Below are 255,430 nucleotides of genomic sequence, written 5' to 3'. Positions count from 1 at the left end.
ATGATCCCAGTGGAAGTGCGGGGAGCTGACCAACAGTGCTGTCACTGTTTGGCAGGAAGAGCTGGGAGCATTGAGCCTTGATGCCATAGCAAGGAGCTGGGCTTGGAAAGCAGTTCTGTTAGACCCCAGAGCCCATGTGCTTTCCACTCTCTGCTGGGCTCGCTGTGCTGGTGTGGTGGGGCACACCCTGGCCCGGGGACCCTGGGCCTTAGACAAGTGGCAGGAGGGCCAGGCAGTGACGTGCAAGGCCAGCAAGAGAATGCAGAGACCCAGGAGCACAAGAAGCAGCCGCGCCAGGCTGGCCCCTCCTGGCCTTGGAGCACAGCTGCCCCTGATGTGGGGCAGACAGACTGAGGCTGATGGCAAAGGGATGAGGGGAGTAGGCCCTAGGCTTTTCTCTGTTTTCCTCTTCGGAAAGAGAGCGAATGGCAATGGCCTAGGGCAGTGTTTTTCAACCTTTTTTTATCTCACCATGCAGCTTAAACCTATGGTTAAGTTCCCCTTGCACCCACCCACCTCCCCCACACATAAATTATGTTGATCAAGGAAAAAAAGAATATACTTCCTGTGCTTTGAACTTCTTTCAAAAATAATTTAATTGATGATCTGTAAAAAATTTCAAGGCATACCTCGGCTTCCTCTCAAGACACAGTTGACAATCACTGGCCTCGGGCATTGCCATCTCCTCCCCTGGGTGGTGCACCCAACCCATCCCACTGCTCTAGTCTGTACTTCCTCCAGCAAGCTGGGTTTTTTTTTTTTTTTCCAAGTGCAAATATGCGTCGCTCCCCTGTGCTCCTGACTGTAGCAGATGACATCAGGCTCCCTAGTGTGGTGCATGGGCCTTGGTGGGCCCTGTAAGCATCTTTAGCTGTGTCTCCTCACCCCACGCTTCTCAAAGGAACCGTGCACTGAGACCTTTCGCTCCCGTGGATTGCACTCCCTGTACCCCTTCCTTCCTTTTTCTTTCTTTCGCTTTTTTTTTCTTTTTTCTTAGCTCTCTACTCTCTTTTCATCCCAAGGCCTCAGCTCAAATGTAAGGTCTTCGTGGGGAGCAGGGGGGCTTCCCTGAACCCAGGCTGTGTCGGGGTCTGTCCGTGGCTCTAACCGGGTGCTGCTTTTGGCTGTCATTGGCCTCCCTCTAGATTCATGGGCTCCTGGAGGGCCGGGCAGGATCTGGCTCATCTTCTTGCTCCTAGTACAGGGCCTGTCCCATAGGAGGTCGTCCCTGAGTGCTGAAAAGTGGTAGGGGCACCCCTGCTCCCTGGGAGGGAGCCCTAGGCTATGCAAGCCATTGCACATCCTGGTGGGTTCCCCTGGGTGGAGCCAGGATGCCTTTGTTTGCCCACGCACCTCAAGCTCCTTGCTGAGGAGCCCCATCCTGCTTCTGTGCAGTGAGTGTCATGGACGAGAGGCAGTATCATGAGGGAAGGGTACAAGACCAACAGCAACTGTTCACCAGACCCTAATCTGGACCTTTGGGCGGGGTGTGGGCAAGGTATCCAACTGCTTTTCCGTATCCTTGGTAGCCATTCTTCACCAGCGGAGTCACCCCTCCCTTCCGTGGGGCACATCAAGTTGGTGTTCACATGACAGAAGCCCCACCAGCCCTCACACTGTCATCTCCCTCTCCCAGGGTGGGGAACAACCTGATCCCCACAAAGAGTTTTTCCCTTGTCCTAGTTTGCCAAGGCCAATGACTAGTACAGATGTGCAAATGTCAGCCTGACAAATGCAGTGGTTTATTCAAGGGGCAGTGGTTCACTAACCTTGGCCAAAGCCCAGGATCTGTTACTGCCTGTACCTGCTCTCCTACAGTCAGCGTTCTGCCCCATGCGTAGATTGCACACCTGGGAAGTCTGAGCTGCTGGCCAGAGGGGTTTAATGAGCCTCCTAGGGAGGCAGCCACACAGGCTGCTGCTATTGCTGGTGGATGCTCTGGCAGCGACTTTCCTAACTTCAGTTCAGCAACTCCCGCCTCCCAGCCAGCCAGTAGCCTCCATGGCTCACAATGACGCAGGTCTTAGCAGCGAGGGTGGACACTTCCCTGACATATGTGTAGCAGGGCCAGCAGCATGAGCCACAGACATGCTCTCCTGTTCAACTGCCCATTCCCCCCATCCCCAGCCTCAGTACCATTCCAGCCTTCCTGCCCACTCCCTTCCCTCTCTATCTAAGAGGCCGAGGAGGTGGCCCCAGCCTGCCATTGCAGTGCCTTCAGCTGCTCCTTCTCTAGTATCCAGGAGTGCCAACCTCTTTGCTGTTGCATTTTTGGAAAGACCTGGGCTCTCTAGTATTCTCTTCCCTGAGAATGGAGAGCCCTTCCTGTGGACTCCGGGACCGAGCAAGTGGGAGCTGACAAGATAGGACAGCAGCTTGTCTATTTTGTTGCCTATGAATCACTCCGGGAGCTTTAAAAAATCTCAGTGCCCAGGCCTCACCCAAGCTCATAATTCAAAGCAAACTTTTTTGCTTTTAAGTTTCCAGGCAGGTTGAGTCATCTTTTTGACCTGGCCACCTACACCAGTGCTTTTTTAAAAAATCAAGTATTAAAGACGTACCAAAAGAATGATGTCTAAATCCAGCTTACGAAAAAGAACATTGCCAATGCAATTGAAAGCCCTTTACTCTAGAGGTTTAGAAACTGGTCCTCAGGGGTTCTGAGGAGGTACCTTAGAGGCCACCTTGGGGGTGAGAGACAGGTGGGAGCAGAGCAGGTGAGTGTCTGGCCTTTCCCCTTCATCCAGACACTCCAATTTTATTCTTTTTTATACATTGAAGTTTTGCAAATAAACACATTAGGAAAAGAGGTTAAAAGCCACCTATAAACACCCTCCCATGTTCGTCTCTACCTCTCTTTTAAGCAGTGGCTGTCCTGTCGGTGTCAAACAGCATTGAAGGAGGCCACAGTAGATAGGGGCCTGCTGTCCCACTTCTCCCCTCTTAGGTTCTGGGTGCCCTTGGAAAAGCCACACGTCCTCTGAACTCCATTTGTAAAATAAATACCCTTGTCCTGCCTGCCCTGTAAGGGCAGGTGTGAGGAGTCCAGGGAGATCAGTGGGTGTGAGAGGGTTTGTATACTGTGGTGTTCTGTCCAGTGGCAGAGGTTCCTATTTCCAGACCACGTGGTTACTGTGCTTGTTCACAGAGCTGAATTGGGGTTTGCACTGACTGCACTTACCCCCGTGCCTTAACATGCCCTATGTGCTTGGGATCTGTGGGGGTGTGCATGTGCACTAGAGAGGCAACACCTCACTTTTGAGGAATTTTTCTCGATTTCACTGACTGTAAGACATACATACAGTTCATGTTTTAACATCTCTAAAATTGGAATGCATCTTACAATCAGTGTCATGACACAATTGAATCAGCAACTTTTTTTCTTTTCCAGTGGTATGCAAAATAGTGGCTGTCTTACCATCTAAGGTGTCTTAGGGTCAATGAAATACTGTAACTGTTAACTTGGATTCTTCTTCCTCTTCCCCCATGAAAGTGACTTTCCTGTCCATGAAAAATGCTTTGGAAAAATTTCTAAACAAACTTGTAGCATATAGCTTCATTGTAACACTCTTCTTTTTCTTCCCTGCTGTCATCTGCCCAGGCCAGGCAAGCTTTCTGCTTCCTGACCAGAGGGGGGCCCACTTTCTTGAGCTGTCTCTTGGGACAGATGGTTTGTGGGACATGAGAGGGAGGAGGCAGCCTGCACCTGCACAAGGAAGCCCACTGTGCCAAATGACGGGGAGGGAGCCAGACATGCCAGGCCAGCCAGCCCCAGCAGCTCTGGTTTCTTTATTTCCCAACCACAGCCTAACCAGACAGCTCAGCCGGCTCCCCTGGGGGAATTCCACCTGGTAGTCATTGCCAGAGATGAAGTGAGTTGGTTGGAGTGGGGGTGGGCAGCCCAGCCTGTCCTTACCCTCCTAGGTTGACGTGAGTGGCTGTCTTGCCCACACAGAGGAAAACAATGATTTTCCCGCCTCGTCCTACAAATGAGCCTTCCCTTGTCAAAACCCAAGGAGAAGCACCACTTTGTCCTAGGCAGCCTGAGCCATGGGCATTTCAACACAGTTAGAAATTGCCACCAACCTTCCCTCAATCCTGGCAGCCATTCAAATGTAGCTCTGTCCTTATAAGCTTTAGGCTGCACTCTTCCAGAAGGGGAGAGGAATCTCTGCAGTGAGATTTAGGGATACTTGGGTATAGGAAGCAGCTTTTGGACATATCCCCCCCAGAGAGCTTAGCAAGACATGATCAGCCTGGATTACAGCTGCCCTCACGTAACTGGGTTAAAGTGTTGGCCTATTTAGGCCCCTCCTGCAGTGGCCTCCTTCAAAGCTGATGAGGCCGATTAGGGGGCTATTTCTGAGCCCTAGTCGTGTACCCAGAAGCCTGGGGCGGGCCTCCCCTGACTACAAAGACAATAACTAAGGCTGGACAGCCAAGGGCAGAGCCTGCCTTGCCCATGGGAGAGCATTGCCATCAGACATCATGTGTCCTTACAAAAGAAAGAACTAAATCATGTCAGGGCTAAGTCTCTAGATTTTGAACTTTAAAAATGAAACTGACGAATTAGTTTTTAGGAATAGACCTAGTTCTACACCTTTGCCACCTCTAGCCCTAGAAAGAGATGGAAGACAGACAAAATGGCATCTTCAGTGATGACCAGTGATACTAGCCTCCACTCAGCAGGTTCTGTGCATTTGAGAGATTTTATCTAGCCTCTCTCGAGCCTTGGTTTGTTCATACATAAAATGACAACAATGATAGTACCTACTTTATGACGGACGCTGTTGTGAGGGCTGACTATAAGGCACTTGGCACAGTTGCCGGCAGCACATTTGTTAGACCCCACCATCACCACTGCCATTACCATGACCACCTCCATTGTCCCCATCATCATCATCATCAAGACAACAGAGTGAATGGCAAAAAGCTCAGTCTCTGGGGCCTGACAAACTTGGTTTAAATCCCAGCTTTGCCACTTTGTAGCTAGGTGGCCTTGGATAAATGACGACTTCTTTGAACTTGATTCCTAATCTATAAAATGAGAAATTCATGAGGCTATTGAAAAGGTGGATCTTAGCTTACAGTAAGTACTCAGTAAATGTTCACTATTTATCATTATTAAGAACGGTGATTAAAGTTGCTACTTTCCAGGTGTTGGGGGGAGGCAGAGATGAATAGGCTAAGGCGAGCACAGAGGAATTTTAGGACAGTGAAATGACTATTCTGTATGATACCATAAGGTGGATACATTTTGTTATAGACTTGTCAAAACCCACAGGATGTGCAATGCCAATAGTGAACCCTAATGTAAACTATGGACTTGGGGTGATAATGATGTGTCACTGTAGGTTCATCAGTTGTAACATTTGTGGGGTGTTGAAAGTCGGGGAGGCTGGAAGAACATAGGGAGACTCTCTGCCTTCTGCTTCATTTTGCTGTGAACCCCAAACTGCTCTGAAATATAAAGCCCTTTTAAAAGGAAAAGGAAAAAAACTGGGGTGATCAAGCTAAATTGATATAAATTTAGGATGTTAACTATAATCCCCATGGTAACCACTAAGGAAATAGCAAATAATAATAATAATAATAAAGAGAAGAGGAAATGAAGAGGGAATGGAAATGGTGTACTACAAAAAATAAAATAGATCAAACACAAAAGAAGGTGGTATGGGAGGAACTGAAGAACAAAAGACATAGAGAAAAAAGCAGCAGAATGGCAGAGGTCCTTTGTTATCAGTAATCACTTTAAATGTAAATGGATTAAGCTTAGCAATTAAAAAAACAGATATTGGCAGAATGGATTATTAAAGACAACATGTTCCTGGCCAGGTGCAGTGGTTCATGCCTGTAATCCAAGCACTTTAAGAGGGTAAGGTGGGAGGATGACTTGAGGACAGGAGTTCAAGACCATCTTGGGCAACATGGTGACTACAAAAAATAAACAAACTAGCTGAGTGTGGTGGCAAGTGCCTATCATCTCAGCTACTCTGGAGGTAAAGTTGCAGTGAGCTATGATGACATCACTGCACTTTAGCCTAGGTGACAAAGCGAAACCCTGTCTCGGAAAACAAGAGATCCAGCTAAATGCTGTTTATAAGAGGCTCACTCTAAGCCCAAAGACACAAATAGGTTGAACGTGAAAGGATGAAAAAATATATTCCATCTAAATCGTGACCAAAAGAGAGCTGAGGTATCTACACTGCTATCAGACAAACTGGATTTTAAGTAAAAAATTATTACAAGAGATAAGGACATTTTTATTGATGAAAAGGTTAGTTCATAAGGAAGATATAACAATTATAAACAAGTACACACCAAAACATCAGAGTCCCAAAATATATGAAGCAAACAGGGATGGAATTGAAGGGAGAAATTGACAGTTCTGCAATAATAGTTGAAGACCTCTGTACTCCACGTGAAATAACAGAACATGTAGATAGAAGATCATTAAGGAAACAAGACAAAACTATAAACCAACTAGACCCAAAAAACATACAAAAAAAACTACACCTAACCACAAAATACACATTCTTCTCAGATGTACATGGAACATTATCCAGAATAGAGCATATGTTAGGCTGTGAAATCAAGTCTCAATAAATTTTAAAAGATTGAAATCATACAAAATCTCTGCTCCAACCAAAAAGAATGTAGCTAGAAAACAATAACAGAAAAAAACCTGAGATTTTGCAAATATGTGGAAATTAAAGAACACACTCCTAACCAATGGGTCACAGAAGAAATCACCAGGAGAATTAGAAAATGCTTTAAGATGAATGAGAATGAAAATACTACATACAAAAAATTATGGGATACAATGAAATTAGTACTCAGAGGGAAAATTATAGCTGTAGACATGTACATTTGAAAAGAAAAAACGGTCTGAAATCAGCATTCTATCTTTACACTATAAGAGACTAGAAAACAAAAAGCAAATTAAACCCAAAGCCGGCAGAGAGAAGGAAATAATAAAGATTAGAGTAGAGATAAAGAGACAGTAGAAAAGTCAAAATCAATGAAAACAATAGTTAGTTCTTTGAAAAGACAACAAAATTGACAAATCTTTAGCTAGATTGATTAAGACAAAAAAGAGACACAAATAACTAAAATCTGAAATGAAACCAGAGACATTGCCACCAACTTTGCAAAAATTAAAAGGAGTATAAGAGAATACTATAAATTACAGGCCAACAAAATAGGTAATCTTGATGAAATAGACAAGTTCCAAGAAACACACGATTACCAAAACTGACTCAAGAATAAATAGAAAATCTAAACAAACCTATAACAAATACATACATCAAATCAGTAATCCACAAGCTCCCAACTAAGAAAAGCCCAGGACCAGAGGCCTTCACCTGTGAATTCTACTAAACATTTTCCAAGAAATAGAAGAGGGGGAAACTCTTCCTAACACATTCTATTAGGCCAGCATTACCCTGATACCAAAGCCACACGAAAAGAAAACCAGACAGTATCTCTTATGAATATAGGCACAAAAATCTTCAATAAAATACTAGCAAATCAAATTCAATAGCACATGAAAAGGATTATATGCCATGACAAGTGGGATTTATCTCAGGAATGCAAGGGTAGTTTGACACAGGAAAAACAACCCATGCAGTACACCACATTAACAGAACAAAGGGGGAGGGAACATGATCAGCTCAATAGATGTAGAAAGAACATTTGACAAAAGTCACTACGTTTTCATAATAAACAAAACACTCAGCATACTGGATACAGAAGGTAGAGTCCTTAGCATGATAAAGAGCATTTATGAAAAAACCCACAAATAACATCATACCCAATAAAGAAAGACTGAAAGGTTTTCTCCTTAAATCAGGAACAAGAGCAGGAAGTTCATGTTCACCTCTGCTATTTGACATTGTACTGAAAGTCCTAGCCAGAGCAGTTAAGCAAGAGAAAGCAATAAAAGGCATCCAAATTGGAAAGGAAGAAGTAAAAGTATTTCTATTTGCAGACAATATGATTTTATGCTTCTAAAATCATATATATATACACATACATGTATTATCCCATAGAGTTTGCACACACACACAACTACTATAGCCAGTAAATGAATTCGACAAAGTCCCAAGGTGTTATGATCAAAACACAAAAATCAGTTGTGTTTCTGTATGCCAATAATGAACAATCTGAAAATGATGCTAAGAAAACAATTCCATTTACAATAGCATCTAAAAGAATAAAATACCTAGGAGTAAACTTAACCAAGGAAGTTTATGGGGCAGCACCTGTGACTCAAAGGAGTAGAGCACTGGCCCCATATACCGGAGATGGTGGGTTCAAACCCAGCCCCAGTCAAAAAAAAAAAAAAATGACTTGTATACTGAAAACTACAAAATATTGCTGAAAGAAATTAAAGAGTATCTAAATAAATAGAAAGGCATCCTATGTTCACAAATCAGAAAATATGTATTTTTTTTGATGGGGGGACAGAGTCTCACTATGTCGCCCTCAGTAGACTGCCATGGTGTCACAGCTCACAGCAACTTCAAACTCTTGGGCTTAAGTGCTTCTCTTGCCTCAGCCTTCCACTAGCTGGGACTACAGGTGTTTTTTGTTGTTGTTGTTGTTGTTGTTGTTGTTGCAGTTGTTATTGTTTTTATATCTGCCTATTTTTTGTTGCAGTTGTCATTGTTGTTTAGCAGGCCTGGGCTGGGTTCGAACCTGCCATCCCTGGTGTATGTGGCTGGCACCCTAACCGCTGAGCCACGGGCGCTGAGCCATCAGAAAATATATGAAGATAACAATAGTCTCCAAAGCTATCAACAGATTTGATGCAATCCCTATCAAAATTCCAATGACCTTTTTTTTGCCACAATGGAATAGCCAATCCTCACAATTAATAAGGAATCTCAAGGAGTCTTAAATAGCAAAAATAATACTGAAAGTGAAAAACAAGGGAGACTCACACTACCTGATCTCACAACTCACTACAATGCTACAATGAAGTTGGACTCTTACCACAACACATCCAAAAATTAACTCAAAATAAGTCAAGGACCTAAATATAGGGGTCAAAACTATAGAACGATTAGAAGGAAATATAGGTGTAAATCTTCATGATCTTAGATTTGGCAATGGATTTGTAGATTTGAAACCAAAAGCATGAGCAATGATGGAAAAAAATATAAATTAGAATCCATAAAGATGAAAAACTTTTGTCCATCATAAGATATTCTTTCTGGAACAAGTAGCTGATGGGGATAATAATAAAAATGAGGAAAAATATATTATCAAGAATGTGAAAAAGAAAAACTACGTAATTGGAAAAATATCTGCAATTCATATATCTGATAATGGTTTAATATCTTAAATATATGAAGAACTCTTAGAACTCAACAAAGACAATCTGATTAAAAGACAAAGGACTCAAATAGACATTTCTGCAAAGAAGATTTACGAATGGCCTACAAGCACATGAAAAGATGTTCCTTAGTCATCAGGAAACTGCAAATCAGAACCACCCTGACATGCCACTTCACATCCACTAAGATGGCTTTAATAAAAACAAAAACAATGATGGTGAGGATGAGAAATAGGAACCCACATACGTTGTTGGTGGGAATGTAAAATGGTGCAGCCACTTTGGAAAACAGTTTGGCGGTTCTTCAGAAAGTTAAAGATAGAAAAACCATATGACTCAGTAATTCCATTCCTAAGTATATACCCAAGAGAAATGAAAACATATGTCCGCACAGAGACTTGTACCCGAATGTTTACAGTAGCATTGTTCCTAAGAGCCAAAAGGTGGAAACAACCCAAATGTCCATTATGATGGATAAACAAATTGCGTCGTATGATACAATAAAATATTATTCCACATTTACTAAGATTCACATATCCCTTGTAAGATACACTTAGCAAAATAACTAAGAAAATGCCAGGAAAGCTATGTTAACTAGTGTGATGAAAATGTGTCAAACGGTCTATGAACCAAGTGTATGGTGCCCCACGATCATACTAATGTACACAGCTATGATTTAATAAAATAAAAACAATAAAATATTATTCAGCCATTTAAAAAGGAACCAAGTGCTAAATCACTAAAACTTGGATGAATCTTGAAAATATTATACTGAGTGAAAGAAGCCAGATATAAAAGATCACATATTATATGAGTCCATTAATAGGACATATCCAGAGTAGGCAAATTTAGAGACAGAAAGATTGGAGGTTAGTTACTTAGGGTTGAGGGGTGGGGGTTGAGAAGTGACATTTCTTCATGGGTATGAGGTGTTGTTATGGGGTGATGAAAAAGTTTTGGAACTAGAGACCTGGAGGTTGTACAACATTGTAAGTGCACTGAATAGTACTGATTTGCACACTATAAAGTGTTTAATTGTGTGTTGCATGAATTTCACCTCATTTAAAGAAAATATCCAGCAGTGCAGAAGTGTTCCCTTTTCTCCGCATCCACGCCAACATCTCTGGTCTTGAGATTTTGTGATATAGGCTAGTCTTATTGGAGTTAGATGGTATCTCAAAGTAGTTTTGATTTGCATTTCTCTGATGATTAAAGATGATGAGCATTTTTTCATATGTCTGAAGACCGTGCGCCTGTCTTCTTCAGAGAAGTTTCTCTTCAAATCCCTTGCCCAGCCTGCGATGGGATCCCTTGTTTTTTTCTTGCTGATGCGTTTGAGTTCTCTGTGGATTCTGGTTATTAAACCTTTGTCAGAGATATACCCTGCAAATATCTTCTCCCATTCTGAGGGCTGTCTGCTTGCTTTGCTTACTGTGTTCTTAGCTGTGCAGAAGCTTTTTAGTTTGATCAAGTCCCAGTAGTGTATTTTTGAAGCTGCTTCAATTGCCCAGGGGGTTCTCCTCATGAAATACTCACCCAGACCAATTTCTTCAAGGGTTTTCCCTGCATTCTCCTCTAGTATTTTTATAGTTTCATGTTTTAAGTTTAAATCTTTAATCCAATGAGAGTCTATCTTAGTTAATGGTGAAAGGTGTGGGTCCAATTTCAGTCTTCTGCAGGTTGCCAGCCAGTTCACCCAGCACCATTTGTTAAATAGGGAATCTTTTCCAAAAAGGGGGGAGGGTTGCAAATAAAGGATTTTCTTTTTCTTTTTTTTTTTTTGCAGTTTTTGGCCGGGGCTGGGTTTGAACCCACCACCTCCAACATATGGGGCCAGCGCCCTACTCCTTTGAGCCACAGGCGCCGCCCATAAAGGATTTTCTTATTCAAGTACTCTATACACCCTGCTCACAGGGCCCATGGTGTAACCTGCCCTAGAGCAGAGGATGTCACCTGCACATTTTCAGCGTAGGGCTGACAATTAGCAATGTCTCTTTGACCTTCTTCAAGGCTGCAGATTCTTTTTTTTTTTTTTGTAGAGACAGAGTCTCACTTTATGGCCCTCGGTAGAGTGCCGTGGCCTCACACAGCTCACAGCAACCTCCAACTCCTGGGCTTAAGCGATTCTCTTGCCTCAGCCTCCCGAGCAGCCGGGACTACAGGCGCCCGCCACAACGCCCGGCTATTTTTTGGTTGCAGTTCGGCCGGGGCCGGGTTTGAACCCACCACCCTCGGTATATGGGGCCGGCGCCTAACCGACTGAGCCACAGGAGCCGCCCAAGGCTGCAGATTCTTCTGGAGTGGTACAAACCCAAATGGGGAATAAATAGATCAAATCCACCTACCCCACAGGAACAATCCCATCCTATTTGAACAACTGGACCAACCCCATGTTTCCCTTTTTTTTTTTTTTTTGTAGAGACAGAGTCTCACTGTACCGCCCTCGGGTAGAGTGCCGTGGCGTCACACGGCTCACAGCAACCTCTAACTCTTGGGCTTACGCGATTCTCTTGCCTCAGCCTCCCGAGCAGCTGGGACTACAGGCGCCCGCCACAACGCCCGGCTATTTTTTTGTTGCAGTTTGGCCGGGGCTGGGTTTGAACCCGCCACCCTCGGCATATGGGGCTGGCACCCTACTCACTGAGCCACAGGCACCGCCCCCATGTTTCCCTTTTAAACCCCATCATTCATGACTACCACTAACCACAAGGTATGCCAGGCAAGATAAACAAGAACCAAGTCATTGAAGGGTGTGGCGTCACGTACACAGGTCACTGTGGCCACCCACCTTTGCCTCTGACCACAATTCTGGGAAAGGGGCCATTACTGAGGCCTATGCCAGCGGGGTGGCAATGTCTCCATGCAGAGTTCCTGGAATTCATTTGGGTGTTTGAAGTAGAGAAAGTTTAGAGAAATGTTTGCATTACTCACACCATCACTGTCCTTTAAAAAAAGGGGGGTTTCCCACTCTCCCCAGGCCAAGACATTCCTTTTATTCTGCTAGGATATGTGGGCGTGGGGAATAGGATTGCGCCATCCCACTGCCCTGCCAGCCCCTGCCTTCCGCACTGATACACACAAACCCACTCAAACACTTCGACACACACAGGAACTTGGGTCTTTCCACAATACTATAATATTTAGATGGAAATGCTAGTTTCAAGGAAAGTAACCATAGCAATTCCTGGTTGCAAATCTGCCTGATGTTCAGAAACTCTCAGCAGCTTCCTGTAGTTAAAATGTGATTTAAGCATTCTATTGTGTACCACTTGTGCTTCCTGTTTTACAGTGTCCCAAACTGAATACTGCTTCCCTGCCCTTTCTACATAGCAGGTGATTTAGAAGGTTGCTCTGATTTTCCTTCCCCTGTCCTTTACTCTTGCTATCCTTTCTCTCCTGCCCCACGAATGGATTTTTTTTCCCCTTAAGGGACAATTTTCAACCCGCAAGCAGATGCAAACTTTCTGCCTCAGGCCTCAAGGCCACCTCTTAGAGGCCTAACCTCTGCCTCTTCTGACCTCTCTCCTGGTCATGGGAAGGGCCTGATATTTCTGAGAGGGCAGCTTCATGGTAAGCAGCATGACATTCAGCCACCCAGTGCCTTCCTGCGTGTCCACAAACCTATTGCCATCCAGTCACATAACTTCCCTTTCAGCCACCACACACATAGGGCTGTGAGGGAGCAGAACTGCCACATTGTGGGAACATTAACTATCTCCTCCACCACTCAACGCATTATGATGATGACCAGCATGGGGTGGTTTCTGGCACTGACATATGGGAGGGAGGGCCAAAGAAATGTCATTTCCCAACAGGGACAGCTATAACTGGGTTCTACTGCCACTCTGAGGTGGAAGCCATTTTGTGAAACCCTATAAATCCAGTCCAAGGTTGCCTGGGCCCCGGTCTGCAGGACTTTTCCCAACGAGTTGTGTGCCCCTCACAACTCTTAGCCCAGAGTGGCTTGCTAATTTGTCTTACAAAATGATACTGTATTCATTCTGAAACCAAGCACAGTGCTGTGCCTCTGGGAGGACAGCACTCAATAAATATTGATAGATCACATCGAGCCTGACATTTGGGAGGAAAAGGCCAAAAAAAAAAAGCTGTCATTTAACCAAATGACAGCTTCCCAAAGGTGCTCAAAATAACTGGGCATGGTGGGGCGCCAGTAGTGGTTTTCAGATTGTCCTGTGAGATCCTGGGGTTCTGTTGGAACTGCTTCAAGTTTACATAAACATTTAATTCAAAAAGCACATGTATGTAATATGTCATATTTTAAAACTAACCCCCCCCAAATGAAAAGAGACGCTTCTCTTGCCTGAACTTCTTAGAAGCCTTGGTTCGCTGATTCAGAAGGTTGTGACAACACTGGGTCTTTCCAATTTAGACCTGTATGTATCCACTTTCAGAAGATTATCCAAGCAAGGCACCCCTTCCTTCTCTGTGCAAATCGAGGCCTTTTTTTTTTTTTTTTTTTTTTGTAGAGACAGAGTCTCACTTTATGGCCCTCGGTAGAGTGGCTCACAGCAACCTCCAACTCCTGGGCTTAAGCGATTCTCTTGCCTCAGCCTCCCGAGTGGCTGGGACTACAGGCACCCGCCACAACGCCCGGCTATTTTTTGGTTGCAGTTTGGCCGGGGCCGGGTTTGAACCCGCCACCCTCAGTATATGGGGCCGGCGCCTTACCGACTGAGCCACAGGCGCCGCCCCAAATCGAGGCCTTCTTGCCATTGCACAGCCAAAACAAAACATACAAATGAGTGCTGAGGCTGTAACTACAACTTTTATTCCTCATCCCCATTACAAAGTATCAGTCAACAAAACAGCCTTGTTCTCCTTAACATTATAAGTAACTGGTACCATTTTCACTTGATAGCAATGAAATACTGCCTTTAATGTCAATTTTCAACATAATGAAGTAGCAGCTAAGATTTTGATTAAAAAACAAGAGCTTCACACCAGCGGTGCATCTTACAAGGGTACATGTGAAACTTAGTAAATGTAGAATGTAAATGTCTTAACACAAAAACTAAGAAAATGCCAGGAAGGCTATGTTAACCAGTGTGATGAAAATATGTCAAACGGTCTATAAAACCAGTGTATGGTGCCCCATGATCACATTAATGTACACAGCTATGATTTAGTATTAATAAAAAAAAAAAAAGCTTCTTCTCCAAACAGGGAGGGAGACTAATGGGTGAACAGATTACATATCCCTTATAACTTGGACACCTCCTTTAAGAAAGGGAGCATGAGTTCAAGGACGCCATGGCAGTTGGTGAGTACAGAGCCATCACCCAGGTGCATGCTCCAGACTTAGCGCACTCAACACCTCACCTCTGTTCAACTAAGAATTCATCTTTTGTGATGGAAACCTGCATGTTGGCTTATATAAAGCACACACCCTCCACCGGCTTGCTGGGTGCTTCCATTTAAAACAATTTGAGATACATACTCAATATCCTCAAGACATAATACATGAAGAGGCCATTTTAAAACATTTTATTTTTTGACACATAATAATTGTACATACTTGTGGGGAACATAGTGATGTTTTCGTACATACAATGTGTAGTAGTCAAATCCCTTTATCATTTGTGGAGGGAATGTTCAAAATCATCTCCTAGCTTTTTGGAAATATACAATAAATTATTGTTAACTATGGCTGTAATTTTGCATTCTTTAACCTCATTCTATCTCCCCCCACCCCATGCCCATCCCAGCCTCTAGTATCCATTTTCTACTCTCTACTTTTATGAGATCCACTTTTACCTCCCACATATAAATGAAAACATGTGGTATTTCCCCTTCTGTATTTGGCTTATTTCACGTAACATAATATCCTCAAAGCTCATCCATGTTGCAGTGAGTGACAGGGCATGATTCTTTTTTTTTTTTTTTTCTGAGACAGAGCCTCAAGCTGTCGCCCTGGGTAGAGTGCTGTAGCATCACAGCTCACAGCAACCTCCAACTCCTGGGCTCAAGCAATTCTCCTGCCTCCGCCTCCCAAGTAGCGGGACTACAGGCACCCGCCACAGCGCCCGGCTATTTTTTGGTTGCAGCCGTCATTGTTGTTTGGCAGGCCCGGGCTGGATTCGAACCTGCCAGCTCAGGTGTATGTGGCTGGTGCCTTAGCTGCTTGAGTCACAGGCGCCGAGCCAGGACGTCATTCTTTTTTATGCCTAAATAGTATTCCACTGTGCATATATACCACATTTTCTTTATTAAGGGGTCATTTTTAAACAAGGTCTTAACTAAGTGCATAGGATGAGTAGGTAGGCTGACTTCAGAACAGTGCTTGGAAACTGTTGCAATTTCTTCTGATTCTTGAAGGATTTTTTCCAACAGGTTTGGGGTTTGGAAAGCAAGACTGTCCCGTAGGGCTACATGTGTCAAGGAAGGCCTTTTATCGTAGTAGCCAAAAGCAGCATACCCCAGGGCTCGGCCCAGTTGCATCCTGCCATTCAGTTCTTTCTCCTGAAGGTAAAAAGCCTGGGCAAACAGATGGGAAGCTATCAGAGATTAATCAACCCAAACCCACACTTGTCTCGGCTCCCGGGGTCAGAGCTGCAGAGAGTGTGAGGAGCCATTCTCTGAGTGAGCATTCCTGGACAGCGTGGCTGGCAGCTCTGAATCCAGGTGTGATTTTCCCACAGCAGACTTCCCCCCAGTTACACGAATAGGCTGCCTTGGATATGACAGCATTTCCCATCAAAGAGAGGAACTGCCTCATCCCACACATGTGTGCTTGCCCTCAGAAGCAGTAAAGCTACTTACACAGTGGCTAGTGGGGCATGAAATGTAAAGAGGAAGTGTTGCAACTTTGGGAAAAATTTAGGTAGGTGGAGAGTGATTGCTGAAGTTGAAATCTGTCCAGACCATTGAGTTCACCACTAATGCTATTAAAAAGAATGCTATGGGCTCATTAAATTACTTCATTCCACCTGAACCTATTAATATTGTCTACATCATTAAAAAATCTTATGTCCCATTAAACACAAATGATAAAAATGGGTAAACCCTGAGCAGATGGCTTCCTTTATGGAGCACTATTCAAAACCACAGTAGCCCTCTAGGATCTGGGATGGCTGCTTTTAGCAGCTGTGATTGACATAAGCACATGTCATAAAATTCACATGGTACCAAGGCTAACAGAAAATTTTCTTGGATATATTCAACTAGCAATGAATCCTGAAATGTGCGTTATTAAAGTGAGACAGCAAATGATTACGAAAGAGCCAGAGGTATTTCAACAATGTCCTTGGTAGCTTTTCCATGAGAAAGAGAGAAGGCAACAGCTTAGCACCCCAAGAAATTGTTTTTTTTTTTGTTTGTTTGTTTGAGACAGGGTCTTGCTCTGTTGCACAGGCTGGAGTGCAGTGGTATCATCATAGCTTACAGCAACGTCACACTCCTGGGCTCAAGTGATCTTCCTGCCTTACCCTCCCAGAATGCTAGGATTACCAGCATGAAGCATCACACCTGGCCTAAGAGATGCCTCTCTTGACGTAGGCTCTTACCTGACCCTTGAAAGTCAATATCACCACTTGTCCTTTACATTCAAGTGGATTCCCTAAGCTCAAGTTGGGGGACCAATCTGGAACTAAAAAATAACTGGTAATAAGTTTAAGTGTGTTATGCCTAGTGTGTGCATGAGTGTGTACAAGCTCTGAGTAGCCGCATCTTGGGCATTTTCTGTCCTATACTCAGAAAACAGCCCAGCCTTGATGGCAGAAGAAAGGGTTCCCACCTCATAAGATTGATTCATTGGATAGCATTCCTACAGCCGCCCACCAGCTCACAAAAGGGAAATGCCTGATAACCACTGACTGGTTGGAAGATATCTGGAGTGGGCTTAAACGCAGCAAGGCTCCCCCTGGAATTCGAGTCCTGATGCTTGCCTCAGATCTGTGGCCAGGTTAGAGTGTCCAAATAAAGGCTAATCTATATCACCAAGCCAGCATTCAGAGCTAGACAAAAGGATGACATCGTCAAATCATATGGCAGGGAGCGGCTGCAGACAGGTGAGGTTTCCCCAAGTGCTAGTTTGGAAATAAGTCAGTATCTGTTCCTAACGATATTATTTCAGAGTCGTCAAGTATTTAACCTTTTAGTAAAATGTACTTATGATCCCAAGATCCTATGAGGAGGCAGGTTAAATTTAAAAGAGAAACGACAAATGATAACTTGGTTTTAACGTTTTATTGGGTAAATGATTTGAAAGGTAATAACAATAGTGTCAAAACTACTACAACATCTTTCCACAGCCATACCTTACAGACCCACATAAACCTTCTCATGTTTTTTTTCTCTTTACTCATTTTTAATATTTTAAAGCCATACATGTCATATAAAATGCCCATTTCCAATAGTTTCTTCAAACTATTAAGCAATTAAACCTGGAAGGAAGGAGGGCCTACTTATACTGGAAGGGGTTTCAGGTAATCTGTGATGTCTCACTGTGATCAAAAATGGGTTACTAAGAAAGGAGGGAAAAAAAGAGCTACTCCAGGTAGCTTTTTGCTCATTACAAGTCTCACCATTGTATCACCAAAACCTCATTATGCTGGTGACCGATTCAAAGTAATTTCAGGGAACATATAAAACACTAAAATAACTTAGAAACTAGATCCAAATATTTCAAAAGTAATCAACTTTGATATACAAAAGCAGTCAGAGGTGGTTACAAAAGTTTGTTTTCTCAGTGCGTCTATGTACCAGCGTACTTACTGGGTCCAGAGCAAAATAAAAGGTTCATCTTCTTCTGAAATAGTAATAAAAAACAAGGAAAACATATCTTTGTATATAAAGGATCAATGCTGGTCTTAAGAATAATGTAATCAGAAACCCTTAAATCGAGAGGCACACAGTGGGTTTCCACTTTTAAAAAATAAAAGGAAAGTCACCAGTTTATTTAAATGGAGGAGGTGCTCACACTCCTCAAATAAACTTAATTCAATTTAACATCACTAGCAAAAATCACTTAGAAACTGTACAAAAATAAAAAAGTTAACACATTTAATCCTGCAAGGTTTTTGTAAGGACTGGAAGGCAGGCTTTTGGAGCAGCATTTGGGCATGGCTGGGGGCATCTTTGGTTTGATCTAACACACATAGGAGATGGAACCTATTCCAGATGACAGTTTCAAATTTCCTGCACATTTGAAGACAAGAGGCCAGTATACAAACTTCTGGTGTGCTGGGCATTGGTACTGTTATGTGCTGGACTGAAAATCTTATAACTACTTTAAATGGGGCAGGGGTGCGGGGAAAGAGCAAGCCTTGCACTTCCTCCATCAATTTCACGAACCTCACATGGGAGGGGAGACTACAGAGGGGGTAGCACATTCTCGTGCAGTCAGAAGGCCACTTGAAGGGTGGGGAGACAATTGATCTCTTAGAATTTTGTACCTGGCTGACCTTGTTTAAGAACAAGAAAACCCTTCCAGAATTGGAAGCCTTTTGCTACATACCAAAGTAAAATGCGTACTATTTTCCAAGAGGAAAAATACACAGTTGTGTTTGAAAACGGAAAAACTTAAATGGAACTAATTAACATTTAAAAGGGGCTATGTAAACTTTTATGCTACTCAAATGAAGTTCAAGTATTTCTTTTGAGCTGTTTAAAGATCACTGACTTATACAATATTCTGGTGATAAGAGTGCAATTCACATTTGTGTTTCTGAACAAATAAACCACAACTGGCTAGAACACAACCCGTGCAATTAGAATCTTCATCCGAGTTAAAGACACATGCTACATATTTCAACATGTTCAAACTTAAACATACCACGTATTTAACAGCTTTGTAATATACGACAAAGGTGAAAGGGTCTAGCATTTCTTTGTTTGAAGCACACCATTACAGTTTGTATAACACCCTTTACACTACAAAGTCTTTTAGTCAACAACTACTTAGAGACAATAATGCACTGTTCTTTGAACTTGAATACAAAAGGAGACAAAACTATCCTTTTCCCCCAAGCCACGGTGGGAAATATTGCTGACCTCGTCCTTTGAAGCCTGCAGGATGGTTATTTCTTCAGTATAACATTATTACACTGGTAAGAAAATCTATAACATCTGCATATATCAAGGATTTTAAAAAATCTGATATGATTTTAGAGTCCGCATGACCAGTCACATGACCTGCTCAAGATTGATTAGCACCGTTAAATACATAAACACACACATATGTGTGTATGTATGTGTAAATATATGTATACATACACACATATATGTATGTAATAGATCTTTGCTTTAAAAAAAACTTCTAACCATAAGCTCATCCAGGATGAGGAGCCTGTTGAACTGATGAGATGATGGATAACATGGATTTCACAACAATAATGGTCTATTTTGTCTCTCTTCAGTTTGCTTGTTTTACTTTTTTTTTTTTTTTTTTTTTTGCAGCAGACAATATCATTCAACTTGTGCTCAGCTTCCCTATAAGGGCAAGAAAAAGTTTCCATCAGGTAGCCACTTGCTTTTATACTGAAAGTCTAATCGGCTCCAAAATGCTCCCAAGTATAAAGGACAGGACTCAAAATCCCTTTCTAAAGCTCAACAGTTAACTTTTTCCTGACTAATCTCTAGATTCAGTGGAACTGGCTACCAAGATTGCATTTCAGGCTAACAATTGGCTTCTTAGTTAAGGCATCACAACTGAAAATGGTTATTTCAACAATGGATGCTGTGGATGAAGGAACACCAACAAACTTCTCTAAGAACTCTCATCAAAAACTAAAGCAGTTTGCTCTGCTCCAGTGGCAAGAAGGAATTCAGCCGATTATCTTAGAAACTAGAAAAGGATTTTTACGAGCAGTCTGTCACTTGTCACAGCAACTATCTGTGTAAACTATTTAATTTTTCTATTCAGTGACATTTCTTATAGTTTTAGAATATATATTCTGCAGCATACTTTTATTCACCACATGATCTCTTGGCTTCTTATTTGAAAAAATTATATACACACAGAGTCGTGTGTATGTGTGTAGTATATATACGTGTGTGTGTATATATATATATAGTATAGTTTTTTACTACCATAACATGAAAGTCCTCTAGAATCAATCATCTGTCATTTTTCCAGGGGATCAGTACGTTCTCTTTGTATGCATCATGGGAAAACTCGCCCTACAAATGAGCTGTGCTCTAACGATAGCATATTTGAATACCAACTCCATTTTTACAGTTGTAACATAACATCTTATCAACATAGTAAATGTGTTTCTATCAAAAGTCTGTAGTGCAGAAAGAGATTTGAGCTATTTTATAGTATCTCTAAATCTCTAGTATCATCCCATGACAGACAAACATATCTGAAATCATGGCATATATGAACTTTTGTTTCACTAGATTATCTTTATCATATCTTTAGATGGTAGCTAAAATTTTCTCTGGCCAATCAGGACTTATTGAAACCTAAAGCTAACAAATTTAAATTAATATAAAATAGACAAATGTCTCTTTTTGGTTATTTGCTCAAAATAAACTTTTCAGCTTAAAAAAATACTTACAAGTAAGCAATTTGTCTAATCTGTTGTTTCACAAATAGAAATGATAAAATTTTACAAGAATATTTCTCTAAATTGCCTTTTTCAACCCCTCTTAATTCCACTTAATTATATTCTTCTCAAAGGCACTAAATTCTGTATCTGCTCTCACGCTAATATTTGCTGTTCTTCAAAATGACTTCTGTAGCCTAATGAAAGGTACTTTGTACTTTCTTAAAACAGTGTTTTAGTTTGTGAATTGGTTGTAAAAGGTAAGAGGCAATCTCTTCCATCTATGATAAACCAGTACAGTAGGCATAAATGATCTTACTCTCTGTGACAAGCCCTATCATGGACCTTCGAATGTTTGCTACTAGAACTAAAGTTCATATATTTTAACCATGGGAGAAACAAAAAGTTAAGGAGTAAAGACCCAAACAATAAGCTCTCATAGCAAAGTGAATTTCAGACAAATTCAAGAGTAATAATCAAATACCTGAATTTGACATGAATTACTCTCAAACTCAGCTGTTAAAAAGTAATTATCTTACTGAGAAAAATTAAAGACAAAACTAAATAAAATCCTTATAAACTCCACATTTTCTTCCATCCACAGTCAAAAGAAGGAAGCCAGGAAGGAAGGAAGGTAGGAAGGAAGAGAAAAAGGGAGACAGGAAGGAAAGCAAGAATAAAAAGACAGATACCTGTTGAGACAGCAAAGCAAATTTCTAAATAATATTGTAAGGGAAAAAAACCCAAAAATTATATATGCTGCAAAAAAATCAATTATCTAAAATAATAAAACAGGATCTTCTTAACAAATGCCATTTTCCTACCCGTTACCATGATGATCTTAATTGACGATGTCGAAGCTTCACCATGGCAACGGAAACTATCATCATAAAATGGTACAATAAAAGAGATAGCTAGACCATGAAGGTGAAGGGTCTCCTGGGAAGAGGTCTGCAGAGAGGCCCAGTGACTGGTTGTGCGGCTCAGTGTCAGGAATAATGGTTGTATGGTGGAAGGGGATGCCCAATGCCATTTTGGAAATGATGATGCTGGCGATGAGCAAGGTATTCAGCATAGCTCAGGGTCATCTTTTCACTACGGTACCTGAAAGAAAGTCAAGAAAAAGTTAACAATGAGAAATAGTGACATGCTATTGTTAGACCTGGGAGGGACCATAGAGATAATTTTATAGATCAAGAAACAGAAGCCCAGAGAGAAGCAGTGTCTTGCCCAAGGTCACAGAACTCATCAGGAGCAAAGCTGAGATCACAGCCTAGGAATCCAAACTCTGAGCCCAGTGCTCCTTCCACTCTACTACTCCTTGTTTAAATTGTTTGAGAAATGTTATTGCCCCCTCAGCCTCAGTTTGCAAACAGGAAGGCAGAGCAGAAACCCAGCCTTACATTATTATGTACACATCTCATCCGCTTGACTATTTTTCTGCTGAGATCTTTCATCTCACTCTTTTATGGTCTTGGTTTCCCGAACTTTCTCTTTTCCCCAGCTCTAGCTTTCCTTCATTGCTACAATGCTCAGAGTAAAAAATGGCAAAACAAACACTACATATAGCTAATATAAAATTGGAACTAGTTGATCAGCACCTGTGTGCACATATGAAAGTAAAAACTCACTGGAAATTAAGCAGGCGGGAGGAGGGAAGAAGGGATGGATAAATTCACACCTAACAGGTACAACACATACTTTCTGGGTGAAGGGGACACCTATGACTTTGACTTAAAATGTGCAAAAGCAAATGATGTAACCAAAATGTGTGCACTTCAATAATATTCTTAAATAAAATGAAAAAAGAGGAAAAAAATGAAAAAAAAGAGTAAAATATATTTTCTGCTCCTTGGTTTCTGCTGCCACTCTTGTCTCTGCCACTCAGAAACAGCGCATCAGAAGCCCGCCCTGACTCAGCTGGACTTGTCCATCGTGATCCTAGTCACCACTCCCTTTCTGAAGTTCTCTGGTCCCATGGGTTGTAAACCTACACGCCCCGTCCTCCGCCTGTCAGACTGCTCCTCCTATTCCTGCCTTGCAGCATTTCCCTACATTTCTATCACCAGTTCGTCTGACTCCATACTGTCCCCCTCAGTGAATCCTATCTTTACAGCTTCAACTATGACCTTTCTACAGTTACCCTATCAGATCCTTTGTGGAAAGGACTTGTTCTATAAAATTTGAATTCAGTCAAAAGGCCACACTCCAGGATCCAGAAGGCCACATGTGGCCCCAAGGCTGCAGGTTCTCCTCCCCAACTAGACATTTCTATAGAGATACCTTAGGTAACATTTCAAATCCAGCATCAGTGCATAAACCTAACACTCTCTTCCTGTGTTCCCTACCTTGATTAAAGGGATGACCTGGGTCCCTTTTATCTTGATTACAGTTTTGGCTTCCTTACTTCTTTTAAATGATGACTAAGTCCTTTCATTTCTTCCACAATATTTTCTTATCTGTCCCCACCTTTCTTCTCATCCCATTATCACAGATCTAGTTAAGGCCTCCATTGCACTTCTTTGGATTGTTGCCATTGATTCTTAGATAATACCAATGTTTCCTAGCTCATTTTCCATTTTTCTAATTCCATTCTTATACCTCCCCAAGTTTATCTGTTTAAGATCTTTCAATGGTTGCCAATTGCCTACAGAACCAGGTCCAAAAGTCTTAGCCTAGAACTTAAGATCTTCAATGGTATGACCCCAACCTACCTTTTGGGCCATTATTTTCCTTTCCTGACCACCTGAGCTATGAACACTGAAAGACCACCCAAATCGGACTATTTCACATTCCTTAGAATTTGCCCTGCCTTGATTCATAAAGTCTTCTGTGAGGGAATCTCTTTCCTCCCTGACTCTCCACCTGTCACATACTCTATCCATTCTTCAAGCTAGGCTCCAAATTGACCTCCTCTTTGAAACTTTCTGTTATCTCCCTCCCGCTCCTGTAACTCCTCTTTCCTTACTTTATGATCTTACATTATCTACCATATTCTGCCTTAGATTAATAATTATTTTTGCACATGCCCTTTTATTCTTCTCAACTGTGAATTCACGGAGAGCAGAGATGGAAGCATTTTCAAATTGTAACTCCTCAGAGCTGCGAATAGTCCATTATTACACTATAGGTGTTCAATGTGGTTTTGTGCAATTGAAATAAATGGGAACAGCAACCCATTTTCCTAAAATGTTTGATATTTTCCTTCTTAAATAAGTACCTGTTTTTCCATGCTGAAATTTATTTAGCATTCGAGTTTAGCTCAGTTGTGTTTTTCAGTAAGCTTTCATGATAGACTTCTACTATGCCAAAATTCTAAGGTTAAATTCAAATTTGAGGGCTGCTTATCAGAATCCTGGGGATCTGCTAAGCAGGATCAAAAGCTAGCCAATAGCTAATTCAGGTCCTTTCTCCAGTAACATAGTCTAAAGTCTCTGAGGGCTTGCTCGTTCAAAGCCGGAGTAATCACACAAAGCTAAAGATGTGAAGGGTGGGCTCATACATCATGTATTGCCGAGCAGAGTTTCATTGTATCTACCCTCAGTACAACCCTGCCATTCATTTCCACTCTGTTTCAGAAAAGAAAAGCAACTGTAGTTATATAGATCAAAGAAATCCTAGGGTTATAGGTGTACACACAGAAATGTACTTGGTTAGTCTTGCACTAGAAAACACCTTCTGTACCTGGTCAGTTTTATGGTTTTCCTGAATTCATTAGTAATTGGAGCTTTGTATCCTCCTTTCCTCAATAAGGAGTCTATGGTCTGAATATGGTCCCATCCTGTGGAGAGTAGACCAGATAAAATGTCAGTCAAGCACACCTAACAAACACCTTTGGTAAAATACAAAATGACTTTGTAGTGGTCAGCTATCACTCTCACCAAATGCCATCAACTCTTTTGGTCCTAAAAACAATCACACAGAAGAGCTGAGATTTCACCCCATACAAAAGCAGGTTCATCACCACACACCTTAAATTCTAGTTATCCAGAGCCTCTAACGACATTGGCTTATTTATCTCAATCACATTCAAAGGCAAAGAATCTAAGAGGCTGGCAGAAAGTGCTAAGTTATGACTCTGTAACAAAACACAACCATGATACTCTCCTCTAACAGTAACATCTTTAAAAAGGAGGGAAAATCCTAAATGTCATTTCGCAATTCAAAACTATTTAGGACTCCCACACTACTCTGTGGTAATTGCTGTTCCTAGTGGTATCTTCTGTAATCAATCAAGTATATTTGTGTGTGATATATTCATTCTGACATGGATGTTATACTAATATCTGAAGCCCTCTACCTTTTGTGTGTGCTTTACAAAGTCAGTGACACTGTACGATTAAGACATTTCTAAAGCAACCCAAATAAATCTTTAGATAACTGCCTTAAAGACTTTGTTTGGGGGTTTAGTAACATTAAATTTTGCTGCTATGGATCTCACATTTATATGAACAAACATAGGAAAATCAAGTTACAAAAGCTTTCTGATAAGAAGAAAAGGTTCATAAGATAGCCTGGTGAGGTGGCTCACACCTGTAATCCTTCCACTCTGGGAGGCCAAGGCAGGAGGATCCCTTGAGCTCAGGAGTTTGAGACCAGCCTGAGCAAAAGCAAGACCCTATGTCTACTAAAATTAGAAAAACTAGCTGGGCATTGTGGTGTGCGCCTGTAGTCCCACCTACTTGGGAGGCTGGGGCAGGAGGATCACTTGAGCCCAGGAGTTTGATGTTGCTGTAAGGTAGTCTAATGCCACGGTACTCTAGCCTGGGCAATAGAGTTAAGACTTTGTCTCAAAAAAGAAAAGAAAAGATAGAAGATATATTCATTTTAACTAACATGAAACTAAAATTTAGTAGTGGCTAGAAAAGAACAACTGAGTAAAAAATTATTTTGTGGTATAGGATTGGTTCATAAAAGTCTGTGTTGTATCTGTAAACAGGAAAGTATTTGTTGATTAGGAAGTATAGACCAAGCATATAAAACACGAATGTTTCATGAATCCTCAGTGCTCCCAATCTTAATGGGAAACCTACAATCCGAATATTAGCAGAATGAGTAATGGCAACCACCGAAGAATGAAATAAACATTTGATGCTGACAATGACAATGAACTACGTGGCTGTCACAAAAGGCTTGTTCATGTCACAATCTGCAGCACAACTGAATATTGTAAAATGGCATTTCAAATTCGTAGCAAATTGTTGCCTAAAATAAAACCCAACAAATCTTTGCTTTTTAAGAAGTATACATTTATGTGTTTATGCTGTCCAACTTCAGGGCAGGGATTCAACTTCTGTGTGAGTAATTTACCAATTTGATACAGACATTGCAGTGACAGTAACAGAAGAGTCATTTCTTATAATTTGACATTGATCAATTATCAGACATAACTGCAAGGTCAGATATTGCATTTCAATTTGTATATTTGTCTAAATTCTTCACCAGATCGTACGAAATATAAAGTACAACAATGACCTTGCTCCTTTGCAACCTCCGGTAGGTAGGTGGCGGTGCGTTTTGATCCTTTTTCATTGATGAATTCTATTCTAATGCCATGTACACCCACCTGAAAGAAATCGGCAGTTTAATTAGTATAGTCTTCTTTATAGAATCAGAAAGAAAAGGTTATATTTTAACTTTCAAGAGAATGCAGTTCTTCCTTTCCCCTTGTTTTCAGAAGGGCGTATCAGTTTTTTCTTTCCAAAGCTTTGATTTTAGATTTGAGGCCATTATCATGGCCACAGAGATTGAAAATATTGATTTTCATGTGCCCAGCATGTGCTGGGCTATGCTATTCTGTTTGGAAACCAGGAACAATCATTCTGGGGCCATGTGTAGAATAAGACAGTTGATGACAAGAATCTTGCCCCCACTCCCAAACCGTGGCTCATGACAACAAGGAATGCCACAAATGGGAACTGACTTCAAAGATACAGCAAATAAACATCCTGTTTTGCAGGTACACTCACCACTTCGGATTAAGTTCCAAAACTTCCAGGACTGACTCCCTCCCAAACTGTCTAGTCCGTTTAAAGCCTTGAAATATATGTAGGCAAGCAAACACAGTCAGATAAGAAAGACTTAAGCCAAAAATAATGAAGAACAGTCAGATCCTACATCATCATCCAGCACAGACAGTAAAAAATATGACTTAGCGTGGGCCAGTTACAACTACTCACTGTCCATATACTCCATTGCTCTCATGCAATACTGTCCAATTTAAGGCAATAAAGATTTCAAATCACCTCAGGGCCGGGCATTTTCACACAGTTTCTCTATATAGTAGCCAAGAAACCACTGCAACTTTTTAAAAATATGGTGATGCTCTTAAAAGGATAGTCTTCTAAGTAAGTGTAGGCAATGTTTTGCTACCTTTAAAAAAAAAAAAGTGTGCCTCCTTTGATTAGCTTACGATCAATAGGAATCTCTTTCCCTCTCATCTCTCACATAGAATAGGGTATAATGCAAAAGATGTTGAAAGTTCTTAACTTCTTTATCAACATTGATAAAAATAAAATTTCAAAAGTGTAACAACCTCATTCTGTTCTCGTAAATCTGTGCTTGCCTCAGATCAGTGGTTCCCAAATGGAGGATCAGGTTGTCCAAGGTACTGGAGGGAAGATTTAAGACCAGGTAAACATTATTACCCAGGACAGAGGCTTCTTTTCAGAGCAAGTGAGTGAAGTCACAGACCTTTTTTCTTTCCATTTGCATAGATGGCAAGGTCTAGAAGAGGAAATGGGGGTCAATGAAAATCTCTTTCGCTTCTTCTACCCTTAGTCTGAAATTTTCCAGTTGTTCAGGGAACAAGAGTCCTCTGAGAAATTCATTTTATTCTTTCCCCAGGTCTTCACACATCCATCCATTAGAGCCTGTCAGGTCTTCTGAGCAGTTTATGTGTTTTATTAAAACATATCTCTGTGGCTATTTCATCTATCTATTTAATATCTGTATTCTTATGAATCTCCTTCTGCTAAAAATGCAACCAGGACAGCGGTTTAAAAACTAACACAATAAGGCTTCACATACTGTGTGGGAAAAGACTGTGGATGGCTGAGAAGAAATATGAGTTCGTAGCTATCAGGCATTTCCAGGATAAAGGACATCTACTAATCTCCCCAGTGCCTGACATAGTGCTGTAACATTTGCAACATTTTCTGTATACTGACTTCCTAATCAGTGACTCTGACATTTTTTTTCCTTTGACAATATCAGACTTTTCATAATTTGTTTTTAAAAGTATACAGCTTAAGTAATTCATGCTCCATCATTTCACTGAAGTGAATTTTAAATCTTCAAGTCTATTTATCAAAAATCTGTCATGTTAAAATGGAAAAGAATTTTGATGTTTATTAAGGTGTCTACTCAAAATTGCAACAGGAAAAATGTCTTCCTATCTGTGAGATGAGAGTGTGAGATGGAATCAGTGATATTTAAATGGTATAGGGTGGGGGATCGGGGGCTGCAAAATTATCAGAATTTGGGGAGGTTTCATGCTTCAGCAAGTATAGTTTTAAAAAAGTATACTTTGCCCATGATCGCATTGATGTACACAGCTATGATTTAATAAAAAAAAAAGTATACTTTGAAAACAATCAACCCCCCAGTTGATTTTTATTATGGTTTAAGTAGAAAACCTCTTATAACCATTCTAGCCTCTGACAAACTATAGCTATATATTGAGAAAGAAAAGTGATTTAGGTAAATGAGGAGGTAATCTACACATGTAAGTCCTTTCTTCATGGGGGTACATTCTGTGTTCTTCAATAAAAATGTCAAAAATTTTTAAAGCTAGTAATTTAACAGGTGAAAAAAAGTCATGGCATATGAGTGATACTGCAATAAAGTAGTGTGTGTACACAAAGAATATACTGACCAAAATAAAAATTGCTCACAAGATTACTTTATTTAGTTTTGCCTTTTGAGAAGGACCTAACATTGAATTTGATAAGAAAAGAAATAAAAATTCTCCCATTTTGATTTAGTACCACATTTACAACTTTTAATTGTTTTCCGGGTTCCTGTGATTCTGGACAATTGAAAGCCCCTGGAAATGGAACTGCACGTATGGCGGTTATAAAGTGAATCCTTTGTGAGAAATAACTTTTTCCATAGGTCCAAAATATGCTTCACAAAGCTGAAGACCCAAAACTAGAGTGACTCATTTTTCAACTAGGAGAATCAGGAGAACGGTAATAATGTTTTTAACAGAATCAAAGCATAATAGCTTTTTGTCACCTGTTGAGCAATAACATTTTCTGTACTCCTAGAACCGCAGATGCCACCAAATAATCATACTGAGCAATCAAAACAGGAGAGTGGAAAATGGCCTGCTGTGGAGAATGGCCGATCGTGGCCAACCTGTGGAAATCATTGGCTTTGCAAATTAAGTCATCTCCAATGAAATGAGCACCCAAACTAAGTCCATATTGTTTGAGGGAGGCATCTGTCACAGCTGCAACTCCAAAATGTAACCCTCATGCATAATAACTGAATCCTCCCTACACAGACAGGAGAATCCTTCAGCCCAGCAGCATCCCAAGAGATGAAGGCTGTAGTTGCAGTTAGTTATAAGCTGGATGAGAGATCAGCTAGCCACAGAACTGGGATTCCCTGAAGCAGATCTGTTCTAATACTCTATCGCAGTAAATTTCTTTAAGAATGGATAAAGAGGCAGCATGGGGAGCGCTATGGCACCAAACATACCCCTAACGAATCCCATCACTATCCAACGTACAGCCAGGTGGGCAAAAACTGAAGACTTGCAAATCTAGCCTTATGAGAGTCTGCAGGTCATTTTCAAAATTAGAAGGTCTAAGAAAAAAATTGCTTTCAAGGCCCATCAGCTGTGATAATATTCTTTTAATCAAGATTGTATTTTTGCTAAGCAAGGCTATAAATCAACTTGAATGGTAGTAAATTAAATGTAGGACTTATAGATAAGAGGATATGGAATTAAACAGAGCTGTATCTGTGTGTGCTGAGAGAACATTAAGACCAGTCTGACAAATTCCTATTTCATGCTAAAAAGAAAGCCATATTTATTGTCAGTCACTCCATAGCGAATGATTTTTATTAATGCTATTATAAAATCTTTTGTTTTTAACATTGTTCAGAATGATTAAATATCAAGATTAGTATTAGGACCCTAAAATATATCTTGATTATTCTGGGGTTGATTATGCAGTTTGGGGATTATGTATCCCCAACTCCGCCTGGCCTCAGCCCCATCCTCTTTTCTCTCTTGTCCATTTCTCTATTTTTTCACTCCTCTATCAGACAGCATGTGGACTAAGAGAGGAGATACACATAAATTAATCAATTTTGCAACATAGTAAAAGGTTTGGTAGGAGAAGAGATTATAAATAATGGCTAAAATGAAGCTTCAAGACTGTCTGCAGATTTCATTTATCCTCGTTATCTGGTCCCTTGTTAGAAATGTGGCTTCATTTAAAACTATTATCCTCTAATGCAGTGACCCTAAACACAAGAGCATTTTTAAAAAGTATCTTCTCCCTCCCCATTATAATACATGCCTCAGATCGTGTTCCTTACAATTCATAGTCAAAGCTTAATATGCCCTAGTCTGTCTGTAAGGCAAGTGTTAGTCCTGTAAGCTACTAGTAGCACTACAAAAGGGTCTCGCTTTTACTGATGAGCCTAATCAGCAAGCCAGCAGCCTGAAAACATTGAAACATCTGACTAAAAGCATAAATGAGTGTAAAATGAATGTGCTTTGGCTAAGTAGATTGAGTAGGTTCTGCGTAAATTTGAATATTTGTGTTCACAATTACCTCCACAGTCCTGACCTTCAAAGCCACCTCTTCCTCCTGATCACATCCTGACCAACAGAACCAATTCACTTCTTCAGGTGACAACCTCTCTTAGCAAATACCATGGTCAGTCCCACTCTTTCCCCATTTTCAGAATCAAATGCTGGGTTGCCTTCTAATAATGTGGCTCACTCACACATTTTCAGTGACTTTATCTGAATAACATAAACAGTATCAGGAGGTCAAAAAATCAAAAAGTTATTTGACATGTCTTTCTGGATGAAATCATTTGGCAAAGTATGCTTTGCAATTAACAAAGCAGCCAGTTACTAGCCATTCACATAAGATTAACCTGCCAGGCTCACTATGCCAATCCCATTGCACTGAATGAAAGGACTCTGTTCCTAATGAGAGGAGTTCAGGATATTTGGCACACCCCTAAACTTCAGAGGATGGTACCACAGAAGAAACACATATTCTGTCACAAAACAACCCTGGGTACCACTGACAGAAACAAACATTGCATTGGACAGGACAGTCCATGGGTCTGACCCAGAGTTTGTTGTTTCTAAGGAGGAGAAAACCATTATGTTCTACTTCTCCCATAGGCACAAAACTCACAGCATGGCCCATTCCACTCTTGCCCTTACCCCACACTACCTTCTGCCCTACACCAGCGCTACCTTCTGAGAACAGTAACTCTTCCTTTTCACAGTGAAAACAAATTCAACATAAAAAAGAAAAATACTTCGAACCTGAACCTACGCTAAGTTTGTCTTGAATAATTTTTCTTTGGGCAAGAAAAATTAAGATTTTAATCATAGAGATTGATAATGACTTGCATAGCTCCTAATGAACCATTTTCCCCAAATCTGATAGTGCCACCCCAAGAATTACACTATAGATTATCTAGTGCAATTCAAATCCTGACACTGCCCATCAAATCCTTACACTGATGACACTGTATCACTTCAACCCACCCACCAATTTGAGGAACAATTCTGAAGTTCTGAAGGTGCCCATCTAATTAACAAGATTCCTTCAAAATCTGGCCAATTGAAAATCCTAAAAAGAGTGTTGCTGCAATTCAGCTTTTTTTGTGTGCTCAGTAATATTTACTTTTGTAAACATTAGAAACTGCACACATAAATTATTCTATTTATAAAAACAGTACATATGCATTACTAAAAAAAAAAAAATCCCTCTAGAAAAGTACAAAGGAGAAAATACAGAAGACCTGTAATCCTAGTACCACTTAGACCAGTGGTTCTCAACCCTCCTAATGCCTCCTAATGCCACGACCCTTAACGCAGCTCCTCATGTTGTGGGGACCCCCAACCATAAAATTATTTTTGTTCCTACTTCATAACTGTAAGTTTGCTACTGTTATGAATCATAATGTAAATATCTGATATGCAGGATGCATTTTCATTGTTACAAGGGGGTTGTGACCCACAGGTTGAGAACCACTGACTTAGAAATTAACTCTTACCTTAATGACTTAAAAAATATTTTTCTTCTGAATCAACTGAGACACCACCAAGGACAATATTTTAGGCTGTTTTTTATCCATTATCTGACTAGTTCCTATACTTATCTTTGCTTCCAAATATCCTTTAAGCTTTTAGAAGTGGAATTAATACTTAAAACATAAATCAAAAAGGATAATTGATCACAAAGCTATCTCTTGGACATGAGTAACCTTTTAACATTCTACTATAAAAACTCTGCTTCATCATCTACCTCAGCTGCAATTTTTGTTGTTGTTGTTTTGTGAAATCAACTGCAAAGGTCTCCTTGACCAAAATGCATATGCGTTGCTCTTCCCTAAAATCTCTGCAAATTAGTCACCTTTAGCTTAGAAATTAGTTCAGTCTCCATGAACCAATTCTTGGCTTTTGCAGAGCTTACCAAAGGACCAATTAGTGCCAATTTTGATTCATGTAGGAGACTTAGACATCTTGTCTATCAGGAACACAAGCCTGCCAATTTATTTCACAAAGGCCACTGAACAACACTCTGGTAACATTTATCTTAACTAATAGCTGACACACAGCTCTAAAATACCTGAACTCTCCAATAATCACCCCCATGAACTTTTAGTAAGATTTTAAATAAAGCATGGCTAATGAAGAGGTGCTTTGAAAAGCTATGAAACCAAACATGTTTATATATCATTTGCAATGAAAGAAACTGTTCCTACTCTAAGATTTTGCAGGAAACAAGTGACAGCTCAGAGTGCAATTACAGGGAAAAAAAAACCCAATTCTCTGTAATGATTAATTATAATGAGCATTCCATAAAAACTGAACATCCTAAAGCTTCCCAAAGAAAGTTCACACAACACAGGTGACCTTTAAATAAAAAGCCTGCTTTTCATCAAAAGTTAGAAAAGTTTTTAAAAAATGGGCAGAATGCGTTTTTCTAAAAAGGGGATAAGGAAGGGAGTAAATTTACAGATATGAAATCTAAAGTTATAAAATGTTCTCAAAATCTAGACATGTGACTTAGTTTACTTCCAAAGTCTGGGGGAGGCAAAGCACCTCTTGCAAACATACCTAATATGAAATAATGTTGTTTGCGTGACAAGAAATTAAGAATACTCTTATTCAAGTTAGAGCTATACATTGAGTATCTGACTAAATACAGTTTAACTCAATCTAAAAAAGAGACTTGTTCCTAAAAAGTTAAAGTGGGTTGAATTTTTATAAATGAGCTAAAGTTATGAGGAAAACAATAACAAAACCCCATAATGAGTCATTCTGCAAAGCTAAATATCTATTTGTAAAGTGAATAATCACTTCCCAATGTATTTGCTTAATTTAGATCTAAATATATAACATTAGCTTAAAATAGAGGATGACACAGTAATAAAATAGAAGCATTAATGGCTTGAAATATTTTTCTTCCTACAGTGAATTATTTTTATGAAAAAAAAATCTAGAATGTATAATTTTTTAATTTATTTCAACAAGTATTTATTGAGTACTTATAAATATTATGCCCAAGCTGTTTTTGATGCTGGGGATACAGCAGTTAACAAAACACCAAAAAATCCCTGCTGTCATGAAGCCTTATACTCTAGTTTAGTTGCCTAGTGATCACTCCCTCCTGTGAATTCCTAAATGATCTCTACTTCTCATCTTTCCTTCAGTCTGCTAATTATTTACCTAACATAGGCATGGGTCCTGCCATTCCAATTAGACTGTAAGTCCTTTAGGGCAAGGCCCTAGTTTCATACTTAAAATGTAGAATATACATTTTTTTAATTGGGCTGTTTTTAATTTTTGTTGCCTCCGTTTAAGCTGGTAATAGCCATTTTAAAAGTTAAGGACCTCTTCTTAGGACCTCTAAGAAGGTCCTAAGTGGTGATTCATTCTCTGAGAGTAAAATGAAACGAGCCTTTTAAGAAAGGGAAGGGGGAGGCCAGTTGAAGAACCACATTCTATCAGAGTCCACAGAGATCTTAGGTATTGCCTACTCCAGGTTTTTCAGATTCCTGGTTGAAGAAATTGAGGTCCAACAAAGTAATAGAGCTTGGCAGTAGCAGTTAGGAACAGAACCCGAGTCTCCTTACTATCGATCAAAATCCAGTACTCTTTTTTTTTTTTTTTTTTTGTAGAGACAGAGTCTCACTTTATGGCCCTCGGGTAGAGTGCCGTGGCCTCACACAGCTCACAGCAACCTCCAACTCCTGGGCTTAAGCGATTCTCTTGCCTCAGCCTCCCGAGAAAATCCAGTACACACACACACAGGCAAACCATACATGAAAGAATAGACTGCAACAGAACTGCTAGTGAAAGGGTAAGAGGAGTCTGTGTACTGTGGGGGGAAGAAGCAGAATAGCTGCCCCCTTCCCTGACCAAACAACACACTGGGAAAAAAGCAGGAACAACATGAGAAGGCCTGAGAAAAGAGGAATAAGCAACTCATTTCACCAGGGGTACCAACAGGTATTGGGAATCTTTATGCATTAAATCCCCTTCTGAGAAGTCACTATACATTGTAGGGCTTGCTTCCCCACTAGGCTTCTTATACATTGACTTGTGGTGCACAGCAAACTCTTTCTACATGGCCAGGAAGCCTAATGAAGTTTTCCTTTCTCAATACTCCATAGCACTTAAAAAAACATTTAAAGTAGAGCATCAAGACAAAGGCTAAATTATCATAATGATCGTGACATCTGCAAAGATCTCAAGGCCCCTGGAAAAATACATACAGTAAAAAACATTTTTAGATGTAGAAAGTCCATTTTTGGTAATGCAAGAAACTTAAGTTAGAAGAGAGGGAAAATATGGTATATATCATAGTTGGGAACAACTAACCAAGGGGGGAAACAGAACATATACACTAGAAGTCATTTCTCTTGGTGACTTTGTGAGTCATGCTAACCATCTGTGTATGAATGGGAACTCTGTTTGCAGTGGTACATTAAGAGGAGCTTAAAAAATGTAAACCTTGAGGGAGCACTAAGGGTAAATGGATAACATTAACTTCTAAAATACATGGGAGATAACGATGGTAGTCAATTTATTCCTACGTTTACTTTCGTGAAGGTTGCTACAAAAGCACTCTTTTATTAACTGAAACCAAACACATCAGAAATGGAGCTGTGATCACTCAAGGGGTGTGCTTTGGAGGCTGCTCTAAAGTGAAGAGCAGCTTTCTGAGTACCAGGAGTCCAACAAGGCTCACAAACAATGGCAGATGCTTTGGGACTTTAGAGAGTAAAACTAGTGCTTGGGGTCCCACCTTTATAGTCCAGGGACAGATTTTTGGCATCACAAAAGAATCACGCTGGCCAGCCCCACCCAGCCAGCATGGGTTGATTCCAGGTAAGTGTGTGCTAAAAAGGCACAGTAAGACCACAATGTGTTGCCCAAGTGGCAGCAGTATAGACAAGTGAGATATCAGTGACCCAGACAGCTAGATTTAGGGGAAAGTGACTTAGGGTTTGTGAAAATGTCATTAATGTATTGAAATATGATCTGAGGATCTACTTTAGAATACAGAAAACATTTCTTCCTCATACCTTCAAATGAGCTTGTCTCAGAAACACAGAAGTAAAAGATGCTTGACTACAATTTAGAAAATATTTTGACTTCTGTAAGCAAATTACTATGTTAGCTCTCACAAAATCACTGGTAACGTACTTCCTATACAAGTTCTTCTGCAAACAAATGCTTATTCATTTGTATCACCCAGAAAATGAGCACCTATGAGGTGACACACCTAGAATCACCCCCCCCAAGTCAAACTTGGTCATTGTAATGTCACTGGTTCTATATCCTTCCAGATTTTTTTAAAGTAAACGTGGCTTTCAAACAGTTGAACTCTGCAATTTCTAGGTTATAGTCATATATCATTTTGGAGGGCTCCAACATGTGAGCTTTTCTTTCTCTCTAAAGCATTCTCTCTGTCAATCACCCTGTCGTTCGGAATTAAGATAATGCTGCCAACTGAAGAGCATAGAACAATGGTGTTAAGTTATTGTGTTCAAACACAAAGCCTATCAGGTGGGATTTCTCCCTAGGGGAGCAATTTTCCTCACTTAACAACCATTTTAGCTTTGCAGGTAGATATTCCAGTTTATCAGTTAATGAGTATTTTCCCCAAATTATTCACTCTTCATCTTTCTCATAACTTGCAGGGCAGTAAGTAGATCATTATGTGGCCAATAACCAACAATTCTCAGGAGGGTGGGAGTCACTGCTCCAACTTTTCTTTACAGTTCTTTGTGGATGTTTTTTTTTTTTTTTTTTAATGACTACCCAGATTCCTTGGGAAATTACCTATAGACACTCACTTTAAATGTTATAATTACTATTTTGAAGAAAAATGTATAAAATTTGGAGTCATTATTGGTCATTCTGTCAATTCAACATTGACTTACAATTAATTATATCCACATGTGAAACCATTTATCCTACTCTTCAAACATTCCTCACATTATCACACACAAGCACTCTAGCCCCCCAAAGTCTGAAGTCCTACCTTCCATTGTATTTTTTTTTTTTTATTTTGGCCAGGGCTAGGTTTGAACCCGCCACCTCTGGCATATGGGACCTGCACCCTACTCCTTGAGCCACAGGCGCTGCCCCCTACCTTCCATTGTAAAATGAGAGACATTACCAAAAGAGAGTTCCCAAATGGACTGAGTTTCATAAACAAAGGGTGAAAAAGACAGTAAGATGGTAGCCAGCCCTTGTGGCAGTTCATTTGTTTCCTGATCTTCTGAAAATTAGGTGTCTATTATCACTGGTTACCTTCCTCATCTTCATGATCACAGGGATGTCTCTCTTGTTAGCAAAGTGACCTACCTCGATGCTTTGGGACTTCTAGACTTTGCCGTCTTCCTTCTTGCTTTGATCTGGGCATTTTTTGTCCCTTTAGTAAGAAAGTCTACTGCAGTAACACACTTCACCACTGGGATTCAGTTCTCAAACTGTACTTCCACCAGAAAAGCCCTATGTTAGAGGCTTCTGCTTATATAAAACATACTCATCATCTATCTTTGACTTTAAAATTCTCTATTAAAATTCTGTGATAATCTCCTTGTTTTCCCCTGTGGTATAAACACACATAGAACTTTGCATTTCAGGTTAAAATTAGATACTTATAGGGAATAGGATATTTCATTCTTGGAAGAAAAGTTGTACCTATTTGACAGTGTGAAATCTCTCAAAGTGATGCATATATTTTCATAATAGACTGACTTTTCAAAAAGGAAATTTGCAATATAAATAATTTACTTACAAAAAGACTTCCCCATAATCTTTTAAATAGTGATTGTATATTCAATATGATCCCAGTTACATAACCCAATATACAGATTTATGGATACAAAAACACAGATAGAGAATAGAAAGAAATATTCCAAAATGTTAACAGTAGTCATCTCAGGATGGTGTAATTATAAATTACTTGCATTTTTTTAATTTCTAAAAATTTCTTCAATAAATTAAAATTACTATTATGGACAGTCAGTGTGTATATAAAGTTTATTTCCTGTTTTGATTGTAGCAAAATACACATAACAGTTGTCATTTTAACAATTTTGAAGTGTACAATTCAGGGGCGTTAGATACATTCACAACATTGTGTAACCACCACCACTATCTTGTTCCAGAAATTTTTCATCACTCCACGTGGAAACCCTGTACCCATTAAGCAGTCACTTCTCAGTCACCCCTCGCCTCAGTACACAGGTTTACCCATTCTGGATGTTTCAGATAAATGGAATCATATAATATGTGGCCTTTTGTGTTTGGCTTCTTTCACTTAGCATAGTGTGAAGGTTCATTGACGTTATAGTATGTATCATTTCTTTTTGTGGCTGAAAAATCCTCAGTTGTATGAACATACCATATTACATTTACCCATTCATCTGCTGATAAACATTTGGGTTGTTTCTACCTTTTTGCTATTGTGAATAGTGCTGCAGCAAACATCCATGTACAAGTTTTTGTTTTAACACTTGTTTTCAATTCTTTGGGGATATACCCAGGAGTGGAATTTTATCAATATGTAATTTTTAAAAATGCCTTTAACTCTATTTTGGCATTCTGTGTATAAAATAACAATGCTTTTTCAGAATTATTAATGACAACCCTTAGAAAATCATTCCCACGATAATAACATTATATTTTCAATCGCTGACTATGGTGCATATTTTTTAGGACCAAATCACTCTCTTGTACTTAAAAATGTCATTTTCACCCTTACGCTTTGAGAACTAATTTCCCTTGTACTAAATACTTAAAACAATGAACTTACTGAAAAGAACGGCCTTTTCTTTTTAGCCATTCTAATTCACTTTCAAATTCTTGTTTTAAATTTCAAATTTTGAATTAAAATACAAAAAAAATACAGACTTTTTCCTCTCAAAACTTGGCTAGTGAGAATGAAATATATGTATTTTTTGTTTCAACAGGAAAGCATCACTTAATAGACACCAACATTTAAACCCTAAGGAATATATTAAATTTACAATACCAAGTAGAATGTAGAATCTTCTAGAAATTCAAGCTGGCAGATGGTGCCCAAAGAAGATAAATACAACCTGAATGAGAATACAGTACTAATTCTTAAGGGCTTTACTTCCTACCCTCCTAACAGAAAGCTGATACATCTCAGGAACATAAGCGCCCAATAATATCGAGGTTAATTTTAGCTGTAGTGTAGACAGTGTTTGAAGTGGGTAAAGGAGATGATGGTATGTATACTTTGTGCTTACCCATAGCTCTATAACAGCTGTTGGATTCTCCCATTTTTCTATCCCCCGCAAACATATGCACACACACATTTATATATTCATATATGTGACATACACACAGACACGCACACACCAGAACTGTATTTCCAACTCAGTGGCTGAAAGTAAGAATGGAAGTGTTCTTATAGTTCAGTCAGCCCCTATCAGATCCCAGGTTCTTCTTCTGTACTCACTCTCATACCCACCCCCCCACACATACAGCATCCTGCAATATAGAAAGAAGAAATAAAATTCTGGATAAAGAAGAGGAAGCACCAACCTTAAAACAATAGAAGGACCATCCAAACTGTAATACATGTTAATAAATAGGGAACATAATTTGGGACCATTTAAAAACAAAGTACTGGGGAATATTTCTGTAATATTGGTAGACTTCTCTTTAAGAAAAATTAATAGGACTAAACTTATAGAAACAAAGAAATTTCAATTGGACAGAAAAAGGTTATATACATTCCAACTTTGCAAGGATCAGTGCTATCAATTTATATATGCCGTGTAAATGACTGAATTCTCATTGTTTCATTCTCATAGCATTTGTTTCTTCATACTTTATATATACATTTTCCCTCTGCTACTAGACTATAAGGTGCTTTATGTTGGGGACCAAATCTTACCCTTTTGTACATGTAGCACAGTGCATGGAATACAGTAGACATTCAGTAATATGGGCACTTTTGTGTGTAAAATTTCAAAGACCCATAGACCTACACTCAACTGTCTCCTCCAAACCATCAAAGCAAATCACAGTGAGAACCGCTGAACTTCATTAACAAACCAGCCCCCCAAACTAAAGAAGAATAAAAGTCTGATGGATATAATTGGCTCTGATAATGGCAATGCATGCAGCTACCCTAAATAAAACCTTAATATTATTTGTTAGTGTGTTTAAGTGTGTGCATTAAGGATGCCAAGAATGAATTAGCATTATTCAACTCTAGATAACCAACACCCTGTTATTATCATCAGCTGATTCCTCCCAAATGGTATATTATCCTAATTCACTCTTGCCTCTTTTTCTGAGCTTTATCCTTTGACCACCTAATCACTTGGTGGCAGTTATATTAGAACATACTGGAATGGAAATAAGAAGAGTAATAAATTCCAGTCAGTCCTTCCTACTACTTATTATTATAATAACAGCTTTTATGAGGTTCTCTTGTATGGTAGTAGGATAAAAAATGAAAACCAAATTCAGTTTTGGGATCAAAATAGCACATGGCATATTGTCCTTTAAAAAACTCCTTCATTCATATCCATTGTTCAACTGTGAGGTTTATTTATCTGTGTTACTCTTGACCTCCACTGAAATAGAGAATTGGTTGAAAAAGTTATTTATGGACCTAATCTTTAACATCTACTCAGGAGTTACCTTTATTTTTCTTTAAAAATTTTCTGTAGTCTTACCTCCCAGTCCAAATAATCACAGACATCTTCAAAGTTAGTGAGCAGAGACACTGAGCAGAAAAGTCGTGGCAGCTCATCCCTTGTCATTGGGGGGAAACGGCTATCTTTAAGGGCACTGTTGAAAACAAAGCAAATATTAAAGCAATCACAGGATATGAAAGTTCCTAATTTCAAATGCAGACCATCATTTGAAAAAGGTAAGAGGTTCAAAAAGAGTCAGTAAGATGTCAGAGGTGCCAATAATCTTCAAATGTATTCAAAGCCCCAAAGATTTTAGAAGTCACCATTTCCATTTAATAGATTGTGTTTGCTAACCAATCTTGTGAGCAGTTCAATTGTAGAGAGTGAATGATCAATTATATTTCCTTCCTATACAGCCATTCCTCAGGGTCTTTCCCTGTAAACTTATAAAATCAGAGAGTATTTGATTTTGCTTTTGAGGAGAATAAAAACCAGATTAGTGGAAACTAGGGGGAAGATTGTGGATCTAGTGGTAGTGGCAGTAAAAATAAATAAATTATGTATGTGTATTATCATATTTTGTGTATGGGGGGAAACTTATACTAAGTTGGCCAGTCATCATAGAACAGTGCTCAAAGAGTTCAGAGAAAATCAAAATTTCTTTTGTTCAAGCAAAAAAAAAAGAAAATGAAAATAATCATGCAAATTATAGACTAAAAATATAAGGATTTCAGGCCCCCTATAAAGGATACTTCAAGATATGACTCAAAGATTGCAAAACTACAGGAAATAGGCTAATCTAGGGGACCATTAATCACATCAACGGATTTCTGAGTACATCAACTCTGTTTGGATCCTGTAATCAAGTGTAGTATATCACAGTGCCTAACTCTAGAAAAACCCCACTGTAAAATGTTGGAAGACCATATTTCTTCCTGCAACAGGACAGAACACACTCTCTCTCTCTCTTTCAGACCATATTTCTTCCTGCAACAGGACAGAACACACACACACACTCTCTCCTCTCTCTCTCTCTCACACTCACACACACACACACACTGTATGTTCCTTATACTTAAAAAAACCACTTCCTATTCAAGTCCCTTGCCCACACCGACATGGGATTACTTGTTCTTTTCTTGCTAATACGTTTGAGTTCTCTGTGGATTCTGGTTATTAAACCTTTGTCAGAGATATAACCTGCAAATATCTTCTCCCATTCTGAGGGCTGCCTGCTTGCTTTACATACTGTGTTCTTGGCTGTACAGAAGCTTTTTAGTTTGATCAGAGCCCAGTAATGTATTTTTGGTGTTGCTTCATATTGAAAGCTATAACCCAACTATAGCCCAAGATGAAGGGGAGGAGGAAGGATTGGTGGATGGAGGGTAATTGGTGGGAACACATCTATGGTGCATTTTACAAGGATACATGTTAAATCTACTAAGTGCAGAGTATAAATGTCTTAACACAATAACTAAAAAAATGAGGTAAAGGCTATGTTAACCAGCTTGACGAAAGTATTTTGAATTATGTATAAAACCAGCACATTGTACCCATAATTGCATTAATGTATACAGTTATGATTTAATAAAAAAAAAAAAAAACACCACTTCCTGAGCAAGAAAAACAAACACTTCTGACTGCCCACCATATTAACAGTAGTACTACTGGCCCGGCGCCTGTGGCTCAAGCGGCTAAGGCACCAGCTACATACACCTGAGCTGGCGGGTTCGAATCCAGCTCGGGGCCCACTAAACAACAATGACAGCTGCAACCAAAAAATAGCCGGGTGTTGCGGCAGGTGCCTGTAGTCCCAGCTACTTGGGAGGCAGAGGCAGGAGAATCGCTTGAGCCCAGGAGTTGGAGGTTGCTGTGAGCTGTGATGCCACGGCACTCTACCCAGGGTGACAGCTTGAGGCTCTGTCTCAAAAAAAAACAAAAAGAAAAATAGTACTACTGGCATTCACACCATCCATCTTCAAATGTCCTAGATAGCAAGCAGGGTTAGAAAATGTTTTCAGAGATCAATCGTTAGAGGTTACAAACTCAGACCCTACAAACTGCTTCAGTTATAGCAAAGTTCTGTGGTCTTTGGAAAGAATTTATTTCCTTTTTCAGTGACTTTCTCACTGCTGAATTTTCTTTTTTTCATTTTCCCATCAATTCATTTGCATTCTAAAACTCATCTGCTATATTTGTGAGTATCTGCAATGCATTTTGGTGTTCATTCTATCTTGCTATACAATGGAAAATGCTTATAGGAAGATATAGAAATATTATGTAATTATAAAGTATGACTTTTTCCCATTAAAGAAGCCGGAATTAACTAAGAAAATCAGGAAATCTGTGATAACTCATACTCTGAGAGCAGCATTTCATTATTTTATAATTTAACAGCATACATTTCCTATGGTTTGGCTTCTTTTATTTTCCTACCGGAAATAAAGTTTTAAAAAATACTTTTGAGTTCTAATTCAAAGCCAAGATAAAGACACATGTGTTTATACAACTCCCCCAAACACACACACACAACACAAGTTCTAAAACATAGACCAAACGAATGCCATGCATAAAAAGCAAAAGGCCAATCACACTCTTGGTTTTCCCATTAAAAAGAAGAAAAAGAGGGGGAAAGGTCTTATTTGTTAGAATAATATAAAATGTAATGTTTTATTTTAGGTTATGAAGTTGTTAATTGTTTAATATACAAAACATGAAATTCACTATTTTAACTATTCTAAAGTATATAGTCTTTTTTTTTGCAGTTTTTGGCCAGGGCCGGGTTTGAACCCGCCACCTCTGGTATATGGGGCTGGCGCCCTACTCCTTGAGCCACAGGCACCACCTAAAGCATATAGTCTCATAGGATTAAGTATACCTGTATTTACATTATAGTGCATCCATCACCACCATCCATCTCCAGAACTTTCTCATCTTCCCAAATTAAAACTCATTAAATGCTAACTCTTCATTCTCACTTTTCTCAGCCCCTGGCATAATAGTTATAATAATATAGTTGCTAATGTTTTTTATCTATAACAGTTTAACTGAGATATAATTCACATAACACAAAATTCACTCTTTTAAAGTATACAATTCAGTGGGTTTTTAGTATATTCACAAAGTTGTGCAACTGTTATTCAATATTAGAACATTTTCTTCATCCCAAGGGGAAAACCCATATCCATTAGCATTCATTGTAAAATCCCCCCACCTCCCAGCTCCTGGCAAATAATGATCTACTTTTTGTTTCTACGATTTTGCCTATTCTGGACATTTCATTTAAGAGAAATCATATATTTCATGTCTGTTTTTTTTTTCACTTATCATAATGTTTTTGAGGTTTCATCCATGTTATAGAATGGATCAGTACTTCATCCTTTTTATTGCCTAATAATATTTCATTGTATAGATACATTACTTTTTTTTAACTTTTTTTTAACCTATTCATGGATGTATTTGGACTGTTTCTATTTTTTGGCTATTACAAATAACACTGCTATGAACATTCACACATAAATTTTAATGTGGACATATGTTTTCATTTCTGTTGTGTAGATACCCAGAAGTAGAACTGGTAGGTCTTAAAGGTAATTCTGTCCTTAAGGTTTTATTGTTTTGTTTTGTTTTTGAGACAGAGTCTTACTCTGTTGCCCTGAGTAGAGTGCCATGGTATCATAGGTCACAGCAACCTCAAACTCCTGGGCTCAAGCAATCCTCTTGCCTCAGCCTCCAGAGTAGCTGGGACTATAGGTGCCCACCACAATGCCCAGCTAGTTTTTCTATTTTTAGTAAAGATGGGGTCTCACTCTTGCTCAGGCCAACCTCGAACTCCTGAGCTCAAGCAAATCCACCCGCCTCAGCCTCCCAGAGTCCTCTAATTACAGGTGTAGACTACTACACCCATCCTATCTTTAAGTTTTTGAGGAATCAACAAACTGCTTCTTAGAATGGCTGCACATTTCTACATTCCCACCAGCAATATAAGAGGGTTCTAATTTCTCACATCCTTACCAGTGTTTCTTAATGTCTGCCCTTTTGATGATAGTGGTAGGCCTCCTTTAATTAAGTACTTTTTGAATCTAGCTCTAGATTTTTTTGTTAAAAAAATTACACATGCTGAAATCATGCATTATACGTTAGTTTTTCTTTACACTGAGGCAAGTATTTTGTTTACTTAATTTCCTAGCAGACTGAAATAAAGGTAAATTTTAGCTTAGTACAATTCAAACTATTTGAAATCAATGAAATTTTCAAATACCTAAAATGTAACTGAGGATCTGGCTAGCAATTTTTTCTTGTGATATGGAGCCTTGTTGTTCAATCATTCTAGGCTTTAAAAAAAAAAAAAAAAAAAGATCATTTAGAACAAGGAGTACATGGGGAAATGTTAGCACAGTTAATAGGAGAAAATGACATCGGTGCCTCACCATGCTAAGATTTAAACGTATTGACTTCAAAGCTTTGAAATAGCAAAGGTATGTGAGTCAAGATGGAAATAGTCTGATATTGCAGAACACTCAAACAAGTCTTTTGATTATTGCATTTTTCATCCAACTCTAGGTAACACAGGAAACTCATAAGCATAGAAAAATTCCTAAGGTAGGAAGTCCTCAATGTCTCTAAATGCAAATTCCTAGGGAAACAAACTAGCAATGAAAGCCTAGCCAGGATTTAAGGGATTATAAAATGATGAAAATGCAGCTGGAGACTGACCTCAGAGCAGCCAGGCTGGTATGGATAGCTGATAAATAAGCGGATTCCACTTTTCCCAACCAAGTTCTCTATAGTATATAGAATCTGCAATGGTGAAGCTGTGCCTTTAGAGAAAATACTGAAGACCAGAGTCAGGAAGTGACTTGCTCAAAGCGGCCCAGTTAAGTTAGTGACAGATGTGGGGATATAACCCAGATTTTCTGACTCAAGTCCAAAATTCTTTCTAATATCCACACTTCAGTTGTCACATACGGATGGATTATTTTTTAATTTTAAAATTAAATGTCTGCCTTATTTGGCTATTCTGATTTCATATGTGCACTGCCTCTGCCTCCAGATGATAAACAATAATTCAATAGTATTCGTTAGTAGCCAAAGGGTAGAGCTAGATTTCCTGTCTATTGGAAATCTGCAGGAGTAAAAAGGATTTTAAAATATTAAATGCCATGAAGGCTGTTCACACGTTGAACAGTTTGACGAGAATATTTCAGATTGTATATGAAACCAGCACATTGTACTCCTTGATTGCACTAATGTACTCAGCTATGATTTAACAATAAAAAATAAATAAATAAAATAAAATATTAATATTGTCCATGGAAAGCATTTTATACCAAAGGTGTGTCTGACAATTTAAATTCTAGGCAGTCTAAGGGACTGACAAGAGATCTTATAGTAAATTCACATGAATTTCTCTTTGCTAGCATAGCCATTTTCTAATCTTCAAATGTTGCTAGGAGGGAAAAAAAAAAAAGCACTTATGTATAAAACTAGTCAGTTGCAACATCACCCATATGATGGATGGGCAAAGTTTAAACCATACTTTAGTTCACATACCAAATTCAAATATGTTCGATCCAAATCAGCACTGTCCCAAGAAAAGACTTTACCTAATTGAGAAGCAGCATTAACATCTGTCAAAGTGAATGTCTAATGTTAAATAGTACTTTAATGAAAATGAAACATTTTAAGTAAAGAAATTAAGAGTTTAGCTATCAAGGAATCAAACGGTTTGTGACAGCACCAGGCAACTATGACAAAAAGAAAAAAGATACATCTGAAAAAGAGGCAAAACCTTAGATAGATTACAAGGCTCATGATAAACAATATAGCATGCAACAGGAATGACTGAAGTGAATCTGTTTAGCCATTCACCTTTCTAAAATATTGATCACCTTTATTGGTTAACCAGTGGAAAGTTACCAAACTGAGAGGGGGCTTCATATTGCATGCCATCATTTTTTCAGGACAAGGAAGTAATTAAAACCAAAATTAAAAATCCTTATTTGGATAAGCAAAGAGAAGCAAATCAAGCATTTATTAATCTAAAATGAAAATCAGTTTCTTCATAAGAGAGTTCAACCATCAGGAAATTCCTTATCCTGTCATTCCCTGTTAGAGCTTCTGGAACAGAACGTACATGTGCCATATTTGAACCCTGGAAACTCAGCATATTAGAATCCTAAACCCACATATGAAAAATTAGCCATAGCCCCTTGTTCTCATTAAGTAGAAATTTTAAAGTACCCCAAATTCAAGAAATAATGGACAAAAGAACAAAATATAAAAAATGTGACTATTTATCAAACCCTCGGCAGAGAGGAATGATAGAAGACATAATTATGGCTAAGGAAGAGGGAAGGGAACTTTATTTTCATGAGAGCTGTGACTCAAAAGAAAATTTTAAATTGTAAATTATATGTACAGGGTTACTTAACTGGGATTAAACTTAATGTTTTTCCCTTTAAAGTAATAAATGCAACCTACTTGCTGCTCAGTTAACATTACTCTTCATTGATTTTAATATATATTTAGCATGACATGATGGTTTAACCATGGGGAGTAGAGGAAAGAAAGGGATGGACTTCAAGGAAGAGGGATAGAAAGGTGGAAACGAGAATGAAAATAGGAATATATACAAAGAAATAAAAATGGAGAGGAAGAGAGGGAAAAAAGAAGTGGGAGGCAAAAATGGTATAAAACAGGGGGATACCTTAAAAGAGTTCAAATAGACACATACAAAGAAACAGAGAAAGCAAAGAAGGGAGAATGGAAGGGTAAGAGGGAGAAGGAGATAAAGGGTGTCAGGCTGAGTAGGTTTTGCTATATGTTATTTGGCTACTATCCTATGAGAATCTCTTAGGTTTTAGAGTGTTTTCGCCTACTGCCTCTGATGAAGTTTCCAAAATGCTCTCATTGTGAATTCTTAAAAGCTTCTACTCTCTATGAGATCGTCCTAACTGCCCACCTGGAGGGAAAAATACCCTTTGGGTTGCAATCTGTGAGGACCAGCAGTATTATCAAAATCAACCTCCTGGGCCACAAATTCCTCCCCTCTAAATTAAGAGAATTAGTTCTGAATTTGATTTAGTGGAACAGAACTAAAACTGGAAAAGAAAAGATACATAAAGAAACAGATGGCTAAATGTTTGTGTATACAGCAAGTATTTCCCATTTCCTTCCACGAAATGTCCACATAATGCTTTCTGTGCAGAGTTTCTGAATTTATTCTATCCTGATTTTAGAAATGAACTACTAGAAACCACTTTCTGCTTGTTTTTTTTCTGAACAAAATGAACATAATTTAATTTTCTTTTTATAGCTCTGGTTCATCTCTAAGACTCAATATGACTTTGGGTCATTCATTGCGATACACTATAAGAACAGTAGTCTCAGGGTCTTGGCAAGAAAAAACGTGTAGGTTTGGTAAACAGATTATGATGTGACCACAAAAATATATAATCTTGGGAAATTTGAAAATGTGAGATTGTTTCTACCTTCAAAAGACTGACACATAGGATCTCAATTTCTAGGGATCACATCCTTGCGTTCTCTGAGTTAGGACATAATGTAAAACTGAATGAGCTACCTTTTAGACTGAATGGGAATTTAGAAACCTGGTCTACAACCCTGAATATTATTTCCCCAGGGCCACTAAAAGCATGCCTCCAAGGTATAACAACAATTCCTTGTGACGTACTGCCAATAAATACAGCTCCTAAAAAATACAAAATTGAAGTCATCATTAATACATGAGCACTCCTTCACAGTTCTATAAAACACGGAAAATAGAATGGCCAGATGTTTGGGTTCTGGAGTCAGACATACTTGCATTTGGATCCTGTATCCACTGCTTTCTAACTGTATGAGATTTGGACATTTCTTCATCTTAAGATGAAGATAATAGTAGTACCTACTTCATAGAGCTACTATAACAATTACATACAATAATAATAACTGCATTAAGTGCCTTGCATACACTAGATGCTCAATAAGTAGTAGCTATCACAGAACTTTTATTGATCATCAGAATATCTGATAAGTTTATGCCCACAGGGCTGCCCCCGCATCATGGCTCTGGTGAAAAGAAGGAGCCACAGAACTAAGCTATGCTATGGGAAGATCTACACCAGTGGTTCTCAACCTTCCTAATGCTACGACCCTTTAATACAGTTCCTCATGTTGTGGTGACCCCCAACCATAAAATTATCTCTACCCAGAGTGATAGAGTGAAACTCTGTCTCAAAAAAAAAAAGAAAAAGAAAATGAAGTTCCCTGTATCATGTTCAATTTGTCTTCAATGGATTTAGATATATCATTCTCTATCCTACTAGTTAAGTGACAGCAAAATCATTAGAGAAAAAAAATAACCAAGAAAAAAAATTCTCTAAGAAGCAAACACAGAATGAGAGATGAGAGACTCCATAGGAAGCAATGCTTTCCTCTTCAAAACCAGAGAGTGGACTCCAACATATTTTGATTGAACATTCTTATCAGTAGAAGGCTAGGCACACATCCCCAATGTATAAAGTATATACATGTACTATTATTACTAGAAAATATATCAAAGCATAATATGCACTTAGAGTAATCTTTGCTATTAAAAACAGTGGGTATAAATCAAATAACATTCTTGATCATTTCTTTCTTGTTCTGTGGCTGACATCTTGCCAGGTCTAATTACATTATCTTCATTTTCACTTTATTACTTGGGCAGCTAAGTTATGAGGTAACTTGTAGTTTTGTCTTTGCCTTGTGTCTGCATTATTACTATTATTATCAACCCATTTTTCTTTTGCAGAAATCTTAAGCCATTCTTTGTAGGTTAGTTTATCTAACTATAGCTAACCTACACACAATTGTCAAACACCTTAAGAAGATTCCTACAAAGAAAGCACAGGTTAAAGATAATATAGACTGAATAGCCTTTATCCAAAATGCTTGGGACCAGAGCATTTTGAATTTTGGATTTTGGAATGTTAGCATTATATTAGTTGAGTATCCCAAACCCCCAAATCCAAAATCTGAAATGTTCAATGACCATTTCCCTTGAGTGTCATGTTGGTACTCAAAATGTTCCAGATTTTGGAGCATTTCAGATTTCAAATTTTCAGATTTGCGATCCTCCACCTGTAACTAAGACCAGGAATCTACTTTACCAGGCATATGTAAAGTGAAATATGCCATGCAACATGCAGAAAGGAAACAAAAGAAGATATGTGCCACTATCCACTCCCACCAAATCATGGATTTCATGCTTCCCTCGGGACCCCTCATTTACAGTGTGTGACAAGAGACCCTCCAATATGGACCAAACAAGAGCATCAGGGTCAATCCATATGTTAACTATTAGTGGAGTTTAAATACTGTCTTATATTTTAGATAAAACGTTCATAAATAGGATTTCTAATATTTTCTTCTTACCCCCCAAATGAGAAGAAATTCCAGGTGCATTTCTCTTTGGAGACGCTAATCTAAAGCTCCTAATAAAGCTCTAGTCTATAAGCTTGGTCCTACGATACTTGGACATGACACTATGAACAAAAGCAGCTTTAAATGCCAAAGAGCCAATATCTGTTGAGCACCTTCTGTGAGCCAGGTGCCATACATGCATTATATTGTTTGGTCCTCAAAACAATCCCATTTTGTAGCAGAGGACACCAAAGCTCAGTGATGTTCAGTGAGATTAAGCGATTTGCCAAAGGTCATAAAGACAGGTCAAAGAGCTGACATTTGAAGCTAGGACCTCTTGCCTCCAAAGCCCATTCTCTTTTCTTGGTACCACTTCCAGAATGTTAGCAAATCAACATAAAGGAGTACATATTTAATTAAGGAATTCCCCCCCAATTAATGTGTTCTTTCACAGAGTTTAACTGAAAGCTTTAGGTATAAGTATGAGCAGGTTCTGAAACTAAGAAAAATGGTACCTTTCCAGATAACATATTAGCTTGTTTTTGTTCTCTTCTATCTCCATTTTGATCTTGGTGATTCAGAACTGCTGCCACTGAAAAACATCTGTTTTATCTAAATTTAATAAGCCTTATTAGTGGGATACCAAGCCTTCCCTTATTCTGAAGCCTTTCCACAATTCGAAATTTAATCTTCTGGAAGTCATAATGGCGTTACCAAAGTACTAGTTTTGGACATAGCTAGGCTGGTGGGCCTGTTTCTGATTTTTAACTTTGCTTTTCCAATCTGAATGAATAAGCTCTCTCATACTCACTACAAGTCATGCAATTTTTTCCTTCCTTCGTTCCATGGTAATCAAATCTATAAACTGAACTCCATAAACTGCAAAACATATGCTGTCACTGTAACTTATGTGCCATGTTAGGCTGGTTTGGTCTTACCTACTGGTTTACTGTCCTTTCTAAAAGTATTGCTAGTACCAGTCTGCTGAGAGGTAGCATGTTGGTTATTATTATGTAGCCTGCCTATAATTTTCTCAAATGGCACTTAATGGGGGCTAAAGATAAATAAGGAAAGAGTGAGGTCAAACTTAAAGATGAAGTACAAAGTACACTTATCAACTCTGCCATACGAAGGAAGAGACAGAGAGGAGCCCGTCTCCCCACTACCTCACTGCAATGTTTTCCATCTTTATTTTCCTTTCTCTTCTTCCCCTCCCTCACCTTCTGGATGTTTTCCTCTTTCTACTTTAGTAAGGTAAGGAAGAAAGGACAGTAAAATGTCACAAGAAGGACATGAATGGAGAAGAGAGGCAACTACAAAGACATACAGCAACTATGCCCACTGCTACTCGTGCTGCACAAGGCCAAGTCTGACAAGCCAGTGTGCAATGCAGCCTCGTGTTCTGACACTCTGCCATTCGGTCAGGATGACCCATTCCCTTCTGTACAGGTTTTAATGTTCTATTTCAGCCTTCGGGAGTAGATGGGTGATGATGGCAGGGGAAAGAACATGATCCACTGGCTGTTTCTTTATAGGGTTTTTAGATAACCTTGATAAGCACAGGGGGGATCGAGAAGAAAAGCAGAGTGACTCACCCCACAACCTAGCTACTTAGCAAAAGAATATCAAGCAATGTTTATTAAATCAATTCCTTGATCCGTGTACTGTTAAATGGCATTATTTCTCCAGAGTAAGTATAACTACATATCTTTTTTTAAAGACTCTATAGTTGGCCTCACATTCATTTAAATGGAACTATTTTAATTTTTATAACTATATATTTGGGGGAAAGTCTCCATCAAACCATTCAAATCATCTTAGCTTTATATGATTCTTCGTAGTTTCCAAAGTGTCTTCACATCTTTTATCTTAGCTGAACCTCTTAACAGCTGCATGAAATAGACAAGGCTTATACCACATATAAGCTATAATCGATATTCCAAGAACAGGGTTCCCTATAGTCATAGGGTCAACCAAAAGTCAGAGCTCAAAGTGCTTAGAGATCATCTAGTTCACACCAGTCTCATAGTCGACTTGGGACTATATGCTACATCTCCTGACTCCCCTTGGCCCCCTGTTCATTAATTCTTGAATTATTCTCTTATGTATTTGTTGACTGTTTCTGTCCTAATGGACGGAGTGGATGTTTAAGAAGCAAAGAGAATAACGATGCCTAGGGCATCAAGGAATAGCTAGGACAATAAAACAGTGAGTTGCCCAGCATAACTCAACATTGTCAGGCAGCTGGCACTTGTCAGCATGCTGAAGCCAAGCAGAACCTAGAAACTGAGCAGGTAAGGGTGGGGGAGTAGTGAAGCACCAACCTGTGTGTGCAGAGAATGCGGTCTTAACTCTTGCCTTCCTTTGCACTTGCCTCCTTCATTGCACACTCCTCGTAGGGCCTCTCCCCACCTTTTACACACTCCTAGTACGGGTGCTTCTGTCTCTCTCTTCTCATTTTGTTTTTCCCTTGCTCTTTTTACCTTGCAGTCCATCTATTCTGTCCCATCATTTTTTCTTAGCTGCTGAGGTACAAAAAGAATCGTTTGTGAGAAAAAGTTATGCATTTTTAAAACAGGGTATTTAATTCCCTTTTATCAAACTCTACCAGCTAGAGAATCTGTCCCTATTGTAAAAGCCACTGTATGTTCTGGTGATATGTGTATAAATATGTCAACTATAAGCTGGTCAGGGCAAGATAATCTCAACATTCATTTTCAAGTAAGTAGCACAATGTAGATTCTGTACAGGAGAAATATGTGGTTCTTGATGTTCTACTAACGTTCCTGTCCTTCAATCTACTCTGCAACCTTTTAACCTGGAACAGATTTGACTGTACTCCTTTAGAAAAATATGTTTAAAATTAGCCCGATAAAACAGAAAAGGGCATTTTAACTCTTCATCTCTCGTTTGATCGTATGTTAGGAAACCTAATTTTTAAAGTAAAATTTTAAGTATGTACTTTTCTGTCCTATTGTCATTAAAAATGACTTAATTCTCCCATTGAAGAGGCCCTATGTTGATTTTGTTTCCATGAGACAAGCACGTAGAATGATAAAATATGTTGGAAAAGCTTCACAATGTGCTTCTGAAATAATGGCGATTGCTGATTCTGTACTATAGTATGTATTAGGAAAACCACAATAGATACTGAAAGGAAAAAGCATCACTTGAGGATGGAAAAAATGCAATGGATAAAAGCCACGCAATTTAAATTACAGTCATATGACAATAGCTCTGTCTCCCATAGCAGCAAATCTTGCCATTGATAAGTGATAGTCCTAATGATTACTGATGTAAGGGATTATCTATGAACATGAATTGTTTCAGCAAGTATGTATTGAGTGCTTACAATGTGCCACGCAGACATATACATCCAAGGGCATACTATGCTCAATGTCAGTTTTGTAGAACACTTTGCTTCCTGAAAGTTTTACTATACTGCAGTAACATGACTAGCATTTATACGAGCTACTTAAAGCACCTACTGGTAAGTATAAATCTCATAAATTAAGTCACATTTTGGAAATAAAAAAGAGAGAGAGAGAGAACAGCATCTAAACCCACTTCTTAACTTTTATGGATAGCCTATCTGTAGAAAATCTATCAGGCTAAGCAAAATCCTACAGAAAGAAACCCAAATTTAAAACTAACTTTTTGACTATGTATACCCATGTGTGCAACTCATATGTTATAAACTTTATTAGATTATAAGCTCAATAAGGATGGTAACTGTGCTCATTTTTGCTCACCACTATATACCCAGTGTGTAGCATACTGTAGCTGGTCAGTAAATATTTTATGAATGAATGAAAGAATATATAGGAAGGTAGACTTATATTTAATAAACATTTATTGGCAGTATAATGAACATTAAATGGCCCTGCCAGTTAAACTTTCTGGTGGACATTTACCTTCTAAATGTCCTTTCATTCCTCATCTTAAAAACTGTTCCATTAAAGTGTGTCTTCCCCTGTTTATACTTATTAAGTGTTGTTCATGTAAAGGCAGCAATTGATCCGTTTGGCCTTTAGTTAGATTAATGTGCAGTCACAGTACAGTTTGGAAACTTTTCTTTCTAAAACTCACAGACTGCTACAAAGAGATAAAAATCTACTTCCATGATAGTGTTAAGAGTTGCTTTGATCTCACCGGCCTCTCCCTACCTCAACTCCCCACCCTCAAATGAAACACAGATGCTTTGCATCCTGAAGGAGCTCAATGGCTTCTTATGTCTGTGGGGCAATTATTAATCATGTTTTGTTGTAGTATGAAACACATAGGAACCCATATTATTAGTCTATTTTTATGCTTTTCATACCTTCTTATAAAGTAATGTCTTATGAGCGAGATGAATCATAAGACATCAAGGGCAGGCATAGAAAAAAGAAGGATAACAGTCTCTTTAAATGAACATGGGCCTAGAGGAAATCAGACATTAGTTCGCAAATTAAAAACCCTTTAAAATAACCCTGTGCCCACTCTTCCTGTTCTCTGTGGAATTTCAGTTTAGTAAACATTCAATGGGGAAAAGGGGACTTACTGGAAATGAACCCTCTGGAGCAATGAGAAGCGGGGAAAGGGCTGACACCAGGGAAGATGGGTGGGAATGGTGCACGTTTGGTGGGGCTGCTGGGATATTTGTCAATTAAGAGGTTCTTACAACTTACCAGGCTGATAGGGTTAAAGTATTAATATGCAGCAGCACACATTCTCTCAATCACATTAGACTTTAAAATTCCCAGGTCTGGTTTGCCTTTTACAAGGAATAATATTGGTTTAGAATGCTGCTCAGAGCCTGCTCCACAAATCTGAGGGACCAGGTTATAGCACCTCATTTTCCTTTGCCACTGCCATCTCCCCCGCCCCATGTAACTAAAAGCCACTTTCTTAGACTTTGGTAAACAACATTAAGGAATCTGAGAGGATATTTTCTGTAGACTTAACTTTCCTGGAAATAATTATCAATGACGGAAAACAAACTCTTCATAACAGAATAAAAACTCATTAATTTGAGTTCTACTATTTCAAAATTTGTGCTAATTCAAACAGACCTAAGCTGAAGGTTTCCCTCAGCAAGTCTGGAAAAGAAATGTCTGCTAAACAAATCAATGTTGTAATTACGGTTGTAAGGGAAGTACAGGACTTGCTTAAAAAGAACAAATTATTGGGCGGCGCCTGTGGCTCAGTGAGTAGGGCGCCGGCCCCATATGCCGAGGGTGGCGGGTTCAAACCCAGCCCCGGCCAAATTGCAACAAAAAAAAAATAGCCGGGCCTTGTGGCGGGCGCCTGTAGTCCCAGCTGCTCGGGAGGCTGAGGCAAGAGAATCGCGTAAGCCCAGGAGTTAGAGGTTGCTGTGAGCCGTGTGACGCCACGGCACTCTACCGAGGGCGGTACAGTGAGACTCTGTCTCTACAAAAAAAAAGAACAAATTATTGTCAGGACTTTAGACCTAACCATCTATAGGTACTGTAACACTGTAATTACAATTTTTTGTGTAGTATGTTAAAAAGCAGGTCATCGGAGGATTTCTTGGTAACACTCTGTTAGCCTATTTTGAGTTATCAGTGTCACCAAAACAAGCAAAACTATTTTAAAACTAAACATTTCATTCTTTATTGATTGCACTGGACTTCCTGCAATTATTGTAAATTTGAGAGCTTTTACTCCCACTTCGGTGTTGCTAGGTGCTCGCCTACGGGCTTCGTCACACTCAAAGACCTCTAAGTATAAGTCTTAGAGTAGGACACTAATAACTGAATCAGAAATACAGCTCAAGTCTTTTGACTGAGTTTGATTACTTGCTTACTGTCCCACCTAAGAAAGTTACAAACACCCTGGGGGTACATCTAGCTATAAATTAAGGGAAAGGGGGGGAAATGGCTTATGTCCCTGAGGTTATAGACCTACATACAAAAACAAATGTAATACAAAGCCAAAGCAACAAATAAAATCCTTTGGAAACTTATAAGTGAAGCACTAAATAGAAGGCATTGTGAAATAAATATCAAATGCAAACCCAACAAAGTAGCATCACTGTCCAAAGGAAGCATTCCTCGAGGTTGTTACTCCTCACACATCCATACTGGATCTCACTTCACTAGCGCAGGGCAGTTTTCCAACTCTCCACAACCACTCCCTCCGCAAGCATGGCTGGCTCACTGCCCTGGAGTCTTAGTTACCTTGTCACAAAGAGAGTCTGACCATTCTAATTAAATTGTAAGCTTCTGTACAGGTTTCCTTTATGCAAAGGACATACAGAACTAACACACTATGGGTACTCTACTAATTTTGCTTGTTTGAGGTGATAAGACCCTTCCCTTTCGTATACAGAATTGTAAATCAGAGTAATACGATCAAAACTGGCTCCAAGATTTCTGGTTTCTATAGAAACCTTGAAAATACCAGAACCACCAAATGTGTTTGCTTAAGAAAATTTGGGACACTAAAGGCCTATGCAAGAATACTGCATAAAATAATCATAGGTCAATGTTCCAACAAAAGTGAAACACTTACCAGTAAATTTTATAGGAAAAAAAAATCTCCAAAATAGTTTTGGGCAAGAGAGTCGCAAAAAAAATTCTCCCCTTTTTAAAACGTAAGTCTCCTTAATGTACTGGGTTGTCAATGTCTTCTCTGTATCATCAGAATTAATCCACAGAAACAAGAAGGGCCACAGTCAAAAAAAAACATCTACAACTAGACACCATAAGCTTGTGACTCTTTAAATGAGAATTCTGCTTTTTAAATTATGCTTGGCTTGGGCAAATATTTAAGATAGCAAACACAGGGCACAAACCAACTGCTGAGGCATAAGGAGGCAGCTCAGAGTTGTTCCAGTTTGGAAATGTTTTTCTATGGAGAATTATAAAAGTCATAATCCATACCTGGATAAAATTAAGCAGTGGCTAACTAATTTTCTAAATAAATATTAAGAAATGAATGTAGTCATAAAATAATTTGGATGCTTGTCTAGAGTTGTTCCAGTACTCAATACTAAACTAGTACAATATGTCAGCATTAAAATAAATGTTTACAACCTGCTATTAGAAGAATTTTTTGACAATGGATACTTTGTCAAACCTGTCATTTGCACTGAATTTCAGGGATGCAATGTTTGTATCTAAGGAACATTCAAAATCATTCTGTGATACTAGCTATTCATTTTCACTGTACCATATGAATGTTGCTCAAAATTTAATGATGCCAGCAGATAGCTGGAAATGTTATTTTCTTTGTTAATGCAAATTACTGCAAAGAAGGCTTTACTCTTTGCCTCCAGGACTCCCTCCCCCTTCTCCACGGCAGCTGAGAGAGTCTAAGCAAGTCAAGCCAAGGTGTCACAGGGTGCTCCTACACATATTGCAGAGAACCCCTTGGATAGAATTACACCAGTCTAAGTGTTTCATAGTTAGAACATCACTCAGCTACAATATAAAAACAACTCTTGTAAATTGGAATCATATTCACAAAACATCTGGAAAGTTCCTCAAAGGAGAAAAGATTACCCAAAAGTATTGCTAAATACATGGCAGGGAAGATGCTGACTTTTATCATAATTAAAATTCAGTCAGTTTCCATTGCATGAGACAAATCAACAGATGTGCTGTTTACCTTTAAGGAAGCGTGGATATATTTTAATTCAGCCTTTAAACCCAGACATTCTTAGGTAATAAGTACAGATATTTAAATTCCATAACAACCGTCCAATGTTTACAAACATTATTTCTTTATAGAGTTCTCATACACAAAACGTATTTTTGGTTAGAAAGAAAAACGTTGAGGGTTCAGCTGTACTTTAACAAATGTAGAACATCAATGTTGCTTTAAGCAAGTGGTGGTAGTCTATAAAAATGATCTTTTATTTTCTAAGCTTCGCTTTGTGGCATGGGCTAAGAGAAAATAATGTTATCAAGGGTCTTTCCCTTCTATTTACTTTAGCATGCTTTAAAATAATATATTAAGTAATAAGATATAATATATAACAATATATTAAAGAATATATTCTACTCTCACTACTATATCCTGAAAGAAAAGAATTTTGAATGAATTCTTTTTCTTTTCTTTTTTTTTTTGAGACAGAGTCTCACTATGTCACCTTGGGTTGAGTACCTTGGTGTCCTAGCTCACAGCAACCTCACACTCTTGGGCTTGAGCAATTCTCTTGCCTCAGCCTCCTGAATAGCTGGGACTATAGGTACCCACCAACTACACCCAGCTAGTTTTTTTTTTCTTTTTAGTAGAGACATGGTCTGGCTCTTGCTCAGGCTGGTCTCGAACTCCCGAACTCAATCAGTCTTCCCACCTCGGCGCCAGAGTGTTAGGATTACAGGCCTAAGCCACCATGCCTGGCCAATAAATTCTTAATTTAAAAAATCATCAATGCTTAGCCGGGCATTGTGGTGGGCGCCTGTAGTCCCAGCTACTCAGGAGGCTGAGGCAAGAGAATGCCTAAGCCCAAGAGCTGGAAGTTGCTGTGAGCTATGATGCCACAGCACTCTACCGAGGGCAATAAAGTAAGACTCTGTCTCTAAAAAAAAATAAAAAATCAATGCTCAAATTTGAAAAAATGATAATCAAATATTATAATAAAAGTTATTTTACATTAAACAACTCTTAGAAACAATACATCAACTATGCTCCTCGTCCTCTGTTGCCTATTACTTTTAAGGGTATCATCCTCCTCCCTATAATCTAAGAAGGAAACTTTGGACCCATCTTCAACTCTTTACCTTACTGCCCACATATATTTTCATCTTGTTTGATTACTCCCTTGACTCTGTTGTAAGACTCTTGACATCTCTCCAGCTACTAACCTAGTTCAGGCCTGTAGCTTCTTTCATTTGCTAATTTTTAAAATTAGCCTCCTAACTTCTCTGTCTCTAATCTCTATCCTTTCCCTGAGTCTTCCCTGTTGATCTTATTCCTCTGCTGAAAATCTTTCAATGGCAATTCAATGCCTTTAGAAAACAAATTTAGCCTCAATCTATAAATCATTTTATCTCCCACTATCTCCACTAGAGCTCAAGCCATGAAGGATTACTTACAATTCTCCCAAACAACATACACTTCTCTATCTCATTATATTTAGCTCAGGAAGGTTTTGGGATCCACAATGCATACTTTCTCCATATCCCCACTTTTGAATATTGGAATTGAGTTGTATATTGCCACAGAGGTTCAGCTTAAATGTCAGTTCTTCTACAAAACATTCCCCAATCTATCCAACCAGTGCTACTTTCTTCTACTTCCAGTAGAATTGTTTCTACATCTAAGGCATCACTTACTATATTCTTCTTTATAGTTCTTTTTTTATACATGCACATCTCCCTTATAAGACCACAAGCTTCTTGAGGTTACTTATCATGTATTGCTTATCTTTGTAGCTTCACAGTGCCTACTACAGTACTATGATCCGAGTTAAGTACTCAATAAATGTGAAATTGAACTGAATAAATCTTATTTCAGCCTGATATAATTGAGAAGCAAGACTGTCAGGATTTATAATAAATTCTATCTTTAACTACAGCTGTGTTGTTATAATTGCTACATATTTAGAGAAAATACTGAATGCATCTTTCAATCAAGCTTTGAAACTATAGTAACTATTCCAAGTTTGAATTACCTTATTAAGAAAATAAGCAGAACAGCAAGAATACTGAAATCTGTAGTAACATAATGCCAATGAAAAAAGACCTTTTACGGGAGATTCAGCTGTATAGATTCAACCAATAAACCACAAAAACCATCTTTTCTTTTTAAACCCAGAATATAAAGAGGGCAATATTAAGCATATTAATGAAAACTAGCTAGGAGACACTTGCCAGAGCTCATTAGTTCTGAATCAGTCACTGCTCCTTGCTGCAGCTGGATTTAGATTTTTCTCCCACTGAAGGGCTAAGTAGATCTGATAGCACTTAAATTTCCAAGTCTGAAAAAAATCACATCTTGGAAGTGGCCTGACTATCCCCTCAAATGTCCTGCAGTCACAACTTTTTGGTCCCAGATGTTCAGTTGAAATTCACACATTCCTATCAAATGCATATCAAAAGCCCCCTTCACTTTAACCAAGCTTTATTATATTGAGCATTCCATTTAACCTCCAAACTGTTTACTTGTTACACACTCATTGTGTAGTATTTATTATAGGGGAAATGACAAGGAAAGTTAAGGCTCAGAATTAGGTAGGATCCATTTGGGAGTATTGCACAGTTAATGATTGCCCTTAGAGGCTACATCTCAAAAGGACTTCAAAACTTACTAAATATTGTCATCAAAATATCCAAACCCCTAACCCAAATCTTCTTGCTTGGTGAAGTACTATTGTGTTTACTGAATTCAAGTTTCATTTCTGCGTCAACACAGCCTAAGTGGTTTCTTCAATTGAAAGAATCAAATGTAATTGACTAGATAGCAATAAATGGCACAATAAGAAGCTAGACTTGGAATTGTTCACCTGAAACGTTGGTCCTCCCACAGTATTCAGCCATTACAGAAAGATCATTTCTAAAAAGCCATCATCCACTTGCCCCACAGTATTCAGCCATCACAGAAAGATCATTTCTAAAAAGCCATCATCCTTTGTAGGACCAGGAACTACAAACGAAACTTCACAGAAAAGACCATCTCTCTCTTATTGGAGACTTGGGTAAATGTATGGGCAGTAATGCTGCTATGAATAAAATGTCTCATGAAACAATTCTAATAAGCAGTCTCATGGCACCTTCTCTGATAAATGCTTTTAAGTTGCAATTTTGTGCTACAAGTAATAATATAGGACATTAAATAGCATCTTCATTTCTTTTCTTCAGGTTATTTTTATTTCTTATTCATCTCATTTGTAGAATTAGTATATATAGGTTTTGCCATGGGAGCACATTTTATTTTTTTTATTTTGGGGGGGCACTTTTAAACTTTCATGTCAATTGTTTCATTTTTATAATAGTAATACTTAACAGCTACAACTAGAATATCTAACCTAAGTATTTTGTCTACCAAAATCCTCCTATAAGAGTTGAGTGCTAACATCCTTTATTAAATAACAACTGACACAGTTATAAAGCAAGTAATGAGTAAAAATTTCCTTAATTTAAAACTATTAATAGACAACAAAATACAAATGCTTCTCACTTTAGGTTATACTGAAGTTCCTAAAAATGGAAGAAAATCACTTTTGCAAATTAACTTTATTTTCCTATGACTTACACTTTCAGAGCTACTTTGATCTTCATTTCTTACTTCCTTTGCATAGGCTGTGGCTCCTAACACTTTCTTTAATTACCTTACCCACCTAGAAAACAAATACTTCGGTGTACTAAGGGAAATGACTCTCTTATTCAAATATTTATTTTGATCTATGCCTAATCCCCCATAGCTACTTAGGGAATGCAAGATGTGAAAAATTTAGCCCAAGTCCTTAAGGGACTACCAATCTAAATAGGGAAAACAATCATGCAAGAAACTAACTATACTGCAAGGCAAGCAAGTGCTGTAACAGAGGTACCAGCTCTGTGTTATGAACCTATGAAGGAAGCGTCAGTAACCCTGGGGAGTCTGGGGAAATTCCTGGTAAGTTCTAGGGAAAACAGAAGAAATCAGCGATGTGAAAGTATAGAGCCATGAGCATTTACTAGTTTATTTTGAAAATTTTTAATTTTCTTTTTGGAAAGTTTTCTTAGACTAAACTTAAAATGGGATAAACCTTAGACAAGAAACAGGATAGCAGCAATCAATTCTGACATTCAACTGTTGGGCAGAATTTCTGCTCTACCATGCCCCATTACCCTTTCCTCCTACCTCTACAGCCTATGACTTCAGCCTACAAATGACACTTAAGTGCATTGTGCAGTTTCACTGACATCCCAAAGACTAAAAGGTTACTATTTTCTGGGTTAACATTTACAGCCATTTGCTGGTTTCTCTTCCACTGCATCATTAATTTGTCACATTGCCATGATCAGGTATGGGGGACTTGAATATGTGAAATGACAACCTCTTATGCTGGAAAAATTCTTTGAAATCCTTCACATGAGAGAAAAACACAATGAAATTCAAGCAGGGGAGAGGAGAAATAGGGGGAAGGGGTAGGGGAAATTCCCACCCAGCAGGTACATTGCATGAGTATATGGCACACTACCTGGGTGTGGGACACACCTACAAATTGGACTTTAACCTTACAAATGCAAACTATGGAATTTGTTTGTATCCCCAAATTAATCTGAAATAAAAAACAAAAGAAAACATGCGGCATGGACAATGTCCCAACCAATGCCGCTATTAATTTTATTATAATTAACAGGATACATATGAGTAAACACTTTTAAAGAGATTTTCACTGTCAAATTTAAAAATACCTGTCCTGATAAAAGGCTTCCAAAAATATATTGCTTGTTTATGACAAAGAAAAGTTTTTAAAAATGCATCAGGAAAAAAAACAGAAGATAGTCAACAATGCCTGTGATTCTAAAGTTTTCCTTACTGTTTACCACAAAATTCAAAAAGACAATGAATCCATAAAATATTTGTATACAATAAAAAGTACACTTAAAATTTTTTCCTTGCCTTTCAAATACTCAGTTCCTGGATCCCAATCCAGATAACTATTGTTTTTTAGACTCTGCTATTGTAAGAAATCTAAGTATGGTAAGGTGGACATCGTCCATAACCGCATACATGTAATTCCTTCCTGATGTCAACCAGATAGATATTAGTCTTCCATTTATATTCCTGTTTTATGATAACTGGTTTTTTTTTATAAATTGTCCCAAGGAACTTTAAACTATATAAATGAAAATTAAGGCAATGTATTTGATCTAAATTACACAGAAATTTGCAATTTGTTTCCTTAATTATAATTTCTAAGGAACAGACACACTTTTTTTTTTTTTTTTGCAGTTTTTGGCCAGGGCTGGATTTGAACCCGCCACCTCTGGCATATGGGGCCGGACTCTACTCCTTTGAGCCACAGGCGCCACCCTGAACAGACTCACTTCTTATTTTTTTTTATTTTATTTTATTTTTTTTTTTTTTGTAGAGACAGAGTCTCACTGTACCGCCCTCGGGTAGAGTCCCGTGGCGTCACACAGCTCACAGCAACCTCTAACGCTTGGGCTTACGCGATTCTCCTGCCTCAGCCTCCCGAGCAGCTGGGACTACAGGCGCCCGCCACAATGCCCGGCTATTTTTTGGTTGCAGTTTGGCCGGGGCTGGGTTTGAACCCGCCACCCTCGGCATATGGGGCCAGCGCCCTACTCACTGAGCCACAGGCGCCGCCCCAGACTCACTTCTTATCTACAAAATGCTGTCTTCCTTTTGACCAGTTGTAGAAAAAAGCAGATTTGGGACTTTTATCCAAAGTCCCTTCCCCAAGCCCTCCAATAGTCACAGTGGATTTCAGACAGTTGTGCCTCACTAGAACCTCAGGGCTAAACTAGCATGCCATATAAATTTACTGATGTTAAATGCAAATGTTTTATAAAACTTTGGAGTGTGTGTCCCGGGTAAATTCTGATGGGACTGTGACGTTCAGAACACCAAGGAAGCAGTACCTTGGAATACTAAAAAGAAAGGGAACCAATGGCTCGGCACCTGTAGCTTAGTGGTTAGGGCACCGTCCACATACACTGAAGCAGGCGGGTTTGAACCCGGCCCGGGCCTGCTAAAACAACAATGACAACTGCAACAAGGTGTTGCGGCGGGTGCCTGTAGTCTCAGCTGCTTGGGAGGCTGAGGAAAGAAAATCACTTAAGCCCAAGAGTTTGAAGTTACTGTGAGCTGTGACAGCATAGCACTCTACCGAGGGTGACATAGACTTTGTCTCAAAAAATGAAAGAGAAGAGAAAGAGAAAGGAAGGAAGGGAAGAGTAGGGGAGGGGAGGGGAGGGAGGTAGAGGGAGGGGAAGGGAAGGAAAAGAAAAAAGTAAAGAAAAGAAAAAGAAGGAAGGAAGGAAGGGAACCCAGGAGAAGTTCAGTTGAGACTAGAATTAATGGACTGGAGGAGTAAGGGAGATTTTGGAAAAATGAGTTAAGAAATTGAGTCCTGAAATGAAGAGATAAAGAGAAAATTACACAGTGATTTTTTTTTTTTCTATGAGCTGAGACCAGGGAATACCAGGTGAGTAAGTGAAACAAATGTTCAGAAGAAGCTTTCTCGGGGGAAAGAGGGACGTTACTGCAGGGAAACAGTATAGTATAGAGCAGGCGTCCTCAAACTTTTTAAACAGGGGGCCAGTTCACTGTCCCTCAGACCATTGGAGGGCCAGACTATAGTTTAAAAAAAAAAAAAACTATGAACAAATTCCTATGCACACTGCACATATCTTATTTTGAAGTAAAAAAACAAAATGGGAACAAATACAATCACACCGCCTCATGTGGCCCGCAGGCCGCAGTTTGAGGACCCCGGTATAGAGGCTAGAATTAGAAAGAATCAGGTTCAGTTACTGAATTTACTGAATAACAGGTAATGCTGTCATATATTACCTGTTATTCAGTAAATTACTTAACCTCCCAAGCCCTGGTTTTCCCTAAGAGTAATATAAGTGAAACAGCTTCAACCTCACATGGTTGATAGAAAGATCAAATGAAGTAACTTTATGTAAAATAACTTAGGATGGGTCCAGCACACACACAAAAATAAAAATTATTAGGAAATGTAACTAGTGAGGGTCACAACTAAACAGGAATCTTACCTAGCAAATATAAACATTGTAACCTAATCGTTTGTACCCTCATATTAATCTGAAAATAAAGCCTAAGATAAAAGGAAATATAACTAGCAGAGAAGCATGTTTGAAGAAAATAAGAATAAACTGAAGGTTTTACTTTGAGTTTAATAATATCCCGTTACTTCTGAAGTTTGGTTGAACAGTTCTAAGGGCCCTCTTTATTTTACGATAATACGCCAAAAGCTTGACATAAGGCAGATAACTTGAAAGCAAGTCTTTCCATTACAAAATGATTGTTACAGGGTTCCTTGAAATTGTGTGTTTAACACAAAACTAAAACAAATAAATTCACATACTTTCATGGATATTTTCTATTATGGAAACTGCAGTAATAGTCCAAGGCAATGTCAGTAGTCCTGTGTTCTAACTCTAGTTCCAAATCTTTGTCATAAATGTTAGACTGACTAAAAGATCAGGAGCCAGCTCTGTCTTGGAATCTCGGGATGCTATGGCTCACCCAACTCCAAAAATATAATGTAGGCTGTGAGAGAAGTTGTGGTGGCAGTACCTTCAAAGAATTCAATAATAAGGGGCCATTTAAAATTGTTACAGGTAGGTGGATGAGAGTCAATTATAAAGCTGTATTATTTTGCCATTCCTAAAGTCCTAAAGACTCAGACATTACTCAGAGAGTAATGGCTTTCTATAAAGAATAAAGTGCTAAATACAGGCAATCTTTGACTTCTTGCTAAAGCTGTATGGTAACTGGAGTTGTGGTAGTATTGGTCAGAGGTGTTTGAAAATGAAATGAGCTACTTAGCTGGTAGTGAGTTCCAGTTCAATGGATATATTCAGATAGAAGCTAGATGCCCATTTCTTGGGAGATTTTAAGAGATTAAAGTATCTGATAGGAGTGGGACTAGCTGACTTCTAAGGATCTCTTCTAGCTCTATGGTTCCGTAATGAGCATTAATTCATATTTTGCTTCTTCAATCACTTATAGCCCTTATAACAAGAGATCAACATCATCTTAATCTGCTTTCTTAATAAGGATACCTGTCCCCTGGCTCAGTCTAACTCCAATTGGCCTTAAACTACCCGTTGTACTATCAATCAGCACTGGCAACTCTTATCATCAGCTCAAATACTCTAGCAGCAAGGAAAGGTGACAAGAGTAAGCTAACAGAAGCAGATGGAAAGAAAAAAAAGCTATCAGGATCAAGTAAAGTTGCTACAAAGCAGTGAGACTGGTTTTTGTTAGTTTGCTTTGATGTGGCTCGGTAAACTGTGGAGGGTAATTTCAAAAGGGAGACAAACATATAAAGTTAGTAATTATAATCCAGTGTGCTAAGTGTTATAACAGAGGCCTGAACAAAGTTCTGTGGGAACACAGAGACTGATCAGTTTTGCTAGGGAACGTCAGGTGAATTTCATAGAGGAAGCAATGAACAAGCTGAGTCTTGAAGGATGAGTAGGAGTTGAGTGGGTGGAAATGTGGAGAGGCATGGTTGGGAGAGAAAAAAAAATTTCAAAGCCAGAGAGACATGAAAGAATATATTTGGGAAGTGGTGAATAATTGTGCATGGCTGGAGTATTAGGTTAGGGCCTCATATGCCATGCTTCTGAGGAAGGATGGGCTTCCACTATGGAAAACAGTATGCAGGTTCCCCAAAAAACTAAAAATGCAACTACCATATGATCCAGCAATCACACTGCTAAGCATATATCCCAAAGAAAGGAAATCAGTACATTGCAGAGACATCTGTGGTCCCATGTTTACTGTAGGACTATTTACAAGAGCCAAGATATGGAATCAACCTTAATATGTCCATCAACCAATGAATGGATAAAGAAAATGCAGTATATGTACACAATGGAATCAGCCATAAAGAAGAATAAAATCCTGTCATTGGCTACAATACAGATGGAACTGGAGGACATTATGTTAGGGAAATAAGTCCGGCACATAATGACAAATATTGCATGTTGTGACTCATATGTGAGAGCTAAACAAATTGATATCATGGAGGTAGAGAGTAGAATGATACATACCAGAGGCTTGGAAAGGAAACTGGGGTAAGGTTAAAGAGTACAAAGATGGGCACGAAGAATATACTTATAGAGTAGAAATAATATCTAGTGTTTTTGTAGCAAAATAGTGTGACTATAGTTAACAATAATTTATTGTATATTTCAAAATAACTAGAGGTGTGGATTCAGAGTATTCCTAACACAAAGAAATGATAAATGCTTGAAATGACCCTGATTTGATCTTTACACATGGTATGTTTATATCAAATTATCATATATACTCCATAAATATAAATACTATGTGCCCATAAAATTTAAAAATCAAAGATAAATCTTTAAAAAATGGAAGGGCTTTCCTCTGCAGCAATGAGAAGTAATAAGCACCCTTTTAAGCAGGAGAGTGACCTATATTTGTGTCAACAAAGATAACTCTGGTGACTAGTGTAGAATCTCTTCGAGGAGGAATAGGGAAAACAATGAGGCCGAATGAGAATCCAGACTCACACAGTGCCAGTGAGGCTAAAGTGGATGGGATAAATTCAAGAGGTATTTGTGGGGTAAACCAGCAGGAAATACTGACTGATAGCATTATGTTCAATGCTCAGTTTTATGTATGTGTGTATTTCTAAAAGGATTACAGAAACAGAAAGGATATGGTGACTGTAGGGTCACTGATTTATTTTCTGATGATGCATGTTTCTTTTTCATATTATGAAAATCTCTACTAACTTGAGTCCAAGAGAAAAAGAATAACTGCTATAAATACATTTTAAAGTTCATTTACCTGTTCTCACAAGGAATTTTTCTTTCTGTAGTATAAATATAAATATTTATGTAGTATACTTCATATACATACGTACCTCTAAATTGTCGTAACAAACCTACCAGGTTGGTATCATATCCATTTTACAGATGAGAAAACCAAAACTTGGCAAAAATCCAGTAGCTTCCCTCAGGTCACCAAGCTAAGAATTTGGGGATCCAGGACTAGAATCCAGATATGGCTAACTCTAAAGCTTATGCTCTTTCTATAACCTCACACCGCCTCTGTACTAAGATGCAATATAAAAAATAAAAAAAAATTAAAGAGCAAATATCGCTATTATAGAAATGACTGCATCATTATAACATTCTGTTTTTGTGACTGTTTGAAGGGCTTCATGATAAAATGAACTTTAAAAGGAAGTGTAATATCAGTTAAAACATTCAAAAAGTACATTCAACCTGAACTCAATGAAAACTATCACAGGAAATCATCCAAAAAAGATCATATAATTTCAAATTTAGGTAAAGTACTAAGACAAAGATTTATACATTATAAATCACTATTTGTAAATATTGACTAAAATTAAGACTTTTATTTATTCAGCTTGTATTTCCTGAGTGCCTACTATGTACCAGGCATGGTTCTAGGCCTTGGGGAATATTATAGCAGCCCCTGCCCTTATGAACTTGCATTCTCAGTAGGAGAAACTCACAAATATACAAGTCAATTGGCAATATGCCAGTGGTGATAAGCACTATGGAGAAAAATGAAGGCGGGTAAGGGGTGAGTGCAGGAAGACCAGACATCAGACATCAAATGTGGGCTTTGCTATTTACACAGGGTAATACTAACAAGGCACCATTTAAATAGAAACCTGAAGAGAGTGAGGCAGCCAAGCTACATGGGTTATCTGGGAGAAGATTGTTCCAGGGAAAGAAAATGGCAATGCAAAGGCCCTGGGGAGAGACCCAGGTGTCTTCAAAGACTTGGTGTATTCAAAGCAAAACAAGCCAGCTTAGCTGAGACCAAGTGAGCGAAGGGAAGTGGGAAGATGGGAAGTAGGAGATGAGGAAAGAAGCTGGGCAAACAGGATGGTGGGCATCGTAGAACATTAACTTTACTCTGAGTAAGGGATAGGTTTTGTGATGTGTTTGGCTTTTACTTTAGACAAGAAAAACAGACATAGGAGGACTTAGATATAAGGATTACACTGCCTGAGGAGAGTTTAGTCATGCCTAATGGGTGTGTTTGCACCTATTTGGGCTAATACAGTAAGCGTGCTACTCTGACCACTAATAAAACTTAAGAAGATGCAATAGAAAGGGAGGGTATGTATTTTTAGACAACAGATACACACCTTAGTGAGCTGACACGTGAGGCACAGGAAGATCTCGATACATAATAGATGGCAACTTTCTTTTTTTTTTTTTTTTTTTTCGTGGGTTTTGGCCAGGGCTGGGTTTGAACCCGCCACCTCCGGCATATGGGACCAGCGCCCTACTCCTTGAGCCACAGGCGCCGCCCTAGATGGCAACTTTCAAATGTAGCCTTTAAAAAATTGTACTTTAAAAAAGCAATTACGTTTTATAACATGTACTTACAAACCGGTGAATTTAACAGTCATCCTTTTACCACTGAAATACTTTTAAGAGTTACTTCAACTGAAAGCCAGTATTATCTGAGATGACTCCTAACCATGACGCTTTACCGGAGGTGGAAAGAAATCTCTTTTATCCATAGTATTTTTAGGCCCGCTGAAGTCCACCCTATCTTCTCTCTTCTACAGCCACTCCAGAGTGATTTATTTCCAATGCCACAATGACTCTTTTCGGAGGGCTTTTGAAAAGAAATTAACATTTTAAAATATTCTCTTTTTTCCCTTCAGATGCAAAGCAATTATTATTATAATTATTATCAACTATCATCAGGTAGCTTAAGTTCTGGGTACTCAAAATATGGCGTGTTTTATATGCGGAGATGATGCTAAAGTGTGGGTTTGGTAGACAATCATCCACATGCTCTGTCGGAGCCCCACTGTAATCAACTGCCTGGGGTCTACAGTGCAGTCTGTGCTGTAGAGAAAAACAAAGCAACTGGTCCGAGTGGGGATTGAACCTATGACCCCATTAGCAGTGTAAGTCTGACCAGCAGTGTACAGTAGTTGACTGCTCTTCCTATGTAGCACAGTTCCACTCCTTTTAAAGACTTAGGACACTTCTCCAGACCTAGCTAGGGGGCAACAGAAGGTCATCTTAGAAGAACAGCTTTAAGGTTAAAAGAAGCCTGCAAAACTTAAAAGCGATTCTCTTCCCTGCCATCTTCAGTGACATGGCTACAGCTGGAACATTTTAAATCAGCTTCATAGAAAATATGAAGCAGTCCTGAAGGTAGCAACAGGAAGTTGAGTTCTGGGTAATAATCCCTTTAATTAAGCTTCTGAAGAATTTATTTTATGGCCTTTTCTAACTTTTTCTTTCACCGCTAGAAATGATACAAAAATTGGCATTTCAATGTAGGAACAGAACACATGAGGGTTAAAAATGGGGACAATGATATGCTAATCTAATTTGAATGATGAGCCTATCATAACGTAGAAAAGGTCTGGGTGCATGAAAGATAGAATATCTCACTATGGGTAATTTTGTGAGTTGAAGTAAAAGAGCAAAATTAATGAAAATTAATTTTGTGAACTTGAGAACAATTGTTAATCAGTACTTTATGAATCTAAATGGATTTTCTTCACTTTTAGATTTTAAACTGAAAAGTATACTGCACATTTAATATTAATAATTAGAGCTTCTCTCTCAATAAAATGCTTTAATACAGTCATGCATTGCTTATCAATGGAGCTACATTGTGACAAATGCATTATTAGGTGATTTGTCATTATGCGAACATCATAGGTGTACACACACAAACCTAGATGGTATAGCTTGCTACACATTTAGGCTATGTAGTATGGCCAGTTGCTCTTAGGCTTTTAAAACCTCTGCAGCAGGGCGGCGCCTGTGGCTCAGTGAGTAGGGCGCCGGCCCCATATGCCAAGGGTGGCAGGTTCAAACCCAGCCCTGGCCAAACTGCAACAAAAAAATAGCCGGGCATTGTGGCAGGCGCCTGTAATCCCAGCTGCTCGGGAGGCTGAGGCAAGAGAATCGGGTAAGCCCAAGAGTTAGAGGTTGCTGTGAGCCATGTGACGCCATGGCAGTCTACCCGAGGGCAGTACAGGGAGACTCTGTCTCTACAAAAAAAAAACAAAAAACCTCTGCAGCATGTTACTTTACTGAATAACTATAGGCAACTATAACATAATAGGTAAATATTTGTGACTCGGCGTCTGTGGCTCAAGCGGCTAAGGCGCCAGCCACATACACCTGAGCTGGCGGGTTCGAATCCAGCCTGGGCCCACCAAACAATGATGGCTGCAACCAAAAAATAGCCGGGAGTTGTGGCAAGTGCCTATAGTCCCAGCTACTTGGGAGGCGGAGGCAGGAGACTCTCTTGAGCCCAGGAGTTGGAGGTTGCTGTGAGCTGTGATGCCACAGCTCTCTACCCAGGGCAACAGCTTGAGGCTCTGTCTCAAAAAAAAAAAAAAATAGTTAAGTATTTGTGTATGTAAACAGAAATGGTGCACCAAAAATACCATATTATAATCTTACAGGACCACCTTTGTATATGTGGCCCCATCATTGACCAAAATATCATTAGGCAGTACATGACTATACTGTTTTCCATCTTTTAAAATTCCTAGCACTTATGAAATTCTTATTCTAGGCCAGGTGTGGTAAGTCATGTCTATAATCCTAGCACTCTGGGAGGCTGGGGTCAGTGGATTGCTTGAGCTCAGGAGCTTGAGACCAGCCTGAGCAAGAGTGAGACCCTGTCTCTACTAAAAAAAGTAGAAAAACTAGCCAGATGTGGTGGCGCACTCCTGTCTTATCAGCTATTTGGGAGGCTGAGGCAAAATGATGAATCTCTTAAGCCCAAGAGTTTGAGGTTGCTGTGAGCTATGATGACACCACGATACTCTACCCCCAAGGTGATAGAGTGAGATTCATCTCCAAAAAATAAAAATAAAATAAAGAAATACAAATGAAATTCTTATTATAATACAAATATTAGAAAAGCATAATTTTTCTTCATCTATTTTGTTATAAAGATAGAGATGTATTTTATTTCTTTTGTCAATAAGAAGCAGATCAGATAATGTAGCTCTTTATTGAACATTTGCTCTTTAAAAAATGAGAGAGAAATTTAAAAACCTAGAATTTGTTTCTAAGAAAAATATATTTGTAATACAAGATAAAGGGCTAATACTGTGTTTACCCTTTAAAAATCACCAATTGTTGGGCGGCGCCTGTGGCTCAAGGAGTAGGGCGCCGGTCCCATATGCCAGAGGTGGCGGGTTCAAACCTAGCCCTGGCCAAAAACCAAAAAAAAAAAAAAAAAAAAATCACCAATTGTTACCAATTATGAAAAGGGACTTTTTCCCAAGGACTACTACTTTAGATATCCACATCTCAGGCAGTTTAAGTTTTGAGGGAAAGGCAAAGATCAAAGAAAAGGGCTTTGTTTCTTTTGCCTTTTAAGGAAATCTTAAAAAGTATTTTCATTCCGGGCATAGTAGTTCACGCCTATAATCCCAGCACTCTCAGAGGCCAAGGCAGGAAGATCACTTGAGCCCAGGAGTTTGAGACCAGCCTGAGCAACACAGTCAGATTCTATCTCTTAAAAAAAAAAAATTAAAAATTAGCCAGGTGTGGTGGAGCACTCCTTGGAAGGCTGAGATGAGAGGATCATTGAGCCCAGGAGTTCAAGGTTGCAGTGAGCTATGATTATTACATTATCACTGTACTCCAGCCTCGGTGAAGAGTGAGACTCTGTCTCGGAGAAAAAAAAAAAAGTATTTTCTAATGGTCATAAAATCATAATTAAAATGTAACATTTGATTGTTGCACCCAGACCTCAACATTCAATTACTTTAAAGTACTCAAATTCTTAGCAACACTGTCCCCTGAAAAGTGGCAAAAACACATTAGTGCACAATCACTTATAGAAAAATAATCACACACAAAAAGAAAAACAATCACATTGAGCTTTTATCTGTATAACAATCTTATTCTTCCAGAACACTAAGATAACAAATCTGTCCTCTTGTTCATTCAACTGCTAATGAGTCAAATACTTTAGACACTTATAAGTTGACTTAAATATTTATTATGTAAATATTCAGACAAAAGAAATGTATTCTCAATGCCTATATTATAATTTTAGGCCACATCTAATACAGGAATTTCATACATTTGTGTTCTAACTTAGCTTTACCATTTCAGTCTTTTCATCTGAAAAAACGAAGACTATCTCAGGCAATAATTCTCAAGAAAGGAGGTAAATATCACTTTACTGAACTAAAACAAAATATGAATTCACTTTGACAGGATAAGAGGAAAGCAGAATCTAAGCTATCACTTTTAATTTTCTGCATTTGCCAAGTATCAGGGCTACAACCCAACTTAGTTCTACTGGTCTTTGTGTATGTGTGCTGTTGTGCGTGCACACACTTTTAAAAGTACTCTTTCATAGAGTCTTTTTTTTTCCATAACAAGTTCATTTTCCCTTTTAAAACATGTGTTACAAACTTCTTAAAATATCTAGCACATTGTATGTGGTTCTTCTGACATTAACGATGTATACACGTCTCTGTGATTTTGACTTTTGCCCATGTAAGATAAAAACTGACCCAAAAGTGGTATAGTGTTTTGCTTTTTCACAAAGTGAACTACAGATGAACCAATAAATTGCTTTAAATACATTTCAGCTTTTAGTACAGATATAAAATATCTGTCCCTGCAGTATCATCTCTTCTGCCTCTTAGGGAAAAGTCACTTTCTACTTAGGACTATAAATATTTATACAATGTCTTATCTCTCTTAATATAAATGCCTAAGGCAAAAATTAGACCAGCTATGGAGAATGAACTGATTTAAAGGGGGAAACCTGATTAAAAGGGGGAAATAGCAGCCTTGTACAAGCAAAGAGGTAAAGCAAAGATGTAGGAATAGGGCAAATTTCTTGTGGTTCACCTTTTCTATATCTAACTTAAGAACCAAGAACCCTGATAAGTAGAAAAGCTGGTTTTCAGCTTCTCTCACACCTCTATTACAGATGGCCTTTTCTGCTTTTTTGCCCAAAGGCATTGTGCCTGTGGCTCTTAATCAAAGCAGCAGGGGGATTCCAACAGGAAACTCGGAAGATCTGAAAGATGTGATAAGTAATTAGAATTTGATAGACTCACTACCCATAATTTCTATGATAGTAGGTTTTATATGAATTCAGACAACTCACTATAATTCAGGAGCTGTAATTACCCATACTGGAAATGGTTCTTGCTGTTTAGTTTCCCTTTCCACATGCTGCTGGGCATATTTTGGCCACATCTTTGCCTGTTAGCAAAACCAAGGGGTGCATTAACCTAGCAGCTAAAATGAAGATTCCAGAGCCCTGCAGATAGTTTGCCATACTTTTCTATGGTTAGTTTTGAGTAAAGAGCACGGGACAATCTAGGTTCCACAGTCTACCTTAAATTAAATGCTTATAAAATGTTACAAATATTTAATTTCTCATGTGGCAATTAATACACTGAAACTATCAAATTAGGTATAAGTTTTAGAACCCAGGTCATTCTTCCCTTTTGGAAAAAGGCAACAAAATGCAGGCTGTAAATTAAACTAATTGGTTTTGCATTGTGTTTTTGATACAGCTAATGTATTTCTCCAAAAAGCACACTTTAGCCAGGAGTCTTGCCACAAACACTTGCCAAAAATAGCCTGGCCTTATCATCTCCAGAATGAGCTCCCACGACAGTAATGTACAGTCAGAAGTGACACAGGTACAGCTTTTCTTTTCATAAGAAAAATCAATCTGGATGGTGCTACCATAAGGACTAACATCAAATGAGAGAGCGAGAGAGAGAGAGAGAGAGAGAGAGAGAACTTGTTTAATCTAATTATTTACAATAAGCCCAATAGAGTTACCTAAAATAATCAATAATAAGAATTATCACACATGAATTACCACAATGGGGGGAATTATAATCATGCTGCTTACAATGCTTCAAACTCATACTGCTTTAGTGTGCCAGATTACACCACCCAAACATAAAATAAAATTCAGTTTACAGTGAATCTAGCCACCTAGACATAACCAATCTAGTTGAAAGTAATACAGTAGGGTTGTTAGCTGTTTTCAGTATCTCAAAACCTCTAATGGAAAGAGAACATTTGTAACATGAAAAAAATAAAACTCTCCCCCCCACATGCAGATATAACCCTATTCATTGACACAGAACAACACAAAACAACACACATCACCTTTTATGTGGTCACCCTGTTCCCTAGAAAGAACTAACCCCCTGCTGTCAACTTCTCAGAATTAAGCAATGCAACCAAAGTAACATAGTGCAGAATCAAGCTCCAGAGACTGCCAGCACCTGCATAATTACTTCAGTGCCAAGAGGTCTAAGTACAATAAAATAAACCAGAAAAAAAGAAAGACAGTCTTTTAGATAGGGGGATGGACCAGATTCCTGTTTTACTAAATAATAGCACATTTATTAATCACTTATATATTCTAGAAACAAATACTGCCAAGTTGAATTTAAAGAAACAGATCTATACTTTGCTGGACAATTTGAGCTAAAATTTTAAGAAATCTTTTTCAACTGAGATGTTTATATTCATCCATATTAGTTATAATTCTCTTCTCTAGAAAAGTATGTCTTAGAAAACATACTTTTCGGCTGGGCGCAGTGGCTCATGCCTGTAATCCTAGCACTCTGGGAGGCCGAGGCGGGTGGATAGCTTGAGCCCACGGGTTCGAGACCAGCCTGAGCAAAAAGCGAGACCCTATCTCTACTAAAAATAGAAAAACTGAAGCAAGAGGATCACTTGAGCCCAAGATTTAGAGGTTGTTGTGAGCTATGATGCCACAGCACTCTACCCGGGGCAACAGATTGAGACTCTGTCTTAAAAAAAAAAAAAGATAGAAGCCACCCACCCAAGTATCCACTGATGGACGAATGGATAAACAAAATGTGGCATGTGTTTACGTACACACACACATGCATGCACCCACACAACGGAATGTTACTTAGACTTTTTAAAAATGACGTTTTGATACATGCTACAGCATAGATGAACCTTGAAAACATGCTAAACGAAATAAGCTAGTCATATAGTGATGAATAGTACATGATTCCACTGATATGATGTACCTAGATTAGTCAAATTCATAAAGACAGAAAGTAGAATTTATTGCCAGGGGTTAAGGGAGAAGGAATGGGGAGTTACTGTTTAATGGGTACAGACTTTCAGTTGAGGAAGTTAAAAAAAAGTTTTGGAGATGGATAGTGGTAATGGTTGTAAAGCAACGCGAATGTGCTTAAGGCCACAGAACTGTACACTTAAAAATGGTTAAAATGGTAAGTTTTGTTTTATGTATTTTTTACCACAATAAAGAAAAGGTATAGCTGAGTAACATCCTAAAAATTGAACAGTCCATCTAATCACAGATGAAGACAGTGAATAATCAGATATTTTAATTTTTTGAAAAAGACACCTATACTTAGAAAGTCTTTAATTTCAATGCTTATTTTTTGTTTTGCTTTCTCCCTCCTTTATACCTCAACTTCCTAAGTTCATTTGATTCCATTGATTTATTTTGTGAGTTATATAGGTTTTAAGATTGGAAAACCAGACTCTAAGAACCACCGATTGTTATGTTCACAAAAACTGCACTCTTCTTGAAGTCTAGTCCGTGCAGCCAAGAACACAATTTCATATCATCAGTAGTATATTTTTATAATAAGAATTATCCTTTTATACAATATTAATCCAAGTTTATTTTCTTCTGACTAGTCTATACACTCCTGAGTCATACACTTTCTTTAATACCATCTACCATGGGTTTTCTGAGATGTTAAATAATGTTCCAAAATTCTAGTATTAACTCCTAACTAGAATTTTTGAAGAATTACTGATCCGTCATTTGTAATATTTATAGTAACTTGTATCTAGGGTCATTATTTTCATGACAGAGCTGCAAAACAAATTATCAGAAAATTTTATTTTATCTTATCTCAAATGTAGCAGTTAAGAGCATGGACAGTCATGTGGTCTGGGTTTGAATTCTGGTTCTACCACTCACTAGATGTGCAAGTGAGTAAATTATTTAAATGCTCTAAATCTCAGTTTCCTCATTTTTAAAATGTGGATATTAATACCTAAAAGTAGTTGTGAGGACTATGGATACAGAGTTCCTCAGCAATATCAGACAGGCAGTAAATTCTTAATAAATGGTAGCTATTAATAATAATAATCACAAAAACCTAACATGTAGAAATGATAAGCATTCTACTGACCTGAAAAACGTTATATTGCAACTTTTAAAAATGACTTCTTACAGCTTTTTTTTTTGTTTGTTTTGTTTTTTTTGAGACAGTGTCTCAAGCTGTCGCCCTGGGTAGAGTGATGTGGTGACATCCTAGCTCACAGCAACCTCCAACTCTTGGGCTGAAGCGATCCTGTTGCCTCAGTCCCCTTACGAAGGGTTTTGATGCTAAAATAAATCTAGGAAAAAATATTAACTGTATTCTGTAAGGCTTGGGTTTTCTTTTTTTTATTTGTTTCCTCCAAATAACTTGATTCTTGATAGCATGTTAAACAAAAGAAACTAAGCCAAACAAAAATGAGAAGCAAAACCAGGTATATACATGCATGTATACACACACAAACATGTGTACACACACTCTCACACACCCCTCTCCTTAATGTGCTATATACAATCTGAGGAAGTTGTATAGAAACATGAGAGATGTTGAAAAGTAAACAGGAAGAGCCACAAACTACGATGAGGGTAACGTGGTATATAAATGTAGGCAAATTTCCAAGTTCAACTATTCGAACAATTTATTCAGAATCACATTATTGTCAGGAAAATATACTGTAATTCTTCTGGTCATTACCCTAAGGACGAGCCCAGAAAAGTTGGATATTTTCTTTCCTTCTCAATGAAGGCAAAGGAATTTCTGTTTTTCTTAAAAAAAAAAAGTTGCTACCATAGTTGTTACTACTTAAGATTTCTAAAGCATATGATCCTTAATAATGGGATTTCTGTTACAGTTTCATTAAAAAGCACAAAGGGTTTCTATATTACTAACTCTTACTCCCCAAATATAAAATAAAATTCCGTTTTGTAAAGAGACCTTGGTTTTTGAAAATGTCTTTCTTAGAACACTAATGACACAAGACATGATGCTGGGCAGGGAGGATATAAGGGTTCTTCTGTAGTCAAATATGTGGAAGTCTGGAAAATGCTGCATCCTTCTTCTCTCCTAGAGATTCATTAACTATTAACAAGAAAAGTTCTGAGAAGTCCTATGGTGAGCAGAGCCGTTTACTTTAAACAGTATTTCCCAAATTTATTTGGCCACAAAATTCTTTCTTTCGGGTAATGCCAAGGAACCAGCATGCCTCATAACAACTTATTTTGGAAAACGTACAATAAATTGCCATTGACTATTTATTAAGCATGTAATTTCTTTATTAATACTATTGTACATTTAAGGGGTACAAGTGCAGTTTTGTTACATGGATATATTATGTATTGGTACAGTCTGGGCTTTTTTGTGTAACCGTCACCCTATTAGTATACATAGTACCTATTATATCATTTCTCATCCCCACCCCCCTGCCACCTTCCTGCCCTTTCGAATCTCCAATGTCTATTATTCCACTCACTATATCCATGTGTACACATTATTTAGCTCCCACTTACAAGTGAGAACATGCGGTATTTGACTTTCTTAAACATGTAACTTCAAATGCATCTGTCTCAAACAGGTAGTCACTGGTAGAATTTGCTGAAGTCAAAAAATGCACCCATTGTAATTCCTGTCAGGAAAAAAAATCTAACATGCCTAGGCTAGCATTTATACTATGTTTAACACATTGCAGTTATTTCCAAAATATGTGTTTTGACCCCTTTACAGCCTGTATGTTATTTAATCAAGTCCAAACACCTAGTTTCTACTACCTGTGAAAAGCTAAAAATAAATGTGATCCTCTGAGCCATTGCTTTTCTTTCTGGCCTTCACTGTAAGCTGAGAAAACCCTGCAGCTGTGAGCTAGTACACACCTTCAAATATTAGGATACTAAATTCAGTTACTGTATTTTATGAACTGGTGCTATGAGCCTGCATTTATGCAATTCTGCAGTAAAATAATGAATGTTCTACAACATTAATCCTGAAGCAAAGTAGTGATTGATTATTACTTCATTCCCTTAACATCCTCTAACAAACACCTCTATTAAATGCATATAAGGAAATACTGTGATTACTACTTTACCTATGGAAATTTAGCAACTTGCCAGAATACCAAAAGTCAGCAGGGACCAATTTTTTGTTGGACAGACACTGAATATTACAACTATAGAAACTGTATCAGATAATCACCCTAAAATATGAACAAAAACAGGAAATTCCTTTACTAATAGCTTATTATTTAAGGAATTTTCTTCTTTTGAAATAATTTTGAAACACAATTTGCTAGAAATCTAAACTTCAACCAAAAAAATCAGATGGCATGCAAGATAGCTTTTTGTGAATTCAGAAATTAAAAACAAAGTATTAACAACTGTAATGAGGCATTCATTGCTTTATCCTGGTGTTAGATGAAACAAAATAAGCAAGTTACACAATTAATTCTGGATGAAGTGTGAATATGAACGATTATGCTGCTAGGCTATTGCATCACTTTCTTCCTAGGTTTTCCCTTCAATTTCAAAAGTACATAAGAGTGTAACAAAATGTGTAGGATGACAGATATCGACTAATTTTTAAAAGCTTAATAGGGAGGAAACAATGACTATTACTATAGAAATAATCTATTTTGGTAACCCATGGACTTTTGGTCACTGATTTTCAAGTTATACAAAATACGCTGGCCATTGGGAAAAAAAAAAACGACTTCAAAACATCTATGGCAGAATACATGTAATCACAGTATTTTGTATTATGATAATATATATCAATAACATGGTAGCAGAGATAAAGTAAATGGTTAAAGAGAAGGAAAAACCTGACATGAAAGGAATTAAGAATGTCGACAATTCAATGAAAGAAAAGGAGTTAAAGTATTAGGTTCAAGTTCCGTAAGTTTTTTGTTTTGTTTTGTTTTTTAATGTAAAAGCAGAGGTAACAAAAATTGGTCTTCACCTGGTAAGTGTGTACTCCCTGAGTCCTGAATGCAAATTCATGGCAGAAAAAGTACCTATGCATCCACGCAATCTTTTGTCTCGACCAATCTTCCATGTTACAAACAGTGGGCTGTAATGGAAGATAAAAATAGCATAAATCAATCAATTCAATTCAAGCAAGTATTTACTGAGTACTGACTATATTCTAGGTTAGGTGCCTGAAGTATAAAGACCAAAAGACAGGCCCTCAAGAGTCTCCAAGGTTAGCCCAATAGGACTGCACTTAGCAAAAACTATTACATTGTGTTAATGTGTCCTGTATGCTAGGCACCACATAAATGTTTTATAAATAGTTTATAAACAAACTATTTAAATTAATCCTTATCAACAACTCTAGAGGCTGATCCTAACATTCCTATTTACAAGATGAGGTAGTCCCACAGTCAATACATAATGAAGTAGGTACTTGAACCTAGGCAATCTTGACTACAGAGTTTTAACCTTCATGGCTGACTGCCTGAATACTCGTTTAAACCTCAAGTTACTAATTTGTAAACCTAATTTAGAAAATTAGGGGAAAATCAACAATGTCAATAAATACTTCCTGAAAATATAGGGGATATGTACTGTGAAAGGCGCTACAAGAAACAGAAGGATGCCTAAAAACACAGTCATTGTTCTCTAGAAGCCAGTACAAAGAGGCAGGCATGTTCACAGCTAACTGATAAAAGGCAAAAGGAAATAAGTACTATAGACCATGTCCACAATGCCATTAATTGAGCTACTGTGATAGAAGAAAATTTCATCAAGCTTGATAATCTTTAGCTTGGCCTAGAAAAACAAGTAGGGTTCAGAGAGGTGAAGGGCAACAGCAAATACTAACAAAATAATATTCTGAAACCAGAAAATTATTTTAATTTTTATATAAAAGAATTACCTATAAATACATCTCTCAAGCATCAATGAGCAAAGTATCAATTATAATTAAGTGTAATAGTTTGTGGTTTTAAATGATGTTTAATACAGTAGAAATTTGGGTTCTGCAACAAACCACTGACAGCCTCAATTAATGGTTAAGTCTTAAAAATAATCATGTTCTAATTAGAAGCAACCTTGTATGTCAGATTTGTGAAATAAAATAATTTACTAATTTTAGGACATTTTATAAAAAGATAAATACCCTACCATCAGGAATGGTCTGTGTTAATTTGAACATTCACAGTAACACTGAGGTATTCCTGCTTTCTGAAAATTTAAATTACAGGGGGACATACCATATGCCACTCTTCTTCTAATACTCAGATGAGTTGAAGTACAGTCTTTCTTTAAAATACTTTCTTGTGAGTCATCAGCAGATGGATGAAAAGATATCCCATTCAAGCACTTTAATCACCCACCTCAAACGTTTAAATTATGCCAAGTTCTGACAGCCACAACAGCACATAGGTTCCCAAATAAATAATGTATACAAGTCAGGGGGCAAAACTATACCTTCTTCTAAGAGCCAAATGCCCGGTGACATTCAAAAAGATGATTAAAGTATGAGGTTTGGTTACTGTCAACGTTAGCATTCAAGTAAGGGATGACCTACACTAAAGGTACTAAAATAAAAAGAAAATGGTAAAGGCCGGGTTTACTGTTTGCTATATCCTATGTACTAAACATAACTTGAGACAAGATTCTAATGCTCCATTTGGAAATTTTCCTCTAATTCAGTGGTTCTCAACCTTCCTAATGCTGCGGCCCTTTAATACAGTTCCTCACATGGTGGTGACCCCCAGACATAAAATTATTTTCGTTGCTACTTCATAACTGTAATTTTGCTACTGTTATGAATCGTAATGTTAATATGTGATATGCAGGATGTATTTTCATTGTTACAAAGGGGTCACGACCCACAGGTTGCGGACTTCTGCTCTAATTGCTCTTGAGTAATAGTTGATCAGGAAGACAAGAATTAGTTGGAATTACTTTCTCATAATCCTTCCCTTACTCATACAAATACTAGTATCTTAAAATTTACACCCTATCTTTAAAGATAAATTTCACCTCCTCAATTTTCACTTTGTAACTTGAAAGAGTCAATGTTAGCAATCATTGTTATAGACAGTAAGATATCAATTCTCTCCCATAACAATAGTGATACAAAGTATCTCTAAGTAAGATAGGTCCTTTGGCAGCTGTAGAATGAAGTGAATCACACTATAATACATGTAATAACATATCTTTAAAATACCATGATGGCTTCTCAATAACACCGAACTGTGTTGTATGTTCTCGTCCTCGTTTTGTACCACTATGTTCTGACTTGAGTGAGAAACCTAATAGTGTGAAGGAATTTATTCCCCATCAAAACACTAGAAAGTCACTTACAAGTACTTTACTTTCAATTCTCTTATTGATCCCACTAAAATATATACATACATCATCCTCATACAATATAACCTTGTATGCTCAAGTAAACATTCAAAATTTAAAAGATATACAGCAAAAGAACAAAAACTTAATACTGTACTATGAAATATGTTGGGAGGCATTCACACCCATGGTGGGAGAAATTATATAGTTTCTTATAATGCTGTGCTATCACAGATGAGGGAATGATTGAGAGCTTAGGGTGCTAGAAAACAAGCTGCATTTTGCAAGGTAGCCTGGGGAGCAAAGGTGCTCTACAATAAGCAAGAGGATGAGACGTAAAAGCACACAGTACCTTCAGGGAACAGGAAGCAGGCTAACAGTCTTGATAACTTGCTATGGTCTCTGCCAGATTTAACATTCTTTGAATTTTAGGCACTATTGAATATGTATTCTTAAGGGTCCTCATAGGAGGTAGAACAGATCTAAGAATCATCTATACTCTCCCTGTTCCTTACCTGCCCCAGGCAACATCCACTTTGGGGGTTGGGATTGCGGGGAAGTATCTGTCTGTGTCAAGGATGGGAGGGAGTGCTATTCGACAAGCCCATTGTGTTTAGGACAGATGCCTAAAGATGGAAGAAATCAGACTTTTAGTAGACAGAATAAAACTATTCCTTAAAATCTGGGTGTCTAATTTCTCATATGCAAATGCTCACCCAATATCTTTTATAAAGAACACGTATATGGAATTAAAAACAACCAAAACACCTAAAGCAACATTTAATGGAGAAAAGACTCTTCTTTGGAAGTTAAGCATTTTAAGTAGAGTGAAACATAATAAACATTACTGAGCACAAGAGATTGCATCTTGTGTGTGAAAACCACTTTGTACAGGGAAATGACTACAGGAACATTCAATATATATTATCTAAAAATAGCAACAATTTTTTTTCTTCATCCAACACACAGAGAGAAGAAATAGGCAATTTCACTCTTAAATGTGCTATTAAAACATGTATGGGCTCCCAAAAGGAAGTAAGACATCAGCATAATCAGAGACAGATCAAAGTCAAAAAAGAGTTTTGAGCCTGTTGAAAGGAGTTGCTTAATGACAAAGAAATACGGAAAAGAGTTCATAGCAAGACAAAGATTTAATGTTTTGGGGAAATGCTTTTGCCATATGGTTTGAGGCCACCTACATACATTGAAAAAATACTACAAACTAGACACAGGCTCAAAATGAGATGAAATATTAATAGAAATGTTTATCTGAGGGTAACCAGACATAGATTTTTGAGGAATTTTCCTACTTCTGAACATTTTGTACCACTATGTTCTGAGAAACCTTTAGAGAAAAATAAACTCTCCATTTTTCCAAGTCTGTGGACAGGAACAGGAAGTAACCACCTAATCTAGGTGAATCCTCCCTGCCAACTGGCAGCCAATACTGTCAGGTCAATAGCAGCTCCCAGGGAAATGCAATTGCATGGCAGCAGCAAAAGCACGAAAAGCAATGTAACTATGAGCAGGACACTCCCCATCTACTGATGTGAGTCAGAACAGATTACAAATATGTTTGTGAGAGTCAGTACAATTAGATGATACAATGAAAATGGTATATCTATTTAACAATAGTTTACCTTAAATCTTATCTCTCCTGTCATACCAAGGCAAAAATAAAGGTTAAAAAAATAACCTTACACCTCTGCAACCCTCCACTCTGGCATTTTGCTCTTCTTTATGATGAGATTTATATGTGGCAGCATTAACAAAAGAATATGGACAGCTACCAACATAATAATAATTTACTATAACAGGGATACTCAAGGTTATTTATATTGGAGGGAGATAGAAGAAAAGAGAGAAGCCTTGTAGGTTGCTTCTTTTCTTCCATCATCAAACAAGGATTGCTTCTCAACTATATTCAGGTTTCTCAGCAATTTAACTCAAAAATCCAGCTGCATGACTCATAACATCCAACTAAACTCAGTAGCATAAATTCCCCAGGATCTAGAAGCTTAGAGAAAAACAGAAATGGTAGTACCTTCTTTCCACCACCAGGTTATAAAGCTTTCACTTCCTATTTCAACAGAAAGAAGCTACATATTTCATATCCAAATCATATGAACTGCAGATTCAATTCACAAAAACATACCTAATAAGGTTAAATCTTATAATAGCTTGGGCTGCTATTACAGGATTTAACCATAATACTACGGTTGGGGTGGCTTGACAACAGAAATTTATTTTTTCATAGCTATGGAGGCTAGAAAGTCCAAGATTAAGGTGCTGGTAGGGTTCAGTTCCTGGTAAAGAATCTCTTCCTGGTTAGTATAATATGGACACTTTGTCCTCACATAACTAACTCTCCTCTGAGCATGTGCAGGGAAACAGAGGGAGAGAGAGAGAGAGAACACGTGCCAAACTCCCCAGTGTCTCTTATAAAAACACTATACCTATTGGATTAGGGCCCCATCTTTATGACTTTGTTTAACCTTAATTGCTTCCTTATAGGCCCTATCTCCAAATACATTCACATTGGGGAATAGGATTTGAACTTATGACTTGGTCTATTACAAATCCCTAATTAGTTTGATTTAAGCATTCCATACTGTATATCAAATCATCACATTGTATCTCATAAATGTATATAGTTATGATTTAATAAAAATTAAGTGAATAAAATCCAGAAAAAAATAAATAATAAATTAAAAAGGTTTTTTTTAGATCAAATATATGAAATGAGATTCAACAAAAGAGAAAACTTTAAGAATGCTTTGGAAACACTCTTAGCTTCTTAATAGTAACCTCTTAGCTTAGCTCTTAGCTTCTTAATAGTAACCTAATCAATGTCTGGAGGTGATTTTTGTCATTTTGTGGAAATATTTTCCCCAAATATTCTCAGTTCTGAATGTTGTATTATCGTGTGAAACTCTTTGTTAATATATATCTCCTGGAATTTATTGTCACATTTAGCAGAATGAGGTAGTCATCTTATACCAAGATGATGTGTATTTTGAGTGTAAGTTCAATCATTTCAAGAGCTTCCATATTTTATATGCTCCTGCAATAAAGCTTGTTTATTTATTTATAACCTAAAAGAAATCCCTAACAAAAACTTAAGTACACAGTTCAAAGTTTATATAACAATATATCTAAGGCCATTAGCTGAAAGAGCCTTTAAGAGATGATGCATTTCCTTTTATATGTGAAAAACAAAAAGAGATCCAGGGAGACTAAGTATAGAGTCATCAAGCTGTTTAGTGCTAGAACCTGGCAAGTCCTCCAAATTTTCTTACTATCAATTTAATATGGTTCTTTTTTTTCCCACCACAGGAAAAAACTGTAAGTAGAAAATCTAAATGTCTTCTAAAAGACAAATGAATAGGAAAATCCTATGAATATTATACAGCACTACAGGAAAGAGCATAAGCACAAATCTCCTCCTCCCCCTCCTCCTCCTCCTTTCAGGAGGAAAAGGGAGATAGATTTGAGGGGGGTGAGGAACCTGTGGCCTCAAGGCCAAGCGCGGATCTCCAAGTGCAGCCACTCGACCAAATCTAAACTTCCCAGAACAAATCCCTTTCTTAAAAGGATTTGTTCTGTAAAATTTGGATTCAGTCAGAAGGCTGCACTCAAGGATCCAGAAGGCCACATGTGGCCCCAACACTGCAGGTTCCCTGCCTAGAAGCCAGGACAAATTTGAAATGCTGGAACAGCCTGGAAACACTAGTCCTAATTTACAAGCTTCTACACTACTCCCATTAGAAGCCCACAGCAAAACCTATCATTTTATCTTTGATAGCTTCCCAACACCTTTTCTGACCCCTCTCAGCTTTCTTGCTTCATTTTTTTCCTGTTGTCTAGCCAGCCTTCATCAAATCAAAATTTCCATTTACTACTACTGGTTAACAACTATTCAGCTAGGTATTAATCCTGCTATTTAAGTATTTCATACTATGGAATGAATAAGGCTTAACTCTTCCAGATAATTTAAAATTCAAATTGATAGGAAAGAAGAGAAATGAGAACAGGATAATCTTAGGGCAGGGTGGAGAAGGTAAGGTTCAGATGCATTTTAAACTTTCTTATCTTTTCCTGCAGATAAAGAATTACACTAAATTACCACTGTAGCCTTAGAACACTCTCTTCTCTACAACTTTTGTAAATACCCTGTATCCCATGAGGCTCAGGAAAAAAAGGAGATGCTGCCTAGACAGCTTGGATAATTACAGGAGACCACAAAAATCTGAAAATGGGAATCAGGAATTACCAATCTTTCAATACTTTTCTTTGCCTGGTGTTCCCAGAAATTCTATCATAGCAGTATTATATTCTCTTTTTTCTCATTTCTATATTTCTAACTTAACTGGCAAATGCCAGAGGAAGGGAGGCAGACTAAAGCCTAAGAGGTGATTGGTAAGGTCAACTTAAGGGGGATAAATCAAGGTTAATCACCACTGACATACAACCAGCCAAATCACAAGCATAGGGATTAATTTGTGTCTACCAATTTTTGAACCAAAAGAACCATTTCTTCCCTTACGAAGACCAAATCAACAAATTTCAGTAACTTACAATAAATCAGACTCAGACTTATACTCTGAGATAGTCTTATCGATATTTTAGAGCCCTAAATTAAATGAGAAAGACTGCCTTGATTGGCAAAAAAACAAACAAAAAAAACCCCACAAAACTATTTTTGAACATAGCTTCTTCTTTTTATTTTTGTACATAGTTTCAATGTAGGGGTGCATGGAATAATACATATAAGTAATATTTTTCATGATGAAATAGCTGTGTCTTTTTTTTTTTTCTGGCAATAGGAACACACCACATATCTTTATTACCTGAAAATCTAATTTATAATTTTTAAATAACACTTTGCTATGGATTTCAAAAATAAAATAATTTCTCTTTGGAATTATGAAGCCATTTGTTCAACGAGCTTTAAGGTTTGAGACTCAGCCTTTACTATGAAAAAAATAATTATTTTAATATAAAACAGGTTGGGCAAAGTAAGACCTTGTATTGAAGTCTTAAGATTCCTAAATTCAATGTAAACAAAAACAAGAGAACTACGTCCAGAAATTTTAGAGTGAATATTTATTGACACAGTCAACTCTTATTTTTATTCCATTAAAAAGCTGTATGGAACTTTGTTTTGGTACTTCCATTTCACTGTGTATGCCAGATGGTCAGGGAATTCATAACACTTTAAAGAAAACAACTAAGGGTATTTGTTATTGGCTTTTTGTGCCCATATATTATGATTTCCACCTAATGATCTATCTTCTACCATCTTGTCTTCTCCACAGAGCCCACTCAATTAGTAGAAATAGAGAAAACATAAAATAAACATGCTGATTGATTCAAACACTTATGTAAAAGGAGCTGGAAAATTATCCAGCTTCTTCATTCTAGGTTTTTATCTTGTTTCCCACTCCAAACAGATTTGATGCCAGCTTAATAAGACCTGCAATAAAACTGTGATATATTTGTTTTTCACGTTTTCTCAGTTTAGGAAGATAATTGTTTTGAGTTTAAGGTCCTTGTGATGGATTACTTGCTCCCATAGGAAAAAGGAGTTGGAAAGCCAGCTTTATCGAAAACTCTTCTCATTTTACAGGAAAGAAGTTAAGGCAAGATCTAGGGACAAAGTAGTCAACAACTGAGACGACATTTTATATCAGTGCCGCAAATATTGCCTTTGCTTTTTGTCTCCTCTTCTTTCACCTTTCAGAAAAGAGTTGAACCACTCAAGAACCTCTGCTATGAGATAATCAAAAGGTTGAGGGTTTTTAGATGGAAGTGACACCCTCACCTCCAGAATGCTTCCTTTTAAAAACCAACTTCACTAAAATATAATTTATATACAATAAAAGCACCTATTTTAAGGGTAAAATGTAATGAATTCTGAAAAATGTATATATACATGTAACCTAAACCAAAATCAAGGTACAAAATCTTTCCATCACCCCAAAGATTTCCCTTGTACCACTTTGCAATCAATCCCCTTCCCATAGTCCTGGACTCTGGCAAAAACTAATCTGCTGTCACTAGAGTTTTGCCTTTTCTAGAATTCCATATAAATGGAATCATCCAATACACAGTCTTGTGTGTCAATCTTCTTTCACTTAGCATAATTCTTTTGATATTCATTCATGTTGATCTTTTTACTGCCAAGTAATACTCCGTTGAATAGATACATCACAATTTTTATCCACTCTACTGTTGATGGCTGTTAGGGTTGCTTCCAGTTTGGGGCTATTATAAATAAAGCCACTATGATAACATTTGTGTTCAAAGTTTTTGTAATAGCTTTATTGAAGTAGAATTGATAGGCACAGAACCAGTACACACAATTTGATGAGTTTAGATATATGCAAACGACAAGGATACCATCACCCAATCAAGGTAACAGACATATTCAACACCTCCCAAAAGATGTACCTCTCCTTGTGTTTTTGTTTATATGTTCTGTGGCAAGAACACTTAACATAAGATCTACACTCTTAACAAATTTGAAAGTGTACGACACCATACTAAAGTATGGGCACTCTGTTGTATAACAGCTCTTTAAACCTTTTTCATCTAGCATAACTGAAACTCTATATCCACTGAACACCTCCCGGTTCTCCCTTGCCCAATCCCCTGGTAATCACTATTATATTCTCTGCTTCTATTAGTCTGACCATCATAGATATAACATATAAGTGGAAGCATGCAGTATTTGTCCTTCTGTGACTGGCTTATTTCACTTTACGTAATGTCTTTTTACTTCTTTTTGAGGCTAAAATTTTTTCATTGTATGTAAATACCACATTTTCTTTATCCATTCACATATGGATGGACACTTGGGTTGTTTCTGTATCTTAACTATTGTGAATAATACTGCAGTGAACATGGGGTTGGAGATATCTCTTCTCAAGATCCTAATTTCAATTCTTTTGGATATATACCTAAAAGTGGCATTGCTAAACCATATGGTAGTTTTATTTTTAATTTTTTGAGGAATCTCCATACTGTTTTCCGTAGCTGCTACACCATTTTATATTCCTACCAAGAGCGTACAGGGTTCTAATTTCTCTAGTCTTACAGATTAAGTTGGGAAGAAGTCTATCCTCCTCAATTATTTATGAATTTGGTTTTTTGTTCCTTAAATATTTAATAGAATTTACCATTGAATTCATTAGAGGCTAGAGTTTTAATTGTGGCATGGTTTTTAATTATGAATTTAATTTCTTTAATAGATATGAGGCTATTCAGATTTTGTAATTCTATTTGAGGCAATTTTGGTAAATTGTTTCTTTCAAGGAATATTTTCACTTCATCCAAGTTGCAGAATTAATTGGCATAAAGTCATTCAGTATATTCTATTATCCTTTTAATGTCTGTAGGATCTGTATGTCTAGTCTTTCATTCCAGCATTGATAATTTGTTAATTGTACCTTTACTCTCTTTTTTAGCTTTATCAGTCTAGCTATTGGTTTATCAATTTTATTGATCATTTCAAAGATCTGGCTTTTGTTTTTATTGATTTTCTCTATTTTTTGATTATTTTCCTGATTCTCCTCTATTATTCCCAGGGGTTTAATTAAACTTCTTAAGGTAGAGGTTTATGGACCTTAGATCTTCTTTCTTTTAAAGCTATAAATATCCCTTGAAGTACTCTGCTATTTGCATCTCACAAATTTTAATATGGTTTACTTTCATTATTATTCAGTTTGAAATATTTTCTAATTTCCCTTATGATTTTTTGACCTAGGATTTATTTAGAAGTATACTGCACATAGGCCAGGAGTGGTGGCTCATGCTTGTAATCCTAGCACCTTGGAAGGCCACAGCTTAAAGTCAGGAGTTTAGGACCAGCTTGAGCAAGAGTACGACTCCTGTCTCTAGAAAAATAAGAAAAAAATTAGCTGGGCATGGTGGTACACACCTGTAATCCCACTTATTCCAGAGTATGAGGCAGGAGGATCACTTGAGCCCAGAGTATGTGGCTACAGTTAGCTATGTTGATGTCAATACACTCTAGCTGGAGTGACAGAATGAAACTCTATTTAAAAAAACAAAAAGACATTATATAATTTCCTAATATTTGGGAACTTTCCAGGTATTTTTTTGCTATTGACTTCTAATTTAATTCTACTTCGGTCAGAGAACATACTTCTTATGACTTCAATTCTTCTAAATGTATTAAAATTTTGTTTTATGGCCCAGAATATAGTCCATCTTGGTAAATACACCAGGTACATTGAAAAGAAAATATGTCTGGTAATGCTGCATCCAGTGTTTTATAAGTGTCAATTAGGTCCAGTTGATTGATAGTGTTGATCAGGTTTTCTATCTCCTCACTGTTGTTTATCTACTTGTTCTATCAGTTACTGAGTTAGGAATGTTGAAATATCCACTTCTAATTGTGGTTTTGTCTACTTATCCTTTCAGATGTATCTGGGTTTTTTCTTTTACATACTTTGAGGGTCTGTTAGGTGACTACACATTTAGGATTGTTGGTTTCTTCTTGATAAACTGACCACTTCATCATTATGAAAAGGCCCTCCTTATGCCTAGCAGTAATGCTTGCCCTGAAATCCAAGTCATTAACATAGTCACTCCAAGTTTCTTACGATTAGTGTTTGCATGATGTATCTTTTTTCACCTTTTTAATTTTAGCCTATCTGTGTCTTTATCCTTAAAGTGGGTTTCTTATATACAGTATATAGTTGGGTTTTGCTCTTTTTTTACTGAGATGGGGTCTCATTATGTTGCCTAGGATGGTCTTAAATTTCTGTGCTCAAGCAATCCTTCTGCCTCAGCCTTTTAGTTGGAGTGGTTACACTACTTATATTTAATGTAACTATTGACATGGCTGAGGTTAAGTCCACCATTTTGTATTTGATATCTGTTTTCTCTATTTCCCATTTGTTCTCCACTTCTCCTTTTCTGTCTTTCAGATTAAATGAGTATATTTTATTATTTCATTTTCGTCACCACTATTAATTGTTATGCCTTTTTTATGATCGCTATAGGTTGTATAAGACGCATCTTTAACTTACCGCAATCTACTTTCAAGTAATACTATTTCACTAACATATGATGTAAGGAAACAGTTTACTTTCTTTTCACTTCTCCCATCCCTTCAGGCTTTTGTCAATTTTTTTATTTCTTTTTTATTTTGCCTTTCTCTACACAGTCAAAGATGCCTTTACTTCTATATACCTTAGAAATCTCCTGATAGATTATTAATTTTTCTTTAAACAATCACTTAACTTTTAAAGAAATTTTAAAATGAGGGGGAAACTCTTTTATATTTTACACTACACCTGCCACACCTGTCTGCCACACTTCACTATTTTGCAGAGATCTAAGTTTCCATCCAGCATCATTTTCCTTCAGCCTGAACAGCTTCCTTTAATTTCTTGCAGTTCAGGTCTGCTGGTGACAATTCTTTCCATTTTTGCCTGAAAACAATATATACTTCATGTCATTTCTTTTTGCTTCATTTTTTTAAAGGTATTTTCATTAGGTATATAATTTGAGATGGCAGTTTTTTTGTTTTTTTTTCTTTCAGCACTTAATGTCATACCATTGTCTTCTGGCTTTCATTGTTTCTGATAAGAAGTATTTAGCTCTTATCTTTGTTCCTCTGCATGTACCGTGTCCTTTTCTTTTTTTTCTAGCAGCTTTAAAAATGTTCTATCTCTGCTTTTCAACAATTTGATTATAATTGTCTTTAGTGTGATTTTCATTGTGGTTTTCCTGTTTATAGACCATTGAGACTCTTGGATCAATGGGTTTATAGTTTGTATCCTATTTGGAAAAGTTCCAGCCATTATTTTTTCAACTAGTTTTTCTGCATATTCCTTTCTCCTTTCTTTCCTTTTTCTTTTTTTCATTAAGTCATAAACACATAGATCATGTATACATTAATGCAACCTTTCTCCTTTCTTTTTGTGACTCCAGTCACATGTATGTTAGTCTATTTGGTATTATCTCATAGTTCACTGAGGCATTTTTTCCTTAAGTTTTTCCTATCCTGTTTTGGCTGGATAATTTCTATTATGTATTCAATCTTTTCTTCTGCAGTGTCTAATTTGTTATTTATCTTATCCAATGAATTTTTTCATTTTGCATATTTTTCAGCTCCAGGAGATCTACTTTGTTTTTTGTTTTTGTTTTTTTGAGACAGAATCTCACTATGTCTCCCTTGGTAGAGTGCCGTGACATCACAGCTCACAGCAACCTCAAATTCTTGGGCTTAAGTGATTCTCTTGCCTCAGCCTCCCAAGTAGCTGGGACTACAGGCACCTGCCACAACACCTGGCTATTTTTTTGTTGCAGTTGTTTAGCTGGCCTGGGCCAGGTTCAAACCCACCACCTTAGGTGTATGTGGTTGGCGCCATAACCATTGTGTCACGGGCACCGAGCCCACTTGGTTCTTTTTATATCTTCAATTTCTTTAGTTACTATATTTGAGTTTTTCTTTCAATCCTTCAACATTACTTTCATAACTGCTTTAAAGTCCTTGACTGCTAATTCTATGGCCATCAGTTCTGGTTCTGTTTCTATTGACTGACTTCCTCCTGGTTATGGGTTACATTTTAGTACTTCTTAGACTGTCTGATAATTTTCTGAATGCCAGCTAGGCTAGTTATTATATTGCTGAGCACCTGAATTTGACTTTGCTGTCCTCCTTCAAATGTGTTGAAGTTTTTTTGTCATGTGGTTAAATTATCTGTAGATAATTCTTTTTCAAGGCATGGCCTTAAGTTCTGTTAGTTTGGGTTTGAAGTAGCCTGTACTACTACTAAGGTATGAACCTTGCTGGATCTCTACGAATGTCCTAGGTGTTCAACAAAGTGCTCACAACTCATTGTATGAACACAAATGTCTTTGAGCCCTGTGGTTAAGTTTTCTGCTTATAGCTCTCAAGAAGTCATTTTTTGCCCAGCCTCATGTTGACACATGCACAGACTCATAGCCAAAGATAAAGGGAGCGTCTATGCAGATTTCTGCACATATTTCTCTGAATAGCTCCTCCTCTCCAGTGCTCTGCTCCACAAATTCCTGCCACCCAGGCCTCCCAGAGTTCCTGTCATTGTCACATCAATTCAGCAAGACTGAAGGCTGTGCTTTGGTGTCCTTTCACAATGCTGTGGTCTAGAAACTGCCTGCAGGGAAAAAGTCAGGGCCACGGTAAAGCTCACTTTGTTCCCTTTCCCTCAAAGATCATAGTCCTGCACTGCCTGTTGCCCAATGTCTGAAAACAGTTGTTTTGGGTATTTTGTCCATTTCTAATTGTTTGGGGGTGACGTGAGGTAGAAAGGAGCAAGCCTTGTACCAGTTACACCTTCATGGACAGAAGTGGAAATCTGAAAGGCTTTTAACCCTAAATCACTCACTGCAAGGCGCAAACTTTGTGGTAGGTTTTACATATTAAATGTGGAAAAACCTACCACAAATAACAGAAGACTATTGCCAACAGAAAAATGGTTCTGGGAGCAGAAGGCAAAAGGGATAGATCACCTCAGCTTTGACAGGTGGTGAACTCTTAGAATAATATGAAGTGACTCAACCAATTTCAGGGGCAATGCACTACTCAGAACCCAAAGGGTAGAGATGTCACTCTCTAAAAATTTCATACCAAGAACTCTAACGTCCAAAGTAATGAAATAAAAAAAAAAAAATCAAAGCAGTCAGGTAGAAACTGAACTTGACAAACATGTCAGTTACCAGTCATACTGATATTTCCTTCTTTAAATCCATGCCAAAAATAGCTTACTCCTTCTATTCTCCCTCCATGAGTTAAAAAAGTAAATGCAATCTCAACAATCTCATTTACAACGCTTAAAAAATCTTGAGGAAGTTATTAATAATCATGAATTATGTCTGATGTATGTGTTTTGCTATTGCTATTTTTAAAGGACTATTTTTTCAGCTATGATGATCTAAACAACCTTACAAGCACAGCTATTTACCTCACTAGTGTCCTAGAAAATACTGAATTTATCACAGTCTTACTAGTACAAATATTGTAATAACAATGCTATATGTATAGAAGGACAGTCACCTAAGGACAAGAACCATATATTAAGGAAACCAGATATGAAAAGTTCTTTCATGATGGAACAAATAGAAAAAAATAATATGATGCATACCATTAAATTAACATAGCAAAATTATTTTTTAAAAAAAGTCCCCATTAACACATCAGGAAACACTATGATATTCAATGTTTAGAAAACAAATTGAGGATGGGCACGGTGGTTCATGCCTATAATCGTAGCACTCTGGGAGGCTGAGGCGGGTAGATCTCCTGAGCTCAGGAGTTCGAGACCACCCTGAGCAAGAGTGAGACCCCGTCTCTACTAAAAATAGAGCCAAGTGTTGTGGTGGGTATCTGTAGTCCCAGCTACTTGATGGCTGAGGCAAGAGGATCACTTGAGCTCAAGAGTTTGAGGTTGCTGTGAACTATAACACCATGGCATTCTACTCAGGGCGACTGAGACTCTGTCTCAAATAAGAATAAAAATGAACAGTGTAACCTGGCTTATTGTACCCTCAATGAATCCCCAACAATAAAAAAAAAAAAGAATAAAAATGAAAATAAAGTAAGCATAGAACTAGAGACACAGTTTAAAAAAAAAGAAAGCACATTGAGCTAGCTTCTAATCTGGGAGACATAGAATAAAGTAAGTTTCCACAAAAAAAAAAAAAAAAAAAGTTGGGATAGCAGTAAGTCAATGTGGGCCCTATGTGAGCAAAGCCAAATTCACTAGCTGAGAAACTAAGGTAATAAGGTAGTGAAATGATTGCTTAACTATAAAGCAGCCTTCCAGCTCTACCCTTCTCTCTATGCAGTCTTATATAAGTGTCTACTTCAAAGCCTGTAACTTTGTAAACAAGTGAAACAGAAGCTAAACAAAGGACCAAACTCCCTGGGAAGATAAGAAAGAACACAGCAGTCACCAATAAGCAGCAGTACAACAACTTCCTATGTATATTTAAATACCTTAGTTTAAAAAGCCTCCAGCTAAACTGCTAGGTACATGGCAAAATAGAAATTAGCCAAAAGTGGTGGTGTATATGGCCTGGAAATGACAGTGGCCAACTTAGCTTTATCACATCAATACAAGAAAGCAAAATTTGTCACCTGAACTATTAAACATGCTTATCCCTAAAAGCTATTTTTTCCCTAGAGGTCTACATAGTTTTCTTCTTTAAAACCAGCAAGAACAATACTCCAAAATAGAAATTTTTAGATAAATCCCACAGATAAAAAATATATATATTTTAAACTAGAGCTATCTACTTCCAAATCAGAAATACACATATGGAACCTCATACTCAACCCAGGATTGCTACATAGCTATAGAACTAAGGACAAGGGGAAATATAATTTCCCACAGGGACTAACTCTTCCATACAAACCAAATTTCCAGTTAAAGATGCAGATCTCTGGACTATACATGTCTCAGTTGAATACTACTGGATTAATGGAAAGTCTTTGTACTTGAAAAGATTCTTTCAGTGACTAGCTTCGTGCTTTCAAACTTGACCCAGGGTCTTTCCTCATTCTGCCAATACAAACATACCAAAAAAGTACCTCTTCTTCAAAGAAATGAAAGTGATGGCAAAATTATCATAATTAGCTATAAAGAACAACCAGTTAAAAACAAATTGTTTTCTATAGGAACACATTTGTAATTCTGTAATGTTAAGATATTAAAATTTCCAAATGATTGTTTTACTTAAAATAGTTCCCATATTGGACTACAAAATTATATAATACATTTAAGGGTGTAGCCCAACACCTTATTCAATAAAAAGCTCTCATTTCATCCCAAATCTTTCTGGGAAGATCACTTTGATTAGAGAAAACTATATTATAAAGTTTGAGAAGAAACAAACGTAGTTTTATTATTTAGGAGGTACACTGACACACATGTTCATCCTCCACCCACTAAAGCAGTACTTAGTAAATATGGTAAATAATTTAACACATGAGAATAACTGGTAACAAGTACATCAACCTCATGTATGTAAATAAATGTCCTTTTACACCTAGAATAAAGCCAATGTTCAGTTCGTCCAGCCCACATGAATGGTCATTAATTTCCAATATAGAAAAGGTAAATATGACTGGAAAACAAATCAATAAGGCTAAAAATATGAGAATTTTTGAAATAATTTCAAAGCATAAAGAGAAAACTAATTTTAGGGCGGCGCCTGTGGCTCAGTCGGTAAGCCGCCGGCCCCACATACCGAGGGTGGCAGGTTCAAACCCACCCCCGGCCAAACTGCAACAAAAAAATAGCCGGATGTTGTGGTGGGTGCCTGTAGTCCCAGCTACTCGGGAGGCTGAGGCAGGAGAATCGCCTAAGCCCAGGAGTTGGAGGCTGCTGTGAGCTGTGTGACGCCACGGCACTCTACTGAGGGCGACAAAGTGAGACTCTGTCTGTACAAAAAAAAAAAAGAAAGAAAGAAAAAAGAAAACTAATTTTATCTGAAAATAAGACGCACACCTTCATTTTAAAATTATAATTGCATTAAGGAATAAAAGGCAGGTCGGAAAGAGCATTTTGTGAATGATCATGACATTACGTATGTGCAGCACACACCATATTAAAAATAGCTGACTTTTATCAAATATTTACTACATACCAGATTTCTTTAAAACAAACATGTACCTGGGCGGCGCCTGTGGCTCAGTCGGTAGGGCGCCGGCCCCATATACCGAGGGTGGCGGGTTCAAACCCGGCCCCGGCTGAACTGCAACCAAAAAATAGCCAGGCGTTGTGGCGGGCGCCTGTAGTCCCAGCTACTCGGGAGGCTGAGGCAAGAGAATCGCTTAGGCCCAGGAGTTGGAGGTTGCTGTGAGCTGTATGATGCCACGGCACTCTACCCGAGGGCCATAAAGTGAGACTATGTCTCTACAAAAAAAAAAAAAAAAAAAACAAACATGTACCTGTAATAATTCTTTTAAATTCTCACAACAACTCTATTAGTCCCCATTTTAAAAATAGGGAAACTGAGGATGAGAGAAAGCAATTAACTTGTCAGTGGCCATGTAGCTACTAAATGGTGAGGGGAGGACTTAGGCCTAGGCATTAAAGCACCAGAGCTACCTCTCTTTACCACATACTATGATTGTGTGTGCGCCATTTGATTATAAACTACCCGCAAAATAGTATTCCAACCCGGAACTGAATTATTGACTTTAAAGAAAAACATCTAGAAATTAAAGAGAGCAAGCATACATAAAAATGTTAACACTAATTGTGTACATCATAAAGGTCAAAATAAACATTATAAAATTAAAAGCATAAAAATTCACTAGAAAAAACAAATGCTCAATGCTCTAACAAATGCCCAAGATGAAAATCTGGAAAAATTATGTCATAATAATATAAATGGACTGGATGTTAATAAAAGGCATTCCTCTGAAAAGATCAAAACACTTGAACAACATTATTATTATTCACTATAAATTTAATACATGTCTATTATTTTAAAATTTGGACAATATAGAAATAGAAGAAAATAAAAATCATGCATAATCTCACAACCCAGAGAAAGGGCAGATTTACAATGTTTCCTGACAGTCTATTTCTGTGGAAATATTTTCACATAGTTATAATCATACTATGTGGTTTTATAAATTTTGTTTTTCAATTAAATTTCTTAAACATTTTCCTACATGTTTGCTACTCTTCAAAAATATTTTAATGGCTTCATGAAATTTCATCATATGCATATACCATAATTTATATAATCATTTCCTTCATATTAAACTGTGTGGAACATCTCTCCACATTAAAGTTTACCCATATCTCAGATTTATTTTCTAAGGAGAGATACACAGGGTGGCAACTGCAATGAACTTTATGGCCACGCTGTATAAGAAACAGAATTACCAGATAGATCAAAGTATATGAGCATTTTTTAAAGCTCTTGATTCATTTTACCAAATTACTTTCCAGAAAGACAGTGCCACTAAAAAGACTGACTTCACTGAGTTAAAATTTCAAGAATATTTATTTACAACCATCATTTATGAATCATTTTAATTGGTGACAGCTGCTTTAAATTTTCTCATTGTTAAACCAGTGAAACATCACAATGGAAACAGACTGTCTTCATTTAAGGTCAAGAGGCAGTTATAGTTTAAAAATTAAACTCAAGTATATTTGCTGCACGGTAAGAACAGTTTCTTTCCAACTTGCAGACTCCCGGTTCTTCAAACCTTTTAGAACACTTATGTCAAAAAGAACTTATTCTACAGTCTTACATCATAAAACTAGAAGGCTGATTTTTAAACTGTATTTTGTTAAACATAACATAGTCAAATAGATATGTTAAAATACATCTATTTTCAGTGTTCTTGATAGAATAAAAAGATAAACACAACTCTAAAAGTATTTGTTATGAGACAGGTGCTTTATACCTAACAGCCCTCCTCTGCAATCTTTGCTAGGCCATGTCCTTATAATCCAACATGATCAGGATTGCTCCCAGCCATACAAGAAAGCAAGGTCTCAGTCCAAATAATGGAAAAGAGGGTAGGCACTACACAGGGCCATCAGAAACAATGTTCCTTTTCTGAGATCACCTTCCCTATAACTAAAGATTTTAGAAGGTCTACATGACGTTACTGCTCGGTATTACAATTTAGTAATCTCATGGCTTGAGCTAAAATTTAAAAGTGCTTTATTTTTCTTCATGGCACCTATCCCTATCTGTTTATTATCTACTCACTAGATGGTGAGCTCCTCAAGAGGACAGTTTGTCTTTCGCACAGCCATACCCCTAACCTTTGACACATAGTAAGGGCTAAATATATGTTTGTTGAATGAAAAAAAATAAATGAAATAATCTAATCTATGTAATGAGAATCTCTAAAAGAGAGTTTTGTTGCAATTCTAAGACCAAGTCGTACTGTTCTGGAACATGTGTAAGTCTAATGTGACACACAGAATTAAATCAAATGCATAAAGAGCTTTCTCTGGCTCCTAGGTAGGATTTTAAACCCCCATATTTTAGAACTATGTCTTACAAAAGGAAATATCTCAGGGATAAAATTAAGGAAACCCTAAGAAATATTCTGTCCTTAGATTTTTAGTACTTGGATAAAGCATGTACCAGAACCCAGAGTCCAAACCAATGAGAATAGTAGGATAAAGGTGCTGACATGGGGAAGGAGTGGTATCAGAAAAGTTCAGAGCTCAATTCCACCATTCATTCATCAAAAAAACGTGAAGATGAATTCCCTTCATCTTCAGATGAGGATAAGCAAGATAGGAATTTCCTGCTTGATGAACGGCTACAGGAATCCAAGAGCACTATCTATTAAAAGGGTCCTGGAATTGACAAGTATTATAATAGCTATCAATAAGTTATTAATGCTACCATCATTTTGGGCCAATGAGACCTCTACTAAGTAGCCCCTAATAATTGTCAATTTCTTTCCTTAGATACCTGGAAGAAGTGGGAATATTCTGATGAGTATTATAATTCAGTAGGTAGTCCTTGAAAGGGTTATGTATCTGGGAAAAGTAAGATTCTAGGTACACCACGAGAGGTTGTGCCTTGCTCAATCAAATGGTTAAGGGCTTTAAGAACATAAAAGAGGAAAGCAAGAATTAACATTCATGGAGAACATACTATGAGTCAAAAACTATTAGGTACATTTTAATCTTCACAGCAAAAATGGTTTACATGCCCAAGACACTAAAGCCACAGTAAAGGTTTACCATCTTTAGATGCGAATGAGTTTGCATACCCTTTTTTTTTTTTTTTACTTCAGTCATTTCTAGGGTTGATACATGGGTTAATAAAAAAATGCTGGACCACCCTATACCATCAGGAACTGGATTGAGTCCACAGAGAAAAAGTGATTCCCAATCTGGGTAAAGTAGTTAAATCTGGCCTCTATGTGAAGATTAGTAGAAGAGACATATTCAAAATATTTCACAAGTAAACTCAAGATGTCTTTGGCAACCAGAAAAGCCAATTTTGGGTATTCTCTATCTGAGAAACATGCTCTGATTCAGGTGTTTATATAAAGACAGGTGACCAAGAAAGTCTGTTAGACAAAAAAATTACACCTAGGCCAAATGAAATGCTCGACCTGAAAATACCTAGAGAAATGAATACATGTTGTTTTAGTTTGTTAGGATACTATAATAAAATACCATAATCTGAGTAGTTTATAAACAACAGACGTTTATTTCTCACAGTTTTGGAGCCTGAGAAGTCCAGGATTAAGGAGCCAGCAGATTTAATGTCTGGTGAGGGACCATTCCCTGTAAATAGCACCTTCTCACTTTTATAAGGTGACCAATCCCATTTATGAGGGCTCCATCTTCATGATCTAATCACCTCTCAAAGATCCTACTTCTTAATACTATCATTTTGGGAATTAGAATTCAACATATCAATTTGGGGGAGACACAAACATTCAGACAATAGCACCTAGCAACAGTCCCTTTTCCTCCACAGGAACAGAATTATCAGAGAAAATCATGGCAGGTCAAATCCAGAGTGGGGGTGGGGAGCGAAGCATCAAAATTCAGAGCTAACACTTTAAGGACAACAAATAACAACAGTTGGGTAGAATGTCTCCTTCAAATGCCTAGAATTTTTCCAGCAACACAAGAAGCAAGGTTTGATTTTGTGCAGTTCTGACAGCTTTTTGGAAAGCAGAAAGCATCTTCTTAGACTGCAAGAATCTAGGAATCTTCCTTGAACAAAACCTAACATCAGTATAGCTAGGGAGTTGTGTGGTTTCCCACACTGCAACCTCTTGCTGGCAAATTTGTCAATTGGCATTTAAGACAAGATCTTAAGGTATCATTGATAAATAGTTATAAGGTGAGAGCAGTTACCATGAATGGCAGGTTCACAGGCCCAAATGTTTATACACAGTTTTTCCAAGCCATCAGATACCAAAAAAATGTTACCTGGCCGGAGCTAAAAGACAAAATTAGTCTACCCTTTGAATTCCTCTGAGCCCTGTATCTATATTGGATTGGATGGGGGGAGGTTGGGCAGAGAGGAGGAAGCCATTCATAGAGGAAGAATTCAATCAAGTTTGGCCAAGGCCACAGAAAGTGATGAGGAATGAATTATATCCAGAGGTCAGTCTGAAATTCATGGAGTTCCTCCAAGGTTGTCATCCCCAGTGACGGCAACAGAGGTTGGAACTGAGAAAAGTTAAGGATGAAAGCCTTAATGAGCTCTCCACGCTCTTTAAGTCTTAGGCTAAATACTATCTTTTCCAAGAGACTTTTCTCAACCTATCTGAAGTAGAGGATAGCAACTCTGTTATTCTCTTTGGCAATCCCTATTTATTTATCTCAATAAATTTAGTTCAGTCATATATCTGTCCTACTGGACTATAAGCTTTATGAAAACAAAGACCCTGCCTAACCTTTTCATTATTACATCCCCAGTGCTTAGTACTGCTAAGTTCTATGTCTGGAACACCCTAAGTACTAAATAATATTAATAATTTGCTGAATAAAAACTATTATTATATAACAATGGCATTCAAAGTGTGATTCCCTGGACCTGCAGCATTGGGAACTCACGAGAAATTAAAAGTCTTAGGCCCTACCCCAGACCTCCTGGATCAGAAACTCTGGGTGTGAGGCCCCAATTGGTATTTTAAAAAGCCTTCTGGGGGCGCCTGTAGTCCCAGCTACTCGGGAGGCTGAGGCAAGAGAATCACTTAAGCCCAGGAGTTGGAGGTTGCTGTGAGCTGTGTGAGGCCACGGCACTCTACCGAGGGCCATAAAGTGAGACTCTGTCTCTACAAAAAAAAAAAAAGGCCTTCTGGTAGTCCCAGCTACTCGGGAGGCTGAGACAGGAGAATCGCCGAAGCCCAGGAGTTGGAGGTTGCTGTGAGCTGTGTGACATGACAGCACTCTACCGAGGGCAATAAAGTAAAACTCTGTCTCTACAAAAAAAAAAAAAAAAAGCCTTCTGGATTATTTTCATGTATGCTTATGTTTAAGAACTGCTGGTATATAGGAAGAATGTATAAAAACTCCCCTACCAAGACTACAGAAATATATGTTTCCTGGTGGTGGGAAGTATAAAGGTAAAAGTTCTTTTCTATTATGGGGTTGGAATATTTGGTCAATTCATCCTCAATTCCAAGTCTGGTATGTGCACAACTAATATTTTATCTGGAATGTAGCAGAGATTTCTAGATGTCTGATGCTAAGTAGGATCTTGAACAACTCACTTAATCTAACCATGTTTCCTTATCAGTGAGAAAGGAATAACCCCAACTTTATAAGTTAGTAGAATGAAGTGAGCTTTTAAAAAAAAACATTTACCCATGTTCTCATAGAGTAAATGCTCTAAATGGTAGTGGTGGTAGTGCTTCTTAGTGAATGTGCTTTTGGAGACCTCTGAAGATGAGTACAGCACAGGAACAGTTTTCAACCTCCAAGAGTGCCCTGGGGATAAAGGAAGTATGCTATTTTTTGTTTGTTTGTTTTTCTGTTTTGATTTCCTTGCTGATTTTTTATTTTTATTTCTTCGCTTTTTTGTTGTTGTTGTTGTTGTTGAGATAGTCCCACACTGTGCCCTGAGCAGAGTGCCAACTCATAAAAAAAAGTATGCTATTTTTTAAAAGAATATATTCTGTCACCAAAATGCTAGGATACAAGTAACTTTGTGAGAGTGTAAGGACACACCATTTGCTGGACTCCAGAGTCAAAGAGACACCAAAGAAAAGAGAGAAATTAACTCACAAAGGATTGAAGTAAGGGAAAGAAACAAGGCATGAAGAAAATCAGAGATTGCTGGTAGTGGGTGAGAATTATTGGCAGTTGAGAATTCCAGGGTTGAAAGAGCAAGGCTATGCTGTGAAGGACTTCTCTCAGAAGCGAAGTCCTTACATGCCCGATGTCCATATTTTCCAAACCAAAACTACCATAAAGTCTAGTAAATATAAGTATACTTATGGAGACAATGGGACAAAATGAAATCAGGGCTGTCCTGGGAACCAGAATATATGGTTACTGCCTAGAAATGGTCTATTTTTAAAAGCGCCCAATACCAGCATGGCTAAAGAACTACACAGTTTCACAATACCCTCATACAGTCTCTAGCTATGACTCACCATGAATAATGAAGGCTGTATGGACACATGACCCCTAAAAAATGAAAGCATGTATAAAAAGTTACTTAGGTTCTCTTTCCTCCCAATCCACCAGATCCTTCTGATTTCATAAATTCATTGGCATCTGGAGACCTTAGTTTAAAAAAAAAGTCATCTCCCTTATCCTTGGTATTCTAGATTAGCTACTACTGCATTTCAATACCAGGTCAAGGGTTCTTTTGGACTATTCAATTACTTTGGGTGGCATGAGGGACCACAAGTTCCTTCATTCTTAAGTTATGTTCATAGTTAATCATTTCTTGAGATCCAATAGACAGCTAAATTGGATCCTCAATCATTAGTTACAAAAATGGGACTGGTTAGAAGAGTTAATGGCTTTACTGCCAACGATTCTGTCAGTTATGACAGAATCAAGTCAGAGACAGATGAGTCAGAGTCAGATAATCTGCCTTATTGTGAAGGTAATAGGTTTAAGAAAGATAAAAGAATTCCGTCTACTAGAATTCAAGAGTTGAGTGTCAAAAGAAAGATAAAGGATAAACTACCTCTTATTGCTGTGTCATTTTTCTTTTCAGGGATGCTTTTCTCAAATGGAATCAAAATGCAGAGATACACTAACTGATATAGTCATCTAATGTGACTGAGACTGAGGAGGAGTTGTTGAATCAGAGGATCTTTACACTTAGGGGAAGTATCTTCAGATCTAGTTGAGTAAGAACTTTCAAATTGTTCTGGTTCCCTCTCCAGTCCTGGAAAAGAGAGGCCACCTTGTTGTTGTAGCTGCAGAGAATATCTGACTATCAGGCTTCAGTCAGAGTGACAGTAATTAGCATGATTTGCTCTAATTTCTATCTGGAGCAGTTCATACCTCTTTAGGTTAACCAAGGGATCCCTGGTTTCCTAAGTATATCATTCTGGGGGAGAAATTAGTGTGTATACTGCTGCACAGAATTCCTGACCTCAATCAGAGATGTAAACGCTGTGCCACTGGAGGTCTTAGTCTGTTAGCTGGAAGCAAGTCAGAACTACTATTCAAGGCATAGAGTTGCCTGGATCAAAAAAAGATTACAAAGAAAGATAAGAGGTTTTCCTTGCCAGGTTCTTTCACAATAGAGAGAAGCAAGGGTGGGGAACCTGCCTCCTTAAGGAAACTTGTGTGGGCTTCCTGGTCTGTAAGTGAGGCCATTTGACTGAATCCGAATTTTACATAATAAACTCTTTCATTAAAAGGGGTGCATCAGAGAAAGATGAAGATTTTCTTGCCTCTTTTGGTGCTTAATAAAAGAAGAATGATCCTAAAATCAAAAGGCTGCAGGTTCCCCACCCCTGGCAGAGTATACAAGGCCATCCTGAAAGGATAAACAAGATAAGAAGTCAAACTGGGGCGGCGCCTGTGGCTCAGTGAGTAGGGCGCCGGCCCCATATGCCGAGGGTGGCGGGTTCAAACCCAGCCCCGGCCAGACTGCAACAAAAAAATAGCCGGGCGTTGTGGCGGGCGCCTGTAGTCTCAGCTGCTTGGGAGGCTGAGGCAAGAGAATCGCGTAGGCCCAAGAGTTAGAGGTTGCTGTGAGCCGTGTGACGCCACGGCTCTCTACCGGAGGGCGGTACAGTGAGACTCTGTCTCTACAAAAAAAAAAAAAAAAAAAAGAAGTCAAACTGTAGGGCGGCGCCTGTGGCTCAGTCAGTAAGGCGCTGGCCCCATATACCGAGGGTTGCGGGTTCAAACCCAGCCCCGGCCAAACTGCAACCAAAAAAAAAAAAAATAGCTGGGTGTTGTGGTGGGCGCCTGTAGTCCCAGCTACTCGGGAGGCTGAGGCAAGAGAATAGCTTGAGCCCAGGAGTTGGAGGTTGCTGTGAGCTGTGTGAGGCCACGGCACTCTACCGAGGGCCATAAAGTGAGACTCTGTCTCTACAAAAAAAAAAAAAAAGAAGTCAAACTGTAGTTGACAGGGCCAATTTGGTACAAGAAATCATTACCAAGCACCTTCTCTACTATGTGCCATGCACTGGGGATCGGAAATGAAAAGACCATCCCTATTCTTCAGGAGCTTAGAGTCTAACATAAAAGAGAGAAACACATGAATAGAATTTAATATAAAGCACTAAATGATTGGAAAATAGCTATGAATGAGGAATGATGGGACACACAGATGAGGGCAACTTACCCAATTTGAGAGTTCAAGGAACCAAGAAGAGAGAGGACCATGACTGGAGAAAGTGCTTCAGCTCAGTATCTGTGTCTCTGAGTTACTACCCTGTTTCCCCGAAAATAAGATCTTATTTTAAGGTGTGCTCCCAAAGATGCGCTAGGTCTTATTTTCAGGGGACGTCTTATCTTTCCTATAAGTAGGTCTTATTTTCGGAGGATGTCTTATTTTCGGGGAAACAGGGTAGATAGTACAAATTGAAAACAGGGTAAAAGGAAGGGAAAAGGCTAGAAATCTTGTGGTCAAAGAACTAAAGAAACATCATGGCTTTGGGACTATTTTAGGTGACAAAGGCTTTGACAAGGTGGAAAGTTCTGTCTTAGCTCAATGCCCATTCACCTATCTACCACGTAGACCCTTACAGAAGATTAGATTTGGTAGAGAAACAGGGAATAAAAGCAGGTCTGTAAAACATGCAGCAGCATGCACACCACATAATAGGTTCTCAGCAAACACTAGTTCCTTGATTTCTCCCCATAAGCTCTACTAGAATTTCAGGAGGCAGACTGTGCACTCAGAAACTGACAGAAAACTGGAGCTCTCCAAAGTATACCTAGAAGCAAAAGTACTGAAAAGTACTTTATTCTGCAGGGCTTCATCAGTATATAGCTGACAGAACTCTCCAAAATCCAGTTCATAATGGAACAGCTCTTCTCTTTGGATGAGCAATGCTAGTCCAATATGAGCCTCTATCACCATTCACATTATTCAATTAAAAATACCGTTTCTTTCCTGTATGTACCATTGTTTGCACCTATGGTTTCCTCTCATATCTAATTTCACAGCTAATCCTTATGTAGAACAGAGTCCTCTCTGGGCTAAACTATTCTCATACTGTCTTCAACAATGACTCTGCTTTAAATGTGACCACTCTCTCACTCTGATGCAACTCCTATGGCATTCCCGAAAAAATCAGAAAATCAAGTCAAAATGAATGAATAGATGCTTTAATTTCAAGCCATTCCACTCTTCCCTCTCTTGATTGAAGGATTCTTAAATATCCTTACTTCCCAATAGTTTGGTAAACAAAACTACTCACCTGGCTCTGTTTATGATCCTGGCCTAAAATGTCCAGTCCTCTTCACAAAAATCAAATTCTAAATCGTTATAGTTTGAAACAATGGCCAACAAACATGAAAAAGTGCTCATCATCATCAGGGAAATGCAAATTAAAACCACAATGAGAACTTCCCCCATCAGAACTGCCGTTATTAAAAATTCAAAAAATAATTGCAGTGAAGAGGACACTTTACATACAGTGTTAGTGGAAATGTAAACTTGTACAATCATTATAGAAAGCAGTATAGAGATTCTTCAAATAAATAAAAGTAGACGGGTGGCGCCTGTGGCTCAGTCAGTGGGGCGCCGGCCCCATATGCCGAGGGTGGCGGGTTCAAACCCGGCCCCGGCCAAACTGCAACCAAAAAATAGCCGGGCGTTGTGGTGGGCGCCTGTAGTCCCAGCTACTCGGGAGGCTGAGGCAGGAGAATCGCCTAAGCCTAGGAGTTGGAGGTTACTGTGAGCTGTGTGAGGCCACGGCACTCTACCCGAGGGCCATAAAGTGAGACTCTGTCTCTACAAAAAAAATAAATAAATAAATAAATAAAAGTAGACCTACCATTTGATCCAGTAATCCCACTGTTAGGTATCTACCCAAAGGAAAAGTCATTTTATGAAAAAGACACCTGTACCCAAATGTTTATCACAGAACGGTTCGCAACAGCGAGAATACGGAATCAGCCTAAGTGCCCATAAACTGATGAGTAGATAAAGAAAATATGGTGTATGTATGTGTGTGAAAATATATACATATTTTCAAATATATATATATATATTTTTTTTTTTTTGAGGGCTGTCCAGAAAGTACCCAACCATGTATGTCTCTAATTTTCATAGTACATGGCTGAATACTCGCCGGACAGCCCTCATATACACACATACACATATACCATGAAATACAACTCAACCATAAAAAGGAATAAAATAATGTCTTTTGAAGCAACTTAGAAAGAATTACGACCGTAATCCTAAGTGAACATCTCAGGAATAGAAAAACAGATACTACGTGTTCTCAATTATAATTGGGAGCTAACCCACCTCGTGGGCATAATGTAAAGGTATATGACACACCTCCTGATTGCAGGACACAACTACCACAGGGACTTTACCTAACAAATACAAACATTGTGACCTAATCATCTGTACCCTCATACTAATGTGAAATAAAAAAAAAATAATTGGGATTTAAGCAACAGATATACACATGTTTATGACTGTAAAGAGCAGTAAGAGACATTGGAAACTAAGGAGAGAAGGTAGGAGGAAGATGAGGGATAAAAATCTATTAAGTACAATGTACACTGTTCTAGTGACAGTACACTGAAAGCCCTGACTTCAGCATGACATGATTTAATCTACGTAACAACAACAAAACTAAAACACTTGTACCTTCTCAAGAAGATGAAATAAAGCCAAACAAAATTCAGCAAAAATACCTAAACTCACTATGAGTATAGTTGGTTTTTCAGTTTCCAATGATAAATGAAACTTCTTTGGGTCTTTTATAAGCCCAAAAAGATGAAAATAAAGTTGTTGTCCTGGGGAAAAATCATAATTCAAAACCATGAACCCTTCCCCAACAAATAAGCCCATTAGCTCCAAAACGACAAATATGTCTCCCCTATTCCCGTGTATAATACTATCGCAAATACCCAACTCCCTACTATCCACATGTGGCTGCTTCTCCTTTTTTCAGTTACCCACTTGTGGGATGGCCACTCTAGTGAAGGCCCTGGACCAAGGAAAATAAGACACATACAGCCAGTTCACAGAATGAGGAAAGAAGTCAAGAAAAAGACGCAAGGGAATTACTATTTTGCACTATTTACACTAAGGTCCCTCACCGAAGCAGGGATAATGAGAGACGATATATACACATAAAAGTTAACCACATCAGTTATTATTAAATAATAATAATCAGTGTGTATTAAAAATTGAAACATACCTCACAGTCATAGAAATAGCCTCCTGCTTCACTAAAGAAGATAGTTTACTTATTGTATGTCCCAAGGCAAGAACAAATTGGTAAATTATGTATACTGGAAGTTTACAGACCAAGATTAATATGAAATATATGTGTTTATAAACATACATTTACAAGGTAAATGTTCGCATCCTACTCACCCATGTAAGAAGTTTGCCAACCCAAAACTATTCTGTTCTTTAAATTCCTATTAGCCCACAGGAAACTGTCAAATACCCAGACTGCACTCAAAAGATAGTTGATGATGATCTTCAACACTATCTGAATGAAAACCTATGTAGCCAAATTCAGGAGAAAATTAGTCTTTAATCATAAAAATGCTCAAGAAAAGTATCTTGCACATTAGAGCATTCTTATAAGTGTACTGGAAGATATACTGTAATTTACTTAGTATAGCCAAGAATTTATAGAACCATGATTCAGAGTTGCACACAATCTGATTTTAACACTAAAGCTGAAAAATAAAACCTACTGGAATCAACCCAAGTTGCTGTATTTCCTGGAATATAGGTAAAAACCCATTATAGTTAACATCAGGAAAACAGAGCTTCTATATAACAATGCTCTGTCTGGTCGTAAACCCAGAGTATTTTGTTGATTTGGTTACAAAAAAAATTATTTACAGAAAATAATCTAGGAAAACAAATATTTTCTCCAATTCTCCTCTAGTAGCAGTCATTCCTTACATTGAAAAAATATTTATGTGCTGCTGTGCAAAGCAATTATCACTTGATATTCACTGTGAACATTAGAAGTGAAGAGCATTCCTCCCCCTAGTTTTATTTGGCACAACCTCCTCAATGCTTACTTCCTTAAACATTATACACAAGCAAACATAACCACCCAATATGGTTGTCAAGTAGTTCATCACATCATCACAGGCTTAATCTTCAGAATCAAGGTATTTTTCCAGCTATTATCATCTATGTTAATTTTTCATTTATAAAAGACTTATATCTGTTAGGTTATATAATTATTCTGCTAATTTTATTTAGCTACCTTGCTAATATAAAGTGGACACAAGAGAAAATGCACTGAAAAAAAACCAGTACATTTCCATTTGTCTTTGTGTGTTTACAGCAGTCCTTACATGGGCCATGTATGATTCCAATGATGTAAGTTTTAATAAAATATTCAATATAATTAAAATTTTATAAAACATTTTTAGTACTTAACAGTAATGAAAAGGCCAGTGTTAAAAACGGACAAATTTCCTCCTAAATCACCGGCACATAGAAGACAGGATGAAATTAGGTCTTTTTAGGGCACAAGATTTGCGTGACTTCTCAGAACTGTGCTTATTGAACATAAGCATATAATATAAAATATGTTCTTTCTGAAAAGAGCTTTAAAATGCTTTATCTGTAATAGTATAATTTTTTGGGTACACATTGAGTCCTTTAAACATCCTAGTTCAAGATTATTCTTATTCCCATGTTTTAACATTCAGTGGAACCCAAACCAAATAACCTGCTTACAATGTTACAACTTCAGCTACTACTCTGTTTTCTTTCGTTCGATACTGTAATGCTCAATGTTTTTGAAACTACAGTATCCTATAATAAGTTGATTAGACTTTATAACACACCTTTTCTCTCTCCTACAAGTGTGGTATGTGTATTTTAATTCAAAGTAATTTTTGTTGAAAAATTTCATGACACCTCTTCATGTACTGAGAGGCAGTTTGATGCCCCATAATCATATCATTGTATACAGTTATGATTTAATAAAAAAAAAAAGAAAAAAAAAATTCACTACTCTTTTTTTTTTTTTTTGAGACAGAGTCTCACTCTGTTGCCCTCAGTACAGTACCATTGTGTCACAGCTCACAGCAACCTCAAACACCTAGGCTCAAGCAATCCTCTTGCCCCAGCCTTCCAAGTATCTGGGACTCTAGGCACCCACCATAACAGCCGGCTAGTTTTTCTATTTTTTAGTAGAGACGGGGTCTCCCTCTTGCTCAGGCTGGTCTCAAACTACTGAGCTCAAGGGATCTACTCACCTTAGCCTCCCACAGAGCTAGGATTACAGGCGTGCGCCACCGCGCCCAGCCAAAATTCACTCCTCTTAACTTTCTTGCCTTAAAAAAAAATTGTAAACAAAAACTTACTCAGCACCTTTACATAAAAAAAAATAGTCTATCTAGGTAGATAATAATGGAGTAAGGAAGAGATATAAGATAACGAAGATGGGGGCAGCACCTGTGGCTCAAAGGGGTAGGACACTGGCCCCATATGCCAGAGGTGGCGGGTTCAAATCCAGCCCTGGCCAAAAAAAAAAACTGCAAAAAAAAAAAAAAAGTACAAGATAACGAAGATGAAGACATGAGACTTCTGGTATCAAAGAAGTTTATAATAATCCAATGTGGGAGACAGACATGTACACAAACATAGAAAAGATACAATGCTTGACGTGTCGGGGAAAGGTGACAAGGGTTACAGGTAGGGGGATGGAAGGATGTGCCAAGGAAAGAGACAGTTTCAAAGTTTCAAATTGGAACACTGATGTCATGCTATGGAATTTAAATTACATTATTCTACATATGTATTTCCACTTAAATACAAAGAGATATACATACACAGGTAATAAATAGTTATCTAGGTGGTATTCTGTTTTCCCAAGCCATATGCCTATAGTGCTATATCCACCTTACGTTCATTCCAGAGGCAGTTTTCCTGCCAGAAGGTTTTTAAGTATCCTCACTAGCTGGTATATTACCCTTTGACCAGTTTAGAAGGTCCAGGGATCATGGGATTGGGATTTAGGGATAGGTTCTTCAATGGATTCAGCATTCTAAGTTCTCCTGCTGGACTGTAAGCGATTCAAGGGTGAGGGATCAATCATAGTATCACCTGTAACCGTCACAATTTCTAATATACAGATTTTCTTGAATTATTTTGACCTGTTATCCTGGTCATTCCTTTTGACCTACTCTTACAAACCCAGACCCAGAAGAATTCTTTACCATGGACATTGCCCCTGTAATGATGTTTAAAATATTAACCACATTCAGGCAATCCAAGGCAGATGGATTGCCTGAGCTCAGGAGTTCAAGACCAGCCTGAGCAAGAATGAGAACCCCATCTTTCCTAAAAATAGAAAAACTAGCTGAGCGTAGTGGCACACGCCTGTAGTCCCAGCTACTCAGGAGGCTGAGGCAAGAAGATGGCTCGAACCCAGGAATTTTAGGTTGCTGTGAACTATGATGCCACAGCATTCTACCCAGGGTGACAGGGTAAGACTGTCTCTAAAAAATTAAATAAAATATTAACTCTCATTAGTATAAGTTATTCTAAGGTCAAAAACTGTCTATTCCTGAACACCAATGCTGAAAAAGATACAGGCTTAATTTGGTGAAGGCAAGATTTTTCAAGGAGATATGAATGACTTGTAAATTTCCATTTTATTATCTGTATGTCTGTGAACCAAATGATTCATCAGTCAATCTTCCACGCATAGTCTATCACCCTCTAGCTCCTACAGGTTTTCTTTGTACTTCTACAAGGCACTTACTTATTTGTATTGCAGTTATCTGAATTGTATAACTTAGTTCTTTCACTAGAGTATAAACTTCTTAAGGGCAAGGAAGCCTTACCTATCACATTATTCCCACAGTAACTATTATTTAGGTCAGTCATCTTTGAAGGTAGTTCATGTAATTAACATTTCATTGTTTAAAAATTAAATAACTTTAAAAATATAATTTAAAGCTGAACGAATTTGGCTTAAAATAGTACAGTGGCTTTGTTGTGAGGGTAAATAAAAAGACTTTTACAAGAATATTATAGAAAGAAATTATGTTATCAAAACTGTAACAAACCTTATCCCTTGGGGATGTTGCTCTCACCCCACAGAGGTGAGACTAGCACTTTATCTGTACACTAGAACTGTGTCCTTTCTCCCTTCCTCAACCACATACACCTTGTCTCTAAGTTAAAACATTGCTACAAAATTGCTAAGCTACTCTCTAAATGTTGTAAACAAATGCTAAATAAGGAACTAAGATCCCTAAGGGGAGAGGGAAGATGATGGTAGTCACTTCTGAGAACACCAGTTCAACACCTTCATACTTAGCAAAGAATCTTGCTTTGTCTGCTGGACATCCCTGATCCTGACAGCCAACCCACCCCCGCCCCCCCAGAAGCCCTGCAGTCCTTGTTTGGTGCTAGTTGCAGGCAGTTCATAATGCATTCAAAACTGTTTAGAGCCTCTATTCATTTTGTCTGTCACATTAGTTCTTCCTCAAATGAACAGACTCAAAGCAAGTCAAAAGGAGAGCTGATTTTCTCCCCATAGGAGTAACATTATAATGTAAGGTATAACAGCATTTATGATATTGAACTTTACCTGTTCAGTAATTCATTAGGTGAGTTAGATTACAAAAGCCCCAAAAGATTAAGTTATACTAAAACATCATAATAATTATTATTTTGAAAATAAGCATTAATATAAAAGTCAATCCTTTTTCATCATATTACAACCTTTCATACTTGTCCTAAATAATGTCTTTTTTTTTTTTTTTTTTAGGCAGTCTTATACTCTGGCACCCTGGTTAGAGTGCCATGGCATCATAGCTCACAACAACCTCCAACTCCTGGGCTCAAGTGATCCTCTTGCCTCAGCCCACTGAGTGGCTGGGACTACAGGCACCTTCCACAATGACTGGCTGGTTTTGTAGTAGAGACAAGGTCTTGCTCTTGCTCAGGCTGGTCTTGAACTCCTGAGCTCAAGTGATCCGCCAGCCTTGGTCTCCGAGAGTGCTGGGATTACAGGTGTGCACCACCATGCCAGGCCCTAAATAATAAGTCTCAATGAGGGCAGGAACCATATCTTATTTATATTTGAATCTCCCACACTGCTATGGAAGTGGTAAATTCCTGAAAAATATTTATTTTAATGAACATTTCAAGGATGTATTTAATCTGTTCAATAACAGATAAATCACTTCTAAAATTCAGAAATATCTATTAAAAAGACAACATTATTTTACTGATGTGCCACAATTATTTCAGGAAAGTAATTTTCACAACCTCTTTACAGATTCCACCTAAGCTAAAAACAACTTTCTGGACAATAGATGTACAAATTTTGTGACAAGTTACTTCACATCAGACTGAAGATTTCTTGAAATTATTCTGAAAGAAAGGCAAAGAAACTCAGAGTGATGTTTTAACTGTCTTCAGTTTCTTAAGGGGAGGCATGAAATTCTTAAATGTGTTAATTTTAATATTAAAAATAAATATATGCCTTTAAACAATTTGAGAAGCAATGAGGGATCTGTTATTAAACCAGTGCTTGAGTATTATAATTCCCACAATATTAGAACTCATACTTAGAAAAAGCAGGCAAAACTTAAATTCTCTTTCATATAGTTTTCTCATCTTAAAAACTGGAGCAAGAATAAACTCTTAACTCATGAGAATGTTCTGAGAATTGATGATTATTAATTTTTTTAGTACTTTATTAAGGTTTTTCTAGAAAAAGACCAAAAGATTCTACTTAGGCAAGACACTTGTACCTGTATATAACATGAAATGGTCAAATAAAGCTTAACTTTGAGAATATCTACAGCCTCACTTTCATAATCTAACCTGCCTTCTGAAGCACTGGAATTTCTAGAGCTAACTACCAATTCTTTACTTGAGTTGAGTCACTTTTTTTTCTTTTCTTTTTTTTTTTTTTGTAGAGACAGAGTCTCACTTTATGGCCCTCGGTAGAGTGCCGTGGCCTCACACAGCTCACAGCAACCTCCAACTCCTGGGCTTAAGTGATTCTCTTGCCTCAACCTCCTGAGTAGCTGGGACTACAGGCGCCCGCCACAACGTCCGGCTATTTTTTTTTTTTTTTTTACTTTTATTTTTCTTTTCTCTTTTGTATTCCAATTTTATTCTTCCATAGTTTTTATCTTTTTTTAATTTTTATTGTTAAATCATAGCTGTGTAAATTAGTGCAATCACCTGTACCCATTCTAACATGCACCATACATGTGGCCCCACCCATTACCCTCCCTCCACCAAAACCTCTCTCCTCCCTTCACCTTCCTTGGCCCTTTCCCCATAGTCTTGTGCTTTAGTTGGGTTATAGTCTTCATGTAAGTTGAGTCATTTTCTTAATGGATGCCCTGGGAATTACAATGAACATCTTTTATTTTTTTTTATTAAATCATAGCTGTGTACATTAATGCGATCATGGGGCACCATACACTGGTTTTATAGACCGTTTGACACATTTTCATCACACTGTTAACATAGACTTCCTGGCATTTTCTTAGTTATTGTGTTAAGACATTTACATTCTACATTTACTAAGTTACACATATACCCTTGTAAGATGCACTGCAGGTGTAATCCCACCAATCACACTCCCTCTGCCCACCTCCCCCATCTCTCCCCTCTCTTTCCCCCTTCCCCCTATTCTTGGGTTATAACTGGGTTATAGCTTTCATGTGAAAGCCATAAATTAGTTTCATAGTAGAGCTGAGTACATTGGACACTTTTTCTTCCATTCTTGAGATACTTTACTAAGAAGAATATGTTCCAACTCCATCCATGTAAACATGAAAGAGGTAAAGTCTCCATCTTTCTTTAAGGCTGCATAATATTCCATGGTGTACATATACCACAATTTATTAATCCATTCGTGGATTGATGGGCACTTGGGCTTCTTCCATGACTTAGCAATTATGAATTGGGCTGCAATAAACATTCTGGTACAAATATCTTTGTTATGATGTGATTTTTGGTCTTCTGGGTATATGCCCAGTAGAGGAATTATAGGATTGAATGGCAGATCTATTTTTAGATCTCTAAGTGTTCTCCAAACATCTTTCCAAAAGGAATGTATTAATTTGCATTCCCACCAGCAGTGTAGAAGTGTTCCCTTTTCTCCACATCCACGCCAACACCTTTGGTCTTTGGATTTTGTGACATGGGCTAATCTTACTGGAGTTAGATGATATCTCAAAGTAGTTTTGATTCGCATTTCTCTGATGATTAAAGATGATGAGCATTTTTTCATATGTCTGTAGGCCATGCGCCTGTCTTCTTCAGAGAAGTTTCCCTTCAAGTCCCTTGCCCAGCCTGCGATGGGATCACTTGTTCTTTTCTTGCTTGTACGTTTGAGTTCTCTGTCGATTCTGGTTATTAAACCATAACCTGCAAATATCTTCTCCCATTCTGATGGCTGTTTGCTTGCTTTACGTACTGTGTTCTTGGCTGTGCAGAAGCTTTTTAGTTTGATCAGGTCCCAGTAGTATATTTTTTAACCTGCTTCAATTGCCCGGGGGGGTCCTCCTCATAAAATATTCACCTAGACCAATTTCTTCAAGGGTTTTCCCTGCACTCTCTTCTAGTATTTTTATAGTTTTATGTCTTAAGTTTAAATCTTTAATCCAGTGAGAGTCTATCTTAGTTTATGGTGAAAGGTGTGGGTCCAGTTTCAGTCTTCTACAGGTTGCCAGCCAGTTCGTCCAGCACCATTTGTTAAATACGGAATCTTTTCCCCACTGAATGTTTTTAATTGGCTTGTCAAAGATCAAATAATGGTAAGTAGCTGGATACATTTCTTGGTTCTCTAGTCTGTTCCAGATATCTACTTCTCTGTTTTTGTGCCAGTACCATGCTGTTTTGATCACTATTGATTTATAGTATAGTCTGAGGTCTGGTACCCACAGCCAATATCGTATTGAATGGAGTTAAATTGAAATCATTTCCACTCAGATCAGGAACCAGACAAGGCTGCCTATTGTCTCCACTGCTCTTTAACATTGTAATGGAAGTTTTAGCCACTGCAATTAGGGAAGAAAAGGTGATCAAGGGTATCCATATAGAGTCAGAAGAGATCAAACTTTCGCTCTTCGCAGATGATATGATTGTATATCTGGAAAACACCAGGGATTCTACTACAAAACTCTTAGAAGTGATCAAGCAATACAGCAGCGTCTCAGGTTACAAAATCAACATTCATAAATCAGTAGCCTTTATATATACCAACAACAGTCAAGTTGAAAAAAACAGTTAAGGACTCTATCCCATTCACAGTAGTGCCAACGAAGATGAAATATTGGGAATTTATCTAACAAAGGACGTGAAAGATCTCTATAAAGAGAACTGTGAAACTCTAAGAAAAGAAATAGCTGAAAATGTTAACAAATGGAAAAACATACAATGCTCATGGCTGGGAAGAATCAACATTGTTAAAATGTCTATACTACCCAAAGCAATATACAATTTTAATGCAATTCCTATTAAAGCTCCACTGTCATACTTTAAAGATCTTGAAAAAATAATACTTCGTTTTACATGGAATCAGAAAAAAACCTCGAATACCCAAGACATACTCAGAAATAAAAACAAAGCAGGAGGAATTACAATTAACATCTTAACTTGAAACAATCTAGTTCAGAATAATACCAACCAATGCCAATAGTATACGAAAACTGTTCCACTACAATGCCGTTCCCTCTCTTTTCCTCCTTTGCACTATTATTGTCATTCAAATTACATCTTTACTGGTGATAAAATCACCAATAGTTTTATAATTAATGTTTTATGCAGCTGCAGCCTTTTAAATCAAATAGAAGAAAAATTTACAAACACAAATCTTTATACTGTCTATTTACCTTCATAGTTACTTTACTTAGTGCTCTTCATTTCTTCTTGTGCATTCAAGTTAATATCTAGTTTCATTTCAGCCTGAAGGATTCCCTTTAGTGTTTCCTATAGAGCAAGTCTGTACCAAAAAATTCTGGGCTTTTATTAAAGCTTGGAATGTTATAATTCCCTTTCATTTATAAAGAATAGTTTTGCTAGATGTAGAATTCTTGGCTAACAGTCTATTTCTTTCAACACTTCAAACATTTCATCCCACTGCCCTTTTGGCCCCACCAGTTTCTAATAAGAACCCAGCTGTTAAGCTTACTGAGTATGCCTTGTCCCTGATTAAGTCCCTTCTCTTTCACTGCTTTTAAGATTCTTCTTCTATTTTTTTTTTTTTTGGCTTTCAGCAATTGGCCTATCATTGTGTATAGGTGAAGATACTTTTGACTTGATTCTACTTTGAATTCATGGAGCATCCTGAATGTTATAGATTAACATTTTCATTTAATTTGGGAAGTTTTCAGCTGTTTTTACTTTAGATATTTTTTCTATCCCCCCCTTACCCCTCTAGTACTCCATTATATACACACTGGTATGCTTGATCTTGCTCCCAGGTCTTTGAGACTCCATTCATTTTTCTTTTGGTTCCTCATATGACAGCGGTTCTCAACCTGTGGGTGTGACCCCTTTGTAACAAGGAAAATATATCCTGCATATCGGATATTTACATTACGATTCATAACAGTAGCAAGATTACAGTTATGAAGTAGCAACAAGAATAATTTTATGGTTGGGGGGGTCACCACAACATGAGGAACTGTATTAAAGGGTCGCGGCATTAGGAAGGTTGAGAACCACTGTCATATGATAATCTTTTTTTTTTTTTTTTTTTTTGCAGTTTTTGGCCAGGGCTGGGTTTGAACCTGCCACCTCGGGCATATGGGGCTGGCACCCTACTCCGTTGAACCACAGGTGCTGCCCGATAATCTTAACCTATGTTCAAGTTTCTTGACTTTTACTTCTGCCAGCTCAAATCCACTGTTGAACTCTTTCAGTAAATTTTTCATTCCAGTTACTATAGTTTCCTAGATTTTCTGTATTATTCTAGACATTTGATTGTTTATAATTTCTCTGTTGATATCTGGTATTTGATAAGACATCATTCTCATATTTTCCTTTCATTCTTTAGCCAGAGGTTTCATTCAGTTCTTTAAATATTTTTGAATATCTGGCATAATGTTCTATCTTATAAGCACACTATGTGGGCTTCCTCAGGGGCAGTTTCTATTGATTGCTTACCTTCTCAAGTATATCCCTGCTTTACTGTTTCTTTGGTTATATTTTAATTTTTCATTGAAAACTAGACATTTTAAATAATGGAGTGTAGCAAGTTTAGAAATCAGATCCCCTCCCCCCCACCGTTTGTTGTTATTGCCTTATTTGTTTAGTTGTAGTGACTTTCCTGGACTAATTCCATAAAGTCTATACTCCCTGTCATGTGTGTCTACTGAAATCATTCTTCAGTTAACTTAGTGGTCAGCTAACAATTAACAGATTTTCTAAAATGTTTTTAATTAAGAAATCTTTCATCCTTTGTCAAGGGCCCAGAATTGGGGCATGCCTTCCACACTTGGACAGCTTACAATTCTGCCTTAGCCTTCACTTCCTGCTTGCACAGGGTCTCAAAGTCAGCCAGCTCAGGAAGATGCAGTGTTGAACAATTGCTGCTGATTGTCTTCAACAAATATCCTGGGACTCGGGAGGCTGAGGCAAGAGAATCGCTTAAGCCCAGGAGTTGGAGGTTGCTGTGAGCTGTGTGAGGCCACGGCACTCTACCGAGGGCCATAAAGTGAGACTCTGTCTCTACAAAAAAAAATATCCTGGGGATAGGACCTCTCCACTGAATGAATCAGATTAACTAAAGACAAGCCTTATGAATAGGGCCTTTCCAGGGAGCAGCTAAACATGTCCAATAGAGGAAAATTATCTAGGAACAGGATATTTGGAAATCTTGTACCATCCAATAGCTGCAGACTTTCCTAACCACTGTGGTTGCAAGGTTGCTGGTTTCCAAGGCTATCATGGAATTGGGGAAAGTTAGAATTCAGCAAGTTAAAACAAGAGTTATTGTTCTTACTAAAAATTAGCTATGTTAATGAATAAATGCTTATCAGGTCATTGGAAGCTTTGGTTAACTTTTAGAATTCTGAAAAAGTTTCTTTTGATAACTGTGGCCAGTGTTCATATTGCTATTATAGAAGAGATTTTCTGAGGTCCTTACACCAGTATCCCAGAAATCTCCTTTTACTACCTGAGTTTAAAAATAATTCTGGTATTGGTGTCTTCTAAAAAGATTGTCACAATCAGCTCTCAAAATATGTGGGATCCCTGGTGGTATCTACACATCAACTACTACATTAAAGTTCATGAACATCTATAGAACTAGAAGAGAAAATATGATCAGCCTTTGCTTACATTCCATTTTACCTCTGGTGACAAAGAAATGTGTTTTTTGATGACAGATGCAATAGAAAGTCTCTATTGTTATTAAGATTTGGCTGCATTTCAAGCATTTTAAAAAACATTGCTTCTTTTTAAATATTTACATATTTTCACTTAAAAAATATTACTTCTTTTTAAAGATACATATTTTCACTTTATTTTTTTTTTTTTGGTAGAGACAGAGTCTCACTGTACCGCCCTCAGGTAGTGCCGTAGCATCACACAGCTCACAGCAACCTCTAACTCTTGGGCTTACGCGATTCTCTTGCCTCAGCCTCCCTAGCAGCTGGGACTACAGGCGCCTGCCACAACGCCCAGCTATTTTTTTTGTTGTTGCAGTTTGGCCGGGGCTGGGTTTGAACCCGCCACCCTTGGCACATGGGGCCGGTGCCCTACTCACTGAGCCAGAGGCGCCGCCCCATATTTTCACTTTAAATGAAAGAACATGAGAGATTATGATCGATCCTAGTCATGGTGGGAATGATGGTACAAGCATCTAGTTTGATGCTTAGAGTTGTAACTAAGCAGATGAAAGGTTACTAAAAAAAGGTCTCTATGTATTTCTTTGACAAAATGAGGCAAATAGTGATTATAAGCTCTAAGTCTTGACTTTTGTAAGGACCATAACTACTTTAAAAATTCATTTTAATATAGTATTTGTTATGTTATCACATATGATTCATTATTTATGAAGAAGCTTGACAACAATGATAGCAGTATCCTAATACTAGATTAGGACATATCAAACCCATTGCAAATGGTTCTCCATTTGGAGAGTTCTAGAGATCTGGAATGAATTTATGCAGGTATGATATAAAACTACCTTATATCTGAGTGTGTGTATGAGAGAGAGAAAGAGAGAGAGAGAAAGGGAGAGACACAGAGAGAAGACACAATCTTTCCATAAAACTTTCCTGTCCCTCTTAAAGTAGCACTTAGAATTTACATGAGACTGAGTTTGGGAGTCATGTTGCAGGAATAAACATGTTGAGAAACAATGACAATGTATAAAATACTATAAGAGTGATTACAAAGTCATTAAGATCTTTTTCTGGAAAATCAGTTTAAATAGAGCAGATAATATAGAGGAAATCACTCACAAACATCAACAACAGTAGTCTCAGTGATATTTATGATGCTATCATTTATTCAGTTTCATTGTTCCATTCCACACATGCATTTTAAAAAAACATTGAATACACTATAAAGGTACACAACACGGTATGTTTTCATTACTATATGTCAGAATATCAGAATTCATGGACTTAAAATATGCAATTTTAGAAATTTTCATTAAGATCCTTGATTAAGTTGGGCACAGTGGCTCATGCCTATAGTCCTAGCACTCTGGGAGGTCGAGGTGGGGGAATTGCTTGAGGTCAGGAGTTCAAGACCAGGCTGAGCAAGAGCAAGACCCTGTTTCTACTAAAAACAGAGAAATTTAGACAAGTGTTGTGGTGGACGCCTGTAGTTCCAGTTATTTGGGAGGCTGAGGCAGGAGGATCTCTTGAACTCAGGAGTTTGGGGTTATGGTGAGTTAAGCTGATGCTAGGCACTCCAGCCTGGGACGACAGAGTGAAACACTGTCTCAAAAAAAAAGATCCTTGATTATATAATATTCATCTTGCTAAGACATTAATTAAAGAATTTGAATCTTGTATACTTTAAAGCTAATACGAGTGAATGAGTTGCTTAGTATCTCCTATCATTTCACTAGGCTTGAATGTTTTCTTTGCATTATAAACTATCCAATAACTCAAAAAGTGGTAAATATTTTTTTTTTTTAAAAAAGCAAATTTCTAGTGCTGTGGTTAACAACAATAACAAAAAAAAGGTTTAAGAGTCATAAAGCAGTGCTGGTTCTTAGCCAAAAGATATTAGTTTTGGATAAGTTAAGGAAAAATGTGTTAAATTCAGCTTTGACTCACATCTATAAAATAAACAAGTCTGCCATAAAACATTTTATGTGGAAAATTACATGCTAAAATAGTCTTTGTGCTTTTAAAGATAACTTATAATCCCCTGGGTCGGGTTTCTTCAAATCTGTTCTCCTTTATCTAAATTATATTAATGTGAGAATAGACATATCAAGAATTTCCATAAAAACAAAGAAAGGTATTCCTTTTTTAAAATATTTAATGGAATAATAAAGATTATATATTTCAAGATATACAAGTTGATTTGATATGTATATACATTGTATAACGATTACCACAATCAAATTAACAAATCTATCACCACCCATACTGTACATTAGATTCCCAGAACTTGATCATCTTATAATTGAAAGTTTGTACACTTTTCTCAACATGTCCCCATTTTCCTTAACACCCCCCACCCCTAGACCCTAGCAACCATGTTTCTACTCTTTCTGTGAGTTCAACATTTTTTTTAGACTCCATATAAAAGTGAGATCATATAGTATTTGTCTGTATCAGGCTTATTTTACTTAATATAATGTTTTCCAGGTTCACTCATGTTGTTGCAAATGAAAGGATTTCCTTCTTTTTATGGCTGAATAATATTCCATTGTGTATATGTAGTTATATACACATACTGTGATTTCTTTATCCATTCTTCTGTCAACTGACACTTAGGTTATCTTGGCTATTGTGAATAATGCTGCAATAAACATGGAGTGCAGATATTTCTTCATAGTACTGATCTGGTTTCCTTTGGCTGTATACCCAGAAGTGGGATTGGTGGATCATAAGGTAGTTCTATTTTTAATTCTTTGAAGAAGCTCCATATTCTTTTCCATAATGGCTATACCAATTTATATTCCCACAAACGGTGTACAAGGATTCCCCTTTCTCTACATCCTTGCCAACACTCGTTATCTCTTGTCTTCTTGATAACAGCCATCCTAACAGGTGTGGTATCTCATTGTGGTTTTGATTTGCATTTCCCTGATACCTGGTGATATTGAGCCCCTTTTCATGTACCTGTTGGCTATTTGTGTATCTTTTTGGAGGAAATATCTATTCAGGTCAAAAGGTATTCCTTGGGCGGCACCTGTGGCTCAGCAGGTAGGGCGCCGGCCCCATATACCGAGGGTGGCAGGTTCAAACCCAGCCCCAGCCAAACTGCAACAACAACAAAAAAAAGGTATTCCTTTTGTTTTCCAAACGTGGGATATTTCAAGTGTGACAATAACATAATGGTTAATTAGTGTGCTGTGGTAATCACTTTTCTTTTTCAGTTTTGGGGGTCACCACAACATGACAAACTGTATTAAAGGGTCATGGCACTAGAAAGGTTGAGAACCACTGCTTTAGATACTCAGTGTTTGAAAAATATGTAAGTCATAAATTTACAACTTCCCCACTCCCATCAGTCTACCACCTCCGCAAAACGGAAAAGCAAGAGGACCAGCGGATAATTTTCTAGATCATGCAAAGAGGTAAACGCTGCTAGACTTTAAGTGGTAAAAGTTCTATAATGAAGGTGCTACCAAGCCTTCCACTATTCAAAGCTACTGCTCTTGAAGATGGAAAACTCCACAGGAGAAATACGTTGAAGAAGGAGAAGTGAAGGGTTTTCCTAGATTTATACTTTAAATTTACAATGGAAGAGACTGGGAGTGAAAAGTAGTCAAATAAACATAAGAATTCTAAGAAAATGAAAACAGCAGACACCATGCTGGTGTAACTAAGTTACTAAAGAGTTAATGAAGGGTTATGATGAGACAATGAAAAATTATAACTCTTCATCAAAGTGAAAGAAAGCTTTAGGACTAAACTACTCCTCTTTGGTAAGAAATGACCTGATCCTCTCTAGACTGAACTGAAATAAATATAAGCAAAGGTTCTAAGGGCACCCGAAGGATACAGGAACCTGGTCCCATTGGACCTACATCCACTTTTTCACTTTAGAATGGGATTTTCTTGTTTTCTTGCCACAGTCAAAATAGCTAAAGACTGAGAACTTCATTTTTTCTTTCACATCATTGTTCAACATAAAATATGCTCCTATATTGTAATTTAGGAAACTATTTTAGATTTTTTATTCTAAATGGTACTATAAAACCTTTGCAAACTTTGTTTATCTAAGTTGTTTCTTAGAATGGTTAGCATTCTTAAATAGTGCATGTTAAGTACCATAAGGAACACACCCATTACATTAATTTATCTTTAAACTAATTTCATAAACTAATGACATAATTCAATAGTTAGTATATAATCCTTAAATTATTATAATCCCCAGTAATAATCTCAGCAAATTTATAATATTTAAGTAAAATTTCTTCGTTAATTTAGGGAGAACCAAGTAGTTTAAAACATTTAATGCTATAATAATAAGGGTTGTTTATTTTATTATTACTTTTTTTTTTGAGACAATCTCACTCTGGCGCAGTTGGTGGAGTGCCATGGTGTCATAGCTCACAGCACCCTAAAACTCTTGGCCTCAAGCAAAATCCCCTTGCCTCAGCCTCCCAAGTAGCTGGGACTACAGGCAACTGCCACTATGCCCAGCTAGTTTTTCTATTTTTAGTAGAGATAGGGTCTTGCTCATATTCAGGATGGTCTCGAACTCCTGAGCTCAAGGGATCCTGCCATTTCAGCCTCCCAGAGTGCTAGGATTATAGGCCTGAGCCACTGCGCCCAGCCAGGGTTGTTTATTTTTAAATTATATAATCTTTGTAGCTAGTCAACTTTTCCAAATTCACATTTGAGACACTGCAGTTCAGAAGAAAAAAAAACAGTGGACACAGAAGGCACTCAAGTGAAGTGTGAAATAACTAATGTAAATCTAACTGACTTATGCTGAATGTTTATTGAGGAATAAAAGCACTTTGTCTACACTGTACACTTGCTTATTTCCCAGTCTCTGGTCCAGTCTTCATAACGTTTTATGACATTAAAGGAGCCACTGACGCATAATTAACTAGACAAAAGGGAAACTTTACCAAGAAAGAAGCAATTCGCAAGTCCTTAATAGTTTAATATTTGTCAACTAGTAGACTTCATTTTCCAGTTCCTAAATTAACAGCTACAATCTCCTGATAGGTCCTCTTTCCCACTAGGTTCTTCTCCACTGCAATCTACCTTTGATTAGTACCCATTGACCACTATATGTGGGTAATTATGAAAGTTCTGAGATACACAAAAATCAAGAAATATAAAATCTGTGTGAACAGAAACAAACGAAGTCTTCCCAGCAACATCAATAAACTGAACCAGTTGAAACTTGCACAAGTGAATCAGAAATGACACTGTCAACTGTGTTTCTTAGAAGTGAAATAATGGATGATAACAGTCTGTCTCAATACTTTTTATTTTTGTTGAGCCAGAGTCTCACTATGTCGCCCTCGGTAGAGTGCTGTAGCATCACAGCTCACAGTAACCTCAAACTCTTGGGCTCAAGCAATTCTCTTGCCTGAGCCTCCCAAGTAGCTGGGACTACAGGTGCCCGCCACAATGCCCGGCTATTTTTGGTTGTAGTTGTCATTGTTGTTTGGCAGGCCCAGGCTGGGTTTGAACCCGCCAGCTCCCATGTATGTAGCTGGCGCCCTAGGCGCTGAGCCTATCTCAAAACTTTTATAGTGACCCACATAGAATGCTCCTTCTGACCTCTGTGTTTAAGTTGTTCTTTGCCTAGAATGCTTTTTTCCATCTATGAAAAGTTCTACCCAGTCTGAATCCTGTTTTGTCCATGAAGCCCTCCTGCACAATCCCAGCCCACATTAGTCTATACAATGAGTCTTGCAGACCCCATTGTCTCCATCATTCAGTCAGCTATTGAATCACTCATTTAGCTACTGAATCACAGTGACTTCATTATTTGTTCTGTGAATCTTGTCTCCTCAATACGATTGCAAGCTTTTAAGGACACAAAATATGGCTTCATGCCTATTTTATAGACCTCTCATCCATACCCCAAAAAGGGGCCTAGCACAGGTGTTCTGCCCATAACAGCTATTTTACTTGTTAAGCTGAAATATGAGAACTAGCCATAACACAAGAACAATACTAGCTTAAAATAAGAGATAGGCATTTATGTAAAACACACCGTCTTAAGGTAATGCTAGCAAATAAAACTTGAGGCTTGAACAAATACTCATTTTAAAAGTCTGTAAGCAAAGGGGTAATCATGGTAGAGATTCTACTTTCTTTTTTAGAACTGCAAAGCCATCTCTAAATGGAAATTGGAAACTGCTCCAAAATCCAAACTGATGCATTACAATTCACTGGTAATATTTAAAAATGGCTACACCCCAGCTAATGAAAGAGAACTTCCTCCTGGTTGTATAGACAACAGGGCAAACAAATAACTTTCAAGACCCATGACTTGACCACATCTATTATTTCACAGATGCCCCTGCCACATTTAGATGTGAGCTTTTCATTACCAACAAGTGTGTACACTATAAGAAGTTCAATGGGCAGTGCCTGTGGCTCAGTGAGTGGGGCACCGGCCCCATATGCCGAGGGTGGCGGGTTCAACAAACCCAGCCCCGGCCAAACTGCAACAAAAAAATAGCCGGGCGTTGTGGTGGGCGTCTGTAGTCCCAACTACTCGGGAGGCTGAGGCAAGAGAATCGCGTAAGCCCAAGAGTTAGAGGTTGCTGTGAGCCGTGTGATGCCACGGCACCCTACCCGAGGGCAGTACAGTGAGACTCTGTCTCTACAAAAAAAGAAAAAAAAAAAAAAAAAAAAAGAAGTTCAAGAAGTGCTTAACTAGGCTGGGTGTGGTAGCTTCTGCCTATAATCCTAGCACTTTAGGAGTCAAAGGCAGGGGGATCACTTGAGTCAGGTCCCAAGTTCAAGCCCAGACTGAGCAAGAGTGAGACCTCATCTCTACAAAAAATAGAAAATTGGCTGGGTGTGGTGGCATGCCTATAGTCCCAGCTACTTAGAAGGCTGAGGCAGGTGGATCACTTAAGCCCAAGAGGTGGAGGTTACAGTGAGCTATGAAGGTGCCACTGCACTCTAGCCCAGACAACATAGACTGTCTAAAAAAAAAAAAAAAGCACTTAACTAAAGTGGTTTATATATGTGTGTGCAATATACGTATATGTATATATGTATATACACACACACACGGACTTAAAAGCCTTACTTATAATATCCCATTATGCATTTTAACTTCCAATTTTCCATCTATCTAGAAAATATATACTCAGAAACATTACTCAGAAATGGTCAAAACTGATGTTCTCCTAGAAAGCCTTAGTCCTTCCACCTTTAAGAGTGAACAAAGGCAAAGCTTCTGCCTGTTAAAGACATTTCCTTATGTTATTATTAGCAAATTCATCAGAAAGCCCTAAAGAACACAAGATTAGAAGAATAAGTTAAAAGGAAGGTGGGAAAAATCAAGTTCTTTTCAAATACTAATATTTGATAAATATAAATACTAATAAATGATAAATACCAGGTCAAATACTAACTGAAATACTACTAGCTTGAAACACATTCAAAAGTAGTTATTTCTAATTCTAACACCTCACAACAACGTCAAACTCTTGGGCTCAAGTGATCCTTTTGCCTCAGCCTCCCGAGTAGCTGGGACTACAGGTACCTGCCACTATGCCTGTCTAGTTTTTCTATTTTTAGAGGAGACAGGGTCTCACTATCACTCAGGGTGCTTTGAACGCCCGACCTCAGGAGATTTACCAGCCTTGGCGTCCCAGAGTGCTAGGATTATAGGCTTGAGCCACAACTGGCCATTTAATAGATAGTTTATACAAAATTTTCAAAAAGTTTGGAAAAACAAATACCTCAAAGCCTATATTAGGCTCTCTTATAAATAGATTTTGTGTATCTCTAATACATATTTGTAAAATTAATTTGTAAAGAGTTCCCAAAATTCAAGTTGTTTGTGGTGGCTCATACCTCTAATCCTAGAACTATGGGAGGCCAAGGCAGGTGGATACCTTGAGCTCAGGGGTTCCAGACCAGCCTGAGTAAGAGCGAGACCCTGTCTCTACTAAAAATAGAAGAAAATTAGCTGGGCATTTTGGCCAATACCTGTAGTGCCAGCTACTCAGAAGGCTGAGGCAAGAGGATCACTTGAGCACTTGAGCCCAAGAGTTTGAGGTTGCTGTGAGCTATAATGATGCCATGGCACTCTATCCCAGGGCAACATAGTGAAACTCTGTCTCAAAAAAAAACAAAAAAAGAATTCCAAAAATTCCTATGAAAAATGAGTTGTTTTAGGTAGAGCAACTATATATACCTTTAAAAAATAAGCTACACGTATTGTTTATAGTTAATAATACCATGCTATATACTTAAAAATATGCTAAGGTAGAACTCATGTTTTTACCACAATACAAAATATAAAATCACCATACATGTATATGATTAAAGAGAAACCGATTAACCAAAAATGGGTGACACTCTAGTTTTCTGTGATAATAAAGTATACAAACTAGGCTGACCATAGTAGGGCCTGTTAAGATAAGGTACAGAAAAGATGAATATGTGCATTTGTATGACTATATTCTACAGCCAAACAGGAAGTACAGCTGCATCTATCCATTAATATTATCTGTTCCATAATCTTTGTTATGCAGAATAACTGGGAACAAACTACATAAAGGAAACTTCATAAATCTAAGTAGAGGCTATTAACACATAAATATGCAGGACTAAAAATAGTGTCTATCTATCTCAATATCTAAGGATTTATAAGTACGTTCCTAGGCAAGTCAAGAAAAAGAAGAAAGGATAATGACCAGAAAAGTGGCTACATTTATACTGTTTTAAGGATACTAAAGTTACTTGCCTCATAGCTTCCAAACTTATATAGAAGCCTCATTCTGATGACATTTTACGAATGTTTTTTTTTTTTTTTTTGTAGTTTCTGGCCGGGGCTGGGTTTGAACCCGCCACCTCCGGCATATGGGGCCAGCACCCTACCCCTTTGAGCCACAGGTGCCGCCCTACGAATGGTTTTCATTGTGGTCTCTTGGAAGTACTCAAAGGACACATAGCAGGTCCTCTTATTAAACTTCATGCCATGCATTTGCTTCTGCTAGAAATAAGTATTTTTTACAAGAGTGCCATGGGCACTGGTCCTAAAGAAGGAACTCCTAGGTTTATGTGATATAAAACATGCCTTTTGGAATACTTCCACTCCAGCCCAGGTGCCCCATCTCCCTTTTCTGCCCTGAATCCAGGCTTCACCTCACTTAACTACAATTCATTCTTCTTCCTTCCTAATTCCTATATGCCCTCTATTCCTGCCTCCAGCCCTGTGTGGCTCTCTTTCTCCACATAACCAGTGTTTTCAATGTGGAAGAGTAGACTCCTGCGCAACAACTTGCCAGACAGGGAAATAGTTGTGGAGTAAAACACACCACAAACCACATATAACTTCAGTAGTGTCAGAGAAATAGAAGCAGTATCATTCCCATTTGTTCTTGGGAGGGTTTTTTGAATTGACAAGCAGATGGGTATGGCAGTAGATAGATCCATGAACTGATCAAAACATTTTAACCACTGACTGCCCTGCACTTACTCCTAACATCAAATGCAATGCTATTTCCTTTAGTACTTGGCTAAGCTAGTGGCAAGTTTTTTGTTTGTCTGTTTTGTTTTAATCAATGCAAAAGACACTATGGAAAGGTGTTTTCTTTTTTAATTTTTGTTTTTATCAGGAGAAAATTCATGAAATGTGTTGAGAGCATCACTTTAACATGCAAAAAGGTCAGAAGACCTCATGAGATTCTTCCTTAGTGAATAAATCATCAATGCCATCTTCTACTTACCCTATAAAAAAGTACATAACGATGCATCCTTCATCTAAACACTTACCTCACTGTTGTTCAAAATCAGCAAACACAGGGTATCTGCCTTACTACAATGAGGTATGTACTGAGGTTCAAGTTTTAGCAGCTGTATGACTTAAATGCAGCCCAAACCACCTATACCTAACCATGTGGGTGTTAGGCTACGGTAAGTGATAATTATGTCACAGAGAAGACACACACTAATGTGATTAGCACATGAGCATTTCTTTCAAGCAGACATAGTGCTCCGGGACCCCTAGCTAGGCTGACAGTATCAAAACCAATTTTTCATAGATTCCATTCTACAAGAATGACTCGAAGATCCACTGACAACTGCAGAAAGCAGAGAATCTGATGTTTCTACCCTGAATCAATCCATTAGAGGATCTATGAATTGTGTGTGTCACATGCTTACAGATCACATAGAAAGTATGTGGAATGGGGTGGCGCCTGTGGCTCAAAGGGGTAGGGCGCCGGCACCATATGCTGGAGGTGGCGGGTTCAAACCCAGCCTCGACCAAAAACTGCAAAAATAAAATAAAATAATTTAAAAATTAAATTAAATTTTAAAAAAAGAAAGTATGTGGAATGGCAAGGTGAACTATATAGGCTGTTAAGTGAATCTCACTATGTTCCATTACTAGAGAGCTGGTCAGCATCTTCTGGCAGGATATTGCATAATACAGTCAACTGTGCTCTCCCAGCATTGCATGTGGCTTTGGGTCACAGTGTGGATTATCTGTAAAATGAAACAAATAGGGGAAAGGCAAGAATCATCAAGACTATCACAGACCTTATTGAAAAAACGAATACTAGTAAGCCTGTACACAAACACAACTTTTCACATATGCCCATCCACTAAAGATTGCACAGATCCTAAAGTAATATGGCCGATCCTGCCAATTGATAAACTCCATCCTTCAATGTTGTGCAAAGCTGCAAAACAGATCCAGCTTGATTCAATCCATTTTATTTTCTAAGCTTAAAGACATAGAACCTAGAATCTAGTAGCAAACAGCACTTCCAGTCCTTCAGAAATTTCCTTTAAGTTCTGAAACTACAAGTTCCTAAGATGGTCTGCCACAAGGTTCTATCTAGCTCAAGACTATGCTATTACATACACATAAGGGAATACTAATATTAGAACCACTGACTACTGTACAAATTGGTAAGTCTGAGGACTGAGGAAATGTACAAACCTACATTAAGGAAACCCAACATTCTGCCAGGTATTTCTACTAGCAGTACAAAGCTGAAAACTAGCACTGCTCTTTACCTATCTGAGCAGTTCAAAAGTCACAACTGGCAGAGTGGGCTGGGGTGATCCCAAGGGATCAACCAAAACATCACAATAGTTCTGTCCTTGCTCTGTGATTCTAATTCAAAAGTAAATGACATTTGATAACTGTCAACACTTGGAGCTACACATACTAAGAAATCCAATTTCACTTGCCCAGCCATTTGTTTCTTCCCATGTCCCCCTGCCCTGTGTTTTTTTAATGTCACCACCATCTTCTTGGTTGCCCAGGTTTATAAACTCTGAATCATGTTCAAAGCCTCTCTTCCTTTTACTTCCACCAACAATCGGAGTTTGTTCAATTTTTTTTGTTGTTGTTCTGCAATGCCTTTTTATTCGCATGCAGTCTAACTTCATGTCTTCACCCAAAAGCTATCCCAGCTATCTTTATACTTGATCCAAATTATGTAAACTAACATGTCTTTGCCGCCTTTCTCCTAAATTTGATACAGTTGGGAATAGGTGAAGAAGGGGAGCGGGATATTCTTATACCTGTGATCAAATTTCATAGCCATTCCAACAAAGCTGTTGAACAAACTTTTCCTGAGCACAAGAATAGCTAGGCACAGAGCCAAGAAAAGAAGAGGCAATGATGAAAGCCAAAAAACAGGTGAGCTGCAATCTTTCCACTCCTACACAAAACCTGGCCCTAGAGTACAAGTCCTTGCATATGCTGATAACTTCTTCCAATTTCTTAATTTTGCAAGGTGCCTATACTCACAAACTCTGCCCCTGGGGTGGCTTTCCCACTTTCCAATGCCAGTTTTCCTACTGTCCTCATAACCTTAAGCTGAGCTGGTCGCTCCTAGTTAGACACTCTTCTTCCAATTCATCTGACACTCTAGAGAACTCTTCTGCTAATCCTGTTCTCATCTTAATACAAGAAACCATAACCAGATGCCAAATCTCTTATCCAGCCTTCCCAGAGAGTTTCAGCACAAAGGCTACTTTTAATTTCCTTAAAGTTCTATGATCTTAGAGACCAGAGCAAGGGGAGTGGTATTAAGAATGCTGACAGTGCAAGTTGCTGACTGAAGACAGCTGCTGGGAATCCCCAAGTACTGTGGCAAAGGGTGTGGTGGTGACAGCAACCGGTTTGAGAACAACCAAGTAAGACTTCAAGATCCACTGGTCATACAGACGCTTTGCCAATAATCTCTGTACTTTTTGCATTTAAAAAGCTGGTTCGAGCTTTCCCTCCCAAAAGCCTTCTTCGTGATCACTCTCCTTTATTCCACGTCATTTCCATCTGTATGTATTTCATCTGTATCTTATTAATTTATAATCATGTATATGGTGCTCTGTATTTTAAAGCAACTTCTATATTTTTTATCATGAACAAGACTGTAAGTTCTGTGAGGATAGGACTATTTCTTCTTTTTCTCTAGTTTCCAACCATTGAACTCGGCATAATGCATATGCTTTTAAAAAACTGGTTTTTTCCCCCAGTGACATATAATTTCCACTCAGCTATTCAATACCAACACTTTTTAAGGTTGAGCAAGTTTGAAAGTATGATATATTAAGAGCTGGAGAAAATACACCTACACTGGATGCAAAAGATGCCACTTATAGTTTGCCCAAACATAAAATATACTCCAATCAACTATACTACTACACTATACTTTTTTCCACTGGGTTCTTTTCTTTGTATGTACTACATAAGCTTATGGGTCAATTTTGCTCTTAGCAATGCTAACTGCAGAAGCTCAACTCTAAATAAGTTTACTGTTGGGAATCTACTCTTCCCACCTACACAACCACTGGCTTCCCACACTGTCTCCAGTGTCCTGTGAGCAACTGCCCAATTACTGATTGTGGAAAGACAGCTTACACATTGAAGGTCTATTCTTGGCAGCCACTGGGTTTTACTGCTGGTAATCACTTACTTAGCTTAATGGATTCAGAACAGTATCAAAAAGAGACATTATTACACAAGTTTGAAAAAGAGACTATTTAAGAAAATTTAAATGTAAAAGCCCTGGTCATTGTGCTGCTTTATAACAGGCAAGCATGTGTGACATCGAGAGCACAGAATAACGCCTATTGAAATCAGGACAACTTGAGAACTTTGACTAATCTCATTAGACAAGTTTTAGCATTTCACACTTACAAATTCTCAAAAAGTAAAATTATCTATCAACGGGGAACGTAACTGACTTCAAAAATATAATTCATAGCAGCAAAAGGTTTTAGGGATTATAACACAAATTTAGTTTCAAAAAGTATATGGCTTTAAAAAGACATTATGAATGTTACTATGTTTCTTAGAAACACATACTTAGAGAAACAACTCATGCATGGATTAATAGAGCATTTTTCACTTTTTCAGTAGTAGTCTTTCTTCCCATTGGACTGAGAGATCCTAGCAGAGATTCTTTCTTGGCTGTCACCCATTAACACAAATGCAGCACAAACACAATTCATAAGCAAGAAAAATTAGGGGCTAGATTATTACTCTCTTTGGCCATGGGGAGAGAAGGTAAAATAAGCATCAAGTATTTCTTTTCTCTTTTTCTAAATATATCTTGCCCTATATACACCTTCATGCATCCATACATAAAAACAAGTTTGTAATTTATATTTCTCCATCCTTCCATCTCAGTCATCAACAAATTTTACAGCGTAAATGACAACTGGGGACATGCCTACCTTCTTTTGCATCAGTAAAATAGGATATCAGATTGTCCTATAGTGGGAATAAACATTATTGAAAAACAACTATATTATACTTTGAAAAGGCTCAACAATTTTTGAGACAATGTTTTTTTCTTAAAACTATGGGGCGGTGCCTGTGGCTCAGTGAGTACCCAGCCCCATATAGCGGAGGTGGAGGGTTCAAACTCAGCCCTGACCAAAAACTGCAAAAAGAAAAACTATGTGTAAGTAACCAGAGAAGGAAACATTATGTTACTGTGGATGAGGAATCCATCCTGGCCTAGTAGCATCACCTGCAATAAACAAATGCATCTTCTGACTATTCTGGTCAGTCTTCATCAAAAACAAGATAATAGATATATATAATAGCTTATATTTAAAATGTCGCTTTAATATCACCTTAACCTGAGCTCCATTATCAAATCATCTTTTTGATAGTGCAATAGGATTGCTGCTGTCCTGGTGAAACAAAATGCCTATTCCCCTAACACAACCCAACTCCTCCCAAGTATGCTGAAAGCCAGTAATTTGACTACTGTGGCAAGATGATGAAGAGTTAACTGTAAACACTTGATCAGAATCTTCAAGATCTGCACATCCAGGAGTAGATTAAAAATACATTTTATTCATTTCAATAGAAAACCACGCTTACTGATGTGTAATAGTAAAGAATCTTCTGCATGCCATGGTTTATACAGAATGTAGTATTACATTAACTTCAAAGGTGGTAAGATGATTAAAATAAAAAAGTTCGTGGGACATGACATGCAACACAGCATTAAAGATATAAGACTGAACAACGCCAGTGCCTTAGCAGGATCGTTTCATATTTCTCTGTTAATAAGGGAAATTCTTAAAATGAAATCCAGCAAACATAAGCATTTAAAAATCTTTTCACGGTATTTAGTGAGCTAATCATAAAAGCATTTAGTGGGAACAAAGGGGGGCTTTACTTACTAAAATCAATATAACTCACTTTTAAGACATCGCATTTGTGCTACTTTCAACTCCTAAAATGTACCCCCTTACATTTAACAATTTCTGGGAAAGGATTCTAAAAAAAATCATACCATAGGTTTCCAAAAGTCACCCCTCACCTTATGCTCTGGCAGTACTCAATCTCCCCAGTGTTAAATTAGAATGACTATAATAAAGGATAGTGATATAGAAGCAGGAAGTTTCAGACTGGAAACTGGCAACAAAAACAGCCATTCCCTTACAGTTACTCAAGTACCTATTCAGGTCCTCACTTCTCTCCAACCCAGTGGCTGTCTAGAGTGGTCCTGGGAACTGTAGCATCAGCATCACCAAGGAACTTGTTAGCAATGCAAATTCACAGCCCCATCCCACATCGACTGAAACAGAAACTCCGGGAAAGAGGCCCAGCAATTTGTGTTTTAACAAGCACTACAGGAGATTATGAGGTAAAGTTTGAGAACCAGTCTTCCACAAACTTTAATGTGCATAAAAATCACCTGCGGAGCTTGTTAAAATGCAGATTCTAATTCAGCAGGTCTGAGGTGGGGCCTGGGAGCCTACATTTCTACCAAGTTCCCAGGCAATGGCTCCTGCAGACCACACTGCAAGTGTTTCCCAAATCGGTTGCCTATTGACATTACCCACGGTGCTCAAACGCTACGGATTCCAAAGCACCGCCCCATACCAAATTAATCCAAACCGCAAAAGAAATACGTAGACTGTAACTGGAGGTTTGCCACCCGGGCTGCACATTAAAAATCACCTGGGGAGCTTTTACTAATCCTGATTCCCAGGCCCCCATCCTAGACAAATTGAATCAGAATCTCTGGGAGCTGGGATTCAGGCATCCAAGCAGCCACGATTGAGAATGACAATTCTGCAGTCTAACTGGCTCAACACCTGGCACAGTGGCTTCCTTTATAGTAGCAAACAGGTTCCTATAAAATGGCTCTCTGGGCTCTCCTTGGCACATAAATCCAAGTGTTCTGATGTTGAATAGTAAAATACACCTAAGGTTATGTTTTTCTTCTATCTTGAACCATGTTTCTATGGGCAAGCCTGCCTGTACAGTGCTAATCTGCAATGGGGTAGGGACTCAAAAAGCAACAACAGTGAAGAATTTGTGTTCATACAGCCCATTCATACCCTGACATTACCCCAACCCTGAAGCACACAGATCACCAGAAATTTCTAATAACCTTTCAGAGTGGAAGTGTAACTGATGGATCCATAACTTCTCAAGCTATAAAAAGCAGATTTCACCTGCTAGAGCCATTCTAAGAGAAAGGTCCTAGGAAGGGATGAAAACTGTGCTTTTCACATATGAAATTGTGAAACTGTCAAAAGCACATCTTCTGAGGAACAAGGACAGGACCTGAAACCCACTGTTCATTACGAGATACTAATAACTCTGAAGGAAAAAATCCCAATGTGTCTATTTATGTCTCATGGTTCCTAGAATAAAGCCACACTAATATAATAAGTACACATTCCTGTTAAATATGTCAAAGAAAAATGTGTTGTGGTTACTAAGGCACCATCATATGAGTACAGCTATTTCTCTCCCATAATCAATAAATTTTCCTGAATTTTCCAGAGTACACCTCAAAAATGAATTTAAGATAAATGAAAATAAGACACAGTCCTCTTTCCACTTAAGTGAACTTTCACTCCCCACTTGGTTACATTGTGTCTACTCTGGTTGTTTTATAGAATACTATGTAATAGATTTAAGTCCTGCTAAGTGACAGTGTTATTCTCCCACCACTGTTTCAAAAATATCCACAGTAGTCAAAAATGTGCCTTATTGATCTGTTTAATTCTATGAAAAAAGAAATCCAGCACCTGGGGTATTAGAGAACAATATATAAATACATGGGCAAAGTGAATACTTTAAAATTATATTTTCTGTATGAACTGGTCAAACCTACTTTCCTTTTAAAATTCTTGGTATAGGGCGGCACCTGTGGCTCAGTCGGTAGGGCGCTGGCCCCATATACTGAGGGTGACGGGTTCAAACCCGGCCCTGGCCAAACTGCAACTAAAAAATAGCCGGGCGTTGTGGCGGGTGCCTGTAGTCCCAGCTACTTGGGAGGCTGAGGCAAGAGAATCACTTAAGCCCAGGAGTTGGAGGTTGCTGTGAGCTGTGTGAGGCCACAGCACTCTACCAAGGGCCATAAAGTGAGACTCTGTCTCTACAAAAAAAAAAAAAAAATTCTTGGTATAGTCATTGAGTTAACCCAAACTCACTTTAAAATGTGTGAAAATAGCACCTCCTGAAAGTGTGTTCTCATATGCTTTGGAGCAATGGAGCGTGAATACTAAAACAGCCTTTGCCAAACTCATGTAACAACTCAAGAACTAAACAGGAGTGAATTTTTGCAGTCCCATGACTTTGCAGAGCCAAGATAAGTATCAACCTAGGACTAACTTTAATATATCACAGACATCCAAGAAAAAGCAGAAAAGTCACAAATAAGTGACTCAAGATAATATTTCACAGATTTTTTTTTTTTACATGGCAGTCTTTTCAAAATGAATTTTACTTCTTAACCAAAAGAATAAATTGGCTAAGCAAAGGTGTGGACTTAGGATTTAAGCTTCTAGAATTATCACTGGAAATTTATAAAGATATTTAATTTATTTGACAAACTGTCTGCCTGCATGCCCTTTCATGCATTTCTCATGAACCAATGCCCAAAGATGAGTCTAAAAGAAAATGCACAGACCACAGAAGAGTCACACAAAGTTAAAGACATTTGAAGTACCAAAGCCAAAGAAAACAAACAATACAAATGCACAATTTCCAGGACACTTTATTACAATTTCCACTTTACATATTAATTGAATATTTTTAGCCTGCGCAGAAGTGTTTATACTTAGGCAGTAGTACTCCAGTCCTCCAGTCTTGCGAAATGAAAAGAAACAATTTAAAAGAACATCAATTCAGGTGCTTATGATATGGAGGACAAGGGGCACTTGTCTTAGAAAAGGGGTTGATGCCCTTCAGTACTAGTTAAACTGAAATTTTTCTGTATTATTTTTCATGTTGATGATAAATACTCCTAATAAGAACAATGTTCCCTTTTCTCATTCTGCCCTCTCTTGGTCTTTACATTCTGTCTAGCATTTAACTCAAAAAGTCAGTTTACACTCAGTTTACACATTAAAAAAAAAAAAAAAACATATGCCCCATCTCCCACACATCCAAATGGACAGGGATTACAATTAACCTGGCTTTCAGTTGTAACAGTGCTATTTTAAACAATTTCTATCACACACTTGAAGGGTATAATAATTATAATGAAAGTACAAAACCAAAGGAAACTATAAAAATTCCTACACATTTACTGTTGGATTGCTTTACTATTTTTTAAATCGTCGAGTATAACATAGATTTCCTACAAGTGAAATCGACATAAAAGCGAACGCACGTACAAACTAACAGTGGCTCTGTGGGGACAGTTCTCTTTGAATGAGCTATTACCGAGACGGTGGAATGAAAAAAAAAGGTCTCACTCTTCAAATGTGAAGAAGCCGGCAGTGCGCTCGCTTCACCAGAAACAAATTTTAATGGGTATGCTCAGATAAAAATAGGTAGTAAGGGAAAATGTGTTTAAAAAACCTCCCCGCTTCCCAGGGCACAAGGAAACTCGGAGGAAAATGCTCACAAGCTCCGGAGCTAAGTTCCATCACTAGCAGAACAGAAGTTGGGTAGTTGCTATTTTTCACCCTGCAATGGGATAGTAGCTTTCCAAGTGCAAGGTACGCGGGGCAGGAATACTGGCGGGGCTTTCAGTTGAGTAAACGGAAACCAAAGTGAGGAGAGGTCAATACCTTGAGTAATCCGTATCTCCAAAACCCGGGCGGGTGGCGGGGGATAAAAGGGGTGGCTAAGTAGAAAAGGAAAGGGTCAAAACTCCTCCTCGAAGTTACCGCAAAGAGAAAGTGAACACTTCTGGGAACCACGGGGCCATCCCATGCAGCAGCACCCTGCTCCAAGTGTGGAGTGCCTGCCTTGGCGGGTAGAAAGCCTAGAGGGGAGAAAGCCCAGGGTGCCCTTACTTAGGTCGAGCGGCTCCGGACTCCGGGCACCGGGCAGCTAGAAGGGTAGGGGCAGCCGGCAGCGGGGAGGCGGACTCGCACTTTCCCTCAACTCTGAGCCCCATCCCGAGCGCAAGGGAGAGGGCGGCGGAGGGCACGGTACTCACTAGGGCTCGTTGGTGAACCGGGGGGTCCGGGGCTGCTGGTATCCGTACAGGTGACAGTACAGCACATCGAAGCAAAAGCAGCACATCTCTGCTGACACCACCATCTTCCGGGAGCCCGGTGATGAGGACGAGGCGGCGGACGATAAGGAGGGCGAGGAAGAGGTGGCGGCGGCCGGGGTAGAAAGTAGGGTCCCCACTCCGCAGCTCGGAGGTGGCGACAGGGAGATCCCCCCGCCGCCGCCGCAGCCCTGGGGGGGAGAGAGGGTACAGCCGCTGCCGCTACCTCCTCCGGTTAGACCTCCCAGCCCGTTGAGCCGCGTACCGGCGCCTCCTAGTCCCAGCTCCCCAGCTCGGCACTGGCTCTCTCCGCTGCAGTGGGAGGAGGAGGAGGCGCCACCACCGCCACCCGAGCCAGAGGGGGGCGAACTGGACAGTTTCTGCTTCTTCACCCCGCAGCAACCCGCCGCCATCTTGGAACAGTCTCCCCCACGCAACGTTTCCGACCCATAAGTGAGGCGAACTGACGGCGGGGGCGAGCACGCTGCGGCCCCGGCCGCCGGGGGCGCGCCAGGGGCTCGCGGGGCGCGCGCGCCGCTCCCCAACTCGGCTGCCCCGCGCGCGCCCCGCCTAGGCGCGCGCCCCATGCTGTCGCTGCTGGGCGCCTGGAGCCTGTCTCGCTCAACTCGCGGTTCTTTCGAGCCGCAGCCCCAGCCCCAATCCCCCAGGCAGCAGAGGATGCAAAACTGGAAGCGGATTAGAAAGGAAAGCAAAGGAAACCAGAGGGAGACAGTGGCAAATGGGAGCAACAGGAGGAAGTGGGCATGCCTGGGGAGGAAAGAGGGAAAGGGAAACTAGTTACCGGGGGAGAAGAAAGGAGAAAGTCCAAAGTAAGCATCCAAGTCCCAAAGCAGAGCTGGATGACCTCCGCTGCACGGAGTGTTAGTGACACTTGAGCACAATTAAGTGAAACCTGAGCCACCCGGCCTCAAATACACTGGTTTCTGAACCGTTGGAGTGTGAGCAAGCAGGTCTCGGACTCAACACCTGAGCCCGCCCTGTAAAGTATGACAAAGCAATCGGGGTAATGGTCAGGCTGCGTTGTCTTTAATAGCAACCAAAGCGCACACCAGGGGTTTTCCCAGATTATGAAAGAAAAGCAATACTCTTTCCTTTCTTTACTAACAAATATTCGAGCTCGATTAAATGTGTGTATCTTGTACTTGTTCCTCGACTTCCCGTCCTAGCTCCCTGAAAAAGTTTAAAAGCCAAAAATAAAATCCCTAACCAACAATCTGATGTTAATTGTGTTTTGGGGCTTGCAGTGCTGACTTTTTCGGGGTTTTGGTTTTGTTTTTTGGCTGGGGGTAAAAAACAATTAGAAACATCTGTACTGCGCAGATCTTAGAGATAAATAGGGCAGGTAGCGTACTTAGTCACAAGTTGAAAAGTTTGGTTCACCTATATAATTAGTTCTTAATATTCATTTTTTAAATTTCTCAATTAAAAATGCTTGGATGTGTCACGCTGGGAGGCGGAGCTGGGTAGATTGCTTGGGCTCAGGCGTTTAAGATCAGCCCGAGCGAGACCCGGTCTCTAAAATTAGCCAAGCGTTGGGGCAGGCGCCTGTAGTTCCAGCTACTAGGCAGGCTGACGCAAGACGATCACTTGAGCCCAAGAGTTTGAGGTTGCTATGAGCTATGACGTCACAGCACTCGACCAGGGGCAACAAAGTGAGGGTCTGTGTCAAAAAAGAAAGAATGCTTGGATGTGTAACAAAAGCAATCCATGTAACCAGAAACATTTGCATCACCATAAAATTTTGAAATAATAATTTAAAAATGCTTGGATGGATGAGGAGGCATGTAATTGAGTAAATCCATTCTTGGCACCAAAGATGCACCTTAATAAAAAATAATTTAAAATATCAACTGTTATAATCATTGAAATGAACCTAATAAAAATAGAAAGTATAAGTTATTTGGATTGTACCTACCCCATGCCAAAACAACTAGGCAAAGTCAGGTATCTGCATATTTGGAAATTGAAGACTGATTTTTGTCACCTTTGATCTAAGTGTGTGGGATCTTGCAAACAGTGGGGGTTGTTCATTCTACTCAGGAAAATAGAAGCAAAAAGACAGTGATTCATTCAGTAAATACTGAGCCTTTGCACCATACTATGTGCACAACTGTACTTCTGTTGAAATCCAGGGTATACACAGGAAGTAAGCTTCCCTCTCTCAAAAAGTTTATGAATTATGCCAGATATATTGTCCATAATCAGATGAATAGCTACTATGTATTGAACATTTTTTAGGTACCCAGTACCATGCTTTATCTTACCCCATAATCCTGGCAAAATAATATCTTATTTGATCTTCACAGTAATGCTCTGAAATCGCTCATTTACAAATGAGGCAATTAAACCCCAGAAGTAGCTTGACCAACATCACATACCTAGAAAGTGACATAGCCAAGATGGGAATACAGCATATCTGATTCTAAAAATCATGCCATTATGCTATACTGCTTCTCAGTACTAATGTATGATAACAAGGTTTGCAATGGACAAAAGAGAGTGGCATTAGACTACAGTAGCTGGAACTGACGTTAAACAAAAATAAGAATGTTTTTCTGGAAAGATTAAGAGACACTGAAATATGTTAACAAGGAAAGATGAGGAATCTTCTTCGAAAAATATTTATGAGATAGATCAACTGCCTGGGATGATTAAATGCACCTTAAAGACAAAATAGATAGTTTAATTGGTTTGTGATGTGTGATTTCATCCCCCAATCTCATCATAGCTAGAACTAACTCTATATTTGAGGCAAATAACAATTCCTTATCAACTACTAGTAAAGTGAAAAAAAGGCAAATAACAATTCCTTATCAAAAACTAGTGAAGTGAAAAAAAAAAAAAAGCCTTAATTTTTTTTTTTTTTTTTTTGGTCTATGTTGCAGAGTAGAGAGCAGATCTTCTTTTTTTTAAAGCACCACAATAACTAGCATCCTGTTAGGGTGTTTGTGTGTGTGTGTGATTTATCCGTAACTGTCGCAATTTAGTTTTTAATTTGTTTGAGACTGGATTGACTACAATAGCAGGCAAAAGGTACTGATTTACTTCCCACCCCACTAAAAAGTGATACTTCTAGAGTAGACAATCAGAGCCATTTAAACATCACACAACAGTTTAGCACAGGAAGCAAAGTAGGATACCATGGATGGCTGCTTCTGCCAGGGGAATTTAGGAAAGCAGAATGTAATCTCCGGATTTAGAATTTGGCCAGTAGACAAGAGTCTAACGCCCCTACTCTTGTGAAAATAGCAAGGAATCTTTAATAAGCACCAGCAGTCATGTCCTTAGTTCTGCACTTCATCTAAAAGACAAAGCTCTATCATGGCTATTGTGCCAGGCTAAGGGACCGATGCAATGGGAAACCCAAAGACAAGGACACCCCAGCTAAACTGCAAAAATAACTTTTCCCCCAAGGATTTTTAACTCCAACTCCAAACCTCACTAGCATAAAGAAAATAGACAAACCCAAATGTCATCATTGCACTAAAGTCATCCTTCCCTAACCACTAGGGGTTACTATCTAAGTACTTTGTTCTATTGGCTGGCCAAAAGGGGGAAGGACACTAACCTTTTTCTCTGTGTTCCCTTCTCCTGAGTGTGGCTCATCTCCCATACTAATTTTGATCCTCAAGATGCTTTATAAATGCATCTGGCAAGTAATGGTGGTGGTGGTAATGCCTCCTTTTAGCCTTTGAGGAAATGCTTCCCCTGGCCTTGTTTGTACTTGCAAAGTCACCAGCATAGAAACATATTTCATTCAAACATAAATGAAATTCACAGAACAAAATCTGTGAAAAATGTGTTTTGTTTTTTTTTTTTACATCTATGCAAAGTGCGCACTGGATAGGAAAACTGACCTTGCTTAGGATTCTCTTCACTTGAAATGTAAAGGTCAAAGGATGACAGAGTACATGTGTTTCTACCCACTGCTGATACTGGAGTGCCGTAATAATACCCTCCAGAGGAAACGTTAAGGTGCCTTCTGCTCTTTGTAAGCAGACTGTCAAGCTGGGAGCTAAAGATTCCATGTTTCTTTTAAATAAAAAATAAATAAATAAGCCGTAGTCTCTTTGTCAACAAAACACATTCAAATTGTAAGCATTTTTGCTTCTCCGTTTTGCCTCTAAATTGCTATTAACTAGTGTCAAATACTTTGTTTTACAACTGTGGAAAAACTACTGGAATAGAGCTCATGCATTGTACTTAGTTACAAGTAGAAATTAAATTAAACCAAATAGTTACTGATTATATTATCATTGCCTCGATTTATTCTCATATTTACAACATATTTTTCGCTGTAGAAAACAAGAATAATTATAATTTGCTGAGGTAGTGAACTTGATATTGCAAAATTATTTTCTTAGCTTTCTGGGGACATGGGTGAGATGAGGAAAATTCACATAGTTCATTGAGAAAAGGCCTACCATTTATGCCCAAACAAGTGTTATTTTTATCTTATGTCATCAAACTTTCTCAACTGTCATCCTTGAACAACTGCAGAATGTAATATTCTTAGCACTGCTTTGATCTAACCTTGTACACATATAACACATAGTTGTGGTAGTGGAGGTGGTGATCAGTTCCCTTTCATATTTGAGGTAATGTGTGAGTAAATACTGAAATTCTTTAACTATTTTTCAATTCAAATTGATCAGTTTTTGTTTCCCTAATTACAAACAGATCCTTGCCTCCTAAATCCTTTCTTTATCTAATTAAACAGTAGGAGCCAAAGAACCATGATCTGCCTTGTACTTTTTTCCAGTTGTTTCATTTACATCTTCCATTGTCAACTGGATTGCAAACTGAATATTGTTTTGCTACCTATTTCTTTGAGACAAGGTTCTATAAACTCTGAATGTGGAAGTTTTTTTTTTTTAATAAATCAACCTATTAACATTTTATTTTTATTTATTTATTTATTTTTGCAGTTTTGGGGCAGAGGTCAGGTTTGAACCCACCACCTCCAGTATATGGGGCCAGCGCCCTACTCTTTTGAGCCATAGGTGCCACCCTGAATGTGGAAGTATTAATAAAGATAGTTGGTTGTATGTTGGAGAAGAAAGATTTTAAGGAGGAGATCATCAAAAAGAGTATTTGGGGAGGCAGTTAGAGGAGTTTTCAGCAACAAAAACATGAAGGTGTGTAGTGTAACTTAGAAATTTTACTTGACTATTTTTCTCTTTCTTTTTAAAGAATTCCTCTACTAGCTTCTATGGATATACTGGGGTGTGAAAATTTATATACTCTAACTGACTGTGCCTAACCTCTAACTTATATAGGCAAACAACTATATTTTTAATTGTTTTAGTTATTGTTTTCCTGTAACTAATCTCATTGTGTCCTGGGGCACCAATCCCAGGTGGTTGGAAGCACAGATTGGGCAGGGTGAAGATTAACACTGTCAATTAAAATATAAAAGTCTATTCTGAATTAAAAGTCTCTTTTGTGCAAATATTGGAGTTAAAGTTCAAACTCATTCATGGCACCAAGGAAGGGAAATTGATCCCCATAACTTCTGCTGGATCCTGGTTGAAGTGTATCTCATTTTGCCCCACTATATCCACTGCTTAAATGTCTACAATTTACAGTTTATTCTCTCAGCACAATCAATGCACAATGATTTTGTCAGGAAGCTCAGTTGTCTCTTTACTTACCATTCGAGTTTCTTACCCCAGATTCTAGTCACGTCATTAACCCTCCAAACTTCAGCCAGACCCACCATCCAGCCCCTGACCTTGGCTTTCTATCCACTCTGTGGCTTCTTCTTTGGGACTGTTCACCCCACACCACAGCAACTGCCTGGCAAATAGGCTGCTGCCTAATCCTCAGCTGCTTTCTGCGTCCTCCACAAGATTCCACAAGGCTTTCTGGATTTTTTTTTCATACCTCTTAATGGGCCTCTAAAACACCCCATTTCTACTGCAGATACCTCATGGTAGTGCACGTTTTCTCTAAGAGGCTTGAAATTTCCCATGCTACGCTCTGCTCTGTGGTTCCCCCAGACTTCTCTGGTTGTTTCTTTCTTCGTTTTCTTGAGATATAATTCATAAAGCATACAATTCACCATCTAACTTTTACAATTCAATGGTCTTGCAGAATATTCATGCAGTTGTGCAACCATCAACATGAGATATTTTGTAACACTTTTGCCACCTCCAAAAGAAACTCTGTAACCATTAGCAGTTATTCTTCATTGCTTTCTACTCTGCCCATCCCCCAGGCAACCTCTATTCCCCTTTCTGTCTCTACAGATTTACGTATTCAGAACATTTCCTATAAGTGGAATTATATAATACTTGCCCTTTTGTGTCTGGTTTATTTCACTTAGCATAATGTTTTTGAGGTTCCTCCTTGTTGTAGCTAGCTTCTACCATTACTTCATTCCTTTTTATGGCTGAATACAGTATTCTATTATATAGATATGCCACATTTTGTTTACCCATTCACTAATTGATTGACAATTGAGTGTTGGCACTTTTGAGTTATTATGAATAATGCTGCAATGAGCATTTATGTACAAGTGTTTGTGTAGATGTATGTTTTAATTTCTCTTGAGTATATACTTAGTGGTGTTTCATACTGTTACACAATTGCTGGGTTACATCGTAATTCCACGTTTAGTCTTTTCAGGAACTGCCAGACTCTTTTGCATAATGACCTCACCATTTTAGAATCCCACCTACATTTAATGAGGGTTCCATTTTTCCATACCCTTTCTAAGACTTGTTTTTATATTATTATTATTATTATTATTATTATAGCTTACAGCTATCCTAGTGGGTGTAAAGTGATATCTCATTGTGGTTTTAAGCTGCATTTCTCTAGTGACTAAAAATGTTGAGCATCTTCTCATGAGCTTATTTGCCATTTTTATAACTTTTTTTGGAGAAATGTCTGTTCAAATCCTTGGCCCATTTTTTCTAATTATTGAGTTGTAAGTATTCTTTATATATTCTGGCCACCAAACCTAAATTAGGCATATTATTATTATTTTTTTTTATTGTTGGGGATTCATTGAGGGTACAATAAGCCAGGTTACACTGATTGCAATTGTTAGGTAAAGTCCCTCTTGCAATCATGTCTTGCCACCATAAAGTGTGACACACACCAAGGCCCGACCCAATTATGCGTATTATTTTAAAAGATTTTCTTCCATTCTTTGGGTAGTCTTTTCATTACCTTCATGGTATCTTTTGAAGCAAGAAAGTTTTTATTTTTGATATAGCTCAATTTACCAATTTCCTCTTTTGTTGCTTATAATTTTGATAATATAGTAAGGAAACCATAGCCAAATATAAGGTCCTAAAACTTGACACCTATGTTTCCCTTTAAGATTTCTATAGTTTTAGCTCTTACATTTGGGTCTTTGATCCATTTTGATGTAAATTTTGTATATAGCAGAGGAAATGATCCAAGTTCATTCTTTTGTGTGTGGATAGCCAGTTGCTTCAGCACCATTTGTTTAAAAGGCTCTTCCTTTTCCATTGAAATGTCCTGGCACCCTTGTCAAAAACCAATAAAAAATAAATGTAAGGATTGCTTTCCGGACTCACCATTCTGTTTTGTTGATCTATATGTCTATCTTCATGCTAGCACCAACCACACTGTCTTGATTATTGTAACTTTACAGCAAGTTATGAAAACAGAATATGCTAACACCCCAAATTGTTCATCTTTTCTCAACATTATATTTGGCTGTTCTGGGACCCTTGCATTTTCATGTGAATTTCAGAATCATTAATTTCTGCAAAGAAGCAAGCTAAGATTTTCACAGAGTTTGCACTGAATATAGATCAACTTAGGTTGTATTGACTTCTCAGTGATATTAAATCTTCCAATCTATGAACATAGGATTTTGATCACTTATTAAGATCTCAATTTCTTTCAATGTTGTATAGTTTTCATAGTACAAATTTTCACTTCTTTTGTTAAATTTATTCCTAAGTATTTTATTCTTTTTGATACTATCACAAATTGAGTCATTTAATTTCAGTTTTGAATTATTCACTATACTTAAAAATTGATTTGTTGGGTGGTGCCTGTGGCTCAGTGAGTAGGGCACCAGCCCCATATACCAGAGGTGGCGGGTTCAAACCCAGCCCCTGCAAAAAATAAATAAAATTAAAATAAAAATAAATTGATTTGTCTACATTGATCTTCTTCTTTTTTTTTTTGTAGAGACAGAGTTTCACTTTATTGCCCTCGGTAGAGTGCCGTGGCGTCACACAGCTCACAGCTATCGCCAACTCCTGGGTTTAGGCGATTCTCCTGCCTCAGCCTCCCGAGTAGCTGGGACTACAGGTGCCTGCCACAATGCCCAGCTATTTTTTTGTTGCAGTTTGGCCGGGGCTGGGTTTGAACCCGCCACCCTTGGTATATGGGGCCGGTGCCCTGCTCACTGAGCCACAGGCGCCTCCCTACGTTGATCTTCTATCTTGCAATCTAGTTGCACTTATTCATTAGTCCTAATAGTTTCATTTTGGATATTTTTTAGGATTTTCTGTATACAAGATCATGTCATATGTGAATAATTTTACTTCTTCATTTTCACTCTGGATGCATTTATTTCTTGTCATCTCGAACCTAGTAGAACTGGTGAAAACAGATATCTCTATTTTGTTTCTGATCTTGGAGGGAAAGTCTTTTACCTTAGGTATGATGTTAGCTGTGGGCTTTTTATAGATGCTCTTTATTAGGCTGAGGAAGTTCCCTTCTATTTCTATGTGTTTTTATCACAACAGGTTGAATTTTTGTCAAATGCCTCTTCTGTGTCTATTGAGAGGATAATGTAGTTTTTGTCCATTACGCTGTTAATATAATATAATATATTAATTAATTTACAGATATTAAACCAATCTTCATCCCAGGATTCATCAAGTATTTAATCATTTTTTAATGTTGCTGGATCCATTTACTAGTATTTATTTGATAATATTTGCATCTATATTGATAAGAGATATGGTCTGAGTTTACTTGTTATGTTTTTTTTGTCGGATTTTGTTATCAGGATAATATTGGTCTCATAAATAAGTTAGAAAATTTCCCTCCTCTTTTTCTTTTTTTTTTTTTTTTTGAAAGAATTTGAGAAGTATTTGGTGTTAGTTATTCTTTAAATGTGTGGTAGAATTTACTAGTGAAGCTATTTGGTTCTGCACTTTTCTTTCTTGGGAGTTTTTTTTTATTATTATTACTGACTCAATCTAGTTACTTGTTACGGATTTGTTAAAATATTCTGTTTCTTCTTCAGTTTTGATAGTTTGAGTGTTCCTAGGAATTTGTCAATTTCATTTAGGTTGTCTAATTTGTTGCCATACAATTGCTCATAGTATTCTCTCGGAACCTTTTTAATTTTTTGTAAGGTCCATAGTAATGTCCTCTACTTTGGTTTCTGATCTTGGTAATCTCAGACTCCTCTCTTCTCCTTCTCTCTCTCTCTCTCTCTCTCTCTCTCTCTCTCAACTAAAGGACTGTTAATTTGGCTATTCTTTTCAAAGAACCAACTTTTGGTTTTATTACTTTTCTCTATTGTTTATCTATTCTGTAACTCATTTATCTATTTTAATCTTTCTTTCCTTATGTTTGCTTTGCATGTGATTTGTTCTTGTAGTTTCCTACCAGGCAGGTTAGGTCACTGATTTGAATTATTTTTTCCTTCTTAATATAGGTATTATAGCTATCAATTTCCATTTAGGTGTATCCCATAATTTTTGGTATGTTATGGTTTTGTTTTTATTCATCTCAGAGTATTTTCTAGTTTCCATTGTGAGCTTTTTGACCTATTGGTTATTAAGGAGTATGTTTTTAATTTTCACATATTTGTGAGTTTCCCAAATTTTCTTTTTTTTTTTTTGTAGAGACAGAGTCTCACTTTATGTCCCTCGGTAGAGTGCCGTGGCATCACACAGCTCACAGCAACCTCCAACTCCTGGGCTTAAGCGATTCTCTTGCCTCAGCCTCCCGAGTAGCTGGGACTACAGGCGCCTGCCACAACGCCCAGCTATTTTTTGGTTGCAATTTGGCCGGGGCCGGGTTTGAACCCACCACCCTCGGTATATGGGGCTGGTGCCTTACCGACTAAGCCACAGGCGCCACCCCTGAGTTTCCCAAATTTTCTTCTGTTATTTATTTCTGATTTCATTACATTGTAGTAGACAATACATTTTGTGTGCTTTCAATTTCTTTTTAATTTTTTTAAGCTTGTTTTGTGGCCTATCATACCATCTATCCTGGAGAATGTTACATGTGCACTTGAAAGGATTATATATTCCGCTGTATATGTTGGGTGTGTTATTCAGATCTTCTGTTTCCTTAATGAAGTTCAAAAGTAGATCATGCATAGGCTTGATAAAGAATTTGGCTTTTATTCAAAGAGAAATGGGAATACGCTGGAGGGTTTAATAAGATCAGTTTTGACACTATGAGGAAAATGTAATGGAGAAGAACAAATGAGAGATAAGGAGGCCAGTCAGAAAACCTATATAACCCAGGATAGGCCTAGACCTAGGTGGTAGCAGTTAAGATGAAAAGAAGGGAGAGATTCTATATAAATTTTGGAGTCAACAAGACTTACTGTTAGATTTCTTTTTGAGGTGAGGAAAGGAAGAAATTCATTATAATGACTAGGTTTCTGGTTTTAGGGACTGAATAAGGACTGAGTAAGTGGTAATAACATATTGAGATGGAGAGCATAAACACATGAGCAGGTTTGGAGGATATCAAGAGTTGTTGACATAATAAAATTAATGTATCTGTTAGATATGAAAATGGAGATGTCAAGTTGGTAAACAGATATGTCTGCCATGAGCTCAGAAGAAAAGACTCAACTAGTGAAATAAATTTGGGTTTTAGCATATAGACAGTGTAAGAAGCCATGGCCTAGAGATGCAATATAAAGAAAAAAGAGAAGATCAGGATTGAAATTTGAGGGTAGCACAGTATTAGCATGAATCAGCCAAGGAAACTAAACAAGAGAAGTCAGTGAGGTAGGGGAAAGCCAACAGAGTATTGTGTTGCAATAGCCAAAGAAGAAAATCTTTAAGAAGGAGTAGTAGTGAACAATGGTAAATGTTGCAAGGAGCACAAATAAAATGAAAATAGGGAAGTATCTGTTAGTTTTGGCAAAGTGGATGTTTCTGGTTGCAATAACTTGAGTATTTCCATTGGAGTGTTGAGGGCAGAAGCCAGACTGAAGTGGGCTGAAGAGTGAATGGTGAGGAACTGTAGATAATGTGCACTGATAACTCTTGAAACAGCTGGCTCCAAAGAAAACAGAGAAATGAGACAGTAGTTGGAGAGGAATGTTGGGTCAAAGGAGAGCTTTTATTTAATTAGGGATAACTTCTAGAGATATTTAAGTAGTCATTACTATCATAATTAGTATTATTTCTTTGATGGAAATACAGTTGTTGGTGAAGTAGACCTGCAAGCAACTCTTGGACAAACACAAATGCTGAGATCTCAAAGCCTCAATTACTATTATTTTCTAGTCTCACAAATAGGAAGATCAATACAATAAGACTGGCCAAAGAAGAAAGAAAACTGAGCTGACTAGAAGTGATGAGCACAGGAAGAAGGCAGGCAATAGCATTCCTGAGTTTGGGTGCTGTTTGTAGAGTGATGGTGTGAGAGACAGTTGAAAGACAAAGAGGAAAGATACTAATTTTATAAACCAGCCTTATGGTTCCAGTGAAAATTTTGATGTCGTAGTGTTTTTACTGCTTTAGCAAACTTTTGCTGTCCAGAATCAAGACAGGGCCTAATAATTGCTTTGGGCATTCCTTGGCTGGGGCTGTAGCAAACATCTATTCTTAGGCGTTTAGCATATCACCCATTCATTGCACAACTTCAAGCAAGCTTAACCTCATTTTTCTTATCTCTTAAACTGCATATCAGTATGTACCTCATAAAACGGTTGTAAAGATTAAATACAAGAATGTGCCTAAAGTGCTTAGTGAGCTGGGTGCAGTGACTCATGCCTGTAATCACAGCTACTTGGGAAGCTGAGGCAGGAGGATTGCTTGAGCCCAGGAGTGCGAGGTTGCAGTGAGTTGCACTGCATCCAGCCTGGGCAATACAGTGAGACCCTGTCTCTTAAAAAAAAAAAAAGGTTCCTGTCTCTTTAAGAAAAAAAAGTTCAGTTGGCCACACCCTTGGTAATCTTCCTTGAACACACGGGGAGGCTGGTAGCAGGTGAAGCATTACAAGTTACCTATTGGTTACAATATACACTGTTTGGATGATTGCTACACTTTTAAAAGCCCAGACTTCACTACTGTACAGTATATCCACATAACAGAAAACTTGTACGTAGAAGTAGACTAAATGCTCTAAAAAGTTGACCCAAAGATGTAACAGTTTAATAAAACAAAACTCTGTGTCTTACATTACAGTTCTGAGCAGCCATTCCTCCCTATTCCTCTCAGTAAAGCTCATTTCATGGGGTCATTCAAAGACCCAGAGTAATTCAATTTCGTGACTTTGTCACCTCAGGAGACTTGTTGCCATCCAGCTGGCAGAAGGGAATGCCGGAGTGTGGAGACATATTCCCTCTTTTAAGAAGCCCTGGCTGAATTGGATTTATATCCACATATATATTCATATATATATATATATGGTTCTGCAATCTACTCTTTAAAATAACAGTTAATCATAGGCATGTTCTTGTCTAATAAATACAGATCTATGTCATTTTCAGGAATTCTGGTATATACTATTTTATTAATAAATATTTTAAAATTTTAAAAAAGCTCTTGCTGAAGTGGTATACATAACTTTTATTTTCCTGCATTGCCTAAAAGTTAGTTTCATGGTTTCAACTAACTGCATAGCAGCCTAGGAAATGTAATCTAGCTATTTAAGTATTTGATACATAAAGGGAGAACAGAATGGGAGGAAAGGATGTGTAGCAGACTGTGCTACCCACCTCCATTTCCTTAACTCCTAAATGGTAATAATGCTATTTTTTTTTTTTTTGAGACAGAGTCTCACTTTGTCACCCTTCTTAGAGTGCTGTACCGTCACAGCTCACAGCAACCTCAAACTCCTGGGCTTAAGCGATTCTCTTGCCTCAGCCTCCCAAGTAGCTGGGACTACAGGTACTCAATAATGCTATTTTCTTCATAGGGTTATCATAAAGACTAAAAAAGATCATATGTATAACATCTTTATCATACTGTCTGACACAAAGTAGTCATTCTATTAACCTTACCTATTATTATTATTGGGATCTTTTGGTCTGGAAAAATTCCTCAAGCAATGGAATTTTTCCTAGGTGGCTTTTTTTTATTTAAATCTAATTTGATTGAATGTCTACCATGTACCAGACACTGTGCTAAGGACTTATTGTGTAGTGTATTATTTTGCTGCCCTCATAACAGCTCTCTGAGGGTGGTGTTATTATCATTTCAGTTTTACAGATGAGAAAATCAAGATTTAGATAGTCTAAGTAACTTGCCCAAGATCATACGGGTAGTAACTGACAGAGCCACTACAAGACCAGTTCTGCCTGTTCTGCAAATCTCTTCCTAACTATGTTCTATACTGACCTGACGAAAGCTGTTTTCCTTTGACAAGGCTGCTTCTCCCATGACCTTCCTAAATGGAGCAGAGGCTTCTGACAACCCCATTATCCCTATGGGTTGAGCACCCCTAATTCAAAAATAAAAAATCTGAAATGCTCCAAAGTCAGAAAATGTTTGAGTGCTGACACAATGCCACAAGTGGAAAAATTCACACCTGCCTTCATGTGACAGGGTACAGTCAAAATGCAGGTACACAACATAATTTATTCAGAGTCACCAAGGGAAAAAAGACCCCAGCCCCCTTCAGTTGTGATATGTCTTGTCTGCATTTGCCCAGATTTCCCCCCCACAAGTACACCCACGAGGATGATAAAATGACACATGTGTAGGCCAGACATGCCAATGGCAGGTTCCCTATGCTACCGTACATGGGCCAAGACCTGTGTATATTACTCACTGTGTATTTGGTTATTCTCTGCCCTGTGGCATAAAGATAGTATTGAAAATGTCAAAACAGCCTGCAGATACCCCTGTGGATAACAGTGATAAGAAAAAGAAGAGGCATTTATGGTGATCTATGGCACAGAATGTCAAACTATCGGAGAAACTGGCAGTGGTGTGTGAAATGTCTCATAGCAGAGTATAGTGTTGAGATGACCATCTATAACCTAAAGAAACAGAGGGATAAACTGTTAAAAGTTTTGTGCTGAAAGTGATGACCAGAAGTTAGTGAAAGATTTAAACAATTGTATAAAACTAAATATGCAAATCTTGATCATCGGGGCGGCGCCTGTGGCTCAGTGAGTAGGGCGCTGGCCCCATATGCCGAGGGTGGCGGGTTCAACAAACCCAGCCCCGGCCAAACTGCAACAAAAAAATAGCCAGGCGTTGTGGCGGGCGTCTGTAGTCCCAGCTGCTCGGGAGGCTGAGGCAAGAGAATCGCGTAAGCCCAAGAGTTAGAGGTTGCTGTGAGCTGTGTGACGCCATGGCACTCTACCCGAGGGCGGTACAGTGAGACTCTGTCTCTACAAAAAAAAAAAAAATCATGATCATGTATTGAAAGAATACATCCATCAGGGTCATAACAAACACATACCACTTAGTGGCATGCTAATCATGAAACAAGCAAAAATCTATCATAATGAACTGCAAATTAGAGAAAATTGTGAATATTCCATAGGCTGGTTGCAGGAATTAAAGAAATAACATGGCACTGAATTTGTAAAGATTAGTAGTTGTAAAGCATTTGCTGATCGTGAAGCAGAAAAGAAATTCATTGACTAGTTTGCCAAAGTTGTTGTTGATGAAAATCTGGTGCCAGAATAAGTTTATAATGCCTGATGAAATATCATTATTTTGGTGTTATTGCCCCATAAAGACACGGATTACAGTTTAATACCATATGCTTTCCACTAAAAGTGACTTCATTAATTCAGCCATGTAACAAAGGTAGCCTTACATCAATGAAGAGTAAATATAACACTTTCTTGAACAGCATGCTAGTAGCAGGGAACAGAGGCAGCTATGCAGAAGGTCTTCAAAAGGCATTTAGCATGAAGGATGCCGTATATACCATTGCTAACACTTGGAACATACTGACTAAAGACACTTTTGTGCATGCCTGGCACAACCTCTGGCCTGTGACTATGTTCAGTGATGATGATGAACAAAGTGATGACTCTGGAGGATTCCGTAGGTCAAGGGAGAAGAAAATGATGTCTGACCTTCTTACTTAGGCAAAATATATATATTCAGAGTCCATCAGCAAGCTAGAAGGCATGTCATGTGGTTATGCCACCCCTTTCTTATTTCTTGCTACTGTCATCTCCTGACCCCTAGATCACTCCCTTCCATTTGCCAGGGATTCTTGCCCCCAGCTTAGAGTCTTTAGCTGCCTTACAAGCCTGAAGAACTTGACCATCCATGGGGATGACTCTTCTACATCCTGACTTCAGAGTTCCTTGATCTAATATCACTAGCTCATGCAATTCAACAAGCATTTACTGAGCATCTATGTGTGCCAGGCCTCGTGATGAAGATGTAGAGATGAGTAAAATGGTTTCTTATCTTGTAAGGCAGTGTTTCCCAGCCTTTCTTATCTCATGGCACACTTGAACCTATAGTTAAACTTCCATGGCACACTGAAATTATGTTGATTAAAAAAACGCTTACTGTGCTTTGAATTTCTTTCAAAAATAATGTAATTAATAACCTTTAAAAATGTTTGTGGCGCACCAGTTGAAAATCACTGCTGTGAAGTTTTACAAACCAGCATAGATAAGGTCAAGACTTTGATTTTTAGGGTGTACAACCATGCCCCTTGGGCGAGGGGCTCTTTTACAAATGGAACTTTACCCTGGCAGTGAGAACAATGTAACCTAAAAATTTGTACTCTGATGTTAATTTGAAATATAAATTAAAAAACCAAAATACAAGAAAAAGATTTATAAGCAGATAATTAAGAGGACTCTATCCCATTTCAGCACTACACTCACATGGTCCCACTCTAAATATTTCCTGCATTTAGAACTGTTTCATATATAAATTCTTTAACTTAAAAAAAAATCCATGTGGATTGAAACTCCTACCTACCTATCGCTACATTGTACCCATTAAATTGCTATGTGATCTCATGTCTTTATGACTTCAATGTCCCGAGACCCTTCTTTATTGTCCAAGCTTCCAGATATCCCGTCTTTGCCCCACCCTCATTTCACCCCTTCCCCGCTCAGCTTGATCACCATTACCATTTTGCCTACATTTCAGTAGGTTCCTCAATTTCCTCATACTTGCCTACAGCCACATCTGCTCTGCCAACCCCCAATCCTCAGTCACCTTTACCACATATTTTCTTTTGGTATATTTGATTGTTCTTTTTATAGCTCTTTAAAATGAATGCCTTGCTCTTTCATTTTCAGTCCCTTTTTTTTCTTTTCAAATATAAGCATTTCAGGCTGTGTCTTTCCTTCTAAATACTGTTTTAATTGCATCCCACAAGTTTTGATCGAATTTTCATTTCAGGTCAATTCAAAATATGTTATATTTCCAATGTGATTTCTTCTTTATGGTTTATTTGATATGTGTTCTAAGAATTTCAAACATATGTGGGTTTTGTTTGTTTGTTTGAGACAAAGTCTCCGGCTGTCACCCTGGGTAGAGTGCTATGGCGTCCCTGCTCACAGCAACCTCCAACTCTTGGGCTTAAGCGAACCTCTTGCCTCAGCCTCCCAAGTAGCTGGGACTACAGGTGCCCGCCACAATGCCCTGCTATTTTTGGTTGTAGTTCTCATTGTTGTTTGGCAGGCCCAGGCTGGATTCAAACCCGCCAGCTCCGGTGTATGTGGCTGGCGCCTTAGGCGCTTGAGCTACAGGCACCGCCAACATATGTGTTTTTTCTAGGCATCATTTTGTTGTTGATTTCTGGCTTCATTGCATTGTGATTGTAGAATGTCATCGGCACTATTTCAATTCTTTGCTTTATGACCCAGTATAATGTTCGATTTTGGTGACTGTTCTCTGTGGGCTTGAAAATAATATATATTCTGTGATTATTGTGTACAGTGTTCTCCACCCTATTAGTTCATTTCTGTTAGTTGTGTTACTCAAATTTTCTATGTTCATATTGGGTTTTGTGGTCAATTTAGTTCATCAATTAATTGCTGAGAGAGATATGCTAAAATCTCTAGTGTTTAAGGACTTGACTGTTTCTCTGGTACTTTTAAAAATATTTGGCTTTATTTATTTTAAGGTTATTATTAGGTTCATACAAATTTAACTTTTCTGTGTCTTCCTGCGGGATTAGATTTTTATTAAAGACCTGCTATATCTTTGGTAGTGCTTTTTTGCCTCAAAATCTATTTTGCAAGGTATTAAAATAGCACAAACAGCTTTCTTTTAGTTAGCACTTGTGTGACATGTCTTTTTCCATTCCTTTACTGTCCATCTTTCTGTATCTTTATGCTTCAGATGTAACACTTGTGAACAGCATATGGTTGCATTTTGAAAAATTTCATCTACCTTTTAACACAAGCATTTAGTCCATTTGTATTTAAATATAATTACTCATATATTTGGATTCAAGTCTATCTTGTTTTGAACTTCCTGTTTCTCTTGTGTATGGTGCCTTGTTTCACTGGATACTTGTAATTCGTATTTAAGATCTTCCTCATATTTTTAGAGTATTATTTGTCGGAATACTTTGAGGTCTAGGATGAGGGTAGGTTCCAGCAGTGAGAGTTTATAGTCTGCCAGGTGCCTGGTGACAATACCAGTCTGGGCTTACTTTAAACTAAATTCAGAGGGGGCAGCACCTGTGGCTCAGTGGGGAGGGTGCCAGCCCCATATACCGAGGGTGGCAGGTTCGAACCCAGCCTTGGCCAAACTGCAACAAAAAAATAGCCGGGCGCTGTGGTGGGTGCCTGTAGTTCCAGCTATTCAGGAGGCTGAGGCAAGAGAATCACCTAAGCCCAGGACCTGGAGGTTGCTGTGAGCTGTGATGCCATAGCACTCTACCGAGAGTGACAAAGTGAGACTCTGTCTCTAAAATAAATAAACTAAATTCAGAGCTTGAGGTATTTAGGAGCACCTACATAATGAACATTTAGGTTACAAATCTTTATTTGATGAAATTGTATTTACAGTCTAACAGGAGAAGTGCAACCTTCCCTCCACTTGGTACCCAGGCTGCTTTTCTCAAAGTCATATGTGTGTGTATCTATGTGTGTGTTTAAGGGTTATTTCTGGTTCACTGGTATGCTGATGGTTTTATTCCTTGTCACTCCAGTCTTGTCTGGGGAGGAACCATATTAGACATCCCACCTTGGGTAGCCCCTTTGCTTTGTTTTTCACATCCCTTATGGCTTTTCCCCTGAAGCTTAAATGAGGTTCAGTGAACATTCTCAGAGAAAAAGTAACTTCATGTCTCTGCCTTCACTCAGATCTGGGCTTATATAATTCCTTACCATCTTCCCAGCTCTTTGATACCTTTAAGAAGATGCCGGTTGCATTTTATTCAGTGTTTTTAGTTGTTTTTGGTGGGAGAGTCAGTTTGCATACCTAGCCCACCATATTACCAGATCTCTGCCATATGTTTTCTCCACCCCTGCTTTGAGGCTGCAAAACTACTAGGAACAAAATCACAAAATTGAACTGATTGGCTCTGTAACAAATTTATGATTTCCACCTTCAGTTGAGCCTTCTCTATTGTTTTACAACTCTTATATTCATCTTTATTCAGTTTTACTTCTCATTTCCCACAGCAGCTGTTTCAACCCATTACTACACTCTAGTCCTCCCACTCCAAACCCCTTCATCTATTACTCATTTCAGAAAAATCAAGCTTCCAGGCAGTGGTGGCTCATGCCTGTAATCCTAGCACTCCAGAGGCCAAGGTAGGTTGGTCACTTGAGCTCAGGATTTCCAGACCAGCCTGAGCCACAGTGAGACCTCATCTCTAAAAATAGCTGGGCATTGTGGAGAATGCCTGTAGTCCCAGCTACTTGGGAGGATAAGGCAAGAGGATTGCTTGAGCCCAAGAGTTTGAGGTTGTTGTGAGCTGTGATGCCACAACACTCTACCAAGAGTGACAAAGTGACACTCTGTCTCAAGAAAAGAAAAGAAAATGAAAGGAAAGGAAAGGAAAGATCAAGCTTCCTACCTCACAACAAAAAAATGACTTTCAGGTGGGAATTCCTTCCACCCTTCTTCATTTCATTCCAAAATTCTCTCTCTATTCTCCCATCTTTTCCTGCTTCCCTCCTCTCTTAGAAGAGGTGTTCTTTCTTCTTTCCTTTCCAGCTTTTTTAACCTCTGGTCTAGAATAGTGCTGTTCAAAGTATTGTCTTGTACCCTTTCCAATCCTCCAATTGTTAGATATTGATCCACAACTATGTAAGCCCTGAAATTGAGAGTAAAAATTTAGAAACGTTTATAGATATTTGATAAATAAATTTTATATTCATTGGATCTAATAAAGAAAAATTGGGGTTTATATTTGGAATGTCTTTATTTTGGCACTACATTTTTCTAGTAACTCATTTTTATTATATTTTACAGAAGCACCAGTCTGTGACACATTGGGAATTTAGAAAGCTGATCCTTCATCACAGAAAGTTTCAGAAGTACTGGACTAAAATCCATCCTCCGCTAATTTGTCTGAGATGCGATTCCACATGTTAACCCATGTCCTCTCTCTTATCTCCGCTCTCACTCACCCATATTAAACAATCTTTCTTTTAACTTTGTCTATTGTGCTGCCATCTTATTTCTCAATTTCTGTTTACACCCAGCCTTCTTGAAAGAATAATTCTCATGTTCTGTTTTCCCTTTTTCATCTCCTCTTTAGTCCTCAAAACATAGCAATCTGGCTCTAACAAAAGTCACTAGTGATGTCCAAATTGCCCAATGCATAGTGGTCCTTCCGTTTTTGTTTCTATCTGACTTCTACTCTGTATGCGTTACTCTCAACTACCCTTCCCTTTCAAGATCTGTCTTCTTCTGGGTTTCTCTTCCAGCCTTCATCTGTTTCCTGCTTCTCTCGGTGTCTTTTAGGGTCTTCTCTTACTCCAGCTACCTGCCTTTCAGGCTTTTTTCCTCAGCCCTTTCTCTTTGTTCTACATTTGTTGCCATTGGTTCACTCAACATCTATATGTCAATGATGCCCAAATCTCTTAATTCCAACCCTGACTTCTCCAAGCTGCAGTCTGTTTTTTTTTTTTTTTCAATTGGCTTATGAGATACTTTCACCTGTTTATCCCAAAGACACCTGAAATTCAACATATCTGATACAGAAACTCATTATATACAAACTTGGCCCTGTTGGGTACTATTTTGGTTAACGTCATCTCCATCTATCTAATTACCCAGGCCTGTGGGTTATCTTTAACTCACATGTGGGTTATAACAAAAGTTTGAGATACACAAAAATCAAGAAATGGCTGGGCACAGTGGCTCATATCTGTAATCCTAGGACTCTGGGAGGCCATTGTGGGAGGTCCCTTGAGATCGAGAGTTTAAGACCAGCCTGAACAAGAGCTAGATATCATCTCTACCAAAAGAAAGAAAAAAATTAGCTGGGCATTGTGCTGGGTACCTATAGTCCCGGCAACTCAGGAGGCTGAGGCAGAAGGATTTCTTCAGCCCAGGAGTTTGAGGTTGCTGAAAGGTAAGCTGAGGCCGTGACATACTAGCCTGGGCAACAGAGTGAGACTCTGTATCAAGTGGTGTAAAATCCACACAGACAGAAACAAATGAAGCCCTCCCAGAAACACTGATAAGCTGAGCAAGTTGAAACTTGCACAAATGAATCAGAAAGGATGCTGTTGGATGTATTTCTTAGAAGTGAAATAATGGTCTATAACACGCCCTGTCTCAAAACTTTCATAGTGACCCAAGTATCTCACTTCTTACACTGAGTCCATCAATATCACCCCATATCCATTCCACTCCCATCACCTTCCACCAGCAACCACATGACTACTCTCTTTTTATGTGTCCAGTCTCATCCTTCTCCAGTCCATCTTTGGCACTTCTGCCAGAAGAAACATCCAAAACAGACCATTCTGTTCTCATCACATCCTGAAACTTCCTTAAAACCTTTGGTAATCTTTCATTGCCTTCAAGAAGAATCCCATATTCTTTAGTATTGCATATCACACACCCTGTTTTCTAGCCTTGTCTTTTACCATCATCCCCTACCGACTCTGTACTCCAGATTATTGACAGCTACTGGAGTGTGCTGTGTGCTTTCACTTCCCTGTTTTTATGGAATTTATTTTATTCCCTTCTTTGCCAATGCTGTTTCCTCTTTATGAAAAGTTCCTACCCACTTCTTTCCTAATAAACTCCAACTCATCCTTTAAGTCTTAAATTAAATAGCGTTTCCTCTGTTAGGCCACTCTGATGTCGTAAATATCTATCTCTCCCTTCACCTAGTCTCCATTTCTTGAGGGCATGGACAGTGTTGTAAATCTTTCTATCTCTGGCCCTATGACTAACCCATAATGTTTCTTGAGTGACTACAAGAAGGATAAAAGACAAAAAAGGAAGATTCTCCGTAGAGGACATTCTCTGAAGAAAATAATTCTAGGACAGAATTTCTTTCATATTCTAAAGAAGGGAACATCTTAGCCCCTTAGATATGGGATCTGAAAGTTAATAGCAACAGATTGTCAAAGAGCACGTTGCAGATTCATTTCTTCATACCTCAAAGACAAAAGCCATATCTTTTATTCTTACATGCGGCATATAATGCATAGTATGGATGTAGGAGCCTTGTGTATGTTTGATAAATACATACAGAATTAAAATCAACAGCAAAAATGTAGATCCTTGGTTACTGATGACTTACCAGTAACATGTCTGAAATAAAAAGCTTCCAGTAGGAACTGTAATAAAGTTTCTGGCAGAATTACATATTCAAATATCAATTTTTATAACTTACTGTTGTACGTTTTTTTCCTTCCCCCAAATCAAATGTAGCCAAGCTTTTCTGTTCCCCCTTTTTTGGGTTCTTTTGTTCGCAAGGTCAAAAGCAAAAGTTGCCAGGCACCTGGAAGATCACCTGAACCGAGAGTGTTTAGTTTCAAAAGCCTAGTTCATTGAGAGAAATTATGCTGCCTTGTTCCTGAGGATTAACAGACGATCACTTGTGAGTGGAGGTGGAAAAAGTTGACATAGAAGTTGAACTTCTCCAGGACCAGAGAAGAGATGGGAATGATGGCAGATTCCACGAGCATTGAGGTTTCCCTCTACTTTCTTTTGGTGCCCCAAAGGAGAGGCAAGGTCTCAAAGGAGAATGAATATACTAGTTTGTGAGGCTGCCAGCCTCAACCAAAATACCCCACTATCACTACCAATGTGCAACGGTGGCACAGAAACAAAACAGTTTACTGATCTACCTTCAAGGGGATTCGCATGACAAATGTATCAGCAATGATGTATACATACAAAAAGGCAAAGGGCCTACCCTTAAAGTTCTGGTATGTGCATGATTTGCTAAGGTCTTCATACTACCTTGGCAGAGGGAGGGTCTCTAGTAAGACTGAATTTTTTTTTTTTTATTGTTGGGGATTCATTGAGGGTACAATAAGCCAGGTTACACTGATTGCAATTGTTAGGTAAAGTCCCTCTTGCAATCATGTCTTGCCCCCATAAAGTGTGACACACACCAAGTCCCCACCCCCCCTCCGTCCCTCTTTCTGCTTCCCCCCCATAACCTTAATTGTCATTAATTGTCCTCATATCAAAATTGAGTACATAGGATTCATGTTTCTCCATTCTTGTGATGCTTTACTAAGAATAATGTCTTCCACTAAGACTGAATTTTTATCCAGCTGGGAAGGTGAAAGGCTCACAGCAGATTGAATTTTATGGTTAGAATATAAAGAAATGTGACATTTTTGCACCCCAGGGTGTGGACCACATTTCGCAGCTATAATTCAAATTTGGTGTTCTTCAACTTACTTGCCTACTTTGTACCTTCAATTTACATCTTGTAAAACAAAGATAATAACTTCCCTCATTTACCTTACAAGATTTTCATGAGCCTAAAATGAAATAAGGTAAAAAGATTACTTTGAAAAGACACTAAAAAGTCAATATATTTCAGGAAAATGCAGAATTGGTGCAATAACACAACATATAAAAATTTTTAGTTCTATATTGAACCTAAAAGATATATGATGACAGAATTGATAGCACAAATATATTTATCTTAATCTGAGTTGCCTGAATTGAGCTATGTTTTTAATATTTTCCCTACAAATTCACTAGCCGTTTTCCTCAGCTTTAAGTGTTTTGTGTTTAATCATTTGCAAATGAAAGAAGTTCAGATATATACTCTTCATCTCTTGAAATACATCTTCAGTAATTAAATCTTTACTGAGGACAGTGTTATTCCTAGGGTGTAATGAAATGTAACAACTGCTCCATAACCTATATCTACTAATGCTCATATCCTGAACCACACAGAGTCAGACCCTGGAACAGTTCTGCCTACATCATTGCCAGCTTCTTGGACAAACCCTGCAACCTAAGAGTATCTGGGTTCCAGAGTCTTCACAGTAGATTTCCTAAGTGAAGGGAGGGTGTAAGTAATATACAAAGCAACAATGCACACTCATGGTTAAGGACAGGCACTTTGGTGGCATTGTACAATTCTAGGGAGCACCTGACTTGGGTTTAAATACATTCTACTACATAATAGCTACATGACATTAGGCAAGTCTTAAGTTAATCTTAGTATGCCTTGGTTTCCTCTTCTGGAAAATGGGGCAGATTCTGGGAAATGGGGAAAATTGGGAAGATTCTGTCATATAATGCGTATGAAGCTCTCAGTATAGTGCCTGGCACTGTGCATACTTAATGTATGGTAGCTACTATCAATATAAGAGTGCTGGGGTTGGGGAGGATAATCCTAAGACCAACTTGAAAGCAAAGATCTGGTTTTGATGGAAAGTCAAAGATCATTAAGAAATACTATCTGGGGGGAAAAATAGCATATAGTTATATGCCTGATCTTGAGGTAGCCCTCACTAGAGGGCAGGAACTTTGTCCTTACTGCTTTATATTCACATAGAACGTGCTTGACATATAGTAGTCACTCAATGAACATGAGTCAAATGACTCAAAGTGAAGATTACCAATGGCGTACGCCCCAGATCTCAATAGCAGCCAGTCCACAACAGACAGTTTAGCACAAGGCTCTGAACACAGTTAAGAGCTCAGAAGGAATGAGTGGTGTGAGTACCTCAGATAGTTTTGTTCCCAGGTCAGTGCCCATTTTATCTTTGTTGGATAAATCATTTCACCCAAAGTTTAGCTTTCCTTGTGTTGCCTCTGTTTCATAAGCCCCACAGCTCTACCCCAACTTTAGAATCTCTACCTCCTCTTTTGCATTCATTTGACACTCTTTGAGCACTTAGTACATGCCAGGCCTGACTCTAGATGCCAGGAACCTCTTGGAGCCTATTATTTAGTGGGGAGACTAGCAGCATGCAAGTCAGTGAACAGACAAGATTACAATAGTGATGTGAGTGCTGTAAGGAAAAAAATAAAACAGAATAAATTATGATGGGTACTTTAGATTGGGTGGTCAGAGAAAGGTCAGAGAATGTCTCTTCTGTAAGGATGTGACACCTGAGCTGGAAGCTGAAGATCAGTTAGTTGTAGAAATAGAAGCAACTTCTATCTTGTAAGTGCCCAGTTTCTTCTGGAAAGCTGTGAAAAAAAATTCTCAGAAAATGGAGGACAGTTAAGTAGAGACTGGGGACTATACAAAGAGAAATGAGCAAAGTTTGACAAATTGCTATCCTGCCCAAACCAGTCTCAACCTTTTTGAACTATTTTTAGAGGTTAGGTGTTTCTTTGAATGTCAAGGTTAGATAGTCACTTAGAGGCTGGATGTGGTGACTCATGCCTATAGTCTCAGCACTTCAGGAGGCCAAGGTGGGAAGATCACTTGAGCCCAGGATTTCAAGACCAGCCTAGGCAACACAGTGAGACCCTGTCCCTACAAAATAAAAAAAAAAAAGTTTTAAAAGTAGCCAGGTATGGTGGTATGTGCCTGTAGTCCTGGCTACTGGGGGGCTGAGCCAAGAGTAGTTGAAGGTTGCAGTGAGCTGTGAACCCATCACTGTAGGGTGAGACTCTGTTTATATCACAAAAAAGAGAGATTGAGAGAGATGGAAGAGGAGAGGGAGAAGGAGGGGGAGGGAGTGAGAAAATAAAGAAGGAAAGAAGGAAGGAAGGAAGGAAGGAAGGAATCATTTATGGAGATCAGTGATTTCTTCTGTGTGGTATAGTTACCCCTCTCTAGTGGTCTATGAGATGATTTTAGGTGCTCACAGACAAATATGATTTATTTTGATGTATATTTTAAAATACAACTAATATCCAACCATGATTTCATGATTATTATTGCTTAACTTGAGGTTAAACTATGTAGAGCCGTGGTGGTTCACTCGGCTGACCAAGAAAGGATGCTAATGGGGGGGGCGGGGGGAGACGATGGGTGGAGGGAGAGTAATTGGTGGGACCACACTTACGGTGCATCTTACAAGGGTACATGTGAAATTTACTAAATGTAAAATATAAATGTCTTAACATAATAACTAAGAAAATGCCATGAAGGCTATGTTAACCAGTTTGATGAAAACATTTCAAATGGTACATAAAACCAGCACATTATACCCCATGATTGCATTAATGTACACAGCTATGATTTAATTAAAAAAAAAAAAAAGAATGGATGCTAGATAGACTTATGGGGATGAGCCTGAGATAGGGAAGGCTGTCATCCCCAACCCAGGGAATGAGAGCAAATGTGCCCAAATGCCCCGCCTGTAATTTATGTTGTTTTCAGATATGGAAAAATTGTGAAAGTAATACACAGATGGAAATATTGATTTGGTTCTTACATTTCAATTCCTTCCACCAAGAAATTATTTACAGCCTATGGACATCTAAGGGACAGGCAGGGCCTCTTGGTGTTTAAGAGAAAAGGTCTCCAGAGTTAGTCAGACTGCCTAGATTTGAACCCCAGCTCTTCCCTTTAATTGCTTTGTGATCCTGGGAAAGTAGTTTAAACCTCACTATACCGTAGTTTCCTGATCTGCGGAGATGAAGATTCTAGGACCCAATGGTTAGAATTGTTGATAGGGGCGGCACCTGTAGCTCAAGCAGCTAAGGTGCCAGCCACATACACCAGAGCTGGTGGGTTCAAATCCGGCCCGGGTCTGCCAAACAATGACAACTATAAGCAAAAAAATAGCCGGGCGTAGTGGCGGGCACCTATAGTCCCAGCTACTTGGGAGGCTGAGGCAAGAGAATCACTTAAGCCCAGGAGTTGGAGGTTGCTGTGAGCTGTGCCACCATGGCACTCTAGCCAAGGCGATAGCTTGAGGCTCTGTCTCAAAAAAACAAACAAACAAAAAAGAATTGTTGATAGGATTAAACAAGGCAATAGACATGGGAGATACTTTTCCCAGTGCCTGTCACATAGTAAGTGCTCAAAATACATTATAGCTGTAACTATTCAAGTTTTCTGGGGCAGTCCCGATTTCAAATATTCTGTTCCATTTTCAGACTATTTGTTCTCATTTGAAATTCTAAAATATAATCACTGTGTATTTTTCTCAGCATTTGAAGGAGGTTTTGTGTCTTCGGGTATCAAGACGTAAAACTGCCTCCACTCTCCATACTTGGTCTGAAACCCTCAACCCTAGTCAGAGGTATCTTACTAAGACCTAAAGCATAGAATGACTACTATCAACAAGCAGAAAATAGGCCAGGCGTGGTGGCTCACACCTGTAATCCTAGCACTCTGGGAGGCTGAGGCGGGTGGATTGCCTGAGCTAAGGAGTTTGAGACCAACTGGAACAAGAGTGACTCCCTGTCTCTACTAAAATAGAAAAAAAAAAAGCTGGATGTTTTAGGGCATACCTGTAATCCCAGTTACTTGAGAAGCTGAGGCAATGAAGATCACTTGACCCCAAGAGTTTGAGTTTGCTGTGAGTTTTGAGGATGCCATAGCACTCAACCCCAGGGTGACAGAGTAAGACTCTGTCTCAAAAAAAAAAATTCAGAAAATAACAAGTGTTGGTGAGGATGTAGAGAAAATGTAACATTTATTCAGTGTTAGTAGGAATCTAAAATGGTTCAGCCTCTGTGGAAAATAGCATGGTGGTTGTTTAAAAATTAAAAAATAGACTTAACATATGATTCAGTAATTCCATTTTGGGGTATATATCCAGAAAGAATTGAAAGCAGGGTCTCAAAGAGATATTTGAAAATACATGTTCATAGCCATGTTATTCATTATGGGTAAAACATGAATGCAACCCAAAAGTTCATTGATGACTGATGAGCAAAATGTGGTATATACATATAATGGAATATTATTCAGCCTTAAAAAGGAAGAAAATTCCGATACATGCTGCAAAATGGATGAATATGGAGGACATTATGCTAAGTAAACAAACCAGTCATGAAAAAATAAATATTGTATGTTTTCTCTTATTTGATGTACTTAAAACTAGTCAAAATCATAGACAGAAAATGGTGGTTGCCAGGAGAGGGAGGAATTGGGAGTTATTGTTTTATTTTTTATTTTTTTATTTTTTATTGTTGGGGATTCATTGAGGGTGCAATAAGCCAGGTTACACTGATTGCAATTGTTAGGTAAAGTCCCTCTTGCAATCATGTCTTGCCCCCATAAAGTATTGTTTTATTTTTTTGGCTGGGCTGGGGCTGGGTTTGAACCTACCACCTCCAGTATATGGGGCCGGCGCCCTACTCCTTTGAGCCACAGGCGCCGCCCGGGAGTTATTGTTTAATGGGTATATGGTTTCAGTCTTACAAGATGAAAAGAGGTATGGAGATGAATGGTGGTGATGGCTGTACAACATTACAAATATACCTAATGCCATTGAACTACACATTTAAAATAGTTAAGATAATAAATTTTGTGTTATGTACATTCTAACACAATAAAATATTGAGTAGAAAACCTAAAGCAGACTTGTACATATAAAGAATGGGCAGGGGAAGAGGCATGATCTTAAACCCACAAGTATTTGAGCAGTAAAATTTTGAGTTTTACACAGAAATACACACAATGAATGGAAAAACAAGAAGCCAGGGTGGGGGAGAACTTTCATTGGGTGCAACCCTTCATTTCCAGTTCTGTTTGAAAGTTTTGCTTTAACGAATACAAAGGCGAAGCTCAGATTGTCGATGAGCTGACACTGCTTATGATCAGCCGTTTTTTCTAAAGTATCCAAACCTCATTGTAATTATACATATGAAACGTCCTGTAATAAAATTGCATTGTAATTACACAGCCCTCAACATCAGTATTCAATCTACGGACTACAGCTGCCCTCTGACATTCAGTACAATCAAGTTTCACCTGCTTACAAATGGCAGCGTGAGGGTGCCCACTCAATGGTTTTTGTTCCAGAATCTATATGCCCACTACGGTCAGCCAAAACCCAGAAAATGATCTTTTCATGCTTCCATCAATATGCATGTATCTAAACCATACCCCCCTCCTTCATCAACTCTTGAGTTCTGTGAGCCATTGCAAAAACCAGATTAGACCCATTAATTCCTCCACATCCTTCCTGAGAGAGAGAAGAGAATTAAGCAATGGGCCAGCCAAGAAACTCCCTGGGGTATCAATTTAAAAGAGGTGTTAAAAATCTCTGGAATAAATCTCTCTCTCTCTCTTTTTTGACACAGTCTCACTCTGGCACCCTGACTAGAGTGCTGTGGCATTATAGCTCACAGCAACCTCAAGTTCTTGGGCTCAAGAGATCCTCTTGCCCCCATTTTTCTATTTTTAGTAGAGATGGGGTTTCACTCTTGCTCAGGTTGGTCTTGAACTCCTGAGCTCAAGTGATCCACCCCCCTCAGCCTCCCACAGGGCTAGGATTACAGGTGTGAGCCACCGCGCCTGACCTTGGAATACATTTTAAATGTGATGCTGACTACCTTGGTTTCTGCTAGTGCTTCCCAAAGTCATTGGTCAAATAGAAATAGAGAATTTAAAAAAAAATGAAATTGAGAATCTTTTTCACTAAGGAGGCTGGGGCCCTTTAGTTAAAAAAAAAAATTAAGAGTAAAAATGAGCCAATCCTCACTGGTGCCAACCATATCATTTTTGTGACGAGCATGTGCAAGTTAAAGGGTGTGCCATCAACGGTGAGCTAGCAAGCTGGAAGTTGCTTTGAGTAGGCAACTCTCCATAATTAGCCAAGACTGGGAAACTGCTGCGTGCCGCAGTGCTGTTTATCCTGAATGAGAGGTTTATTTTCTCATGTGCATTTCAAATTTTCTAATATGTCTCCCCAAGTTTCCTGACTTGGAAAATTGCAAAAGGAAACTAAAGAGAAAATGTGCACTACAGAAAAGTAGGAAATGGTTTGTTGTTGAGAAAACCAAAAGAAAAAAGGGGGGGGTAGGGACAATTTAAGAATCTTTTGGATATGATTTCATAACTATATCCTTGTAAGTTGTCTGATTTTATAATTATATGTCTACAAGTTACTGCCATTGTGTTTAGTGACAAAACAAAACACACAAAAGAAATGAAAGTAAGAAATCGGTAAATTGAGATCCCAATTTGGGATTTTTGCTGTAGTTGAAGCCAATAAAACTTAGTGGTTAAGCTTATCGGCTCAAGTGTCAGCCTACCTGAGATTGAATCCTGGCTCCACCACTTAACTAACTGTGTGATCTTGGCTAAGTGATTTAATCTTTTGGTCCTTACCTATATTAAATGGGAATGATAATGATGATGATGATGATCACGCTGTTTGCCTCCTAAGATTTCCTGACACAGCACTCGATAAATGGTAGCTATTATTATTAGAAGTGTATGTAGCGAATTCTATATTTGGAACATAGTGAAAAGGTATACACTTCTATTAATAGAAACTCAGTCTGTCCCTACTCTCATTAAATAAATGTTGAGTAAATATTTTAAATGCATTCAATGGAAGAGGCAGCAGAAGATAAGCCTTGCTGGGGCGTGTACATGTCTCATCCAGTCTTGCTGATGAGGGCAGCTGTGGCACAATCAGAAGAGCACACGATTTTTAGAATTGGAAAATCTGGCTTTAAGTCCCATCTCTGCCACCTAATAGCTAGTAGTGTGACCATGAACAAGTCACATAACCTCTCTGAGTGACAATCTCCTCATATGGAAATGCACATACTTACATCAATGGTGAAGATTAGAAGAAAAAATTGCATGCAAAAGCACATATTAGGAACTCAACAAATGTTTATTGACTCTGAAACACAGAGAAAAAAAAGAATTCTTTGGAGATTTCAGTACTTCTTTATTATCAAGGATAATGGTTCAAGTTGCTGAGCAGCAATAGCATTGCCCCAAATTAGCTTCTGCCATTTCTTTTGAAAAGGTCAGTATTGCTGTCATAGGCACAAAGCTGCAGGATCTAATTGTGTATGCCTGCTAAGATTTTTTTAAAGCAAGGTGATAGAGTTTGCCTTAGATGCCAGTGCACACTTTTTTTTTTTTTTTTTTGAGACAGAGTCTCACTGTATCACCCTTGGTAGAGTGCCGTGGCATCACAGCTCACAGCAACCTCAAACTCTTGAGCTTAAGTGATTCTCTTGCCTCAGCCTCCCAAGTAGCTAGAACTACCAGCGCCCACCAACACCCTGCTATCTTTTTTGGTGTTGTTGTTGTTGCAGTTGTCACCATTGTTTTAGCTGGCCTGGGCCGGGTTCGAACCCGCCAGCCTCGGTGTATGTGGTTGGCACCCTACCCACTGAGCTACAGGCGCTGCCCTCAGTGCACACTTTTTTTAAATACAGCAGACCCTCAATAGTTGACCACTTCCCTACATTGACCACCTCCTTAATTTGATCTAATCATCATACACTGGACATGCACCACATGTATGTATCAGTACAGCAGGCCTAGTTTCTTATGCTGACCACCTCTGTATGTTGACCAGTTTCTTACAGTCCCATGGATAGTCAACTTACAGAGTATACATAGTGCTAAAAAAGTGCTGAAATATTCCAAAGATCCTAATATTCTAAGATCCAAATATTCCAAAGATCCAAATATTCCAAGATCCAACTTCAAGAATGATGAGGAAGATGATGGTGGCAACTATAGTAACATCTTTTAATATATATATATATTTTTTTGTAGAGACAGACTCTCACTTTACTGCCCTCGGTAGAGTGCCATGGTGTCACATGGCTCACAGCAACCTCCAGTTCTTGGGCCTATGTGATTCTCTTGCCTCAGCCTCCCGAGTAGCTGGGACTACAGGCGCCTGTCACAACGCCCGGCTATTTTTTTGTTGCAGTTTGGCCGGGGCTGGGTTTGAACCCACCACCCTCAGTATATGGGGCTGGCGCCCTACTCACTAAGCCATAGGCGCCGCCCTAATATTTTGTTTTTTGAGACAAAGTCTCACTCTGTGATCCTGGGTAGAGTGCTGGGGTGTCATAGCTGCACAGCAACCTCAAATTCCTAGGCTCAAGTGATTCTCCTGTGTCAGCCTCCCCAATATCTGGGTCTACAGGTATCCACCACCATGCTCAGCTATTTTTTTTATTTTATTATTTTTTTGGCTTTTTTTTATTTCGTTGCTTATTTTTTATTTCTTTACTGTTTTTTTTTTTCTAGTTTTAATAGAGAGGGGACCTCACTCTTGCTCAGGGTGGACTTGAACATCTGAGCTCAAGTGATCCACCTGCCTCGGCCTCCCAGAGTGTGAGAATTACAGGCTTGAGCCACTACGCCCAGCCATCTTTTCATATTTTTTATGTTATCTTATGTTTTGTTCTAAATCACTGGCAAGATTATAGTCCAATTGGTTGTCTATTGACTACTGAACAATATTTCTTATTGAATACTCCTAGAATCTATTGGACTACAGCATAACCTGGTTTTGTGCACACAAAATGAGATTTAATGCAGAAACAGAAGTGAATAGCATCACAATAATTCCAGGATACTCATAGACCTTATAAAAATATTTGAAATGCCTACTATATATACTCTAGTCCCCCTTATCTGCAGTTTTGCTTCCCATGTTTTTGATTACTTGTAGCCAGTTACTATCCAAACATATTAAATGGAAAAGTACAGAAATAAACAATTCATAAGTTTTAAATTGCAGGCCATTATGAGTAGCATGATAAAATCTCATGCCATTATTCTGCTTCATCTTGCCTGGGACAGGAATCTTCCCTTTGTCCAGCATAACCACACTATCTATGCTACCCACCTGAGCTACCCACTTCTTAGTCACTTAGTATCTGTCTTTGTTACCAGATGGACTGCCATGGTATCATATCACTTGTGTTTAAGTAACTCTATTTATTCAATAAGGGCTCCAAAGGGTGAAAGTAGTTATGCTGGCAATTTGGATATGCCAAAGAGAAACCATGAAGTGCTTCTTTAAATGAAAATGCAAGTTCTTAATAAGGGAAAAAATAACTTTTATTATAGCATATTATTATAATTGTTCTATTTTATTTTTAGCTATTGTTCATTATTAACTGTGCCTAATTTATAAATTAAACTTTACCATATTATGCATAAGAAAAAACTAGTCTATATAGGGTTCAATATTATTACTGGTTTCAAGCATCTGCTGGGGGTCTTGAAACGTACCACCAATGGATAAGGGGAGACTATTGTAATGATGTCAGATAGATGGTACAGTAATATATAAAGAGTTTGTACAAATCAATAATAAAAAGATTATTAGAAAAGTGAGCATAGGATATGAGCAGACTATTCCAAAAAGAACTACAAGTGGTCATAAAGTCAAAACTTATGAAAACATATCCAATTTCACTAGTATTCCAAGAAATAAAGAACTATAACAGGACACTATTTTTTACTAATATGATATAGCTAAAGATATTTTAAAATATGCTATTAGAAGGGCTCAGGAAAATCAGCACTTCTATATAAGATGTCCCAAAAGTTACACATAAAGGCTGGATGCCATGGCTCACACCTGTAATCCTAGCACTCTGGGAGGCTGAGGTAGGTTAGGTAGCTTGAGCTCAAGAGTTCGACCCTATCTCTAAAAATAGAAAGGCTTTGTGACAGGTACCTGTAGCCCCAGCTACTCCAAAGGCTAAGGCAAGAGGATCACTGGAGCCCAAGAGTTTGAGGTTGCTGTGAGCTATGACATCACAGCATTCTACTGAGAACAACAAAGTCAAACTATCTCAAAAAAAGCAAAAAACAAAACCAAGGGGAAAAAAAACCCCCAAAGTTGCCCATAAAGTTGCCACAAATAGAGAAAATGGGAAATTGTAGCTAAATGTGCTTTTGAATACAAATGAATGTATGAATGTAATGTATGAATGTAATGAATACAAAAATATTCATTACAAAATTTTACAAAGAGGTGGCCAAGAGGTAGCTATGTTTTGTAAATATTTTATAAAATTTTGTAATAAATATTTTGTAAACAAAGGTACAGTTAGCTATAATTTCCCAGTTTCCCAATATATGGCGAGTTCATGGGCAACTTTTGGGATACCCTGCATATTGCTGATAAAAATTTCTTTGCAATGTGCACATCAGTACCCGGAATATAGTATGCCCTCAGTAAAAAGTTCATTAATGAATGAACTATGTTGTTGCTGTTACTAAAATACATTTTCAGACATTCAGGAAATTCTGAACTACAAAAATTATCCAAGAGACAGAAGTTATGGGTTACTGTCTTTGTGAGTGCCACTTTTGAGACATATAGAGAACTCATGCACTTGATTATAACTGTTTTGATGACAGGCATTGGTACAACTCTCTGACTTCATCAAAACTACCACTGAATCCATATCAGGATGTATGATAGTCCTAACTATCATTGGCACCCAACCTCGTGGGAGTTTCTAACACCCTGCTATTGTTAGCTTGTTTTTATGCTATCTCCCCGCTCCTTGCTTTTTTGCAAAATGCTGTATGACATATATTTTTTAAATTAAAGTGCCTCACATTTAATTTTGCTTTGAGAAATTTTCAAAAAGCTCATTATGATGCCTAGGATAATGGTAGCCCCCTAGAGGGTAGCAAATTTAGGGCTGGGAATCACTGCTTTGCAGCCATCCGTATGCTACTTTTCAATATCTCCATACTGGTTCTGTAATGTATTCTTCTCACAATGTGAACAGATCTTTTCAGTCAATAAGGAAAGCTAATTTTGTTAATGATAGGAGAGCACCTTATTATCTGTATTTGACAGGCTTAGCTGTATTGCTGTCTTTTGGAGAAAAACAGCTGTTTCCAGATGTCATTAAAGCAGGCATTACCACTGACAAAGCTTTCTCGAAAAGTATTTTCTAAGAGTTCTGCATGTTATCAGAAATGCTTGTACCAAAAATTCTGTGGGAGTGAGGGCCTTGTACTTTCTAATTGCTAAGTGCTCTGATTACAACCTCCTGCTCAGATATTACAGTGAGTGACATTTCTATCTACACATAATTCCGTCTATACACATTTTCTTCTCTTATAACCACATTGCTTCAGTGTTATGACAATTTTGAACTTCGTGAATACTTACGCAGAATTCTGACACCTCCATCAGTAGCACGCAGACAGTTCAGATCTGTTGGAAATTGACACAATGTATTTTGCTTATTCTGGAAGCATTAATTTTAATTTCTCCTTTGTGAATTGATTCATGTAAATGTAGTCATTTTGACTACATGGTTATCTTTTTTGTGGTATTTTTCAATTGTTGGGGGCAGTTTCTTATTGAAAGAATAACTATAAGAATAACTTTTCAGCACAAAGGATTATTATCGTAATTTCTCAGCACAGAAGATTAATTATTATAGCAACGTCAGTGTTTTACCCACCAGATCAACAGTTATTTTTATATTCAATAAGCATCCCAAGGTCTTTGTTGAATTTACCAATTTATACTTCAGCGTTCTTCATTTAGCCTTTCAATACTAGAACCCACCAGGAAAAATAACTTTAAAGCCAGTACTATTTTAGGTAGCTTGTTCTTCCTTTTGTTCTATCTAAAGCAGTCCCTTTCTGCCTAAGTACTTAGTTTTCCATTCTGTTTCTATGACCTGAAATTCAACAAAACACTTATGATCCATGCAAACTATGAATTTGCCTTAACCCTGACATTTACATATTACATTGTTAAGTACAGACTTTGAGGGAAAAAAGCACGCTGTAATTGGAGACTCAGAATACTATCTTGAGAGCAATAACTGAAGATTTTTTCCAAAGTAAAACGCTGATGCATCCATCCTATAAGTTAATGAATAGCCATTAAGAACAATGAGGTAGATATTTATGTGCTCAAATAGAAAGCTATCAAAGACATACTGTTGAGTAAATTTAGAAAATCACAATCCAATATATATAGTTAAGGTATAATTAACATAGAAATATATGTGTGTATGTGTTCTCATGTATATTCACACTTACGTGTACACACAGAAAAAGGTCTGGATGGATATAAACCAAGCTCTTATTGTTGTTTTGTTGCTATCCCTGGGAAGGGGAAGTAAAATGAATGGGGGAATGGATGTGAAAACAGATTTTTGCTTTGCAATATATACTTTTATAAACTTTGACTTTTCTACAAGTATATATTTCTGTTGTAATTTTAGAAACTTATTTTATTGTTTGGGATTCATTGAGGGTAGAAAGACTTAGGTTACACTGCTTGTATTTGTTAGGTAAAGCCCTTCGTATAATTGTGTTCTACCCCCAAGAGGTGTGCCATGCACCATAACTCCCCATCCCTCTCCCTCCTCCCTTCACCCTGCTCCCTTGTTCTCTGGCCCCCTACCTTGAATGGATTTGAGTTTTTCTTTTATGAGAGCATACATTCGATCATCTACTAGCTTCATATTAGAAATGAATACATTGGATTCTTTTTTTTTTTGTAGAGACAGAGTCTCACTTTATTGCCCTCGGTAGAGTGCCGTGCCGTCACACAGCTCACAGCAACCTCCAAATCCCTGGGCTTAGGCGATTCTCTTGACTCAGCCTCCCAAGTAACTGGGACCACAGGTGCCTGCCACAATGCCTGGCTGCTTTTTTTTTGTTGTTGCAGGTTGGCCGGGGCTGGGTTTGAACCCGCCACCCTCGGCATATGGGGCCAGTGCCCTACCTGCTGAGCCACAGGCGCTGCCCGAATACATTGGATTCTTACTTCCCCATTCTTGTGATACTTCACTAAGAAGAATGTGTTAACTCAGTCCAGGTTAATACAAAAGATGTGAAGTCTCCATCTTTAGAAACTTTTTAAAAACTAAAGCCACTTACAAAATTTGTTCTTGCAATCCCCAGGCCTGAACTATTAAGTCAGTAGCAGAAGTTCAGTGATAGGACCTCATTAGCCTCAAATAAAAGAAAAAAAAAGGAAGGAAAGCAACAACAATAATTGTTATCATTTGTCCTATAATTATCTTGAGTTAGATATTTCACAAGAATTATCTAATTTATTCCCTCTAATAGCCCCATAAATTAGATTCTGTTTCCTATTTGGAATGAAAGAAACCACTAAATCTCAGAGATATTAATTTGTCATAAGCCACATAGCTGGTCTCGTAGTCTGCTCAGGCTGCTATAGCAAGAATACCATAGACTGGGTGGCTTAAACAATAAAGACTTATTTATTGTAGTTCTGGAGATTGTGAAGTCCAAGATCAAGATTAGGGTGCCAACGTCCTCAGGTTCTGGTGTGGCCCTCTTCTTGGTTTCTTTGTATGGCAAACCCAGTTACTTCTCAAAGGTCTCACCTCCAAACACCCCCACTTTGGAGATTAGGCCCTCAATATATGAATTTTGAGGGGGTACAAATATAAAATTCACAGCAGCTGGTAATAACAGTTGAGCAGAGATATCAACTTGGACGTATCTGGCTTTTAAACCCATGTTTTTGTTATTGAACACCATGACCTAATTGCCAAGTACACAAATAGTTTACTATGGTGCCAGGGATCAATTTAAGTACTTTTATACTGTTCTAATTACTTTTTATACATAATAACTCCTTTATTCCTCACAACAACCATATGAGTTAGGTATTATTAACATCATTATTATTTTTATCATCCTCACTTTTCAAATGAGGAAACTGAGACACACACAAATTATTTGCCAAATGTGTAAGTGGCAGGGCAAGTATTTGAACCCAGGCAGTCTTATCATCCATGCCACTGCATCATTACATGTCATACATAAGAGAGTCCTTTATGCTTCCCCCATCCTCATTCTTTAATCAAGGAGATTAAGGAAAAGATGAGGTGTGCTGGCAGAACCCAGACTTAATCAAACTAAATAAAGTCATAGCTCTAAGAAAGCCTGCTATCTTATGTTTTACAAATGAATTTTTTTTTTTTTTTTTTGTGAGACAAATCTTACTCAGTTGCCCTGGGTAGAGTGATGTCATCATAGCTCACAGCAACCTCAAACTCCTGCTCAAGCAGCTAGGGCACCAGTCACATACACCAGAGCTGGCGGGTTCGAACCTGGCCCGGGCCTGCCAAAGAACAATGACAACTACAATCAAAAAATAGCTGGGCATTGTGGCGGGCACGTGTAGTCCCAGCTACTTGGGAGGCTGAGGCAAGAGAATCGCTTAAGCCCAAAGAGTTGGAGGTTGCTGTGAGCTGTGACACCACAGTACTCTACCCAGAGTGACAGCTTGAGATTCTGTCTCAAAAAAAAAAAAAAGAGTAAAATAGGAATAAATATATCTAGGAATGTATAAAACTTGTATATGGAAAATTCTAAAACACTGCAGAAAGTAATCAAAGAAAGCATAAGTAAATGGAAAGAATTTCCATGTTCATGGCTCAGGCGATGATATTGTTAAGATAGTGATACTACCCTAACTGCTCTATACACTCAATACAACCCCTATCAAAATCCCAGCTGTCTTCTTTGCAGAAATTGACACAATGATCCTAAAATTTGTATGGAAATTCAAGGAACCCAAAATACCCAAAACAATCATGAAAAATGAATATAGTTGGAAGATGTACACTTCTCAATTTCAAAATGTAGTACAAAACTACACTGTGTTACTGGCATAAGGACAGACATTATAGATAAGTCGGATAGAATAAAGAGCCCATAAATAGGGCAGTGCCTGTGGCTCAGTCGGTAAGGCGCCAGCCCCATATACCAAGGGTGGCGGGTTCAAACCCGGCTCCGGCTGAACTGCAACCAAAAAAAAACTGGGCATTGTGGCGGGCGCCTGTAGTCCCAGCTACTCGGGAGGCTGAGGCAAGAGAATCGCTTAAGCCCAGGAGTTGGAGGTTGCTGTGAGCTGTGTGAGGCCACGGCACTCTACCGAGGGCCATAAAGTGAGACTCTGTCTCTACAAAACAAAACGAAACAACAAAAAAAAAGAGTCCATAAATAAACTCCCACATTTATGTTTGATAGATTTTTAACAAGGTTGCAAAGACATTTCAATGAAGAAAGGAGAGTATTTTTAACAAATACTGATGAGGGCGGCGCCTGTGATTCAGTGAGTAGGGTGGTGGGTTCGAGCTTGACCCCAGCCAAACTGCAACAAAAAAATAGCTGGGCGTTGTGGTGGGCGCGTGTAGTCCCAGCTGCTCGGGAGGCTGAGGCAAGAGAATCGCCTAAGCCCAAGAGCTGGAGGTTGCTGTGAATCCCGTGACGTCATGGCACTCTACTGAGGGCAGTAAAGTGAGACTTTGTCTCTACAAAAAAACAAATACTGATGAGACAACTGGATATTCACATGCATTAGAATGAATTTGGATACCTTCCTAACGCTATACATAAAAATTAACTCAGAATAGATCAAAGATCAAATTCTATAGCAATCTTAAAAGGAAACATAAGTGGAAAGCTTCATGACCTTGTGTTAGGTAATACTTTCTTAAATATAAACACACACACACACAAAACCCCCACAAGTAACAAAAGAAAACATTGATAAATTGACTACCTCAAAATTAAAAACTTCAATGAATCAAAATGAAAAAGACAACCCACAGAATGACAGTGAAAATATATTTAAACCATAGGTCTGGTAAGCACATATATTCAGCATATGTAAAGAATCTTTTTAGGCCGGGCACTGTGGCTCACGCCTGCAATCCCAGAAATCTTAGAGGCCGAGATGGGTGGAGTGCTTGAGCTCATGAGTTCAAGACCAGCCTGAGCAAGAGTGAGACCTTGTCTCTACTAAAAACAGAAAACCGACGCAAGAGGATCATTATGCCCAAGAGTTGAAGGTTGCTGTTAACTATGGCCACGGTGCTCTACTCAGGGTGACAGCTGGAGACTCTGCCTCAAAAAAAAAAAACAATCCTTTCAAGTCAACAATAAAAACACAACTCAATTTAAAAGCACAAGGCAAAAGATCTGAATGTACATTTCTACAAGGGAGAGATGCAAATGGCCAATAAGTACATGAAAAGATTCTCAACATAATTAGTCAGTAGGAAAATGCAAATCAAAACCATGAGGTGCCACTTCACACCCTTTAAGATGGCTCTAATTAAAAAAAAAAAAACAGATAATAACAAATGTTGGCAAAGATGCAGAGAAACTGGAAACTCATATGCTGCTGGTGTGAAGGTAAAACGGTTTAGACTCTGTGGAAGATAGTCTTGCACTTTTCTCAAAAAGTTGAACATAGAGTTACCATATAAGCCAGCAATTCTACTCCTAGGAATGTAGTGAAGAAAAATGAAAACATATGTTCACACAAAACTTGTACACAAATGTTCACAGCAGCATTATAACAAAAGTGGAAACAACCTCAATGTTCACCAACTGATATATAGATAAACAAACAGTAATATATCCATACAATGGAATATTACTTGGCCATGAAAATAAATGAAGTCCTTATACATTTTACAACATGTAAAGAACCTTGAAAATATTTTGCTAAATGAAAGAAATCAGTTGCAAAACTGCCTATTGTATGAATTTATTCATAAGAAATGTCCAGACTAAGCAAATCCATATTGGCAGAAAGTAGATTGGTGGTGCCCTTTGGCTGGGGTGGAGGGAGATGTTGCCTGGTAGTGGGGAGTGATTATTAATGGATTTGGAGTTTCTTGTGTTGTGATGACAATTTTCTAAAATTGATGTGATAATGGTTGAACAACTCTTAAACTATACTAAAAACCATTTAATTGAAGAGTTTAAATGCGGAGTGTAAATAGTATGTGAATTATATCTCAATAAAGCTATTCTAAAAATTTCACTTAGAGTTCCTCATGTAGCCTTTAAGTGTGATTTGACACCGTGGCAAATAATTAATAAGCAGTTTGTCTAAACTTTAAGATAGCTGTAATATATCAACCCCCACCCAATTTTTTTTCCCACCCAATTTTTATTGAACACAACATTAGCCACTGGGAAATAAACAGAGAAGAAGGGCAGCATCTGTGGCTCAATGGGTAGGGCATCAGCCCCATATACTGAGGGTGGTGGGTTCGAATCCAGCCCCAACCAAACTGCAACAAAAAATAGCCAGGCGTTGTGGTGGATGCCTGTAGTCCTAGCTACTCAGGGGGCTGAGGCAAGAGAATCACTAAGCCCAGGAATTGGAGGTTGCTGTGAGCTGTGATGCCACAGCACTCTACTGAGGGCAATAAGAGACTGTCTCAAAAAAAAAAAAAAAAAAACTAAGCAGAGAAGAAGATGGGAGAAACTGCCACCACAAAACTTACATTCTAGTAGAAACAATAACAAAACTTATAACATTCATTATACACTTACCATATGCCAGCATCTTAATTTTTTTTTTTTTGCAGTTTTTGTCTGGGGCTGGGTTTGAACCTGCGACTTCTGGTACATGGGGCTGGCACCCTACTCCTTTGAGCCACAAGTGCTGTCCTTAAAATTTTTTTATACGGCTTCTGATTTAGTCTCTGTAGGTAGGTTGCATTTCTCTATGAAGTCATTCATTTCTTCTAGGTTATCCAATTGGTTGGTGTAGAGCTGTTCATGGTATTAATAGCATCTTATGATCCTTTGTATTCCTGTGTTATCAGTTGCAATGTCTCCTCTTTCATTTTTCATTTTATTTATTTGAGTTTTGTCTCTTTTTCTTTGTCAGTCAAGCTAAGAGTTTGTAAGTTTTATCTTTTTTTAAAAAATAGCTTTTGGTTTAGTTAATCTTTTCTATTGCTTTTGTAGTCTCTATTTTGTTTATTTCTGCTTTAGTACAGTATTTGTTATTTTATTCCTTCTGTTAAGTTTGGCATTACTTTGTTCTTCTTTTTCTATTTCCTTGACATGTACTGTTAGGTTGTCTATTTAAGATCTTTCTTCTTTTTGATGTAGGCATTTATTACTATGAACTTTCCCCTTAACTGCTTTTGCTGCATCCCATAAGTTTTGATTTGGTGTGTTTCCATTTTTGTTTATTTAAAGATATTTTAAAATTTCGTTTTTAATTTATTTTTAACACACTGGTTGTTCAGGAGAATTCTTGTTTAATTTCAACATATTTGTGAGTTTTATAAGATTCCTTTCTTCATAGTTTCTAGTTTCATGCCAATGTGGTCAGAAAAAAAATACTCAATATAATTGCAATCTTCTTAAATTTGTTAAGACTTATTTTGTACCCTAACATATGATCTATTCTGGAGCATGGTCTATATGCACTTGAAAATAATAGAAAACCCTAAAGATTCCATTCAAATATGTTAGAACTGATAAACAAATTCAGTAAAATTCAGGTTACAAAATCCATATACAAAAATCACTGACATTTTTATGTAGTAACAACAAACTATCCAAAAGAAATTTAATAAACAGTATCACTTACAATAGCATCAAAAATAAATAAAATACTTAGAGGTAAACTTAACCAGGTAGGTTAAACATCTGTATACTAAAAAATATAAAAGTCATTGGGCGGTGCCTGTGGCTCAGTCGGTAAGGCGCCGGCCCCATATACCGAGGGTGGCGGGTTCAAACCTGGTCCCTGCTGAACTGCAACCAAAAAATAGCCAGACGTTGTGGCGGGTGCCTGTGGTCCCAGCTACTTGGGAGGCTGAAGCAGGAGAATCGCTTAAGCCCAGGAGTTGGAGGTTGCTGTGAGCTGTGTGATGCCATAGCACTCTACCGAGGCCATAAAGTGAGACTCTGTCTCTAAAAAAATAAAAAAATAAAAATAAAAAATATAAAAGTCATTGATGAAAGAAATTGAAGAAGATACAAATAAATGCAATGACATCCCACGTTCATGGGTTAGAAGAATTTTTATTGTTAAAATATCTACCTGTTAAAGCAATCTACAGATTCAATGCAGTGTCTCTCGAAATTCCAATGTCATTTTTCATAGAAATAGGAAAAAAACTAAAAATTCATATGGAACCAGAAAATCTCTGAATAGCCAAAGCAACCTTGAGCAGAAAAAAAAAAAAAAAAGCTGGAGGAATTACACTCTGATTTCCTCCATATGGTACCCAACCAACTATGGAAACAAAAATATTTGGAAAAAACAGGGTTTGTATCAAACATGTAAAAACTTTTTCTTGTGATTATTTCCATTTAACAATGCAGCATAATAACTGTTTGTATATCATTTCCATTGTATTAGTTGTTATGAATAATCTGGAGATGATTGAAAGTATATGTGAGGATGTGCATAGGTCTTATGCAAATAGTATACCATGTTATAGCAGGGACCAGAGCATCTGTGGGTTTTGATATATTCAGGAGGCCCTGGAACCAATTTCCTGTGGGTACCAAGGGACAGCTATAAAGCTACTGTCATCAAAATAGCATGGTACAGGGCAGCGCCTGTGGCTCAAGGAGGAGGGCGCCGGTCCCATACGCCGGAGGTGGCCGGTTCAAACCCAGCCCCGGCCAAAAAAAAACCACAAAAAAAAAAAATAGCATGGTACTGGTATAAAAACAGGCACATCAACCAATAAATCTGGACTCAGCAAAGGTGACAAAAAACACAGTGGGGAAAGGATAGTCTTTTCAATAAATGGTGCTGGGAAAACTGGATATCCCCCACATGCAAAAGGATGAAATCGGATCCATAACTCACACTGACTTAAAATGAAAAGACTTAAATCTAAGACCTAAAAATGTAAAGCTACTAGAAGAAAACAGGGGGAAATCTCCACAACATTAGTGTTGGCAGTGATTTCCAAGACAGGATTCCAAAAGCACAGGCAACAGAAGCAAAAATAGAAAAATGGGATTGCATCAAACTAAAGAGCTTCTGCACAGCAAAGGAAACAAGTAACAGAGCTATATCACAGATTGGAAGAAAATATTTGCAAACTATGCATCTGATAAGGGGCTAATATCCAAAATACATAAAGAAGTCAACTCAATAGCAAGAAAACAAATTATCTGATTTTAAAATGAACAAAGGATTTAAACACATTTCTCAAAAGAAGAGATGTGATGGCCGACAGATATGTTAAAAAAAATACTCAGCATCAACGATCATCAGGAAGATGCACATTAAAACCACAATGATATATCACCTGTTATAATGGTTATTATCAAAAAGGTGAATGAAAGTTGAGTGTGGTAGCTCATTCCTGCAATCCTAGCACTTTGAGAAGCAAAGGTGGGAGGATTGCTTGAGGCCAGAAGTTCAAGACCATACTGAGCAACATTGTGGAGACTCTGTCTCTACAAAAAAAAAAAAATGTATAGCTAGGCATTGTGGCGGGCGCCTGTAGTCCTAGCTACTTGGGAGGCTGAGGCAAGAGAATTGCTTAAGCCCAAGAGTTTGAGGTTGCTGTGAGCTATGGTACCATGGCACTCTACCGAGGGTGACAAAGTGAGACTCTGTTTCAAAAAACAAAACAAAACAAAATAAATGTAGTAGAACCTCTGTTGTTGCCCACCTCCCTACATTGACCACCTCCTTAAGTTGTCCTAAATTTCATAGACTTGACATGTACCACATATGCGTATAGTTACATATGTTGACCATCTACATACGTTGACCAATTTGTACTCCCTTGGATGGTCAACCTTCAGAAGTTCTACTGTAAATAAATAAATAATTAGCCAGGTGTGGTGGTGCATACCTGTAGTCCTGGCCTTCCAATCTATAGTGCTACCTCAACGTCTTTAAATGTCACTATTTTTTTCTACAGCAGTGGTATTTTCCTCAGTCACTGTGGTTGCCAGGTGCCCATTCCTCTCCTCACCTTTCAGTGAAGTTCAACTTCTTCTAAATTCTTGAAACCACTGAAAAATTGCCATTGCTTTACTTTTACCCAGGAAAATAGCTTGAGCCCAGGAGTTGAAGGTTGCAGCGAGCTATGATCACACCATTGCCCTCAGCCTGGGTGACACAGCAAGACTCTGTCTTAATTTTTTTTTTTTTAATGATAACAAGTGTTGTGAGGATGTGAAGAAAAGGGATCTTGTACACTGTTGGTGGTATTGTAAACTAACACAGCTTTTTTGGAAAATTGTATGAAGCTTCCTTTAAAATCTAAAACTCCCACTTGTAGGTAAATATCCAAATGAAGTGAAATCAGAATTTTTTTTGAAATAAGTTGAATAGATACAAGGAACAGTACAAAAGTTCTTGTAATCAACAAAAATTAAGAAGCGTAAAATTATTTTGATTACTATATTTTCTCAAAATAATCACCACTATATTCTGTGCACTTTTGCATTCTTGTAAAGCACTTTGAAAACATTCTTTCCTCTTATTATTTTCAAGTGTTGTAAGCTCACTTTTGTAGGTATGAATAGTTTCTTCAGGGCTGGAGAACCTTCTTCCAGACATGCAATTTTTGACTGTAGGGAACAGGAAATAATCACTTGAGGCCAGGTCAGAATTATAGGGTAGATGAGTCATAAATTTAACCTTTGTGGACTCCAGGAACCAAGTGGCAATATTGGCTGTGTTCGCAGATGCATTGTTATGGTGCAAGACGTTCCTTTGTCCTTGGCTGCCATTCTTTTTTTTTTGAGATGGAGTCTCACTCTGTCACCATGGGTAGAGTGGTATGGTGCCATAGCTCACGGCAACTTCAAACTCTTGAGCTCCATTGATCCTCTTGCCTCAGCCTCCTAAGTAGTTGGGACTACAGGTGTGCACCACCACACCCAGCTAATTTTTCTGTTTTTAGTAGAGAGGGGATCTTGCTCTCCCTCAGGCTGGTCTAGAACTCCCAAACTCAAGCAATCTACCTGACTCAGCCTCCCAGAGTGCTAGGATTACAAGCATGAGCCACCATGCTCAGCCCTTGGCCACCATTCTTGAAGCTTCTCAAAACCTTTTGTAGGCATACTGTTGTGTACTGCTGAGCAATTATAGTCCTTTGTTCCTCCAGAGGAACAGTTGCAACATGACTGCTTGGAGAGAAGAAAGTTGCCACCATTTTATTTCTGACATTTTGGGGCTGCTTTACTTTTGTTGATGGATTTTCATCAGGAAAAAAAATCCACACTGTTCACCAACATTTATTGTCTGGGTCAAACTGGTAAATTCAGGTTTCATCACCAGTAATGGTGTCAGAAATGCATCTAGACTTGTCTCTGTCCGATCTGACCAGCATTTCTTTACACCATTCAACATGGATGTGCTTTTGCTTACCTGTGTGAGGCACCCATCGGGATGAAACTTTCCTGACCTAAAGATAATCATGCAGGCCATCCCATCTGTAGTGTCACCTCAATGTCTTTAAATGCTGCTCGATTGTTTTCGAGAACTATTTTTTTCTACAGTGATATTTTCCTCAGTTGCTATGGTTTCCAGGTGCCCATTCCTCTCCTCATCTTTCAGGGAAGTTCAGCTTCTTCTAAATTCTTGAAATCACAGAAAAATTGTCACGTAGAAAGAAGTAAGGTCCTTGAAAGCCTGTTGCAAATGGTTAAGGCTTTGATACTTGTTTTACCCACTTTTAAAATCATAGAAAATCATCACAGGAGAGTGCTCTCTTCCCAGCTCCATAGCTGATGCCAACTGAGTGCCTCGCAGACAGAACGAAATGAGGCCCTCCAAGCAACACCCATAAGCTAAGCAAGTTGAAACCTTCACTGGAGAATCCAAACGGATACCGCTGTCCACTGTATTTCTTGGAAGTAATGTAATGGACCATAACACAGTCTGTCTCAAACCTTTTTTAGTGATCTTCATATCTGCACTTTCATGTTCATTTCTGTATTATTCATAATAATCATGTTATGGAGGCTTGGCACCCATTGCTCAGTGGTTAGGGCACCGGTCACATACTCCAGGACTGGTGGGTTCGAATCGGGCCTGGGCTTGCTAAAAACAACAATGATACCTACAAAAAAAAAACAAAACAAAAAACAGGTGGGTGTTGTGGCAGGCTACAACTGTGTAGTCTCAGCCACTTGGGAGGCCTGACGAAAGAAAATCACTTAAACCCTAGAGTGTGAGGTTGCTGTGAGCTGTGATGTCATGGCACTCTACCTAGGGTGACATAGTGAGACTCTATCTCAAAATAAAAAAAAGATAAGGAATCAACCCAAGTGCCCATTATCAGATGAATGGATAAAGCAAATGTGGTCTACGTACACAATGGCATACTATATAGTGAAAGTAAAGAAGGAATTTCTGTTATTTACAACATGGATGGAACTGAAGGACATTGTGCTAAGTGAAATAGGCCAAACATAGAAAGACAAATATTGTGTGAGCTCACTTATATGTGGACTCAAAAGGAGTTGATCACATAGAAACAAATGGTAGAAAGGTAGTTACTAGGCCAGGAGTGGTAGCTCATGCCTGTAATCCTAGCACACTAGGAGGCTGAGGAGGGTGGATTGCTTGAGTTCACAAGTTTGCGACCAGCCTGAGCAAAAAGCAAGACTCCATCTCTACTAAAAAATAGAAAAACTAGCAGGGTGTTACAGTGGGTGCCTGTAACCCCAGCTACTCAGGAGGCTGAGGCAAGGGGATTGGTTGAGCCTGTGAGTTTGAAGTTGCGATGAGCTATGACACCAGAACATTCTACCCAGAGTGCTAAAGTAATACTCTCTCTCAGAAAAAAAGGAAAGAAAGAAAGATAGTTACCAGAAAGTAGAGGGTGGGGATGGGGATAGGGAAGGTGTTGATCAAAGGGTACAAAGTTTCAGTTTGTCTGGAGGAATAACTTTAGTGATTTATTACACAGCATGGTTACCACAGTTAATAATAGTGTATCGTATATTTTAAAATTATAAAAAGAATAGCTTTTTAATGTTCTTACCACAAAAACAAATATAAGTTGTTGAGGTGACAGGTTAATCAGCTGATTGAATCATTCTATAATGTATAAGATCAAACAATTAAGTTTGCAAACTCATCCTAGAAAAAGTGCTATATACCTCATTGCTGAATGTCACCATAGTCACCTTCAAAGTATTTCCCTTGGCCATCTGGTGACTGTAATGATATCCAGCAATAAGTTATTCATGTAGCACTTTTTCTAGGATGAGTTCACAAACTTAATTGTCCAACCTCATATACATAGATCAAAACATTACTCTGTACCTCATAAATATACACAATTATTTGTTAATTAAAAATAAATTAAAAAGAAAAAAGTATAGCATCATCTCATTTAATCTCTACATCAACCTTGTGGTGTAGGTACTGCTATTATCCTCTTTTTTTTTTTTTTTTTTTTGTGGTTTTTTGGCCAGGGCTAGGTTTGAACCCGCCACCTCCGGCATATGGGACTGGCGCCCTACTCCTTGAGCCACAGGTGCCGCTCACTATTATCATCTTTTTACAGATGAGAAAACTCAAGCTCAGAAAAGTGAAATAACCTGCTTGAGGTCACATAGGTAGCCTGAGATTGATAGGAAAACTGAGTCAGTTCTATTTGATTTTCAAGTCTGTGTGCCTAACTACAATACTACAATTTTGCCTCCTTATACTGAAATATTGAAATATGTAGCTCAGTGAATTTAGCATCTCTTTTTTTATGTATTATTTTTCAAAAATCTTCATTTATTTGCCTATAGTTTATTAGTTAGAATTTTGTGACTAGAAAAATGAGACACCCCAAGAAGGGTGGATTGCCCTGAGCTCACGGGTTCGAGACCAGCCTGAGCAAGAGTGAGACCCCATCTCTAAAAATAGCGGAGAGTTGTGGCGGATGCATGTAGTCCCAGCTACTTGGGAGAGTGAGGCAAGAGAATTGCTTGAACCCAAGAGTTTGAGGTTGCTATGGGCTATGATGCCACAGCACTCTACTGAGGGTGACAAAGTGAAACTCTGTCTCAAAAGAAAGTGAAAAATAAAAATAAAAATAGAAAAATGAGAGTCCAGACACAATGGCTCATGCCCGTAATCCTAGCACTCTGGCAGGTCGAGGCAGGTGGATTGCTTGAACTCAGGAGTTCAAGACCAGCCTGAGTAAGAGCGAGATCCCCGTGTCTACTAAAAATAGAAAAAGAAAAAAAAAAAAAAACCAAAAAAACAACCCAGCAGAGCACTGTGGCAGGCGCCTGTAGTCCCAACTACTCAGGAAGCTGAGGCAAGAGGATCACTTGAGTACAAGAGTTTGAGGTTGCTGTGAGCTATGATACCATAGCACTCTACACAGAGCACGGGGTGAGACTGTCTCAAAAAAAAAAAAAGAAAAATTAGAACCAAGTAGCTCTACATTAATATAGATCTATTAGTATATATCACACATACATGTAGATATGAAATTTAACATTTTATTTATTTTTGAAAGATTTAAATGAAAATTTATTTTAAATGTTTGAGATAATACATGAGAAAAAATTCAGAGTTGTTGCTGGACCTCCAAAGTAACATAAACGTACCTAACATATTTTATAGCAACTGTTAACTGATATACGTGTGTGTATGTGTGTATATACATAAAATATAAAAATTTATGAAGTAACAACTTCATAAATTATGGGGCTTTTACGCTTTCTTTTTGTTTTGCATGTTTCTTTTCAAAATAATTTTAGTTTTTCACTTATCTGATTAGGAGCCATTTGAGAGACTGATTCATTGATGTGAAACAGATGCATACTCGTTAATGATCATGATCAAAGCCAAACAGTTTTTGCCAGGAAACAATTAGCTTTGGGTAAAAAACGTGAAAACCCAATATAATTAAGTTATTTGGTAATCACTCTTCCTTGCTTTAGACATTAAGTAGTATTAGGTCTTTGGGTAATGTGTACATCTAATCCAGTCACAGTTGCATTTTCAAAATGTGGGACGAATCTTTTCTTCTCACTGAGCACAATTTTCCAATTGGTGTGTCAAGGACAATGCTTGTATAGCTATATGAGGTCAGAAAATTAAGTTTGAGAATTCATCCTAGAAAAGTGCTACATCCCTCATTACTGAATATCACTGCAGTCACCTTCAAAGTCCTCCCCTTGGGAAGCTGTGCACCAACGCCAGCACTTAGTCCGCCCTTCAAAGCACTTTGTCTAGGATGAGTTTGAGGACTTAACTGTCTGACTGCATAGGAGGGAAATTCTCTGTGATTAATGCATGGAGTAGAAAATACGATGCTCTCCCCCCACCCCCGTGCAGGGCATGTTTCTACCCACCCACTTTGTGTGGGAGGCAAAGTGGTTATACTTGTCCTTCTGAGACTTCTCAAAGCAAGGTCCTTCAAACTGTTTCCATCCCCCCTCTCAGAGCAGTGGTACTTGTCAGACTCACTTGGATAACTTCTGAAAAACATACTTGCCTGGCCCTCTGTCCCCACACTGGAAATTTGTTTCAACGGTAGGATTATTTCTAGCAGAAAAACCAGTATAAGCATTCAAAAAATAATTCTTTGCCGTTTTATAAGAAAAATTATATTTAATGAAATTAAAAAGCAAAATAAGTGATTTTGATGTTCACCCTAGGCTGACAGCACTACACTGTCTTTGAGGCATCTGTAGACAGGCTGAAATCAGTAGCTTACTTAGTGTTGCTGGTTTTTTCTTCATAATTCTTTTGAATTTGATGTAAACCCCAAATGGACTATAAAATGCAGACTATCCTCAACTTATCACTCCAAGAATATTTTTTTACACCTTTTTCGTTTGGAACGGGCAAATTGAGAGGACATGGGAATGGTGTATGGAAGCTATTGTGCTATTAAATTACAATCTAGAGCTGGGAAAATCAAGACATATAATCCTAGGAATTATTCATGATAAGAGCTAACACTTTCTGAGTGCTTACCACGTGCCAGGCCCTATACTGAATGTTTCATGACCATTTTCTCACTTGATCCTGACAACTACTTCTGAGTCCTCATTTTACAGATGAGCAAGCTGAAGCTTAGACCTTGGATTTGTTCAAGGCCACCCAGTTGGCTGTTTGCAGAGGCATGATTCAAACCCTCTTTTGCTTGATTGCAAAGTCATGGCTCTCAAAGATTAGGCTATACTGACTCTATTTGCTATTAAGATGTTAGATGTTATAGAATCTACTTCTATCTGTTGCACAAGGAACTCTGATGAGCTTTGAAAAAGGCTAAAGAATGAGGAAGAAATTTTGTAGGCCGGAAAGCTTGTATCCTTTGAGTGGTGAGATAGGCCAGGCTCAGAGGACTGGGCTCTAGATCCTGGAAAAGAGACATGCTCACTGGAGAACAACTCAAAGCTTTCGTAAGCTTTTTTCAAGGTCCAAGGAGGAAGTCCCCACCATGGAGATTTGAGTACTGCCTGGCAAGGAGGAGCAAGACCATTGTTTTATCTTAACATACCCTTCTATAATGCCAGTCTTTGGTCTGCACTGTTCTAAGCAATTTACAAATATTAACTCTTTGGCATCTTATAACAACTCTCTGGAAAGAGGTACTATTATTATCCCCATAATGCAGAGGAGAAAACAGAATTTCAGAGACCTTAAGTAACTTGTCGTCCAAGTTCACACAGATGGTAAGTGCTAAAGTCAGGCTTTGAATTTAGGCTGCCTGGATCTAGCATCTATGTTATACTGCCTCACAACATGGAAACTTGATTTTTCTTTCTCTTGTGTTGACCATCCTTTTTCAATCACTCCTTGGTAAATCTACTTTGCTAACAAAGTTCCCCTACCGCATTGTCTTTTTCTTTACTCATGACTTTCCCACTGTTTCTTGGGGTGTCCTTGAGCTCCTTATTCAGCTTCCTTTGGCATTTCTCATGAACAACATACTCTTTACACCTGCCAAATACTTTTTTCCCATAAATTATCCCACCTCAACTTGGGAAGTGAGAATGGAGTATATTGTTCCTATTTTGTGAATGAGAAAACTCAGGCAAGCAAATTTCCTAAAGTATCACATAACCATTGAGTGGCAAAGTGGGCTAGAATCCAGATTCTCTGACTCTGAATCCAAAGTTCTTTTCTATAATTATATATCATTTGATTGAATTTACAAATTCATTCATTCTTTCATTTATTTGTTCATTTATTAATGTTGTAACAATGCTGAGTGCCTTAGCTAAGGCACTGAGTGGAAAGCAAGATAGATGTTAAAAACAAATCCTTACACTTAAGGACCTGACAGCACAACTAAGATAAATTCTTATCATAAACAATTGAATAACAGCTCAAAGTCACATATACTAAGTGCCAAATGAGTGATCCAGTCAGGTCATACAAGAATTTTGAGGCTAGATAAATATCATTAAATATAGTTTTATCAAGAAAGTGGGACTTGAACTTGACATAGAAGGATATTTAGAACTTGGATAAGAAGATGAAGCATCACTTTCCAAGATGGGGGAGAAAAGTGTAGTACAAACAGCATACTGGGGCAAATGGAGGAGATAGCTTTCAGACCAGAGGCAAAGATCATAGGAGTTTCAACCACACTGTCCCTGGGCTCAGTTGAGGACTGAGGGTGGTCTAATAGCCTCAGACACTTACACTGCCCTTAAGAAGGTCTGAAAGGTCTGAACTAAGTATTGGGTCACACCATGGTCAACATGATGGGTCTAATGACCACTGACAAGACCACAGTTTGGGATGGAGGAAATTTTCAGAAAAGTCATGGCAGATACCATTGGAGAAAAAAAGCTATGCCCAAATGATAAAGCATAATTGAATTTTATTCTGTAGACCTACAAAATAGGTTGATAGGATTTATTTTATAAAGATCTCATTGGCATTAATATGGAGGATAAACTAGAGGGAAGAAAAGTAGTTGGGAGATGATTACCATTCATTGTCCATATGGGAGTTGATGGTATCTTGGATTACAGAGGTAATAACAGAGATTGGTGAGCAGAACTGAATTATATTTTAGAGGTTAAAATGACAGGGTTTAGTAGAGTAGAAGAAAAGGAGGAGACCTGGAGGATTTCCAGGTTTCAAGTTTGAGCAAATGCCTATGAATGGGGATGCCATTCTCTAAGATAGAGAATTCAGAAGTAGTAGAGAGATTTTTTTTTTTTGGGGGGGGGGAAGGGATGGACATAATGAGCTAATGAGCTTAAGTTGATCTTTAGAGGCAAGGAAACCAGTTAGGAGGCTATTGCAAAAATCCAAGTGAGACGGGATGACATCCTTGACTAGAATGGTAGCAGTCGGAATGGAAATAAAATGTTGGATTGAGAGAGATTATAAAGGAAGGATTGATAGGATTTTGTCATTGATTGATGGCTAGAGTTCAAACGTAAAGGAAGGCTTAGAGTCTTGGATCTCTTCTATTTTCTATCTTCTTAATGATGCTTCTCTTCTCATGGCTTAAAATACTATCTATACACTGATGACTCTTAAACTTGTACCTCTAGCCTGGACCCCTCTGTACTTTTATATTCAACTGCCTGCTGGACGTATCAATTTTCATGGCTAATAAGCATCTCAAACTTACCATGTTCAAATCTCTTGATTCTCCTGCACCCAGGCCCCCACCAAAACCTGCTCCACTCATGAAACCTCCTCCTGGTCTTCCCCATCCCACTACTACGCCAGTTTCGTTCTTCCAGTTACTCAGACAGAAGACCTCAGGAACATTCTTGATTTTTCTCTTTCTCTCACATCTTACATTTATTCTATCGGCAAATTTTGTGGGTACTACCTTCAGAATATCTCTAGAATCTGACCACTTTTCATCACCTCCATTGCTACTATCCTCATTTGTGTCTCTCTCCTGGTTTATATTTCACTAGTCTCCCAATTGTTCTCTCTGCTTCTGTCCTTACCAACTTCACCCAAGTCTATTATTCTCTTATTGGTTTACAGAACCAGACTGATTTTATTATGTGCAAGTCAGATCATATCACTTCTCTGCTCAGAACTACTCCAATGCCTTCCCATCTCAAGTGGTAAGAGCAAAACTTATTACAATGGCTCACAACGCAGTATATAACTGAGATATTGCCATACTTGCTCACTTATCTTCTTCAGGTGTTAGAACGAATATCCCTCTACTTGGTGAGATCTTCTCTGACTGCCATGTTTATTTTTTATTTTTATTTTTTGAGACAGAGTCTCAAGCTGTCACCCTCAGTACAGTGCCATGGCATCACAGCTCACAGCAACCTCCAACTCTTGGGCTTAAGAGATTCTCTTGCTTCAGCCTCCCAAGTAGCTGGGACTACAGGCGCCCGCCACAACGCCCAGCTACTTTTTGGTTGCAGTTGTCATTGTTGCTTAGCAGGCCCGGGCGGAGTTCGAACCCGCCACCCCAGGTGTATGTGGCCGGCGCCCTGCTGACTGAGCTACCAGCACCGCCTGATAGCCATGTTTAAAATTACAAGTGCTCCCTCCCCTTTCTCTATCTGCCTTCCCTGTTTTATTTCTTTATACTTTGAACACTTGTCGACATTATATATTTATCTGTTTATTTCTTTATTGTTTATCTCATTCTGCTAGAACCAGAACTGGAAACATTTTTTTATAAAGGGCCAGGTAGTAAATATTTTAGATGTTGTGGGATCATTTCTTTTTTACCTTTTTAATTAAATCATAGCTGTGTACATTAATGCAGTCATGGAGTACAATGAGCTGGTTTTATATACAATTTGAAATATTTTCATCACACTGGTTAACATAGCCTTCCTGGCATTTTCTTAGTTATTGTGTTAAGACATTTATAGTCTACATTTAGTAAATTTCACATGTACCCTTGTAAGATGCACCATAGGTGTGCTCTCACCAATTGGATCATTTTTTTATTTCAGGTTAATGTGAGGGTACAAATGACCAAATGACAATATTTGAAATTGTTAGGTAGAATCCCTCTTATAACTATGTCCTGTACCCAAAAGGTGTGTCATACATTCCTACATTGAGCCCATTCAGTGTGAGAACCCAAACCTTCTCTCCCTTCTCCCCTTCCTTCATTCCTCCTCCCCCAACTTCAATTGAATTAAGTTTTTCTCCTATGTGGACATGAATTTGATCATCTACTGGCTTCATATTAGTACTGAGTACATTGGATATTTGCTTTTCCATTCTTGTGATAGTTTACTGAGAAGAATTTGTTTGTTTTTTGGTTGTTGCAGTTTGGCCGGGGCCAGGTTTAAACCCGCCACCCTCAGTATATGGGGCCAGTGCCCTACTCACTGAGCCACAGGTGCCGCCCCAGAAGAATTTGTTTCAACTCCATCCAGGTTAATACAAAAGATATGAAGTCACCATCTTTTTATGGCTGAATAGTATTCCATGGTATGCTTATACCACAGTTTGTTAATCCATTCCTGAATTGATGGGCATTTAGGTTGTTCCCACATCTTGCTGATTGTAAATTGAGCTTTGATAAATAATCTAGTGCATATATCCTTATGATAAAATGAAATTTTTTCTTTTGGGTACATGCCTATTAGTGGGATGGGGGGGTCAAATGGGAGATCTAACCTGAGTTCTTTGAGGATTCTCAATACTTCTTTCAAAAGAGGCTGTATTGGTTTGCAGTCCCACCCAACAGTGTAAAAGTGTTTCTCTCTCTCTCCATTTGTGCCAGCATTTGCAACTTTGGGATTTTGTGATGTGAACTAAGGGACACAAAGTCTTTAACACAACCACCTACTCTGTCATTGTTACATAGAAGCATCCATAGAAGATACATAAAAGAATAAACTGGTGGCCGTGTTCTAATAAAACTGTATTTGCAGAAACAGGTGGCAGGCAAGATTTGGTTCATGAGTCATAGTATGTTGTCCCCAACTAGAATGTAATTTTCAGGAGGGCAAGGATTTTTATTTACTACTATATATATCTCCAACACCTAGAACACTGCCTTCACATAGTAGGCATTTGATGTAATTTCACTGAATGAAGGAATCCATGAGAGACTAAAGAGCTTTGGGATCAAGAAAATTATAATAGAGCCATTGATGGTGCGGAATCTTGAGCAACAGCTGGCTTTGGCTAGGTTTGAAACCTACGAATTCTCTATCCTCCCTTCCTCCCTTATCCCTACACTATCACTTACGCATGTCATATAAAGTAAAAGTTGCTTTCACAGCCAGTATAACTCTCCTGATATGTGAAATTTCATCTGACTTCCTTTAATATTGTCATTTGTCTATTTAATCCTCCTGACTCAGACTCTAATAACAATAATAACTCAAATACTCCACACTAAAACCAGAACTCTGAAATAAGTACTTTTAATTAATTTAAAACAACTGCTAGCAGTAGCGTCTATCGACAACTCTATGCTTTTCAATACTTCATTGTATTTTGAAGTAGTCTCAGAAGTTAAGCAACTGTTGCTGTTATGGCATGAGGCACCGTTTTCCTTCCATGCATTCAATGTGAATAGTTTGTTCTGATAAACTTCAGCCTTCAAGTACTCCCAATAGTAGGAGAGTCACATGGTAAGAAATATGGTAGATGAAGTATTTACCAGTTCCTACTGACTGTTCTCTCATCCTTGCCTGGATCTCTCACAGATACCAGAGATTTTCTGCAGTTATATGTCTTCCTATTGAAAATATACATTCGCTCATTTTTTTTTTTCATATACTCCATCACACATCACTAACGTTTACTAAACATTCACTACCTAGGCTGTGTTGCGTTAGGGGGTTACATACATTAACTTATTTATTTCTTATGAAAAAACACCTTAGTAGTAGGTACTATTATTATCAACCTTTCATAAATGAGGGAACTAAGGTGCCATAGCTGAAGTAATTTGCTCAAGGCCCCACAACCAGCAGAGGGGCAAGCTAGGTTTTGAACACAGGTCTGCCTAACTCCAGAGCCAAGGGTTTTTTCATTATTTTCCACCACCTTGTGGTAGAAATATTTACCATATGCCATGCAGTGCATTAAGCAATATCCATAAAGATGAACAGGGCAGATTGCCCTGCACTTTCTTTCTTTCTTTCTTTTTTTTTTTTTTTTTGTAGAGACAGAGTCTTACTTTATGGCCCTCGGTAGAGTGCCGTGGCCTCACACAGCTCACAGCAACCTCCAACTCCTGGGCTTAAGCGATTCTCTTGCCTCAGCCTCCCGAGTAGCTGGGACTACAGCTACCACCACAACGCCCGGCTATTTTTTGGTTGCAGTTTGGCCGGGGCCGGGTTTGAACCCGCCACCCTCAGTATGTGGGGCCGGCGCCCTACCGACTGAGCCACAGGTGCCGCCCTGCCCTGCACTTTCAAAGATAAGATTAATTGGGGTGATGAGGGTGGGAGTGGGGGCTGTCAGATGCAAAAATTAAGGAATTCTCTGTTTACAAACAGGTAGGTGAGAAAGTGGACAGGGCACTATGAATTTTCAGGGTTCTGAAAAATGGACAGAGGGCCACAGATTGAAAGAGACCCCAACTCTAGAGTTAAGGTCAACCAGTATGGCAGAAAATATATCACTCTTGGGGACTTTAGCTGCAAAAATTGCCCATAGAAATGAGATTGGGGAGGCACCTGTAGGTCAGTGGGTAGGGCACCAGCCACATACACCAAGGCTGGCTGGTTTGAACCTGGTCCGGGCCAGCTAAAACAACAATGACAACTGCAACAAAAAAAAATAGCTGGGGGCGGCGCCTGTGGCTCAGCGGGTAGGGTGCCGGTCCCATATGCCGGAGGTGGCGGGTTCAAACCCAGCCCCGGCCAAATTAAAAAAAAAAAAAAATAGCTGGGTGTTGTAGTGGGCACCTGTAATCCCAGCTACTTGGGAGGCTGAGGCAAGAGAATCACTTAAGCCCAAGAGTTTGAGGTTGCTGTGAGCTGTGATGCCATAGCACTCTACCCAGGGTGACAGCTTGAGACTATGTCTCAAAAAAAAGGAAAAAGAAAAGAAATGAGATTGGCTTCCCACAGAAAAGTATTTACTGCTAGATAAGAAACCTCCTGATAGGTCATTAAGAAACAATGCTCTAAAATGTAATCTTTGGAAAACACCACAATAGCCTTGGAAATGCTACGACTGGGAAATTCTATCATAACTAAGAGGGTTTTGTGATGTCATGACATGTGTAAATAAGTTATTTGGCCATCATGGAAACAAAAACAAAAATCATTTGAAAGAGAAGTTCTTTTACTCTGTGCCCTAATTGATATATTTATTGTCTTTCTGATAAGTTGCATCAGATCAGACTGTATAAACTACATGGCTCAGTCTTTTCAGATCATCCCACACCCTGTATTACCTCTTTACCAACCAGTAACAACAGCTACCATACAACAAGTGCTCACACTGAGCCAAACACTTTGCATAAATTACCTTAGTTCATCCTCATAGCAACCCTCTGATTTCATAGGGTTCTATTATTAGCTTCATTTTCATATGAGGGAACTGAGGCTCGGAGGGGTTATACAACTTTACCCAAGCCCATAAAACAAAGCGAGTGTTACATTATGTTCCTCTGACTGCCGTAACAAATTACCACAAATTTGGTGGCTTAAAATAACAAAAATGTATTCTCACATGGTTCTGGAGGCCAGAAGTCTGAAATCAAGGTATTGGCAGGCCCACGCTCCCTCCAAGGCCCACGCTTGGAACCAGGCATAGTGGCACATGCCTGTAGTCCCAGCTACTGTAGGGGGAATGCTGTTCCTTGCCTCTTCCTAGCTTCCCATGGCTCCAGGGCTTGCTTGGCCTGTGGAGGCATCACTCCAATCTCTGCCTCTGTCTTCACATGGCTTTCTCCCTTGTATTTCTGTCCTCTCTGGTTTTTATAAGGACACTCATCATTGGATTTAGGGCCCAGTCTAATCCAGGATGATCTCATATAGAGATCCTTACCTTAAATACATCTACGAAGACCCATATTCCAAATAAGGTCACATTCTGAGGTTCTGGTTGGACATATCTTTTGATGGTGGTGGGGGACACCATTCAACCCATTCCAAGTAGTCTGGCTGAGATCACAGTCTAGTTATATATGGCTCCCAAACCCTGACTCTTTCCACTAAAGCAAACTGCTTCGATCACACAGCCTTTTCTCTGTGTTTCTCAGATTGGGGTCAAGTTTGTAGACCACTCATAATGGTAGTCCATTGACTGCCACATAGGAAACGTATTAAAAATGTCAGTTTTGGGCGGCGCCTGTGGCTCAGTCGGTAAGGCGCCAGCCCCATATACGGAGGGTGGCGGGTTCAAACCCAGCCCCGGCCAAACTGCAACCAAAAAATAGCCGGGCATTGTGGCAGGTGCCTGTAGTCCCAGCTACTCGGGAGGCTGAGGCAAGAGAATCGCTTAAGCCCAGGAGTTGGAGGTTGCTGTGAGCTGTGTGAGGCCACAGCACTCTACCGAGGGCCATAAAGTGAGACTCTGTCTCTACAAAAAAAAAAAAAAAATGTCAGTTTTAGCCACACATGGTGGCTCACCCCTGTAATCCTACCACTTTGGAAGGCTGAGATGGGAGGATCGCATGAGGCCCAAAATTCAAGACCAGCCTGGCAACATAGTGAAGCCCCATCTCTAAAAAAGAAAAAGAGAAATAAGCCAGGGGCTTGTGCCTGTAGTCCCAGCTACTCAGGATACTGAGGTAGTACAATTACTTGAGCCCAGGATTCTGAGACCTCGCTGAGCTATGATTGGGGCATTATATTCCAACCTGGGTGACAGAGCAAGATTCTGCCTCTTTAAAAAAAATCCACTTTCTGGCTGGGTGCAGTGGCTCACACCTGTAATCCTGGCACTTTGGGAGGCTAAGGCAGGTAGATTGCTTGAGCTCAGGAGTTCAAGATCAGCCTGAGCAACAGCAAGACTCTCTCTGTATTAAAAATAGAAAAAAACTAACTGGTCATGGTGGTGCATGCCTGGAAGTACATGGTGGTGCTACTCTGGTGGTTGAGGCAAGAGGATGGCATGAACCAGGCGTAGTGGCACATGCCTGTAGTCCCAGCTACTCAGGAGGCTGAGGCAAGAGGATTGCTCAAGCCTAAAAGTTTAAGGTTGCTGTGAGCAATGACTCTAGAGCACTCTACCCAAGGTGACAGAGTGAGACTCTCTCTCTCTCTCTCTCTCTCTCAAAAAAAAAAATCTATTTTCTGAACACGGGGTACAGGAAACTGCATTTTTAAAAAACAAATCAAGAAAACAAGGGCCGGGTGCAGTGGCTCACACTTGTAATCACAGCACTCTGGGAGGCCAAGGAGGGTGGATTGCCTGAGCACACAGGTTCAAGACCAGCTGAGCCAGAGCGAGACCCCATCTCTAAAAATAGCTGGGCATTGTGGCAGGCAGCTGTAGTCCCAGCTACTTGGGAGGCTAAGACACGAGAATAGCTTAAGCCTCAGACCTTGAGGTTGCTGAGCTGTGATGCTATGGCACTCTACTGAGGGCAACAAAGTGAGACTCTGTCTCAAAAATAAATAAATAAATCACAACGAGTACCTGTAGTAATTCTGATAGACAGTCAAGTTTGAGAACCATTGTATTCTGGTGAAATCAGGCTTTTACAACACCGAAACACAGATGAAACTCTAAATGTTCACTTGCAATTCTAGCCAATAATCAATTACAGTATCACATTCTTGCAGCATGATCTGTGAGCTGTAGTTCATGTCACAATATCATTTTATATGGCTTGATTTTAATCAAAGCACAGGCCTTTATGGCAAGATTTCTTAGTCTTGCTCGCCTGAGACAATTTATGTAATAACTTTTGAGGAGAATGCAATAACCTCTCCTTAATATCTTAAACAGATCTCTTAGGTTCCTTTCGGCGCCAATATTCTGATTCTATGAATGTTCTTAGGGCTTCAGACCTGTTTGTGACAAATACATTAATTGTTATGGACTATACCTATTTCCCTTTTCCTAGGTGACAAGTCTCTGAAGAAGACTGGTTGCTGGTGATCTTTCTGGATGTTTATAATAACATATACCTTCTCACATTATTGTTGTGAAGTGTGAGTGAGATAATACATGTGAAGGGCCAAGCATAGTGCCTGGTGCAAGGAAGTAGGTATTAAACACTCAGGCTGCTTCCACTGCATTGTTACAATAACATCCCTTGAATTATTGAAAATATAACATCAGAGAACGGCAACTGAATGAAAACCAGGGAATCAGCTGTACTGACAATATTGAGTTTCTTTGGCTTTAGGGGAACTAGACAGAACCCAAAACTCTGCAGACCCGCTCAGCTGCAGAATAGTGAGATGGCCTGGGTTCCTGCCACAAATATCACTTTGGAGAAAAGCTGTTGTGACTCTGACACAGCAAATGCTTTGGCCTAAAACTCAGCTTCCAGTCCCCAACATTCTTGCTAAGTTAGTATTCCTGAAAATGGATTCCATGGAGTATGGGCTCTGGAGATGGATGTTGATAGTATTACATAAAGAACTCAATGAACAGGGCGGCACCTGTGGCTCAGTCGGTAAGGTGCTGGCGCCATATACCGAGGGTGGCGGGTTCAAACCCGGCTCCGGCCGAACTGCAACAAAAAAGTAGCTGGGTGTTGTGGCGGGCGCCTATAGTCCCAGCTGCTCGGGAGGCTGAGGCAAGAGAATCGCTTAAGCCCAGGAGTTGGAGGTTGCTGTGAGCTGTGTGATGCCATGGCACTCTACCAAGGGCCATAAAGTGAAACTCTGTACAAAAAAAAAAAAAAAAGAACTCAATGAACAAACAATGTTTTGGACTATTAGATTAGTTAAATGTGGTTTCCCAGCCTCAAGGGTATGTGGAGTTCTTTTTTGTTTTCAGTTTTTGGCCGGAGCTTCCTCTGAACACGCCACCTCCAGCATATGAGGCTGGTGCCCTACTCTTTTGAGCCACAGGCGCCGCCCTGGAGTTCTTAATATGTTAACACATAATGTGAATCTCAATTGCTGAGACCTGACTCATAGGGATGGTGGTAAGGGACTAGTGGTTCCGAGAAACGCGATTATGAGAACACTGCTTCAAAGTGACTTGTGACTTACTTGCTAACGGGAATGGATACTTTTTAGCCCCTACATGACAAAAGTTAACAAGAAAACAATTACGTGCTAAAATATAGAGTAGTGTCTCTCAGCCCCCTACTGCCTTCATTTCCTTCATTGCACACCTTAGGGTCTATGTCCATCCTTATAGTCACTCTTTTGCATTCACCCAGTCTCCCTTGACCCTCTCTGCCTTCCTAATATTTGAATAACACACACAATCCTGATTAAATGCTACTCTCTGTTTATTCCAAACCTGCCTCAACAGCTGAACAAAATTGGATGAAAGCTTACAATCTTGCCTAATCAATGTCATTACTCTAGTCATTGACCCCTCGCTCTATGACTTCGGCAAGTGTTCTCTCATCCAATGTTGAAGAGACACTGTTCTTTTCACCCAAGCTATAGCCCTCCTTTCTCCTAACCACAAAAATTCTGGAAAGAATCATCCTTGCTCATTAGTTGCAATTTCTCTCCTCTCATTCTCTCTTGAACCCTCTCCAATCAGGTTTTTACCACCATCACTCTACCAAAATGACTCATATTGAGGTCAACAGTATCTCTTCAGTGTTAAATCCAATGATCATTTTACTGTTCTCTTTTTATTTGACCCAACAGTGGCGTTTGGCACACTTAGTCACTCTTCCCTTGAAACACTTTTTTCACTCTGCTTCCGGGGCACTAAACATTCTTAGCTTTCCTTCTGCTTCACTAGCTACTCTTTCTTAATGTCCTTTATGGATTCATCATTTTCCTGATGACTAGGCTGTCTAATTGGACCTCAAGTTGAAATTTTCCAAGACCAAAACAACTATTTTTCCTTATACCTCTTTCTCCCACAGTCATCTTTATCATCCTTCCAACTGTTTGGGGAGTCTTCCTTCACTCTTCCTTTTCTACCACACCCCACACATCCTAGCCACAGGTAATACTCTCAACTGAACCTTTAAAAGTGGATTTGGATAGCCGGGCATTGTGGCGGGTGCCTGTAGTCCCAGCTACTTGGGAGGCTGAGGCAAGAGAATCACCTTAAGCCTAGTGTGTGAGGCCACGGCACTCTACCGAGGGCCATAAAGTGAGACTCTGTCTCTACAAAAAAAAAAAAAAAAGTGGATTTGGAATCTGACTACTTATCTTCTCCACTGCTACCACCTTAGTCCAAACCAGCATCAGTTCTTACTTGGATCATTGCAAAATCCATTAAACATGTAAATCAGATCATGTCATGCTTCTGCTCAAAACCCGCCATGGCTATTTATATTGTTCACAGTCAAAGTCAAAATCCTTAGGATGACCTGTTCTCCCCCATTATCTCTATGACCTCATCACTACCTTCATTATTCAGCTCCAGTTGTATGGCCAACTTGCTGTTCCTCAGATATACACAGAAAACTTAAAGACTCACAGATGTGAGTTCCCTTTACTCACTTGCTTTCCTCAAATCTCTATGCAAGTGACACCTTATCAGTTATGTTTCCTTGATCAATTTAAAAATTGCCACTCTCTGCATACTTCCTATCACTTTACCCTGCTTTATTTTTCTCCATAGCACTTGTCATTTTCCGATATAGTATAGTGGTATTTACTTGTTTCTTTATTATCCATCTCCACCACTGGAATGTAAGTAACATTCTAGTGGAATTTCATTTTGTCACTGCTGTAACCCCAGTGTCTAATATGGTGCCTAGCACATAATAGTTGCTCAGTAAATATCTGTCAAATTAATAAAGGATGATTCCAAGTACAATAGGAGTTCTAAGATTCCTAGCATCTTCAGGTGGACACAGATCTTCCTCATCATCTAAAGCAATCCTCCTCCCAGTCCAAAACTCCCTGAATACTACATTTCTGATAGGTGGGTTTAGGCTTTATATGAGGACTTCTAGAAAGTTCTATACATTCTTAAGCAAAGTGATTCATCATTGGGGCTATTTCATTCCCAGAAAGATTTTTGTGGAAGATCCCTTTTTGATGCATAATATTTTTTAAACAGGTATTAGATGTACATGATATAAAACGCCAAACGTTCAAAGAACAAGTAGTGAAAAATATATCCTACCACCTCCCATTGCTACCATCTTATTTCAACTCCCCCTCATTTTTCTTTTACCAGCCTTATTGCACAAATTCTTATTTATTTATTTATTTTTGAGACAGAGTCTCAATCTGTCACCCTTGGTAGAGTTCTGTGACATCACAGCTCACAGCAATCTCAAACTCTTGGCCTAATGTGATCTTTTCTCAGCCGCCCGAGTAGCTGGGACTACAGCAGCCCAGCTATTTTAAGAGATGGGGTCTCACTCTTGCTCAGGCTGGTCTCAAACTTCTCAACTCAAGCAATCCACCTGTCTCACCCTGCCAGAGTGCTAGTATTATAGGCATAATGCACAAAATTTTTAGGAAGAGAAGTTAAATGATGCCACTCCTCTGCTAATATCAGCCTGGAGCATGTCATCTTACTCAGAGTAAAAGCTAAGGTCTTCCCCGTCCCCAGCTACCAAAGTCCTCTGCTAGAGGCAACCACTCTTAACTAATTTACTATGAATGCTTTCTAGAGATAGCCTATGACACACACATCTGCGTGGATACAATTCTTTTTTACAACTGTGCATACTATTTTGTATATTTCTTTTCTCTCAGTTGATTCTATCTCATTCTTTTTTAATGGCTACATTGTTATCCATTGTATAACTACTATATTCCCCAAGGAGTCTTATTCTGGAGTCCATATATGGGCTTCTCAAATACCTCTTAGAATTCCTTGTTATTTTTCCTTGGCCGTATGTATGGCTTTCTCTGCATAACATGCCTTTGTGGAATATTCTCTATTTGCCCCTACTTTTTTAAAAATAGACTACTTTTATGAGCAGTTTTAGGTTCACAGCAAAATTGAGAAGACTGTACAGAGTTCCCATATAGTCCCTACAGATCCACTTTTCAGCTTTCTCTGTCCTCTTTCTGTACCAGAGGCAAAACTTTAAGGTTGTATTAATTGCCTTCCTTTTCCTATCAGGGGTCCTCAAACTTTTTAAACAGGGGGCCAGTTCACTGTCCCTCAGACTGTTGGAGGGCCGGACTATAGTTTAAAAAAAAAACAAAACTATGAACAAATTCCTATGCACATATCTTATTTTGAAGTAAAAAAACAAAATGGGAACAAATACAATCACAGTGCTACATGTGGCCCGCGGGCCGTAGTTTGAGGACCCCTGTATTCTTGTTGTTTTTCTATTTACACCAGAGTATTTTTTTTACTGCCTATATATTATTATTATTTTTTTTTTTTTGGTTTTTGGCCCGGGCTGGGTTTGAACCCGCCACCTCCGGCATATGGGACCAGCGCCCTACTCCTTGAGCCACAGGCGCCACCCTATTTTTTTAAAAAAAAATTTAAAACTAAAAGAGAAAAAGTAAAGTAAAAGTGAAAGTATCGACGGTGCCTCTGGCTCAAAGGAGTAGGGTGCCGGCCCCATACGCTGGAGGTGGCAGGTTCGAACCTAGCCCTGGCCAAAAACTGCAAAAAAAAAAAAAAGTGAAACAATCCCTCACATCCATGCCAAGGAAACTGTGGCAATGGTTTTTGTTGTGCATCCTTACAATACCTTTTTTTATACACATAAAGGCATAAATTTATATACATAAAATCTAAACTCACATATTTCTCTGCTCCTTTCTTTCTCATGTAACAACACATCCATCTTTCTTTCTTTTTTTTTTTTTTCAATTTGAAAGCAGTCACTGTTTATTAACTGACCAGATTACAAAAACAATCAGGGCAGATACCTTAGTTCATTCTTCTAATAAGCCTATTGATTTGATCTTCCCTATTACCAGCATCTCCACCTTGTACAAAGTGGGTTGTTTTTTTCTTCATCCCTCCCCATGGAGATGATAACTTAAAGGGCCACAAGAAGTTATTTGCTTCTTTGAAGCGTTTTCCAACAGTATAGATCTCATGAATCAGATCCTCCATGCAGATGATGCCATATTTACCAAGAGATCGTGCAATCAAACTGTTATCAGTCAACGCAATTCGTTTCTTATTGATTTTGCCATAACCACGCTTGTAGATTAGCTCATTTACTGACTTCAGATTTGGGTACCCCCATGCAATATACGGTTCTACAATCCTCAGCATGTTAATGGAAGCCTTGTTGAGCTTAACAAAAGTTCCATTGAAGATCTGGCGAAGGCGAAGAAGCTGCAACACTTTTCGGACCTTTGGACTCACACCATTGATACCTCTGATCCTGATGACAAATGCCAATTTTGGTTCTGCAGGTACATAGAAGTTGCCAGCTTTTCTTGCCATCCTAGCCATCCGAATCTCAGTTCTGTACATCTGCCTATATTCTTTATGATAATGCTTAGCTTTTTCATAGATAAGCTTCCTCCTTGCCTTTCGAAGCATCTTTTGGGCACACTTCTTTCTCAGACGCTTGATCTTCAGCTCTGCGAAATTCTTTCACTTTTTCTTAAGGGTTTCTGGCACAGCAGGAACCTTCTTTTTCTTCTCTTCAACAGCCGCCATGGTTCCAGCCGGAAAAAGAGGACATCATCCATCTTTCTATATCAGCCCATATAGCTATACATACCTACTTTATTATATTTCTATGGCCACATTGTATTCCCTTTGATGAATGCATAATAATTTATTTAATAAATCTACTATTAGACAGGTTAATGTTTTTCGCTATCATAAGCAATTCAACTCAAAACACAGAGACACACTGGATCAAATTTAACCCCCCAAAATATACAGTTGAACCCAAGAAGCAACAAAAGAAAACTTCCAGATTCTAGAGACAAGAGGGAACTCATAGTTACAGCAATGAAAATGAATTAAAACTTCACACTTCACAGGGAAAATGGGACCTGACTTACACCTTAGAGCAGTGGTTCTCAACCTTCCTAATGCCGTGACCCTTTAATACAGTTCCTCATGTTGTGGTGACCCCCAACCATAAAATTATTTTCGTTGCTACTTCGTAACTGTAATTTTGCTACTGTTATGAATCGTAATGTAAATATCTAATATGCAGGATGTATTTTCATCGCTACAAAGAGGTCGTGACCCACAGGTTGAGAACTGCTGCCTTAGAGGCTGAGGTTTTAATTTCACGGGGCTTGGAGTTGAGTTAGAATTATGCTTCTTGCACAAAACAAGAAACAGAAGAATGCTGCCCCATTTATCAATTAAAAGCAGATTTCCTAAATAGCCAGGGGCCCAATAATATCAAGTCTCACTTAGTGCTTACTATGTACCAAGCACTGCCCTACACGTTTTACATGTATTAATTTATTTAATTATCAGAAAAGCCCCATTTATAATCCCAATTTTACAAATAGAGAATAAAACACTTAAGAAACTTACTTAAGATCACACAGCCAGAAAGCGGCAGATCTACGCTTCAGACCCAGGTATACTGACTACGGGGCACGTGCTCTTAACTAACTGCTTCACTACAAACAGGACATAGGCCATCTGCCCTAGGATAAGGTGGAAATAAACTCCTCCATAAGAATTTTAAAACTCTAGCTAGTGAATGATGCCCCACGATTATATCGATGTACACAGCTATGATTTAATAAAAAAAAAATTCAGGGTGGCGCCTGTGGCTCAGTGAGTAGGGCGCTGGCCCCATATGCCGAGGGTGGCGGGTTCAAACCCGGACCTGGCCAAACTGCAACAACAAAAAAAAATAGCCAGGCGTTGTGGCGGGCGCCTGTAGTTCCAGCTGCTCCGGAGGCTGAGACAAGAGAATCACGTAAGCCCAAGAGCTGGAGGTTGCTGTGAGCCGTGTGATGCCATGGCACTCTACCGAGGGCAGTAAAGTGAGACTCTGTCTCTACAAAAAAAAAAAAAATCAGAATCTTAAAAAAAAAAAAATTTAAAACTCTAACCCTAAGCTACACTAGTAGGAGACTTAAATTCATGGTATTCACATAATGTAGAAATCCTGAGCTGAGAATGTAACATAAAAACCAGCCTAGAACTGGGAACACCACAGAATTCTGACAGAGGCAAATGAAAAACTGTCCACAGGTCCACCTCCCTAACTCAGAGTCAAATTCTTCACAGTTGATCTTAGTCCAAAGGCCAAGAAGCAATAACTCAGAGTCAAATTCTTACAGACGAGTTCTCACAGAAGATAACTCTTGCAGTAGATAAGTTCACATGCAAAAATGATAAAGCACACCATGAAACCCATTAGAATAAGAGTTAGTCAGTATGTATAAGAAATGGGGAAATTCTGTTTTAAGGAACTATAGATAATACAGCAATCTGGAAGAACTTTAAAATATAATATATTTAAAGGTTTAAAGATATGAACAGGAACAAAATACATAAAGCAAAAGTACAACTCTGTACCAAAGAGATATTTTAGAAATGAAAAATATGGGATAAGCATTGGAAAATCTTAATTCTAGTCCCACTGAAATGTGTAAAAAGTCAACTGACAGGTTAAACTACAAATGAGGTCTGAGTAAACAGAGAACAAATGAAATGACAAATAGAGCTGAGATAATCAAAGAATATAGCATAACACCAGAAATGTTAAATATGAAACAGAAAGTAGAAGACACAGATAATAGAATAAGAAGTTCCAGAAGGAAAAAATAGGCAGAGGTAATCTTCAACGAGAAATGGCTGAGAGGGGTGGCGCCTGTGGCTCAGTGAGTAGGGCGCCGGCCCCATATGCCGAGGGTGGCGGGTTCAAACCCAGCCCCGGCCAAACTGCAACAAAAAAAAAAATAGCCGGGCGTTGTGGCGGGCGCCTGTAGTCCCAGCTGCTCGGGAGGCTGAGGCAAGAGAATCGCGTAAGCCCAAGAGTTAGAGGTTGCTGTGAGCCGTGTGACGCCACGGCACTCTACCCGAGGGTGGTACAGTGAGACTCTGTCTCTACAAAAAAAAAAAAAAAAAAAAAAAAAAGAGAGAGAAATGGCTGAGAATTTTCCAGAAGTGAATAAGACATTAGTCCTCAGATTAAAATCATGCATCTAGTCCTAAACAGAGTAAATAAAACCAAATTGATACCTCTAGATGCATCATTGGGAAACTGGAGAATATCAAAGAAAAAAAATTGGAAACCCACTAGAGACAAAGAATAATGAAAAAGTATTTCTGTAGGTTAGATTGCTAAAATTGGAATTTCTAGGACAAGGGATGTGCACATTAAAAAATAGTGAATGTGGCTGGGCATAGTGGCTCACATCTATTATCCTAGCACTCTGGGAGGTCAAGGTGGATGGATTGCTTGAGCTCAGTAGTTCAAGACCAGTGTGAGCAAGAGTGAGATCTCATCTTTAAAAATAGCCAGGAGTTGTGGTGGGCACCTGTAGTCCTAGCTACTTGGGAGGCTGAGGCAGGAGAATCGCTTGAGCCCAAGAGTTTGAGGTTGTGTGAGCTATGATGCCACAGCACTCTACTGAGACAATAAAGTGAGATGCTGCCTCAAAAACCAAACCAAACAAATGAATGTGTTTTAAATGAAGGAGTGACTGAATTAATGAGTTCAGTAGTATTTCTCTCAATCTAGGCATATATTTATCTTAGTAGAGCCTCCCCTTGCTATCTTTCTATCCATGTATATTTGGAACTGCATCACCACTATTGATTTCTATTGAATGTAAGGCCAATTAAAATCCCCAGGACTTTTTCAAATGAAGGGCTGTCAAATAAAATCCTCTTTAGTAGAGGGCGGCACCTGTGGCTCAGTGAGTAGGGTGCCGGCCCCATATGCCGAGGGTGGCGGGTTCAAACCCAGCCCCGGCCAAACTGCAACAAAAAAATAGCCGGGCATTGTGGCGGGCGCCTGTAGTCCTAGCTACTCGGGAGGCTGAGGCAAGAGAATCGTGTAAGCCCAAGAGTTAGAGGTTGCTGTGAGCCATGTAACACCACGGCACTCTATCGAGGGCGGTACAGTGAGACTCTGTCTCTACAAAAAAAAAAAAAAAAAAATCCTCTTTAGTATGTGCTTGGGCAACTAATTTTTAAAACTCAGAATCAGGACTATTTAGATATTGGTGAGCTCATTGAGAGCTAGATATGTTAAAGAAGGTTTTGCAAATGGGTGGCACCTATGGCTCAAAGGAGTAGGGGCCCAGCCCCATATACCAGAGGTGGTGCGTTCAAACCCAGCCCTGGCCAAAAACTGCAAAAAAATAAAAAATAAATTAATTAATTAAAAAAAAAAGGTTTCATAAAGGAAGTAGGACTTAGGCTGAGTAAGATTTATTTTAGGTGAAAGAGACAAATGAGAGTCTCTAGATTTGTGGGATGGAAGTAAGAAGAATTATAAGGTAAATAAATAGGCCATAGGATAGGAAACGAGCTTTGGATAAATATGTGGAGGGTTGGGGAGTAAAAAGATAAAGTTCAAGCACAAGGTGGGACCAGATTATGGAGGGTCTAGAGTACCAGGCTGAGTGTTTAGATTTGATATCATACATGGGCAGTTGGGAGCCCCTTCAGCCTTTTTCTTTTTTGATATTGTTTCAGGTTAATTAAAGGTATGATGCCCCATGATCATATCAATGTATACAGTTACGATTTAATAAAAAAAAATAAAGGTACAAAGAATTAGGTTACAATGTTTGCATTTGTTAGGTAAAGTCCCTCTTTTTTTTTTTTCCTTTGAGACAGAGTCTTACTTGGTCACCCTCAGTAGAGTGTTGTGGTGTCTGCAGCTCATAGCAACCTCAAGCTCCTGGGCTTAAGTGATCCTTTTGTCTCAGCCTCCCAAGTAGCTGGGACTAAGGTCCATAACACCCAGCTATTTTTTATTTTTATTTATTTAGAGACAGAATCTTACTATGTCACCTTTGGTAGAGTGCTGTGGCATCACAGCTCATAGCAACCTCAAACTCTTGGGCTTAAGTAATTCTCTTGCCTCAGCCTCTCAAGTAGCTGGGACTATAGGTGCCTGCCACAATGCCTGGCTATTTTTTTGTTGCAGTTGTCATTGTTGTTTAGCAGGTCCAGGCTGGGTTCAAACCCACCAGCCTCGGTGTATGTGGCCGGTGCCCTAACCACTGAGCTGGACACCGAGTCAGCCTGGCTATTTTTTAGAGACAGGGTCTCGCTCTAGCTCAGATTGGTTTCAAATACGTGACCTCAGGCAATCCACCAGCCTTGGACTCCCAGAGTGCTGGGATTACAGGCATGAGGGACTGTGCCTAGTCTGGTAAAGTCCCTCTTATAATTGTGTCCTATCCCCAAGAAGTGTGACATACACCCAACATTCTGCCCATTAAGTGGGAGCACACCCATACTCCTTCCTTCTTCCAGCTCCCTCATTCCCCTGCCCCCCACCTTGAATTGAGTTTTTCTCTTTTTTTTTTTTTTTTTTTTTTGTAGAGACAGAGTCTCACTCTATGGCCCTCGGTAGAGTGCCGTGGCCCCACACAGCTCACAGCAACCTCCAACTCCTGGGCTTAAGCGATTCTCCTGCCTCAGCCTCCCGAGTAGCTGGGACCACAGGCGCCCGCCACAACGCCCGGCTATTTTTTGGTTGCAGTTTGGCCGGGGCCGGGCTTGAACCCGCCACCCTCGGTATATGGGGCCGGCGCCTTACCGACTGAGCCACAGGTGCCGCCCAAATTGAGTTTTTCTCTTATGTGGGTATGTATTAGATCATCTACTGACTTCAAATTAGAATTGAGTATATTGGATTCTTGCCTCTCTATTCTTATGATACTTTACTAAGAAGAATGTGTTTCTTTCTTTTTGAGACAGACTCTCACTATGTCACCCTCAGTAGAGTGTTGTGGCATCACAGCTCACAGAAACCTCAGACTCTTGGGCTTAAGTGATTCTCTTGCCTCAGTCTCCAAAGTAGCTGGGACTACAGGTGCCCACCACAATGCCCGGCTATTTTTTTTTTCCAGTTGTCATTGCTGTTTAGCTGGCCCAGGCTGGGTTTGAACTCTCTAGCCTGAGTGTATGTGGCTGGTACTCTACCCACTGAGCTACGGGTGCTGCCCAGAAGAATGTGTTTCAACTCCACCCAGGTTGACATAAAATATGTAAAGTCACCATCTTTTTTTTTTTTTAATGAGGTCAATTTTTTTATTATTAAATCATAGCTGTGTACATTAATGCAATCATGGGGCACCATACACTGGTTTTATAGACCATTTGACACATTTTCATCACACTGGTTAACATAGCCTTCCTGGCATTTTCTTAGTTATTGTGTTAAGACATTTACATTCTATATTTACTAAATTTCACATATACTCTTGTAAGATGCACCGCAGGTGTAATCCCACCAATCACCCTCCCTCCGCCCACCTCCCCCCCCCTCCCTTTCCCCCTTCCCCCTATTCTTGGGTTATAACTGGGTTATAGCTTTCATGTGAAAGCCATAAATTAGTTTCATAGTAGGGCTGAGTACATTGGATAATTTTTCTTCCATTCTTTTTTTTTTCTTAATTTATTTATTTTTTTTATTAAATCATAGCTGTGTACATTGATATAATCATGGGGCATCATTCACTAGCTTCACAGACCGTTTACCAAGTTTCACATATACCCTTGTAAGATGCACCGCTGGTGTAATCCCACCAATCCCCTTCCCTCTACCCATCTCTTCCCTCCCTCCCCTCCCTTTTCCCCTTCCCCCTATTCTTAGGTTGTAACTGGGTTATAGCTTTCATGTGAAAACCCTAAATTAGGTTCATAGTAGGGCTGAGTACATTGGGTACTTTTTCTTCCGTTCTTGAGATACTTTACTAAGAAGAATATGTTCCAGCTCCATCCATGTAAACATGAAAGAGTTAAAGTCTCCATCTTTCTTTAAGGCTGCATAATATTCCATGGTGTACATATACCACAATTTATTAATCCATTCGTGGATCAATGGGCACTTGGGCTTCTTCCATGACTTAGCAATTATGAATTGGGCTGCAATAAACATTCTGGTACAAATACCTTTGTTATGATGTGATTTTTGGTCTTCTGGGTATATGCCTAGTAGAGGAATTATGGGATTGAATGGCAGATCTATTTTTAGATCTCTAAGTGTTTTCCAAACATCTTTCCAAAAGGAATGTATTAATTTGCATTCCCACCAGCAGTGTAGAAGTGTTCCCTTTTCTCCACATCCACGCCAACATCTCTGGTCTTGGGATTTTGTGATATAGGCTAATCTTACTGGAGTTAGATGATATCTCAAAGTAGTTTTGATTTGCATTTCTCTGATGAGCATTTTTTTCATATGTCTGTAGGCCGTGCGCCTGTCTTCTTCAGAGAAGTTTCTCTTCAAGTCCCTTACGCATCCTGAGATGGGATCACTTGTTCTTTTCTTGCTTATACGTTTGAGTTCTCTGTGGATTCTGGTTATTAAACTTTTGTCGGAGACATAACCTGCAAATATCTTCTCCCATTTTGAGGGATGTTTGCTTGCTTTACTTACTGTGTTCTTGGCTGTGCAGAAGCTTTTTAGTTGTCTCCATCTTTTTTAATGGCTGACTAGTATTCCATGATAGACATATATCACAGCTTATTGATCCATTCTTGGGTTACTGGGCATTTAAGTTATTTCCACATCTTGGTGATTGTAAATTGAGCTGCAATAAACAGTCTAGTGCAAATGTCCTTATGATTAACATGATATTTTTTTTCTTCTGGGTACATGCCTAGTAGTGGGATTGCGGGGTCAATTGGGAGATCCAATTTGAGTTCTTTGATGATTCTCTATACTTCTTTCCACAGAAGTATGTATTAGTTCGCTGTGCCACAAACAGCGTAAAAGTGTTCTCTTCTCTCCACATCCAAGCCAGCATCTGCAGCTTTGAGACTTTGTGATGTGGCCATTCTCATTGGGGTTAGGTGATATCTCAGGGTAGTTTGATTTGCATTTCTCTGATGATGGGACAATGAGCATTTTTTCATGTTTGTTAGCCATTTGTGTGTCTTCCTCAGAGAAGGTTCTATTCATATCCCTTGTCCAGTGAAACATGGCATTGTTTGCTCTTTTTGTTGATTAATATATTCTATATATTTTAATTATCAAGCCTTTGTCAGATTCATAATATGCAAACATCTTTTCCCATTCTGAAGGTTGTCTATTTGCTTCAATTGTTGTGTCCATAGCTGTACAGAAGCTTTTCAGTTTAATTAAGTGTCATTTTGTTGTTGTTGTTGTTGCAACTGCCACAAAAGTCTTCTTCACAAAATGTTTTCCCAGGCTGACATATTCAAGAGTTTTTCTAACACCTTCTTCTAGGATTTTATCATTCCATGACTTAGATTTAAATCTTGTATCCATCTTGAATCAATTTTTGTAAGTGGTGAAAGGTGTGGGTCCAATTTCAGTTTTTTACTGAATTGAACTGTAACCATGGTTATCTAGTTCTCCTAGCACCCCCTTTCCTTTTTAGAGAGAAATTATGTTATCTGACCAGCCCAAGAAGGGTTAACTACTCCAAGTAGGAGCAGGGAGACTGGGTAAGGTGATGCAGACCCTTCTGACTCTGGGTTACTTTTGGACAGGTTATACAAACAAGTCATCAAACTCAGCAAACAGAACAGTATTTAGGCAGAATAATCTCCTACTACATCTAAGATGCTTTAGAGCTGAGTGGGACGTATACAAAAGGAAGGCTCTGGATTGCAGGGGAACAAGAGGCAGAATGAGAGCGTGAAACATACACTGGAAAGAGCATCAGAAAAATCTTAGTCCTTAGGCCCAACTTGAACTTTTACTAATCATGTGACCTTGTATTGATTATAAGGTCACATGCTAGTTTTCTCATCTGCAAGTAAACTAGAATACAAGCATTAGAGGGCTCTAACCATGTTTTCTCTGTTCATCATTGTATCCCTAGCACTGGCACAGAGACTAGCACATAGTAGGGTGCTCAGAAAATATTAGTTGTATAGATGAATGAATGAATGAATGAATGAAGCAGTGCCTGCCCTACTTGGCTCATAGAGTTACCATGAACTTCAAGTGAGATCAGGGATGAGGAAATGTTACAGAAAATTAAAACTCTAAAAAATCCTATGGGAAAATATCTACTGATACTACTAAGAACTATTATTTTTAAAATTAAATTAAAAGGCTATTTGCAGTATTTAAAGGGTAAAATTGTAAGCAGGCTAATGATTTCAAGTTTTCTTAGAATGGAAAGTAAGAAGAACAATGAAATGTCTGATATTGGCAAGGAACACATCAGGATTGTGTTCTAAACCACGTTCTGTCATTTGCACTCAATATGTCCATGGTAGGGTAATAATGATGGTAATTATAGTTACCATTCAGGACTACAATGTGTTATGTCCTGTCTGTCCTAAAAAACAAACAAACAAAACCTTGCAAAGAAGGTAATAGTAGTTCCATTTTAGAGATGAGGAAACAAGTTCAGAGAGGTTAAACAACTTGCTTAAAACCATGGTAAGGAGGTTGCAGAGCTAGAAATTTTATCTCAAATTTGTTTTTCTCTGAGGCCAGTGGGGAGAAATTGTAGATAAATAGATTTCTTCCCACCGTAAGAATGCCCTTGCTAAGAGACAGAGCCATCCAAAGATGGAATGGGCTGCCTTCTGAGCTAATGAGTTTCTCATCATTAGAAGCAGGATCACTATGTAATTTGCCGGGCCCAGTACAAAATGAAATGGTCTTATGTCCATGAAGCTGGCCCCGTCTGGAAATTTTCAAGCAGAGATTAGCTGGCTTCCTGACAGGGATGTCAGGGAGAGGAGTCACAGGAGCTGAAACATAGGACCAGATGGCCTTGATCTGAGATTCTATGGCTCTATTCTATTAGCACAAATGGGTTAGGGGAGCTTCCCAAGGTAGCTGACATGACACCTCAGAGACCGTCAGCTGAGAGAATTCTGCGAGAGGACTTAGAGAGATCTATGGTGTTATGATCACCTGTGGCACTGAAAATATGTTCTTCCCTTTGAGGCAGTGCCAGCACTTAGGAGGAAACAAAAAAGAAACTCTTTTAGTGGAGATAAAGTGTAATTAAAAGAATCAGACACACGTGGCCCCTGTGGCTCAGTGAGTAGGGCACTGGCCCTATATACCGAGGGAGGTGAGTTCAAACCTGGCTCTGGCCAAACTACAACAACAAAAAAAAATAGCCATGGGCAGCGCCTGTGGCTCAGTCCGTAAGGCGCCTGCCCCATATACCGAGGGTGGCGGGTTCAAACCCAGCCCCGGCTGAACTGCAACCAAAAAATAGCTGGGCGTTGTGGCGGGCGCCTGTAGTCCCAGCTACTCGGGAGGCTAAGGCAAGAGAATTGCTTAAGCCCAGGATTTGGAGGTTGCTGTGAGCCGTGTGATGCCGTGGCACTCTACCAAGGGCCATAAAGTGAAACTCTGTCTCTACAAAAAAAAAAAAAAAAAAAAAATAACCAGGCATTGTAGCGGGCGCCTGTAGTCCCAGCTACTAAGGAGGCTGAGGCAAGAGAATCACCTAAGCTCAGGAGTTGGAGGTTGCTGTGAGCTATGACGTCACAACACTGTACCGAGGGTGACAAAGTGAGACACTGTCTTTAAGAAAAAAATAAATAAAATAAATAAATAAATAAATAAGTAAAAAGAATCAGACAGATGTGGGTTCAAATCCTGGCTCTGCCACTTGCTAGATAGCTGTTAATTTTGAACAAGTCACTTAAACTTCTCTGAGACTGTTCTCTCATCAAGAATGCAATCATAGGCTTGTCGCCCATAGCACAATGATTACAGCACCAGCTACATGCACCGGGGCTGGCAGGTTCAAACCCGGCCTAGGCCAGCTAAATAATGATAACTGCAACAAAAAATAGCTGGGCGTTGTGGCGGGCGCCTGTAGCCCCAGCTACTTGGGAGGCTGAGGAAAGAGAATTGCTTAAACCCAAGAGTTTGAGATTGCTGTGATCTGTGACACCGTAGCACTCCACCCAGGGCGACATAGATTCTGTTTCCAAAAAAAGAGAATGTAATCATAGTACCATGGCAGGAATGTGGTGAAGGTTTCAGCAAGGTGATGCAAATTAAGTTCATCTGGCACTTGGTAAACCTTCAATAATGGTTAGACATTGGTTGTTTTTTTCAAAAAATTATTAGGAGGCTCAAACCTGTAATCCTAGCACTCTGGGAGGCTGAGGTGGGTGGATCACTTGAACTCATGAGTTTGAGAACAGCCTGAAGAAGAGCAAGACCCTGTCTCTACTACAAATGAAAAAACTGAGGCAAGAGGATCACTTGGGGTCAAGAGTTGGAGGTTGCTATGAGCTATGATGCCACAGCACTCTACCAAGGGCAAAAAAGTGAGTCTCTGTCTCAAAAAAAAAAAAATATTAGGAGGGGGAGGGTATGACATTGGCTTCTCCTTGAGCACTTAATGGCTCCATAGCCAAGTCTAAGGACACAGAAACCCTTTCCTGCTCTAGAGCTCCTAACCAATAGCACAACAGTGGTGGCGAGCTATAAATGAATATAGAGTAGGACCACTAGTAGATAGTATGAATAATGAATGTTCCAGAATAACAGGATTCCCAAAGTTTTTCTCCAGCCCTCAAGACACTCCCTTACAGAGTTAGAGTTAGAGTCAATGCCTACATGAACTTTTCACAGGATCAGAACTAAGAATAAAATTCGTTCCTGTCCAGCAAAGCTGCATGCATCAGTTCTTTGGAATAGCAAGAACCTTAACCTCTCTATTTGCCTGCAAACCCCCCCGGCCCACCTCTTTATATTTCTGTGAAATGGCCTGAATAGTGGGACACAGATACTCACAGTTTTCCAGGAACTTCCTTGTCCCTTATGCAGCACAGAAAGAATGGTTTGGTTTCTTTTAATAAAAAAGAAACCACCCAGATCAAACCATTAATTAAGTAAGCAAAAAGCTGGAACTATTACATACTAATTCCCCCTCCCATGTCCATGTGCTACTAGAATTTTCTTTTTTTTTTGTAGAGACAGAGTCTCACTTTATGGCCCTCGGTAGAGTGCCGTGGCCTCACACAGCTCACAGCAACCTCCAACTCCTGGGCCCAAGCGATTCTCTTGCCTCAGCCTCCCGAGTAGCTGGGATACTAGAAATTTCTTACTCAGGATGGGTGGAACACTTCTTTTTTTTTTTTTTTGCAGTTTTTGGCTGGTGTTGGGTTTGAACCCACCACCTCCTGCATATGGGGCCAGCGCCTTACTCCTTTGAGCCACAAGCACCATCCAAGGGTGGAACAATTCTTTTGCTTTTGCTTTTTCATTTGGCTTGGGGCTCATCTCATAACTTCTCTTTCCACTAGACTGCATAAGCCATACATCTACACAATTTTTGATTTGTACAGGGAGTCTGAATTTTAATGTCTATCCCCACCTCCAATACCTCTCCACTTTTGTCCTCTTCTTCAGGACCCTGATTTCCTTGTAGACATCCATTTTGAAATCTTACATAGTTATTCTGCCCAATTTTTTGGCTACAAGGCTCAGCTCTGGGACTATAAATGTGAAACAGCTCCATCATAACCTATCGTTGGGGTGGAGAGGTCCTTAATATTGGCAGGAGAAACACAGAGTAGGTCAAGGCAGTTGGTTGTATGATTACTCCAGATTACTTTCAGATCTCTTTCCTCCCCTCCATCTCCTAGGCTACCACCCTGGTTTAGTTCTTCATTCATTCTCTCCTGGACTGTTGCTATAGCCTCGTGACCAGCTGCTCCATATCCAGCATCCCCCTCTCGAAACTACCCTAAACCAGCCATCTCTCTAAACTACAGCTCTTGGCTAAAGAGCCTTAATGGCTCCCCCTTGCCTAGTAAGTTGCAGACAAACTCTTCATCCTGGCATTCAAGGCTGTCCAGTGTTATGCGCTCGCCTATCTTTCTTTCCCACCTTCTCTCCCTTTACTCTTCTGCTGATAGCTTTGGCTTCAGCCAAACACTCCTTGTTTCCAAAGCAAGTCTGGTTCAGTGTTTCTTCCACTTGGATTTAACTCCCCTCCATAGACCTCTCTGTTGACCGTGTTATTCTCTTTAATGCCCATGTCAAATGACACGGACTTCATGAAGTCTTTCTGAGCTCCAATACGAGCTTTCATTTCTGTGAATTTCCACAGCATTTAGCATTTCCTTTATGGCATTCGCCATATGGTGCCTATTATGATTATATGTGCAATTTAATAATTAACATTTATTAAGTGCTTACTATGTGCCACTGTGCTAAGTGCTTTTCAGCTGTTATGTATTCATATCACAGATTCTCAAATTCTTTCCCCTTAGGATCTTTACATGCTTACAAATTATTGAAGACTGCAAAGAGTGTTTGTATATGTGGCTTTTCTCTGTCAATATTGACCTTATTAGAAATTGAAACTGATAAATTTTAAAAATATGTATTTATGTCAGATGTGGTGGCTCATGCCTGTAATTCTGGCACTCTGGGAGGCTGAGGTGGGTGGATTACCTGAGCTCAGGAGGTTGAGACCAGCCTGAGCTAGAGCAAGACCGTGTCTCTAGGCTTGGCACTCATAGCTCAGGGGTTAGGGCACTGACCACATACACCAGGGCTGGAGGTTTCAAACCCGGCTCAGGCCTGCTAAACAACAACGACAACTACAACAGCTACATGGGAAGCTGAGGCAAGAGAATTGCTCAAGCCCAAGAGTTGCTGTGAGCTGTGATGCCACAGTACTCTACCCAGGGTGACACAGAGAGACTCTGTCTCAAAAAAAAGTGCAGCACCTGTGGCTCAAAGGGGTAGAGCGCCGGTCCCATATGCCGAAGGTGGCGGGTTCAAACCCAGCCACAGCCAAAAAAAAAAAAAAAAAACATGTCTCTAAAAAAAAAATAGCTGGGCATTGTGATGGATGCCTGTAGTCCCACCTACTTGAGAGGCTGAGGCAAGAGGATTGCTTGAGCCCAAAAGTTTGAGGTTGATGTGAGCTATGATGCCACAGCACTCTACTGAGCATGACAAAGTGAGACTGTGTCAAGAAAAAATATGGGCGGTGCCTGTGGCTCAGTGAGTAGGGCGCTGGCCCCATAAGCCGAGGGTGGCGGGTTCAAACCCAGCCCCGGCCAAACTGCAACAACAAAAAAATAGCCGTGCGTTGTGGCGGGCGCCTGTAGTCCCGGCTGCTCGGGAGGCTGAGGCAAGAGAATCGCGTAAGCCTAAGAGTTAGAGGTTGCTGTGAGCCGTGTGACGCCACGGCACTCTACCCGAGGGCAGTACAGTGAGACTCTGTCTCTACAAAAAAAAAAAAAAAAAGAAAAAATATGTATTTATTAATGTATTAAAGTAACAATATTAAGCCCATCACATATGCTAATATCAATAATATATTTTAATGAAAATAACTATATTATCCAAAACCAAAATAAGTGAGAATAATAGCATTGTTTTCCATTATTTCGTTATTATCTGGATTAATGGAAGATAACTAGATTCTCATATTTGCTTCTGCATTCTGTTACAACATCATACATCATACAACTTTTGGAAAACTCCACTGTACATTTGCAAGTGGATGAGAGTGAAACAGGCAAAACAAATCTTAGTATTTTTATGAAAACGGTTTTGACCTCCCAGATCTCTAGGGATCCCTGAACCATGCTTTGAGAACTGCTGGTCTACATTAAAAAGCTAACGTAAGTGAAGTGCTTACAATAGTGCCTGGCACACAACAAGAAGTACGTAAGTGTGTGCTATCACCATTGTCCTCAAGGCTTACAATGCCCCCAACACGTGAGATAGGTACTGTTATCCTTATTTTACAGGTGGGGAAACTAAGGCACAGAGAAGTTAGGTAACTTGCCCAAGGTTATACAGCTAGTAACAGACTGAAATAGATCTGAGATGTAAAGTCACTCAGTCTTTCCCCAGTCCCTGGGCTTTTAAGCACTATGCTAGATTGCCTCTCGTCCTATTCAGTGAAGGAGCTGTCTTGTCATCTCTATGTCCCCAAGGTCTGACTTAGAACCCATTGAGTTTGAGTGATCCTGGCATTCATGAATGACCATTAGGCAGACAATCTCTAAAAGTTAAACCTTGAGAGGAATGAAATGGACCTTAAGGGATGTGGAAGGTTAAGGGGAAGAAATTCGTAGACTTTGGAATGAGACAGGCATGGATGGCTTCAGATGCAATTTTGGTTTGATTTTTAATTCATTTGAGCCTTCCTCTCCGTTTCTATAGGACGGTGTTGATAGCCTTTCTCCAACGTGATTGTTGTGAGGATTAAATGTGATAATGTATGTAAAGTACCTGGTACAGAAGCTATGCTCAGAAGCAGTTTGCTTTCTTTTCCTTTGACCTCATTGGTATGTAAACTCCACAAGGGTAGGGATTTTTGTCTTTTTTTTTTTTTTTCACTGCTGTATCCTCAGAGCTTACATTGCTGTTTGGCACACAGTAGGCGCACAATCATTGAATGAATGAATGACCTGTATGGGCTAGCACAGTGCAGGATACATGCCAGGTGGCTCAATGTTATGTTGAACATACTGAATTTGATAGTAGTACTGATGAGAGCATTTATAGTTCCCCTAGGCAATTCCATTTCCATCAATAATAACTACTTACACAGACCCCCTGGTGGGTGTGATTATGTCCACAACTGCCAATCAGCTGCCAATTGGGCGTGCCCTGGGAGCTACCCAGTTCCCTCTGTAAATTGTTCTCTGGGAATACACGTTTGAATGGTTCTTAGGAACAGTGAGCCAGCAGCTGCTGCTACTGCTGGCTTTGCCCGTCTGGTGATATGTGGGCCTCTCCTTAAGGAAATCACAGCCTCTCTACGGGCTTTGCTTCCTTTGGCTCTCTGTTCCCATCATTTTCCTCACCACTCAGATGAAGTTTGGAGACCCCTCCCTGGTTTTCTCTTAATAACAGGCTTGCTCTCTATCATACCGCCCCCAGCCCCTTTTCACTGCACCTTTGAATTGCTCTCTACTGTTCCATTCTTGATTGCTTTCCATTTCTGTGATAGCTTTTAGGGAGAGCCTTTACTCGGCCTATTTTCTTAGGAAATGGTTTGGTGAGATTCTGGTTTTCACCTGCTATTAATTCTTTCTCCATGAGGGACAGGAAAAAAGGAAAAAGGATCCCGCCTTCAGTGGTTCTTTTAGCGCTCTTAGAAATTGTTAAATCATGGAAGTCTTCTGTCAGGCTGCTGCCTTCATGTCAAAAGACTTCCCTCAGTGATGAGTTGTGACTTCAGAACTAGACAACATTGCAGCCCCTCGTGCTTTTCTGCCCAGCCCTCTTTTTCTCCACTTGGTCCACTCTGGGCCTTCCTTACAGTGAGCACCTGATTTTACCTATTTTAAAAATGTCTTGCTTTCTCAACTCCTCCTGAAATGTGGTCACCAAGGTGCACATCTACCCTCTCCAACACACACATGCATATATAAACATACTCTTTATTTTTTTATTGAGACAGAGTCTCATTTTGTCACCCTTGGTAGAGTGCCATGGCATCATAGCTCACAGTAACCTCCAACTCTTGGGCTCAAGAGATTCTCTTGCCTCTGCCTCCCTAGTAGCTGTGACTACAGGCATCCTCCACAATGCCCAGCTATTCTGTTTTTTAGCAGGCCTGGGCCAGATTCAAACCCACCAGCCCTGTAGCATGTGTCCAGTGCCCTAACCACTGAGCTCTGGGTTATAGCTGGGCATTGTGGTGGGTGCCTGTAGTCACAGCTACTTGGGAGGCCTATAAACATACTCTTGAGGGATGAAGAAAACAATATAAATAGGGTAGCAAAAGTATTATTTTCCTTTACATAGACTTCCCAATACTGATGAATTAAAATGTACAGATTCATGATCTGAAATGCACGGATGGCCTTTGGATGGTTTGCAACCCCCTTGAAATTTATCCACTGAATAATTTCTTGAGCATCTACTGTGTGATGTAGCTGTATCTATATATGTCATATAATTTACTTATCACTACAATTTTCAGAAGAGATTATGATCCTCATTAACAGATAAGGAAACTGAGACTGATTTTTCTCAGAGAGGAATTGAATTGCCCAAGATGGCTCAGTAAGTAGTAAATCTGAGTTCGAAAGCCAGGTCTGATTTCTTATCTCAGTCAGGTCTCCCAGGCACAAAGGAGCAGTTGACATTTCAACAAATGGGAATGGGACAGAATGGAAAACATAGTGTGACTAAAGGTACAGACATGGGTAAGTATAGCTACATATAGGGGAATAGTTACCACTGCAAAACTGTTTTGGGGACAGAAGATACAAAGTCTAGAGATTTGAACTTCTGGCCTGGCATTATGGCTCATGCTTGAAATCCTTGCACTCTGGGAGGTCAAGGCGGGTGGATTGCTTGAGCTCAGGAGTTTGAGACCAGCCTGAGCAAGAGGGAGACCCCCATCTTTACCAAAAATAGAAATGAAAAAAAAAAAAAAAACAGCCAGGCATTATGGTGGGCGCCTGTAGTTCTAGGTACTAGGGAGGCTGAGGCAAGAGGATCTCTTGAGCCCAAAAGTTTGAGGTTGCTATAAACTATGATGCAATAGCACTTTACCCAGGGTGACAGAGTGAGAATCTGCCTCGAAATAAATAAATAAATAAAAATTAAAAATTAGAGGTGGCTCCCATAGCTCAGTGGGTAGGGTGCCGGCCACATACACCCATGTTGGAGGGCTCAAACCCGGCCTGGGCCAGCTAACCAACAATGACAAGTGCAACCAAAAAAAAAAAAAAAAAAAAGGATTAAAAATAAGAAATTTGAACTTCTCAATGAGAACTTTGGGGGTAGGACAATAACATAATCAGAGCTCTTCCTTAGAAAGATTAATCTGATTTAGGTCAGATTAATCTGATTCATGGCTCTTCTATGCTGTTGATAGTATTTTAAAAAATTTTTTCCTAAGAGTTATTTCTTCATACCAAGCCTATGCTTAGGTTGGAATTCATTCTTTGTTTTTCAATACTTCAGTGAAAATTCAGAAGGCCATGTGGGAAAAAACATAGAAGAAATAAACCACATATAAACACAAGATAATTATATACAAGTCTGGGAAGAAAGGGCACAATGAGTCATGACAAACTTTATTGAACAGAGTGTGAATAAGCAATGTCCCAATTGTAGAGGGGGAAAAAAAATCCAGCAACCAAAACACCACTATCAACAATAAGAAACAAAGGCAGCCAGGATCTGAGAGACTGGATGAAGGTTGCGAAAATGGCACTTGCAGACTTTCTGATTCCTTTTCTTAAAAGAACAGAAGAGAAACTATAGAGGAAGGAGGGGAGAACCATGAAATTGAGGGTTAAACTAAAAGGAAAAATAGAAAGGAAGTAGGAAGGGAGGGTGCAGCTCATAGCTGGTTTTGATGTATTAACCCAATCTGAGGACCGAGGCAAGCTCAGTGGCCTTAGAAAGCCATATTTAAAGTAGACAAGGGTTTTAAATGTACCACCTACTAGTTAGTTTGTCAAATTAGTGGGCTATCTCCTAGAGTCCTTTCTTTTTCTCCCTCCTTCTTCCTTTATATTCAACTGGTCATGCCAGAAGGGTCTCCTGATTCAAAGCCCTTATCCCCAAGCCCACGGACAGGCCCGCAGTGGACCAGACTTCCGGCCTCTATTTAGTTTCTTCCTTCCTCTAGTTCAGGCTTCAAACTGCCTCAAAATTGAACCTCGTGTGTGGCCTGTAGGATACCCCTAGAACTCCCTTGGTTTTACATAACATGGTGGGAACAAAACCAGATTCCCGCAGACACATGGATGGAGAGACAACTAAGGAGATGAGATGAGAAATTCTTGCAACAAGACAACCAATAGCTTCTTTCACCTGATCTCAGAACTACCCTCTTTCCCAAAGTATATGTATATGGGATGGGTAACTTATGCTTGCACCCAACCTAATGGTAGATTAGAGAAGGTAGATTAGATTAGATTAGAGGCTGTCCCAGCCTCAGTTGCATATATGAGGGTCTTCCTCCCAGGAGCTTTCCCCACGACAGTCCACTCTCTTGCCATGGCCCATGTCCTTTCTGAGGAGCACACTTTTCACACCCTCCTGTTTTCAAGGAACTCTTATCTTTGGTTAGCAAAACTCATTTCCCAAGCTTAGAGGAAAGAAAGAGACCTTCTTCAAAATCAGGGGTAAGTAAGAATGGGTAAAATCTTACAGGAGACATGTTAGAGCTCATTGTATTAATTTTTCACTATACAGAAGGCCCTTCATTCTCTGATGACCCAGCCTACTACTCCAGTCTCATTATTTTTACTGCTTCCCCCATTCTCCCTACCACTTCGTAATCCCGACATACCCTAGATGCCAGTTGTACTGAACTTTTCAACATTCCTCAGATAAACCTAGCCTTTGCACAAGTTCATGCATATGCTTTTGCTTCTGCTTCAAATACCCCTACTGCTCTTATCTCATCCATAAATTCCTACTCTCCTTTAAGACTCTGTGTCCTGTGGGAACACTTTATGGGCCACTTCAGAGAGAATTAAGAAGTATCTACCTCACGGGGATATGTTTTAAGGATTAAATAAGTCAGTCATGTAAAGCCTAGCACATGATAAGCACTCTCTAAATATTTTTTCTTTTTTATCTTTGCTTTTAGCTTACTAAATACTTGCTTTTGAAAAATAAAAAACACTCGACTATCTTCTGAAGAGTGGGAGTTAAAGGGATGCAGTCAGATAACTCCATTTATTCCTGGGAATCCAGAAGAACATGTGAGTTATCTCTATTTCATAACATGGGTCACTTCAAACCAGGATACCCTCTTCCAGAAGGCAACAAATGTAGCCTGTGGAATCGGTGTAAGAGCCTTTCTGTAAGGACTTCCCCCAACCCTCATCACAGCTCATTGGATACAATGTCTTTCATATTAGTTAGAATGTGCATACTCTTCCTGTGGTGGGTGGACAAAATTACTGGAGATCCAGAGTGTTTAGGAATCCACTCCTCTTGCTTCTGTTGTTACTTCTTCCCTTTTATTTGTTAATCAGTTTTCCCACAGTCACATCACAGGTAGCCCAAGTCTGTCCAGAAAAGACACTTTCAAAGCCTGAGATTCTATCACGGCTCCAGCAGAATAACAGAGAAACAAGTGTTGACCATTCAAGTGCAATATAGCACTTTACTGAAAAACGTAATGCTCTAGATCCAAATGGCTTGGATTTGAATCCCAACACTACCATTTACTAGCTGTGCGACCTCAGGCAAATCACTGAATGTTTCTGTTCCTTTATTTCTCCACCTGTCAAATAGGGATGATAAAAGTACTTACCTACTTCCTAGGATGTTTGTGAGGATTAAGTGAGTTAATATATACAGAAAACTTAGAAGAATTTCTGGCACACGGTAGGTGCTATATAAATAATAATACACATGTATATATACACGTATTAGCTATTATTTTTCCCATTTAACAGCTTTATTGAGACATAATTTATAAACCACAAGACCATAAAATTCACCTATATAAAGTGTATAGTTTGGTGGTTTTTAGTATATTTACAGAGTTGTGTGACCATCACCATGATTCAATTTTAGAACTCTTCCTCACCCCCAAAAGGAACCGTGTACCCACTGACAGCCATTTCTATTCCGGCAGCTCTCTCACTATTTCCCCAGCCCCAGGTAACCACTAACCTACTTTCTGTCTCTACAGATTTGCCTCTTCTGCACATTTTATATAAATGGATTCCTATGACAGGTGGTCTTTTGTGACCAGCTTCTCTCCCTTAGCATAATGTTTTTAAGGTTCATCCATGTTATAACGTGTCCGGGAAGCTACTTCCTATGGCTGAGTAATATTCCATTATATGCATATACCACATTTTGTTGGTTTTTGTTGTTGTTGTTGTTTTGGGGTTTTTTGAGACAGAGTTTCACTCTGTTGTCCTGGGTAGAGTGCTGTGCTGTCACAGCTCACAGCAATATCAAACTCTTGGGCTCAAGTGAGCCTCTTGCCTCAGCCTCCCAAATAGCTGGAACTATAGGTGTCCGCCGCATACCCGGCTATTTTTAGAGATAGGATCTTGCTCTGGCTCAGGCTGGTCTCAAACTCCTGAGCTCAAAGGGATCCACCTACCTCAGCCTCCCAGAGTGCTAGGATTACAGGCATGAGCCACCATGCCTGGCCACTGCATTTTGTTTATCCATTCACTGATTGACACCTGAATTCTTTCTACCTTTGGGCTATTATGAATAATGCTACTACAGACATTCATTTACAAGTTTTTGGGTGGAGATATGTTTTTAATTCTCTTAGGTATATATCAGGAATAGAATTGCTGGATCATATGGTAACTCTTTGCTTAACAGTTAGAAGAACTGCCAAACTGTTTTTAAATTTTAAATTCCCTTCAGTGGTGGGAATGAGGGTTCTAATTTCTTGACATCTTTACCAACATTTGTTATTTTATTTTATTATTTTATTATAGCCATTCTAGAGCGCATAGAGCAGTATCTCATTGTACTTTTGATTTGCATTTCCCTGATGGCTAATGTAGTTGAGCGTCTTTTCATGTGCTTATTGATCATACTTCATCTTCCTGGAGAAACGGCCATTCAAATTATTTGCCCATTTTACAATTAGGTTATTTCTCTTTTTATTATTGAATTGTAGTAGTTCTTTCTATGTTCTGGATACAAATCCCCGGTCAGATATGTGTTTGGGAATATTTTCTGTTGTTCTCTGTGCTGTCTTTTCACTTTCTTGAAGCCATTGTTGTCAAATAGAAATGTACAAGCTGACATATGATAAGGAGGATACACTGTATTGGAAAGAACGAGACTGAAAATCAGCAGAGATACCATTAGTTACACTATCCTGCCCCACTGTTCTCCTTTGAAATTAAATCCAAAACAGATCAAGCTTCTACTCTGTGCCGGGCACTGTGGGAGAAAAAGATCTGGCTGGCCTTGGTCCCCAAAGAACTTACTAACTCAGAAGATGCAAACATGTGGAAACTTAAATAATTATAACATGTTCAAATAGCAGTTCAAAACCACAAAAGAAAAGATGCCACAAGGCACTGTATGATTAATTGCCAAATGAATTGCAAGGAAAATAATTACTATGAGAACTCAAAGGAGGGAGAGAGCACTTGGGGTTGAGGTGGTCAGGGAAAGCTTTAAGGAGGAGGGATCCAACCAGTCCATAATTGACTGCAGCCATGCCTGTGAAATACTAAACAAAGGCTTGGAGAAAAATATTGACTCAGTTTGAGATGAGGCATCTTAATGATTGAATTGATGCTGCCATTTCCTTTCCACCTCTGCAGAAATCATCACAGTCTTCACCTTTCCTATGAAGACTTATGTGGCTTCTGTCTTATCTGCAGGTTACCAATTAACCTGGGAACGGTGACTCACACCTATAATCCTAGCACTCTGTGAGGTTGTGGCAGGAGGATTTCTTGAGCTCAGGAGTTTGAGACCAGCCTGAGCAAGACCGAGGCCCGTCTCTAAAAAATAGCCGGGTGTTGTGGCAGGCGCCTGTAGTCCCAGCTACTTTGGAGGCTGAGGCAGGAGAATTGCTTGAGCTCAAGAGTTTGAGGTTGCTGTAAGTTATGACATCATAGCACTCTACTGAGAGCAACAGGATGATACTTTGTCTCATAAACAAAGCAAAACATTGGTTCGGTGCCCATAGCTCAGTGGTTAGGGTGCCAGCCATATACACTGGGTCGAACCCGGCCCAGGGCCTGCTAAATGACGATGACAACTACAACAAAAAAATAGCCAGGCTTTGTGGTGGGTGCCTATACTCCCAGCTACTTGGGAGGCTGAAGCAAGAGAATTGCTTAAGCCCAAGAGTTTGAGGTTGCTGTGAGCTGTGACACCATAGCACTTTACCAAGGATGACAAAGTGAGAGGATGACAAAGTGAGACTCTGTCTCAAAAAACAAACAAAAATACAAAGCAGAACAAAACAAACAAACAAACAAAACAAAGTAACAAGCCACAGCTGCCTCACAGAACATTTGGTTTGGCCTAATTTAAAAAATAATAGAATTACCTGCAAAAACATTTACACAGACAAATTTCACATAAAATATTTGTTTCCAGTTTCTTTAGAAAAATTAGAAGGCTCGGTCAACCTGGGTTGGAGCATGTACTCTGTAGGACCCTGGTAAATTGCACTGCTGCTTGCACCTTCAGATTCCAGTTTGGGGGCTTCCTAGAACCATAGGTTTTAGACTACAAGATTATTTTTCCATTCCTCCCTTTGGCCATGTATGGTATTGTCACCCTTCATTTACAGTCTAAAAACTAAAACCCATAGGGGTTGTGACGTGCCCAAAGTCACAGGGCTATTAACTAGCGGAGAGAGAACTAAAGCCCATGTTTTCTGCTTCTCAACTCAATATTCTTTCAGTGATCTGTTTTTCTAGTCTAGATACAAATTATTTAGTAGCATTCTTTTGGAACTTTCTAATCAGTGTTTTGTGTTGTTGGATGGTTTTGGATAGAATAGCTATCACCTTTAAGTGACACTGAAAACATTGCAGACTGCAGAAAGGCCCACATCATGTTCTTCTATGGAAGCTCATAGCATGGGGCACAGTGCTTTTCACTAAACAGGCACTCAGGGGATATTGTTAGCTAATTGATTGATAGAATTATGACGGACTCAGGTGGCACCTGTGGCTCAAGGAGTAGGGCGCCGGTCCCATATGCCGGAGGTGGTGAGTTCAAACCCAGCCCTGGCCAAAAAAAAAAAAAAAAAAAAAAAAAAAAAGAATTATGACGAACTCACTAGGTAGCCATCCTTCCAAACCTAGGTGTGTTAAAATATGCTTATTGTTCAAAGGTAAATATGTCTGGTACCTTTAAGAAGTTTCAGCTTTGAACTCCTGGCCTTAGGCAATCCTCCTGTTTTGCAAGGACTTGGTGGGGCAAGCTGTTGGAGTGAATATGCTAGTTAAAGGCTAATCTTTACATATCTCAGGTAAAGCTTTTCATCCTAAACTGAATATATCAAAGAAGAGAATGAATGATCTGTTTGACAAAGGAATCCCTTTTAATGTGGGGAAGGGGCAAGGTGTTGTTGACTATTGAAGCCAGAACAAATCCGCAGGAAGTATCTTACTTTGTCTTGGCTGTTTTCTAAGTGATAAGAGGAAGAATGAAAGAATAGCAGGTATAGAAACCTCAGAGTGCATCAGAACCCATGGGAGGGCTTCTTAAAACACAGATTTCTGCACCCCACCCCAGAGTTTCTGATTTGGTAGGTTAGAAGTTCTCAGGTGAAGCTGATGCTTCTAGTCTAGGAACTACAATTTAAGAACCATTGCCCAACAAGGTTGTTGGCTCAAGAGTAGCTATTAATAATTAGGGAAACTAGGCCAGGTGCAGTAGCTCACGCCTGTAATCCTCGCACTCTGGGAGGCTGAGGCGGGTGGACTGCTTGAGCTCAGGAGTTCAAGACCAGCCTGAGCAAGAGTGAGACACCTCTCCTATCTCTAATAAAGTAGAAAAAAAATAGCTGGGCATGGTGGTGCATGCCTGTAGTCCAAGGTACTCCAGAGGCTAAGGCAAGAGGATTGCTTGAACTCAGGAGTTTGAAGTTGCTGTGAGCTACAATGATGCCATGGCACTCCACCCAGGGGACAGAGTGCAACTTGGTTTCAAAAAATAAAATAATTATAGACATATGAGCAATAGTTAGAAGAAAAAAGACCACAGGGAAAATGTGTGACATATATGGTGGGGGAGAGCATGAAGTGGTCAGAAAACCAGGAAGGATTTCAGTACCAGTGGTATCATATCTTGTGAAACAGTGTTCAAAACACAATAATTACAGTTTGATCTATATGTCCCTGATTCATTTTACTAGTGGTTCCCAACATATGCACTATGGAACCCTAGACAATGTCGATAGGTTTACAATGGGATTTAAAAAAAGGTTTCACAGTCAAAGAAGTGGGAACTTTTTGTGTTAAAGAAAATTGAACAGGGCGGCCCCTGTGACTCAAGGAGTAGGGCGCCGGTGCCATATGCTGGAAGTGGCAGGTTCAAACCCAGCCCCGGCCAAAAACCACACACACACACACAAAAAAAAAAAAAAAAAAAAAAGAAAAAAATGAAAGGAAGAAAATTGAACAGGGTTCTTTACTGGAAGACTTCTCCGAGCCTATAAAACCTGAATAATGCATTGCAAATCTCTAAAGAATGATAGAATATACAGTATTTATTTTATTTATTTGTGCAGGATATTCAGACTTAGTTGACCAAGGATCATTTATTAACAGCTGACTAATTTTCTGTAGAATGTAGCTTGGTAAACCTTCATTGGTTTACATGCAGAATGGGAAAACATTTTATCAATGGGTGAGGCTGTTTGTGCCAATGTATATAGCAGCAGACTGAGAGTCAAAAGGTTTGGGATTTTGTCCTGCTTCTGCCACTTAGTTCTGCCACAAATTGACTTGCTCCCATGAAGATGGGTGTGACTGAAATTTATCATTCCTTTGCAGACAGTAGCCCCAGCCTCCCTGCCAACACGCACGCATGCAACAACACATTTTGTTTTTTTTTGAGAGTCTCACTTTGTCACCCTCCATAGAGTGCCGTGGTGTCATAGCCCACAGCAACCTCAAACTCTTGGGCTCAAGTGATTCTCTTGCCTCAGCCTTCCAAGTAGCCGTGATGGGACTACAGGCGCCTACCACAATGCCCGGCTATTTTTAGAGATGGGGTCTCGCTCTTTTTCAGGCTGGTCTCAAACTAGTGAGCTCAGGCAATCCACTGGCCTCAGTCTCCCAGAGTGCTAGGATTACAGGCGTGAGCCACTGCGCCCAGCCCCAACAACGCATTTTTAAAAAATCTAGAATTTCTCATGCTCTTACAGGTATTCAATATTCAAAGCCAGAAAGGTGAGAAACCTTATTCTAAGAGTTTTATAGGAAGGAAAGAAGGAAGGGAAGGAGTGAGAAAGGGAAGGAAGGGAGGGAGAGAGAAAAAGGAAGGCAAGAGAGAAGGAAAGAGGGAACAAAGGAAGGAAAAAAAGAAAGTCAGTTTGCTGCAGACTGTGATTCCGACTGGAGAGAACAAACTGAAAAATACAGACACATCCTGTGTTTATTTGACTCCTAGTTCTCAGAGAAAGTTTTCTTTAACCAAGGACACTGACTCAGCTTGTTTGTTTACTACAGAGTATTGGGAGTGTGTTTGTCCCCCAATTAATCATTAGTTGTTTTTTTTCTTCCACTTGAACAAATCAAGAAACATTGCAACTTGTATGTGGCAGGCTGCCACAGAATAGCTACGCTGATATTTAGGTATAAAACAATGCCCACATTAAACGATTACTTGAAAAGAAACTGATGAGATTTAAGATTCAATTAGTGCTTGTGGAATTCCAACAAGGAACATTAAATATATGCAACATGGAGTCCCTTGTAGATAGATGGTGAAAACAGTTTTTTTTTTTTTTTTTAAAAAAACAAGGATCAATTCAAGTTAAAAAATAAAATGTTTACAAAGTTTCACCTTATTTTTTCATTTCAAAGTGAAAATGATATTTAATTATGTGGAACATATATACTCTAATAATTCTGATTACCTAACTGATTGCATAGAAGAATGGCAATGAGCACATCAATACTGCTTTTAACTTTTTTTAACACTGCTTTTGAGAAACATCAGCTCAGAAGCAGTCATTTAATCATTTATCTAGAAATCAGATCTCATGCATATCTTGAAGCCAGGTGAACTGAATATGTCAAAGGGTCTTGGGGAACACCCCACTGCTGTAGACCCCAAAAGTCTAGGGTTTAATAGAAATCCCACTGGTTGTCATACAGCAAAATACAGATGGCTCTGTTGAGTTCTTAGATCATGTCTAGCTTCAGAAGCCATTGAGTGGTAATTGATTGAATTATCTGATCATTCTATCCAATCAGCTGATGAATTCAGTTAAACAATTTATCAGTCAAGTCAAAAAGGTGAAATTGATTTTTCTTCTAGAATTTGACCATAAGGGCATTCAAGAAAGAAGCTTTTTGGGTCTCCCTTGTAAACCATTTTTGAAGTATGCTTTTCTGTCCCATGACTGTTAGTTATCTACTCTTGAGCCAGCTTCAGTGGTGAACAGCAACTGGATGCCATCCTCTCGGACCTACTTTTTGTCAACTGGAACAAGCTTGTCTAGAGTAGCTTCAACTTCAAAAGAAGCCTGATTTACTCTGGGAGGGGGGATGGAGAGAATCATTTTGAAGCTTGTGTTTTTATTTCTTTGTCTATATTTTTCTTCTACAATTTTAAGTTATTTTCTAGTGAGCTGCAGGTTTAAAAGGTGTACTGAATGCCCTGTTCTTCCAGGCTGCTTTTCAGTGTGTCAACTGAGCTTTTCTGGGGTTGCTTTTATAGAATGAAATCCCCTTGTTTGGTTTTTGCCACATTCACACTGAGGCTGTGAATGTCCACTAACTCAATTCAGAGCTACAATTGAATAGTGTATTAAGAGTACATGTGACTGCCACGTGGACCCTGGACTGCTGAATTCATGGTCAAGTCCATTGTTTCCCCAACCATCGTGCTTGGGGGCACCACATCAGCCTATAGAGAACATGGATTAATAAATACTGGCTTAGACTAAACAGTTTTCCAATAAATGGTGCATTATTGATGATTTATCTTCCCCCTTTTATGATTTTTATAGTAGCCACAATTTTCTACATCATGATTTCAGCCTCTCAGTGCCGCTTTAATATAGAAATCCCGAAAATTTTTATCTCTGGTCTTTTTTTCCAGGCTACAACTCCATGGCAATAGCAGAACCATTTTAGAAATGTCTTCTGCCATAATTTTCCCTTTGTCCCACCACTTAAACTTTAAACTTCTGGTTGCCTCTATATATTTTTTCATCGAAGAGAGAGAATCCATCTCTATATACAAAGCTATAACATGTGGATGAAAAGGAAATACTATCAATCCTTTCATGCCAAATACCCAGATGTGGGCAAGTAGTACTTGGACCAAACATCTTAGTCATTGAACAATATGATCCCCCCTCTTTTATGTATTGGAATTACGCAGACACGGCCAGATTTTACCCATGATTTTGTCAAGCACTAGAAAAACTATGAAAAATGTAATGCATCTCCTTGATGAACAGTTACCAATGAACTCTTTGTTCAAAAGGGAAAACAGATAATGTTTCATTTAAAAGACCAATAATATTGAATTAAGATAAAATTCCCATGAGAGTACATTTCACATGAATCACAGATGAGCTTATTTTGATCCATGCTCATAGGAAAGAATGAAAAATGAATTCATATTGATTAAACATTTAAAATAACATGTCTAAAAATGTACAGCATCGCACTAAATATCAGGCAATTACCTATCTACCAGCTTCAAATGTACATGTAAAAAAATGGGTCCAAAGCCCAAATGTACTGAAAGATTTAAGTGTTCAACTTTCTACCACAAATTTTTAACACGCTAAAAATACACATGGATCCATTCATAAGGACTCATGCAAAAGTACCCTCTGAGTCTGCATTTGGAAATTTCTTGTCAGATTATTGTGCCTGGAGTATACAGAAGATAGTTGCCGGTTACAGCAAAGTGATGCAATTGACATGCCAAGATATTCTAACCCGCAGAAGGGCTGGGAAGAGCTTGGGAGCATTAAGGGCCTCTGAGCCTTAAAAAAAGGTACTTTTCTATGTGTTCCATGAAATTAAAAAGGCGGGGAGGCACTAAGGAAACATCAATAAAAAGATTTGATGGTATGTGTGCATGTGAGTTTGAGTGTGTGAGATGGGGATGGGGGTTTGTAGATGGATTAGAAAGCATATAGCTGAAGACACTCAACAGATGCACAGGCCTGGGTTTTGACCTCCCCTCTGAAACTTCTTTACAAGGGAATGTGCTCGAACAAGCTCTTCTTCCAGGATTAAGGCCACATTTGCATGGTCTGCAGATTGTCACTCTACTCCTGGGCCTGCTTTACTCCAGACACTGCATCTCCCACGAAAACAGGGAAGCAGTAGAGAATTAAAGAGCTCAGGTTGTTATGTCCTAATCCCTGCAAAGGCCAATAACAGTATTTACCTTATAGTTGTTACAAGGAATAAGTGAATTAAGGCATGATAAATGCTTATCCCAGTGCCTGGCAGAGCAGACACATGTTGGCCATTATGATTATTGAGCAATTACTATGTCTCAAGTGCTTTTTTTTTTTTTTGAGACAGTCTCACACTGTTACCCAAGCCAGAGTGCCTTGGTGCCAGTCTAGGTCATAGAAACCTCAAATTTCTGGGTTCAAGCGATCCTCCTGCCTCAGCTTCCCTAGTAGCAGGGACTACAGGCACCTGCCATATACTTTATTCTTATCCCTGATTCTCACAACAGCCCTATGAGGCAAATACTTCTTATCTCCATTTTACAGATGAAGAGGCTGAAGCTTAGTGAGATAAAGTACTGTGCACAAGATCACACAACTAGGAAGATCAGAAACCAGGCTTCAAGCTCGTCCTTCCCTTACTCCCAAGACTCATACTCTGCCATATTGTCATCCCCCTTGGGCTTCTAAATGTTTTCTCTGCCTCGTCAAAAATAATGTCCAAATCACACTGCTCTTGAAAAGGGACCTGGAAACTGCTTGGCTCAAAGCTAGACAGCAGACTCTCAAAGAAGTTTCGTTCAACATCATTTACTTACAACACTGATGAGGCGAAAAAACCTGCTTCCTAGCTGGGGCAACTGTCCCTGTGGCATTTGCATGTTCTCCTCATGTCCGCCTGGGTCTTCTCCAGGGACCCCAGTTTCCTCCCACATTCCAAAGCTGTGCCCATGAAGTGTCTGCCCAGTGTGGCTGCGTGTGTGACTGATTGCGTGTGTGTGAGTGTGTGCGAGCAGAAGCCCACTCCCTGTCCTGGGATGGTGCCCTGGCCAGGGTGGGTTCCCACCTTACCCCTGAGCTGCCAGGATGGGCTTGACCATCCATCACCCTGCTCTGGAATCTATGGATTGGAAAATGACTCAATGTATTGAATACAAATTATTGGAAAATAAAGATTCCTCATCTCTTCTCGACCTTTTGGCCAAGATCAGATGTGGAAGATAAAAATTCGTAACATATGTGACAAGCCAGCTAAGGCTCCACAATACAGGACACTGGGAAAATGCTCCTTGAGCCGCCATATTTGTGACTTGTTGGAGCAGAGGGGTGGCTGGAGGAGCTGTGGCCTCCCGTTTGCATTTTGCATTTATTCCTTCACTGACCCTCAGTCACCATGACTGCCATACCTCACTGATTCACCAAATTATGGGTAAATAATTCTCTTGTTTTTTGCAGTTTTTTTTTTTTTTTTTGATCAGGGCTGGGTTTGAACCCACCACCTCCGGTATATGGGACCAGCACTCTACTCCTTTGAGCCACAGGTGCCACCAATTCTCTTGTTTTTATTAATCATATATGTATAGCTTATGCTTACTTCAGTGTTTAATGTTAGAAGTGTTTGGGGATCTCTATTTAGAATTTTAGTGATGTTTTCTCACCAGAAATATGCCCAAGAACTGAACTCTTGTTTATATTAACTAGTTTAGGGGAAAACCAGTTTCATAGTATGTTGTTTTGAGTAAAGTTGTAGTTTCTGAGAACCTATTAATCATGTTAAGTAAGAACTGTACTCAGAGACAACAGACAGCCAAGGGCAAGAAGGCTGGTTAGGGCCTGCATGGTGGCTCACGCCTAAAATGCTAGCACTCTGGGAGGCTGAGGTAGGTGGGTAGCTGAGCTCAGGAGTTCAAGAGCAGCCTGAGCAAGAGTTAGACCCATCTCTATTAAAAATAGAAAAACTAGCCAGGCGTGGTGATGGGAGCCTGTAGTCCCAGCTACTTGGGTCGCTGAGGCAAGAGGATCACTCAAGTCCAAGAGTTTGAGGTTGTTGTGAGCTATAATGCCAAATGGCACTCTGGCCAGGGTGGCAGAGAGAGACTCTGACTCAAAAAAAAAAAAAAAAAAGGCCATTTGGAGTCCAGCAGCACCTTGCCAGCTCACACATGCCTCTGATCATGGTGGATGACCCACTTAACCTCTCCATGTTTCTGCCTCTTCAACTAGAAAATGGAATCTGTAAATTGTGACACCAGTGTTGTTTCTGTGACATTCTACTTGGCCTCCAGGAAGAACAGGCCATCCCTCTATATGTCCAGTCAGCATATGCAGGCGATTGGGGCTGTGTGTCATTCAGCTGGTTGCTGGCCAGGCTTAGACTCCCAGATCTCGAGCTTCTGGAGCTTCTGGATCCTGAACTGTTGCAGAGCCAGCTAACCTGCTGAGTTTAAGGGCTGCTTCTAGGTAACTGCCAGGATGTAGGCAAACCATTTGGCATGGAAAGTGGGGAACGTGTGTGGGCTCCCTCGTGGGCTGCTTTGTTGGAATCAGCTTGCCACTTTGGTGTGGACTCAGAACTGGCTTTCCTTCTTGGGTCTCCTCTAAACTCCCAGGTTGCCCCCATCCAGAAGATCTCTACCTCTGTGCTGTCCATTAGCTTGGTTGGGGTGGAGAGGGGGTAAACCTTTTGTCTCAGGGCCCAGATTAAAGAGAACCCTTGCATGCTGGATCATCAGGCTATGACTCAGAGACCTCAATCCAGGTCTTTTTCCTCCTCACCAGGGCAGAAGATGGACTATTTCTTCTGTCCCTCAACAATAGTAATGTCCAGATTTCCAAGGGCATGCCTTGTAGCTGGCACTGTGATAAGTACTTTGCTTACATTTCCTCATTAATCATCATATAACCTTAGGAGGAAAGTGCCATCCTGTCTTAATTTCATAGTACAGGACACAAAAACTCAGAACATGGAAGTTACTTGCTCAGAGTCACACTGATAAGAAGTAGTAGAGCCAGGATTCAGAGAGACCCTCTTTTCCCACCTGATTTCAATTACATAATCCTGTGCAGGTTTTCGGGTGAGGGCAATTTGCTTGTGACCCTGAAGGAGACCTGCAATCTCCTGGGGATGAATATTGGGGGGTCCTATATGAGTTCCTTAGGGCACTAGTAATGCAGCGCACACCAGAAGCCAGTGGTACCCCCTGTGTAGGGCTTCTGGTCTGCCTAGCCACTGGCTACAGTAGCAGAGGCCAATAAAAAGAAAGTTCCAGTGTCCTTCTGGGTTGAAAGTGGCTCCTGCATCCAGGGCTTATGGAAGAATTCAGAGAAAACTCTGACATTTCAAGCAGAAAAACACTTTAGAGAGAGCATAAAGAGGTGACGTGGACACGTCATTTTTTTCCTGGTCATCTAATATTTAAATGCCTTTCTTGCACTTGAGAATCCTGATCTGGCCTGTTTTGTGCCCCTTCTGCCCACCACTCAGGGCCTGGCATCCTGGATTAGTCATACATATTTGTTGCCTGAATGAATGGGTCAAACCCAGGTCTGCCTCTAAAAGGCATGCTTTAAAATGTTTTTATTATGGAAAATTTTTGAACACATACAAAAGCAGAAACTATGCCCCCAGTAGAATGAAACCCCCAGGCACTCATCACCAGGTTGAACACCTATCCAGATTTTGCATGTTAGCTTTATCTAGCTCTCTTTCTTTTTCCCTTTTTAGACTTAGCCCTACATGCTTCATTGTGCAACTCAAAAATTTAGGGATATTTTTATATACAATGACAATATTCCTCCCCCCAACCAAACTAACAATATATTTTTTTAAACTATGCTCTTGAGCATGACTCTGTAGTTCCTCCATTCTACTTTCTTTCCCAGCCCCCAGTAGGAAGCATTTCTCAGGCATCTGCTCTTGTACCTCCTCAGACCTGGAATTACAGTTTGATGTGTATTGGGTGCTCACAATGTGCCCTTTTAGGTAAGCAGGGAGCCACGCTCCCCTCTCCCTGTTGTACAAAGAAGAATGGAGACTCGGAGCTATTAAGTGCCTTGTACAAGGTCACACAGTCAATTAGTGGCTGATGAATGGGACTCAAGCACTGTGGCTGGGTCTATACAGCTCCAAACACAGTTTGCAAGGAAATTAAATGAAGGGAGTCCTGTCCTGGGGACAGTACTGTGCGGTTTTTGTTGCTGTTGAAGTCATTGCCACTTAGCCTCAAGCAAAACCTTTCCCTGGGATAGTTTTATAAGGGCCCATTAGGGCAGCATGATTGATGGCATCCATCAGACGCCATGTGATGTTTGTTTTCCTCCATCTGACTGCAGCTGTCACTATAGACAGGGCCACACCCCCAAGCTTTCCTTGTCTTCTTTCCATATTCCTGGCTCTGACACTGGAGCCCTCATTTCTCCTCTCTTTCTAGGCTTAGACTTGCTCTCTGCCAAATCAGAAAACTCTCAAAGCACCCACAGGCCAGGCCAGAGCAAAGTCAAGAAGTAGCAGGACTAGCTTAGCTGCTTTTCTGTTCCTGCTCCCTTCTCATTTCAAGGACTTCTCTTTAGGGGCTGGGTTCTCCTGAACTTGACCTCCATGTTTAATTCCCCAGACCTTTTCTACTCCTCTGAACTCCCACCCAAATTTTCCAGATAAGTTTCTGTGGTCCGAAATGAAAACTGGCTAGTGGAAAAAAGGAATCATTGCTGTTGGCCAGTGGAGGACTGATCAGTCTAAGTCTAACTGAGAAAACAAATCACTGATATTTAAGGGACAAGGAATTCAATGCAGGGAATTGGTTCCACAAGTGATGGAAGAGCTGGATGCCATGCAGAGGACAAAGAAGTAAGTGGAAATCAGTCACAGAAGGAAGCTCCTACACTAGAATCTTGGGGCTGGACCACTTGGTGGAAACTGGAGCCATGGTAACCTGGTCAGCAGTGCCAGAACTACAAAAGAGACACAGTTACTGCTGGGGATACTGCATGAGGCAGAGAGGGAGGGAGAGGAATATCCTGGTTTCTCTCTTCCTCTTGCTTTCCAGTGTCCCACTAGAGCCTGGGAAACAGCCTTCAAGGGTCAACCTGCCCCATGGCCTTCCCTGTTGTAATAGAGAACAAAGAAAGGAAAAGGAAGGAATGGATTTGGGGAGCAAACAGGCCTGGGGCCAGTACAGATCTCTGTCTACTCCCCCAACTAACTTATTTGGAGATGTCTACATATGTACATCTATCTATCTCTCTATGTATGTATGTATATAATGTATCAGAGGCTATCTGGAAACAGTGCTTTTACTCAAAGGAATTATTCCAAAGCCAACAAGAACTTTAAGGATGGGGGAGGTAGAGCATGAACCTGTAAGTCTTATCCAGATTCTACCCCAGTTCTCTTTTTCCCACCCCCCAACCCCCCATCTTTCCCACACTCCATCCCATAAGCTGACAGCAACAAAGTAGGCAGGCCATTTTACTTTCTGGCAATGTGCAAGGTGTCCATTGGCTCTCAGGGCTGTGTAAACCCAACCTTCTTGCCTGCAGGGCTTCAGCTAGGTAGCAAGACTCTGAATGGCAATGCTGTCAGGTAGGTGAACCTGCTGCACCACAGTACAGAAAACATGCCTCCTGATTCTTCAGGTGTTCTACAAGTTCAAGTGTGAAGGGATTTGCCTGGGAGGGGAAAAAGAAAGGCAGCAAACTTTGTAGGTGCTTTCCTCCACCTTCTTTCATTTACACTGGACGATTCCTCAGGAAAATTGCCTTCTGCTTTTTTTTTTTTTTTTTTAAATAAACCTTTTCATTTGGGAATTCTTTTTTTATTTGCAAAGTAGGTGCAGAGAAATCCTATGTTTCTTTCACTCTGTTTCTCCTGATGTTAGTGTCTGACATAACCATCTTCTGTCCATTTTTACAAATGAAAAAACTGGGGGGGGGGGGCGGCACCTGTGGCTCAGCGGGTAGGGCGCCGGCCCCCTATGCCGAGGGTGGCAGGTTCAAACCCAGCCCCGGCCAAACTGCAACAAAAAAATAGCCGGGCGTTGTAGCGGATGCCTGTAGTCCCAGCTACTCGGGAGGCTGAGGCAGGAGAATCGCCTAAGCCCAAGGATTTGGAGGTTGCTGGCTGTGAGCTGTGTGATGCCACGGCACTCTACTGAGGGCGATAAGGTGAGACTGTCTCTACAAAAAAAAAAAAAAAAGAAAGAAAGAAAAAACTGGGGCTCAGAGCAATGAAGTGACTTGCCCCAGGTCACAGAGTTCATATATAGCAAAACAAAGAGGTAGATCTTCTCGTATCACACCATGAAGTTGAGTTATTTGTTTCCATACTGGGAAATCACGATCTGAACGTGGAACCTTTCACTTCACCTCATGGTTGGGTTGTAAACATCATCTGAGAGCATTTCTGCCACAGAGCTATAGAATGTTAACATTAAAAGGGACTTTTGAGACCATTTAATCCAGGGAAGGCAAATAAGCTTCATTTCATTTGCCAACTTTAATTGAGCAGTAGAGGTTATTTAGAATCTAGTGTTGAAAGTGAGTCTATATCTTTGCTCATTAGGAAAGAATGCTGTGATGGATTATTGATGCCTACCATGGATGCTGAAGAGGAGAGTGGTGGAACCCATGCTACCTATTAGTCATCTCTCAGCAAATATCTTTGCCTCATTAGTGGTACAGCTAAGAACAGAACCAGGCTCCTGACTCATGATCTTGTGTTCTTCCTGCTTTATAATGGACTCACAATAACAATAATAATAATAGCTGCAGAGTACTACCTAATGAATAGGTCTACTTACTTCCAGGTACTATGCTAAGCACTTTTTACTTTCTGTACCTTACCTCTAATCTTCACAACAACCCTTCAAGGTAGATATTTTTATCCTCCAACCTGTAAGTGCAGAAACCTAGGCTCAGAGAAGTTTGAAAAACATCCCTAAAGCCCATAGCGAGCAAGTGGCAAACTCAAACTTAGGCTGGTCTGGCCCTGAAGCTTAAACCCTGGGCTTTCACTTCCTATCAACACAATGTTGAATTTGCCCTCCCAGCCTCTAGCAGGTGGAGATAACCCTGTTCTCATTGATTTGGTTAGGACTAAACTGAAGTGAAAAAAATAAATCATTTTTGTTGTTACTAATTTTCTAGAAAAGGTTTGCTTGCAGGTCCTTCCCCAGATGGAACTGATTTCTTTGGACTGTTTCAAATTAGATGTGTTAAAAATTGACATGTTAGGAGAGCTGACGTGAAAGGTGACCTGGTTCACTTACAAATAAATGATTAATATAACCTCATTGTGTGGCTAGTCTGCATTACTGATTCTCTCTCACTTGGGAGGCTCAGAAAAATAACAGGTCAGACAATAAAATCCATGCTAGCGAAAGATCATAGTGTGGGATGACCATAGATGAGTCAGGGAGAATTAGAAGATAATTAACTAAGAGGGAGTTCTATGGAGTCCAAAGATAATTAAAAAATGTTCCTTCTCTAACCTAAGAATATCTGGCATTATTAAGGCAATGAATTGAATAAGGGAAAGAGGTGAGTTAATTAGAATTATTAGATACATCATTTTAAAGAAATTGACAGAGGTCAAATTTCAAATGGAAGATATTCTATTCAACTGACTTCATTACAGGAATTCAACAATGATTAGGGACATGTCATGAGTGTTGCTGTGGTTTGTGTGCTTAGGGGAGCTATATAATATATATGATATACAATTCCTTGCAGACGTTCTACTAAATAGATACTCAAGTTTTGGCAGGGTACTAAAGAATGTCTTATGTGCATATATGGGTACAATTTATAAAATTGTTTCTACAAAATAGTATTATATAGAAATATATGCATATTAATAAGATAAGATATATACATATCTTATATTCCAGATATTATTGTTACTGTCAGGCCAAATGTTCAAACAAGTAGAAGCCTCGGTGTGGGCCCGGCATGGTGGCTCACACCTGTAATCCTAGCTCTCTGGGAGGCTGAGGCAGGTGGGTTGCTTGAGCTTAGGAGTTCAAGACCAGCCTGAGCAAGAGCAAGACTCTGTATCTACTAAAAATAGAAAAATTAGCTGGGCATTGTGGTGGGTACCTCTGGTTCAAGCTACTGGGGAGGCTGAGGCAAGAGAATTGCTTGAGCTCAAGAGTTTGAGGTTGCTGTGAGCTATGATACCACAGCACTCTACTGAGGGCAACAAAGTAACCATGTCTCAAAAAAAAGAAGCCTCAGTGATAGCAAATACATTAATTATCTACTTTCCTTGGCCAGGTGTGGTGGCTCACGCCTGTAATAGCACTCTGGGAGGCTGAGGTGAGTGGATTGCTCAAGCTCAGGAGTTTGAGACCAGCCTGAGCCAAAGCAAGACCCCCATCTCCACTAAAAATAGAAAAATTGAGCCAAGAGGATTCTTGAGCCCAAGAGTTGGAGGTTGCTGTGAGCTATGACGCCACAACACTCTACCCAGCGTGACAACTTGAGACTCTGTCTCAGAAAACAAAACAAAACAAAACAAAACAATCCCTTCTTTTGAGGCCCCACTACTATGGTCTTCCTCATTGTTCCGGGTCCTTTCTGATCGGCTAATGCCCATGCTATACTGGTTATTATATATTTCAATTATCATCCATGTCTGCTCAGAGGTGTCACTCAATAATACCCTACCCCTTCTGACTTCTTCTCAGAGTAATCACTCACCAAACCTCAGTACACCCTGAACTCAATGTTCTAGCTCCACTTAAACCTGCCATATTTCGTTCCTTAATGTATGCTATTCCATTTACCTGGAATACACATTCTGTCCTTGTCTGGCTAACAATTGCTACCTGTCTCTCAAGTTCCATTTCAAATATTTTCTCTCTGAAATTTTCTCAATGCCCTTAGGTGTACCCATAGCCTTCCTCGATTTCTATTATAATGTATTATATTGTATGGCAAGAGTATGTTGGCTCTTTGCCTGCTTGAATGTGAGCTCTCTGAGAACAGGGACTGTTTTATTCTTCTCTGACTCTCCAGGGCATAAAGGAGGGATTCAGGGCTTATGTGGTGACCGAATCAATGAATGTCCCTAGTTCTTAGTCATCTTCAGAGGTTATTTCTAGGGCTTTTAAATTTGGCTTTGCTTTTCTTCCAAAAAGTGGTGAGAGCAGGGCAGATGGACCTGATATTTAATGAATTTCTACCAAGTACCAGGCATTGTGCCGAACATTTTATGAAAACAACCTCATGGCTCGGGTAGATGTTTTCATTTCCATCTGCGTTTTACAAATGAGAAATGGAAAATTCAGAGCAGTGACTTGCCCCAAGACTCATAGCTAGTAGGCTGGTTTTGAACGTAGGCTGTTTGTCTCCAACACCTGTGTCAGCTCCCTGGTGCCACGTGCTGCTTCCTTCACTTGTGTGTACAGAGGGCAGGGTCAGCTCTGGGAAAAATGGTGAAATAAGCCAACTTTGTCTTGGGGTCTTAAGTCCAGTCTCAGGGATTTAGGGACTCAGCGCCACATTGCCCTCTACCCCCACCCCGGTAGCTTCTGCTCTCTTTACAGGCAACTCATCCTGCTGGGAGCTTCTCTTTCCCAACTCCTCTAAGACCTTGAAACAGGTCAGGCTTTTCCTCTGACCTCTGCTCTGCGATTTCTGAAAGTAAAGCACCTTAACCCAAATTGCAACTATGTGCTTTTCCAGAGCACATATTGACATTGACTGCTGCCTTCCCAGAAAGCAATCTTTAGTTTAGGGTCAGGTGGTCCCCACGGGAGGTGTGTGGGGGGCGTTTCTATGTTGTGAGGAGTGGAAGGTATTATTTGGTGAACCCTCTCAAGATACAAGAGCAAGGCTCCTTCTACAACCAAAAGGTGCTCGGCCCCTTCCTCTGATGGCTGAGGGCCCTGGAGTCAGACCAACAGCTGTTTGAATCTCAGCTGTACCATTCACTGATGGTGTAATTTGCTACAAATTACTTAATCTCACTGAGTCTCCCTTTCTTCTCTGTAAAATGGATCTAATAATAGTTCTCACCTCCTAGGGTGGTTGTGAGGATGACGTGCCATAGCACAGCTACGGTGTCCAGTACAAAATAAGCACTCCAAAAATGTTAACTGTTCTCTTAAATCCATTTTTCCTAGTCTTCTGCCTCACTCAGGCAGCCATCCAGGTTTCTCCCCCCACCACTTGTTTCTCTTTGCCTCCTCTCACCAACAAGTCTCTTTTTTCAAAGTCTCCTCTTCTTTTCCTAACTCCCTCCCCTCCAGCACACTCAACCTTTGGCAACCCTATGTCCCAAACATTCCAGGTCAATCCCATTTCCAGATCCTCTCTCCTGACATCCAACTGCATGGCCTGAGTTAAATTCAGAAAACAGCGTCCATTCCTCTGACAAGTGTTGTCACGGCTCATTTTAGATCAAGAAGGCAAGAGCTGATTTGGTGGCCCCACAGCATAATCTGATGGGCACTGAGAAGGCTCACCTTGCGCATAAATATCTCCTTTTTGCCTATGAGTGATGCCAGAACGGCCACTGTCAGTGTGGGATTCCTTTGAGTCAGATTTCAGGGCTAGTCTGGCAGGGCTGCCTCAGTAAAGCAGGGTTATTATTTATATCCAGGTACAAATTCCTTGATGAGAACCTTTCCCGTCAGGGAGAGAAGGAAGGGTTCCAGGGAGCCAACTCTCCAAGGAAGAGGAAGGCTGTGCAAGCAGGGGCGGGGCATGGGGGTATGGGAACTCAGCAGATTCAAGGCTGTGTCCCCATCTCAGTTTTGCCTAGGGTGGGCCCTGTGTGTTGCAACAGATGTGTGCTTTTGGAATCACCAAGGTTAGGAAGCCCAGCCTCAAGGGGAGTGGTTGGAGGCTGAGCTCATCCAGAAAAGACATGGGCTTAGATCCCAGGAGGGCGGAGAGGAGGACCAGGCCAGAAAGGAGGTCATGCTTTTTTTTTGGGGGGGGAGGAGGAGTTCTAAAGATGAAAAGAGAGCCTTTGTTTATTTGACCTCAGGTGTAGGTGTTGGTAGAGGGTAGGTAGTAGGAAAAAATGGCTCCCCAAGGGGGTCTTCCTTTCCTGATTAGGAACAGAAGAATCACCTCTAGGATCACCCCCTTTTCTTCAGGAAGCAAGCAACTTCTAAGGGTGTGGCAGGGTTCACTGGGTGTTTTCCCTCAAGGGATTTAGCCCCTAAGTCAGTGGTTCTCAACCTTCCTACTGCCGCAGCCCTTCAATAGGGTTCCTGTGGGCTGTGACCCACAGGTTGAGAACCGCTGCCCTAAGAGAAGCTGCTTGCCCTTAGGGTAATTGGGCGTTCCCCAAACCAGATAACCAGAAGCTCCAGGGGCCCCGCCCCACCCCCCTAGGCTTTTTAGCTTGCCAGTCCCTGCCACCTCGGAAATAGGTATGAGAGAGGAAACCATGTGGCCAGGATCTCCCTGTCCCTGGCTTTTCACAGAACACATCTTAAAAAGAAAGGCCAGAGATCAGATACCCCTTCTCATCTCCCACCCAGTAATTGTACCAAACTTTGCAAACCCCACTTAAGATGCTTATTCTGCAAATTTGTGGGCATGCTCATAAAGACTCTGGAAGCAAATGTCTGAAATCATTATAATGGGCGGCGCCTGTGGCTCAGCGAGTAGGGCGCCGGCCCCATATGCCGAGGGTGGCGGGTTCGGACCCAGCCCCGGCCAAACTGCAACAGAAAAATAGCCAGGCGTTGTGGCGGGCGCCTGTAGTCTCAGCTGCTCGGGAGGCTGAGGCAAGAGAATCGCGTAAGCCCAAGAGTTAGAGGTTGCTGTGAGCCGTGTGATGCCACGGCACTCTACCCGAGGGCGGTACAGTGAGACTCTGTCTCTACAAAAAAAAAAAAGAAATCATTATAATAACAAAACCCATCAATCAACCATTTGGTGAGTAAAGGCCTCATTCCTTGAGGCATGCTGCCAAGGGCTACTTGATATACCAGTCCTAAAAGTGGACTTGACCTGAGGGGCCATGAGGAGTTTCCCCCTGCTGAACACCCACACAGACCTCCTTCTCCTAGTATGCTCATGGTACAGCAGAGTTGGGGCACATTGGAGATACATGCTCTACCCACAACCTGAAGCTGCTTGTCATTCCCAGGTCCTCATGCTGGGCCAGACTTGTCCCTTGACCCAGGCCCACAGTGCCATAGCTATCATTCCAAAACCCCAAAAGCTCTGAAAACTGAGAGGCTTTGTAAGTTTATAGCAAATTCATTTGGCAGCAAAAATTCAACTGGCAGGAGGTTACTTATAGTCTTTATTTATCACACTCGGTATGAATATTCATTTGTTTTTGGTCCAGAAATATCAAGGTACTTGATTACTGGGGTGCTGCTTCAGACCCCACTGGAAGTGATATGTAATATCAATATATGCTGTATATACCCTATCACCTTTTATTTATTATTTAGTTTTTAGTTTTTTAAAATTTCAAATTAATATGAAGGTGCCAATTTTTAGGTTACATTGTTTTCAATTCTAAGGTAAAGTTCAAGTTGTAGTTGAGCCCTTCACCCAGGGGGTGTGCTGAACACTCTCACATTGTGCACATTAGGTGAGATCCCCACCATATCACCTTTTAAAAATCTAAAGCATTTTGAATTCCTTCTATGACAGCATATATCCCACTGTCTTAGAATGGTCTCTTGGGTGTGTCTTCCTCATCAACCTGGAACCTCCCTCTCCAGTTCCCGCCCAGCACACAGTGCAACATGGGGTTGGGACTCAAGCAATGTTTTAGGAAGGAAGAATGAATGGCCTTTAGTGATTCAGGAGACTTGCCAGGAAGCTCTTTCTTGCTTCTAACCTAAGGTGTCTCATGCTGCCATTCATTTATTCTGTGCCATCAGTAAGTGAGGGAGAACAGCTGGTTAGCCTCCTTCATTTTTTTTTTTTTTCCTCTTGAGGCTAAATCGTCTTCATAATCCTAATACCTTTAACCTTTTCCCCTAGATCCTCTTTTCCAATCCCTTAATCATCTTCATTGCTGTCTTCTGAAGCCTTTACAGGTCCTTTCCTTCCAAAATCGGGGCCTCGTGCTTAGGATAGGGTTGCAAAGAGTGGGGCTATTACACGTAATGGGCCTCTGGTTTCTATGGTGCTTTTCCAATCAGTTTCATTTGGCTGGGCTAAGAAGCTTTGCCTTTAAAAATACACTTACAGGGCAAACTCGAGGGGCCATGAATGACTTCCTCCTGAGCCTGCTGGTTCATAATAGGAAGGGAAAGCAGCATTGTCCGATCATAAGAAACTGTAATTACAGAAAGTTGAAAGCAACAGGTAACACACGCAACAGGAACCTGCATACAAAAAACACTGTTGGTAATTACAGCACCTTAGCCTATTATTTTTTTTTACCTCTGGAGAACCAGCCTTGTTTGTGTGCATCCTGTGCCTTTTCTCTAATAAGGTTGCTAAAGGCCATTTCTGACCACTTCCCATTAAAAGCGGGGAGTTAAGTTGACTCTGTCAGGGTTGCTGGAAAACCACCGGATTAAGTTAAACTCCTCACTAATTAAGCCTGTTAGACTTCCTGTAACTCACGATTTTTCTTGGCATGAGTAAAAACATTTGACTCAGAGGCAAAATGTATTGTATTAATAATCAGGAAACAACGAAATATACATGGTAGCATTTTCCGAAGCAGATTCTGTCATCCACATTCTGATGGAACCGCCATTATGATTTCTCAAAATATCCCAAAGTATTTCCTTTTGAGGTGGAAACTAGACTTGCTCTGATGGGAAGTCAGAGATACATTTTTGCTAGTTAAATTAAAAAGATCTATTCAGGTGTACTTGTTGCTTCTCCCGATCAGGAGTCAGAGCCCTTTGTGGGGTTTTGTGTACTTGTATTTTCTAAGAGACGCTGTTGGGTTTTTTGCACATAGGTCATTCTTTTTTAAAAGGTCACATTATAATTTTCCATCCTTTCTTGTGTTGTTATCCCTCAGGGAAGAGTACGTAGGATGCCAAATTGCAAAGGGAGCTTGTAAAGAAAGGAATATTGAAATTGGATGACCAAGTGCTCCCAGAGAGGGGCCTCAATGGCCGAAGGGAGCCTTGTCTGGGTAAATAGGCAGCAAAAAAGCCAAATTAACCTGTGGGGAGAAGGTATGAAAATGTTGTACAAACACTATTTTTTTTTTCTTTTTTGCAGTTTTTGGCTGGGGCTGGGTTTGAACCCACCATCTCCGGCATATGGGGCCAGCGCCCTATTCCTCTGAGCCACAGGCGCCACCCCAAACACTTTTTTTTTGTTGTTGTTGCAGCCATCATTGTTGTTTGTTGGGTCCGGGCTGGATTCGAACCCGACAGCTCTGGTGTATGTGGCGGGCACCTTAGCCGCTTGAGCCACAGGTGCCGAGCCCCCAAACACTTTCTTTACCTTGCCATCTTACCGAGCCCAGCTGGCTCTTCCCCCCGAATGGTAGCACTCCAAGAGGGGAGGGAAATTTGCCCCCATTGCAAATAGGAGAAATGAGAATTTTCTTATAAGAGTTTCTAGATGTCTTTGGCTGACGCTAGAGAGGGGTGTTTTCTCCCTTTTATGATTATAGTAAGCAAAATTTTAAAGGACCATTAACTGTGTGGTAGTTTTGATGCTAAGTTTTTACACAAAGTATCTCTTTTAATCCTCACAACAATCCTTCAAAAAAGATCTTGTTGTTACCCTCAACTTTCACAAAAACTAGCTCAGAGAGGTTAGGCAACCTAGTCAAGATGACCCAGCTAGTTAGTGACAATGCCAGAACTTAAAGTCTGATCCACCTGACACCAGAATCTCGTTCTGAGTCACCCTGTGTAAGTCCTTGTAAAGTCAAACAACCACCTTAATAAGCATGACTGTATTTTTTCTTTTACCAAATAGAAGAACATCTTGTCTGCTTGATTTTATGAGATGGCAATTATAGCAACTAAAAGGATGTGAGCCTGCTCCGAAAACCTGAAGTGAAGGGCTTTCTTTTTTTTTTTTTTTGGTTTCTGGCCAGGGCTGGGTTTGAACCCACCACGTCTGGCATATGGGACCGGCGCCCTACTCCTTGAGTCACAGGCGCCGCCCTGAAGGGCTTTCTATTGTTTAGTGTAGGGATTTGACCCCTCCCCTGAGAAATGGATAGCAAGTTCTCTAAGGGAAGGTTCTGGATAGTCTTGTATTCTGCTTTCTATAGCCCTCATATTGCCAGGCACATAGTACATGCTCAATAAATATTGACTGATTGATGAATGTGTAGAGGTTTCATTCAATAGTTTCTGGGTTAAGACTCTTAATGCTAAGCAAACAGGTTGGAACCCTCAAGATGTCTGTTGCCTTAGCTGCTCACACTGAGATGACTTTTTAATATCGTCTCTGCACAGGAGCTGAATGCCTTCCTTGGCACCTAGATGATTGATTGTGTTTTTCCCTTTTCCTCAGAAAGCTCTGGCATTGTGCAGACACTGCTTTAGGTGATTAACAATGCAGCCAATTTCACTAGTCACCTTTGCAGACAATTCTTGAATTTTATAGAAAAGTAGAGGCCCTATTTAAGTATAGTTCCTAGTTAATTCTGCTTCCACAATCCAGGTATGTTGAACGGCTGCATCTCAGATTTTCTTGTGGAATGAGACAGGATAAAAAATGTAAAAATGCATTCCTGATGGCTGGGTGAAGAGTCCTTAAGATTTTACCATCTGGGTATTTCTCAGTGGATGAAACTTCAACCCAGGAAGCAGACCCATTCTGGACAGCCTCAGAGACACTTCTGCCTTGGTCTAGTCTAGATTAAAGTGGAAATATACAAGATGAGACAGATGAGGTCAACAGAGGCCAGTGTTAGCAATACTGTGTGACTGCCAGAACAATAACAATAACAAACATTTATTGGGGGATTACTACAGAGGCTGCCAAAAAATATACACACATTTTAAGAGGAAAAAAAAAAAACTGTGTTAAATTTGTAATACTCAAGTCACGTTTGACTCCTGCAATTACAAGAGGTGCTTAATGCGGCATGTATACATCTTTTTTGTCAATATATATTGAGTATTACAATTTTAATGCAGTTTTTCCCTTTCTTCAAAAGTGTGTACATTTTTTGGCACCCTCTGTGTGTGCCAGGCACCGTGCTGAGTATCTAATAGGAATCCATTATTATCACCGTTTTCTGTGTAAGCAAACTACAGCTTGGAGGGGCTAAGTGAACTTCCTAAAGTCCCCCAAAGCTGTATGAGGTAGACTCTGGACTTGCTTTGCAGGGAGCTGGACAGGCTTCTCAACATGTTTGAGGCTGTGTGGTGTCATGCTGGCAAGAAAGCTATTTAAAGGCTAGTAGAAGAAACCCTTTAAAAAGAGTGGCCAACTCGGGCGGCGCCTGTGGCTCAGTGAGTAGGGCACCGGCCCCATATACCGAGGGTGGCGGGTTCAAACCCAGCCCCGGCCAAACTGCAACAACAACAAAAAAATAGCCGGGCGTTGTGGCGGGCGCCTGTAGTCCCAGCTGGTCGGGAGGCTGAGGCAAGAGAATCACGTAAGCCCAAGAGCTGGAAGTTGCTGTGAGCCGTGTGATGACACGGCACTCTACCGAGGGCAGTAAAGTGAGACTCTGTCTCTAAAAAAAAAAAAAAAAAAAAGAGTGGCCAACTCTCTTTGTCTTCAAAATCTGCAGAAGAGAATTCTTTCCTGATCCAATACCCAAAGGGGAATCTTGCTGTAGGCAAAAGGCCACAGGGATCTGGTGAGGCACAAGTTTTAAACCCTTGCTAGGGCTGGTGCCGTGCATCCTAGCACTGCTGGAGGCCGAGGCCGGTAGATTGCCTGAGCTCACAGGTTCCAGAGCAGCCTGAGCAAGAGCGAGACCCCGTCTATAAAAACAGCCGGGTGTTGTGGTGGGCACCTGTAGTCCCAGCTACGTGGGAGGCTGAGGCAAGAGAATCGCTTGAGCCCAAGAGTTTGAGGTTGCTGTGAGCTGTGACGCCACGCACTCTACCGAGGGTGACAAAGTGAGACTCTCTCAAAAAATAATCAATTATCAAACAAACAACAGCTACAAAAAACCTTGACGTAGTTGGACCTGATCTACTGATTATCAACCGCCGGGGGCTGGGGTGGTGGTGTTGGGGAAGGTGGGCCAGGGGCGCAGTGCAGAGTGGAAGGGGGCAGAAAACTCAATTGCAAGAGCTGAGTTGAGTGGGGCACCCAAAGAGAGTGGCAACCAGAGATTACAATCTAGAGAAGCACTTGGCTTGGGTGGAAGCGGAAGTCCTGTCTAGGCTAGCTGAAATGGCCCGGTGGCCATGAGGTTTAGGGGTCCTTTTAGATGCTGGTAGCAAGGGCAAGATCTCAATCCTTGAAAAGAGGTGAAGGGAACGGGAGCCTGGCAAGAACCAAGCAAAGCCCCAGTCCTGTAGGAACTGATTACTAGACAGGTGGTTCTCAACTGAGACAATACTGCCCCCTAGGGGACTTTTGGGAAATGTGTGAAGGCGTTCAGCGGATGGGAAGCGGGGGTGGGGTGGGGGGCGTGCTCGATGTGCTGCAATGCTCAGACAATCTTGCAAAATGAAGAATAGTCCAGCATTCCGCATGATTGTCGAATGTTCTACTGGACTTCCACAGAGGCGAAAACTCCATTTATAATCATCTGAATTTATACTATAAATGTGTTATATATTAAGCACAAAAGGTTTTGTTCCCCCTCCACAGTTTTTTTTTTTTTTTTTTTTGTAGAGACAGAGTCTCACTTTATGGCCCTCAATAGAGTGCCGTGGCCTCACACAGCTCACAGCAACCTCCAACTCCTGGGCTTAAGCGATTCTCTTGCCTCAGCCTCCCGAGTAGCTGGGACTACAGGCGCCCGCCACAACGCCCGGCTATTTTTTGGTTGCAGTTTGGCCGGGGCCGGGCTTGAACCCGTCACCCTCGGTATATGGGGCCGGCGCCCTACCAACTGAGCCACAGGCGCCGCCCCCCCCTCCACAGTTTTAAAGCAACTGCAGTAGAACCTCTGTAAGAGGACCACCCAAGGGACTGTAACAAATTGGTCAACATAAGGGACTAGTACATGTGGCACATGTCCAGTCTATGAAAATTCGGTCAATTTAAGGAGGTGGTCAATGTAGGGAGGTGGTCAGCCATGGAAGTTCTACCATATTGTGTCAAAAGATGGAAGATGGACCTTATCCCCCACTCAGAGGTCACACAGAGTCATTCATCATTTCAGAAAAATTTGTCAACAATGGTGATGTTGCTTTTGGAATTAGAGTAACCAATTACAGACAGGCGAGGTAGTTCATGTCTGTAATCCTAGCACTCTTGCCTGAGCTCATGGGTTGGAGACCAGCCTGAGCCAGAGCGAGATCCCTTCTCTAAAAATAGCTGGGCATTGCAGAGGGTGCCTGTAATCCAAGCTACTCAGGAGGCTGAGGCAAGAGGATCACTTGAGCCCAAGAGTTTGAAGTTGCTGTGAGCTATGATGGTACAGCACTCTACCAAGGGCGACAAAGTGAGACTTTGTCCCCCCAACCCTCCCGCCAAAACAACAAACAACTGCTGTATCAGTCTGCAGCTGTTGCATTCATGGGGATTTTATATAAAGGCACAAGTCTCTGCCTATTCCATTTGGTTTTTCAGTGTAGTCCTGTGTGAGCATTTGCGTAGTTAAATGCACAGTCTTTTATTATGGATTGCTTTCATTTCCTGTTTATGTGGCAGGGCATTTATCTTTTTGAACTTATGTGTGCAGGTAGGTTATACTACCTAGGAATTTAATTTCAGGATAGCAAAGGGGTGAAACAAAAACAGATTTATTATAAAAAGGGGTGCTGAGGCTGATACAGTTGAACGCCATTGTGCTAGCCTGATGGCTTCCTGAGGGCCAGGACCATGTGTGTTTTGCTTCCATTTGACCTGGTTAACCAAGTGCTATGCCAGAGGAGGTGCTTAGGAAATAGTGGGCAAATGAATAGTGAATAATCAATGTGGACTCAGCACATAGACAGAGTCAGGGATCTAGGTCAGCATAGTGGGGGCACAGAAAACTGTCAGGAGATGGGGGCTTTAGATCACCCAAAGAGGGTAGAATCCAACTTATCAGAAAAGAGGCCCTAGTTCAGAGCTTTCCCCAAAGCTAGCATGTCTGGGTATCAAGACCCAGAGCTTCTTACAGTCCTCTTATGTCAAGACATGCTGGAACCAAGGGACTGATATCAGATGGTCCAAGTGGTGGAGAGAGATCTGTTCAAATCCTCACTTGCTAGGATCAACCCAAGAGCCCTAAGGCCTCACTATACAGATACAAGCGAGTTCCAAACTTGGCTGTACCTCTTTGTAGTTTTGTTTGGACCAAGACAGAGAGGACACAGGAAAAATGAGCCTCAGGTACCATCCCTTCAATCTGTCACCACCTTCCATGCCTCCAGTAGGATCTCAGGCTTCCTTAGCCTTCAGACAGATCCAGTTCCCTGCTTTTCTGTTGTCACTGCTGCTGTTTTTCACTCCCCTGACCCCATTAATAATGTGTATACTTCTTCCTTCTGGGTCCTGTTCTTAAAGGTGACTGTCAAATATCTAACAAACGAGTGGCAAAACCTTCAGGGTTCCCGATGACAGAATAATCTTCCCCTTAGTTGGGAGGGGGCAGGAGAAAACACCTCTCTTGGAGATATGACACAGTTATTGAACTACCTGAGTCAGAGGCCCAAAGGACCCTGAGGTTATCGGGTTCAGTAGCTCCCCAACCTGGCTACACAATGGAATCACCAGGAGTTTTGTTGAAATACAGATATAGTGGCTCCTAGCCCTTAGAGTCTGATTGAGTACATCTGAGATGCAGCCTGGAGTCTGCAGTGTATTATTAAGAAGTACCACTGGTGATTTTTGACAAGGAGCCAAGTTAGGGAAGCCACTCAGACCAACATTCTCATTTTACTGGTAGCCAGCTGAGTCCCAGACAGGGGTGGTGACTTGCGCAGGTTACATAGCCAGTTTTGGCAGAGTTGGAATTGAAAGTCAGAATTCTTCCTACTGTATTTGTGGTGGCACTATCTGGCATCATTAATATGGGAAGAAGGACCTTAAATTTCACTGCAGAAGCTGACGCCCACTCTGCCTGTAGATGTGGGACAGAGGGGATGCTTAAAGGTTGTTTTACCTCATTATGAACAGTATACTTGAGGGTTCAGGAGAGAAGCAACAAAATACTCCCTAAGGTTAGTAGGACAAGAAGAATTTGCCAACATCTTTGACTGCGTCTGTCCATGGAAAAGCCAAGTGAAATAATGGAGGCCATTATCCACCTGTTTTGTCTGAACATTTTGACTGAAAATCTCCTGGTAAACTGAGGGAAAATATGAGTTTTCAAATATGTCCTGACTAGCCTACATGGTTTTAACTCTGACTTTGCTTTTCTTTTTCATTGGGGACACTCTTCCAGATGCCTATTTCCTGGGAGCAGGAAAATATCCACAGCCTCCTGAAGTGTGAAGGGAGAGGGGAACCCTGAAACACTGAATGACATGGAATGTCAGGCCGAGCTGCACTGGCAGTGGTGCAAGCACCTGTCCTTTTTTTTTTGAGACAGAGTCTCACTCTTTTGCCCTAGGTAGAGTGCTGTGGCATCATCATAGCTCACAGCAACCTCGAACTTCTGGACTTAAGCAATCCTTTTGCTTTAGCCTCCTGAGTACCTGGGACTGCAGGCACCCACCACAACACCTGGCTAGTTTTAGAGATGGGGTCTCACTCTAGCCCAGGCTGTCCTTTCAAGAGAACCTTTTGGATCCTAGGCCCGTTCAAGCTGGGGCCTTGGGGCAAGTATCCGCAGCCTCCAAGCCACCAGCTTATTACTTTGGCATAATTTGAGGCAGCCCCCTTGGAAGGCTCCTGGGATGGCAGCTGCTCCATCAGCAACTGAAAGAAAACAATGCCAAAATTCTTCATTGAAAATAGACACTTCCCATTTTGGTTCTTAAATGGCAAATTAATCTGTCCTCTGCGTCTGCCCCCTGCAGCCAAAGCTGCCTCAATGTGGGATATTTCAGCAGAGATCAGCAGGTGTCTGCCTATTTATAAGTAGCAGAGCTGCCACGGGTCACTGCACTCACATTTCTGAGCAAGAGAGGTCAGGGGGCTTGTTCGAGAGGGAAGATGCTGTGGCCGCTGACAGTGAATTTGGGCATGGGTCAGGGAGGGCAGTTTCAATGCACCAGAGAAGGAAACTATGATAAGTTTACTGTGTATCTCTACCATAGGAATCAGCAACCCCAAGGTCTAGGAACAATTCTGTCACCACTAATTTTCTATGTGACCCTAGGAAAGGATCTTCCTTTTTCTAGGCCTCAATTTCACTATTTTTTTTTGGGGGGGGAGGGGGGAAGAATGCACCATTTAATGTGCATTTGCTGTGACAACTGACTTGACATTGAAAAATAAAGCTGAATCTCTATCTCACTTCTTATTCCATAACATATTCCAACCAGGTCAAAGATTTAGATGTTAAAAAGAGAAAGCACTGAAAGACTAGAAGAAAGCATAGGAGAATATTTTTAAAATATTGAGTTAGGGAGTCTTTGCAAAGCAAGAAAAACTTTAGGAGCTGTAAAGAAAAGGCATGATAGATTTGACTGTGCAAAAATTCAACAACTTCAGTAAGGCAAAAATCCCATGCAAAGTCGAAAGATAAAGGATAAACCAGGATAAAATCACTATATAGAAGGCAGACAGAGGTTTCTTATTCATAATATTCCAAAAGCTCCATAATAATACGTGCACTACTTTCTTTATAGCATTTACCAGGATATGCAATTACATTATTTAGCTACATTTGCTTGTTTATTATCTATTTCTTCTATTTACTTGTCAGCTTCATGAAAGCTGAGGTTTCGCTTACTCACCCCTACATTCCTAGTGTTAGAATGGTGCCTGGCATTCAGCAGTTACTCAATAAATGCGTGTTGAAGGAATGAATGAGTGAGCATCTGTAGATTAGTGGAAGCTGATGATGAACATTTGACCGGCAAAATTCTCAAAGAATACAATGAACAGGCAATTCACAGAGGAAACACAAAGGGCCTATGCCATCTTTAAAGGTGCACAAATCGGTAATAAGAAATGTAAATGAAAACAGCATTGAGATGAGATGTCATTTTTTCACTTCTCAGATTAGCAGCAATTAAGTACGTCGCTAAAAGCCAGGGTTTGTGAGGATGTGGTGAAACAGGCATGCTCATTCACTCTGGATGCACAACTGGAGAGCAACTGGAAATGTCATTTGACTCAGCAAACGCTGTCTTAGGAGTTTATGCTTTTGAAATATTCCCTGTGTAAGGGTGTTCATTTAAACATTAGCTGTAAAGAGTGGAGAATCGGAAATAACCTAAATGACTTCGGTGAAGGACTAAATATATAGGACAGTCAAATAATGGAATACTAAACTTCACTCTGCTAATGATTTAGCATTAGGGCTTTTTTTTTTTTTTTTTTAAGAATTAGTTAACTACTGCTAAATTTTTAAGGCTGCTGTCCAAAGATTTGAAGGGAACATTTTAAGAGAATACTAGCTATACCTACCAACCAGGCTCAGTTGATAGGAATCCTGAGGAACCCTACTTAATTTATTTCTAGATATGTATAATCATTCCATTTAGAAGGATTCAGTTTAAAAGCTTGGAATTACTTTAATTCCCTAGTTACATTCTAAAGCATTGGGGCTTTGTGGTCAGACTGCCTAGGTTTGACTATCTCTTCTAGCCCTTATGAGCTTTGTGATTTTGACCAAGGTTCTCAACCTTTTGGTGCCTTGATTTTTCTCATCTGCAAAATGGGGGAAATAATACCACCTGCATGAATTTGTGAAGAGTAAATGAGATAATCCATATAAAATACCTGAAACAGAGCATTCAATAATTGCTACTCGTGACTATTTCTACTACTACCATAATGATGACAGTGACAACGTAGCCACAAATAAGGACAAGCTAGATCTTTATATGCAATGATACCTCCAATATAATATTGTGATAAAAGTAAGTTGCAGAAGAGTAAGTATAGAAGCATCTAAGGGTTAAGGGTATTCTATGTTCTACATGGGAGAAAAATCTGGAGGGACAGATAGTTGACAGTGGTTATCTCTGGGGAATAGGATGGGGGATTTTCACTTGAGCGATGATTAGAGTTGTTTGAAACAAACATGTGTTACTCTTATAATAAACA

At 39.3% G+C, this 255,430-nt stretch overlaps 1 protein-coding gene across 3 annotated transcripts; it reads right to left on the bottom strand.

The window, feature by feature from the left end:
• Nucleotides 1-17,532: 17,532 nt before the first annotated feature.
• Nucleotides 17,533-139,109, bottom strand: AMMECR1 (AMMECR nuclear protein 1). 3 transcript variants are annotated; one of them, XM_053580045.1, is made up of 7 exons: nt 138,972-139,109; nt 138,113-138,360; nt 79,406-79,516; nt 40,303-40,417; nt 26,326-26,416; nt 24,535-24,631; nt 17,533-21,954 (listed from the first exon to the last, which is right to left on the bottom strand). In XM_053580045.1, exons 1-7 carry the CDS (start codon nt 139,005-139,007, stop codon nt 21,840-21,842), a joined length of 813 nt encoding a protein of 270 aa, XP_053436020.1. In that variant the 5' UTR covers nt 139,008-139,109; the 3' UTR covers nt 17,533-21,839. The 3 variants fall into 3 exon arrangements, with proteins under 3 accessions (XP_053436020.1, XP_053436018.1, XP_053436019.1); XM_053580043.1 differs by lacking the exon at nt 138,972-139,109 and having other exon boundaries at nt 138,113-138,726; XM_053580044.1 differs by lacking the exons at nt 79,406-79,516; nt 138,972-139,109 and having other exon boundaries at nt 138,113-138,618.
• Nucleotides 139,110-255,430: the final 116,321 nt, after the last annotated feature.

This window comes from Nycticebus coucang, chromosome X (assembly GCF_027406575.1).
Source record: "Nycticebus coucang isolate mNycCou1 chromosome X, mNycCou1.pri, whole genome shotgun sequence".
Taxonomy (NCBI): domain Eukaryota; kingdom Metazoa; phylum Chordata; class Mammalia; order Primates; family Lorisidae; genus Nycticebus; species Nycticebus coucang.
Note: the sequence above shows the minus strand (reverse complement) of the source record. Positions and strands in the feature narration are given on the sequence as shown.

What these genes read in the sequence shown, in the direction of transcription:
- AMMECR1 (XM_053580043.1), bottom strand. Translation starts at nt 138,582, where the DNA reads ATGGCGGCGGGTTGCTGCGGGGTGAAGAAGCAGAAACTGTCCAGTTCG. An exon ending in AGGGAGTACACACTTACCAG is followed by an intron (nt 40,418 to 79,405) that starts GTGAAGACCAAT and finishes TGTTTTCAACAG; the next exon opens with TGCCCTTAAAGATAGCCGTT. An exon ending in GTGATTATTTGGACTGGGAG is followed by an intron (nt 26,417 to 40,302) that starts GTAAGACTACAG and finishes GATTTCTTTCAG; the next exon opens with GTGGGTGTACATGGCATTAG.